Raw genomic sequence first — 288,358 nt, forward strand, 5'->3', positions numbered from 1 at the left:
GATGCCAGTTTCTGAGGTCACATCTGAAACCAGGACCTCCTATCTCTAGATCTGGCTCTCTATCTACTGAACCACTCAGCTGCCCCTGAACATTTACTTTATTTTTTTAAGTGTGTAACACTGGATTTTATTTTATTTTTTTATTTAGTTTTTAAAACATTATTTTATTTGGTCATTTTCATACATTATTCATTGGAAACAGATAATTTTCTTTTCCTCCCTCCCCACCCCCACCCCTCCCCTAGCCTAGTCTGGGTATCACATGTGTCCTTGCTCTGAACCCATTTCCTTGTTGTTGGTATTTGCATTAGGGTGCTCATTTAGTGTCTCTCCTCGATCATGTCCCCTCAAACTCTGTAGTCAAGCAGTTGCTTTTCCTCAGTGTTTTTACTCCCACAGTTTGTCCTCTGCTTGAGGATAGTTTTGTTTTTTTTTTTCTCGTAGATTCCTGCAGATTGTTCAGGGACATTATAAAGCCACTAATGGAGAAGTCCATTACGTTCTCTTGTACCACAGTGTGTCAGTCTCTGTGTACAATATTCTCCTGGTTCTGCTCCTCTCACTCTGCATCACTTCCTGGAGGTTGTTCCAGTCTCCATGGAATTCCTCCACTTTATTATTCCTTTTAGCACAATAGTATTCCATTACCAACATATACCACAATTTGTTCAGCCATTCTCCAATTGAAGGGCATCCCCTCGTTTTCCAATTTTTGGCCACCACAAAGAGCGCAGCTATGAATATTCTTCTACAAGTCTTTTTCTCCATTATCTCTTTGGGGTACAGACCCAGCAGTGCTATGGTTGGATCAAAGGGCAGACATTCTTTTATTGCCTTTTGGGCATAGTTCCAAGTTGCCCTCCAGAATGGTTGGATCAATTCACAACTCCACCAGCAATGCATTAATGTCCCTACTTTGCCACATCCCCTCCAGCATTCATTACTTTCTTTTGCTGTCATGTTAACCAATCTGCTAGGTGTGAGGTGATATCTCAGAGTTGTTTTGATTTACATCTCTCTGATTATAGGAGATTTAGAATACTTTTTCATGTGCTTATTAATAGTTTTGATTTCTTTAACTGAAAATTGCCTATTCATATCCCTTGCCCATTTTTCAATTGGAGAATGGCTTGATTTTTTGTACAACTGGTTTAGCTCTTTATAAATTTGAGTAATTAGACCTTTGTCAGAGGTTTTTGTTATGAAGATTGTTTCCCAATTTGTTGCTTTCCTTCTAATTTTAGTTACATTGGTTTTGTTTGTACAAAAACTTTTTAATTTGATGTAGTCAAAATTATTTATTTTGCATTTTGTGACTCTTTCTAAATCTTGCTTGGTTTTAAAATCTTTCCCTTCCCAAAGGTCTGACATGTATACTATTCTGTCAAACATTTACTTTAAAGGGGCACTTCATGAGACTCTCCCCATGCCATTAATAGGCTATTCTATAGTCCATAGATCCAGTTACTCTTCTCATAAAATGACCAATCTAAAAACATTAATATTCTATGTCAAATGCTACCCGACTAAGCTCTGCTTCTACCTCGATTGCCAGCATAATACAATCAATCAATCAATTAATCAATATTTATTAAACTCTTATTATGTGCCAGGCACTGTGTTAGGTACTGGTGGAAAAAGTACAAAGAATGGAAAGAGCTTACATTCTAATAGGAGAGACAAGAAGCAAGTACTTAAAGATATATATATATATATATATATATATATATATATATGACTTGTGATGTCATGAGGTGATCATTTGAACATGAATTGGATTTAAGTGAGGCAGAATTGTCCAAAGTCATCAGCCTCACTTTCTCTTCCAGGCGCTGAAGTGCAGTGGCAGGACAAACGCCAAGAAGGCTGATGATGGCCTGGGACACAGTGGATGACTTTGGCATCTTCCACATCTGACCAAGCTCTTAGCCACCTCTATGATTGGGAACCGATTGCTTTCATCCACCCATCTTGCCGGGAGGAAATCTTGACACACTTATTGTAGACACTGTCCCCACAAACTCCCAACTCATTGATGTGTTTGAGGCATATCTGTTATCTTCAACTTGGTTTTAGCCTGTCTATTGAGATGGTTTTACTGAGATGTGGCCACTGTGCGTGCCACAGTTTTTTGGAGTCAAAGGCAGGAGAATGTTTGGGTGCATGGAATATTCAGAGGGGACTGACTCACCAAGCCCTTTCCAAGGCTGTTCATCCACCTTGGCTCTACCTTTCAGCCAACTCTCACCTGTGGCCACAGATGAGTATAAAGAAGCAAATACAAATATTTACAAAGTAATTCATTAAGAGAAAATTTGAGAGGAATCAAAATAATCTCTTGAGTTATCAGGTACTAGACAAGTATAGTTTCTATCTGTTATTCCTTGATCAGCTGTCTCACCAAAGTAGAGTTTTCTGTTGATTTTTCAGTTCCTAGACATGTTACATCCTGCTTAGAACCTTTTTTTGTGTGTTATGGACCCTTTCGGCAGTCTGATGAACCCCTTTTCAGAGTGATGTTTATAAATGCATAAGATAAAATATGCATCAAAATTATGCTTCTATTAGGATAAAAAGTATATGTGATAAAATGATAAATACATTAAATTAAAATAAGAAATAATTAAATACATAATATGAAATTATGCCTCAAGATGCATAAGATTAAAAAAATATATTGCTAAGGAAACCAAAAGTTAGTGAAAATAAATGTAATTATTTCTCCTCATCCAAGTTCATAGACTCCTTGAAATCTACTCATCGGCCCCAGGTTAAGAATTCCTGGGCTAAAAAGAAATATTGGAGGCAGGCAGGTGGCTCAGTGGATTGAGAGCCAGGGCTAATGGCAGGAGGTCCTGAGTTCAAATCTGGTCTCAAACACATCCCAGCTATGTGACCCTGGGAAAGTCACTTAACCCCCATTGCCTAGCCCTTACCACTCTTCTGCCTTGGAGCCAATACACAGTATTAACTCCAAGATGGAAGGTAAGAGTTTAAGAAGAAAAAAAAAAGAGTTTATGCAGCAGATCTCACTTAAATGGCAGGGGGAGATACATTCCAGTTAGGCAGATGGACAACATAAAGATATGGAGAGTGTCATATGTTTGGCAGATATTGGGAGTCAGAGAATCTGGGTTTGAATCTCACCTGGGATACCAACCCCAGAGTTGCATGCCAAATGACCTGAAGGTTGGACCACGGAAATCCCTTCTAACTTTTAACTCTGTGAACTATGAGAAGCAACATAATATGGTGGGCAGTGGTCTGGCCTTTTTGAGTAAGAAGACTTGGTTTCAAGTGTTACCTCATACATCCTGGCTGCATAACCCTGGACCAGTCATTTAAATACCTCCGTGCCCCGACCAACTCTCTAAGACTATAAGAGTAGTTGTTGGTTGGCACGAACAGAAGCAGTTCTCTGCTAGAAATAGCTTTCCCTGATGAGATCACAGGACTGACCTACAATAGCATCAAAATGAATTCCATCCAAAGCAAAGCTTAGTAACAGGTCTCTGCTAAGGAGCATAGTTTTATACCAACAGAAGCCTTTCCCAGGTATAAAATGCTTCTATAAAAGTGTTCCTTTTCTTTGCATAAATACCATCGTGCAGTGGGGCAGGATGAAAGGCCTGCTATTTTTCTTGGTATGCCCAAACTATTAACTAACTATTTCACTCTTTTAAAACATGAACTTTATAGTTTAGGTACCGATACATTTAATTATGAATTATTCACTGATCATTTCTGAACCGTCAAGCTGGGTATTTTCTGCAGGCATGGAAGGTGATTCAAGAGCCTTCTCCCTCCAAAAAACAAACCTATAATGCTAACCTGGAAGCCCAAGCCTCTCATTAAACAAACAATAGATACATTCTCCTACATTCAAACATCCAGCAGGATGCCCCCATCTCAGGAAAACTCCCTCGCTTCCATTTCAAGTTGATGAGAAATCCATCTGAATTAATTAGATTCATCCTGCTTTTAGACCCAGTCCTGTGCCAAAGATACACAGCATTTTGCTACTTTTTTTTTGTAAACATGAACTAATTAATATGTACAACATCTCTATGAAGCAAGTCATAATGAAGTATGAGCTGGCAACCTAATTATCCCTAATTATTCACAAGGTTTCCTTTTCCAAGTGTCTTTTATTGCCAGTTCAGACATGTATTCTTGGTTCATGTGATCTCGGGACTGTAGGTAGCTAATGAATACTCTGCTGTTCTAGATTCTCTTATTCCAAAACACCCACATTTCCTCTCAGGAACAGTTCAACCTGTACTCTCCTGCACTAGGACAGAGCATGTTCTCTGCGGAGTATGTTCTCTTAACCTCTGCTCCTGCCCTTGAAGTCCTTTCTGGCTCTTCAATCCCTCCCCTGTGCCCTCCCCATGTGCCTGGAGCTGGAGCTGGAGGGGACCTCAGGGCTCAATTTGATTGATATTGCTCTAATTGTTGTAACTTTACTTCTTCAGTTTCTCTTCTAATGCATTTCCTTCCTTCAGCTTTAAAATGCTCCTGCAGACAGACTATTCCCTTGGCCTCATTTTTCAAATTCAATAATTACAGAAGTGCAAAACTGGGAGCATCCTTCCAACTAGTCTTCAGTAACACTGCCCAGCTTTAATTCTGCTGCTGCCTCACCTCTCTGGGGAAGGGGGAGGTTGGATAAGAGTTTCTCATCATTAGAAGGGCCAGAGTCACAATCTACTCTTTTTGACCCTTCTCTAGTTCCCTTACTCAACTGTCCTTGTGCTCTCCTGTTTTTTGACACATTCCTCTGCTCGTTTTAGGGGAAATTATTTCATCTGGTTATCCTACCTCAGTTTTAGCATCTCTTTTGCTTTTTTTTTTCATTTTTTAATTAAATTTTTAAGAAACCCTTACCTTCTGTCCTAGAATCAATACTGTGTATTGGTTCGAAAGCAGGAGTGTGGTAAAGGCTAGGCAATGGGGGTAAAGTGACTTGTAATCATAAAGTGTTTGAGATCAGATTTGAACTCAGGACCTCCTGCCATTAGCCCTGGCTCTCAATCCATTGAGCCACTTACCAGCCTCCAATATTTCTTTTTAGCCCAGGAATTCTTTTTTTTTTTATGTCAAACAAAGAATTCATTTTTTATTTTATTTTATTTTATTGGTTACAATACTCACTTTATTTCCCTCCCTCCCCTCCACCCACCCTTCCTGCAGCTGATGCACAATTTCATTGGGTATTACTTGTGTCCTTGATCAGAACCTATTTCAATGATGTTGTTTCCACTAGGATGTTCATTTAGAGTCTACATCCCCAACCATATCTCCTCGACCCATGTATTCCAGCAGTTGTTTTTCTTTGGTGTTTTTACTCCCACAGTGTTTCCTCTGGGTGTGGATAGTGGTTTTTCCTCATAGGTTCCTCCAAGTTGTTCAGGATCATTGCATTGTTGCTAGTAGAGAAGTCCATTACATTCGATTGTGCCACAGTGTATCAGTCTCTGTGTACAATGTTTTTTTGGTTCTGCTCCTTTCGCTCTGCATCAATTCCTGGAGGTTGTTCCAGTTCACATGGAATTCCTCCACTTTATTATTCTGAAGGTGCTTTTGTGACCTTTCCCCAAAGCCAGAAGTGCAGACAGCCTGTGGCAGGGGAGGGGAAGAGGATCTGAGGAATGTGAATGTGCCAAGCTCCAGGGAGTAAGAAAGCAGGCATAAGGGGAGAGATGACGCTTTGAAACAAAGGTTGCAATTTCTTGCTTTTCAGGAGGACAAAATTTCTCCGCATATCCCTTTGAGAATCACTGTTAGAATAAATATTGGAATAACTTGGCTTGGATCACAAGCTATTAAGTATCTGAGGCCGGATTTAAATTCAGGATTTTTTTTTTTTTTGGTTTCCAAGCCCAGTTTTCTGTCTACTGTCCCATCTTGCTGCCCATTCTTTCTAAACATTCAGTATTCTCAACGATAAAATGGAGATAATAATAGCATCTGGGTTTGTTGTGAGGATCAAGTGAAATAATATTTGTAGAGAACTTAAGTAAGTAGTAAGTGCAATAGAAATGTTAGCTATGATTTAGCAATGTGAAAATTTGTTAGCTTGGGTAAACTTTTTCAAACCCTTCCTTTCCATTTTAGAATCAATACTATGTATTTTTTTAGCTCTTACCTTCCATCTTAGAATCAAAACTGTGTATTGGTCCCAAGGCAGAAGAGTGATAAGGGCTAGGAAATGGGGGCTAAGTGACTTGCCCAGGGTCACACAGCTGGGAAGTGTCTGAGGTCAAATTTGAACCCAGGACCTTCCATCTCTAGGCCTGGCTCTCAATCCACTGAGCCACCCAGCTGCCCCCAATACTATGTATTCAAAGACAAGAGTGGTAAGGGCTGGGCAATGGGGGTTAGTTAAGTGACCTGGGTAGAATCATACAGCTAAGAAGTATCTGAGGGCATATTTGAACCCAGGACCTCCTGCCTCCAGAGCTCTCTAATCCACTGAGATAGCTACCTAGCTGCCCCCCACCTTGAATAATTTTTTTAAACCCTTATCTTCCATCTTAGAATCAATGCTGGGTATTGGTTCCAAGGCAGAAGAGCAGTAAGGGCTAGGCAATGGGGATCAAGTGACATGCCCAAGGTCACACATCTAGGAAGTGTCTGAATCCAGATTTGAACCCAGGACCTCCTGTCTCAAACTTCAGGAAGTATTTGAGGTATCTTGCATTTGCAAAGCATTGTGCTCAGTACAGCAGAGACAAAAAGCATGCATGTCCTCCTGAGGATAAGGCTTATACACTGATACAATAATGCCCCAGAAAGCAGCTAAATTCAAGAGGTGCAAATCAAGCACTCTGCAAGGCCAGAGAGAAGGAAGAATGATCAATATTTACTGAGGGGACCAAACCTGGGTGACTGAGTGAATGGTAACCCCACTATTAGAAATCTGGAGGTCAGTAGAGCCAGCAGCAGGGGCGTGATGGAGCCTCTTGGGGAGACCCAATTGTTACGTTTTCAGTATATCTATACCTATTTTTATACATTGGAAATCAGGAAATGTTCCAAATCAAGGTTTCTTTTATTGATTGTTTGTACCTGAAAAGATGATGGATGAAATGTTGATATTTCCCTCTTTGTTTTTTTTTAAACTCTTACCTTCTGTTTTAGAATCAATACTAAGTATCAGTTCTAAGGTAGATCTGTAAAGTCTAGGAATTTCAGGTTAAGTGACTTGCCCACCCACAGTCACAAAGGTAGGAAGTGTCTGAGCCTAGATTTGAACCCAAATCCTCCTGCCGCCAGGCTTGACACTCTACCTACTGTCTTACTCAGTTGCCCCTCCTCGTTTTCTTATATTACTAAATGTTAATAATGCACATTAAAAACATTTTGCATTATCACATATGTTCAATCTATATCACATTGCTTACTATTTCAGGAATGGGGGAGAGAATTAGGAAATCAAAATTTTAGAAAACAAATGTTAAAAATTGTTTTTACATAATAATTGGGATAAAACATCATTTAAAAACAAAAAAAATATGCATGTTATATTTAAAAGTGTGTTACTCCTGCTTTGCTTTGTTGTAGTTGTTGTTGTTGTTGGAGAGAGAGAGCCAGTGTTAAACATTTACCAGGACACGTCTAGCCAGCAGGTTTTAGGGGAATGATAAATTTGATTTTGGACATGTGGAGTTTGAAGTACTGTGTATATCTTGTGTATACTCAGAAGAAAGTTCAAGGCTAGAGAAAAAGAGCAATTGGCATAAAGAAACCATAATAGCAATGAGATTGCTAATGGAGAGAATGAAGGAGAAGTGAACTCATGTAATTGGATTAGCTTGCTTACATCCCTCTTCAAAAGGGGAAAAGAAAACTTAAAAGAGCTGAATTAAGAAAAAAAAAAGGTCCTTAACTCTGAAAAACTGAAGTCCATTGGTACAGTCAGGTAACAAGTATTTATTAATTATAATGTACTTATTATGTGCTAGTTGTGCTAAATGCTATGTATAAAAAGAAAGACCACCCCCCCCCCCAAAAAAAACCAGCCCCTGCCCTTAAAGAAGCTCCCAATCTAATGAAGGAGAAAACTACCTTTATGCAAGATAATAGAGAGACTAAATGGAAGGTGGTAATCTCAAAGGGAAGGTCTTTGGTTTGCCTGAATGTAATCTATCATCATTCTGTCATATCTTTTAAGTTTTCTCCAAGGTAACAAGGATTCCAAGTGATATAATTGACTGTTTTGCAGTATCAAATCTAGATGGACTAATTTCTTTTTATGTTGCATCAGATTTTGAAACAGAACAATTTCAAAAATCCAGAAAAGCTTCGTTTTTTTTTTTTAATTAAGAAAAATAAATGTGTGCAATCCTGAAAAATAGGTTTCTGTGTTTCATTCTGTGGATCTTTCATGTAGTTAGAATCTTGGTACACAGTATTTCTCTAAAGGCAGCAGGTTTATTACCTGTATTTAGCCTTCAAAATGAGGTTGGTTATTTGTCTAATTGCATCACTCCATTTCCATACGAGCCCTGCCTTGGATAAATTACCTGAATATTGACTCACCCTAAAAAAAAATGCTATACACCATCCACTGCTTAAACCTGCCCTTGGTTAGTTTGCTTGGTTATTCATACTAACCACACCCTGACAAGCTGGACTTGGAAAGTTTCACACAGAGAAGAAGAATAACCACATTTACATTCAGTGTTACAGAAAGAAAGGGAAAGATTTGTCTTTTCCTTGCCAAAGCCTGCCATGTTTTTTAACAAAATATGTTAATATGACAATAATAATTAATAATGTGTACATGTAAAAATAATAACTGCATCTGGGCCTACGGGCTGAATCACTTGTCCTTTCTCACAATACTACGGGTCCCTCTTAGTCCTGGACCCCCACATGGGCACCAGATTCAGTCGTGGGGGAACCTTGTCTCTAAAGAGAGAGGTCAGGCTCTTTCTTGAATATTCTCTGGTCCTAGAGCCCCAGGAGAAAAATTCTCTTAAAGCTTAGGTTTAGTTCATATGTAGGATCTCCAAAAAAGGACAGAGTAGAAATGTACTCAGCATACAATCCCATTCATATATAAGACAGTTATTTATTTCTCTCACATGAAGGAAATGCAAAACATAAAAGACTCAAGAGTTTTCACCAGTAAGACTTTACAGTAAAACTGTAAATTATAGCTACTATTGTGCTCTCCTGGGAAGATGCTATTTAAAAGAAAAGCTTGAAGCATTTTGTGGGATAGTGATTTGGCATTTCACCTTTACCTTAGCTCTGGACTGTCCAAACAAGTCCTTCCACAGCCATGACCGTGGGCAAGTCGAATCAGAGTTTAAGCTCTATATCCTTCCTTAAGAACTCCTGGAGTATGGGACCTCCTGAAAGGCATCTGGCTTCAGCTGAGGAGCCAATCAAACTTAATCTCACAAGACTATCCTTTGATTATAGAGCTCTCCCTCTGAGATAATCAATTTCTTTTCCATTTCAATTATTCCAGATATCTCTTGTTTTTATATGATGTTTGAACATTGTCTCCCTTGAGAGTCCCTCAGTGCCTAGCACAAATTAGCTATTTAATAAATGCTTGTTGATTGCTTGCCTGCCTATAAACTTGTGTTCATCCTTCTTTTTTGAAGAGGACTAATGTCATCACAGGGTGATATCTTGACTTTTCCATGAATTAGTTTTAAGTGAGGCAGAGTTGCACAAAAGTCAATCAGTCATTGAAGTCCAAAAGCAAGACAGAAGTCTAGAAACCAAGAAATTTAGTCCAAAGCAAAAAGAATTGCACTTGAAGATATTAACTACTTTATCCTTTTTTTTTTTTAGGTTTTATTTTTTTAACATTTTTCCAAGGGTACATGATTCTTGTTGTCTCCCTCCTCTCTTCCCTTCCCCTCCTGGAGTTGACAAGCAATTCCGTTGGTTAGCTACTTTATTCTGAGGATATCAGTTCTTTACTCTTAAAAGTCTGATGTCTGGAGCTGCCCACCTTTTTTGCTAAGGAGATGTGAGAATTGTACAGCTTGCCATATCCTTCAAAGTATCCTTTCAAACTGATATGAATAACAGTAGAATACTGCCCAGTTTGATTTCCTACAAAGAGGACTAGCTTAGTTCCCCTTGATAAATGTCTGAATTTCCTCTAGCAATGGTTTTGTCAAAGGTTTAAAGCTATAAAGAACCCCAGAAATCATGGAAATGAAGCCTCATTTTTTAACAGCTGAGGAAACTGAGGCCTAGACAGGTTCAGTGACTTACCCAAGGTCATACTGGTAGTGGCAAATAATAGCAAAGCCTAGATTTGAACTAGGTCACTAGACTCCAAATCTGGTGTTCTTTCCAAACACTGTTATCTTTATCCAACTTGCTATAGCACTGGCACAAAGCAAGTCACTTAATAATGTTTACCTTCTTCATATGAACTGTGCCGAGAGGAATGATGGCCATGAATTTGTCATTTTGGCTATATGCGCATACTTGGATAGCAACACTAACAGCAGTGTTATCCTGGAATATGGAGAACATATTAACAGAGCATAAAATCAGCTGTCTCCTATTAAATATGGGACTTGCTCCTTCTGAGATAAGTGGTTTTAATACAGTGCAAAAAGAAAAAAGGAAAAAACTGTGAAGTGAGAGCAAGCCCAGAGCTCCAAAGGCAGGAACTAAATATATTCGGCTCTGTATCAGGAATAAAAATTTCTGCTCTGTTTCTGGCTTCATCCTTGAATCACTATAATCCAATTAAGCCACTCTTCTCTCCTGTAAAATATGGATCAGAGATTTAGAAAATGTTAGAACTGGAAGAGAATACTACCAATGTGACTGGCAGGATGGTTATGAAAAATCATTAATAAAAATAGATGGAACAAACGGTAATTGCCATGTAAAATATCCAGATGTGGAAGCAAGCTACACAGTGACTGAGTTTGTGACTACTTGATGCCATTTTGAAATATATTTATTTTTTAAATTCTATTATACTTTGGGACTGGGAAGTTTCCTTAGCATGAAGCCAAGGCAATATTGCCTTTTGCAATGTCACGGAAAGAAATTAGAATCACTTCCAATCTTAGAATCCCTGTGTTCCTTTTCTACTGAAGTAATTTTCATAGAATTTAATACTGAAAGCTACCTCAGAAGCTATCTAGTCTATCTAGTCCAACTCCCTCATTTTACAGGAGGAAATTAAGGCCCAGGGAAACTATGGGATTTGACCAATCATATGGCAGTAAGGAATAGGACTGTCATTTGAACCTTAGTCTTCTGGCTTCAATTGCAGGGATCTCACCATTTATTCCCTAATGTTTCAAGCAAGAAATTGTGATGCCTCTGAGACCACTTTTCATCTACATCTGTCTGTCTGTCTGTCTCTGTCTGTCTGTCTGTCTCTCTCTCTCTCACTTCCCAGAAAAGGATAGTAAACATATTCTCCTCTTCACAACTTGGGAGCAGTCCTTGTGGTGGAAGGATGCTAAATGGAAAAGCATTCTGGACTCAGAGTCAGAACATCTCCAGACTTGTCCTGATTCCGCCATATGCTATCTATGTGCCCTGGGGCAAATAATTTGCCCTCTCTGGATCTCCATTTCCTCATATATAAAAGGAGGGGGTTAAACTAGATGACCTAGATTCCTTTTTTAGCTCTTTCTCTGAAAGCTAGTGATAAAAAATCCCAAAGGACCAGAGACACCTGATGATACAATGGATATGGACTTAGGAAAAGCTGAGCTCAAATTTGGCCTCATTTGCTGGCTCTGTGGCCCTGACCAAGTCACTTAACTGCTATTACCTCAATTTTCCCAGCTATAAAATGAAGATTATAACAGCACCTATCTCCCAGAGTGAGCGTGAAATGAGATCATTGTAAAGCACTTAACATAGTGCTTGGCACATAGTAGGCAATTTGTTGTCTATTGTACTTGGAGATGACCAAAATGATATCACCATATTGGAGTTAATGTGCAGGGTATCTGATTGTGACTAATCAGACCAATATGGGCTCAGAAAACTACTACAAATAGCCTGTATGAACATTTGGATGGAAATATCTCTAAATGTGTACATCTCTTATTTCTTTTGAGATACTGAAATTCTGTTTTACTCACAGAACACCATGCCTTCTTTGATGCAGACACAATACTATGCCATATAAATAAATGTTTATACTCCCTTTCTGCTATTACAACCAAAAGTGATATATGGAAACAGAGAATTTTAGAGATGGAATAGTAGAACCATTGGGATCATCTTCTATGAGACAAAACTCTAGTGCAGATGTAAGCAAAGAATTTGGGCAAATCATTTTGTCTACTCTACCTATCCTGGTTTCCCTGGCAACAGTTACATCTCATCCTAAATCTCCTTCTCCAAAATGTGACATGGAAGGCATGGACAAAGGAAATCAATTTCTTTACTTTTGGTCTCTTCCAGACTGGAGTCCTCTCCTCCTTACTAATACCTCAAAGAATCTCTGGCTACCTTCAAGATAAGGCTCAAACACTGCTTATCCCAGTCCCTTCCCCATCATCATCCCCATCCCTAATCTTAGAGCCTTCCCCTCTGAGATTATCTCATTCTTTAACTGTCCTTTGAGGCATGCGGACTGTTCACCTTTGATGTGAGGGTTTGCTGAGTCCTTTTCAGGGCTGCTTTCTTCCTTTGGTGTCCACCTGCCACCCAGCTTTCACCCGTGGCTTCACCGGTGGCTCTAAGAAGTTGTGGCATGTGCAGCGACCATACCCCAGTAGACCACATGGGCACACAGACTAAATCAGCTTAAGGGTAACCCATGGATCACAAACCCATTAGTGAGTTAGGGGGTCTCTACCTCAAATGATGAAGACTCCCTACCTTGGAAGGGGTTGATGAGAACAATTTGTTCTAAGGGCTGAAAACAGATGCTGTGGGGCACTTAGAGCTTGGTCAGACATTGCCAGTCACCTTGATTTTTGCCCTGCCACTGGACTTTGATGACTCCAGAAGAGAGAGTGTGGCTGATGACTGCAACTCTGTCTTGTCTAAATCCAATTTAAGCTCAAGAAATCAGCCCCTGGTGGCATTGGTTCTCTCCAAAGAACAAAGGACAAACAATAACATCCCTTATTCAATGTATTTTATTATTTATGAGATTGTAAGCTCCTTGAGGGTAGGAACTTTAAAAAAATTATCTTTTTGCACTTAGCACAATATCTGACAAATAGAGGGCACTAAATAAATGCTTGTTGATCAGTTCTGCCCTTCATTCAAGAAGTATTTATTAAGTGTGTCCAGCACTGTCTAGGTTTTGTATTGGGATTTAAAAAAAAAAAAGATAACTCTTGCACTTAAAAGGTACACAACGATTCTACTCCGAGACTGCAGATTAGGAAATGAATGTTTTTCTCACCGGAAACACAATTAGAAACTATACCATGGTAAATGTAAAAATAAAACTGTGAGATAACATTGTTTTGTTTTCCAATGGTTTCTTTCGTTCTCCTTTTGGGAGTCTTCTGTAGAAAGTGGATGAGATGTGTATCAAAGCACTTTGTAAACCTTAAAGGTAATTTGATTGCTCTCATTATTAAGGACCTCAGTAGCAAAGACCACAGCCAGCCTGTCTAGCCCATACTCACTGGGGGCAGGCATTCCTCCCCTAGGGTTCAGCCTTAAAATTATAAAATTGAAGAAATATTTAATCCAATCCCCTCATTTTAAAGATGAGAAAACTGAGGCCCAAAGAGGGGACAGAAAACTTGCTTAAGACTACGCAGCTCCATAATTTAGGGACAAGACCAGCTGACAGGTCTCCAGAGTCTCAGCCCTAAGCTTCATCGGCCTGAGGTCTTAGGTGAGAGCCTCCGGGCCCCTTCCCCACTTCTTGAGGATGGTGCAGGGGGAAAGGGTGGTGTTAGGGTGCCGCCTTACCCTCAGAATCGTTTTCCACCTCCACGTGAGGTGACCGCATGATAGTAAGGTGGCTTCACCGCCCCACCCCAAAGGTGCTAGTTGCCAGACCAGGAAGTGTGCGCGCAGCCTCTGCCCTGCTCTCCCCAGGGGCAGTGCCGCCTCCTCCGTGCCGCACCCCCGCACACACACACACACACCCGCCCCTCTCCTGTGGCCAGCTGAGGGTGCAGAGAGGGCTCGCTCAGGACACGGCGGCCAGGCGGGGTGAAGCGAGAGGAGAAAGACTAGGAGACGAAAAGGAGGGGGTGGCGGGGCTTTCGCCCTAGCGGCGCTCCCCGCCCCCCCAAGTGGGAGGAGGGCACCTAATGGCGTCCTTGCAACAGAGGGGCTCGGGGGACGAAGGTTTCTCCGAGACCCTGGACGAACTGGATTGGAACTTCACCTACGGGGGTCAGGGCGTGGGCAACGGCTCCCTCTCCAGCTTTTGGTACAATAGAAACCAGGTAAGGCGCTGAGACCATGCGGATCCCTGCCTAGGCAGTTCTCACCTGAGCAGCTCCCACCTGCGCCACTCTCACCTGTGAAGCTCTTCACCTGCCTCACCTTACTTGGACAATTCCTCTCCAACCCGCACTGCTCTCGCCACTGTTTTCCATCACTAGGATCTTCCTTATCTGCGCCCCTCTCAACCTGTGCAGTTTCCTCCTGCGGCGCTCTCACGCGTGCAGAACCCCCCTCCCCCGCGCTGTCACCTGTCTATTCTCACTCTTCCCTCCACTTGCGCTGTTCGCGCCAGTGTTTTCCTTACCCTACATCTCCCTTACCTGCATTCCTCTCATCTATGAAACTCTTACCTTCTCTGATTTGCACATGAGCAATCCACATACCTGCGCTACCTGTGCCTCCCCACCTGCGCCTTTCTTACTTAGCCAGACCCAACCTGCATTGCCCACATTTCTGTGTTCCCCCACCTTCAGGCAGGAGCCTCCAGCGATTCACTCCCTCCCACCCCCAAGCATCTCACTCGGGTCCGAGTAGAGAGAACCACCTACTTCAGGATGCAAGCCACATCACTCAGTCTCCTCCCAAGGCTCCCTTCCCCCCTCCCCCCACCACCACCAACCAGCTTTCTCTGCTGAGGCTGGTTGCCAAATTTCAAAGGAGAAATGGCAAGTTTGGCATAGAGCAGCTCGGCTTATAATTTAGGGCTGGAAAGGACAGGAAATAATTTGTCGCAATGTCCTCCTTTTCTGGAAGAGGAAATAGATACCCAGAGAAGTAAAGTGACTTGCCCAGGGTCACAAAGAAAGTAGCAGAGCCCAGATCTGAACCTAGTCCTCCTGACTCCACACCCAGTTCTGTTTCCATTGCTATACTCTGTTATATAAAATGCATATACATATATGTATGTGATATTATATGTATGAAATCCAGAGAGGAACATAACTGTTTTCTTCCTTGAAATCAGTCAGAAGCAGGTAGATGGAACAGGAGTTAGTGGGACTCTTTGGTCCTGGAGGAAGACCCAAGATCAAATTCAGTCTCAGAAACTTACTAGCTGTGTGACTTTGGAAGAGTCTCTTAACCTCTTTTTATCTCAGTTTCCTCTACTTTAAAATGTATAAATAATAGTACCTACTTAGCCAGCCATGTTGTGAAGATCAAATGAGATATTTGTAATAATCACTTATCACAGTGCCAACCATTTAATAGGTTCTTAATAAATTCTCATTGACTAGGGAAAGCCTATTCCATTCCCCAGTCAGCCAATAAATATTAATTATTACTAGTAAGAGGTGCTTATTATTACCACATAGTAGGTCCCTAATAAATGTTCACTGACTGACTGAGAACTGCTAATTCCCTTCCCCAGAAAGTCATATAAGCATTTATTAAGCACCTACTATGTGGTAATAAACATTTATTAAACATCCATTATGGTACTGGGGTTACAAAGAAAGGCAAAAGATAGTCCCTAACTCTTAAGGAACTCACTATCTAATGCAGGAGACAAGTAGACAAATATATACAAATAAACTATGTACAAGATAAATAGAAAATAATTAGTAGAGGGAAGGCACTAAAAGAAAAGTAAAAGTAATCATTTTTTGGGAAAATGGGTGTCAGGAAAAGTCTTTCTTCCTTATTTCATCTTATGGGAGATGTTTATCCAGTTATTTCTGAAATGTAATTTTCTTTACCCATTTTCCCTATGTCCTTGACTTTCCTTGCAAATCCAACAGTAGTTCCAAGTCTATTCCAAAATTGGCCCCAAGCCACCAATCAAGCTTCTCTCCTTTCAAGCAGGTGAGAAGAGATGTCTCCATTCCTAAAAAGTTAGTCCTTGAAGGGTCTCTCGATATCAATTAATCCAAGTCTATTGGTTCAGAGAAATGAAACAGACATGTGACCAGGAATATCCTGAAGCCAGCTTGAAGGAGAATTAGTTGTTAAATTTTCAGGGTGAGCATTTTTGCCTCAATACCAATCAGGACCTGATTTATTGTTTTGTTAATTGTCTAGACTTAAGAACGTGTTGATAATGCAGATTAAACTTAAAGTTTAATATATTTAACATGCTTTTTTTCTGGGGTGAGTTATTGAATATTTACAACAAAATCCCTACATGTGACCAAAGGGAGATGGGAAGAAACTGCCTCTTTATAGGATAGAATGTGTATAGGTAGAAGGGAACTTTTGTAGTTAAAAGTCTTCATTTTACAGATGAAAAAATTGAAGCCCAGGAAATTAAGATCTGGAATTCCATCTTGACTGTACATTTTATCATTGCTTTCAAATTGGCAGCAAAGCCACTGAGAGAAGCTCCATGTAAAAGTGTTGTTATTCATGTAGCATTTTCCTTCATTATCTCCCAGACCATGACTTCCTTCTCTCTAAGTGGGAAACCTATGTTCATGGTGCAATGATTCAGCTCTTTTAGGCTTTGTCCCCTTCTGTCTTCTGGAAAACATTGTTAACTTTAATAACCCCAGTGTGAGCAGGAACTAAATACCTTATTGGATTGGAGAAGGGCTTAGAGGTTTCCATTTATTCTTGGACTCAGAATGGTGACAAGCCTTGTTTATGTGGCACATCTTAACTCCACCAAAAGGTGTCACAGAGAATAAAACATTATCATTTTATGTTTATTATATTATATAAGACCATATTTGGACCTGAAAAGAATTTTAGAGAACATCTAGACCAACTTCCTCATTTGACAGTTGAAGAAACTGAGGTTTGAATAGGTTGTCACCAAACCAGCAAACATTTATTAAGTCCTTACCATGTACCAAGCACTGTTCTGGTTAAATTACTTATCCATGGTTACACAATTAGTAAGTGTAAGAGACAGGACTTAAACCCAAGTGTTCCTGACTCCAAGTCCATTTGGATAGATCTTGATACTTTCTTCTGGATTTCTTATCTCATCCAAAGAAAAATGACTATAAATATAATAATGATTATTATTTTTACAAGCATTTACATAATGCTTTAAGGTTTGCAAAATACTTTACAAATATTATTTAATATTATTTTATTCTCAAAAATCCTAGGAGATTAATACTATTTATTATTTCCATTTTATAGATAAGGAAACTGAGGCACAGAGAGATTTTTTTTTAAATGATCAGCCTTCAGATGCTTAAATGTATGGGTCAGAATTTGAATTTAGGACTTCCTGGCCCCAAGTTCAATACTGTTTACTAGATGAGTTTCCTAGTTGACAGCTCTAGGAAGTTGTAACAAAAGAATATGTAATCCTCCCTCTTTATCAGTTCAAAGTCCCCAGCTAAAGGAAGTTCTGCTCTGGCAAAATTCTTTAGCCTCAAATTTCTCTCTTACTCTTCTCGAGGGATGGTCCTCCTCCATTGTCTCCTCCTCCCAACAACATTCCCAATAAGTAGATCCAGACTAGCAAAAACCTAATCTAAAACAAACAAAAAAGAAGGTCAACAGACCTTCTCTGTGACCTGGAGAAAAGGGCTTCCTTGAGCCTCTGTGGCTAAGGGTAGAAAAGCAAATCCATAACAACCTTGAGGTTTTAGGATTAGGATGGCTACAACAGCACAGTGATGGTTGCTGATATTTGATGCCTCATAGACCCACCCAGCCTTGGTCTTGGTGTACTTGGTCCTTGCTCCTTATGGTGGCTGCCTCTACTAGTATTTCTGCTCTCCCAGCTCCATGTGGCTCTTTGCAGTCTTCCCCTCTCTAGCTGAGCTCATTTTCTACAACATCAAAAGCTGTGTTTGTCCTCTGGTCTGTCTCCTGCATGGACCCACTTGAATCAACTGTCTCTAGAATTGTCCCCCTCTCTCTAAGAATCATCTATGAGAGGGACCAGTAATTTGCTTGACCAATGGTATTGTTCCCTTTTAAATTGTCTTAAGAACCATAACGCCTGCCTGTGTTTTTTACAGTTAGTTAAATCCCTCAGTATAGGCCCTTACATTGGGTCCTAGGCTTTTCCAGATCTTTTTTGTAGGTAAGACTCAGGAATCAGCTGGTTATCACAGTGGGAATCACAGAGTCTTAGAGTTGGAAGGGACATCAGTGATTTCCTAGAACAACCTGTACCAGGAAAAGAACCTTTCTACATCCATACTCAATGAGTAGCCATCCAAAATTTGCTTGAAGAAAATGACCAGTGAAGAACTCACTACCTTACAAAGCCAGTCCATTTTGCTTCTCATTGTTAAATAGTTTGAAAGCTATCAGGGATTAAATGTAACATTTTTCACCTTCATACTCTTCACCTTGGTTCTGCTATCTGGAGGCCAATAGAAATAACCATAATGCCTCATTCATGTGTCAACTATTTAAATATACAAAGATAGCAGTGTTAATTTGTACACTTCCCTAATCCTGGAAACTATGCCTCTTCTAATGCTGTCCAAGGTTGCATTGGCCTTTTGGGGCTATATATTGCACATTAAGCTTGTAGTCCACTAAAAACCCCAGATCGTCTTTATACAAACTGCTGATTCTCCCATACCATACCTGTGAGGATTTATTTTTAAATCACTTCCATCCTTATTAAATTTCATGCCAATTGAGTCAGCACAATGTTCTTGCCTGAAGAAATATTTTTGGATCCTTCATCTGTTGCCCATAAGGCAACTAGGTATCTTAGAAAGGGATACATACTGGCTGAATGACCTTGGGCAATTTGATTAACTCTACTTTGCCAGTAATCCCATTGCTGACTTTCAAAGCAGAAGGAGTGGATTGCTCTTCATCTGGCAGGAAGATGGATCAGATAATGTAGGGTTTGAGGTGGATATAGAGGACACTTACTGATCAGAATAGAATGATCCCAAATCAGAACCAAAACTAAGTGGTATGGGTTCTGGGCATGGTCTCTGTAGGATCAGAGAGTTAGAGATGGAAAAGATCATTGAGGGGATGGATTCCAATCCCCTTCATCTTGAAGATAAGGAAATGATAAGAGAATAGTTGAAGAGACTTAGTGTTTGAGGCAGAATTTGAATCCAGATCTTGACTCCTAAGGGTTCAGCTACTGATACATCCCTCTCTTTGATTACCTTCCAATTACTCTGTATTATTATTTGTTAATGTCTCTAGTTATTTGCTTGTAGACTCCTCTATTGGCATGTAACCTTGAAGACAAAGACTTTTTGTTTCGTATAGTCAGGGTTTAGCACCTTGCCTGGCAGATGGTTAATACTTAATAAATGTCTGTTGACTTAAGACTGCCCACAGCAGCTAGCCATATGGTATGAGACAGTAACAATATTTTGGGGGGATTTCTAAAGTATTGCTAGTTTTGAACTATCACCCTTACCCAATATAGGACAAATCTGAACCATCTTTTTAGTGAGACGTTTTAGTTTTTTACAATTAAATTACATTTTTTTAATTAATAGAATTTATTCCCAGATGTCTCAGCCTTTCCCTCCACTCCCCACACCACAGAAAGCATTAGTTGGCAAACAGATATATGGATTATATCTTTAGTGTTTCCACTTTTCAGTTCATTCTCAAGAGGTGAACATTCACAAGTTAATCTTCAAATATTAAATCTGTAGTTGTACATAATATTCTCTTGATTCTACTCATTTCACTATTCATTATCTCATGAAGTTCTTTCCAAATTTTTGAAGAAGTGATCTGCTCATCATTTCTTATGGTGAAGTAGTATCCCATTACAATCCTATACCACAACTTGTTTATCCATTTCCCAAATGATGTGGACATCCACTTGATTTCCAGTTCTTTACCAACACAAAGAGAGCTGCTATAAATATTTTAGAACACAGATTTTCCCCCTTTTTTACGATATACTTTGGGAATAGATTAGACCCAGCATTGCTAGGTCTAAGGGTGTACTTAGTTTTATAGCTATAGCTTTTAAGGCATAATTCCATGTTGTTCTTTAAAATAATTGAAAAGTTCACCATTCCACCAACAGCGTATTAGTGTCTTCATTTTTCCACACCCCCTCCAACATTTGTTTTAATTTTTTAATAATATCCTCAGTGCCTTTGCAAATTGAAGAGATTGGGGTTTTGTTTGTTTTCCCATTCTAGTGGCTAATAAAAATTTAGTTTTTCCTATTTAGAAAATATCTGAATGTGAACTTCTTTAGATGGAATTGACTCTAGAAAATATTGTGACTTGGTTGAAGTTTATTTGTTGCTTCTTCCTCTTAAATGGGTAGTCTGACAGCCCAGCAGGGCCAAGTATTTCAGGAAGCCCTCTAGGTGCCTTCCCCAACTCTATCCCAGCCCACTCTCAGATGCCAAGATTCCAACAGGTTTCTTAATGCCCAGCAGGCACAGAACATTGGGAACCTTTCTTCTACTATACCTCAGCCCTCATTGTCCAATTCCCACGAGGCACTAATTGACTCTTGCCAGCCCTGCTAACCTTCTAGTCTCTACATTGAAATAGTCTATTTATCAGATCCAGGTGTGATGAATCTTGTGGGCTTGAGACATCCTATTCTGAAGGGTCAGCAGTCTTTGTGAGTAAACCTTTTATGCCCTTAGATGATCAAGAAGGGATTGCGAATATGACTAGAAGCTACCAGGAATTTCCAAGGGTAGCCCTTGGGCTAATCAAATCCTAGAATCATCTTTCAGGGAAAATTTGCCTAATTCATGGTGGATGTAGGAGGGGGCAGGAGAGGAAGAATGGCAATAGAGTCATTTCATACATTGGTTTTGTCTTTGGGTCTTAGGTGCTTTTAAGCTCAGTGTCTTGCATACACACAGTAGATATTTAATTATTTGTTGAATTGGAGTACAGACATGTTGTTCATTCATTTTGGTGTTGTCCAACTTTCCATGACTCCATTTGCAGTTTTCTTGTCAAAAATACTACAATGGCTTGCCATTTTCTCCTTTAGCTTATTTTACATATGAAGAAACTGAGGTGAACAAGGTTAAATTTCTTCTATCTGAAACTAGATTTGAACTTAGGTCTACCTGATTCCAGACTCTGGTGCTCTATCTACTTCAACATCTAGCTGGAGTACAGGCATACTTGAAAGATAATTGTGGGTTCGTTTCTAGACTACTGTAATAAAGTGAGTATCTAAATAAATCAAGTCATATGAATTTTTTAGTTTCCCCATATGTAAAAGTTATGTTTATACTATATTGTAGTCTATTAAGTGTGCTATAGTATTAAGTCTAAAAAAAGTACATACTTTAATAAACACTTTATTGCTAAAAAAAATGCTAACCATCATCTGAACTTTCAGGTAATTAACATCTTTTTTCTGGTGGAGGGTTTTGCCTTATTGTTGATGGTTGCTGATTGATCTGAGCAAGGGTTGATAGAGGATGAGGTAGATGTGGAAATTTCTTAAAATAAGGCAGCAATAAAGTTTGACTCTTCCTTTTATGTATATACTTAGAGGCCATAGTAGGGTTATTAAATGGCCTAGTTTCAACATGGTTACACCTCAGGAAAATAGGAGGCCAAGAAGAGGGAGAGAAATGGGGAAACAGTCATTCAGTGAAGCAGTCAGAGTATACATATCATTTATCTATTAAGCTCATCATCTTATATGGGTACGGTTTGTGACACCACAAAACAATTACAATAGTAACACCAAAAATCACTGATCACATATTGCCATAAAAGATAGGAAAATAATGAAAAATTTCAAAATATTTTGAGAATTACCAAAATCTGACACTGTGACTGGATGTGGCACGGACAGATTGGCTTGATGCAGGATTGCCCCAAACCTTCAATTTGTAGAGAAAAAAACCTGCAGTATCTGCAAAGTGCAATAAAGAGATGTGCAATAAAACAAGGTATGCCTGTACTGGATTATAATAAAAATCCACATGTGGCAAGGATGAAAAAAGAGAATTTTTCAAAGGGTTTGAATTTTTTAAAAATGAAAGCAAAATGGTACCAATCTTTTAGAAGTTACATTTCACTGAAAAAGAGGTTTGAAAGCATCCCATCTAGGTAAAAGAGGGTTGGTTTATAAATCCACTGTACATGCAAGCACTTATTATTGTTAAAAAAATAAATTTTTGTCTCTCTGCTATGTCCATGTCTTCTGGGAAGACAGAAATGTATAAATTGCTCAAAACAGAAAAAAAGGCTTTAGTAGCATCTTTTGTCACAAGAACATGCAAATAGGCGAACAGAGAGAGGATGATGTCTGGTTCTTTCTATTTCCTTTCATCATACTTCAGCAAAAGCCATTTTTAGAGACCTTTTTTTTTTACACTGATTTTACATTCTATGTGCCAGGTTTGACATTTTCCCTTTACCAATTTTTTCCCCCAGAAGATTTCTGAATACATTCTTGGGCAACCAGGAAAGGAAAATAAAAGATTATTTAGAAGCAACTGAATCCAAGCTTCTGTTGATCATTAGAATCCCACGATACTTGTTACAGGAATAGAGCAGGCAGCCTCCAGTAAATTGGCCAGCTTCCAGCCCAGAATTTTTATTTCTGCCTACCTGTTAGTCTTCTTTGTAGTGTGGTACAGGGATCTTTACCTTGCATTCTAACTAGTTTTTCATAGGTCTGCTTACTTGCTGAATTCCAAAGCTGGATAATAGTGGTATTTTTAATTCATTTAGTTTCCTGATGAAATGTCAGCTCTTCATTCCAGTAACTGCTTCTTAAAATGCCATAGGCTCCCTTTGTAAGGAGCTTTTTCTTCCCAAAGCCTGTTGGAAGATATAGGTGAGGAAACAAATGCCCAAAACAAATCATCACAGGATTGTAGAATCTTTGAGCAGAATGGGAATCTCAGAATCTATGTTGTCTAGCCCGTTCTTGGAAAATCAATCAGAGAAATCAAAGAATTTCAGGAAACCAAGGAGGATTTTATAAATTACTTGTTCTAGTTCTCTTATTTTTATTGTTATTCAGTCATTTTTCAGACTCTTCTGACCCCATTTGGGGCTTTCTTTGCAAAGATACTGGGGGACTTTGCCATTTCTTTCTCTAGCTCATTTTACAGATGAGGAAACTGAGGCAAACAAGGTTAAAATACTTGCCCAGCATCACAAAACTAATAAGTGTCTGAGGTCAGATTTGAACAAATGAACATGAGTCTTCCTGACCACTGTGCTGTCTAGGTGTCCATGGGGGAAAAAACCTAATAACAAATAAGAAAATAACTCCTTCACTCTCCCTAAGTCTACATAGTTCATTAGTGGCAGAACCAAAAGTAGGACTCAGCAATGCCAGCCACTCAGACCAGTGCTCATTGCTTCACATTCTAACATTCTAGTTAATAAATCAGCAGATATGTATTATGTACCTACTATGTATCAGACAATGTGCTTGGCACTAGAAGTACTGTTCTAAGTGCTTTTTAAAAAATGGTACATTAGGAATTAGAAATTCAATTGTGTTCTTGTCGCTACCATTAAATCTGTTTCTTTTAAAACTGTCATTTAATCTCTTACTGCAGCAAAATGGGTTCTTGGTGGAATACTTTTTAGATCTCTTTCCAGGCTATAAAGACTACCATGATGGTGATAAAACAGATCCTTATTCAGAGCAATAAAGCAGGATGAAATAGAAGATGGAAGATTGGCCTTGGAGTAAGAAAGTTTTGCATAGATGAATGAATGAATGAATGAATGAATGAATGAATGAATGAATGAATGAAAGAAAAAGTATTTAGTAAGTGTGTGGTGGCTAGATTGCATAATGGATAGAGTGCAGGGTCTGAAATCATGAAGATGAGTTCAAATTCAGCTTCGGACACTTACTACCTGGGTAAGACTAGAGCAAGCAGCCTTTCTGGGCAAGTCACTAAATCCTCTCTACCTCAGTTTCTTCATCTATAAAATGAACTGGAGAAGGAAATGGCAAACTAATCCAGTATCTTTGCTGAGAAAACCCCAAATGGGACCACAAGGAATCCAACATGACAGAAATGACTGAATAACATAGTTATGATAAATACTACACTCTGCACTGGTGATACAAATAGAAAGAAAGGAGCTCAAATTCTAATTGAGGGAAACAACAAATAAAATTAATTTTAGCTACAAGGGCAATGGAAAGACTCGGACATTATATAGTTAATATGACAGTGGAGAGGACAATGGGAAATAGAGGCCAGTCAGATGATAAGACGTAGAAGATCCTAGGAGATAATGTGTCAAGGCACAACTGATGGGTTCCCCCATCTTGTCAGAAAGAATGTGGAAGGGGCAGCTAGATGGTTCAATGGACAGACAGACAGGCCTAGAGATGGGAGGTCCTGGGTTCAAATATGGCTTCAGGTACTTCCTAGAAGTATGAACCTGGCCAAGTCACTTAATCTCCATTGCCTAGCCCTTACTCCTCTTCTGCCTTAGTACCAATATACAGTATTGATTTTAAGATGGAAGGTAAGGGAAAGAAAAAAAGGAAGGGAGGGAGGGAGGAAGGAAGGAAGGAAGGAAGGAAGGAAGGAAGGAAGGAAGGAAGGAAGGAAGGAAGGAAGGAAGGAAGGAAGGAAGGAAGGAAGGAAGGAAGGAAGGAAGGAAGGAAGGAAGGGAAAAAGGAAGGTAAAAGAGAAAGGAAGGAAGGAAGAGAGTGAGAGAGAGAGAAAGAGAGAGAGAGAGAGAGAGAGAGAGAGAGAGAGAGAGAGAGAGAGAGAGAGAGAGAAAGAGAGAGAGAGAGAGAGAGAGAGAGAGAGAGAGAGAGAGAGAGAGAGAGAGAGAGAGAGAGAGATAGTCATGAAGAGCCCGGGCAAAGGGGCAAAGGCAAAAAGAAGAGATCCCCAATGGTGGTGGCTCTGTCTGGTTGTTTCCATTGATGTGGGGACAACCTAGGGCCAGGGAAATTGGATAGAGTGTCCTCCCTACACTAGGTGTGTAATCCTGGGCAGGACATTTAACCTCTTAATACCCTAGGCAATACTTAAAACTATGCCAAAAATTGCTTATCTGCATCAGTAAAAAGATTTTTCCATACTGGGAGGAAACTCCCCATGCTGATAAAATGACAGGTTTGGGCTAAAGTAAAAGCAACATTCTTTAAAAAATTTCCAAAATCAATATGGAAACTAAAGTAATCTAGCTAGTACTGAAAAAACTTTCTCAGGAATAGGACCGCATTTCAACAAAGTTGGATATAAACATCTTTCTATAAAAACAAATCTCATTTTCCCAGTGACTTCTATTACAAAATCATAGTTGTGTTCCACAGAGAAGGAAAAGTCTGTCGATATTCTGATTTGAAACTTTTGATGAGGAATGGGATCATGTTGCCAGCCTGAGGCTCTTTGGGCATCATGGTAACTTAACAATGCCATGGCTGCTGAAAATCATTGTCTACACCATCATTTTTCCTCCCCCCTTCTCTCTGTTTCTATTTCTTATTTCAACAAAAGTCTCATCCTGATGCCTTCTCAAGGTATAGATGGCACTGTATGTGTTCTATATGGGCAACTCGTTATTTACATGCTGACTCCTCCACCAAAAGGTGAACTCCTTGGGGTCAGAGACTATTTAGAACAATGTCAGAACACATAGTAAGTGCTTCATGGATGTTTGGTTTTGGCTGACTGGTAGTGACTAAAATAATCTTACTAGTTCTGGAAATGTATTCTCTAGAGTAGAACTCTGTAAAGTCCCTCTTGTGTGGGAAGGGCTTCCTCTTGCCTCTTGGATATAATGAAAACTATTCCATTTGACTTTTAAAGTCCTTCACAACCTAGCAACCTACCTTCCAGTCTTGTTATACCAAATTATTCCATCAATCTGTCTCATCTCTGTTCTTCATACAGAGATCCCATCTCCCATTTCTCTATCTTTGTGCTGGTGTCATCTGTGCTGGAATGCACTCCCTCCTTCCTTCCCATTATGGATTCCCTTCAAAATAAAGCACACACATCTTCATGTATACAGACCTTTCCCAATCCCTCCCTCCCTAACTCCCTTGTATTTAAGTATAATTTATTTAATATTTTTTCTGCATGTATTTACATATACAAATACACATATAAATCTGAACATATATAAATATATGTATATATATTAAAAACCCTCTCCCCTCCCTTTATATTTTATCTCCAGTGGCTTATGTCTCGTTCCTAATATTTAGGAGACATTTTTAAAAAAATACTTGATGATTGTCTGAAGAGATCTTTAACTATTCAAAAGAGTTTAAACTATCCACAAAAGAAAGAAACAATTAGATGAAAAATGTCTACACTACAAATCATAATGCATAATTGGAAGGAAAACCTAAAAATCCATTTGTCTATATATATAATAAAATAGATATGGTGTTTGCATATTAGTTTCATGCATATTCAATTTAGTGTATAGATGTATAGGGCATAAGGTATATATAGTATGTATGTGATTTTTATGTACACATATAACATTATGTGCTATGTTGTTTTACACATAATTCATGTGTTCACACATAAGTAAATAATATAACACATATGCTATAGAAACTATATTGTATGTTATGTGTGTGATAGATATGAAGATATGATATATTCTACATACACATAAAATATATTCTCATGTTATGTATATGTAAAACACACAATATATAAATAATGTCATCCATATGCCATGTTATATATACAAAATATATCACATGTGTACTGTCACACACGTGGTATATATGCCATAACATGTGTGCCACAACATATATATGTCATATACATGTGATATTATATAGGTTATATTGTTTATGAATAAATCTATCTATGAAAATACCATATATATTTTATATTTCTATATAAACTAATGGACAAGATCTCTAGGTTATCCCTGTAATTAGATAGCACAAATGAACAATGAGTTAGGCTCAGAATTAAACAGAAGGAATTAAGTTTATTCTGTTTGGCCCCAAAGGGCTAAGCCAGGGACAGTAAGTAGAAATTGCAGAGAGACAACTTTAGACTTGAAGTCAGACAAAATTTCTTGCTTTGAAAGGTAGTGAGCTCCTCCATGTTGGAGATTTTCAAGTAGAGACAAGATAACTATTTGTCAGGTAGGTTACAATGGAGATGGATTCTTTTGGCATATGGGTTTTGGACTAGATGGTTATTTGATCCAGTGTAATAATTAAAATTCCTCTTGGAGACATAGAAATTTTATAATTATTTATTAGTTAAAGAGAGAGAAAGAGAGCCAAGAAAAAAATTACCAAGTCATCTTCAACTACCATAGTCTCCCGGCAATGCTACTTCTCCAGTGCTGGATTCAGCCCATTTACCAGCTCTAACATGGGAAAGATAAGATCAGAGACTGCTGGGCACAGTGAGGGGAGTTCTCACTCATGATGATTATTTCAAGAAAAGACCTTGAGCTCCCACTTGGCCCATCTCTTATAAAGCTAATGACATCACACCTACGTGGCATTCCTTGATTGGACAGTCTGCGTCATGTGTTCTGACATCCAGGCATGTAATCATGCCATGCTAGTCACTATGCCATACCTCATGCAAGGGGCTTCTGTCAGCCCATTCAGAAAGTCAGGGCTTCAGTTGGCCATGCAGTCTCCCCCTCACATGCCTTGGCATTCTTTCTTAATGCACATGTGCCTGGTAATGGGCTATATTTTTATGTTAATTTCACATAATACCCCCTATGATTTTTTGGGAGTCCAGCATATTGTCTTCCCACTTTTGATTTTAGGAGAATAACATGCTAGTCTCCCAAAAGAATCATTCCATGATATCTAATCAATTTAGGATTGTCTTACTAGGTACATAAGGGCATGAAAAATATTGTACACTTCATGGAGAGTATAACTACAATTTGGGTAATTAAAAGAAAGAAAAAAAGTGATTGATAGGCACATTGACAAGGACCATTAGGGGACATTCCCCTTTTTGTCATGAGTTTTATATTCAGGATAAATTAATGACACATGGGAATAACAAAAGTGGATGGAGGGTTCAACCCCCCCCCCCCCCAGGTCAGGTCATTATATCCAAAGACTCACTCAGAGCCTCATAATGTAGTTTTTGATTTCTGGAAACATTCTCTATTTCTGTCATCTTTGTAGTCCATTTGGTCCTTATAGTATCTTCTCCAAGAGACCTGCTTTCTTGGTCCAGGTTATTGACTATATCTTTTCCTAAAATTGCTTTAAAAAGATCTTGGGCTTTGGACTTTTAGGATAATAACACACCAGTATCTCACCAGTGTTGTTATATGGCTGCAGTACATGGAACACAATAATGTATGGAGAATTAAAAATGAGAATAACACAGAGGGCAAGGGAGAAGTTCATAGGTGTGAGCAGGCTGAAATATATAACAAATTGAAAACTTCCAAGAAGAACAGAGGTAAAGAGTGTCATCTTTATAATTGTCTGGTCACATAGGGGGGATAAGAGTTTACAAGTGGACAGTCCAAGTGCTCCACTGGCATTTTTGTGATGTTAGGAAGAAGTGAAGATGGCTTCCAGGACACTGATCCCCCTATGGCAAACTTTTGAGGAGGACATCTCTCAGGATGGGCAAGAATGGGTTGTAATCTGCATTACTGGAGAGAACGTCAATATCGTTGAGATATCATCCATATCCATATCATTGAATTCACAAATCATTTGAATCTTTGCTTCTGGAAGCAAATCAGTTATTGTTATTGGGAGATACTAGTGAATTGGTCATTCAACCAATGTTTATTAAGTGCCTACTATGTGCAACCTACCCTATGTCAGACACTTGCACAAAGATGAGATTCTCCATTGTATTTTTAATACAACTGGACAATCATATATCAGATATATTATAGTGGGGATTCTTGGGCATGAGTTGGAATAGATAGTCTTAAACTGTGTCCTTCTCAGACTCTGTTCCTGCAATAACTGTACAGTATTAATAGAGGGGAAACTAGCAAAGGCTGTGATACTTCTCTTATGAAATAAATATTTTAAGAAAATATAATGGGAAAATCCATATTAATAAAAAAGGAACCTGGCAGATTGTAGCCTAGATTTTTTTAAATTTTAATTTTAAAATATTTTTCCATGTTTACATGATTCATTTTCTTTCCTTCCCCACTCCCAGAACTGACAAGCAATTCCACTGGGTTGCACAAATGTTATCACTTGATACCTATTTCCATATTATTCATTTTTGCTATAGAGCAATCTTTTAAAGCCTAAACCCCAAATCACATATGTATGATTAAGTGATGTAATATGTTTTTCTTTTGCATTTCTACTCCCGTAGTTCTTTCTCTCAATGTGGTTAACATTCTTTCCAATGAGTCCTTTAGGAGTGTCCTGGCTTGTTGCATTGTGTAGCCTAGATTTTAAATGGGAAAGATAATCTTTCCACCAAAGACTATCCTTTAAAAAATGAAAAAAGACCAAGTGGTCTAATTGCTTGTTAACCTATTTTCTAGGAAGTACATCAGATATGTAGTGTATTAGAAAGAGGATGTAAAAAATCTCCCATTTCTGACTTTCCAGCCTTATCTCACATTACTCTCCATATTATCCTGTTTCTGCTGGTCAGAGAACTCATTTGAGCTCTATTTCAGGGTTGGGGATACAGTGCTACTCTTGGTATAATGACAAAGAAACACTTTTCCCAGAGAACGAGTGGGGTGGAGGCAGAAAAATTGTCAACTGAGAGTCATGAGTTCAAACCACTGAAGCTTAATCAATGCCTCCAAATTGTAAGAGGAGCTTGCCTCTTTGGCTTACCAAGTCTTTTCATGAAGAAATAACCACGAGGATTTAAATTAAATCTCTTCCAGTTACAAGGTCAATAACTTGAAGATATACAGAACAGGATCACAAAATCGGGGCTTGCTAAGGTTGGTGGCCAAGGATGCTGGAAGGTTTCTATGACCTTGGGCATGGGTACCTACCCCATAAAGAAACTGGAATAATTTTGAAGACATCAAGGAAAAAAGCTATTTCCAAATTTGTGACAGATTCAGTTTGCCTAACCCTTTTGTGATCATTGAGCCCTGACTTTGGACAAGAGCATGACTTAGCCTACAGTTTCCTCTGAAGGGTAGTGTGTTTACACAAAGAATCACAGCCAAATAAGAAAAGTTACTTACAATAGGGAAGATGGACCTTTCAAACTTCATTGCCCTGATAGAAGGAGGTTTAACGTGCTTTGATATCTCTGCTGGCTTCCAAGAGAATCAGCTACAAAAGAACAGATCAGTCAAGCAAACATTAGACAAAATGTTCTCTATTTATTCCTTATCTGTTTCTTTCAGACTCTGTCTCTTCCTCCTACCCCACTCACCAAACCACCCAATGTGATCAGAAAAAGGAGAACTAATTCTACAGTATACTGGTAATACTGTTAGGATCTGCAACTTTGACTACTGGGATCCTATGATCTCTTTCAGATACGTCCAAGAACGGTTCAGAAGATAATGTCAGAGAAACAGCTGTTTCTGGCTACATGATGTTACATTCTATCTTCTCAAAACTTTAGGCATTCTATAGTCTACTATAGCACTGAAGACCTTTCTAGGGACACACAAGCAGGAGAACACAAACACATAGGAATACTCACCTAGGAATAACAAGCCCTTGAAATCAGATTATTTCACCACAGAGAGATCTCACCATCTGGCACTTCTGCCAAAAGAATCAATGTTGGGCAGCCATAGAATGGGCCAGTTTCACAAATACCAGCCTAGACAATTCTTTGCTTCTCCCTGAGGAGAGAGGGAATGCCTGATAATGTCCTCAAAGATGTTACCCTCAGCATCTGTTTGTTTCTCCCATAGCTCTGCTGCCCAGGATTCTTACTGTAGTAATAAGTACTATACTTCACTCATCTTCTGGATGGTTAGTTACCCCTTTGATGAGCTATAGCTATTATTGTAAGTGTTATTAGACATGTGCCACACTCCAGCCAAACTAGACGATGTGCCAGCTCTTATAAATGTCTGAGGAATTCCTGGATCCTGGCCTTTGTTCAGTCTGTTGTTTATCTCTGAAACATCTCCCCCTCTCCCTCCTCTTGCTCCCCTCCTCTGACCAAGTTTTACCTTCCAAAATCCCATCCATCTTTTGAGGTTCACATAAAATGCTCTTTTCCATGAAGTTTTAAGTGATTTTCCTATCTTCTACGGTTAGAAATTTTCATTTCTTCCTCCAGCCTTAGAGCACTTTGCACCTCTCATGTTCTACACCATAGTTGTTGAAAACCCATTTTATATTTGTTATATACTATTCTACTGCACAAAAATTTTTCCTTGGTGTCTCACTGTGCTTGGCCACCATCTTGGCATCTTGGTGATTTTACCATAACCTCTGATAGATTCTACTAAGACTGCAAGTCTTTAAGTAGGACCTGTCTAGAGGAACTCAGGTGCTTACTGGCTATATGACTTTGGGCAAGTCACTTAACCCTGTTTACCTCAGTTTTCTTATCTGTAAAATGAGCTGGAGAAAGAAATGGCAAACCACTTCAATATCTTTGCCAACAAAATTCCAGATGGGGTCATGAAGATTTGGACAACTCAAACAACTGGATAACAACTACATGTCTGCTAAGGACCACTCTCACTAAGCTCAGAGAAGCTTACTACTAGTTAACCACAGGATCTTTTGGCCACAACAACTCTCAAAGGTTAACTCCTAAGTTATAAAGGAATTATGATCTGTCCAAAGAAGGGACAAAATCTTAGATGTTTGAAGTTGACCTCCCCCCCCCCCAGTCCCTGCACTGACCACCAAGCAGAAGAAAGACCTAGACATCTGTTTTCCTGCCTCAGTGAATCTTATCCAACCTGTACCATTTCTATCATCTTGCAGAGATTAGGGACCAAATCTACATTGTTTCTCCTTTTGTGAAGGGCATAACAACCTACTGTCCTGTGATGGCTTCATTCATCATCCCTGACTGAAGTGAATAGGGAACCCTTTTTCAGAGATGCTTCAACAGCACATCTATACAGCCACCACAGAATTCATAAAGGATTCCTAGATAGTGTACAAATGATACACAAAGAGACTTTTTGCTTAGAAAGGAACCCCAGGCTCTAATCATTATCATTGTGTTACCCTGTGGTTCACATTGATACTGCATTTTTCATGCCTTGTAGCAATAGCATATTTTGCTTTGGTCCAAATATAGGCCATGATCAAATATGGGCCATCCTTGTAAAACAAGATATCTTTGTAAGAATTTCTATTGGCATTAGTGCATCGTTGGTGGATCTGTGAATTGGTGCAATCATTTTGGAAAGCAATTTGAAATCATGCCCCCCAAAGCAATTAAAATGTCTACTCTTTTTATGTAGAGATTCCAGTACTAGACTTATACCCTAAGAGGGCCATTAATAAGAAGAAAGACCCCATATTTACCAAAATATTTATAGCAGCACTTTTTGTGAGAACAAAGAATTGGAAACAAAGTAGATGCCCATCAACTGGGGAATGACTAAACAAATTGTGGTACAGGAATGTAATAGAATAGTAAGTACTGTGCTATAAGAAATGATGAATGTGATGAATACAGAGAAACATGAAAAAACCTATACTACATAAACCAATGCCGAGTGAAGTAAGCAGGGCCAACAAAACAATTTACACAATCATTACAACAATATAAACAGAAAGAACAATCAAAAAAATCAAAAGCAAATGTTGCAAAATTATAAATAATAAGCATGGCTAGAAAAAAAAAGGGAAATGAGAAGACATTCCCATCCCTTTACAGACATGGGATGTCCATATGTATTTTACTTTGCACATATTTTCAGACTTTTGATGCATTTATTGGTTATGCAGATTTCCACCCCCTTCTTTTGTTTTATTCTTTTGTTTTTAAAAATACTATCTATTATATGGTACAGTCTTCTGGAAGTAAGGAGAAGGTTACTGGAGAAAATTATAGTAATGTAAAAACTAAAAGACATCAATTTAAAAAATTATTTGAAGGAAAAAAAAAAGAAAAACCAATCCCAACCAGAATGTTTCTATATTGGAATTTCTAAGTGTACTGAAAATTACTACCTATTTGGTTCAGTGGTTAAAATGCTAGACTTGGAGTCAAGAAGACCTGAATTCTGTTCTAGTTTCAGACACTGGCTGTATGACTTTGGCTAAGTCACTTAACTTCTTCCTGCCTCCATTTTTCTCCTCTTTAAAGTGGGAATGATAATAACATTTATCTACCAAAATTATTGTGAGAATTTAATGATTATATAAATACATTAATTCATATTTCTAAATGATAATTTAATAATAAAGCAATGTTGTAAGTATAATAAAAATGATGCAATATTGTAAAATGCTTTGCAAACCTTAAAAATGGTATAATTGCTAGCTATTATTACATTATTTTCTGGATCTGTGGTTTCATGGGTTTAGGAAACTTTGATGGAGATGGACAGTTTTTGTTTTGTTTTTAACAACCAAAATATACCTAGGAGAATGAGAGATTAAGTGTCCTGTCTTGGGTCACCTAGTCAGTGTGTGTCAGAGGCAGGAAGTGAACCCAGGGCTCCCACAAGCCTCAGACTAGTTCTTTTCTCACCACATCACCCTACCTCTCTTTCCCATGGATATGAAAATTGCTACTTCAGTATTTCAGCTCTGAAGATGCTCCTCTGCCACCCACGAGGATTATAGATGTAGATTCCTTTATATGTCTTAAGTAGTAGGTTTGATTAATTGCTGTGACTGAAAAAAAAAAGCTATCAAACTTTAGGTGATGAGCATCTCTGAAAACCCTTAGGTTGGTCTGTAGACAACACACACACACCATCCATTGCTGTGCCATGCTCAAAACCTCTCTAGCTTGGAAGAGCCTGCCCGAGCTTGCATTCTATGGAACAAACTTCCAAGAATACTGGGTATTTCCAAGCCACATTAAGGCAACATACAATTGCGACATTTAAAACACTGGCTTCCTTTGCCTCAGTTTCCTCATCTGTAAAATAATCTGCAGAAGTAAATGGCAAACTATTACAGGATCTTTGCCAAGAAAACCCTAAATGGGGCCACAGTTGGGTGCAACTGAAAAATGACTCAACAACAACTAAATTTTTTCCCTAAAACTAGATATGTAGCTTTTGCAATATGGAAAAGTCATAGCAACATAGCAGATTAGCTAGGATACAGGGAAATGGGCATATTTATGATCATTAGCCAATACAATCTGCTCTTGACCTTTCTTCTCCACTCTACGCCTCCTCCCTCAATGATCTCACTCATTCCCGTGGCTTCAATTATCACCTCCATGCAGATGAAACTCCATTCTCTTTCTCTGCCCTCAGCCTCTACTCAGAGCTCTGTCTTCTATTTACAACTGCCTATTGAGTATCTCCATCTGGATGTCCCAAGCTGAACTCATTGTCTTCCTTGCAAAACTTGATCCTCCTCCTAATTTCTCTAATTCTTTTGTTGAAAACACCCTCCTCTCAGGCAAATAGACTCAAGTCATCTTTGACTCTTTTCTTTTTCCTCGCCACTCATCTTCCATCAGTCCATTATCAGGCATTTATTAAGCACTTACTGGGTGCTAAGGCACTGTGCCAAGAGCTCATGGGATACCATGATAAAAGTGAAACAGGCTCCTGTCCTCAAGGGGTACCCCTACAAATATGTAACATAAAGCCTCTTTTTTGTTGTTTTTTTGTTCAGTTGCAACTGACTCTTCTTGACTTCTTTTGGGATTTTCTTGGCAAAGATAATGGAATGTTTTTCTGTTTCCTTCTCTCCTTCATTTTAAGGAAAGGAGGCAAACTACTTTAAGTGACTTGCCCAGGGTCACATAGTTGGGAAGTGTCTGAGGCCAGAGTCTTCCTGAATCTAGCCCTGACCTTCTATCTACTGTATGACCTAGCTGCCTTGCACAATAAATATGGCTAAGGAGGTAATTTGGGGAGGGAGAGAACTAGAATTTGTGAGGGATCAGGGAAAGCTTCACATAGGTGATCACATCAGCTTTCAAGGGTTGGCAATTCTGCTTCCTCTTAATTTATATCAATCTACCCTTCTTAGCTCCCATTTCAGTCACCTTGGTCAGATCCTCACCCCTTCTCACCTAGATTATTTTTTTAAACCCTTACCTTCCATTTTGGAATCAATACTGTTCATTGGTTCCAAGACAGAAGAGTAGTAAGGGCTAGCCAATGGGGGTTAAATGACTTGCTCAGAGTAACAGAGTTTGGAAGTGTCTAAGGTCAAATTTGAACCCAGGACCTTCTGTCTCTAGGCTTGGCTATCTATCCACTAAGCCACTCAGCTGCCCCTTCACCTAGATTATTATTATTAATATTCTCTTACCTGATCTCCCTGCCTCCTCATTCTCTACCATTTCCAATTTATCCTTAATTCACACTGTTGAGCAGAACATTTTCCTAATGCACTATTTGGAATGTATCGTTTCCTTACTTAAAAAAAACTTTTAGTGATTTCCTTTTATTTACTAAATAAAATTTAAAGTATTAATATTATTATTCAAAGCATGTCCTTCTCTTAGCTTCCCACTATCTCTTGATGGAATCTTCACCTTACCAGTTGTGTGGAATCCTAGACTTCTTGACTACACTTTGCACCTAATAGATGCTGAATAAATATTGTCCAACTGGATTGGATTCAAGGTCCTTCATAATCTAAGTCTAGCCTATAATTCCAATTCTCATGTTATTTTGTCTTATCCGACCTCTGAATCTTTGCTTATAGGTTTCTCCAGCTCTGTAACAGACACCTCATTCACAATAAACTCTCCATCTCCATCTATTTTTTTGTGATTTGAAAAATTTTAATTATTAAATTAATAATAATTTTAATGGTTACATGATTCATGTTCTTTCCCTCTCCTCTTCTTGACCCCTTCCCATAGCTAATGCACAATTCCACAGGGTTTTACATGTGTCGTTGATCAAGACCTATTTCCATATTATTAATATTTGCATTAGGGTGATCCTTTAGAGTCTACATCCCCAATCATATCCCCATTGACCCATGTGATCAAGCATTGTTTTTCTTCTGTGTTTCTACTCCCACAGTTCTTTCTCTGGATGTAGACATCCCCATCTGTTTTAATTAAGCAGTTCCTCCTCCTTTCTGTCTCTAGTTATCACCTTATTATCTACTCCTGCAGCAGTTCTATCCTTTCTTTGAGAGATAGTCAGGTGTCAGAGTGGATAGAACACTTGACTTGGAATAAGGAAGACTTGAGTTCTAAACAAGCATCATACACTTACTAAATGTGTGATCCAAGGCAAGTCACTTAGCCTATTTCAGTTTACTTAACTATAAACTATAAATATCCTCAACTATAAAATGGAGATAGCTACCTCCTAGGGGGGTTTGTGAGGATCAAATGAGATAATATTTGTAATATATCTGTCACATAGTAGGGACTTAATAAATGCTTATTCCCTTCCCCTTGTATCCTTAGATTTGCTTAGCACAGTCCCTGGCACTTAGGTGCTTATTGACTTGCTAGGGACTGAGCTAGGCACTTGGGAGACAAAGATAAAATAGCCCTAGTCCTTAAGGAGTTTATAGATTTTCAGGGTAAACAACAGAGGAAACAGTAAATACAAAATATGTATAAAGTAAATACATGGTGATTTTGGAAGGTGGGGAAGGCACTGGCTTGTGGTGATCAGAAAAGGTTTTTTAAAAGAAGTATCCTTTGATCCTGTCTGAAAGAAGCTGATGATTCTGAAAGGGGAGAATGAGGCATGCAGACATTCCAGGTATGGGAGACAGGCTATACAAAGGTATGGAGGTGGAAGATGGAATATCATGTGTAAGAAACAACACATAGACCACAGATGGTGGATCTGAAGTTGGAAAGACCTTATTTCATATCCAGCCTCAGACATTTACTAACAATATGATTTTGAATAGAGGCAGCTAGGTGGCATTGGTCCTGGAGTCAGGAAGACCTGAGTTCAAATTTGACCTCAGTCACTCACTAGCTTTGTGATTACTAGACAAGTCACTTAATACTTTAATCTACTGGAGGAAATGGCAAATCATACCAATATCTTTGCCAAGGTGGAGTCACGAAGAGTAAGACACAATTGAACAAGAACAACGATCTTGAACAAATTATTTAGCCTCCTTCCAATCTTCAGTTTCCTTATCTACAAAATGGGGGTAAAAATAGCATCTACTTCACAGGACTCTTGTGAGTATTGAATGAGATAATATATTGAGTAGCTTGCAACTTTTAAATTACCATATAAATGTGATTATTATTATTGTCCTGAACTTTAAAGTCTGGCCTCTATTCAGACCAACATGATTATTTAGGCTGCTGGGTGATACAGTGGATAGAATGTTGGAGTTGGAGTTAGGAAGACCAGAATTCAGATGTTCCCTCAGACACTTATTAACCATGTTACCCTGGGCTAGTCATGTCATTTCTCTCAGCCTCCATTGCATCATGTATAAAACAGAGTTCATAATAGCACTTTCTTCATAGGGTTGTTGTAAATGAAATAATTTCACTTAGCAAACCTTAAGGCACTCTATATATTCTAGTATACATATTCACATATAATGCCATTATTATTATTGGAAAAGACCCTGATGTTAGGAAAGATTAAAAACAAAAGGAGAAGGGGATGGCACAGAATGAGATGGATAGATAGTGCCATGTGTGGTAGAGATATGAGAGAGAGTTTTTGCAGGATCTGTGGACCAAGATGCAGGACAGGAGATCTAGCTCTGAAATGCATCTAGCTCTAGATGTCTGTCAAGTCAGGATTCCTATGGAATGTCCCCAGGTTGGTGGCAGTTGGAGCTGGGGGAGGGGTCTTTTTGGGTCTCTGTGTCAGGGACTGAAGTTACTTTTTCCCTGGAGGTTTTGGCTGGTCACTCTGAGAGGAGAAACTTGGCTTTTGGACTTTGTCTCTCTGGTTCTGAGGAGTTGGAGTTGACCAGGGGGCTTTTGGTGTCTCTGTATCTAAGACTGGAAGTCATACTTTTCCCTGGAGGCTTTTGACTGGCCATACTAAGAAGAGAAACTGGGCTTTTGAACTTAGTCTCTGGCTTTCTGGCTCTGAATAGTTGGAGTTGACCAGGGGGCTTTTTGGTCTCTGGATCTCTGACTGGGGGACACACATTTGCTCTCTGGAGTTTGAAGTTGGCTGAGAGACTTTTGTGAAGCTGACTTGGCTTTTGGACTTTGGTGGGGCTGACTTGGTTACTTGAAATTCTCTGACTTTGGTCAGTTGAAATTGACAAGAAGGAGAAATCTAACTGAAGAAGAAAGAAGATCTTGAAAAGCCATTGTCCTCCATCTCCCTATCTAATAGTCATATTTGTGACTGGACTACTTTCTCAATTTTACCTCAGTTAGACTAGGGACTTCCTCATCCCCTTTATCTCAGCTTCCCATCCTGTTATCCCAATAAACCCCTTACCTGAGAAAGAAACTTGGAAGTATTTTATAATTCACTCAGGGGGGACGGAAAATTGGGAGGAGAAGGGTGGCAGAAGGAAGAGGGTTTAAAGGAGATTAGGAAATAGATCAGCCATTGTTAGGGATCAATAGGCAGATTCCTCAGAGCAATCCCTTGTGTACCAGTATCCCTGTGTGTGTAGTGGCACCCCCCCAGCAGCATTTCTCTGTCCTCCATTACCAATAAGCAGCCTCAGGTTTCCTCAGCAGTTTCAGGCCCCTGCAGCAGCCTCTCTAGCCACAGCCATTGTTAAAGAAACAGGTTCCCCCTCAGTTTGTCCTCTCCATATCAAGAAGTAATAGTTTCCTTCAGCTTACATTATTTTATTACACATGGAAATGACAAACATGGACTTGGACAGACTTCAAGAGATAGTGGAAGGTTTGGTATGCAATGGTCCGTGGGGTCATGAAGAGTCGGACACGATTGAATGCCTGAACAACATCAGTCATTATTTATTTAAGATCTTAGTTATTTCAGCCAAAAAGAAAAAAAACACCAACTCATATTTGGAAGGGAAAGCAAGAATCAGGACTGTAGCAAAGGATTTACAATGGTACCAATGCAAAGCAATCATGCTCTCAATTCACAGCCATAGTTATCAATTGTCTGTCAGCATTGGAGTAAAGGTATGGAATAGAATCTGACCAGGGAAGACAAGGGGTAAAAGACAGATCCCTATAGCTGTCAAATAATGTCATTTTCCTCTTTTGCTACCATGTACTAGGTTGTGAAAAAGTGGATTGAATAAAAAGGGCATCAGGTGCACTGAAACTGCCCCCTGTTGGGGATTGTGTGCTTTATTTCATACACACAGCTCACAGGCATTTAGTGTGCTTGTAATAAACTATTTAAAATTAAAGTTGATCTTTGATGAAGCGAATGGGTAACCAGGTCAGATGTTTTGGGTCTAGAATTTAGAGTTCTCAGTAAGTTATATTATTTTATCCTTCTGTTTTACTGAACATGAATGATGATGAAAATCAAATGGTTGAGCTATAGAATAGATAAAAATTATATATTCATTTATTCTCTTTCAATATTTTTGAGTCCCTATTATGTTAAAACTACTATGGAAGATACAAAGATGTAAAGGACATGATTTCTGTTCTCAAGATTCTTATAATAATAAGATGAGGAAAATGAGCTAATAGCAAATATAAAATGTGCCATCTTCCAGGGAGGCAATTAAGCCTTCTCTGGTCCTGCAGAGCTTTAAATCTATTATCATCACTCTTTAATGGAAATGAGTGTGGCTTTCAAATCAAATAAATTATAGCAAAATATCAGATTAATGACTCAATGAGCATCAAAGTATCTGACTTCACCAATAAGACATTTAAAAGCTACTTCGTCCTATGGAAACTGCCCCAAAATGTCATCTGGACTTTGTAAATGGAAAACTCTTATGTGTGCCAAGAAGAAATAGAAACCTAAGATTTTAAGCTTGAATCTGGAGAACAACTTGAACCAATGGGTGAAGGCCATATGTACTTATTGGAGCTAAGCAATTTCTTGGACTTCTCCAAACAGGCCATATCAAGCATAAGATAATCAAAGAGAAAACTTAGGCTATGCACATGGACATTCATAGACTAAATGACTTCCTGAAGCCAAAGCCTATTAGGAAGAACACGTTAAGAGCAGTTAACATTTGCAGCATTATTTTTTTTTAAAACCCTTACCACCTTCCATCTTAGAATTAATACTGTGTATTGATTCCAAGGCAGAAGAATGGTAAGTGCTAGGCAATGGGGATTAAGTGACTTGACCAGGGTCACACAGCTTGGAATAGTACCATTCTTAATGTAAATTTTTGGTATGATAAAATAGATGATAATGGACCTAGAGGGCATCAAAGCAAAAAATGTCTCTATAAAAAAGATGAATACTTGAAAATGTATAGAAATGCATTTGAAATAAATAGACCATTTTCCAAAGGAATAGTAAAGCCTAACAACAGATATATGCCTCTTCATTTACTGCATGTAAGTAAAAGTGATTTACCTCTAGAAGAAATCTATGAAACTTCTATGATACAAGAGGAGTATCTAAAGTTTCTTCATGGGTGACATTCACATGAACTCAACCAACAAATCATGCAGATTTATTCATAGAATAAATGGGTTTACCATAGTGATTCTAAATCAGATCATTGTTACTTAAAACACATAAAGATTATCCTTAAGGAATCCATATTTATTGTTTACTATAGGTTATGTAATGAAGTGGATGAATATCATACTATACAATGCATCACTGCAGACTGTAAAACTTTAGCATTTACTAGATCTTTCTTATAACAGATAACAGGAGCTTAGACCAACATTTTATATCACACCCCACAAAAATACTTTACCTTCATATTAAAGATCATACATATAAAAATTAGAAGAGAAATGATCATATACCTCTCATAGCTATGAGTAAGAGATTTATTCTTAACTGAACAAGAAAGAGAAAATTACAAAAGATAAAAGAGATAACTTTAATAACTTGAAATTGAAAATCTTCTATACAACAATACAACTAGGATAATGAGGGAAGTGCCTGAATGGGAAAAATATCTTCATCTCAAGTTTCTCTGGTAAGGGTTTGTTATCCAACATATAAAAATCAATAAATATATAATAAAACTAATAGCTATTCCCCAATAGATAAATGGTCAAAGGATGTGAACAAATAATTCTCAAAAGAACAGCAAAGGATTCATAACCACTTGAAAAAATGTTCTTAATCACTAATAAAAGAATAAAACAACCCTGAAATTTCACCTCACACTGCAAATTAGCAAAAATGATCAAAAATAGCAACAGTCTAACACATGGTTGGGGGCCAATGACCCAGCACCCTAAAAAGACATAATCAGGTGACCAGAATTATACATATAGAAGTATACAGGTTACTATTCTTTATAAACAGATGCCTGTACAACAAATATCAAAATATCCTTGAAAAATCAACAAATAAATCAGAGTATTATCAGAGACAAAACTATTGCCCAGATTTGGACAGATATAAAACTGACCCATAAAAATTCAAGAACACTGTTTTTAATAGATGTCACTGTATCAAATACTCGTGTTCTCCAAACTATGCAGAATGAAAAGCATTCAAAATACATTTAGCAGAGTTAATTAAAACCATGTGGGAACAGGACAAGGTACATATTATTCCCATTATCTTATCTGCTTCTGGAATTGCCCCAAAGATAATTTCAGTGAGTCTCCAAAAGATGCGTTTATATCCCAGTGCTCTCATTCAGCTACAAAAATTAGGCATTTTATCTACCTGTGCAACAGTCTACCAACATTAAATATTATACATACACATACACCAGAGAGACTTGTCCTTAGATTTTCTGTATGAACTCTTCCCAAAGAGGAGGAAAACAAAATAACTGAGTAATTGTGATCAAAAGAAAAAATTTACCTACTATATATATGTATATATACATACATACATACATATATATATAGAAATATATATATATACCAAGAAAGACACAATCAAGGGTCCAGAATTATCAACAAGAAGCTTTTACTAACAGGAAAGAAACTCCATATTACAAATACAGACTCCAGAATATTCTTGGGAATTCAACAAATAAACTCCGTGGGAACAAGCACATCATCACAGACAAAACTGTTACTCACAACTGCTTGGATATATCATTGATCCATAACAATTTAAGAAGAATGTTTTTAATAAATGTCACCATTCCAAATGCCTGTAATATCCAAATACGAGGGATGAAAAGCTCTAAGAATATAGAGACCTAGAGGAAGAAATCAAAGCCATGTGGGAAAAGAATGATATCATTCCTGTCATCCCGTCTGCTACTGGAGTTGTCCCTAGATGCTTTTCAGGGAGCCTTCAGAAGATGAGCCTAAATCCAAACCTTTTTATCCAATTTTTAAAAATAATTTGATTAACATACACAATATTTTGACATGATACTATTAAGCATAAAAGAGCAGGATAGTGACTTATCCCAGAATCATTCCTATCTGAATATTATCAAATATGTGAGAAAAAATTTTAAAATAAAACAATAATAGAAATCATCTATATTGTACCTTACTTTTGAAAAGTCCTTTATATGCATTTTGAATATGAATAGTACAAACAAAATATCATTAAGCAAAGGGAAAAATAAAAAATATTACCATTAATCATTGCTAATTATCCTATGCCTGATAGAATGAATCCTCTGTGTGCAGATTAATTGTATTCTCTGGAGATCCCTAGGGTTATTTCTATTTATAGGTTTCCTGATTGGAGCAGTTAGGGTCTTAGATTAGTTTCCTAAGTGTGCCCTGGCTCCCTGACACTCACTAGAGTTTGGTAGAAAAATTAGATTGGGCATTAGTTCTGAGCAGCTACATAGAGGCATTGGTGTGAAAATGAGAGACAGACAGATGGACACACAGACAGACAGACAGGGAGGGAGGGAGGGAGGGAGGGAAACGGAGAGAGACAGAGACAGGTGCGGTGGACAGTGGAAGGGAGGTAGAGAATATATTTGTTCTAGATAGGAAATATTTCTTCATGAAAGGAACACCAGAGGAAGGGATCAGAAGAACCTACATTAAGCTTTCAAAAGGACCTTGGAGGCTCTCTAGTTCAAACCCCTCGTTTTTACAGATGAGGAAAGTAAGGCTCAGAGAGATAAGTCACTTATCTTTGGTCATGTAACTATTAAATGTCAGAGATTTCTCCTCCCTTAACTTGTAGAACCAGCATCTGGACTATCAAGTCAAGGCAATAAACATTTTTAAACATATAGTTGTATTTACTTCATTAAGTATTTCTCATATACATTCTTAAAACAGCCCCAAACCTTTGCCTTTTGTCTTAGGATTCATACTAAGTATCAATTCCAAGGCAGAAGAGAAATAAGAGCAAGGCAACTGGGGTTGAGATGTCTAAGGTCAGATTTTGAAGCCAGAATCTCCTGTCTCTAATTCTGACTGTCTATCCACTGAGCCACCTAGCTGCTCCTTCCCAAAAACATCTAAAAAATTTTTAACATCCCTTTAAAAATTTTTTTGAGTTCCAAATTCTTTTCCTCTCTTGCCCTTTCCCCATCCCTTGAGAAGGCAAGCAATATGATATTGATTATATAGATGAAGTCATGCCAAATACATTTCTATATTAGCCTTAAACAAACATTTATTAAACATTTACTATGTGCCAGGCACTGTGCTAAATTCTGGGAACACTGATATGAGCAGAAAAAAGAAAGCCCCTACCCTCAAGGAACTTGGAGGAAGTATATTAAAGAAGAACTTGCTTTAGAAGCACATTTATGAAAAGGAAGTTGAAGAGGGATAGAGGAGGAAAAGAAAGTGGGACTACCCATTTGGGACCATGATAATAAAAGTCCCTGAGAAGTAAAGTCTTTACTGGTGGCCCAGGGATTTATTGTTTCATTTTTAACTTAAGATTGATATAGAGTGCCATGTGTCTGGGTGTGGTAACTACTTTAGCTGGAGTTTGGCCAGGAAATGACTTGAACTATCATTCAAAAAAGTGTTGGTTCTTGAATCCTAACACATTTCTTTCTTGTCTCTCTAAACTAGAGTTTAAGCACCATGAGGTTAGAGACCCTGCCTTAAACTTCTTTACACATCTTGTAACAGTGCCTTGAACACAGTAGGCCATTTATGGTTTTTATTTTATTCATAGCGTAACATTTATCAATTTATATCAAATATATATTTATATCAATTTATATTTGTTCATTTGATTAAGGTAACAGGCAACTAACTTCCTGGTAAAAGGGCTCCTTGACAAAGCAATTCCAGGCAGCACATTTCATGTTTCTAGAACTCAGGAATTTGGTTTTTAAAAGTTGAGCTTGATTGGTGTGATATAAAGTTAAGGGACTTTGCCAAATTGACATAGGTGGTAAATTGTAGAGTCAGGATTTGAACAAAGGTCTTTGACATCAAATACAGCACTCTTCACCCTTGATCAGACTTTTATCCAGTCAGACAATGCCATGGAACCAAAGAATAGCCCTACTTTCTATTAGGCAACTAGGGGGTGAAGAGTAAATAGAGTATATAGAAATATATAAACTCCTGGCTTAGAGTCAGGAAGACCCAAGTTTGGATTTGGCCTCAGACACTTGCTAGTTATGGGACTCTGGGCAAGTCTCTTAATCCTATTGGCCTCAGTTTCTTTATCTGTAAAATGAGCTGGAAAAGGAAATGGCAAATCACTCTAGTATTTTCGCCAAGAAAATCCCAAATGAGCTTATGAAGAGTCAACTACAAATAGACAGGACTGAAATTACTGAACAACAAAAACTTTCTTTTGCAACTGGATGTCCCGGTTTTCAGGCCCTTTTACGGGATCAGCTTGCTTGGTGACAGAAGAAAGGTTCATAAAGACTTCCTTGATTGGAACCTCTCTGCTTATCTTGGCCATGGTTCTTCTTCTGGCCTTTAACAATATGTAAGAACAAAATTAAAAGCCACAAAGTGTCTATTTCATGATTTATACTCATTTCATAAATTTGATGTGCTGAAACATAATGTTTCAAAATCAAATCCATGGTGGCTATTTAGTGAAAGTAAATCCTTGATGGATTTCACATTTTTTTTTGGAATAAAAATAGAACGTGTATACAACTGTGACCCTTAGGAAAAGACAACATTTGGCAGCAAGTTGCTTGTGTGGGTAGGTCATATGTTGGAGAAAAATGAGGGTTTTTTTTTCTGCTTAAGCTCTAAGGTTGATTAAAAACTGGCATAGAAAGACCTCTTTGTTGGAGTAATAATGATGTATTATATAACTGTGACTTCTTGTTTTTTAAAACTACCTGAATTGCATGTGTCTCAAGTCCTTAGAATCATGGAATGTTAGAGCTGACAGAGACCCTGGAATTCATCTAGGCCAATCCTCCTCAGTTCTTTTTGGTGACCTTACAAGATATAGTAACTCATATAACAAATGGCAGGTCTGTTCCTGGATGGGTTTTTTCCCCCTTTCTTACTTCTCTTATATAGGATGTAACAGCTCTTTCAGCATATAAAGCCATTGCTGTCAACTCTGTTAGCTACACAGATGAAAGGGACCAGTGGGATGGATAACTAGAAAATCTTTTTCTTTTTTAAGGCTGATTCTCTTTATCTTGTCCAGGTTGCATGTACTATAGCCATTTAGGTGTGTAATTCCACTTTTGGTCATCCTGAGAGCTTTGACCAGCTTCATTTAGTGGCCAGTTTGGCCCTCTTTCAGCAAACCAGTGACCCCACTCCTTGGGGTCCACTACATTGATGCCAACCTTTAGTGAAAACACCTGATTGAGCCAATCTACTGCAGTTCAAAACTCCCAAGCTCAAACAGCCTACCATCCTCCGCCTCCTTCCCTCATAGGATTTATAAGTATCCCCCCCACCAATAGCAAGTAATCTAAGCAATTTAAAACTAGGAGGCCCCAAACTTGTGTTGTTTTATATATCATTTTGCCACAATTTGTAATTTTTTGTTATTCTTCAGTCAGGTCTGACTCTTTGTGACTCCATTTAGGGTTGGTTGGTTTGTTTTCTTGGCAAAGTTGCTACAATGGTTTGGCACTAAGGAAACTGGGGCAAAGAGGGTTAAGTGAGTTGCCCAGGGGTAGACAGCTAATAAGTGTCCAAGGCCAGATTTGAATTCAGGAAGATGTGTCTTTCTGACTTCCAGACCAGCAATCTATCCACTGTATTATCTAGCTACATACATAGATAGATAGATAGATAGATAGATGGATGGATGGATGGATGGATGGATGGATGGATAGATAGATAGATAGATAGATAGATAGATAGATAGATAGATAGATAGATAGATAGATAGAAGGATAGATAGAAGGATAGATAGATGGATAAATAGATAGACAGATGAATGGACAGACAGATAGATAGACAGATAGATAGATAGATAGATAGATAGATAGATAGATAGATAGATAGATAGATAGATGGATGGATGAATGGATAGACAGATGGGTGGACAGACAGATGGATAAACAGATGAATAGACAGACAGATAGATAGACAGACAGACAGACAGACAGACAGACAGATAGATAGATAGATAGATAGATAGATAGATAGATAGATAGATAGATAGATAGAAGGATAGATAGATGGATGAATGGATAGACAGATGAATGGACAGACAGACAGATAGATAGACAGACAGACAGACAGACAGACAGACAGACAGACAGACAGACAGACAGATAGATAGATAGATAGATAGATAGATGGATGAATGGATAGACAGATGGGTGGACCGACAGATGGATAAACAGATGAATAGACAGATAGATAGATAGATAGATAGATAGATAGATAGATAGATAGATAGATAGACAGACAGACAGACCTAGCTATATAGAGAGGTGGGAGAGAGAGAAATGGAGGGATGATTGATCAATGGATGGACAGAAAGAGATAGATCAATTGATAGATAGACATAGATAGATAGATGCATGGAGAGACAGAGAGAGGGAAAGACAGAGACAGAGACAGAGAGAGGAGGAAGAACCCCTATTGCATGCCTGGAAGAGATGGGTATAAATAAGTTCCAAAAACTATATATGCATGTGCAAGTATATATATATATATATATATATATATATATGTAAATGTGTGTGTTTGTCTGTGTGTGTGTGTAGACACACCCAATGGCTTCAAATTTGAAAAGTTTTTATATATGGTGCATTGCCTTTTGGAGTCTTATGTTAATCTTAATCCTGCAAGAGATGAACTATAGGATTATTATCCCCATTTTATAGATGAGGAAATTGAAGCTCAAATTGTTTGAAAGACTGTGTGTCTAAGAAGCCACAGTGTCAGAGGCAGTATTGTAACTCAGTACATTAGCTGCACTTCCAGGCTATCTAAATAATACCTGTACAGGTAAAATGAATTTCTCTATGACAAAGAAAAGTCTTTGTGCTGTCAGAATGCTATCTTAGCAAAATTAAGTGAGGAATATTTTTGAAAGTCCCTGTTAATGAACTGGTAACTGTTTTTATGGCTTTTCAATAAAGTGTGATGGCCAATCCTTAGCGGTGAGTAACTCAGACCATCTGCTTTCTCCTACTTCTACCCTGGGGCTATCCAGCATTGCTGGGGAAAGTCATAAAATCACAGTAATTGGTTCCTCTATGAATTCTTATAATCCAGCTGCATTTGGGCCCTCAGTGCTGTATACTGAGCAGTCCTTTTTTGATGCCTTGTTGAATCCCTGGGGCATTTCCTCCCAGCATCTGTTCCAAACCTTTCCCAACATTCTCATTTCCCCACCCCATGCTGACCCACTCCATCCTCCTCAGTTTTGGCAGATAACCTTCCCAGCTGTGTGACAAGGGTTGCAAAAACTTCCTTCTTCTCCACCATAAGAAAATATCTATCATCAACCATCCTCTAAGAAGACAAATGAAATATTGTTATTTAAAGGTTTAAAGTGTACTCAAGGAATATTCATTTTCATTTACAGTTCAATAGAATTATAGTTTTACCAGCTTTCCAGATTCCTATTAGGGTCTCCTGCAAAATAAATGAGTACTGGACCAAAGCTCCTTTTATCATTCCAAATTATAATGGAGTCTTATAATTTCACCATGATCTTGTGATATTGTCAAGTCACGTCTGCATTAGATGTGATGTTGAGTCTTTGGTGAGAGGCACAGTCTGTAATTATAACTTTTTCTCTATGGGAAAATATAATCTGTTTCATGATACAGTTTACGGGAATGAGTTGTGGTTTAAAAAAATATCGGGGACTGCCTGTACAGTAAGAATTCTGTCCTTCTGCACTTTTGTAACAAATCTCCACGCTAACATTTCACAGGGTCATAGATTTAGAGTTGAAAGGGACCTTAGGCATTATATTGAAGATTCTAAAATCTTCTCATATAAATCTTTTAGTCCAGATCTTCCTGGGAGTGAACCACAGGACTTCTTGACCTGAATCAGACTTGCGTATTAGATGAACCCTGGGGTGAGCTAGCATAGAAAAAGAGTTGTTATTTACTGTTCCTGGTGGGTTTGGTTTTTTGAGGAATGGGGTGAGAGGGCAGAGAGTAGATGTCTGCCCCTTGGGGCTTTCATAAACAATGGTGCTTTCTACATGTAACTCCCTGCACTTTGATTCTTTAAAAGTTTTAGGGGATCCAAGAAAGCAATAAAGTGAGGATGGAGAGGGGGAAATAAAATTAACTTTTAATTAAGTGTTATTTCCTCTTCCCCCTCTTCTCCTCATTGCTTTGGAAGGTGTGGGTCTCTAAAATCCTGGAAATTCACAACACTTGAAATAAATAAATGAAACTTCATTTTAAAGATCCGCATACGTTCCCCAACTTTTCTCTCCTGATACTCATTCATTCCTTGCTAGGAATGGGATAGTTCTTTACTTTAGATCATGGGTTCATAATCTAGGGCCAGTGAATTTATTGAAAAAGATGTATTTTGACAACTTTATTTCAAAACTATTTGTAATTCTATGTATTTTATTTTATGCATTTGAAATCATTCTGAGAAGCAGTCCTTAAGCTTCCCTGAACTGCCATAGTGAACTATGACACAACAAAAGGATACTTAGATTTGTATCTGCCATAAAAATATATTACGTGTAATATAATGCATCAGTGTATGTCTATATCTGTATATGCATATATTTTATATAGGTGTATATATATTCCCTCAATGTATGTATATACACATGCATACATTGAGGGAATACACACATACATACATACAACACACACACACACAAATAAGTAGCTAGGCACAGTGGATAAAGCTTCAGACCTGAAGTCAGGAAGACCTGAGTTCAAATTTGACCGTTGCAACTCTGGTCAAGTCACCTAACCCTATTTACTACCATCTCCTCATCTTCAAAATAAGCCGGAGAAGGAAATGGCAAACCACTCTAGCATCTTTGCAGATAAGACCCCAAATTGGGTCACCAAAAGTCAAATATGACAGAAAACAAATCAACAGTACATATTGTATATGTATAAATACTGAATATATATACATATTTGTATATATGCACATATATATCATATATGTGTATATTTTAGGTATCCTGAATACACACACACACACACATATATATATATATATACATATATATATATATATATTTATATATCACCTCTTAAACTGACACAAAGGAGCATTGAGTTTGTATCCCTCCCTGGGATAGGAAAGTAATTAACTTGATGGTTCACACCTTTCCTGGATCAGGGAGGTAATTATTTGGGGCTTAAAAGCCTTTTTTCGGTAGGTTCCTATGGGGCTAATAAAGTTCCTGTTTATAAGAATTTCAAAGAAAAATTTAAAGTGAAGAATGACCTTTCTGATATAGCTTGATTGGTGGATGGGCAGTGAAGAAGAGGGCTAATTAATTTTTCTGTTTATTGTACTACACCAGAACCTTTTTTATTTCATTTGTTGCCATCTGAGAAGCTTGTTCAGGGACAGAAAACACTGGTAGAGAAACTTCCCAGTGTGGAGAAAGGCATTTGTAATGTATTTATAATCAAATCTGGGCTATTGTGGTTTTTGATGATGATGATCCATCATGGCCCTTTGCTGTGCCCTGCCACCTCTGGTTGTTTGTGTCTCACTCCCAAGCTTCCCACTGTGCTCGCAGCCGCATGCCTCAATCCATGCAGCTCATCCTGTGCCTCCTCATCATGGCCTCTGCTTACCCCTCTAAGCTGATGGAAAGGCTAAGTGAATTAGAAGGTTGGAGGAGACCCAAGAGGTCACTTCTTACATCCCTGACAAATGGCTCATCATCCTAGTGTTCTTTCCCTCCTCCAATTACTTTTCATTCTTAACTCTCCCTAGTCTAATGCAGGCTTCTTGTTCTTGGTCTTTGGTTCTCTGGCAAATGTTCACGGTGCCTTGTACTTACTAAATGTTTTTTGAATTGAACTAATTTAAAGCATACTGATCATATTTATTCCCAGGGTAGTACTGGGTAGTGGAATATTCTACTGGAACTAATAGGACTCTATTCAGGACCTAGATGATGGAGTAAAGGGATTTTGTCCCAAAGCAACCAGTCTGGCAGGGTGTGTGTGTGTGTGTGTGTGTGTGTGTAATTATATATATATATATATATATATATATATATATATATATATATGTATGTATGTATGTATGTATGTATCTCCCTTGGTTTTCCAACAGCAGCCTTTCAGGGTTCTGGCATCTTTGTTTCCTCCCACTGATGAGCCAGTCCAAAGGATGTCTCACATCAAATGTCTTGACTCACCCCCTCCACCCATTGCTGCTTGCCAGGATGTGATCATTTGAACTGGGTGGGCTAAAGTTTACCTATGCTAGGCACAATCTATGAAACAATGGTTGTTGGTGTCAATAGTATAACCAACAACCTGTTTAATCACTGGGGCAGGGGAAGGGTGTATGTGCTAATTTTATTATTTGTTTTATTGATGATGGCTTTTGTTTTTTGAATCACAATCATTTCCCAATATACCCTTTATGGAACCCATTCTTATAAGAAAGGAGGAACAAAACCAATGGACAAATCCATCAAGTAGGCAGGTGGCCCAGTGAATAGAGTGCAGAGCCTGAAGGGAGGAAGACCTGAGCTCAGATCCAGGCTCAGAAGCTTAATTGTTATGTGACCTGGGCAAGTCACTTAATTTGTCTTCCAAAGTTTCCTTCTCTTTAAAATGGGAGTGAAAACAATAGCTACCAGGGTTGTTGGGGAGACCAAATTGTATATTTATTTATTATATATAAAAGGTACATATTATAATATTATATATAATTATTATATGTTATAATATAGAAACATGAATGAATATTTATTATTTAGCCAGCCTCAAAACACTATATATTTGATTGCTAGCTATTATTATGTTTGAAATCTGTGGAGTTGAGGACTAGAAGTCTCTCCCCTCTTTGATGAGAGAAGGAAAGTTGAACTTATTTTAAAGAGTAAACTGTTTTTATTTAGGTAAATCAAGATAATGTATACTCCTCATGGTGATCCCATTTGGAGTTTTCTTGGCAAAGGATACTGGAGTGGCTTGCCATTTCCTTCTCCAGCTCATTTTATAGATGGGGAAACTGAGGCAAACAAGGTTAAGTAACTTGGTCAGAGTCACACAGATAGTAAATTCCTGAAGCCATATTTGAACTCCAGTCTTCCCAATTATAGACTTAGGAGCTCTAGCCACTGGGCAACCTAATTGCCTTAATTAATGATAGCTTTTACTTATTTAATATTTATATTAATATTTATTAATATTAATATTTACTTATTTAATAAAGATTATCTTTACTGAATATTGAACATATACTTAGGAAGATTAGGAATACCGCAGTCTAGTATAGGGAAAGGCAGAAATCTTTCTAATCTGCATTCATGTTTCCAGGAGAAAAGCCTCAAGGAGCATCAGGTTGGGGACAGGGTCCTGAGTTCTTATGTTCCCAAAGCCAGCAATTTGAGATATAAGCACAGCTGCCAGATTACTAGTCACAGTCTTGGGGAATAGCTGATACCTCCAAGAAGTGAACTGACTTTTCTGAGAGGCAGAAGACCACCTACAGTAAGTATCACAGGGCAGCCAGGCAGAGAGAAAGTGAAATTCAAAGGAGTCTCTCACACAAAGGTGGATTTAGTCAGCCAAAGTGAAGTGAAGTGGGGCAAGAGTTCTTACATGGATCAAAAAGAACCGGGCATTGCAGGCAGGGATTCAAGATCTGGGACCTAGAGTGTAGGTCAAGATTCAAGACTGGTGCCAACTCTCACTGGAGGGAATCAGGGAGAAATTAGTGATTTGCTGATGTTCAAACTCTCTTTGCCCAGAATGGGGCTTCTGCTGTTACTACAGGTCTCACAGAGTGACTCTGGGAAGTTCTGAGATTTCCTGAGCTTCCTTCATTTAGTAATCACCCAGACCATTGTCTTCCTTACCTAGCAGGATCTTTGGAAGGAAACATTTTAACTTAATTGTTTTATTGAATTTCCTTGAAAGTTGTAAAATTGTGTTTCTTTCAAACTTGTCTAGGATTCAGACTTTTCAGTGATTCAAACTGGCTTTCCAAACCATTAGTTTGAATTAATTAGGTTTTGTTGTATTTTTTTTAAACGGGAGCTAAAAGTTAAATGGCACCTCAGATGTGTTAGACTAATTTAATTGGCCCATGAGATCAACTGGGAAGCATTAGATAAAAAAATTCCAGAAATAATGAAGAATAAGATATGCCAGCCTATACTAGATGTCACAAGGAAACTCTGACACCTGTCTTATATACATTTATTTTCATTGTTCTATTACAAGAAGAATGCATTTCATTTTAAAAATCAGCATGAATAGTCAGTCTTCCCTTCAATAGATAAATTTGAAACTATTGCTTCGAAATCCACATTCCAGTTCTAGCTGTAAGGCTTTTCACCTCATTTTGTATTGTTCTTTGTTGGATTTTTTCATTTTTATTGATATCGTTTGTTTTTATAGCACCTTCCCTTCGAAGTATATCCCTCCCCATTCCCTTGCCCTGGAGACCTATTCTTCATAACAAAATAAAAGAGAGCAAAAGAGGAGCAATTCAGCAAAACTAACCAGCCCACTGGCCAGATCTAACAATATATGCATCATTCCTCATAAACAGTCCCCGACTTCTGTAAACAAGGGAGGTTTTGGCTTCCAGTCTTATAGAGGTCAGCTACTTGAAGTTAACTTTGTTGCAATAAAGTGTCAGTCTCTTTGAGGGCAGTCTTACGACCAAGAATCACAATTTACTATCATGAAGCAATTCTGAAAGTCAGGATGATATTAAATGGTACCTGTGACTGATGCCTAACTAATTGATGGATCATGGATATCTAGATATCAGTCTCTTGGTATCCTGCTTTAAAATGAGCATTTTTTTATGCATTCCTCATACAGTTCAGTAGACAGGCAGATCCCTGACAACTGCCAGTTTGATGCCAGAAATAGCATCTGGTTTGGGCTTTCACCTCTCCAATAATATATAAGTTCAGAGATCAGTATGATAATTTAATTAAATTCAATAAGCATTTGCTAAGTACTTGCTATGTGCCAGGTCCTGGGGGTATAATGACAAAAACATCCCCATCCTCAGGGTGCTTACATTCTATTCAATAGAAGAGCCCTCAAGATTTTTCAGAGCCCACGGTATATGGGGCACATATTCATTTCTTTCACACAAAGGAAATGTTCCTACAAAATAAAAGCATGATTTTGCAGGAAGACTTCAAGCAGGATTCAGTCATTTAAAACTATTGTTCTACTGTCCCAGCAGACTGAGACTTAAACCTCTTAAGAGCATAATGTAGTTTATTACATTTTCCCTTTATCTCTGCATTGTATCCTCAAAGTCCATTTCTACTGGCCAATCAGTCTGGGGCTTGGATGCCTTTTACAGTAAATAGTCATCTCTAATTCATAAACTTCCTCTGCAGCCAACCCTGCTCACCCAAATGACCTCTCAGATTCCCAAGCCTAGACGTCTGCCTTGAGATGATAGGTCCCTTGTCTTTACTCAGGAAAGAAACACAAAAGAGAAAAGACAGACAGAAGCCCCAGCTCTGTTTCACCTGAGTGAGTCCCCCATCCTCCATCACCACATAAGAGCAATAACTGTACAGCTCCTTGGAAGGCAGATCAACCGTGCCCCCCTGGCTCTAGAGAGAGGAAGAGACAGATAGAGCTGAGAGTGGGTCCTTCCCTTTCAAAGATCCATTGAGTCATTGCTCCTCTGACTTAGTGGTCAGTGAGGGGCTTGCTTTGTCCTACCCAAAGGTGCAGAGTCCTTCACACTGAGACATACATGACTAGCTAGAAACAAACAGGGGCTTCATCTTCCCCCTCACACCCAAGCTCTGAGCGAGCACATGTGGTTGGTGGGAATTGGGTGAAGAAGCTCTGTAAGTGATTTGTGCATCCACTAGTAAGTGCCAGGCCCCTAACCATCAGTTGTGATTTTTAGGGAGAGGTCTAATCTGGTACTGGTTTGTAGAATCTCCATAAAGTAGCTCTAGAATGGATCTGTTTTCCGCCTTTGTGATTTATATCAGGGTAGGTATAGCTTCGCTTTCCTCTTGGGTCAGCAAAGTTCAACATTTGAATGGAAAAGAGCCATCCAAAGCAAATTTCAGATTCCTCTGTCACCAACATAGAACCAATAAAAGACCCCGAATGGGAGCATAGTAAGGCTGTGTGATATTTTAGACAGAGAGATCAGCAGAACTGAATTCAAGCAACCCTGGGCAAATCCCTTAACCTTTGAGTGCCATAGGGGGTAACTTGATTGGCAAAGGGAATTCCCTACTCCTATGAAATCACAGGTACAATCTCTATACTCATCATTGTATAATTGAAAATCTGTTACCCTAAAAAAAGAACTACGTATCCTGAGAGCCCACTGACTTCTGTCATTACGTACTTCCTGTAGACAAGAGGATAAAGTAGTGAATGAGTGTTGAGGCTCTGCCTCCTCTTTTGGCATGCAGCCCGTGGTGATGGTGGTGAATGGGGATTTTGAAATTGGCTAACCAGCCATGGGAACATGGTTTTATTTTGTATCTGCTTTATTCCTTGATTTCTAATGATCATTTAATAAACCTCCTAAAATGCATTTTTATTATTAAGATCTAATTTTAAATTTTGCATCATCTACCTGCAAGCAATTGATGAATCAATAAGCTTTCATTAAGTGCCTACTAGGTGCTATACAATGTTAAAATCCTTGAACTAGGAGAGATTATTATAATATATAACCATAGATTTAGAATTAGAAGGGACTTTTGTTATTGTTCATTCATGTCCAACTCTTCATGAACCCATTTGGGATTTTCCTGGCAAAGATACTGGAGTGCTTTGTCTCTTCCTTCTTGAGCTCATTTTATAGATGGGGAAACTGAGGCAAACAAGGGTTAAGTGACTCTCCCAGGATCACACAGCTAGTGTAAATTTGAACATACGACAATGAGTTTTCCTGATTCCAAGCCCAGTGCTCTTTCCACTTTGCCATAGGATGGACTTTAGAGATGTCTAATCCAAAATCCTCATTTTACAGTTGAGGAAGGTAAGGCTTTGAGCAGAGAAGTCATTTTCTTGACATCACACAGGGAATGAGTAGCAGAGCTGGGATTTGAACCCAGGTTCTCTAGCTCCCAAACCTTCCAACTTCCTATTGTACCAATACTGCTTACTAAATATAAAACTTCCTCTTATCTCCTAATTTTAAACATATTTAATTGTACCTGTTTCATTTTAAAATCATACTGAGATAATTATAAGCCTTCGGTTGAGTTGAAACTTGTAGAAGTTAATGCAGTTAATCATTTAAAAAAACTTAATTGCCCTGGGATAAAGTTTAATTCCACACTTGCAATGTCTAACTGAGTGTCACCAAAAGGAAGATCTTTGGGATCTTGCCACATGGGAAGGATAGTGGCAGCCCAGGAGAAGGGAGAAGGAAACAGTCTAGAAAACCTTCCAGAATAATTAATAGGGAGAGAATATAACAGACATTCTTTTGATGTCAAAATAGAAAAAGAGAAGATGAGGAGATGAGAGGAGAGCAGCAGGGACTGAGATCAAGATGGGACCAGTTCAAGGACCGAACCTTCTCCACCAACCGAGTCAGAGTAAAGACAGAAAGCATGGGTCATCCTAGAGAGAAAGGTTGGAGAGGCAGGATAGATAATGTCAGTGTAATTTCAAACAGAGGGAGTGGATAGAAGAGTCAAACAGAAAGAGCTTTTCTTTTCCAGAGACCCTATGGGACATTAAGAAGGAAATGGAACCTAGCATTAGCAGGGAATTAGAAAGAAAACAGTTTAGAGTGGGGTTTATTAAACCTTTTGGGGGTCATGGATCCCTTTGGGAGTCAGGTGTAACCTATTGACTCCTTCTGTGATAAGGCTTGTTTGGTTTTTTTTTTTGTTGTTGTTGTTTTTAAAACTTTAACTTCCATCTTAAAACCAATATTAAGCAGGCCTAGAGATGAGAAGTCCTGGGTTCAAATTTGACTTCAGACACTCTAGCTGTATGGCCCTGGGCAAGTTGTTTAATCCCCATTGCCTAGCTCTTACCACTTTTCTGCCTTGGAACCAATACACAATATTGATTCTAAGATGGAAGGTAAGGGTTTAAAAAAAAAGAATCAATACCAAGTATTGGTTCCAAGGCAGAAGAGCAGTAAAGGCTAAGCAATGAGGGTTAAGTGACTTGCCCAGGGTCACATGGCTAGGAAATATCTGTAACCAGATTTGAACCCAGAATCTCCCCATCTCTAAGCCTGCTTCTCAATCCCCTGAGCCACCTAGCTACCAGCTCCATGATAAGGTTTTTAAATGAATGTATAAATAAAATCAAAGGGTTACAACAGAAATCAAAGATTAGTGAAAACAAATATGTAGTATTTATTCCCTATCCACGTTCACAGACTTCCTAAAATCTATTCACAGGGCCAGGGCCAAGAGCCTTGGTTTATTGGCAGTATTCTCAGGTTCCCAATGGCAGCTAGTCATTTGGTTTGATTATTTATTAGGAGAACTCTCAGAGACAATAATAAAATGTTACAGTCCCATATGACATCCAGGAGGTTATAGAGAAGAACGAAGCACTTATTTTATGGACTTGTGCTGTTTGTGATGTTTCTCTTCCTGCTGGAGACAATTCTTAAATATGTAGGTTGTAAATGCAAGATTATTTCCCTGCCTCAGAGGAAAGTGAAAAGGCTTGGGGAAGGTGGTTTTTATGTTCTGGAAAGAAAAGAGAAGGAAGACTAAAGAAGGGCTTGAACTGTCTCTGAGGTAGACAGGAAGATGATAACTGGAAGCAGAAGGATGAAAGAGTACTTAATACTTATTTTGTTTAATAATAATAACATAGCACCTACTTTGTGGCAGGTACTATGCTAAGTATTTTGCAAATACTAGCTCATCTGATCCTCCCAGAAAATCTGGGAGGTAGGTGCTATGATTAGTTCCATTTTATAGATGAGGAAATTGAGGCAAGCTGAGATTAAGTGATTTGCTTAGGGTGACTTAGCTCCTAGATACACTGACAAAGGAATATGTATATATATGTCCACATGACATCCAGGAGGCTCTAGAGACTGAGATGCTTATTTTATGGATTTGTGTGGTTTTTGCTGTTTATCTTCTGCTAGAGACAATTCTTAATTTTTAAATGTGTAGGTTGTAAATGGAATATTTGTCATGCAAGAGATTGTAATATCTGGTAACAGATTTGAACTCAGGTCTTCCTACCTCCTGGCTCAGCCCTCTAGCCACTGTATCATCTAGCTGCCCTGATTTTTTGTTTCTGTTTTCTGTGCTGAGGGGAACAATGACTGGACTAGAAGGGTCAGAATAAAAATGGCTGGTGGAGAATTGATATCCAAGATAAATATTAAGAAAACAGGCAATTGGGTACCGAAAGAACTGGCCAATGTGACTGCTGTGTCATTATTGATGATATCTTAAATATCATCAAGAAACAGGAAAGCAACTACAATCCTGGAGAAGGGCAAATGTTCTAATATTTTTTCTTTTTTTTTTAAACCCTTACCTTCCATCTTAGAATCAGTACTGTGTATTGGTTCCAAGGCAGAAGAGTGGCAAGGTTAGGCAATGGGGGTTAAGTGACTTGTCCAGGTTCACATAGCTAGGAAGTGTCTGAGGCCAGATTTGAACCTAGGACCTCTCATTTCTAGGCCTGGCTCTCAATCCACTGAGCCACCCAGCTTCCCCCCCCCCAATATATATTTTTTTTAATGTTTAATAAACTTTTATCTTTCATCATAGAGTTGATACTGTATATTGGTTATAAGGTAGAAGAGCAATAAGGGCTGGGCAATGGGGGGTTAAGTGACTTGCCCAGGATCACACAACTAGGAAGTGTGTGAGGCTGGATTTGAACTCAGGACCTCTCATCTCTAGGCATGGCTGTCTATCTACTGATCCCTATTTTTCTAAAGGAGAGAATGGAATTTATAAAGTATTAGATGAGATTAGCTTCCATGATGGAGGTTGGTAATTGTTCAGGGTTAGGGAGGCCACCATATGTAGATCAAAAATGAATGATTAGGAGATATGTCATCTTCTCAGAGTATTTATCTGAGATGTGACTGAAAACCTGCCAAGACTTATCAAACCATCAAGTACTACCCACTTCTGCTGATTCACAGAGGAACTAATGATGCTGCCTAAAGAAATCTAGACTCTATCTTTAGTGACTTGGAAGACTTGAGTAGAAAACAAGATGACTTGGCAACAGGCAGCATTTTTAACTCTCCTTGAAGTTGAAGGTCATGACTTCTTTTCTTCCTTCTCTCCTTCCCTCTTTCCTTCCTCCCTTACTTCTTTCCTCCCTTCCCTCCTTTCTTCCCTCCCTCCTTTCCTTTCTTCCCTCCCTCCTTCCTTTCTTCCCTCCCTCCCTCTCTCCTTCCTTCCTTTCTTCCCTCCCTCCCTCCCTCCTTCCTTTCTTCCCTCCCTCCCTCCTTCCTTCCTTTCTTCCCTCCTTCCTCCCTCCTCCTCTCTTCCTTCCTTCCTTCCTTCCTTCCTTCCTTCCTTCCTTCCTTCCTTCCTTCCTTCCTTCCTTCCTTCCTTCCTTCCTTCCTTCCTTCCTTCCCTCATTCCTTACAAAAAAGCTGTTCTGAAAGTTATTGTCCTTCTATTAGGGAATGGCTAAACAAATTGTGGGGCAGGAATAGATTGGTATGAAATATTTTTATGTCATATAAATGATAAAATAAAAATGTTTTAAAGAAAGTCACCTTGTATAACACAGGAAACCCAGTTTTCTACGTATTCAATTTGTTCATTTGAAACACAGAGGAGAGAACATTGGATGTGGAGTCAGGAAGACCCAAGTTCAAATCCTGTCTCAGAAGCCAGCTGTTTGACCCTTGGGCAAGTCACTTAACCAATCTCTGTTTGCCTCAATTTCCTGAACCATAAAGATAAGAGCACCTTCCTCCCAGACATTGTGGTGGGAATCAAATATTACCTACGATGCTTTGCAAACTTTAAAGCAGTACAAGAATGCTAGCTATTAAAGAATTATATTATTATTATTTCTTTCATGCAGGCACTCCAATGGGAGAGTTGTAGAAAGCATTTTGCAAAATTTATGGTATTAAATAAAAGTCAGTGATGATGATGATGACGACGATGATGATGATGATGATTTATTACTTTGGCCAACAATACAGCTTTCAGTTCATTTTCCACATTGTCCTGTACCATCCTTCTCCCATAAATCCTCCACACCAGATTTAACCATTGCTCCCAAAGACCTTCTTGAGGTCCTTTAATGTCCTATGGATTCCAGGGTAGCACATGAGCTGTCTTTCAATGATCTCAAATCCAGCCTTAGCCACTTACAAGTTGAATGGCCCTAGGCAAATCATTTAAACTCTACCTCAGTTTCCTCATCTGTAAAATGGGAAAAATAATAGCACCAATTTCCCAGAGTTGTGAGAATCATGATATCATATTGGTAAAGCACTTAGTGAAGAACCTGGCACATAATAGATGCTATATAACTCTTAGCTATAATTATTGTTATTCATGTGATTGATAAACTTCCCTTTCCAGGCATACATAGAATCCTGCCATCTTGAAGGGGGTTTGGAGTCTATTCAATTCAACCCCATTTGGTTACAGATGAGGAAGCCCAAAGAGGTTCTATAGCTTGCCCAGGTAGTAAATGGCTTGGCTATAATTTAAATTCCCTTCTTGTGATCCTCAAGTCAGTAGATCTTTCCATTTGCACCACACAAAATGTCCTGGCTCATGGCTTTTGCCCTGCTTCATCTGCTCAGGTTCTCTTTGGTAGCACGCTACTGGTGGTTACTGGTAGCCAACAAGAGATCAAGGATTCCCACCATATGTATATGTACATCCCAACTTCCTTACCTCTAAAATCTTAACCAGAACGATCCATACAAATATCTAGACTCTGCTTGGTGATGACCAAGACAAAGAAATGAGAAGATCTTCGCAAATAATCCCACTTGTTTATTATTTTAAAAAATATTAAGATGGGAAAGTCTGCTATATTTTTCCCTGTTCACTTCTGGAATTGAATTGTATACAAATGTGATTTCATTAGCTACAGTACATGATTGAGTTAGCTTTTTGTTTGTTTTTTAATAAATAGAACAAACAATTCTAGATTAGGATAGTTCTTTTCTTCGTATTTAATTAATTGATTAATTAATTAAGGATATCTTTCCATGATTACATGGTTCATATTCTTTCCCTCTTTTCCTCCCTCCCCCCTCCCATAGCCAACAAGCTTAGGATGGTTCTTTTCATTAATTTTTTAAATAAAAAAAGTTTATTGGACTATGAATAGTGCAAATATCTTGCTGTTTCTTTTTAAAAAATTCAATAATACTTTATTTTTTCCCAGTTGCATATAAAACATTGATCTTCTAAAATTTCAAGATCCAAATTCTCTCCTTCTCTCCTTTCTTCTTGAGATAGGAATATGGATATATACATGTATGTATATGTATGCAGGTAATATGATTATTTACTAACTGGAGAGGCCTCATGGGCCTCTCCTGGGACCAATCTTCTCTGCCTTCTTTGGGGCTAGGTTTTCTGGCAGGTCCCCTTTCCTCTTGTTTATGGGCTCAGATTGACTTTTTCTATACTTCTGAGGTGGATGAAATGACTTAATATAATTTCTCATTAGATTTCTTGAACATTATCTCATTTGTGGCTATTTTTAGGTTTTTGCTGGAGTTAAGTATAGTTGGTGCCCAAAATGGGGTCATGAAAACTTGAACATGGCTGAAATGGCCAGATTGGTATAATAGTAGCTGATGTATTTAGGCCTGGAGTCTGGAAGACCTAGGTTCAAATCTAGCCTCAGACACCCTGAACAGGCATCCAATGTTTGCCTCAGTTCCTTCAACTATAAAATGAGGATATTAATAGCATCTACCTCTTAAGCTTGTTATGAGTTTCCTCATCTATAAAATGAAGGGGTTGGAGCTCATGGCCTCCAAAATCCATTTCTCCTCTACATCTCTTATCCTAAGACATTTAACCTCTTTCAACCAATTTCCTTATCTGTAAAATAATAGCTAATAGGGACAGCTGGGTAGCACAGTGGATAGAGCACAAGGCCTAGAGTTGGGAGGACACGGGTTCAAATCTGATCCCAGACACTTCCCAGCTGTGTGATCCTGGACAAGTCACTTAACCCCCATTGCCTAGCCCTTATCACTCTTCTGCCTTGGAAACAATACACAGTATTGATTCTAAGGCAGAAGATAAGGGTTTAAGAAGGAAAGAAGCAAAGAAAAAAGAAAGGGAAGGGAAGGGAAGGGAAGGGAAGGGAAGGGAAGGGAAGGGAAGGGAAGGGAAGGGAAGGGAAGGGAAGGGAAGGGAAGGGAAGGGAAGGGAAGGGAAGGGAAGGGAAGGGAAGGAAAGGGAAGGGAAGGGAAGGGAAGGGAAGGGAAGGAAAGGAAAGGAAAGGAAAGGAAAGGAAAGGAAAGGAAAGGAAAGGAAAGGAAAGGAAAGGAAAGGAAAGGAAAGGAAAGGAAAGGGAAAAATAAAAAATCTCCCACTGCCCAGCCCTCACCACTCTTCTGCCTTGGAACCAATACACAGTATTGATTCTAAGATGGAAGGATTAGAAAAAGAGAGAGAGAGAACTCGTGCCTAGGATTAGGGATGTGACAGTTCTGCTGTCTGTCCTCAGAGCCACAACTTGATAATTATCTTCAATTCTGTATCTATTTGAGGAAGAACAATGATAAGCTGGAGAGTGTCCAAAGGAGGGAAACTGAGACGGCAAAGGACCTTGAGACCATGCTGTTTCAGCATCAGTTACCATTGGGAGTGTTTAGCATGGAGCAGAAAACCACATAGGCAGAGTGGTTGTGACAGCTGTGTACAAGTATTTGAAGGGCTGTCATATGGAAACCGTGTTCTGCTTGGCCCCCACAGGCAGCAATATATGGAAGCTGTAGAGAGATACACTGAAGTTGGGTATAAGGAAAAACTTCTCAATACTTAAAGATTGGAATTAGTGCAATGGACTGCCTGGAGAGGGAATGGATTCCTTCTCATTTGAGAGCAAAGCAAAGGTTAATATATTGTAGTGGTGATTCTGATTCAGATAGGGCAGGACTTGATAAATGATGAGGGCTTCTTCCATCTGAGTGCATTTAATTGCAAGGACACCACCTTTAGGAATCAAAGCCATCTTGAGTAGGAGGCGGAACACTTAAAGCCCTTTCCTAATCTTAATTATGAGCATGAACTTTTTGATTAGAAGTTAATGACACTTTGAATATGAACATGATTAAAGAAACCATTTCTATAAAGGACAAATAGAGTCATCATTTCCTAATTAGTCTAGCAAATTTCCTAAATATTTGTAATTATCCGGTATTCTATGAAGCAGAGCATAACTTAAATGCAGATCAAATACTCAAATGGATCTGTGATTTCAGTGATTTGGAGGTTCCCTCTCGTGATACAGATCACAACCCATCCCTGCTTGTCCATTCTCCAATAAGTCTTGTCTACATCCTCTTACCCACAAATTGGAAACTATCTGGGATCTACCCAGTGTACCATATTCCCTCCTCTCTTTCAGCATAGCTGAAAATACCATCAGGGCACTCGTCTGCCCATTAGAATTTTACTTATGTTCCATTGTGTTATATATATCAAGGCTGTGCTCTATTCAGTATCATCTAAGTCTGAATGCTTGTATGGAAACTGGAAGTTCTCTTCCTCTTCTGGGGACACCTAGGTGTGTGCCAAATTTTAATGTTTCCAGGGGGAAAACCTGGGTGAGAGCCAAGCAAACTAGATTCTGATATTCTCAGGAGAAAGCTGAATGGGCACACAAGCCAAAGAGATTTGTGAGTGCCCCAATATTGAGCTTTATCCATGTGAGCCCGAAGCTTCTGCTTCAGACCAAGGGTTGGAGCAATTTAAAAATGTACCCTCTGATTCAATCATATGATCATTTTATAGTGTCCAGGTCCTGATTAGAAGGTGGTCTCCTTACAACTTCTTATAGATTTAAATGTACACACCCACATGATGTTGGCAACAATAGGCTAATTGAGGGCAGGCGTTTATGTACAACTTTAAATCTGCATATTTTTATGTAGTATGGGTACCTAGGAAAAATTAATTCTTTACATATAATTCAGGAAAGTCTAATTAAAGGACTGTGGCATACATAGTAAAAAAAAAAGGCTTTTTCTTTTTTTTAGACTTTAGACTTAGAGCCAGAAGACCTGGGTTCAAATCTGAATTCTAACACTTAATATGTGACTGATGCATGTTGGTACTTTGGGAAAAGCTATGGATCCTGTGCTCCAGGAGACCCACTTCAAAACTCAAGTTTGCCACTAAATTAGCTGTATGATCTTGGGCAAATCTCTTAAACTTTGGAGATCTCATTTCTTCTAAAAAATTAGGGATGATAAAATATAATAAAATGGGGATAATCATGCCTATACTCCCTGCCTGATAAAGTTGTTTTGGAGGCTGTGTAGAGGTTCCATTTAGTGATACAGACCATCTTTGTTTGCCCATTCTCCAGAAGTCTTGTCCACATCCTCTTACCCATAAATATCAGAATATCAGAAAAAAGTGCTTGTAAAACATATAGTGGTTCTATAGGTACCACATATGTGTATATATGTATAAAATATATATGTGTGTGTATACATGTACATGTGCCATAATAAGTGTCAGCTACAAGGTATCAGGAAAACTTTTTTAGTAATCAAAATAATCAAGTCAAATCAGATAAAAAAATTTTTAGTAATCAAAATGGTAAAGTTGTCCATTTGTAATTAATTCAATCAATAATAGTCAATTAGTAATTAAAAAATTAATAACAGGTAAGGATTTGAACCCAAGACTTCCTGGCCAATTCTCTACCTGCTATGCCACATAGTGACTTTAAAAGAAAGTCAACTTTTTGACAGTATCCTTTTGACTTAACTGACTTTTACAAGGCCCAAATAGTTTCTTCTACCCTCACACACACCAGTATTGAAGTGGCTCCTGAAAAAGGAAAGTGATGAAATCACAAAGAATTATATCTGCAATCCTACAAGAATATTCTTTCCATCTTTTTTTGGTTATCACATGTAGATTCCAAGATTATCACGCTTGGAATCTGAAGAGTATAAAAGAGATTCCCCACCACCCTGGCCCCCAATATATTTTTATGAAGTACATAAGGGTCTGGCAACACTCTACCTATGGAGAGGGAGGGAAAAGTCATGCTTACAACCGTATGTCATGAGGTCAAGGATACAGGAGGCCAAGTCGGCATTTCAGTAATTCAGTGGAAAAAAAAGATAGTGAGACCAGTTGTTTGATTCTGCGCTGTCAACACTAGTTGACAAGAACTCTTAGACATTTGAAACAGTTGATCTATCATTTCCACCCAGCCAAGGTCTGTTGAAACTCATTTTTATGTTTGTTTTTGATGAATTTAGGGAAAGATCCAGTCCCTGACAACGTAGTAAAATAGTGATTCTCTTTCAGGCGTGCTCGGGGTCCCTTTATTCCTTTTCAATCTTTACTCCCCAATCCCTCTTTCCCCTCACCAGCCAGAGACCCTCTAGTCAAGAGCCATAACTGGCCACTTCTATACCTCAGGACAAAAGCCAAAAAACTGCACCCTGGGATCAATCTTTTTTTTTTTACATTTTTTTAAGTTTAAATTTAAATTTTTTTTAATTTAATTTTTAAAGAATTATCTTTATTTTATTCCTATAACAAATTTACACATAAGTTTTCCAAGGTTACATGATTCATGTTCTCTCCCTCCCCTCTTTCTTCCCCTTCCCAGAATCAACAAGCAATTCCATTGGGTTATGCATATATTATCACTCAAAACACATTTCCATATTATTCATTTTTGTATGAGAATAATCTTATAAAAACCAAAATCCCAAATTATGTACCCCTTGGATCAACCTTTTAAGGTAAAGTAAATTGGGGAATGAGCCGAGCTAGCTGAGGAGGAGTTCTTATGGAGAGTGACTGCTGAGATTATCTACCATATAATGGAAATATTGGGACAGCTAGGTGGTACAGTGGGTAGAGTGTCCTGCCAGTATTCAAGGGGACTTGTCTTTGTTCCTTTGTTCAAATCTAGCCTCAGGCACTTCCTCACTGTGTGACCACCCTGTTTGCCTCAATTTCCCCTTTTGCAAAATGAACTGGAGAGTGAAATGGCAAACCACTCCAGTATGTGCCAAAAAACCCAAATGAGGTCACAAAGACACAGACAAGACTGAAACAAATGAACAACAAAAAAGCCCAAATTCTCCAAGTGCTATCAGCACCCTCTAAATTGGGGTGCCATTAACTAGGAATTCCTCTTGAGTTATGGTTTGACTTCTGGCATTCTGATATTCTAATTCACTTTAAAGTGACTGAATTCAGGGCTTGGAAAGGTCTTAGTGATTATCTGCATAAATTCCTGATTTTGTAGGTATGAATACTCTGGCCCAAAGAATTTAATTGACTTACTTAAGGTCTCATAGGGAGTCATCCCTGGGGCTGTATAGACTCTTTTAATTACTTGGGACTGTTAGTTTAATGTTTAATGTTTCATCCCCCCCTCCAGTAGTGTTTTGAATATGTTTTGAAAGAAGACTTATGAAGAAGATAATATTCAACTCAAGAGAATTAATTTCTTTTTTTTTTAGCCCTTACCTTCCATCTTAAAATCATTACTGGGTATTGGTTCCAAGTCCAAAGAAAGGAAAAGGCTAGGCAATGGGGTTAAGTGACTTGCCCAGGGTCACACAGCTAGAAAGTATCTGAAACTAGATTTGAACCCAGAACCTCCTGTCTCTAGGCCTGGCTTTCAATCCACTAAGCCACTTAGGAGATGCCCCCCAAAATGAATTTCTAATGGCAAAAATTATGTCCCACAGCATCTGGATATGGAGATGTTTGGGAGCAAGAAGTCCTCTTCCATCTTCAAATCACAAAGTTGACTCCCCCTTCCATCTACCAAATATGGAGAGCCTTTGCCTAATACCAATTCAAGTGCTTGATGAGTGAGTTAGGAGATTTTTTTAAGTGAATTTTTTCCACTCATCATTTTAATTTTATAATTGTACAAGATCTCCATAATTATCCATTCAATATTATGTTCTTTGTATTCAATACAAATCCCTTCATCATTGGGACCTTAATTTTTTTTTAAATATTCCTGGCAAATGCACTAGGCTGGAAATAGAAAACATGCAAATAGCATATGCAAATTATATTTTGGTTTGCAATGTTGTCTGATACAATAGAACCCAGTGAGAAATAAAATAGTCAAAATTAATGCCAAGAACCTCCATTAGGAGAAGGAATTTTCAGCTGAACAAAGACTGTAGGTATTATATATCTGCTAACCAAAGGGGTCCTCATTTTTCTACTCTGCCCTATTTTTATAATATCTGTATAACAAAGCCCTAAAATCTTCCAAGATGTGCTGCATTGTGGAAAGAATTTGTTATAGTTATAATCCACCTTTGAAACTCAACTAGCTCTTTAATATTTCAAGCTAACTAGAAAGTATGTTCTGTAAAAGGGAGAAAACAAAGATTATATCCATGGGCATTTAGAGAAATAAAATATTGATTCATTCTCCCAGTGTTTCTATCATATAGTCATTAGGTACGGCAACAAATGTGCCCTTTTAAGATACGGAGTGCATGAATCCCTCTGTTGTTCAATCTGCGGGTAAAATGTAAGTTGTTTTTGAAGACTTTCTCCCTTCAGAGCATCTCATTTATGCATCTGCTTTTCCCCTGCACTGTGCTGGGGAACTATGGGTGAATACAGACGAGTAGAAGACATGCCTGCTAGAAGACAAGGAACTTCCATCAACCTAAGGAGATACAACTAATGAAAATGTAATAATAAGAGAACAAGGGAGGCAAAAATGCATTTTGTACTGGGACAGGCATAAAAATATTGAATATTAATGGCTGACATTTATATAGCACTTATTTTGTGCCAGGCACCTTGGTAAGCACATAGCAATTATTATCTCATTTGAGCTTCACAACAAGCCTGGGAGGTAGGTGTTCTTCTTGACCCCATTTTACAGAGGAGGAAACTGAGGCAAAATAAGAGATTAAGTGACTTGACCAGGGTGTCTTAGTAAGTGCCAAATTCTGACTTGGACTTGGACTCAGGTATTCCTGACTCTAGGAGTTAGCACTAGAAAATTATAACTGTTTTCAGGTGTTTAAAGATCTGTCCTGTGGAAGAGAGATTACACTGGTTCTGTCTGGTCCCAGCAGGCAGAAGCAGGAGAAAGGGTAGAGGTGGAATAGAGGCAGATTGGGGGGTTAATAGAAGGGGAAACTTCCTAAACATCCTTCAGAAGTCTTCAAGCAGAATCTAAGTGGCAACTTTTCTTTCTGTTATGGTTATAGAAGGGATTGTTCATGGAAAGCCTGGTCCCTCACAAGTCTGAAATTCTACAATTCCTCAGGAGCAAATGGAAAAGAACCCTGGACTTGAGTCCGAAGAATTGGGTTCAAACCCAGCCTCAGACTCTACCAGCTGAATAATCCGAGGCAAATCATTTAAATTGTCCAAAGTATGGCTTGAGCTACATCTAGAAAGTAACTGAGGATTCTAAAGGGCAGCTAGGTGGAGCAGGGAGGCGATAGAGCACTGGGCTTAAATTCAGGAAGTCTCATCTTCATGAGTGCAAATCTGGCCTCAGCCACTTACTAGCTGTGTGACCCTGTGTGACCCTGGCCAAGTCACTTAACCCTGTGTGCTTCCATTTCCTCATCTGTAAAATGAACTGATGAAGGAAATGGTAAACCAGTTCAGTATCTGCCACCAAGTCACTGGTGAAGGAAATGGAAAATCAGTTCAGTAAATTACAGATTTAATATTTGAAGAATAACTTGTGAATATCTACCTCCAAAGAATGTTTTGAAAAATAGAAACATTAAGACACAATCTACATATACACATCTTTTTGTCAGGTGCTATTTTCTGTGGTGTGGAGAGGGGAGAGAAGGGCCAAGATTCCTGGGAATCAATTCTGTTAAATGAAATTAAAAAAAAATAAAGGATTCCAAGGTTTATTTATTCAACCAATTCTAACTTAACAAAGAATATTTAAAATTTGCCTCAAGAACATGAAGACCAAAAGGTTTAATTACTCAAATTTACAAAGAGCTAAATCAATTGTACAAAAAATCAAGCCATTCTCCAATTGATAAATGGGCAAGGGACATGGATAGGCAGTTCTCAGCCAAAGAAATCAAAACTATTAATAAGCACATGAAAAAGTGCTCTACATCTCTTATAATCAGAGAGATGCAAATCAAAACAACTCTGAGGTATCACCTCACACCTAGCAGACTGGTTAACATGACAGCTATGGAAAGTAATGAATGCTGGAGGGGATGTGGCAAAGTGGGGACACTAATTCATTGCTGGTGGAGTTGTGAAATTATACAACCATTCTGGAGGGCAATTTGGAACTATGCCCAAAGGGTGATAAAAGACTGTCAGCCCTTTGATCCAGCCATACCACTGCTGGGTTTGTACCCCAAAGAGATAATGAAGAAAAAGTCTTGTACAAAAATATTCATAGCTGAGCTCTTTGTGGTGGCCAAAAATTGGAAAATGAGGGGATGCCCATCAATTGGGGAATGGCTGAACAAATTGTGGTATATGTTGGTGATGGAATACTATTGTGCAGAAAGGAATAATAAAGTGGAGGAATTCCATGGAGACTGGAACAACCTCCAGGAAGTGATGCAGAGCGAAAGGAGCAGAACCAGGAAAACATTGTACACAGAGACTGATACATTGTGGTACAATCGAAGGTGATGGACTTCTCCATTAGGGTCAATGCAATGTCCCTGAACAATCTGCAGGGATCTAAAAAATACTATCCACAAGCAGAGGATAAACTGTGGGAGTAAAAACACAGATGAAAAGTAACTGCTTGACTACAGGGGCTGAAGGGATATGACTGAGGAGAGACTCTAAATGAACACTCTAATGCAAATACCAACAACATGGAAATGTGTTTGAATCAAGAACACATGTGATACCCAGTGGAATTCCACGTGGGCTATGGGAGAGGTGGTGGGAGGGGGGAGGGAAGAAAAGAAAATGATCTTTGTTTCCAATGAATAGTGTTTGGAAATGACCAAATTAAAAAAAAAAGAACATGAAGACCAAAGATCTTTAGTCTCACTAAAAACAACAGGGCAGGGCAAGCTCCTGTCCCAAGGTAAAACCTAGACCTCTAACCTAATCCAGACTTGCTATTCAGTTAAGACAACTAACAAAGCCTCCTCCCAGGCACCCTCTTGATTTGGATGGCATCAGACTGATTTCCAACAAATCCTAGAAAAGAGAAGCTTCTCAGCTGATGGATAAACATGTATGGGACCTTTTAGGGTTATGGGAATGGCTCAGAATTCAACAGTTCCAGGTAGCCTGCTCACAACAGAAGTAGCATCTGGAGAGACAATGGGCAGAAGTGGAGGAGAGAGGAACAACTTTCTCTTTATTATGCCACAAATAATCAGAAATCAAAAGAAATCACCTAAAGTCCCCTCCCTCAGCAGCCTCTAAACCAGCCTGAAGACACCGCCCAGCTAGCAGGTGCCTCTGACTCCAGAGGGCTCTATCCTCCTCACTGACGGGGTGCAGCTAGAGAAGAAACTGAGATCTTTCTTCTTCTCCCCTGAAGCCTTGTTTTCCTGGGAGACAGCCACAGGTCTGGTCTCTAAGGGGCAGGTGAAGGAATCCTCTTCCTTAGCTTTGTGACGGACAACACTTGGCCCATATCCTACACCTCTCAAGGGATCTTGTTATTGGGAATAACACAGAGGGAACTGAAGAAGCTCAGTCCCAGAGTCACTTCTGTGGGATCCTCTGACTTGAAGGAGCCTTCCTCAGAGGTCTGGGTCTACACTGTAGGATGTATCCACCTCCTGCTCTTGGATCCTACCTTCATGGGGTCACAGATATAGTCTGTATGAAGGTGTAGACTTAGGCATCACATAACCACTTGGTAACTCTTTGGATGGTTTCACTAAATGAGATATAAATATCTAGAAAACTCAGCCTATGACTTGGTTAATTCTATTTTTTAACTAAAAGATGATAACAGAACTTACATTCGTATTTGAAGCCTGAATTGATTAACCTTTTTCAGAACTCTTACAAGGATTATCTTTTTTTTTTTTTAATCTGTTTTACAGGCTCACCTCTTTGGTGTATTACTGGCAGTTACAGGAAACTTAATCATCAGCATTTCGCTCAACATACAGGTATGAAAAATATTCTTGTAATTTAGTGGTTTTATTTCCTTTAAGTTTATTGCTTCAAGTTTCCTTCCCAGACCTTCCTTCTGGGAGATTATGCAGGTTATGAAGTCTTTTTGGAAAGCATACATTTGCAGACCACATGGGTTTTCATTTTTCCCTTTTTTCAAACACTTAAGAAAACTAGACTAAAATCATATGGTTTCCCCCCTCTTTTTTTTTAAAGGAAAACTTATGGAAGGTAAAGCAGAGATTTGAATCAAACCCTGAACTACTTATATTTTGAGACCTTGGACAAGTCAAATGACTTCCTCATCTGTAAAGTGAGAGAGTTGAACAAGATGGTCTTTAAGGTTTCTTTTGGCTCTAACATTTTCTATTTCCTGGGACCCCAGAATGAACTATTCTCATTTGCTCAACCCTGAACTAAATGTAAATCTATTTTTTTAATAGCCTCATTACCCAAACTCTAACATTGTAATTATGTACTCAGTGTACCAGTTTGAATGTTTGAATTCATAAGTCAATCAAGAAGCATTTTACCTGGCCTCAGTCACTTCCTAGCTGTGTGACCCTGGGCAAGTCACTTGACTCCCATTGCCTAGCCCTTACCACTCTTCTGCCTTGGAGTCAATACACAGTATTGACTCCAAGACAGAAGGTAAGGGTTTAAAAAAAACACCAAGTGCCTACTATGTGCTAGGCATCTGCTATGGGTTGCCAAGAGGGGAGTGAACAAGTAATAAGTGCCTGCTCTGTGCCAGAGACTGTCCTGAGCACTATACAAATATTATCTCATTTTGTATCAAAGAGTATGCAAAGACAAAAAAGACAAAGCAAACAAATGAAAAAAGATCTCTGCTCACAAGGAACTTAGAATTCATTCAGGGCAGACAACATCTAATGGGAATATGGCATAGTAAATAGGCAGCTAGGTTGCATAATGGTTAGAGTACTAAGCTTAGAGTCAGGAAGATTAATTTTCCTGAGTTCAAATTTCACCTCAGACCCTTACTAGCTGGGTGATCCTGGGCAAGTCACTTCACACTTTTCAGTTTCCTCATCTGTGAAATAAGCTGGAGAAGCAAATAGCAAACCATTCCAGTATCTATGCCAAGAAAACCCCAGAGTCACAAAGAGTTGAATATGAGGAGCAGCTAGATGGCTCAGTATATTGAGAGCCAAGCTTACAGCTGGAAGGTCTTGGGTTCAAATATAACCTCAGAAACTTCCTAACTATGTGACCCTGGGCAAGTCACTTATCCCCACTGTCTACCCCTTTCCACTTGTCTGCCTTGGAGCCAATACACAGCATTGATTCTAAGGTGGAAGGTAGGGGACTTTTATCAACAATAACCTATTCAGATGTCTTAAGGACAATTATTTTAGCAGAAATGTGGAGAATGGATTGGAGTGGAGAGAGAAGAGACCACTGTCCAATTGTGAGGTGATGTAAAAAAGTACTGGACTTGCAGTCAGGAAAGTCGTGGGTTCTACCCCTACTTCTCCTACTTATTAGCCAAGTAATCATGAGAAAAGAATTACTTCTCAGAGCCTCAGTTCTTTCATCTGTAAATTTATATCTATGTGATAGGGCTATGGTAAGACAAATGCTCTGGAATTTTTAAAGAACTTGAGAAATGTGAATTGTTATTCAAGAAATAGAAAACATAAAAAGACTCTTTTTTTTTGTAATCTCAATCTAAAATCACCTTTTAAAAACTGATATAAGATGCTTTCACTTTGTTAAAAAACATTCTTATTGACATTCCTAATTCTCTCCAGAAATATTCTCACCTGAAACTGGCACATCAAGGAAGCCAAAATCCCTACTTCAGAAGTATCTTGTGGTGGTGTGGGAGCCTCCTGATGGTAATTGGGGAGACAGGGAACTGTGTAGGCTATGGATTGGCACCCGTTACTCTCATCGCACCTTTAGGCTGCTTATCTGTTGCAGGTAAGACATTTTTCTCTATTTTTAAATGAAAAATTTAGCCCTAATATTCAAAACTCAAGAGAAATCTTTGTCATTTAGTTGTTTTGTAGGCTTGTCCAGCTCTTTGTGACCCCATTTGGGGTTTCCTTGGCAAAGATACTGGAGTGGTTTGCCATTTCCTTTTCCAGCTCTTTTTTTTTAACCCTTACCTTCCATCTTGGAGTCAATACTGTGTATTGGCTCCAAGGCAGAAGAGTGGTAAGGGCTAGGCAATGAGGGTCAAGTGACTTGCCCAGGGTCACACAGCTGGGAAGTGTCTGAGGCCAGATTTGAACCTAGGACTTCCCGTCTTCAGGCCTGACTCTCAATCCACTGAGCCACCCAGCTGCCCCCTCCAGCTCATTTTACAAGAGTAATCACTTCTACACAAAAGGATCACTGCCTCTGATTTCTGATTTCATGGCTTAGTCAGTAGTCATGACTTCTCATTGAGTTATCAGTCACGAGTGAATTTGCTTTCTCAAAGAATCCCAGAATCAGAGGGGATCTTAGAAGGCAGAAAATCAGAAAAGCATAGGTTTAGAGCTGAAAAAAATCCAATCTAACTTCCCTTTTTTTCTAGATGAAGAAACTGAAATCCAGAAAGGTGGACAACTTTTCCATTTTGACTCAGGAGGTGTCAGAGGTTGAATTCAAACCCAAGACCTCAGACTCAAAATCCAGTAATGAATGTTTTCCATAACATTCATGGCAACTAGATAGTCTCCAATCTATATTTAAATACCTCTACTGTTAACAGTACTGACTTCCTTATGAAGGAACCTGTTTTACTGGGGGCCACTAGGTGGCTCAATGGTTTGCTGGGCTGGAAGTCAGGAAGATCTGAGTTCAAATTCAGCCCTGGGTAAGCCACTTAACCTGTTTGCCTCAATTTCCTCAACTGTAAAAGGAGAATTATATTAGCACTTGCCTCACAAGGTTGTTATGAGGATCAAATGAGTTAATATTTGTAAAGCATTTAGCACAATGTCTGGCATATAGCAGATGCTATATAAAGGTTAGCTATTATTATTGAAGCCACTCGGGTTTATTAGAAAATTCTTCCTTACACTGAGTTGAAGTCTGGTTTCCTGTTCCTGGGTGGTACAGGAGCGAATTAGAATAAATTTATTATCTCTTCCAAATGTTAGCCCTTCATATTTTAAAATTAAACATTTTATTCAACAGTTAACAATGAAGGGGGAAGCTAAGGGGCTCAATAGATAGAGAAACAAGCCCAGAAATGGGAAATCTTTGGTTCAAGTTTGACCTCAGACACTTCCTAGCCGTGTGACCCTGGGCAAGTCACTTGACCCCCATTGCCTAGCCCTTACCACTCTTCTGCTTTAGAAGTATATAATATTGATAGCATCAATTTATAATATTGATTCTAAGATGGAAGGAAGGGTTTTTTTTTTAAGTTAACATTGGACATCAGTATAATCAATAGTGTCAGAGGAGCAGCATGATGCTATGAAAAGAGTACTGAACTTGGAGACATAGGCTGTGATCTTGAACCCTGACTCTGCCATGTGACTGGACAAATCACTTAACCTTTCCAGGATTCAGTTTTTTCATCTATAGATAAAGAGGTTGGACTAAATGAAGCCTAACAATCACTTTCTGATCCCAATATATAATAGTTTTTAAACAAAACTTGCTTAATAACTATTTACATTTAGATTAATTTCAGCATAGAGCCTAACAATTTTTCAGTTACTTTTTCTAAATCTTCCTTTGTCTATTCATTTTCTTTTATCTTTCCTCTCCTAGGGAATGAACTCCCTTTATATATTAAAAGATTGGTGCCAAGACTACCCCTTTCTCCCCTCACCCTAGATCTTTAAAAGATGGGATGGAAGAAACTTGAGAGGTTACCTTGTCCCCCCCCCCTCATTTCACATATGACAAAACTGAAGCCTAGAGGCGTTAAGGTCACACAGGTAGAAAATGAAAGGGGCAAGATTTGAATACCAGACCTCTGATTCCAAAGCCAGTGATCTTTCCACTATACCCAAGATACCTGAGAAGGGAAATTAGAAAGAAGCAGGCTAAAGATCCCCATTTCCTAACACCAACAAGGTTTCAAGTCTCCTTATTCATAGTCACTATTCTGATCCATCATTATTCATGAAACTTAATGGAATTTTTTAATTGGACTTTCTGGTGTTACTTTTAAAATGCAAATTTAATCTTTTCCATCCTTTATGTCCCTGGTTTATTTTTTGTCAGTGAAACTTAAATAGGTTGGTTTCATGGTCTGATTTTTAGTTTCTGATTCTTGGAAATTAACATCAGCATCATTCGTGAAATAGTTACAAAAATCCCTCGCTTTGGAATTAAGCAATTATTTCACTTCATGTTAGGTTTGGTTAAACCAGGTTTAAATTTTAAACATATTGGAACGTACTGCTTGAACATTCAAAAGCTATTCTTCCCTGCATATATCTTGATGTCACTTTTTATTAGGTCAGGAAAATTTGAAATTGACCATGTTGTGATGGTTATAGTCTAGTTTCTAAATCCTTTTCTTTCAAAGAGTTTCATCTGTGCTCATTTGAAGTGATTTCCCAAGTACCCTAATAAGAGAAAATGAAATGTCTCTAAATGTCAAAAGAGAAAACTAGTTTCCTAAGCCCACTTCAAGTCAACAACGTCTTCTGAGGTTTCTCTGCATCTGCTGCCATGGAAACATTGTATTTCTATGTCTCTGTAAAATTTAGAGCCTTCTTTGATATGGTAACAAACCAAGAGAGATGGCTTCTGCCTTCTGTTAACAGAGACAGAAAAAAAATGTGGTGATGTGTTTGATTTTAAGATTTTGAAAATGTTTCTTATATACTTTTGTTTTTCTGCAGAGCAGGATTTTATTCAGCTCCCTAAAACAAAACACAATACAGACCCAAGTGTCTTGGGTAAATTCACAGGTTATCTAAGAAGTTATTATTTATGAGCATTCTGATTAAATGAATAAATGAGGGCATTTCTCACTTGCTCTATTCTTTAGCTCCTAGGCAACCGAATACCCTTGACATTTTTTTTTCGTTCAAAGAACCTCAGAAAAGAGAAATGAAAAAAATGTTTTATTGTCAACGTTGGTTCTTCTCCAAGCTCCATCTATTCTTGAAATCCGGTGTGGGGGCTTTCTACAATACAATTCTGTTTGCTTGTTAGAGGCAGCTTATTGTGGTGGGGTGCCAGCCTCAGAACAAGGAAGAAGGGAATTTAAGTTCTACTTGTATGTCATATTAGCTGGGTTACCCTGGACAAGTTAGACTCTCAGGGTTCTGAGAAACTCTCCAACACTAAATGAGTGGACAAGTGTTGAATTACATAGCAGAGGAAGTTTCCTCAATTAGACAGATAGATTAGATAGATACATAGATATGTATGTATATGCATTTACATACACATATAACATATATATATACACTAAAATAATATATAATTTCCCTATATTTAACATGAAGTATGGGGTGGTGGAGAAAACATCAGATTTATCATCAGAAAATCTAGACTTAAATCCTAGATGTTTTACCTTTTGTAACCTGTGTAACCTTGGACAAGTAACTTGACCTCTCTGGGTCTTCCTTAATTTCCTCTCTATAAAGAGAAGAGGTTGGATGACAAGATGAGAGGTGTCAAATGTCCTCCGACTGCTTGCTACTTACATAACTCATTAGTGCTTGTTTGGTCATTTTTTTCTGCCCTACCCAACTTTTTGTGACCCTATTTGGGGTTTTCTTGGCAAAGGCACTGGAATGGTTTGCCATTTCTTTTTCCAGATTATTTTACAGATGAGGAAAAGGAGGCAAAAAGGGCTAAGTAGATTGCCCAATGTCACACAGTAAGTGTCTGAGGTCAGATTTGAACTTAAGTCTTCCTGACTCCTATGTATGTATAATATACATATGCACAAGGAGGACCCCCATCCATGGGAATATATTCCCAGACCTACCAACTGAAACCATGGATAGAAGTGAATACCCTCTGACCGCCATATGTATGTATTCTTTCTCCCTGCTTCTGCCTGTTGGCCAGGTGCTCCATGGCCTTCCCACCAACCTCCCACCAACAAAATCCTAAAAAATAGTGAAAGTGGCAGCAGAAAAGACAGCTTCCAGGGATAGATCATGATAGACAACTTTTGGCACTTCATGAGTGGACTTCCACAGAATTGGACTGTGGGTGACCCAAACCACAGAGAGGGAAACTGTGGATAAGTAGACCCAACTGTCTGCACATATAATTTGCTCATACAAGATGTCCAAGTGTCGTAGTGCAATTCTAAGCTTTAATAGCTGAGTCCATGATGGTGTGTGGATGTGGTTATTGTTCTCACTGCTAGAATGTATGAGGAAATCCCAGGGTAGAAATGGCCCTCAGAATACCATTCAGCAGCTCCTCTGTATTTTGTTATAGGGACACCTGAAGCAGAGTGTTTGAATGACTTATTTATGTTTGTGCAGCTTAATAAATCAGAGGTCAGACTTGAATTCAGGTCTTCCTGATTTCAAGATCATCACTCAATCCACTATGCAAGACTATACTGCCTCTGAGAGGATATAATAATAATAACCAACACTTACCTGGTGTTTTGAAGTCTGCAAAACAGTTGATAAACATTTTCTCATTTAAACCCTACAAGGTAGACACTGTTATCCCAGTTTTACTGATGGGGAAACTGAGGCTTAGAGAAGTCCATCAATTGGCTTGTTGTCACATTGCTAGGAGGGATTGGAACCTAGATTTTCCTGACTCCTGGTCCAGTATGCCATTCACTGGGCTACATTGCCCATCTACTAAAAACAAACAAACAAATAAATAAAAAACTTCACCAAATACTAGGTCACCTTTTAGAGCTATAAAGAATATATAATTTAATCCTGAATGATTTGGACTTAAGACTCAAAAAGATTCACTCACATAGCATGAAATGTTTTATCTGACTAAATTATTCCTCCAGGGACACAATTATTTTTTGAAATAAACTCATATGTTCATTTGCCATAATGTTAATAGTGTATTTATTGCTATTACTACTAAAAGTTAAAATTTTTTTAGATTCCAAATCAATAGTACCTACCTCCCAGGGTTGTTGTGAGGATCAAATGAGATGTTTCTAAAGAGCACAGTCCCTAGCATATAGCAGGTGTAATATAAATATTTGATCCTAACTCTCCCTTCTCCTCCCTTTTTGACCCTAGGGGAAATTAAATTAATTGTAAATAAGTATAATTAATTAATACTATTAAAATAATAAGCCAGGGAGCAACTCCATAGTATTGATTCTAAGATGGAAGGTATGGGTTTGGAAAAATAATAAGACAGTGTGGTATAGGGGGGGAAAGCTAGGTGGCACAGTGGATAGAGTAATGAGATTGGAGTCAGGAAGCCTCATCTTTCTGAGCTCAAATCTGACCTCAGGTACTTCCTAGCTTTGTGGTCCTCTTTGCCTCAGTTTCCTCATTTGTTAAATGAGCTAGAGAAAGAAATGACAAACCACTATAGTATCTTGGCCACAAAAATGCCAAATGGGGTCATGAAGAGCTGGACAAAACAATGTAGTATGGCAGAAAGAGTTTGAGTCAAGAGATTTGGATTCAAGTTTGGTCCCAGCATTTACTAGCTGTGTTATTGACTAGGCAAGTTATTTCACCTCTCCCATTCTTGCTTTCCTCCTGTTTAAAATGAGGAAAATTATATTATTTACCTCCCATCATCTTTGGGTCAAATGAGATAGAATATATTATATGAAAGCACATTTCATTCTTAAAACCCTCTTTACATTTAAGCTGTTACTAATGAGAAAGCACCCATGTTGTCATGGGAAATCTCATTCTAACCAGCTTCGCAGGGGGCATCCACATTCTTTCTTTGTAGTGGAATTCTGTCAGAAAGTAACTGGACCAATTTGGAATATGGTTGGATTGAGTTAAACGTAAGGGAATGGGCTGCCTGGACAAGGGGATGAGGAGAAGAGAAAGGACAGATGACTAACGGGTCTTTTCCATCTCTCATTTCTATGGCACTATGGTTTTTGCCCAAATTGAAAATCATGATGGGGAATATATGTTGTTTTATATATTTCTCCTAGTTGGTTGTTCCGTGGTGAAGCTGTAAACTAAAATGGGCCTGTAATCCATTAGATGATGGTCACAGGACAGCCAAAAAGCCCTTGTGAGGCCTTTTCAGAATTCCAGAGACGCCGTCTCAAGCAGAAATTTTCTCCTCCAAGATTTTTATTAGAAACAAATGAAAGAAAACATAAACAGACCAATGAATGGGTGACCTGTAGAGTTACATGATCCTGGATGCAGGCTAATTATCCATGTCCTTTGAGAACACCATGCTTGGTGCCAGCCTGGATGCGTTCCTTAAAACTCTCAAAACCTCACCGGATGCTTGTTCCAGGGACACTTGACATGGAAGCTTAATTTAATGTTAGAAATATGCAGTTCCCCTCCCTTTCCTCAGTGGTTTGCCATGCTGTCTGGTTTAGCACATTTGTCCCCAAACCAGCTTAAGTTAAATGTCCAGGATAAAATTTTTATTCTGCAGTTAATCACGCACGCCCAACATGAGGCATTCCTTAGTTGTGGAGTTAGTTACTGAAAATAGCCATGTAACAGAACTTCTGAAAAGCTTTATCTAGGACTTCATGCTTTGGCTCATTTTTTTAAAGCTCCCTTCTATAGAAGTTATGAAGAATAAATAGAATCCAATTAATTTAGTGGAATGGTAGAAGGGAATCTGTTCTTTCCTTTTTTTTCTTTTTTAGTGTCTTCAAGATGATAAATGTCATGTCTGCAAAAGTAGTTGAAGAATAATAGTTTAAGTATATCATCATAGAGGGATTAGTTGAAGGAACAGGAAATATTTAACCTGAAGGAGAAAAGATTTAGAATATGGAAGTTATCGTCAAGATTTGAAAGACCATCATGTAGAAGAGGGATTCGACTTGTTCTTCTGGGTCCCAGGAGGCAGAACTGGATGTGGTGGATAGGAGCTGTAGAGTAACAATTTTAGAGATGATCCTCTTTTCCCTCTGCTTGTTGATTTATTTGCAATTTATCCTGAATATAGTTTATTGTACTTAGAGGTTTGCATGTTGTCTTCCCCATTAGACTGGGAATCCCTTGAAAGTAGGGACTCTCTTTTACCTTTCTTTTTCTCCCTAGTGCTTAGCACAGTGCCTGCCACATAATAAATACTTAATCAGTTTATTGACTACCTGACTGATGAAAGGAAAAACTTTCAAGCAACCAAAACTGTCTAAAAGTAGAAAAAACAAGTTGCCTTGGGAGATAATGGACTTCCTCTCACTAGAACTCCTCAAGATAAGTTTGTCAGATATTTTATAGTGAAGTTTCTTTTTTTTTTTAATTTTAATCCTTACCTTCTGTTTTAGAATTTATACTAAGTTTCAGTTCCAAAGCAGAAGAGTAGTCATGACTAGGCAATTGAGATTACAAGATTTGCCCAGAGTCACACAGCCAGAAAGTGTGTGACTGTTTTCCAAATTTGAACCCAGGATTTCCCATTCATCTCCAGGCCTGGCACTCTATCCCCTGAGCCCCCTAACTGCTCTTGGGTTTTTCATATATGAATTGGACAAAATGGTTGTTGAAATCCTTTCCAACTCTGAAATTCTGTGATTTTGTAAAGGAGGTTATATTTTATTTCAATAGGTAAATTACCAAAGAACAGTGGTAAATCTCAGCCGCCTTTAGTGAATGATGTTAGTGGCCCTATTTTTCCATGAATTTTTGCCATGAATTTCATGGTGTTTTCATTTCTACCCATTTGGGTGGTACAGGCATCTCTGTGTGTGCAGGACTATATTTTCTAAAGCTGCCTTATGCCCAAAAAACCCTAACTTGATTAAAATGTATTCTCATTTTAGAATGCATTTTAATTGACTTCATTTCTTCCTAAAGGCCTAAATTTGAAACAAGGGAATGAATGATATTTGTGGAGCAGTACATAAATAAAATTAAAGTTGATTGGGCCTGTAAGTATGTTCAGTGTGCTAGAGTATTTGAAGTTTGATTGTGGTTGACATGAAAGTGTTTCGTGGTTTACTTTTCAGCAGCACACTGAAGTCCCTATTATAAGTGGTCAGAAACCGCAAGGGAGATATTTACATGTACGAGCTATTTGTAGCATCATTACATAAATATGTTCTTTTCATTTCAGGGGGTATTTTTTTTTTGAAAGAAGATTTCTTTGGCTTTCACAATTCGGCTTTGTCTTTTGCTTTCTCAGATTCTAAACAATGAGCCAAAATATCAGGGAACAGAAATTAATGAGACTTTCATCAAAACTCTAAAGCAATGCACTCGTGTTTGAGGGGCTCTCTCATTTCTGAAAATACTTAAAAATGTTCTATAGTTGGGTTAAAAAAGCTTAAAATGTTGATAAAATTTTCCCTTCCAAGAGACCTGCACATATACACAGGAAAAGTTGCTAAGCTCACATCTAAAAAATAGTGAATTTTTAAATTTTGATTTCTTAACAGGAATATCTTTTGATTTCCTTTAAAAGGGTCTCTAGGAAGCAGCTGGATAGCTCAGTGGATTGAGAGCCAGGCTTAGAGATAGGAGGTCTTATGTTCAAATCTGGCTTCAGACACTTCTCAACTCTGTGACCCTGGGCAAGTCACTTGACCCCCATTGCCTAGCCCTTACCACTCTTCTGCCTTGGAACCAATAGACAGTATGGACTCCAAGATGGAAGGTAAGGGTTTTAATAAAAAAAAAATTAAAAAGGGTCCCTAGAATTAGAAGTACATTTGGGACCTTCATCACCTAGAAATTCTCAGAAAAGATATCCTGGATAAAAAAAGTGGGTTATTACTACAGCAATTACTGTCTCTCAAACTGGCTCTCTATCCCTCTCATTACAGTGACTATTCCAAAACTTCTTGTCTCTCATCAAGCCTCCCATGGCAATCTTTTCCCCAATCATCTCAACTGAGGATTTTATTTTACCTTTCACCAAAAAAACTGAGGCTGTTTACTGAGAGTACCCTCTTCTGCCTTACTCTGACATCATCCCCCATTATTTCCTCCTCATTCCAGCCTCTTATTAGGACTAGGTGATTCTTCTTCTTGAAAAGTTCTTATCCTCTCTACATGTACCCTTGATTCTATCACCTCCTATCTTCTTCACCAAATTATTCCTATTATCCTCATTTTCTCTCTAATTTTCTCCCTTCTCTGTTCTGGCTCTTCCCCTGCTATCTGCAAGCATATCCTTTCTCTCCTATCCTTAAAAAAAATTTTTTTTAAACTTCACTTCATCCTACCTTCCCCACTGACAATAATCTTTTATATTTCTATCCCCTTCTTAGTTAAACTCTTTGAAAAAGCCACTTTTGGTATCAATTACATGTAATAACAAGGACCTCCACTCTTTTCACTTTCCTCTAGACTTTCTTATCTATTTATCCAATGGAACTGCTCTCTCCATCATAATCAAAGATCTCTCTCTCTCTCTCTCTCTCTCTCTCTCTCTCTCTCTCTCTCTCTCTCTCTCTCTCTCTCTCTCTCTCTCTCTTTCTCTGTCCTCTGTCTGTCTCTGTCTCTTTCTGTCTCTCTCTGTCTCTGTCTCTGTGTCTCCCTGTCTGTCTCTGTCTCTGTCTCTGTCTCTGTCTCTCTCTTTCTCTGTCCTCTGTCTGTCTCTGTCTCTTTCTGTCTGTCTCTCTCTGTCTCTGTGTCTCCCTGTCTATCTCTGTCTCTGTCTGTCTCTGTCTCTCTCTCTGACTCTCTGTCTCTGTCTGTCTCTCTCTCTATCTATCTCTCTGTGTGTCTCTCTCTCTGTGTCTCTCTGTCTGTCTCTGTCTCTCTGTCTCTGTCTCTCTCTCTCTTTCTCTATCTTTCCCTCCCTCCCTCCCTCTCCCCCTTAGCTTCTGTCTTAGACTAAGTATTGGTCCCAAGGCAGAAGAGCCTTAAAGGATGGGCAATTTAAGTTAAGTGACTTGCCCAGGGTCACACAGCTAGGAAGAGTCTAAGGACAGATTTGAACCAGACCTCCTGTCTCTAAGCCTGGTTCTCAGTTCACTGAGTCACCTAGAGACCCCTGACTAAGGATCTTTTCATGAATTGTCCAATCTTGTGGCCTCTTTCCCTTTTTAAATTTTGAATTTTTCTCAATTACATATACAAATATTTTTAACATTTATTTTGTGTTTAAAATTCTCTCCCTCTCTCCCTTCCCTTCCTCTCCTTAAGAAGGCAAGCAATTTGTTGTAGATTATACATGTGCAGTCATGCAAAACATATTCCCATATTAGCTGTGTACAAAAGAAAACAGACAAAAAATAAAGAAAAAATTTTAAAAGTATGCTTTGATCTACATTCAGACTCCATCAGTTCTTTTTGGAGGTAGAGAGCATTTTTCATCATCATCATGAGTCTTTCAGAATTTTCTGGGATCATTGCATTACTGAGAATAGCTAAGAATCCTGTCTTGATCTCTCTGGAGCATTTGACAGTGTCATTCATTCACCTTCAATCTGGGCTCCATACTCAAAGCCTTTTCAACTTGGTAGGGCTTGCTAAACAAGAATTGCTTCCTGCTGGCCTAACCTTCAAGAGCCCATGGTCACCTCTGTCCTAGGATGAAATATTAGAATAGCACTGTACTGGCTGATACTGACATAGAGTGCCAGGAGAATCAAGCAACTGTTTGCTTAATGTCCAGCACCTTTCAGATGATTCTGATCATGTCCTTGATAGGGGTGTTGGGGGAAAGGTTAAGTACATACAGTTCAAACTGGGGGACTAAGCTGGAGAAAAACCACTGTCACAGGAAAAACCACCATTTTAAAAAAATTGTTTTTAATTTTCAGAGATTTTATTTTCTCCAGTTCATGCAATAACAATTTTCAGCATACATTTCCCGAAATTGTAAGATCCAAACTGTCTCCTTCCCTCCCTTCCCTCCCCCCTCTTGCAGATGGTAAGCAATTTGATCTGGGTTATACATTTATCATACAAAACATACTTCCATAATGATCATTGTTGTAAGAGAATACTTACATAAAACCAAAACCCCAAAAATCAAACCATAAATAGACTAATATGAGAAATAGTATGCTTTGATCTGCATTCTGACTTCAACAGTTCCTTCTCTGGAGGTGGATAGCATTCTTTGTCATAAATCCTTCAGAATTGTCCTGGATCATTAGATTGCTGAGAGTAACTAAGTCTTTCACCATGGATCATTGTGTCAATATTGCTGTTACTTTGTACAGTGTTCGCCCAGTTCTATTTATTTTACTCCTCATTAGTTCACGTAGCTCTTTCCAGTATTTTCTGAAATCATACTGCTCATCATTCCTTACAGAGCACAATAGTATTCCATCATCAATATATCACAATTGGTTCAGCCATTCCCCAATTGATGAACATCCCCTCAATTTCCAATTGCCACCATAGAAAGCCCCCCAAAAAGAATATTTTTGTACAAATAGATCCTTTCCCCTTTTTTATGATCTCTTTGGGAAACAGACCCAATAGTGGTACTACAGGATCAAAAGGTATACACAGTTTTATGGCCCTTTGGGCATAGTTATAAAGTGCCCTCCAGCTTGGTTGGATTGGTTCACAACTCCATCAACAATGCATTAATGCCCCACTTTTGCCACATCCCTTCTACCATTTGTCACTTTCCTGTACTGTCATATTGGCCAATCTGATAGGTGTGAGGTGGTACCTCAGAATTGAAAAAGCAAAAAAACACTTTTTCAGAAGACCAATGAGGAAGCAGGCATTCAAAATGAGCCATTTTTGGAGCAGAGAATTTGCTTTCTTAATTACGATATTTGTTCCAAGAGTTTTGTTTTCTTGTTTTTCCTAAGAGGAAAGAGAAAGAAAAGGATTAAGCATTTATATACCACCTGCAATATCAAAAGCCAAAATGCATTTATTAAGTACCTACTATATGCCAAATGCTATGTAAAGTGATGTACAAATACAGAAAAAGAAAGAGTCCCTGCCCTCTGAGCTTACAGTCTAAAGAGGGAAGACAAAACACAAAAGAAAAAGGAGGGGGTAGGTACTGAACATGGGGACATGATGGAAAATTCCTATCAGAGAAGTATCAAGGTAATACAACCCAGGGAGAAATGAGGAACTACCTGAGATGTGGTCTCTCCTTAAATGGAGGTTGGGAGATAAGGCCCCCACCCTCTAACCAGAGAGGCAAAGGGTAGTGATGAGGTAGAATACCAAGACAAGACTGATGAGATCTGGGTTACCACAGCAATGGGCTACAGGAAACTTCAACATTAGAGAATGGGCAGGACACCCTGAGAAGGCTAGAGCCATCCCTCTTGCATGCATCCAGATTTTGGCTATTTGGCTTTTATTTATATTATTGCTTGATGATCTGACCCTGACTTCCCATACAGGAGACTTTTTAGTGTTGAGTTGTTGGTCTTTATCTCTATTCTCAGGTTGGTAACAGGAGCTTCTTGAAGGAAGAGGCTTTATCATTTTTTCTTTGAATCCCTGTTATTATCCACCTATCACCAGGCCTTTATGTGCTTGAGTGAACAAATAAATGAATGAATAACTATTTCAGTGAAAGGTCTCTTAAAAGTAAACACCTGACTGCAAGGGGAAGAGATCCTTTACTCGTCAGATTTAATTACATTATAATATTTTCTGAACCCAATCTGCTTATGAAATGCAGTAACTCAGGGAAACTGACTACCATTTAATAAATAACTCCTTGGGAGTCTAGCTTTGCCCTAGAGAAAATGGTAGAGGATTGTTGTTTGTCAATACTGTTATTGTTTTTGCCTCTTTTTCTTAAGAGGATTAGCAGCATGTTCCTTTCTCTAGCTGTGCCTCTGTGAAGGATATCTTTTAATAAATCTCTTTTGAGCTTTTAAATCTTTAGGCATGATTTTCCTTTTCCATCCCTTAATACAGAAACAGAATTACTTTGTAATCCTTCATTTGGAGAGGCATCTGCCACCAAATAAAGGACCCTGCCACCTCTCTGATGTAGGCCTTTATCGTCTCACCCCTAGGTTATTTCCATAGCCTGATGATGGATGGGTCTGCCTGCCTCAAATCCCTCCTCCCTCTAATCCATCCTTTAAGCCACTAAAGGAATTTCCGGACTTCCCTAAAGGGCAGATCTGACATGTCATTCCCCTACTTACCAAACTCCATCGACTTTCTATAGCCACCAGGATGAAATGCAAAATGCTCTGGTTGGTATTTAAAGCCCTTTATGCCCCAGCCCCCTCCTACCTCTACAATCTTCTTACACCCCAATACATCTTCTTCAATCCAGTGACACTGGCCTTCTGGCTGTTCCATGAAGGAGACACTCCATCTTTCAGCTCCAGGCATTCCTTTGGCTCTCCTCCATTTCTGAAAAGCTCTCTCCTTCTCATCTCCACCCACTAGCTTCCTTGGTTTTCCTTTTGAGTCCCAACTAAAATCCCATCTTCTTTGGGAAGATTTTTCTCACCTCTCCTAATTCCTGTGCATTCTCTCTCTTAATTACTTCCTTTTTATCTTGTATATAGATTATTTGTGCATATTTGTTTACTTATTGACTCCTCTATTAGGTTGTGAGCTCCTCAATGAACAAGAACTATCTTTCCCCCCCTTTTTGAATCCTCCAGTGCTTACCACAGTGTTTAAAACATAGCAGGCACCTAATAAATATTTACTAACTTTCTGATAAGTAACTTTTCTCAAAAAAAATGATAATTGATAATTTAAAGAGAAAAATATTATCAACATCAACATTTTTTTCAGAGAATCTCCTGTTCATGTCTGTTGTTTTGGTTTTTTTTTAAACCCTAATCCTCTATCTTAGTATGTATTGGTTCCAATGCAGAAGAATGGTAAGGGCTAGGCAATAAGAGAGTTAAGTGACTTGCTCAGGGCCACACAGTTGGAAAGTGTCTGAGGTCAAATTTGAACCCAGGACCTCCCTTCTATAGGCCTGACTCAATGCACTGAGCCACCCAGCTGCCTCCATTCATGTCTTATTAATAGCAAGATTTCATGGAATAGTTTGAGAACTGAAGCTCTCAGGTGATCAAGTCAAAAGTACCATCCTTTTTGCAACGTTCAGTGGTTCCTTATCACTTGTCAAACAAAAGTTTACTTCTTCACCCATCATGTTAGTACTCTGTTTTAATATCTCTATTGAACCTCTTTCTTCAAAGCCTAATCTTCTACCTACTTCCTTTTTTCCCTAGAAAAGCATCTCTCTGCCTCCTTTGTTTAATTTTCTCACCTTGGACTCCAAGGCTGCCCAGTGCTTAGTGCAGTGCCTGGCACACAGTAGGCACTTAATAAACATTTACTGACTGACTGGCTGCCCTGAACTTATTTGATAGATTGACAACATCATTGATATTCCAAGCAAAAGGAACCAAATCCTATAAGTTTTTTCGTTCTGTGTCTACTATGTATTCCTTTTCTTAAAATCAATCCTACAAAGCCTTCTCCCTTTGGATGCCATCCCTGGAAAACTCACAAACAGCAATTACATAGACATGCATGTATATGTATGTACAATATCCATTATACACATACATGTATATGTAAATATATGTGTGTCAGTTGATTTCTATCACCACTTCAGCCCAGTTGATGAAATCACAGAAGGGACAGGTAAGAGAAACAACAGAATCTTCACGTGTTAAATAAAAGACAAAAAAGGTAACATTTGTTTATCTCATTTTGAGATTGTGAAGCACTTTTTTTGGGTGGAAGTAGAGGGGCAGCTGGCCACTAGCTGCCTGAAGATCAATCAAAGCTTTGGTGACCCTGACAGTCTAGAAGAGAGCCATATATGGAAAAAGAAGGGATTGGTCATTATCTTCTTCCTTGTATTTCTACCAGAGGTTCTCTCCTCAACCTCCATTTACTACCCCTCCATCCTCACCGGGGATTGTGGTGTCTTTCAGGGAAGCTCCTCTTCCATTAGGAGAGATAACAGCCAGGGGAACATCAGCTAGTGAGTAGCAGATCCAAGCTTAAATCTCATGTCTCCTAATTTCCAGATCCTCCATCTGAATTTTACATCAAGCCTCCTAATTAGGGAATACACTCATTTCCCATACAAAAGTGTTCTTTGGAGAGACATCATGCCTTAACGACTAGACAACTAACCTCAGAGCCTGCTTTTAAGTCCTGCCTCTGACGCATACTGGATGTGTGACACTCAGCAAATCACTTAACCTTTTAGTATAGCAGCCAACCCTCTAAGACTAAGCTTCAGAGCAAGTGCTGGTCTGCATTAGCAGAGAAAGTTCCTCAAAGAGAACTCATTATAGCAATAAGATATATCACAGATTTGGCCTCTCTCCCCTAGCCCCACAAAAAAAGAAGGTTCTTTTTCTTTAAAAAAAAAATTCTTCAACCCTCAGTGAGATGCTATGTAATTATGAGTAAATACACTTAAGGTTGGAAGCAATCTCCTTAAGCCTATTTTAAAAGAATTTGGGTTTTTAGTAGTTTGGCCTATAAAGAAGTTTAAATCAATATAGATTTTAAGGTCAATACTATATAAATGTACACTGCTTTTAGGAACCAGATGAATGAAGATACTGGACTATAATTTTAGATTTTATGAGATTATTTGCAAAAATTGGTCAAACAATTCTTTTAAACCCACCAAAACACTCGAATGCACCTGACTAGGTAGATTAAGTGGTAGCTATGTAATTAATTGTGCAGATGTGGGCAAAGCAACCAAAATGTTGTGTTAAACCCCACATTAAAAAAAAAAAAGTTAAATGAGCTTTTCCTCCCCTTAAAAAGCTTGACATTTCCTCATTTGTATCTTGGCAAATAAAGTTGAAGAGGAGAGTCAGATAAAGAGGGACAGAGACAGAGAGACCATGTAAATTTCAAGTATTTCATTTTTTGGCTTTTATGTCCCACATTTTGAGAAGAGAATAAAGGAAAATATTTTCCCTGAATAATTTCTCCATGTACACACATGGCCTCTTCCCTGCCCTTCCCCCCAACTCTCCCCCTTACCCCCCTGCAAAAAAAATTTCTCTTTGAAGTAGCAACTATCTTTCAGCCTTCTCCAACTGGACTGTTTTTTGTCTTTTCAGAACAGATCAGTTTAAATTAAAGGAGCAGCCAGATGGCTGAGTTGCAGGACCCGAGCATGACTTAGACTTCATTCCTGTTTGTCCAGCCTGGTCCAGCTCCTTTTCACAATCTTCCTTTCTGATTCCTTTTCCCTTCTTCTTCTTCTGGGTTAGAATTTCAGGACTATAGATTCCTCTAAGAACCTACAGATAACTTATCAAGGAGAAATAAATGAGCTTTAGATGGGGCTGTAATAGTACACTCTCCTCTAAAGCCATCCTTTCCAGTTATGTCTCCTGCATAAAAACAAGAAGCATAGATTTGGAAATAGAAGGGAATTTTGGGTGCCATTCAGCCCAATCTCTTCATTTTATAATGAATAAGTCAATGCCCAGAGACATGACTTATCCAAGGTCCAATGGGTTAAAAGTAAGAGAGTCAGGGTTTGAACCCAAATCCAATGCCCCTTCCACTCTGACATCTGGCTTGAATTAAACCTTGATTAAAGTCATCGATGAAGCACAGAAAGCAAACTTATAAGGGAATTAGACTCCAATTACATTTACAGATGGCCCATTCAGGTCCAACATCTACAAAGCCTTCCATCCTTCACATACTCTCTCTCTCTGTCTCTCTCTGGCTCTCTCTCTCTCTCATCTCAAAACTTTCCACCACCACCAAGCTTTCGATATTTAGCCAGGGTTTCCTTCCTGGTGTTGTTCCCCTTTTAGGTGTTTACTCCAATTTCCTGTAAACTCCCCTGGGCTAGGAACCAGCCCCTATCTAGCACAGTGACTTCCTTCCAGTGGGTACTTATAAAGAATGTGTGTGTATAATATTTATTGTTGTTATTATATATAGTATTCTAAATATTAATATATGTTATAATTATGTCATGTACATAATATCTAGTAATATATATTAAAAACAAGTTTTAATAGCACAAGACTGGGACACACTGCATATATTCTTTGAATTTACTTGACTGTGTCTTTTACATTAGTTCATCATGTAACACCTAGGTGCCCAAAAACCATTTGGTAATGACAACTTATAGGTAACTGTGGACATACATCATTATTCTTTAGTACAATAATAAGGACTAATATTTATGAAATGCTTTCAAATTGCAAAGTTCTTTATATACACTATCTCATTGAAGTCTCCTAACAACCCATAAGAAAGTCAATGTGGAGTTGTGGATAGAGAGCTGGCTTTAAAACTGTGGAGTCAGTCATTGTGTCAGTAGGAAAACATTAAGTGCCTACTTTGGGCCAGGCACTGTGCCAAGCACAGAAAGACCAAGCATGAAGACTTGGGTTCAAGCCTTGATTCTGATATATACTGGCTAGGTAACTCTGGACAAGTCACCTAACTTTTCAGTGCTCTAAGTAAGCCACTAAGACTTGAATGGCAGCAAAGGTACCTACCTCCATTGGTGGAAGGGAGTTTCCTATGCCAATGAAATTACATGTCCAGTCCTAGGTGTTACTCTCCCCATTTTACAAGTGAGGAAATTGAGGCAGAGAAGAGTTATGTGACTTGGCCAGCATCATATAACTAGTTAAATATCAGAGGCACATTTGAACCCAGATCTTGTTGACTCCAAGTCTAGCCTCCATTCATTATAATATACTGCCTCTCATTAATATGAAGGAGAAAGAATTTCAAGATTAGGATTCTTTTTATTCTTTTTAAATTTTTTTCCAGATTACATTGATGTGATTTTTTATATTTTTTTACATTTTTGTAATCCATGTTCTCTCCCTCCATCTCAGTCCTTCCTTCTCTCCAAGAAAACAGCTAATGTGATCTAGATTGTACATATGTTATCATACAGTACATATTTCTATGTCCATCATGTTGCGAAACAAGACACATATTGCTTATATTAGAGAAAAATTCATGGAGGAAATAAAATGAAGAATGGTATGTTTCAATCTGCATTCAGACTCTGTTAGTTCCTTCTGTGATGGTGGAGAGCTTTTTTATCTTGAGTCCCTTGGAGTTGTCTTGGATCCTTGCCTTATTGATGATTGTTATTGATGATTGTTAAGTCATCCAAAGTTGATCATCACACCCTATTGTTACTGTGTACAACATTCTCCTGGTTCTGCTCACTTCATTTTGCATCACTTAATAGAAGTCTTTACAGGGTGTGTGTGTGTGTGTGTGTGTGTGTGTGTGTGTGTGTGTTATCAACTTGTTTGTCATTTCTTATGGCACAATACAATCACATGCCACATTTTGTTCAGCTGTTTACCAGTTGATGGACATCCCTTCAGTTTCCAATTCTTTGCCACCACAAAAAGAGCTGCTATAAGTATTTTTGTACAAGTAGGACCTTTCCCCTATCTTTGATCTCTTTGGGATACAGACCTAGTAATAGTATTGCTAGTTCACAGAGGATGCACCGTTTCGTGGCCCTTTAGGCATGGTTCCAGATTGCTCTCCAGAATGGTTGTATCAGCTCACACCTGTAAAAATAGTGCATTAGTGTCTCATTTTTTCCTTGTGCCCTCTAATATTTATAATTTTCCTTTTTAGTCATATTAGCCAGCCTAATAGATATAACATAGTGTCTCAGGAGTTGTTTTAATGTGCATTCTCTAATTAATAGTAATTTGGAACATTTTTATATGACTAAAGATAGTTTTAATTTCTTCCTCTGAGAATTGCCTGTTCATATCCTTTGACCATTTGTCAATTGCTTTGTATTTTTATAAATTTGACTCCATTCTCTATATATTTGAGAAATGAAGCCTTTATCAGAGATGCTCGCTACAAGCATTTCCCCCAGTTTGTTGTTTGCCTTTTAATCTTAGTTGCATTGATTTTCTTGGCACAAAAATTTTTTAAATTTAATATAGTCACTTATCTGTTTTATGTCTCATGATATTCTCTACATCTTCCCTTATCCATAAGTCTGGCATGTAAACTATTTTATGTTCCTAATTTATATAAAGGTATCACCTTTATTTCTAGGTCATGTATCCATTTTGGCTTTACTTTGGTATTGGCATGAGGTCTTTGCCTAGTTTCTGCCATACTGTTTTTGGATTAGAGTTCTTAAGCTGATGCCTGTAAATTTTTTCATCTAATATAGGGTGTCCTAAAAGTCTTAGTACAATTTTTTGCTATTAGAGCTTAAAATGCTTTAAACTGCACCACAATGCAGTCCTTTAAACAGACTTTTGGGAGGGCCAGGTAACTGATACAGTGGGTAAAGCACTGGGACTGGAGTCAGGAGGATCTGAGTTCAAATCCATCCTCAAACATACTAGCTGTATGACCCTAAGTAAATTCCTTCTCCCTGATTGCTTCAGTTTCCTAATCTGTAAAATGAGTTGAAGAAGGAAACAGCAAAGAGCATCTTTGCCAAGAAAACTCCAAATGGGGTCACAAAGAGTCAGACACAAGTGAGAAACTACTGAACAACATAAAATAACATTTTTGGACCCCAACATTTCATTTCAATTGAATAAGCTACTTTGCATTGATACATATTTCATTTTATACTCTTAAAAACATTATTCTGAAAAGGGGTCCATGGGCTTCATAAGACTTCCAAAGGAGTCCATCATACACACACATTAAGACCCCCTAAATTAGAAACTAAGCACAAAATATCAGAAAAGAAATAGAAAGATATCACAGCAGTAAATATGGCGATCACTCTTATCATTCCTTTAACTAAACTACAAGGGTAGGAGCCAAGAAACAGAGAAAACTTGTTAGTGAGCCACTTCCAATGATCAAATAATCACAAAAAAAGATAAAGTATCTGAGAAATCATGATTATAAGAGGATGGGGCCAGAGGTTTGATTGGCAAGAACTGGCTCAAGGAGCCAATTTTTAGAAGGGGCTGATTCAGGAAGTGATTACTTTGATTGGCCATTGGAGACCACACACACACACACACACACACACACACACACACACACACACAGGACAAGGAAGCTTTCCCTCTTCTTGATGATGTGATGATAATTTTCTGTTACAATTAGAAAGTACTTCACATGCAATATTTCATCCACTGTCCTAGGAGGACACAAAAGGGTCAGGATCCCATTTTATTGGTGAGGATCTCTTCTGAAGAGGCAGAGGGACCTGATCTAGGTCATTCCCAAGGTAGTTAGTGGCAAAACCTAGACCTTTTGATTCCCAGCCTGCATCTCTTTCCTCTATATCATACTGCCTCATATGGTTAGTAGTTCAAATGTGTCATTTTCATAGGAATTAAAATAAATACTTCATAAGAAAATTCAGCTTCTGTGCTGTCTTACAATATGTATTGAATAATCTAAATCCTAAATGACCAGAGTCTCTGGGCGTGCCTTCAATACAATTACAGAGCAAAAAAAAAAATGTTTTGGCTTTGTGATTGGGAGAAATGGACATTTATTTATTTACAAGTGGATGCTTATTTTTTATAACAATATAAGATGTTTCCCAATTGATGGACATCTTTTCAGTTTCCAGTTCTTTGCCACCATAGAAAGAGCTCCTATAAATATTTTTGTAAAAGTACCACCATTCCCCCTATTTTTGATCTCTCTGGGATACAGATCTAGTAGTGTCATTGCCGAGTCATAGAGTTTGATGGCCCTTGGGCATATTTGTTTATTTGTTTTGTGACAGCTAAAATTTGGTATGATTTCCAACATGCCAGAGTATCTACTTTCCATTCACTGAAGAAAAAAAAAAGTGAGGGAAAGGGAGGATAAGAAATGGCTTCATCTACTCAAAGGATCTACTTGATCTACTACAAAAGAATAGTGCTTTTTTCCTGTCTACTTTTTAAAAGGAGGTAACATGGTGAAAAGAACACTGAATTTGGAGCCAGAGGACCTAGATTAAAATTCTGGTGTGGCTACCTTCTATTTGCTATGAAATCTTGAGCAAGTCACTTAATTTTTCTGGACCTTTGTAAAATGAAAGATTTGGAATAGATGATTCTAAATTTCTTACCAATCTTTGGTTCTGTAGTAAGAAGTGAATTATAGAATGCATTGAGAAGGCTTCCTGGACAAGAAGGTTTTTTTTACCTTTTTTGAGTTAAGGTCCCTTTTGCAGACTGATGAAGGCTATTTTCCTTGGGGGGGGGGACTTTTAAAAATATATATAAAACAAAATTATGAAAGAAATCAAGTCTATTAAAATAAAGACATATTTTTTTCTCTTCCAAGTTCATACACCTTGCCACACCTGCACTATATAGATGTAAAAAGTTGTTTCAGAATATAAAGCAACTTTTTATTTTAATTATTCAATTCATACTTTTATTATTATAGACTTTAATTGTAAAATGTCAAACTTTAACTATATTATGAATGTGAAGACTGTCAATCATTTATATTTTTGATTGAAATAATAAGTAGTGTAGAAAGCAAAATTTCCACAGTTCCTGTCATCCCAAGATATAATCACAACATGATGAGATGTTTTCACTTGAGAATAATGCAGTGTTAATGCATTAACAATGTGTTATGGAGTTAACAGTTTAGGAAGTGTGATTGGATTAGAACAACAGTTCATGGTCACTCTCAGAAAGAACCCTTAAAAGCCCCTGTCATTTCCAGGGACTTCTGGCAGAATGCTGAATTCAAAGAAGAATCTAGGTCTTCATCTATTGGTTAGGAAGGGGAGCATATTCCTATTTCCATTGTCAATCAGATGTGGCTAGCATCAGAGCTATTCACCAAGAAGATACTCCATTAAGAAATTAGAAAGTCAAGTGGAGAGAGTTCAAGATACAAACGATTTATGTAGAATGTGGAGAGGCAGCCACTTGACATTGGAAGCACCTTCAAGGAATATGATCCCTGGAAGCAGAAAACAAATCCAGCTATGGACCTGAGAGAGAGCTTGTCTTGGCCAGTTGGAATTAAGCTTTATAGAGGAGTGGACCCTGGAAATCCAGCTGAGCAACCTATCTAGCAGTGTACCTGTGGGGTATGTGTACAAGTGGGGAACTTTACAAGGACTCCATGGGGAGGGGAAAGAACATTAAAGACATGCAATGATGTATACTTGTGAGTTCTTTATACACATGTGTTTCATACATATGTGCCTCACTGCCATTATACTCTGTTCCCACTCTTCCCATAGAGGTATGTTTTGGTTGGAGGGTATACCCTAGGTTTATAGGGAGAATGTTTTGTAGCTGCTTTTATTTCTAAAGAAAAGACAGCAGTCTTCTGGTTGTCAGTCATTTTCAGTTGTATCCAACTTTTTGTGGCCCCATTTGGGTTTTCTTTGCAGATACTGGAGCCATTCCCTTCTCCAGCTTATTTTATAGATGAGGAAACTGAGGCAAACAAGATTAAGTGACTTGCCCAGGGTCATACAGAAAGTGTCTGAAGCTGGATTTGAATTAATGAAGATGAGTCTTCCTGATTCCAAGCCCAACATTTTTCTACTGTGCCTCTTAGATACCCATTTATGCTAGCTTAGTAAATGCCTCTACCAAGAGTTAATTACATCAACTGGCTGATTGGACACCATTTGCTAGGTGCCCATTTGCTATTTGGTAACCAGAGTGGTTATCCACAAGTTTACTCCTTTTAACTTGAGTTCAGTCATCCTTCTGGGGATCACTGCAAACCTGCAAGTACAATTTGAGAGAGTAACCTTGTGAGGATATTACTGTAAGTTTGTTTTATTGATGTAGCATGCACAGTGATATTTAGCTGTAGTAGTAATGGACATTGCACTTATTGAATAAAACAAACAAATGGGTTAAGTATTGGTCTTTTCCTTTACTTTCTTACTGTTACATACTAATTTGGACTATGAGCAGATGCCTAGAGTTCTGCAATGGCCTCCTAATCCATTCTACATGTTGTAGTTAGATGCCTTCTTAAAATGTGACGTTTTGTCTTATCCCTCTGATGTTTAAGACTTATAAATACTTCCTGATAGCCTACCACAGTGCTCAGCCATGAACTCCTTAGGAAAAGAGACTATTTTACTTTTCTATTTGTATTCAGGGGTGTATTAGAACCAGCTCAAACAAGCTCTTAAAAGCTAATTATTAAATTTTCAGTGTTAGCATTTTATACCTCAGGAAAAGATACTACAAATCAGGGCTTGATTTATTGTTCTGTCAATTGTCTTGACAAGAAAGTGATGGAGAAAATGTTAAGGCAAATTAAACTTAAAGGTGTATTATACGTATATCTTTTTTTTTCTAGGAAATTTAGTTGTCGAATATTTATGAACACACCACTGTTTGTATCTCTAATGCCTACCAAAGTGCTTGGCAATATAGTGGGCACTTATTGTATTGATGAACTGATGACAGCAATGTTTCCCAACCTAAAGTCCCCAGACAAACTAGAGTTGGGAGAGGGCACCAACTTATTATAAAGGATCCATATACAGTCAGAACCCTATAGATTTAGATTTGGAAAGCACTCAGAGTTCATCTAGAACAACCTCTTTATTTTAAAGATGAGGAAACTAAAACCCAGAAGCATTAAGCATCTTGTCCAAGATCACTCAAGTAAAAATAAAAGTCCAAAGACTCAAACCCATACCTCTCTTCAGGTCATTACCCCCTCTTCACTTTCCTACATGCCCAAATCCCACCCACCTTTTTCTTAAAGCCTATTTCTTCTATGAAGCATTTTCAGACTGGTAAAGACAGCAGTGAACACTTCTACTTGTTGTCTTTGTTAGTTAATTAAATACTGTAGTGTATCATATATTGTTGTCTACTTCTGTTTTTTAGCACTACATGTCTGAGGTCTCGTATGAAATCATAAATTGTTTGGGGTCCTGGAATGTATATTATACATTTTCCCCCACAGTACTTTGAACATAAAATGTCTCTAGAAATATTCGTGCTTTGATTAATTGAAGTATTTTATGTGAACCCACTAGGCATTATGGAGAAACCAAGAAAAATGTGACTCACAGTAATTATTTACAAGATAGAAATATAAGGCATTAGATGCCAGAGATGATAGATAGATAGATAGATAGATAGATAGATAGATAGATAGATAGATAGATAGATAGATAGATAGATAGATGGATGGATTGTAGATAAATAGATGGATAAGTAGATGGATAAGTAGATTGGTAAATGGATGGGTAGACAGATGGATGATGAAAGACAGAGAGAGAGTAAGAAAGAGAGAGTCAGATTACTTATTTATTGAATCCTTACTGTGCCAGGCACTGTGCTAAGCTCTGGATATTGAAATATAAGCAAGGAAAGACCTCTCTGTCCCCCTAGCAATGATCTCTGTCTCACTGCATACCCAAATAAATTTGTCTCAAAAAGTTTATTTGAGGGCACATGAACTTATTTCGCAGATCTTACCCTAGGTATAAAGACTGCTGGTTATGACTGTGGCTAAAAGGGACCTTTCAGGCTGACTGCTTCTTTTTATAGATGAAGAAACCAATGTAACATTCCTCAAATAAGAGGGGAGAAGCCCCCCTACCTAAATGGAAGAATAGAGATGGAATTCCATTGTTCTAGAAATTTAATAGTCAAGAAAAAAAAAAAACACCTCAAGCTATTGCATGAGTTTTACATGTGAGTTCCTTGAGGATCCTTGTCTTGGGCTCTTAGCAGACCTTAAATTACAAATTAATAAGTAATGTTGAATAGTTATAGTTGTCCTGTAATAATAGCCTGTCTATGATCTCAGACATTTCCTAGCTGTGTGATCCTTGGCAAATCACTTAACCCCAATTACCTAGCCCTTACTGCTTTTCTGTCATATCAATTCTAAGACAGAAGATAAGGGTTTCAATAATAATAATAGTAATAATAGCCAACATAAACTCCTTTTAGTTTTAACACTTTTAAAATTAAACTGCTCTTGTTCTTTTAATACTATTTCCTAACCATTAAAAAATAAATTGTATTATAGAATTCTAGAGGAAAAATGTTTATTTTTTACCCCCTCCAGGTGTTCATTAGTCAATGGCTATTTGTTGTTATAGCAACTGCCTGCCTAGCTAAGTGGCCAGGTGAAATTTAATCTTTGATTGCAGAGTTCCAAGGTGATACTTCATCTTGTGCATAGCTTCCTCTTTTTTTTTTTTTCCCAAATTTACCACTCAGCTCAGATATCCAATTTCATTAGGTATTGCTCAGAATCTCCCCTTTATTGTTCAGCAGACCTATCATCTTAAACATGTTACATAAACTGAACAACCACATTACACAAGACAAATTTAATTACAAGTAACTATGCCTCAAAAAAATTTCTTTTTTGTTTTAAACCATTCCCTTCTGTCCTAGAATCAATACTGTGTACTGGTTCTAAGGCAGAAGAGTGGTAAGGGCTAGGCAAAGGGGGTTAAGTGACTTGTCCAGGGTTACACAAGAAGTATCTGAGGCCAGATTTGAAACTAGGACCTCCCATCTCCAGGCCTGGTTCTCACTCTACTGAGCCTCCTAGCTGCCCCCAACAATTAAAAAAAAAATCGAGTAGTGAATTTGTCCAACCATTCTGGAGAACAGTTTGGAAGTAGAGTCAAAGGGCTTTGAAAATGCATACCCTTAATCTAGCACTACCCAATACTAGGCCTGTACCCCAAAGAGATCAGAAGAAAAGGACCTATGTGTTCAAGAATATTTATAGCAGCTCTTTCTGTGATGGTAAAGAACTGGAAATCAAGGAGATGTTCATCAGTTAGGGAATGGCTGAACAAGTTAGGACATACGGTTGGGATGGAATAGTATTGTGTTATAAGAAATGACCAGGGAAATGCTTCCAGAAAACCATGGCAAGAACTATATGAACTGATGCAAAGTGAAATGAGAACTGAAAGATCATTGTGCACAGTGACAGCAATGTTGTAATGATGATCAACTGTGAAAGACTTGGCCAATCAGATCAATACAGTGATCCAAGGCAATTCCAAAGGATTCATGATGAAAAAATGTTCTCCACCTCCAGAGAGAACCTTATAGACTTATGCAAATTAAAGTATAATTTTCTCACTTTATTTTTCTTGCTTTTTTTGAAATGTGGCTAATATGGAAATATGTCTTGCATAATTTAACATGTATAATTGATATCATATTGCCTTCTCAGGGGGTTAGGGAGGGTGTTGGAGGGAGGAAGGGAGAGAATTTAGAACTCAAAATACAAAAAGAAAAAATGCTTACAAAAAATAATAAATGGACTGGTAAGATAATTTTTTTAAATCATCTCGTCTAGTTAGATTAAACTTTAGTAACATATTCTTTTATTCCATAAGCTTTGAGAACAAGTATTATCTTCACAAATTTGTATCAGTTCCTCAATTGATACACTGACAACTTTGTGAAGAACAACACTTTAAAAATATTTTAAAACTCTGACCAATTCAATGACCAATCATAATTTCAGAAGACAGTAATGAATCATGCTTCCTACCTCTAACACAGAGGTGATAGATTCAAGGTGAAGAATTTGACATACACTTTAAAAAACAGCAAATGTAGGAATTTGTTTTGCTTAGTTGGGTATGTTTGTTTTAGGTATATAGTGCTTCCTTATCTTTCTTTTTCACTTTGTGAGGGTGTATGGGAAGTGTGGAGGTAGAACTAGCAGTAGGGGAAAAAAGAAAAGAGAGACATTGAAGTATCTTTTAAATGCATAGATGAGAACAGGTGGAAATCCAGAAGGAAGTATTGACAAGCAGGAAAGTTCCACACTGAAAATGATAAATAAGAAGAAAAGCAAGCTGTGTTTAAGAAAAATTCATGATTTCATTAACAATTCTAAACTTCTCTTTCTTTCTTTTCTGGTTTGGTGTAGAAATACTATTTCTACATTTGGTATTAAGTTTTGTATTGTATTTGTATTTGGTATTAAGTTAAGTATTTGGTATTAAGTTCAGAATTAGAAATATAATTTTTTAAAAAACAAGATATTCGTTTCTTCCTTCTATTGGAACAGTTAATATAGGATGACTCTCTTCTCTCCCCCAACCCACCTACTGCCCAGATCCTGCCGGGTGTTGTAATGCCCTATGTGTAGGCACTATGGAGGGAGCTCTTCTCCACCAACCTTCTTGCCAATGACCCTGTCTTTCTGTTGGCAGGATGTTCCCTGCCTCATTTACTTTAACCTCAGGTCCACTTCTTCATTCCCAAATATAGGTAACATGACTTCTAACTCACACTCTACCACTTTCAGGAAGGCATGGCCATCCCCAGACCACTGAGGGAGTTACAAACTAGAACCCTTTTTAGTAAGAGGGAAAGCCACTGGACTTCACCATCTCACCTAAAAAAGACAGGGAAAAGGAGGAAAATAAGCATAGAATATATATAAAAGGAAAAATAAGTATAGAAAGATAACATTTTTTCAAACCTCTACCATCTATCTTATCAATTGTAATAAATGATAAACTGTGGAAACTATTTCTGGATGTGATAACTCGAATATACTCCGGCTACTAGAGAGCTGCTAGGGGACACCTGAAGCTGCCTAGTTATAATGGAGATAGATGAGAGATAATGAGAGATACTGCTAAAAGGGTGCTCTGGAGCTGCCTATAAATCACTAATGGCTAATAAGTCAAGATATTTCCTACCCTTCCTCCCTCAATGCCACCCTTCACCTCCCAGCTTTCCACCCATGCCTTCCTGCCCCTTTTCCCCTCCCCCTCTGTTGGTTAGCCACTTTTCTATATAACTCAAAGGTGAACTGTGAGATTCAGAGAAGATGTTCTTGTTCTCTTTCTCAGGTAAGGAGATTTGTTGGAAAGATAGGACAGGATGGGAATTGAGGTAAGAGGGAGAATTAGGAGGGTGTGGGAAATGTCAGTCCAGCCACAGCTGTGACACAGAGACAGCCAGAGAGATGGAGGACAAGTATTGTTCTTCTTTTCTTCTTTCTTTAGTCATATAATCTCTGCTTGAGTAATTCAAGTCCAGACTGTCAAAACCCCAAAGGTCTCTCTGCCTAGATCAGAAAAAAAGTCTCTCTTGGTCAGTCACCCCCCAGAGAGAGAGAATCTCCTCTCCCCTGGCCAGCTTCCAACTGCCTCTCCTGGGAACATTCCATTTGGAATCTTTGCCTTGATTTGCAGATCAGATCCTTCATCTTGGTCTGCATGCCTGGCTTGTCCTGCAAATCCTCTTTTTCTTCATGTCTCTTCCCCACAATACTGTGTATTGGTTCCAAAGCAGAAAAGCAGTGAGGGCTAGACAGTGGAGGTTAAGTGAGTTGAATAGGGTTACACAGCTAGGATATCAGAGGTCAGATTTGAACCCATGAGAGTTTGTCTCTAAGCCAAGCTCTCAATCCACTGAGACACCTAGCTACCCCCAAGAAAGTATGCTTGTAAGTTTAACTAGTCCTTGCCGTCCATCCTGAATCTATGCCTTTAGGACCACAGGGTCTTAACCATGTGACATCCTATTATACCCCCAAGAACCCCAAGCATTTCTATCTGCCCTCTTGCTATACCCCATACTTCACTGGAACTTGCTCTTTGGCCTGCTCCTAAAGGACCATCAGCTCTTTATCTACCCTGCAGCTATATCCTCCTAAATATTGCCTGTGTGAACCCCTTGAGAGCAGGGACTGTTTCCCTCACACCTAGCAGAGGATTTTGTACATTGCTAGCGTGTCATAAATACTTTAAAAATCCATTTATTCACTCTATATCAGTTCTATCAGCTCCTTTTCACAGACTGGCCTTAATACCTGAAATGTACTTTCTCCTCATCTCCACCCCTTAGAATTCCCACTTCCCATCAAAGCTCAGCTTAAAACCATGCCCAACACAAAGCTTTTCCTTATTTCCCCAGCTGTTAGTGCATTCTCTATGCCAATTACCTTGAATTTACTTTATATGTGCATATATTATACACATATATGTATGTACATTGGCTTCCTCTTAAAATATAAGCTTCTTTTTTTTTATTCTTTATTTATTTAGAATATTTCCTCATGGTTAGATGATTCTTGTTCTCTCCCTCTCCTCTTCACTCTCCCCTCCCAGGGCTGACAAGCAATTCCACTGGGTTATATGTGTTATTGCTCAAAACCTATTTTCAAAAAATATAAGCTTCTTGAGGGTAGAGGTTCTTTAATTTTTGTTTTTGTATCCCCAACATTTTGCACAGAGCCTGACACAAAGTAAGTGTTTCATAAGTACTGGTTGATTGATTAATTCAATTAGTAGAAATTTCAGATGGCATGCTATTTTTTTCCAAAGCTTTGATATTTTGTAGCTTAGTCACTGATGAGCTGGTAAATGTTTAATAAGCCCAGCAAGATGACATACTTTAAATTTAATTTCCATTATTAACATTTTCTCTATCACTTTCTTCTAGGTTATCAACAAAATAAGAAATCAGTCCTTGATTCATAGCATTTGTCAATTTCTAAGATCTAAATGCTCAACTGAAATTTAATAATCAGTTCTCACCTGGTTCCAATACACACCCCTGAATTCTTAGTGGATGTTATTTGATATAAACTGTCATATTTTATGCTGATACTATTGGTCATGTCCTCTTTATTTCATACCCTTAAAAACATTCTCTCTTCTAACTGCAATTAAAACTCATTTCTTCTGCTCAAAAGAGTACTGGGTTAGGAAACCTAGAACCTGGATTCTGGTACTGGCTCTGCCATATGTGACTTTGAAGAAAGCTTAGTCTCTGAGACTCCATTTTCTCATCTGTAAAATGAAAGGAACAAAAGATGATGCCCCATCTGATTCTGAAATTATGTGAAAGCAGTGTTTTCCTTCTTGTTGGGATCTATTATTTTGTGGATGTTGCAGAGGGGAGGGATGTACTGGGACCTTAAAGTTCCCTCCAAATCTATGACAGTGTTGCTGTTATTTTTTTTCAAATTGGGGAATATATTATGAACCAGAGTCTATAAGCACCTTCTCTCTTCTTCTCCATGAGTGAACGGGAATGGTGCCCTCCTAGAACAGATGGTAAAATCCTAACAAACCATGAGAGATCTCAGAGTCAATTAGTCTAACCCCTTCATTTTAACAGTGAAGAAGCAGAAAGACTTCCCAACAATTAAAACTATCCAGAAGCAGAATGTGGCCTCTTTAAAAGAAAAGGGACTGGGGGCAGCTAGATAGCACAGTGAATTGAGAACCAAGCCTAGAGAGGCAGGTCCTGGGTTCAAATATGACCTTAGACAATTCCTAGCTGTGTGACACTAGACAAGTAACTTATCCCCTATTACCTAGCCCTTACCACTCTTTTTGCCTTAGAACCAATACACAGTATTGATTCTAAGATGGGAGGTAAAGATTTTTAGAAGAAGAAAAAGAAGGAGGGGGGGGAGGAAAAGGAGCCCAACCACTTGTTGATTTTATTGCTTGAATCAGATGGGTGTTTATGACTCTGAAAATATTTCATTCTGAACAGTCAGTTGTAAAGAAGACCTAGTTTTACCTCTAACCACTGGAAATAATAGTGTTGAATTAGATCATAACTTCTAATTGAGCACATTGGCATGGGGGCAAAGGGAAGGGAGAGGAAGTAAAGACAGATATAGAAAAAAGGCATGGAGAGAGAGAAGGAAGAGGGACAAAGAGAGAAACAAGGAATAAAGAAACAAAGAAGGAAGAAACAAGAAGAGAAATAGAGAAGGGGAAGAGAAAGAAAAAGAACTGAGATGGAAGAGAGAGAAGAAAAGAGACAGAAGGGGAGAGGGAAACCAAATGAATGGAGAGACAAGAAGAAGAGAAAGGGGAGAGGGAAAGACAAAGGAGGAGGAGGAAAATAGAAGGAAGAGTGGCAGGGAAGGAGAGAGAAACAGAAGGGAAGAGAAAGATAGAGAAGGGGGAAAGAACCTTAAGTTATACTTGATCCATGTTGGCCTGGATAGTTTCTAAATTCCCTTCCATCTCAAACAATCTATGAAGTATGAGGTTAAAGGCTTCTTAATTTAACAAGAAAGTTCTCCACGTGTCAGTTTATCTACTGCAAATCTCATTTTCAAGTTTGACAGTTAACACTTTCTCCAATTAAATACTGGCCTTGTTGACATCTCCCACTCCCCTTGTTTATTTTACTTTGTTAGAGTCCTGTTCCTGAGGGAGTCTGTTGTAGGGAAGGTTTGTGAGAGGGCAGTTCTGCTTATCTTAATGCTTAAAATGAAATTGAAAAGTGGCAAAAAAAAAAAAGCTGGACAGGTTCCCAGCTTATTTTGAATCAGAGCTTCACAAAGTGCATTATTCTGCTCAAATGGAATTCCCAGCACACCTGATGTATCCATATTCAAGTGGAAACACAAAAACGAATTCCTAAATTAAACATAAAAGCTTTTTGTAAAAAAATAAATACCTACCATTTTAGGTTGTCCATATCTCTGCTCCCTTCTTGTAGGATAAACTGGAGTCATTGAGCATGTATTAGTATAGGTAGTATCTAATTAAGAAATGCCAGGTATGATAAAAGTTACAGTAATTTGTAATTCAGGCATTAGGAATCTAGAGCACATTTTCCTATAAAAACTCTTCTGGATGATATTTGGGTTCCTGACCAATTCGCAAAGCTCCAGCCACAATGTAGCTGAACTGTCATACTTATGGTACTATGGAACATAACCTCATTTAGAATACTGTTTTTATGAGGAAACTTATCCCAAATTTTAGCTTGGGACACCAGGAAACTAGCTACCTATTTTTTCCAGTAGATCTATGATCAGGAATGAGATGTAGCATGAAAGTAGGGATAAAAGAAAAAAAAAAATAGATTCTATGCATCACTACTATCAGCAGGGAAGGAGCAGGAATCCCAGGCTTCCCCAGCATTAGAAGGAAAAGCACAAGATTTCAAAGTATTCCCAGTAGGAACAGGAAGAGAAGGAAAGTTCTGAAAGTCTCAAAAGTGAGTCCCCAGTTGGAGCAAGACAGAAAGGAGAAGGAAGTAAGGGGAACTAAAGGGGAACCTGCAGCTTATTTGCTGCAAAGAAGGAAGTGTGCCCTATATCCCACAGTTTCTATTCTCCTGAAGTACTGTATCCTTTGGGAATGGGAAGGCAGGGGATCCAGATAGAAGGGGCAACTACCAGGGAAAGGAGAATTATTTCAGAATGGATCTATTGGCACCTATAAATGTAAACACCCTGGGAAAGTTCAAAGCACCCTATCCTAATTATAGTTAATTTTATTTATAAGGAAATTTCTTAGATTGGGCCTTTCTAAGTTGACTTCTTTTGGCAAGAGAATGCTTTCAGAGTACATACATGCCCTAAGATTTTCCATTAATTATCATTTGCTTTTTTTTTTTAGGTAGTGCTATTATGTCTGTTACATTCTTGAGAGGAAATTTGAGATCCTCAGACTTACTTGGTGAGTAATTATTTAGCACCCATAGTATGCATCACTTGACCCAGGGTTACTGAGACTCTGAAGTCAAAAGGAAATTTGTAAGGAAGCAGCTTTAGAAATTGAGAACAAATGACAAAAATTGGCATTATCTCATTTAGGGATGAAAAATGAGTAGTGGTGTGAAGTTATTTAATCTTGGAGCTGTCAAGGGGTATTTCACGTTTAATGGTGAATCTGTCATTTTTGACCACTGCCCGTGCTTCTGGCTGTGGAAAAATACTCTTTTACAATATTACTTTTATGAATGTTATGAAAGTTTTATGAGCATAATAAAATTCAATGAAAACAGCTGTGTAACCTAATAGACTGCTCCACATAAAAGCATGTATTTGTGTTAGATTGCCACACAAAAATGAGAACCACAAAGCAATTAGACACACCAACTAACTACCTAATTTGTAATACTTTAGGCTTTTCAAAAGAGTAACAGAACGAGTCCATCTTCAAGGTTTTATTTGGAAAGATGGCAGCTGGTGGAACATTAACAGTAGCTTTTCTGGCTTCCTGAGGGACCTCTGTTGTGCATCAAAGCCATCTTTTTCCCAGTCAATTGTTTATGTTCTTGATACAAATGTCTTTGCCCATGGTAGAGGCAAGGGGCGGGGGGAAGCAGGAAGGCATATTTTCTGTCTTTGTAGAATTATCTCTGATTCTCTTTTGAAATGGAATGGCAAAATATGATTGTCTGTTCAATTTAAATAAAGCAGTGCTTGTAAGAGAGACCATGTGGCTCTGGGGACAAAGCACTACCTCTGGAGTCAGAGAACTGACTGGTCCACATCTTACCTCTGTTCCCTGTGTGACACTGAGTCACTTCATCTCCCTGTGCCTCAATTTCCTCATTTGTAAAATGAGGGGGTTGTATTAGGTGGCCTTTGAGCAATTCTGGGTCTATGTTCCATTCTCTGGAGATAACCCAGTTCTTTTTTTTTTTTTGGAAAATTTTATTTAATTCTCAGTTCTTTAAAATTGGAGTTTTAGAGTCAATAGGCTCTAGAGTTAATTTACTCTCCTTGATAATTGTTTTCTTAAACATGGTATCTCATAAAGTATTTTTTCCTTCCCCCACCCCAAATTAGCCTTAAAAAAATAACCATATCATTTCTGCCTCTCATAAATGTATGGGCTCTTTTTCCTGAATAAACACAATTTTTCTTTATCCTTTCTTGTTTTGGGGTCCATAGACCTATGTGATATGTTTTAGCAATACCAGGAATGGCTTCAGCATTCACTTGTTAGTTATATTTAAAGTTCAAGTCTTCCATTGATTTTCCCCCCCAATTTGGCAGATGTTACCAAGGCAACTTAAAAATGAATTGATTGACAAATAATTTTCCCTAGGATCATTTTTCTTATGGAATAAACAGCTGGTTCCTATTAAATCTAAGTAAATTTACAATACAACACAAATAAATAGACAGAAGGAATAGGGATGTGATAACTATCCAGAATGCATTAATTCCCAAGTCAGTAAGGGGTGAGAAACAGAGAGAGACAGAGACAGAGAAAGAGACAGAGCATGCAGAGGCAGAGAGACAAAAATAGAGAATTACGCAGAGAAAAAGACAGCTGGATGGACGGACGGAGAGAGAGAGACAGAGAGACAGAGAGAGAGAGATGGTTAGATAGATAGATAATGTAATACTCAAATAGTAGTAGCTAATAAAAGTAGGATAACATTTACCATGTTCTATCCTTGTTCTTGGGAAATTACAGTGACATTGAATTCTTATCTTCTACAAATTACTGACTTTAGTTACTAAAATTGGAAAACACTAGATTTGCAGGTACTAGTTGTAGCTGCAGAAATAAAGCCTTCAGCAAAGGTTAGAATGACACTTAGATAATGTAAAATGCTTTCTTATATCATGTATTTTTAGTAGAATAAAATAAGCTTGAGCTTTTAAATATGGCATTAGCAAGGACTTAGGGAAATATGACCAAAGTTCATGTTAAAATAACTTATAGAATCCATCAGAAGTCACAAAACAAAAACAAGAGCTGACATTTATCCAGGGCTTTAAAGTTGGCAGCGCATTTTTCTGTACATGATCTCACTGCATCCTCACAATGACCCTGTAAGATAAGTGCTGCAAGTATTATTATCCCCATTTTATAGATCAAGAAACCAAAGAAAGATGCAAGAGGCCAAAAGTGACTGGCTAGTTCATGGTCCCCATGCTAACGGATTAAGTTGCTTTGGCAACATCTGCCAAGTGAAAAAAAAATGAGCCAATCAACAAGTATTTATTCAGGGTAAGGGAAGCTGTCTGCCAGAGCTGGCCTCAAAGCCAGGGTTCAGATTCTACCTGTGACACATAATGGCTTTGTGACCCTGGACAAGTTTCTTAACTTCTCTTTTAAGTCTATGAGATGCTGACCTGTGTGGGTACAGAGTATTCCCTCATCTGGTCATTCCTTTTGCCAGCCTGCCCCATTGCAGGTTAGTATATCATGACTTTGAAGGTTGCCTCCCAGTACTATATAGTCTACTATTGGAGACTTTAGGACTTTTTTTCTTTTTCCTGTTTTTGTTCAGTTTTTTTTCAGTCTTGTTCAACTCTTCATGACCTCATTTGGAGTTTTCCTGACAAAGGTCATGGAGTAGTTGACTATTTCCTTCTCTAGCTCATTTTACAGATGATGAAACTGAGGCAAACAGGATGAAGTGACTTGTTCATGGTCACACAGAAAAAAAGTGTGTTTGACTAGATTTGAACTCAGGTGCACCTGGCTCCAGGACTGGTATTCTATTTAATTAAATAAGAGAATTGAATTATAGAAGCTTGTTCCCATGCTGCTATGTCACAACCTAATCAGAATCAGGATTTGAACCCAGATTTTCCTCATTCTAGTTCCAGCACTCAAACCACTACACCTTCCTATCTCAGGTGCTATGATAATTGGGAATCCATTCTGTGTTAACAATGAAAATTGAGGAGATGGTCCATCACTATAAAACTAGCTCTGAGAGAGAAAGCACAGGCACATTACATATTTCCTATCCAGAATTTGAGAATACAGAATATTCCTTCTATATGGGGACAAAGAGTGGCATCAATCAATAAGCACTTATTAAGCATCTCCTATGTGCTACACATTGTGCTGATATTATGCTGGGAGTATGAAAAGAGACAAAAAAGAGTCCCTGTCCCCAAGGGTTATTATTAGTAGTATTATGTTGAATTTTTCACACTTTCAGTTACAAGTCATTGAGGAGATTGTCCTCCCCCCAAAGGAATCAATAGAAGATGAACCATATTTATTTATTTTATATCTAATTAAAAGTGATATTTTTGGCTTTATTCATAGAATCACATTTAAGACCAAAAGGGACCTTGGTGGTCATCTAGAGTTCAGTGCCTTCCTTTTACAGATGGGCAAGTCTTGTCCAAGGTCACACAATGTTAGGATTTGAACTCTGGTCCTCTGACTCTATTCAGACCCAGTGTTCATTCCACTGTACCATGCTTCCTCTAGAGTTATAAGAATGAATGAGGACTTTATCAAGTATTCAGTTTAGGTGATACTGGATATGGGCCTGAAGTTAAGGATATATGAGTTTAAATCTAACCTCAGATACCTCCTAGCTGTGTGGCCCTAGGCAATCACTTAACCTGTTTACCAGAGTTTCCTCAATTGAAAGAGAGAGGGAGAAAAGAAAGGATGAAGGGAATGAGGAAGAGAGGGAGGGAGGGAGGGAGGAAGACAGGGAGGAAGGAAGGAAGACAGGGAGGAAGACAGGGAGGAAGGAAGGAAGGAAGGAAGGAAGGAAGGAAGGAAGGAAGGAAGGAAGGAAGGAAGGAAGGAAGGAAGGAAGGAAGGAAGGAAGGAAGGAAGGAAGGAAGGAAGGAAGGAAGGGAGGGAGGGAGGGAGGGAGGGAGGGAAGGAGGGAGGGAGGGAGGGAGGAAGGAAAGGTGAGAGGGAAGGAAGGAAAGGTGAGAGGGAAGGAAGGGAGGAAGGAAAAGAGAGAGGAAGGAAGGAAAGAAAGAAGAAAGGAGAGGAGGGAGGGAGAGGAAGAAGGAAGGAAGGAGAGGAGGGAAGGAGAGAAGGAAGGAAAGGAGGGAGGGAGAGAAGGAAGGAAGGAAGGAAGGAAGGAAGGAAGGAAGGAAGGAAGGAAGGAAGGAAGGAAGGAAGGAAGGAAGGAAGGAAGGAAGGAAGGAAGGAAGGAAGGAGAATAATAACAAGGAATAGCAATAGTACCAATTTCCCATGATTATTATAAGGATCAGAAGAGATATCCATCCAGCCCTCAACACAGTGCTTGGCACATAGTAGGCACTTAATAAATGATTGTTTCCTTCTTTCTTACCTCTAACCAACAGCATCATACAAGTTAGTTGAATTAAATTCAAGAAACATTTACTAAGTCCTTTCTATCTGAGACTTTTCTCTCCACCCTCAGTCCTGTTTCCTTGAAGTTCTTTCTCTCTTGAAGCACCTCTTTTTCCCAGAAGCTGGAATGAAATAACAGTTCATTTAAAAAAATATATTCATACATATGAGCACATGAACAATTAAATTGGCAAAATATGCAAGAGAACGATATATTTTTTCCATCGTCATCCAAGCAGGGAGATTTCTTTTCTTTTTCACAATGAAGAAAATGAACACTTTCCAACATTGTCAAAGCAAGCTGCATTCACTTATGGCCCAGTGACGATTGAACTTTTTCTTGCAAACCTAGAAAATGACCCCACAGAAGTTGACTAAAAAGGATATCCGGCTGTTATTGGCTCAGTGGTGTTTGGAGACTTTACTTTCATTTTCAGTGAATTAATGGTTAAAATGATTTCTTTTTCTTAAAAAAAAACCCAACAACCTAAAGTATGAGAGCTCCCCACTCCCTTTCTCTCATGTCACTATATCATTTTCCCCTCTTCTCCCCAATTCACCAAAAGTACTAGTTATGAGATTCTCAGAGAGATCTTATTTGATTTAAGCCCACATGTTTCCATCAGGGGAATCACAATTACTGTCAGTTCGTTGACACTTTCCAGGGGCTGGTAACGTAATTATACTGAGGTCTTGATAAATAATTGGCTAGATGAGAACCATGAGCTAACTTTGGCTTGAAGGCTAAGAGGAAAATGGGGAGGTGAAGAACATCTCCTGCCTTTGTGGCTATGCCCAGGGGGCAGTTTGGTTTGGGGCCAAATGTCAGCGATGTAAATGGAGACCAGCTGCAAATTATTCCTGGTTGAGAGAACTGATGGGACAGTTTGAGTCCGGAGCTGCCCTGAGAATATGAGCCGTTTCTAAAGCTCTGACTCATTTTACTACTGAAACTGTCCAACCTGGGCCTCCCTTATGGGCTTGGATGTCATCAATGACCTGAAAGTCTTAAGGATTCTAGGGAAATTTGACTGATTCTAGGGCTCCTCCAAGAGTCTGAATTATAGGACTGAATTCATTTCAGAGCTCTGGGTATCTTCTTGGAGCCTGGGCATCAGACTGGAAAGCCTGAGTGAGAACAGATTTAGAAACTAGAAGGGCAAAGAAGAAAAGAAAAAAGAAAAGAAAGAAACTAGAAGGACATCCAGCCCAACTTTGTCCTTTTGGAGAGGAGGAAATGTTCAAAGATATTTACTCAAACAATCGGCAAGCATTTCCTGAGTATATACCATGTGCCATGCAGTCAGGGTGTAAGACACTGTGCCAAATGCTAAGGGAACACAAAGAAAGACAAAAGACAGTCCTTGCTCTCAAGGAGCTCATAGTTTAATGTCAGAGAGAGAAGGGGGAGATCAGCAGACAAACAACTGTATATGCTTTCCTATGTACCTCACCGACCTGTTGCTAGAGTGAAACAATAACAGCTAACATTTATATAGCACTTTGCAGTTATAAAGTATATCTATCTGATCTCCTTAAATAGCAATAAGAATAACTATAGTGTGTTATATTATATTATGTATTATTATATTATATAAATATATAAACTGTATATTTTATATGATATTATTAAATAATTACTTTTTATATTTTATAAAAATATGCCATTGTTGTTTAGTCTTTTAATTGTGTCTGACTCTTCATTAGTCAGTGGACTATATTATCCTTTGGATTTTCTTGGAAGAGATACTGGAGTGGTTTTCCATTTCCTTCTCCAGTGGATTAAGGCAAATAGAGGTTAAATGATTTGTCCAGGATCACCTAGCTACTAAGTGTCTGAATTTGAAGTCAGATCTTTCTGCCTCCAGGTCCAGCACTCTATCCATTGGGCCACCTAGCTGCCCTCTTTAGACATATACATACATAAAAACATATATATGGACACATATTTAACATTTGAAAAGAGATTTATATACATTATCTCACTCAATTTTCAATTGTTATGAAAGGGTTGTTCCCTGTGAAGTAGTTGGTATTATCCCCATTTTACAAATGAGGAAACTGAGGCTAAAAGTGATTAACTTGCTCAGGAGTACACTGAGACAGAATTTGAACTCAGGTCTCCCCAATTCCCAATTCAGGGACCTATCCATTATTCTACCTCAGATTTTTGGCCCCCCCATTTTACAAACAAAAAGGCCTAGAGACATTAAATAAATGACTCATCTACAACCACATGATTAATAAATAGTGCACTAAACTTAAAGCTCAGCACTATTGAACCTCACATCAGGGCTCTTTCTATTACGCTAACTCTGTCACCATTGAAAAGTATAATTATCAAAATGTTCTGTTTAGAAGAATTAACTGTGTAGTATTATTGGTATTGATTGATTGATTAAGTCTAAGTATGCATATTTTAAATTTTATTTGTAAACTTTTTTTTTCAACATAAAGGTGTGACATTGGCATTTGCAGGAACGTATTTATTGGTGGCATTTGCTCCAAACATAACTCAGGATATCACAGCAAAAAAAGTGCGGTATTACTTTGTTGGCTGGCAGTTCCTGGCCTATGTGGTAAGAGATCTATATTTCCTTTCTCAGAATACAGGCAATAACAAACCACTCTAATACATAAATATTAAAAATTTAGCTATTCTATCCATCTCAGGTATCACTTGTTTCTCCTCTATCTTGCTTTTCTGTTTCTATCCCTATTGTTTAGCTCAAAATGTTTTGAACATAGCTTGTGCTTAATAAATGCTTTTTGATATATTCATCAAAATGCAGGTGACTTTATTTGACACATGTCAAAAGTCCTAAAGCCACACAAAGTGGTGACCCAGCTGGCACATAGTAGGTGTTAATAAATACTTATACTCTGTCCCCCTAAGGCCAGTCTTCCTCTTTCTACCTTGGTAGGTCCAGTTCAGTCTCTTAAAGGGAGAAGAAAAGGGACTATGTTAATACTTGTTACTCTTCTAGAACTAAGAGCTGGTAAGATTAGGGATTATTTTGTTCTCTGTACTTGTAGTGTTTCTGGCACAATGTAGGTGCTTACAAAAAGCTGGTTGATGGATTGACACAGAGTCCTGTGTTTCTGTTTATACAGTGAAGTTCAGTTTATACAAGCATGAGAGGAGGAAGAATGACTAGATAACAATATTTGAAAGAGGTCTGGTGGGGTTAGTGTACTAGAGTTCAACATGGGTCAACAATATAAAAATTAATATGATCTATGGCTTCATTAAGAGATATATAGTGTCCATTAAGAGGGAGGCCATCAAATTATCCCAAAGTAGAATGATTTTTCTCAGGATAGACTTGATTCACCTTCTCTAGAATTTTCCAAAGGTCTGGATAACTACTTTGGAGGTATGTTGCAGGTTGGTCAGATATGGGATAGAACCAGTGATCTCTGAAGCCCCTTCCATTTCTAAGATTTTGTGATGCTTCTGGCCATACTGATAAATGAATATATTGCTCTATTGGGAATTTCTAATCTCTCCATTACCTATAGACATAGCAAATTCTTCAATGGCATGAAAAAGACAATGTAGATGAGTATGCACTCAATTGTAATAAGATGATCTCTATTGTTAGACACAAATCCTTTGGATTTAGAAACTAAATATAGCATTAAAGAACAATAAATGGAGTGGATGGCACTTTCCTAATTTCATGTAGTTTTTTTCTACTAGAAAAGGAACTTTTTGATTTTTTTTAAGTAGGTCTCCATATCCTGTCCAGGCTATAAATACAGTGGCCACCCATGGGCCAGTCCCATTACTGATTGATGTAGGAGCTTTGCCCTCCTCGGGTTCCCAACTAAGCTGCCCACCAATACCCCCCCCCCAGGCAGTATGGTGCCCATACACACACACAAGATGGGGAAGAGCTTACTATATTAGTAATGCAAAGGGTTAAATTTTTGGGGTAGGAGTTTGAACAAAAGTCAGGAGAGAAACTTCTTAAACACAAAACACTTAGTTAATTATTAGGAAATTATAGATAAGAAATAGAAAGGAGGAAAGTGAGAGTAATCTTATAATGGCTTATAACTATACCTAAGATCTCAATCCTAACTAGAAAACCCTAAATCTATCTGCCTTCACGGGCAGTTGCTTCTGCCAAGAGCCAGGCTCTGGCCTAATTTTCTACTCTGACTATCTAACAATATACCCACTATCTATCTACCTATCTACCCAAGATAATCAATAAGGCTGTTAAGGCCTTAAATCCATTTCTCAGTCTCCTCACAGTCCCAGAGAGAGCGAGCAACACACTCCTCTTCCCAGGGGACCCAGAGACCAAAAGCCCCTTTCCAACTGCCAGCAATAACTGACTCTCAGCCACACCCTTCTAACTGTCACCAACTGAAAGTTTGCACAGCTGGGGGCCTCTTTCTCAGAAATCTTTTTGTTCCCTTGCCTGTCAAATAGAAAAAAGGAAAAATTAATAAAAAATCTTGTAATAATTAAAATGTATATACAATAACTTCAAATATTCTATTTTGTAATATTTATTAATAATCACTAGAAGTAACAAAATAAAAAGGTAACAAAATAAAACCACGTGCCCAGGACTAATTTACCTGCTCAAACAGCCGGCTCCACCAATGTCCTGACCCAGGAAGGAAAGAAGAACTAGCCACAGAAACCATGCTATTTTTCACCTGTCTAGGTCAGCCTGTAAGGACAGGAAGTCAGTGGGCTCCTGGGAAATGTAGTTCAAAGGCACAAGATTTCTAATCACACACTCTCTTAACAGTGGCAAAAACAGCTGATTGGCTTAGCCCACTGTAGCTCAGAGCTCCCACACTAAAGCAATCCATCAGCATCAGCCTCCCTCAGCAGCAGAGATTCCAGGTGTGTGCCACTTTGCTTATCCAAGAGAAGACACTTTAAAAGCATCTTCTGAAACTCCTTATTCTTCAACATGATATTTCTACCAGATCAATCCAATCAAAAACATTTATTAAGTCTATCCTTCATGCAAGGCTGTAAACTAGATTGTATTCTACCAAAGAGATACAGCAAGTAAATTGATAAGTATATACAAAATAATTTGACAGGGAGAAAAGAGAGAGTCACCTAGCTGCCCCTTGAGCTGAGTCTTGAAATAAGTCAGATAAACTAAGAGGTTGAGGGTGAGGGGATTGGCGAGAACATAAACCACAAAGGAAGCTAAGGCAGAAGAGAAGAGGAAGGACATTCCAGGTATGGGGAACAGCCTTTGCAGGAAACAGAATGCCAAGTTTGGGGAATAGCAAATAGGCCAATTTATCTGAAAAGCGCAATGTATGAAGGGGAGAAATGCCCAGCAAGCCTGGAAAGGCAGATTGGAGCCAGGGTTTTACCTGCCAAGCCTGTTTTCTGCAAAGAACTGCACTTTTACCATTTTCAGAGTCTATTCTATTACAAGGCTCATCTCCATCACTAAAGCCCAGCAAGTCTGGGGATGGGTCTTTAAGCTCTTAAGTGCCTGTGAAGACAATGAAAGCAAATGGAATTCAATTCAATTCAATTCTACAAGACTTTTTGAAAGGAAGGATATAAGTGCTGTAATATCAAAAGTAACTAGATCTCAGACATATGAGAAGAAAGGAAATGGATCCAAAACATGGCTGATCACCTTAGAAGAGTATATTTGATAGTTATAGTATACTTAATATTTATATTATTAATTTAAAATAATTAATAACTAATACTTGATAGTTATAATAACTTAATTTTATACAGCACTTTATGGCTTAAGAAGGGTCCGTAAAGTGCATTTAATCTTCACAACATTCCTGTAATTACGGCAGATTTCTACTTATCTCCATTTTATAGATGAGAGACTGAAGCCTTGAGAGACAGGTGACTTGTCCAGGGTCACCCAGGTAGAGTCCAAAATAAGATTTGAACCCAGGTGTTCCTTCCCATATGCAGTACCCTATTCACTATGCCACCCTGGTTCTCTGACATAACAAGTCATCCCAGTTATCTTCATTTGGTTCTTTAATACCAGTTGCAGAAAGAAATCCCTAACTCCAGAAAGCATAAATTATAGATTAAGCTCCTGGGCTGAAATTTAGATTTAGCTTTCACATAAATCTATTAACCATGTGAGCAATTAATAATTAATCCCTGGTCATGACAGAAGCCTCACTTTTTTCTAGGCTTTGCCAGAATGCAAAGAGCATAATTACTGTCATTAAGATTGTTCATTGAAGCGAGCAAGCAGTATGTGTTCCTTGAAGTGCATGGAGAGTGCTGAGTTAGATACAGTATAGAGCCTTGGTTACTTTTGGAGCCTGAGCTATAATAAAGTAGGAGAAAAGACTTAGAAGTCTGGGGTTACTTTTAAGTCTCAATTTTAAAGTGATATTTTAAGCATGAATTCTAGTGGGGCTGGTCTCTCATTTGGACATCATCTGGGCTTTTAATGGCCTAATGATTTTAAAGCAGAGAAGTTCTGAACTTTGATTGTGTCGTGCCCCTTGGCTGTCTGTGAAAACCTCTGGACCTCTTCACATAGTGTTTTTCAATCCCTAAAATAAAAGGCAGCTGGGTGGTACAGTGGGTAGAGCCCTGGGCATGACATAAGGAAGACTTGAGTCCAGATTCAGCCTTTGACACTCCCTGTGTGACTCTGGGAAAATCACTTGACGTCAGTTTCCCAACTGTAAAATGGATATAATAATAATAGCATATACCTCCCAGGGTGGTGAAGATCAAATGAGATAATGTAAAGCATTATAGCAAATGCTACATAAATATTGGTTATTATTAGTAGTAACTGTAATTATTAATAATAACTAATTATCATTATTACTATTTACTTTAGGAAAATCTCCTAGCCTCAGTTTCCTCATCTATAAAACAGGGATAATAATAGCACCTATCCCCCAAGATTGTTGTAAGGTTCAAAGAAGATAATAATTGTGAAGCATTCTGCATAGTATCTGGCCCAAAGCAAATACTATATAAATAGATATACATATTATATATTACATGTAGTATATAAATATAAATAAAATATATAAATGCTATTGTTATTACTAGTGTGATCCTTGATAAAATTCTTGTCCTCAGTTTCCTTATTTGTAAAAAAGAAGTAATAACATCTTCCTTTCAGGATTGTTAGGAGGATCAATGAGATAATGGATATAAAGCAATTTTAAAACTTCAAAGCACTACACAAATGCTAACTACTATTATTAAAATAAATAGCTTTGGGGCAGCTAAATGGCTTTATAGATAGAGAACCAGTTATAAAGTTAGACAGGCCTAGGTTCAAATTTGGCCTCAGACACTTCCTAGCTGTGTGACCCTGGGCAAGTCACTTAATTTCCATTGACTAGCCCTCACCAATCTTTTGCCTTAGAACCAATACTTGAATTTATTCTAAGACATAAGGTAAGGGTTTAAATAAATAAATAGGAATATAAGGGAAACCAATAAACTCAAAATGCATTAATAAATATGTATATATATATGAAATATATATATATTTAAAGCTCGTGGATTCTAGGTTAGAAACCCCTTTTTAGAATTAACCCAGATGATTTAAATGTAGGGGTTATATATCATATATTGGGATGTAAAGGACCATCTATCATCAAAGCAACTTCTTCTACCAATGTGTCTCCACAACCATTTATCATTTATGGTCTTAGAGATTCGCCTGCAGGACAGGGAGTTTGTGATTTGTCCATGGTTGCACCATTATAAATATTAGAGAATTTGAATGCAGGTCTCCTGCCATCATTTGGACCTTGCACCATGTCTCTTATACCAAACTGCTGCCTGCCTACTTATGCTCTACTATATTATGATAAAAAGGATTTTAGAATTACATCTGATTTCTTCATTTCTAAGGTTTAAGTTGAGTTAGAATTGAGATTCAATTCAGCATGTTTTTTCTCCAGCTTTTTAAGGGTCTTCGAAACACAATTACTGTTGGCACAGGAGAAAGAAAATGTCCTTTCCTTCATCAGTAAAACCTTGAGCCTTCTTTCATGTTCTGTAACTAGCCTGTTGAAAGTTGGTTTAGATTTACCTTAGATTTTTCTTCTTTTTCCCCTCTTCAACTTGTCTCTTTTTATAATATGATAAATAGAAAATATTGTGGAAAGAGTGGGAGTTTCAATACAACTTTGGAAACTTTAAAAATATTCTCAGTTGGTCCCCAAAAGATGTTGAGGATTCTCCAAGTACTGTGGCCAATACTTAAGACTATTCCTTCTACAGTACACTTTTTTCACTAGTGTATTATCATGGTCATCTTTTATTTTTTATAGAATCTATATTTCCTATCGTATCCTTCCCCTACAGTCTTCCCAGAGAACAGACCTTAGATTTTTCAACATCAGTGGAAACTATTTTGGGGCAGCTCTGTTAAGAAGTTGAAGGTAATGTCCAGGGTCACACAGAAAGGATGGGTAACAGGCAGGACTTGAATCCAGCAAAATCTCTGTTATTAAGGTTCAGTCAGTAAACCCCAAAAGAAGCCCTCCTCTGGCATTTGGAGTCAGTGACATAGAGATGCCTTGAGTTCTCAGAAGGTATGAGTATAAATTCTCCTGGAAAAAGCTTCCAGTACAATCCAATAATGGGAGCAGTGAGGTGATTCAGTAGAGTTTCAGCCCTGCAGTCAGAAAGACCTTAGTTCATATCTAGCCTCTGATACTTACTAGCTGTGTGACCCTGGGCAAGTCATATAACCCAGTTTGCCTCAGTTTCCTCATCTGTAAAATGAGCTGGAGAAGGATCTTTATTTACCAAGAAAATGCCAAATGGGGTCACAGAAAGTCTAACCCCAGTGAAGAGACTCACCACCAAACAACCCAATAACAGACTGTGTGACCACTTTCTGAGGACCAGCCAGCAAACTTTGGAGATGTTTATGACTATACTGACTGAGGAAAGATAAATTCTTTTCAAAATCAGATGATATTTGTAAGTGCTTTGTAAACTTTAAAGCACTATATAAATTTTATTTTTATTATCTTACCTGTTTATGCTAGCTGGCCTCCTCATATTGAGATTTTATTTTTCTTTTAGTGGTGCTAATTCAATTAAAGGTGTTTTGTTCTGAGAGTTGCTATTGAAGTTCCACTGTCCAATATAAATAATGGCCAGGAGCTAAGGATGTGTTAAATTGACAGAGGACAACTTGAGCCTGGGCACTGAAATGAGCACCACTTATTAAGGTTCTAAGCTATTGAACAAGAAAGGATTTAGGAACATCTCTGGAAATCTGAAAGACCAGGAGAGAGAATGTGTTTCTCTCTTGAGTAACTTGAGCCACCAAGGCACCCTGTGGTATTTCAGAGGGTCCTAGATTTAGAACTGGAAGCAGCCTTAGAGATCATCCAGCACCACTTCTCTAAGTTGACAGTTGAGGAAATTTCAGTTTGGGCCCAGAGAGATTAGGTCATTTTCCTAGGAGAAAGCCACTAGTATGCATGTGAAGCAGGATTTGCACAAAGGTTTTCCTGTTTCCAAATCCTGTATCCTATGCCTCTACTATTCCTTGACTCCTATGATTCTGCTTTTTTGGGGAGGGGATTTGAGAAGCTTTTTCCTTTACTATCTGTCATAGTGAGAAGGTCACTTAAATTCTTTGTGACTCAGGTACCCCAAGGTTAAAATAAAGGGCTAAATTAATTGATTTCTAAAGTTTCTTCCAGCTCTAAATCTGCATGTAATGAAGGAGAGGAAAGAGTCAAAGATAATGCCAAAGTTCTGAACCCAGGAAATTGAGTCAATAGTAATATATTTGTCAGAAATAAGAAACTTAGTGGAGCTTGGGACATGTAATTGTTCAGTTGTGTCCAACTCTGTAACCCCATTTGAGGGTTTCTCAGCAATGATACTGGAATGGTTTGCCATTTCCTTCTCCAGCTCATTTTACAAACAAGGAAACAGAGACAAATGGGGTTATGTGACTTACTCAGGATTACATAGCTAGTAAGTGTCTGAGGCCAGATTTGAACTAGTTTCCTTGATTCTAGACCTGATACTCCGTACACTGTGCCACCTAGCTGTCTGTTGGGAACTGGAAAGTAAATGACTTTTGTTGTTTTCCATTTGACTTATGGCATCTAAATCTAAAAATTGCTATTTTAAAAGTTCACTAAAAGTACTTTTCTTCTTTCTGCAAAAGAATGTTATGAGTCCCTGCTCTATTTTCTGACAGAGTCTATATTCATTCAACAAATATAACTTATCTCCTAAATATGAGGCACTATGCTAGGTGCTAAACCTATAAGGCTAAAACAAGTAGGAGGAAAACAAAGATTCTCTTGCCTCTCCCCCACAAAACCCTGAAAAACTGTCCCTGTACTCAGAGAATTTACATGGGGAACTAAAAGGAATACAAGATAATTCGAGAAGGAGGAAATCACTAACTACTAGGAAAACAAGAAAAGGCCTCCTATAAGAGGTGGCACATAATTTGAACAACATTGAAGGAAGGGAGACATTCTAAGAGGCAGAGGTGAGGAGGAAGGACATTCCAGTCAAGGGGTATAGCTGGAGCAAAGACACAAGGGTGGGATATGCCAGGCCAAATTCAAGGAACAGCAAGTGTTCTAATTTGCCTGGAATGTAAGATATGCAAATAATAATGATGATATCTAATAATAATAACTATTATAAAAATAGGAGATAGAATGCCAATTTTTAGAGACAGCAAGTATGAATTTGGAATCTAGAATGCATAAATAATAATAACAGATGGGAGATGGAATGCCAGTTTTTCAAAATAGCAAGTATTCTTTGTATGTATAAATGTATAAATAATAATAATAGACAGGAAATGGAATGCCAGTTTCTAAAAAGAGCAAGTATTTGAGTTTGGAATATAGAATATATAAATAATAACAATAAAAACAAACAGGAAATAGAACACCAATTTCTAGAAACAGCAAGTATGAGTTTAGAATCTAGAATGTAGAAATAATAACAACAGCAGTCTTAGATGAAATGGAATGCCAATTTTTTTTGAAATAGTATTCTAGTTTGGAGTATAGAATATATAAATAATAACAATAATAATAGAAGATGAAATGCTAATTTCTAGAAAGAGCAAATATTTGAGGTTGGAACATAGAATGTGTAAATAATAACAATAGCTAATAATAGCAATAATAATAGATGGGAGATGGAATGCTAGTTTCAAGGAACAGCAAGTATTTTAGTTTGACTGGAACACAGAAGGTGTGAAAGGAAGGTATGTGCCATAAGCCTGGAAAAGGTAAGTTGGAGTTAGACTGTGAAGAGAATTAAATACCAAGTTGGAGAGTTTGTATAGTATTCAGAGGAACTGAAACATTGACATTGATTGATGTTGACAGCTAACTTCTCAGCATCCTCAGTGTCTCATCACTCCTTTCAACTAAACTTCCTTCTTTTTTTTATAAATTTAAATTTCATACTGGACTGCTTGAACATTTGGGTTTCTTATCATTTGGATGGAGATGTTTTGCTGTAATTCACTAAAAGAAAAAAATATATATATATATGAGTGAAACATAGATCAGGAAATGGGGTGGGGGAGAAAGGGAGGGGGATTTGGATTTAGAAGGATGACTAGGACTCCAATAGGCAGAATTAGGAGCAGATGGAGAACACTTAAAGGAATAATCTGAGAAAAGGGAAAGTACAGTACTGCAACTGTAACATCACTGATGTCTACTCCAACACAGTTGCAGCATAGATTTTGTCAAGGAGGTGCTACAGGGTGGTTCAGTGGATAGAGCACCAGGCCTGGAAATGGGAGGTCCTGGGATCAAATCTAACCCTAGACACTTCCTAGCTGTGTGACCCCAGACAAATCACTTAACCACCCCTTACTGTCCTTCTTCCTTCAAAACAATACATAGTATTAATTCTAAGATGGAAGGTAGGGAGGTAGAAGTCTTATTTTAGAATAGGAATTGCTAATAGGTGAACTATGGTCCATATTTGGACCTTAGGAAAAAAGACTTGGCATCTTTTATGTCCATTGGACTGGGAGGCAACATCAAAATATACCATCAAAGACTTTGGAGAGGAAATAGATTCTGTGGATGTAGGCTCAATGGAGAGCAAGATCCAAGATATCTAACCTTACCTCCCTGGCACCTTGCTTAAACCCCATAATAGACACAGTAAGTGTTGATTGTTGATTACAATTGTTATAATTACTGATTTTTCTTTCTGATTTCTAAGATGGAGCATGGCAATCTGTCACAATGTTTTTTAAAAATTGTATCTGTTCTTAGAAACTACATAATTTACTGCCTCTTTGATAATGACATTTTTAAAAGAGAAAAATCTTATCTTCAGCATGGGGTGAAGGGTTATGAGGGAAACCCTCTGCCATTATTAATCATGCCGAGTCAGCTGCTTCTAGAAGCCTTTTTATTGAGAGCTATGTGACCTCATGTCTTATAAGGCAGTTTCTAACCAAGTTCCAGTACTCATAGGCAATCCAAATCATTTTTGAATGATAGGAACTCATGTTTTATTTATATGAAACCACAGTGGGGACACAGCAAGACAAGTGATATATGGAAAGTTGATAACAACTACCCTCCAGAAAAGAAAAAAGAAAGAGTCCATCATAGGACAGACTCACTAATCTGCATGCCAGATTCACTCAGCTGTCACCCTCTGAGTGAAGTTGTAAAGAGAGTTGATCTCAGAACTATATGCAATGGTGCATGTCTGTGGTTGTCCTGTGGGGCTGGTGCCTGAGTGATGCTTGTTTATAGCTTCAGTATTGGAGAAGGAGAAAGGGAGTATATTGTGGGAAATGAGGACATGAGTTAAAAGGAGCTCAGTATTAATGATTGATGAGCTAGAGGGAGATGGAAATACCTAATGTTTTCATGACAGCATGAGTTAAAAGGCAAAGAGGTAGGAGGTTAACTAATGGTTTCCTGAGCATTGTTCTATTACATTAAATGAAAAGATTAGAAAATAAGCACTATACAGAAAAGTTAAAAGAGTTATGGGGCAAATGGGGTCATTTGGTTGGAAGAAAAGAAGATTCAAACATAAACTGATTGCCATCTTCAACATCCCATGCTCACATAAAAGGTTTTGAATGAGAAAAGATCAATGTATTATTTTCCATGTCCATGAATAACCAAGCAAAAGGAAATAAATTAAACCAGACTGATTTAGGTTCAACCTAAGAAAAAGAACAACACTTCAGTGAAAAAGCATTGCAGGTTTCAAGTATCTATTCTTGGATATCTTTTTTAGATGTCTCTACTAGATGATTTAGAAATCTTCTATAAAGAAGACTTGACTTAGAATCAGAAGACCTAGGTTCAAATTTTGCCTTTGCCCTTTGGATAAGTGATATGTGTGAACTTTGTCAGCCTCCATTTCTCATTTGTAGAATAAGAGGATTGGATTAGATTGGAGATTCTTACCTGGAGTCATAGATTTCCAGGGGTACTTAAAGTTGGATAGGAGAAAATTCACACCTTAATTTTTACTAACCTCTAAGTGAAATTTAGCATTTCTTTTAATTACTTAAAAACAGTATTTTGAGAAAGCATCCATTGGCTTCACCAGACTGCCAAAAGGAGTTTGACACCAAAAAAGAATAAGGATCATTCTACATAGGATGATCTGAAAGGTTGCTTCCTGCTGGAAACTATAATTGTAAACTGGAAATCCCTTCTAGTTCTATTTTTCTAAGCATCTAGACTCTAATCACTCTATCAAAAGGCTGATGATTTCTTCCCGAAGTTAGCATCTCTCTCTCCCTGTCTCCCAAAGCATGAAATAAGCTGTTTTATGTTTAAAGATCTACAAATGAGAAATTAAAAGGTAAAGTAAAAAAATAATGCAGATGAAGAGGGAAATCTCACAGGTGAGAAAATGTATGGTAATAGTTTTTTTTTTTAATAGTTTGACTTATTAGGGATGGAGTTAATTTTTTCTTTTAGCTCAAAAGATCCTCAATAAATCAATCACTTCCACTATGGACTGAAGTAGGGGGAGATGACAAGTGTTACACAACCAAGAAGAGAGATGTGACATTTCAAAGACTTTGAGTGAAACACACATTCTATTTTTGAATAGCATAACCTTTCCCTTTCATTTCCAGATCTTAGAAATATTAATATTCTGCATCCTGCTGTATTTCTATAAAAGAAAGGATATGAAGCATATTGTCATTTTGTTGACACTTGTGGCACTTCTGGGTAAGAACTTTTCATTCATTTTCTTATTCTGTCTTCCACTCATACTGTGAAGTCACATATTGAATTTTATTGATGTTTTTGTAGAATATGCCTCAAGGAAAAGTCTCAGCCAACTACAATATTCCACCCTATTTTATTTTTTACTCACTTTGAGACAATTCTAAAGTTTACCTATTACTGTAACTGATTGCTTTTTTAAAAAAATCTTAGTATTTCTCCTTGTATGTTATTTCTGCTTGTATGTGGATAATTTATGGTTCCTTCCTAATAGCAAATTGATGATTCTAACTGAAACTTCACATGGCCAGAAAAATTAACTATAAGTAGAAGGAGCTGTGAATTGGTCTAACCATTGTGAATACCAGTTTGGAAACGTATAAGGAAAATAACTAGACTTTTCATACCCATTGATTGACCCAGCCATCTCACTGATTGGTAACAAGAAAGTAAAAAACAGAAAGAAAAAAAAAAGCAGGTGTCCATCAGTTGGGAGCTCCTTGAGATTAGGTATTGCTTCATTCTTTATTTTTGTATCACCAGTGCCTAACATAGTATCTATCAATAATAGAGACTTAATAAGTGTTTATTAATTGAATGAAAGAATGGCAGAACAAACCATGGCATACGAATATAATATAATAGTATTGTGATAGTAAGAAATGATGAATATGAAGAATTCAGAGAAACATGGAGATTGCCAAGAACTGATACCAAATAACATAAGCAGAACCAGAACAATATGCATAAGCATTTCAACCACAAAGGCTCAATATCCCTGTGAATAAAGTGCTTAACACTGTGCCTGGCACATAGTAGGGCTTAATAAATGCTTGTTCCCTTCCCTTTCATTTCCTTCCCCCTACCACCTCTTCCCTTCATGCCTTATATCCCTTTATTAAAATGTAGGTTCCTTAGGGGGAAGGAAAGTCTCACTTTTTATATTTGAATTCCCAGCACTTAGCACAGCGCCTGTCATATAAGAGCTAAATATATAAGGGTTTTTTTTTTTTAATTCATTCCAACAATGAAAATGAAAATAGCACTAAAAGGAAGCCAAATTAAACATATCTTCTTCCACTCAGAAAAGAGGTGGGGCACTACCAGGGCGGAATATTGCATGTATTATTAGACACAATCTTTCTACTGGATATTTCAACTGTTTTTCTATTAAAAGAGAAAGGTTCAGTTATTAGGAGATTAGAACACTGGGGTAAGTGATATAGTCGAAAATGACAGGGATGTAAAAACAAAAGACATGAATAAAAAATCTTTAGAGAAAAAGCTGACAAGCAATGATGAATCAGAAAAAAAAATCAAAACCTGCCTGATATCAAACTAGCAAGTCAGAAAACAGGATTCCTTGGTTACTTATTTATATCATATATTTGTGTTTGTGGGATTTATTTTTCTGTACTAAGACACAAGATGTGGAAATTGATGACTGGGCAAATACACTCTGTATCTTTTACTGGTTCCTCTCACTTTCATCCTTATACACCTACATGAGGCATTTGACTTACTGATGATGGTGTAGTGGTGGTGTTTCATCATTTCAGTTGTGTCTGATTCTTTGTGAGTCCATTTGGAATTTTCTTGGCAAAGATATTAGAGTGTTTTGCCATTTCCTTATCCAGCTCATCTTAAAGATGAGGAAACTGGGGCAAAAGCGGTTAAGTGACTTGTCTAGGGTCACACAGCTAGATTTGAACTCAAATCTTTCTGATTCCAGGCCAGTTGATCTATCCACTGTGCCAACTACCTTTTAAGAGTTTCCTTACATTTTTGTTTGTTATCAATCCCCTCCCTGGAATTTTGCCTGATTTTTGCCATCAAGAACAGCCTGGTATTGTCCTGATTACCATCAGCTTTTAGACTCAGAGTTTACAGGACCTGCCCTCGAGAGACGATTTACTTCCCCCCTAGTAGTCTGACTCAAAGTAGCATAAACTACTCTCAGGTGAATATAAAGATGCAAACCTCTTTCTTTTGGGACCTTGAATCCTTCAGATCAAGAGCCCAGTTATTGTCTCCTATTTGTGTTGGTTACTATGGAAACAATTGAGCAGAATTTTATTCTGCTCCACACCCAGCTAAGCTAGTGATCAGGAGGTAGAGGGAGAAATTTAGAACATTTTTCTTTCCAAAAGAAAAAACTGGAGAGATGATAAATCTGCTTGGTGGCAAAATGGATAGAGTGTTGGATTTTGAATCAAGATAGACCTGAGTTCAAAACCAGTCTCTACCACTTCCTAGCAGTACTACTAGAAGTACTACTTTTTTTTTTCAAGTGACCTTGGAGGAGTCACTTAACCTTTGTCTGCCTCAATTTCCTCTACTGTAAAATGGAGCTAATAATAGTACCTACTTCCCAGGATTATTGTGAAAACCAAATAAAGTAATATTTGTAAAATGCTTTTCACACAACATATAAATACTAGCTATTATTAACATTGTTATTATTAATCAAGGGAAACAACTAAGTATGAAAACCATTCTTCTGCATTACGATGAGGAGAGGGTAGTTTCAGAGAATGAGAAACAGGGGCTTTTTAATCTGATCAAAAACTCTAGAAAGACCAACAAAAAATATTCTTATTAACCGATATACTCATTATGAGCTAGAATAAAGGCAACAGCAAGTGAGAATGGGAGCTGAAAGAGCTCTTCTATGCCAAACTGTTTTGAAGGCCCAGAGCTAGATGGAACGGTTCCTTGGTAGTACAGTGGATAGAGTGCTGAGCATGAAGTCAGGAAAACTTATCTTCCTGAGTTCAAATCCAACATAAGAGACTTCCTAGTTATGTAACCTTGGGCAAGTCACTTAACCCTGTTTGCCTCAATTTCCTCATCTGAAACATGAACTGCAGAAGGAAATGGCAAACCACTTCTGCCCCCAAAAGCCCAAAATGGAATCATTAAGAGTCAGCCACAACTCAAAAATAACCAAACAACCTAAATCCTAGACAAAAATGGAGGGACTAATTCCAAGGACAGTTAATTGGGGGAATTCTGAGTGGGGAGAATTTGCTCTACTGTAATTGAAGAAAAACTAAAGCTATATAAAACAGTGATTGCCACGGTCAAGGATTTAGTGAGAAAGATTTAACAAATATTTATTAAGTATTTACCACACACAGGGTACAATGTTAAATGCTGGGAATCAAAGACAAAAATGAAACCATATTTGCCCCTAAAGAATTTACATTCTCCTAGCAGTAAGGAGTATTTGTTTTTCCTCCCCACCAGTTCAGTTGCTGTAATTACAGAAAGTAAGAATGAGGTGATGGCTCATGGTTGCAAGGGAAAAAAAGACCTAGCATATCAAGAGAAAGAATGAAAAAAATTAGGAATGTAGGAGCGTTAGCACTTCCAGACCCCAAATATATTATAAAGCAGCAATCATCCAAACCATTTGGTACTAGTTAAATAAGAGAAAAGTAGATCAACGGAACAGACAAGACAAGGAAGAATTTGAAATAATTGAACTCAATAACTCCAATGTTTGATAAATCTAAAAACATAAATTACCCAGGAAAGAACTCCTTATTTGATAAAAACCACTGGGAAAACTGGAAAGCATTCTGGCAGAATTTAGGCCTAGACAAACATCTTACAACATATTCTACAATAAATTCAAAATGGAAACGTGACCTGAATATTAAAGCTCATACCATAAAAAAGAGAGAAAGAAGCATATCGTATATCTTTCACAGCTCTGGAGAGGGGGATGATTTTTACCGAGCAAAGAATGGAGGCAATTATAGAAGAGAAAATAGATAATTTTGATTATATTAAATTGTCTTGCCTTGGGCACTTACTTATTAGCTCTGTGACCCTGGGCAAATCAACATAGTTCTGGACTTCAGTTTTCTCATCTGTAAAATGAGGGGATTGGATTGAATAACCATTAACACTGGAAGGTCCCTTTTAGCTCTAAATCTCTGACCCTAATAAAAGAGAGAGACACAGAGAGAGAGACAGAGAGAGAGAGAGAGAGAGAGAGAGAGAGAGAGAGAGAGAGAGAGAGAGAGAGAGAGAGAGCCCAAGCTGGAAGTTGCTAGAGCAAAATGCTATAATTTTTCCCTTATGTATAAGGATTTATCCTTCAGAGAACTGACCTAATTCACATATGGATCTCTGTGCCCATCTAGATAGAATGGGTTAGAAAACTATCTTTTCTCAATGCTTTGGGAAAGGAAATGTATGGACTCTTCTAAATGGGCAGTACAAAGCTCTTCTTGACGTGCTCCCTTTTCATGTAAAGTGAGAAATAATTATCTTTTCAGGAGCAGAAAAGAGTAAAACTGTGGTACACTGTGAAATGGATACAAGCCTGGTTTCTAACTCAGCCAAAAACTACTATAAAAGCAATATTTTCTTCTCCCCAGTCCCTTTGATTTATAATTAAAAGTTCAAATCCCAATAAAAGACGATTATTTTTTTAAACTCGCTGTGGGTGATGGCCAGATTGTCATCAGGTGCTATTATTTGCCACAGGAACTTCACAGGGCCCAAGATCAAAAAGAAAAAAACATCTTCTGCCTTCCTTCAGTGACACACTCACTGTAGCAGGAAGAGCTCCCTTGCTTTAATATTAAATATTGATGTAAGATTTGTCATGCTTGATGAGTCATTTCTTTCTCATCTCCATTAATGTTTGGAACTTATGAAATATTTGTTCCCAGGGAGAGAGGCCCTTCTCTTGTTAACACAGAAGACAAAGGGCCATTATTGACCTAGCACAGGGATTTACTTACTTAAATACCTAGAATGGACCAGTTTCATTTAGCCATAGTTATCTAGTGATATTTTCTCAGTAACATCCAGGCATTTACCAGTAGAACAGATGACAATCTGTGGCAATTGCTTTTGAGGAATTAAGTCCATAAGCATTTATTAAGTACCTTCTAGGTGATAAATATTGGTTTAAATCACAGTTTAAATATCTAAAATACCTCTGAGGTCTGGGGATACAAAGATAAAAAAACTCCCAAGGGGCTCAAATACCACTGGAAAGGTAACATCTAAACACTTATGTATAAAATGTGTGTATGTGTGGCCTCTTCTTTTATGTATGGTCTGCATGAATGAGACAAGATTGATATAAATGTAGATATGTGTGTGTTTATATATATATATATATATATATAATATGTGTGTGCATGTATGCATGTCTGAAATAAGAAATATATATGGACTGCATATATGAAGGGAAGAAATATGGTTTATATTCACAAACACATCCATATATGTTTAAGTGTATTCATGTAAACCTTAGTCTATATATATCATATATATATATATATATATATATATGTCTGTATGAGTATGAATATAAACCCCATCTCAAAGCCCACTGGCATTAAACCCTGTCCCAAAACCCATTGGTATGGGACCCTCTCCTCATTGATATAGATGAATAATTAAATATAAATATATATGAATGAATGATGAATTATATATTTATCTTCTGTCTGTATATAAAGAAAGACTATACATACATACATACATATATACATACATATGTGAATGTTAGCCCTATCCCAAAGCCCATTGGATTGGGACTCTCATTGATGGAGCTGAATTATATATGTATATATACATATGTGTATATATTACATATATGAATGAATGAATGAATGATGAATTTTACATTTATTTTGTGTGTCTTTATAGAGGAGACACACAGACTGCACACACATACACATGTACACACATTTGTGACTATTTACCCTATCTCAAAGACCATTGGTATGACACTTTTCCCTCAATGGTAGAAATGAACACCCTGTCTTGTGTGAGGGCTGGGGAGGAGCTGTCTAGAACTGGAGAGCTCTAACTACAGCAAGTTATCATAGTTTTGACCATGTGGTATTTATACCAGGAATACAAGGCTGGTTCAATATTGGGAAAACCATCCACATACGTGACCATATCAATAATCAAACCAACAAAAATCACATGATTATCTCAATAGATGCATAAAAAGCCTTTGGCAAAATACAACACCCATTCCTATTGAAAACACTGGAAAGTACAGGAATAAAAGGGCCTTTCCTTAAAATAATAGGTAGTATTTATCTAAAACCATCAGCAAGCATCATTTGCAATGGGGATAAGTTAGAAGCTTTACCAATAAGATCAGGAGGGAAACAAGGATGCCCATGATCACCTCTATTATTTAATATCATACTAGAAATGCTAGTTTTAGCAATAAGAGAAGAAAAAGAAATGGAAGGAATTGAAGTAGGCAATGAGAAGACTAAGCTGTCACTCTTTGCAGATGACATGATGGTCTACTTAAAGAATCCTAGAGATTCAACCAAAAAGCTAATTGAAATAATCAACAACTTTAGCAAAGTTGCAGGATACAAAATAAACCCGCATAAGTTATCAGCATTTCTATATATTTCCAACACAGCTCAGCAGCGAGTTAGAAAGAGAAATTCCATTTAAAATCTCTCCAGACATTATAAAATATTTGAGAATCTATCTGCCAGACAAACACAGGAACTATATGAACACAACTTCAAAACACTTTCCACACAAATAAAACTAGATATAAACAATTGGAAAAGTATTAATCATTTATAGGTAGGATGAGTTAGTATAATAAAAATGACAATTCTACCTAACTTAATAGAACAGGAGAGCTCTAGCCTTCTTCAGTCCTCTTTCTTTCTTTTTTTTTTTTAAACCCTTACCTTCCGTCTTGGAGTCAATACTGTGTATTGGCTCCAAGGCAGAAGAGTGGTAAGGGCTAGGCAATGGGGGTCAAGTGACTTGCCCAGGGTCACACAACTGGGAAGTGTCTGAGGTCAGATTTGAACCTAGGACCTCCTGTCTCTAGGCCTAGCTCTCAACACACTGAGCTACCCAGCTGCCCCCTTCAGTCCTCTTTCTGTGGTGCAGGGAGGCATATTTCTCCAGAAGAACAAACCAACCAATAATGTTAAAAATATGCCAATTAAAAATTGTCATAGGCACATTTTATTTCATACAAGAAAAGGTAATTAATAAAACAGAGGAAAGCATGAAGAAAACCAGTTAAAGGAAGAAGGGAAAGGTAGACAGCAAGGTGATGCATGGAAAGAGTGCGGGATTTGGAGTTAGGAAGTACTAAGTTCAAATCCTGCCTCAGACATTTACCACAGGCTAGTCACTTACTGTCACATTTCCAGCCTTCCCCACCACCAATAAAAATTGGGATAATAATAGCATCTACCTCACAAAGTATTAAATGAGATAAAGTTTGTAATGCACTTTACCTATGTTAATGTTTTATACAAATACCATTATTATTCATTATTATATTAGCAATAATTGAGTATAAAATAAAGGTACCCTCTATGGATCATGGATAGATAGATACATAGGGTCCTGGCCTTTAATGACTTGATCTTTTAGTTCTGGCAGAAGGAAGAAGCAGAGCAGTGATCCAAGAGAGAGGTGCCATTTTGCCCTGACACTCAATTTAAGCCATGTTCTTGCTCACTCTTGTGTGCTGTCCCACATAGGAGGGTTATTCCTGGATATCAAAGAGGACCAGATTTTGGGGGAATGGGCAAGCTCTAGGTCACCTCTAATTGGTAGAGACCTTAGCAAATAGGTACTGAGGAACTGAAGCTAAACATTTCTAAGATGAAAGTTTAGGGGCTTCTTTAAAAGACGAGCCAGGGCAACAGGCAGGTGGAAGTATCCCTAGAATGGAGGTAGCCTGTTGCAAGAATGACTAGCTTCCTCCCCACCCCCTCTTCCTTTCCCCTTAACCCAGAGGTTTTGGGCCTACCATCAGATGTGAATTTACTATGATGGTTGGCAGATTGAGAAGCATATAGCTGGCTTTCAGTATCTTCTCCACTCATTTGTTTTGATATTTCGTTTTTCAGTGTAGGCTGATGGCCATTTTGCTCATTAATTTCACTTGGACAACCTTACTTTTCTCATCCCTTTCTTTCATTGTTTTTCTCCTTTCTTGTCTTCCTGTAATTATAGCTTCAGTTTTGGTCTTTCATCATTAAGGCTGGCAAATTAGTATGTTGCACATGGATTTTTTCAAAATCACACAGCCCCATCTGCATTCCTGAGTGGTTATTTCAACAACCTTCCAACTCAGCCCTAAGATAAAGGTTATCAATCACTTTATCGGATTTGTGTCCGGAGGCAAATTATTTTAAGATACATTTGGCATGATAATGGAGGCATCTTGAACTCAACATGCCTGAAGCAGAACTTATCTTTCTATCTTACTTCCTCCTACCCCAAACCCTCCTCTCTTCCTCACTTTCCTATTTCTGTAGAGGACATCACCACTTTTCCAGTCAGCCAGAATTTGCAACTCTGAAGGCAAATTCACTCTTCTGTCTCATTTACCTCTTGCTGCTGTTCCATCATTTCAGTCATGTCCTATTCTTCATGACTCTCCCCCTTCCCCATTCCCTCCCTTCCCTCACTTCTTCCTCTCTTCCCTTCCTTCCCCTTCACTCCCCTCCCCTCTTGTTCCCTTCTCTCCCCTTGCCTTCCCTTCCTTTCCCATTTCCCCTTCCCTTCTTTTCCCCTCTCTTCCCTTCCTATAAAGTTGTCCTACTTGCATCCCATAAAAACTATTTAATTCTCTCCCTCCATACCTTTCCATAGGCTATTCTCATTGCCTGGGATACACTCCTCTTTACCCCAACTTCATTGAACCCTGATCCCAGGAGTCCCTCCTCCCTGTCCTCAAAATGACTTTATATTTAAATTGTACATACTTTATATTTACTTATCTGCAATCCTGTTGATTCCCCTCAATAAGACATAAGCTCCTTGAGGGACATGGATATTTTCTTTTTCTTTTTCCTATCCATGTCATATAACATAGTCCCATGACACAGTAGGTGATTAATACATGGTTGTCCTATCAGTCAATCAGCAAGCATTTATTCAGCCCCTACTATGTACCATGCACTACCATGCTAAGTTAAGCAATGGGGAAGTAAAGAAAGACAAAGAGAGTCACTGCTCTCAAGGGGCTCACAGTCTAATGGGGGAGACAATATACAAACAACTTTGTACAAACAAGATACATACACATCAGCTAAGTTGGAGGTAGTCTCAGAGGGAAAGCACTGAGATCAAAGGAGATTGGGGAAAACTTCCTCTAGAAAATGAAATTTTAGCTGAGACTCAAAAGAAGCCAGGAGGGAAAATGAGGAGTGAAAGCCCCACCCCCAATACTTAGAAATAGGAAATAGAGTGGAAGGTGTGAGGAACAGCAAGGAAGCCAATGCCAACTGATTGTAGAGTTTGTGGAGGGGAGTCAAGTAGAAGCAAAGCAGAAAGTTAGGAAGGGGACATGGTTATAAAGAGCTTTGATTTTGTATTTGATCCTGGAAGAGATGGGGAGTCACTAGAATTTTTTGAATGGGGAAAGGGGGGGACATGGTCATGCTGGTGCTTTAAGAAGATCAGTTTGGGGGCAGCTGGGTGGCTCAGTAGATTGAGAGCCAGGCCTAAAAACAGGAGTCCTGGGTCCAAATCTGACATCAGACACTTCCTATCTGTGTGACCTTGGGCAAGTCAATTAACCTCCATTGCCTAGCTCTTGCCATTCTTCTGCCTTGGAACCAATACACAGTATTGATTCTAAGACAGAAGATAAGGGTTTAAAAATAAAAGATTGGTTTGACAGCTGAGTAGAGAATGGGTTGGAGTAAGAAGAGAATTGAGGCAGGATGATGACTAAAGTGATGGCAGTTTTAGTGTCAGAAGAGAAGAGGGGATATATATATGTGTATGTGCATATATATATATATGCATACACACAAGAGGTATATATATATATATATATATATATATATATGTATATATCCAGATACAGAAAAGGATATATACAGAGAAAAAATAACAAGACTTTCAATTAATTGGCTATGGAAGACTTCAGAGAATGGGAAATTAATGATGGCACCTGAATTGTGAACCTGGATATCCTAGACATTAATAGATAATCAGAAAGAAGAGAGACATTGAACAAAATTCAAGTTCAATTTTGGTCTTGGTGAGTGAAAGAATGAATGAACTAAATATAAATGAATATGACTAGTTGATGATCCTAAAATGTCAAAAATTTGAGATATTTGTTTATACCATAAATAATCAAAGATTTTCTTTTTCTTTTCTTTTTTTTTTAGCCTCCATGACTGTTATTTCAGTGAAGGCAGTGTCAAGCATGATCATTCTCTCCGTGAAGGGGGAAATGCAGCTAACCTACCCTATCTTCTATATCATGTTCATCATCATGATAGCTTCTTGTATATTCCAGGTCAAGTAAGTCAGCTCTTACATCCCTCCTAATCTTTCAGCCTTCCTCTCTGTTGCTCTGAGCATTGATGTGCGCTGATTACACAGGATGATTACAATGAGGTATAGCCAGCCTGTTTCTATGTTTGTTGAGCTCACAGCTTGCTGTTCTGTCTTGCTTTGTCATTCTCATCTAGTCATGAGGGGCTTCTCTCTCTCTCTCTCTCTCTCTGTCTCTCTCTGTCTCTCTCTCTGTTTCTCTCTCTCTGTCTCTGTCTCTCTGTCTCTGTCTCTCTCTCCTCTGTCTCTCTCTGTCTGTCTCTCTCTCTCTCCTTCTCTGTCTCTCTCTCTCTGTCTGTCTCTGTCTCTCTCTGTCTCTGTCTCCCCTTCTCTGTCTCTCTCTGTCTCTGTCTCTCTCCTTTGTCTCTGTCTCTCTCTGACTCTCTCTGTCTCTCTCTCTGTCTCTCTCTCCCCTTCTCTGTCTCTCTCTGTCTCTGTCTCTCTCTTTCAACAGAACCTTAATGTCTTGTGATTTTTAAAGTGCTACATAATCCAGTTAAGTGCACTTTGATGCTTTCCTGATGCTCTCATACTTGTAATTAATATCCATGTTACATATATTGTCATTAGCAATAAATCACAGGGCTAAGTCCACATCCAGGGATTTCATTCTAAATATAGGAAATCCGTGAACCTTTCACCTTCATCTCTTAGCTCATGTTCATTAATTGCCCAGAGATGGAAGAAACCAGACATTTGGCTGGGAGGGAAATCTTTTCCTAAGAACTTTTGTCTTCCACTGGAACTAACCTTGTGCTTGTCAGCCACTAAGTGATTATTGCATGGTGTCTACATTAAAAATCTCTGACTTTTTCCTTCTCTCTGTGTGTCTCTGTGTCTCCCTCTCTCTGCTTCTGTCTATATCTCTCCCCCCTCCTCCCATATCTCCCTCCCTTCTCTTTCCCTTCCCTTGATTGCTTTGATCCATTCCCCCACTCCCTTTCAAAGCGTGATTACTCCTCTGCCTGCTACGCTCTCTTGAATCAGCCATATGGTCTTTAAAAGAAGTTTTATGTTCCCCCAAAAATGTCACACAAAAATAACTTCTCAGTGGTCTAGCATCAGCAAATTCCAATGCCAGCTGGGGAATATCAGGCCATGTTCAGAGAGAGAGAGAGAATTTCCTTGCTCCAGTCTGTACACTGGCCCAGCTGCTCATTCAGTAGATGTCCCTTCTAAACAAGGGATGTTCTCCTAAGATGACTATTGAGCATCCGTAGGAGGAATGTGGAGAAACCCAACCTTTTGTCACTGTTGTTTTGCTTTTATTTCCTTACCAGAAGAAAAAAAAAAAAGACAGCTTTTCAACTATATGTAGAATTTCTAATGAGCACAGACATTTATAAAGCCTGTCCCTGTATTTTGCTATTCTCTGTCCTGTTAATTTTTTCTTCTCAGTAAATCAGTTTTCTGCAACATTGGGCAAAAAGCTGCCTTCTCTAGTGCCAGCTCCCCCCATCCCCAACTTAAAGAAGGGCATCTCCATTCCAGAGTGCCACAAAAATGGAGTGTTTCTTGTGTTAGTGGCTGAAGCCAGTGGGAGGCTGAGCTGTTCACATATGCTCTACAGCTGGAGCACCAATCATTGTTTTTGAAACCCTAGACAAGTCTTTGACTTCTCCATCTTCTTCTTGGCATGAGGCATGTCAATGGGCAGTTCGGCTATTCCCAGAATCTGATGTCTAACAGATCCCAGTGCCTATCCCAATGTGATACTAGCTTGAAATACTTCCAACTGAAACTTCTCGTGGCCTCTGAACATGATTAATTACTTTTCATTATTACTGTTGTTGGTTTAAACAGACCATAAAAACTGACATCTGATCTCATACATCAAATGCATATAGGCTGTGACCGCTGGTTTGGAATGTTCTGTTGGTGAATTTCTCTTTGTAGTTATGGCCGAACTCCACAGACCTCTTTAAACCTTAAAAATTTCACTAATACCAAGTCTAATTTCTCAAAGAGTCAGGAACTGTCTTCTGCTCTAGGTTTCTGAACCAAGCCATGAAGCTCTACGATATGACCACAGTTGTATCATTGAATCATATCTTCTTCTCTACCAGTGCCATAGTTGCAGGTAAGCTTCTAGGTTATGGATATTGAATATAAAGGAGCATTCAATTGTTCATTCAGTTCCACTCAACACTGTGTTAAGCATTGTGGATATATTTACCAAGGTAAAACAGCCCCTGCCCTCAAGGAACTTATATTCTCCTGGAGGTGATAGACCATGTTCAAAGAAAAGTGCTTGCAACATATATAGAAAGTCATGCTAAATAATTCCAAGAATTAGAGAATGCTATCAACTGTGGGGATGGGAGGGTGGCCCCTGAGTTGTTAGGATCATTAATTAATAGTCAGTTTCTGAGGATTGAAGTTTGTAATTAGATAGATTCCAATGCTTCTAGGATCTGTGATCAATTTGAGTCCTCTCTCAAATTGATGATGGTAACAATCTCCCCATAATTGATGGATGGACTTTCTTCAAGAATTCTTCAACAATTCAGGATTCTTTGAGGCAGAGGTGAGTTGGGAGTGCCTTCCAGACACAGGGTATCTCAGCAAAGGCTCATAGGTAGGAGACAGAATGTCACAAATAGCTAGCAGGCCAGTTTGACTAGAAGAGAAAGGAAGTACATGAAAGGGAGTCATATGAAATAAGACTGGAAAGGTAGGTGGGAGCCAGATTACGAGGGCTTCTAATGCCAGGGTGAGGATTTTGATTAAACATGATTAAATAATTTCTCCAAGCACAAATTTCTTTTGCTTTTGACTGAAAAGTGTTGGGTATTTGTTTGTTTTTCATGACTAAAATAATAATATGAGGAAAAAATAATATAAAGTTAAGAAACTTGGTCCAAATCAAAATACCATATATTCATTCAGCTGTAGTTTTTCTAAGTTTGACAGGAGTGGCTTGTCCTATTTTTTTTGGCCAACAGTATACCTGCCACATCTGTGTTTTGGGGGGATTCATCTCCCAATGCCGAGTTCATGCATTTTCTTTGTAAAATGTGATTTATTCATTTTCGAATGTTGTTGTTCCATCATTTTCAGTCATATCCAGCTCTTTTGTGACCCCATTTGGGGTTTTCTTGGCAAAGATCCTGGAGTGGTTTGCCGTTTCCTTCTGCAGCTAGTTTGACAGATGAGGAAACTAAGGTAAATAGAGTTAACTGACTTATCTAGGGTCACACACCTAGTAAGTATCTATGGCCAGATTTTAATTCAGGGAGATGAGGCTTTCTGACTCCAGGGCTGATGCTTTATCCACTGCTCCAACTAGCTGCATTTTTTAATTGATACAGTCATTTTTGCAGTTTGGCAGACCAGGGTGGCTTGCAAACAAAACTATATTCAGAAATAATTTATAGTCTGTTTCTTGAACTTTGCATTTAGATTCCAGTGCTTCAAGGTTCTGGAATCAGTTTAGATTCTCTCTCCATTGATGCTGTTTTTAAACCCCTCTATAACTTAGTAGATGGTCTTTAAGAATTGCTATAGCCAGAACAATTATCCCCACGAGGCCAACCAGGTGGTAAACCTCTCCAAATTTATCAAGGCTAGTCTTCAGCCAAAAGACATCCATACAACCTTTCAACCAGGTCCATGCTCAAAACCATTGTAGTTTCATTAGATTTTCCCAGAGCTTACATTATTTTTGCCTAAAACTCAAGAACACAAAGCCACCTTCACAATAGAAGAAGACAAGATGGTGGAATTTTTGTTGAGGATCTGTATATTGAATAAAAGAAATAAAAGTCTAGGCTATTTCTAACCGGCATGGCATAGTGACTAGTACACTGGCCTTGGACTGAGGTAGATCTGAGTTGAAGTCTCACCTTTGAAACAGTAACAATGGTGGGAACTGGGAAAGTCATTTAAACTTCCAATGTTCTGGGAAACTCTCTCAATTGCAAAGAAGGTATTGACCTATATTAGTAGAAGGAATCTCCTTATCTGGGAGTATCCATGCCAATGAAATATCAGGTCTAATCCTGGTATCCTACCATTTTGTTCTTGTTGAGAACTTAAAACTCAAGAATATAATCAAAAAACTTCCTCCCTCCCTCCTTCTCTCTCTCTCTCTCTCTCTCTCTGTCTGTCTCTCTCTGTCTCTCCATCTCTCTCTCTGTCTCTCTCCCTGCCTCTGTCTCTCTCTGTCTCTCTCTCTCCCTGCCTCTATCTCTGTCTCTGTCTCTCTTTGTCTCTATCTCTATCTATCTATACATATATATATACATATATATATATATACACACACACACACTACTAGAAAAGAAAGAAAGGAATAAAGTCAACATTGTTTACATGTATACTATAACATTTAATATTAACATGCATAAGAAACTTTTTTTGTTGGAGAGAAAATACAAATAAAAATCTTAGTTTGCATTAGTTGTAATGATCCTTCCATATATTCATGTCAAGACAGTACCATCCCTCTTCAGCAAATCATTCAGTCAGTCAACAAGCATTTATTAGATGCTCACTTTGTACAAGGAGCTGTGATATATTCTGAGGATATAAAGAAAAGCAAAAAAACACAATTCCTAACCTCAAGGAACTCACGTTCTAATAATGAGAGAGATAACATTCACACAACTCTGTATATGCAAAATATATGCAAATTAGGTGGGAGATGATCTTAGAAGGAAGGCACTAGAGAGAAGTTGGGGAAAAAAGAGAAGGGAATAGTAACAAAGGACTCTTGCAGTAATTAGGATTCAAGCTGCATCTTAAAAGAATTCAGGGAAGTCATAAGACAGATGCCTGGAAAGAGAAAATTCCAGGTCTGAGAACAGCCAGTGAAAAGGCAAGAAGAACAACAAGAAGGCCAGTATTGCTGAATTGGAAAGTATATGGAGGGAATTAAAGTATAAGATTGAAAAAATAGGAAAGGGCCAATTTATAAGGGACTTTAAATGCCACCCAAAGACTTTTAAGTTTGATCCCAGAGGTAATAGGGGCCACAGGAGTTTACTGAGGAAGAGGATGACAGCCAGCATTTTAGGATAATCACTTTGGCAGCTTTTATGATACCAATCAATTGGAAGGTGTTATTAATAGCTAGAAATTCCTCAGATTAGTGACAACTAGCATGATTTCGCTACTGACCAGCTTCCCATCCCAAAAGTATTACTTTCACCACAAGCTACAGATCACATGTCCTCTGAGGATACCAACCCTATGGTAATTTTATTTAGTCTCTATTTAGCTTCTACTTTATGTTTAGCACAGTATTAGGTATTGTGAGGGTGCAGAAGTAATAGTGTACATGGTAACAGTGTAGTGCAAAAAACTTTATCATCCAAATTAAGCAACTGACACACATGAAATTAACAAACAGTAGAGCATACAATAACATACAATTAACAAACACTATAATGTGCAATTAACAAACACAACATGCAATAATATAAAATTAACAAACACTATGACATAATAGCATATACTCAACACATCTAACATGATTCAATAAAATACAATTGACAAGGTATATAACATGTGATTGGCAATCACTATAACATATAATAACATAGTTAACAAACACTACAATGTACAATTAACAAACACTATTACATGTAACAACATACAAATAGTACAGTGTATAATTAACCAACACTATGACATACTGTAACATACTACCAACACATGTGATATAATTCAATAGCCTGTGCTTGACAAGCTATACATGTAATTAGCAAACACTATAATATACATTAACATTCAATTAGCAAATGATTAGCATTCAATTAATATAGTATAACACACAATGGCATATAACTAACAAACAGTACAGTATACATTAACAAAACTGACAAACAGTAAAGGATGCAATAACATACAATTAACAAAAGGCATAGCATACAATAACATAAAATTTACATGCTGTACAACATTCATTAGCATGCAATTAACAAATAGCACATCAGTAACATGCAATTAGCGAATGGCATAACATGCAACAACGTAAAGTCAACAAGTAGTATAACATGCAATCGCATGATTAGCAAGCTGTGCAGCATATGTTAACATGTAATTAACAAACAGTATGACATCAAAGCATGCAATTGGCAAATAGCATATCACGCGATTAACAAACAATACAACTATTCAAGTGACTTGCCCAGGTCACCCAGCTAGCATCTGTCTAAGGCCAGATGATCTCAGAAAGATGAGTCTGACTCCAGGCCTGACACTCTATCCACTGCACCACTTAGCTACCCATATCGAAGATGAATGGAAATTAATGTTGGTTGGGGACTAGATCCCAGTGAAAGGCAATTCCATTTAATTCAGTTCATTTGAAAACATGAAGTAAAAGCCTAACTCTGTACACCATACTTCATAAGGAATACAAAGAAGATAATCCCTGTCATCAGGGAGCCTCCATTCAAATGAAAACCATGCGGCAGAATTTTAGACCTAACACAAGGCACAGGGATGCATACATCAAAAAGTTTTGAACAGGGAATCAATTGGTTAAAGGAACACTTGAGGAAAATTATTCTGGCAGCAATATTCAGGGTGGATCTTTGGGAGGAGAGGTTAGGACAGAGACTATTAAATACTTCAGACATGAAGTAGGCTCCATCTAAGGTTTGGGCTGTGAGAATGGAGAGAGAGGGACACTTTTTAAAAGCAAAAATAAGCAGTTTTTGATGACTAATTGAAGGAGAAGTGTAAACTAGTGAGAGATTCTGAACTATTTGAAGACAAAATCTTCAGCCAGATCAAGAAATTCCTATTTGTGTGCATTCATATGAGTTATGCATACATGAATAACAAGTGCCATGTGATACGATGTGTATGTACAGCTAAAATCTCCTCTACATTGTCTCCCCCACTCAAATATGAGCTCCTCTGGAAACTGGAACCTCTTACTTTTCAATTTGTATCCCACAGGCTTAGCAAGTGCTTGGCATATGGCATACACTTAAGAAATGTTTTTTCATTCATTCATATGTATATATAGACATATATACTTTTATTTACATATATGTGGGGAAGTTTTCTCTTAGAATGGGTACAAATGGGGTTAAGTGACTTGCCCAGGATCACTCAGACACATGCTTGTTTGCCTCAGTTTACTCATATGTCAAAAGAGCTAGAGAAGGAAATGACAAACCATTCCTGTATCTTTGCCAAGAAAACCTCAAATTGGGTCATGAAGATTCAGCCATGACTGAAACAACTCATCAACAGCAACAGCATTGTACTTCAAGCCAATAATGTCACAACATCATTTTTTAGAAATGAATAATAATGCAGCTAAAGGCATGACAAATATGTAATTGCTTTTATCTTTGATCCCATTATAGGAATCATATTTTATCAGGAATTCCATGGGGCAACATTGCTTGGTGCATTAATGTACCTCTTTGGGTAAGTATTCCAAAAGCTGGCTAGAAAACTAATAAGGTGAGAGGAAAAATGCCTTTTTGAATACTTGAATGTGTAATATATCCTTTCATTTATACTCTGGAGTACTAGCAGCAGATGCTATACATGTAGAGCAGGACATCAGAAAATACGGCCAAAATCCTAGCTCTTAACAGCAAGATTTTTTTAAAGTTGGCATCTTTAGGCATTGTTCTTTTTCTTTGAATAGGTGATATGTCATTAAAGTGTCTTTCTCTCTGAAAGCTCCAAGAGAGGCAGATATTTTCTGTTCTACCACAAGCTGGAAAATAACTCTTTGGCCCAGTCCATAGCCCACCATCATAGTCTGTGTCAGCTCCACACAAATCCATGAGATACTCCCTAGCAAATACTCCTAGGCAAATTGTAGGATCACTCATGTGCCTGGAGCAGGTCTGACAGAGGAGAGTTATTGTATTGGGGCAGGCTCTGGGCTGGGGCTTAATAACATTCTGTTTTTAGTATATGTCTTTTAAAAAAAACTTTTTCCTTCTGACTTAGAATTGATAAGTAAATATCAGTTCTAAGGTAGAAGAACAACAAAGGCTAGGCAATTAGGGTTAAGTGACTTGCCCAGGGCCACAAAGCTAGGATATATCTAAGGCCATATTTGAAACCAGCACCCCCCACCTCCAATCCTGGCTGTCTATCCACTGAGCCACCTAGCCACCTCCCCTCCCCCAACCAATCTTGATTACTTAATAAAATTCTAACTTGAGTGTTGTTGTTTTGGTTTTTTTCTTGTTCAAGGATCTATGGGCAGTTTTCTTTGATAATTTCTTATTATATGATGTCTAAGATTTTTTTTCTTGTTCATGGCTTTCAGGTAGACCAATAATTCTCAAATTGTCTCTCCAACATCTATTTTCTAGGTCAGTTGTTTTTTTCAATAAGATATTTCATGTTTTCCTCTGTTTTTCATTCCTTCAATTCTGCTTTATTGTTTCTTTATTTCTCATGAAACCATTAGTTTCTAGAAAGTCAATTCTGATTTTTAAGACATAATTTTCCTCTGTTAATTTTTGGTTCTTCTTTTTCAATTGACTCATTTCTTCTTATATCACTTTCATTTCTCCTTGCATCACTTTCATTTCTCTTATTGTAAATCTTGAAATCTCTCAGACTTGTGAATGTTAAAAATTTCCCCATTGGACTGGGAACATTCTCCATTTTGATGTGAAAACTTCTTGCTATGGGAGGACCTCTACTCCACCCGTACTTAAGATTGCTTTAGGGGAGAAAACTCCTTGCTAAACAATGAAAGTACTTAAAAACCATACTTATAAAGGCAAGGAGTTCTTTGAGCCATGGCTCTTTTTAGAATTGATACAATAGGATGCTAGGTACCTAAAAAAGGTCGGGCAGGTTTTCTCTTAATGTGATTAGTCGACTCAGCTGTGTTTTCTCTGGTTCAGACTTACTGAGGGGATTAGTTGACACAGCACCATTTTCTCTGGTTCAGACTTACTGAGGAGATTAGTCAACTTAGCAGGAATTCAGATGGGCTGTCCTTTAGGAAACATCTATGGTGATTGGTAGATGGAAGAACTTAGGGGAGGTGACATAGGGAAAAAAAAACCCTATATAAGAAAAGGAATCTCTTGATCAAGAGAGACTTGGAGATCCTTGGAGATGTTTAGATTCTTGGATCCTTGGAGATAGATCCTTTTGGAGGAGGCCCTTTGAAGATCTCTTGAGAAGAAGTCCCTTGGGAGGCTGACTCTGGCTGGGACCCCCTCTGGGGAGACTCTGTTCCCCAGACATCCTTGCTTAAGACAAATCTTGTGGTGACTGATAAAAAAGACTGACTAACTGATCTCTCTCTCTCTTAAGATTCAGGTCTAGGCCATGTTGGCTCAAGGCCCTTCATACTTATTTCCTTTTTCTCTCTTTCCTTTAATTACTCATTGTATTATTAATTAAAATCTCTATAAAACCCAGTTAACTTGGGTATATTGAATAATTGGGAATATTTCCCTGGCGACCACCTTATATATTTGATTTAAAACACTGTAGTGAAACATATTTTCTGCGGTCAAATTTACTCACCCTCTCTTATATCTATCATAATTTATATCTCCCACTCTTTTAACTGCCACAGTTTATGGCAGACAACTATTTTAAATATTACATTCCCCACTTTTCCTCTGCCTCTCTTAACTGATTTTTGAAGTCTTTTTTTTAGCTCTTCCAGAATCCGTGTTTAATCCGTATTTTTCTTTTTTACTTTGTGTGTGTTTACTTTGCTTCCACTGTCTCCAATTGTGTCTGCACCTTGCTCTTTGTCTCCATAAAAATTCTTTAGAGTTAGGTCCTTTTTTTGTTGTTTGCTCATCTTTCCTTTCTAATTATAGGTAGGCTCTGTTTTCTGGGAAGTTAAGATACCCTCTTAAACTTCAGTCCTTCCTTGATGCTATTCTCAGTTCATTTTCTAGGTTTTTACTAGTTTCAGTTCTTAGAGGATGATGTGATGGTCTGAGGGCTAAGAACTCTGAGGAGAGAGCCCCCTCCTCCTGCTGATCAATTGACTCTTAAAAACCTGATAACTCAAAGACTTATCTTATCTTATCTTGGTTTTAAGCTTTTGGTCTTATTTTAATCTTGATCAGTCCAGAAACAACTTAAATTGTAGCCTTGGACTGGTGTAAGTTTTTGGTCTTAGTGTGTTCTTGTTCTTATTCTAATTGGGCACACCCTTGACTGCCCTGTTCCAGAGCTCCACCCTGAGCTTTAGGCAAAAAGATACACTACCACCACTACTCCACTTAGTAATATCAGCCACCCCAAACTGTGAAGTATGTCCTCATCCCAAACCCAGACTAGGATTCCTGGCTTTGGTCTGGGCCCACATGGATCAGCCCACTTCAGCCCAGATTGCCCTGGGCTGGGATTCTGGACTTCTCCACAGGTTTGAAATTTCAAGGGATGTGGGTTGGCTCAGAGCACTATTTGCCCAGGCAGGATGTCAGGATCTGAATGTTGGCTTGAACTTGGGTTCCAAAACTGGGACAACAGATGTGGGGTTGAGGTGTGTGGCTAACTCTTGGTTTACTCTTCACTCCTTGCTGCAGCCTCTTGCTGGCTCTGCTTTCCTCTCACCCCAGTGCCCCAGATGTTCGCTGACTACCTTTTGGATTTTTCTTTTCTTAAAAGTTGTTTCACTCTGTCTCTTTGTTGGATCTTTTACTCCTGTATTTATTTTGTAGCAATATTTTAATATTGGTTGGAGAAGATTCTTGTGGTGACTCAGAGCTGCTCTGGTTTACTCCACCATCTTGGCTCCCTGTTTTGGTGGTGTTGTTTTTTTAACTGCTCTCTGAACAGAAAAAAAAAATTACTTGAAAATGTTATTTCACAAAATATTGAGTAAGACTGAATTCCTGGTTCTGAATCCCATGATTGATCTTGAGGCCAAGAACATTGAAATGTCCTAGAAAATTAAAGAATCATTTTTTTATAAAACATATGTTGAATACCAGCAATGGGGATGGGCATGTATAACAATGGATAATACCTCATCTCTGCCCCAAAAGGCTAAAGCTTGAGTTAGCCAACCAGATGGTGAAAACACGGGGCTAGGATATATCAGAAGAGGCCGAAAGCTCAGCTCTGGGTGTAAGCATAGTCATCCACAAGGCAGACAAATGCTGGGAAGCTCACCATGACTGAGAAACAAAACAAACGAAACCATTGGAATTTGCGTTGCTACTGGGAGTATGACGTTCCAGTTACTTATTTCTTAAATGATGGGTAGTTCCATTTTTCTTGACAGTGCTGTTCTTGCAGGTGTTTTCTGTCCTTCTTTGGAGTGGTTTTGGTTACAAGAAATCGAGAAAAGAAACATTTGCAACAATCATACATTGATATTGGAGAGATTCCTGGTAAGATTTCACACTCTTGAACTATTTCACAGAAAATCCAGTCATTGTAAATCAATCATTTAATCCATAGACATTTTTTTAAATGCTTATTGTAGCGAATAAGGTATTGGGGATACAAATGTGAGAGTTGGGGTAGCTGGATTGCTCAGTGGATAGAGAGCCAGGCCTGGAAATGGGAGGTTCTGGGTTCAAATCTGACCTCAGACACTTCCTAGCTATCTGACCCTGGACAAGTCACTTAACCCCAATTGTCTATCCCTTACCCTTCTTCTGCCTTAGAACTTTTTTTTTATACTGTAGGATTTCAGTTTAATTCATATTTTGCTTGAAAACATAAAATTGGTCATCTAATGGATTATTATCCATTCTAAGAGAAAAGGTAAGAGTTCAAAAAAAAAAGTGAAAGAATTCTTCCCCTCCAAGAACTTTATATTCCATAGGAAGAAACAGTGTTTTCACAGATAAATAAATATAGGATATATATAACTCCAAGAGGACACAATACTGGAAAGAGATTCAGAAGGAGAGGGAGTTGCTGTTGTGTCTGGACAACATTGAATACTGGAGCCAGTATGTACCATCTCGGGAAGCTGATTGTTAATTTTTTTTTGTTTTTGTTTAGTTATTTCAATCATGCTTAACTCTTTTTTAAAACATTTCTTCCATTTTTATTATCATGCAAAATATACTTCCATATTGGTCTTTGCTATAAGAGTACATTCAAACATATCCAAAACCCTGAAATAAAACCATAAATACACTGATGTGAAAGAGGACTCCAACAGTTCTTTCTTGGGAGATGGAAAGCATTCCCCATTGTAGTCTTTCAGAATTGTTCCGATTGTGCTGAGAGTAGCCAAGTTTTCACAGATAATCATTGTCTGATATTGCTGTTATTGTGTACAATGTTCTCCCAGTTTTGCTTATTTCACTCTTATGCTTGACTCTTTCTGATCCCATTTGGAGTTTTCTTGGCAAAGATAATCAAGGTGGTTTGCCATTTCCTTACCTAGCTAATTTTACAAATCAGCAAACTGAGGCAAAGGTTAAGTGATTTGCCCAGCTAGTGAGTGTCTGACTCTGGATTTGAACTCCATTCTTTCTGACTCCAGCACCAGTGCTCTATTCCTTGTACCATATAGCTGCCCTATTAAATTTATAATATAAATATTTACACTTGGAAAATCAGCAAACACTACAAATCAGGGCTTAGTTTATTGCTTTACTGATTCTCTAGACTTAATAAAGTATTAGAGAAGATGTTAATAATGCAAATTAAATTTAAAAGGGTATTAGGCATACACTTTTCCCAGAGAACCAGTCACTGAACCTTTTCCTGGCTCTGTGACACCATGACTGGAACTTCTATACTTGTAGACGTAGTTTCACCCTCTAAGGCAAAATAGAATAAGCTTACATCAGATGGATGTCTAAAGCTCCATTTCCTTCATTCTCCTGGTCACTGCCTCTGCTATTCACCTTGTCATCCTTCTTCCTGAAGTGTGCTCCCCAGAAAGGAATGCCATATACTATATGTGTCTAGCCAGTCCCCCTTTCACTGTTCTCTTAGGTCTCCAGGGGGGAAAAAAAAGAAAGAAAACCAACCAGGAGAGTCTCATAGTCTTACACCCAGAAAATAATGGCCAGTATTTTAAAGAGTGTACCACCAGGCAACAGATATGCGCCATGTAAAAGGCAGAGTGTTCAGAGTGAGTACTGGCCTCCGTGGCAAGAATTCATTAACTATTAACTTAGAGTAAATCCTTTTTTTGGAAATATTTTTCATGGAACATGACCACAAGCCTGGAAGAAGCAATAAATTTAGTAGGTCAATAAGAAAAAATGCCTTATTTTATTACATGTCCAGTGAGGATGATGTGATCTACATAAGGAAACTGAAAAACAGCAAGCTATGGGTCATTGAATGCTTTCTTAACAAGTGGGGCACTGGAAAAACTATGGTTATGGCTAAGAAGCCAGGATTTGTGCAAGGCAAAGGGACATAGCTCTAGAATTGGAAGGGATCTCATAGGCAGTCTCTAGTCCAAACCTCCTATTTAATGGATGAGCAAACTGGGACCCAGGGAAAGTAAGTGATTAATCCAAGGTCACACAGGTAGGATTTGAACCCAGCTCTTGACTCTAGTGTATTTCTTCTTTATCACATGTATGGCCCTACCCTTTGGAGTCCCAATTACCTCATCCATAAAATGGGGATACTTCTACTATATGCCTTACAGGAATATTGTGATGGAAACACCTTTAAAACAATTCAGATGCTACGCACATTTACTTAATGTGAATGTATTCAAGGGCAGGATGATATGATAGAGTAGAGTCCAATTCAGGAGGGAAGACTTGGATTCAAGATCCACCTCTTGTAGATCCTGTCTCTGTAACCTTGAATCCCATCAGCTGAATTCCATCAGTTGTGGCCATCTCTTCATGACCCCATTTAAGGGTTTCCTGGCAAAGATCCTAGAGTGTGTGCCATTTCCTTCTCCAATTCTTTTGACAGATGAGAAAATTGAAGCAACCAGGGCCAAGTGACTTGCCCAGGGTCGCCCAGTTAATAAATGTCTGAAGCCAGATTTGAACTCAGAAAGATGAATTTTCCTGACAACCTATGCACTATGGCGTCACTTAGCAGCCCTCTGTGACCCCTAGCAAGTTACTCAACCTCTCATCTTCCCCCACGCAACTCCCTAAGACAATAAACTACTAACAATTTCTGATCAGCTTTGGTAAAGGGAGATTTCTCTACCTAAGAAACACAAGTTCCTTCTACTGATGAAATCATTGGTCTGGACCATAAGGGAAAAAAACCAAAAAGACTTATAGGATTTTCAAAAACTTCATCTTATCCTCACAGGGAAACAAATGTTGGACAAAATTCAGCCAGAGTCCAATGGCCAAAGCTATGGAACCTTGCCTGATGAAAGCAACCCCATGAAGAGCCCAGGCGGAGACAAGAAAGACATCTGAATGCCAAGAGGAACGTTTGTTGGCATGCTATTTAATACCACCTTTAAGCAAGCTGCACATGTCCCATTTGTGGCAAAAGTTATTTTATGGTGATATTTGTTCACATCGTCTCAGTGTTTCCTGCCCCCTCTCCTCTTGGGACCATCACATGCCTGCTCAGCTTTGAGTTACTAATGCTTTCTGAAAACCGAAAAGTCCAGAAATGTAATCCACAATTACTTTTGAGCTCTAGACCTCTGCCTAGTGATCATTTCTTTGTCCTTGTAAACTTTAAATACATCATAGATGAGTGTTTGGATGTGTTTGGATGTGTGTGGACACATATGCAGGTGCATCATATTTCAGATTCAAACCAAACATATGGTTGGAAGGAATCAGTTTCCCTATTTTATAGTCACTTCTTACCTACTCTTGACATACTCCTACAAAAGAGAGTCTTTATACCATTCCTTTTATTTTTTTTTTATGAGGGAGAATTATTTAAAGCATACTAATAAAGAACTAATCCTTGGAGTCCTAGATTAGTTCGGTGAATCATCTTTTCTAAAAATCAAAGCTTTTGCAGTCATCCTTTGAAAATTAAGGGCCTTTTGTAGACTAGAATGTTTTTTTTCAACAGTACACTCTAATTATGGACCTCAAAGCTTAATATCCTTGACTGGTATGTTTTTTTTAAATAATAAAATAATCCAAAGCCCTATTTAAGATAGGAAAATTTTAATAGGGAAGCATATTTAAATGTTAAATAATGATAATAATGGATAGTCATATAGTGCTTTCAAGTTTGCAAATCACTTTACATAAATTATCTCATTTTATCCTCATAAGAACTTTGTTAGGGATAGCTTGGTTACATAGCGGATAGAGAACTAGACCTGGAGTTGGGAGGTCCTGGGTTCAGATTTGGCCTCAGACATTTCCTAGCTGTGTGACCCTGGGCAAGTCATTTAATCCCAACTGCCTAGCCCTTACTACTCTTCTTTAGAATTGATATCAATTCTGGGGGCAGCTGGGTAGCTCAGTGGATTGAGAACCAGGCCTAGAGACTGGAGGTCCTAGGTTCAAATCTGGCCTCAGACACTTCCCAGCTGTGTGACCCTGGGCAAGTCACTTGACCCCCATTGCCTAGCCCTTACCGCTCTTCTGCCTTGGAGCCAATACACAGTATTGACTCCAAGACGGAAGGTAAGGGTTTACAAATAAATAAATAAAAATTAAAAAAATAATAATTTATATCAATTCTAAAACATAGCAAAAATGAAATTCTCTGGAGGCTGCATATATTAAATTTTTAAATTAGTTTATTAAAAGATTGCCCAAGGAAATCTAACTAGCTACTGCCTCCACAGTTGGAACAGATGCCAAATAACACAAATGGGGGCAAAAAGTGGGTACAAAGAGAGAAGCATAAGTGGGATCATCTAGGCAGCTAGGCTGAGGGAGAAAGACCCAAACTTCATGGACATGCCAATATATTTGCCCCCATATTGATGTTATCACTCATTGCTTCCCCAAAACATCTCTGATTGGAAAACAGGCACTGAAGAAGTGGAATCAGAGACCCCAACTCCTTCATCACAAGAAGGAGAGTTTCCTAAGAATACCAACAGACCTGCCACGATCTGGACCACTGCAGTCCAAAAATGACTGCCTGCTGATTATATTCCCTCATCTCTCAAGTGGACCAAAGCTCATCCTTAATCCTGTTACCCTGGATCTTAACTAAAGAAGAGAGATTTCCAATTCAGTTTCAAAGCCTGGAGGGAGACACTATTTCAGCTTTAAAATCATACTGTTCTTTGGGGCTAAAAGGGGAAACCATTTCATAATTTGATATTAATTGTAACAGAAGGGAAGGGGATTTTTTTTATTCAAAGAGATTTTATTTAACCAATTACACGTAATAATTTTCAATATACATTTTCCAAAATTATTAGATCCAAACCACCTCCTTCACTCCCTTCCCTTCACCTACTGGGAGATGGTAAGCAATTTGATCTGGGCCATACATGTTTTATCCTGTGAAACATGCTTCCATTTTGGTCATTGCTGTAAGAGCACACTTACACAAAACCAAAACCCTAAAATAAAACCATAAATACACTAATGGCAAAGATAGATGCTCTGATCCACATCCATCCAACTCAACAATTCTTTCCGTGGAGGTGAATCGCATTCCATCATAAGTCTTTCAGAATTGTCCCAGACCATCGCATTGCTGAGAGCAGCCAAGTTTTCAGATAATCATCGGATGATATTGCTGTTACTGTGTACAATGTGTCTTTCACTCCACATCATTCATGAAGATCTTAACATCTTTTTCTGAAATCATTCTGCTTATCATTTCTTCCATCACCAACACATACCACAATGTGTTCAGCCATTCCCCAACTGAAGGGCATCCCCTCATTTTCCAATTCTTTGCCACCACAAAGAGCGCAGCTATGAATATTTTTGTACAAAGAGCTAGCAGGTAAGGTTGTTCTTTTTTTTAAAAAAAAAGAACCTTATGAGATAGGTAAGTACTTCAATCCCCATTTTAAATTGAGGAAACTGGGGCCCAGGGAGTTTTAAAGTTAGAGGCAAGATCTGGTATTTCTGATTCCAACCCTCCATCTATTATGCCATACTGCTGCATTTTCCTATTAAAAATTTTAGGAATCTAAAAGTACAGATCCTTTTAGTTCTGATACTCTGATATAATAATTGAATTTGAAAAAATCTCCATATGCTATATACATACATTTGCCTTTCATTATGATGTCTTATCCTGTGTTTGACAGATAGATTATGTGGTTTGATTTTTTTTTATCAGCACAGATGTCAGAATTTCTGTTAAGATTATTAGTGATATTCTCAGTTGCCATGTGCCGTTTTTATTGCAGGTAATTAGTTCAGGGATTTGAAAAGCCATTCTAGGTAAAGACAGACTTATACTGTTGAAAAGCTGTAGGAAGAGCCTCCAAAAGAGTTGTAACTTTCCAGTGTTCATAAGCACAAAACATATGGAGGTGGTCGTTGTGTCCCAGAGGATCACTTTTTTTTTTAATCCTTAGCCTTCTGACTTAAAATTGATACTATCAGGGGGCAGCTGGGTGGCTCAATGTATTGAGAGCCAGGCCTAGAGATGGGAGATAGGTTCAAATCTGGCCTCAGCCACTTTTTAACTGTGTGACCCTGGACAAGTCACTTGACCTCCATTGCCTAGCCCTTACCACACTTTTGTCTTGGAACCAATACACAGTATTGATCCTAAGGCAGAAGGGAAGGGATTAAAAACAAAGAAAAAAGTTTAATTTTTTTATGAAAACAAATCTAGAAAGGGAGGGAAAGAGCCCAGGTTGACCCAGACCATCCTGCTGTTAATGTTGTTTCACTTCAAATACTGATCAGCTCCCAATGGTGCCTTCAGTCAGTCAATGTGCAAGTAGACTAAGTGCTGGGCACTGTGTTCTGGGGTTATGAACAAAAGCACCCCTGACCTCACGGAAGGGAAGAAGGAGGTGATGTGTACAGAAATAAACATAATGGAATCTAGTATATGGACCCGTTCCATGGCTTGCTAAGATGTCCCTCCGTCTGGAGGGCAGTGAAGTATTCTGGGAGAATGGTTCTGATGAGTAAGGGAAGTGCCTTGGGAAGACAGACTGTGGAGCATGTGTAGACATTCTTGTTGGCAAACCACACATGGGAAGAAGATGCTGAGGCATTCAGAGAAGCCTGTCAACTTCAGCTTTGGCCTCTTTGCCTCGTTTGCTTCTGTGGGATCTCAATCACTCCTTATCTCATGGGGTCCCTACTCCTGGCAATTTCAGAAGGTCAGGAAAGCAGGTAGTTAAATGGAACTTGGAAGCTAGTCATTGGCCCCAAAGAAATGAAGGGAATGTGGCCAAAGGCAGTAGAGAAAATGCCTCCGACAATCCCCTCAGGGTATTTTAGAATCCTGCAAGGCAGACATTGGCCTGGAGAAAATAGAGCTGGAGCAATCTTTTAATATAGACTTGTTGGGTTTTGTTTTTCAATTTGTTTACTGTATTTTTATTTTTCAATATTTATTTTGAAGTTCTATCAAGAACCAGATAAAAATATTTTCCTCAAGCCTCTGGGCCATTCATTCACCACCTTGGTCTCTGGTGGAAAGAGGGGGATTAGGTTTGAAATTTAGCTTAGTTCCTAATAGCACTGATCCCACCAAATTGGCGTCTAGATACAGCAGAGCTGCTAGATAAATCCTTTTCCAGGACTGGAGTCCAGAAGGTCATTCCTGAAGATCAGTCCTTGCACTCCAGCTAGAGAAGAGCTCCAACTCCCAGTTTCCCAACTTTTTGAAACTCCCACCATCAGAGACAATACTTCCTTCACCAGCATGCAAAAAAAGAAAATGAGGTAAAAAGACAGCTGACATTGAAAGACCTTTTCTAAATGCCTTAACCTCTAATCAAAGTTTCCTCATCAATATATGGGAAGCCAACCAGAACCAGTTACAGAATGTACCTGCTGCTCATTCTCTCTCCAAGGCATTTTCCTAACAGAGCATCACAAGTCCCTTTGAAGCAGCTCCTCAGTGTCAGCTGTTATAGCTAATAAATATTACTATCCAAGCTGTTATGGGTAAATATTATTGTTGGGAGTTTGATGAAGTTGTGGAGAGCAGTTTGGTAAACCAGCGTCCTTAATTATTTGGAGGAGAGGTAGGGATAGGAAATAGGATGGTATATCTCTTAATCTTATACTGTCATAAAACCCAAATCCTATACTAAAATCTATAAAGAACCCTGCTTCTAACTGGCTTTCTTGGCAGGATCTTCTTGCCCACAAAATAGGTCTATTCTGGTCTACTTTGTCCAACTTATATTGATTTCACTCTCTATCTTAATTAACTAATCAATGAACATTAAATCTATAATGAACTCCTTAAAGTAATATATGAAATCAAGCTGTTAGAAGTAACGTTCAGATTCTCTTCACAGAAAAAACACTGACGCAGCCCCTGCTCCCAAGCCAGAGAGAGTGAACCCTCTTAACTGATCTTTCTTCCCTTTTATAATCCATCTCTTAAAGAGATGGAGGGTGAGAGCTATCTGCTCTGCCTCTTAAAGAGACAGTGATATTAATAAAACTTTCTTTAACATAGAAAACTCTGCTCTTAGGAGTCAGAGTGAAATGAAATAAAACTTCTTATAACACCTCCATATGGAGGGAATTCTCTGCCCAATGATAAGCCATGACCAATGTGCCAGAATCTCATTATGTAACATATAACATAGGCATGATAATAGAGGCATAATATTAGATAGCTAGATGGATCAGTGGAGAGAGTGCTGGACCTGGAGATAGGAAGACCCAAGTTCAAATCTGGGCTCAGTCACTTACTAGCTGTGGGACTCTGGGCAAATCACTTAACTTCTCTTTGCTTTAATCCAGTGGAGAAGGAAATGGAAAACCACTCCAGTATCTACAGGGTCACAAAGAGTTGGACCTGACTGACCACAAACATGCAAAACAAATACAGGGTAGTATGGGGAAGGAGAGAAAGTAATAAGGTGGATCAGCAGAAAACTTACATAAGAGGAAGAATATAGGGCCAGACTAATATGGAAATATGTTTTGTATAACTTTACGTGTATGATCAATATCAAACTACTTGCCTTCTCAAGGGATGAGAGAGAGAAGGGAGAAAATTTAGAACTCAAAATTTTAAAAAATGAATGTTAAAAAAATTTTTTATGTAGTTAGGAAATATATAATAAAATAAATAAAAAGAAACTTAAAAAAAAAAAGAATACAGGACCATATTCCGGATCCTTACATCCTCAAATGACTAACATCTTTCTATATAAAGGAAATGAAAACAGAAAATATGTTATCTTTATCACTGCTTAAATTCCTCTCTCATTTTGGTCTTTCCCTTTTAGAGTACCATCTAGCCAGATTAGGAAGGTCCTTATTGAACCCACACTCCAGGTTGATAACAGTTTGGAGATGAGTAATGAGGTGCCTCCCATCTAGCAGATTAAAATAGAGGCCTTTACCTTCTGGTTATGTTTCAGTTCACATGTCTGCTAACCCTATAATTTGTAATACTTATGTGAATAGGATCAGTCGAAAAAGAAAATAAAGGAAAATTTTCCTAAAGTGATGACTCAGAATGTGGGCTCCAACTTTTTACCCCTTCTGAGACTTGGGGAGTCTATTCTGTCACTGAGAAAGAAAAAAAAGACCAGACCATTTTAATAAATTATCTTTACCTCTGGGCTCCTGAAGACAAATGACGATAGATAGAATGTGAGATAGACTCCAGCAGAGGAAGATGTGGCAAGATGGCAAACAATGACACCTAGCTGAAATGTTCAGATGGATCTAAGGAAGCATGGTTCCTGAAGGCAGAAACACCTCTGATGGACAGGCTGTCACTTCCAGAGGCAGTCTATTCAGAAAGGCAGTGCCCTCCAGTGTCGGACTCAGTTATCTCCTGGAAATGTGTGACAGTTCCCCGGATCAACCCTTTGAGCAGCAATGGAGCCTGGGAAATCGACACTGGGAAACTGACTGTCAAAAATTGGCTCGTCCTCTTACAGTGGCAGGTGACCTTGTGGTTGTGTGTTTGAATACCAGACAATTCAAGTATCTTAGTGGCAATGGTAGGTGGGTGTGTGCTAGGCCATCAAAGTTCTGAAACATTCTAAGTTTGTCAATGACCCAATCCTTGAGTCAAATCCAGCATTATTATTTGGAGAATTGTGACCTGGCTTTGAATTGTCTGGCTCATCAATGTACTGGCTTTCATTACCTTGGTGCCTCTTTGATAGAAAAAAGAATAGGAAAATCTATATGTACAGAATTCCCATGAAAAAAAATACAGACCAATCAGAAAATATTAAATTTAGGTTGAGATGTTTCAGTCCTTGCCATCTCTCATTACCTAGCACTTGGAGCTTGTGAGACTCAGAGGACACAGTTCCCACCCAAAAATTCTTGGGTCCATCCCCTTCCTTTCTCATGAGCCTTGGGGTATAGGACAGCTTGCTTGCTACCATGCCAAGAGAGTTGTTCACTTGCTGGAGACACTCCTCAGCCCAAAGAATCTTGTTTTTTTCCTAATAAGGGATAAAATCCATCCTCTCTTGTCAGGGCTTGTTGAGCATTAAAGAATGCCAGTTCCAGCATAAAGGACAAGTGGCAGTCTTGAAATCTAATAAATGTAATGATTCTGGGGTGGGACCTGCTAAGCCAGAACCCTGCCAGGAATTTCACTAAGTTCTAGGCAAGATGGTCTCCATGTTCCAAGAAAGAATCTTGTAACCAGAGAGTTGGCAAGTGGACACATGTTTGGTGGCTTAACTAAGTCAATCAGCTCCTAATGGGGCCCAGCACTAATGGACCCGAGCCACTATGCACATTTGAGATGTTAACATACAGACACACGGGATAATCCCTTCAGTACGCAGGAGCCCTACCTTCTGATCCTTTCTCCGTGGTTCTAATTTGAAAACCAACCTCAGCAATTTTGTGGTGCCTTGGGGCTACAGCCACCCTGTCCAAAGCATCTCACCTAAGCCTTGTAAATACTGGCACTGGCAGGCAGAAGATTAATCAGCTCAAGGGCTCAGGGCTTGAGTCCTTTCTCATCTTCTGCCTCATTTTCTCAATAATTATCAATAGTATAACAAATACCAGCAATTTCCCTCAGGGGGAGAAAGAACAGAGTGCCCTGTTGAAGACTATGTATCAGTCTTTGATGACATTATTAACACAGAAAAAAATAATAGTCTCCCCTCATTGCCACTCGTTTTCCTCACAAATGCTAAGGCAACAACTCACACTTTCCCAATTGTGTGTGACCCTCTGCAAATCCCACCAAAAATATACACAATTTTGTTATGTGCCTTTGAAGGTGTTGTCAATGCCAAATAGATACTTGAACATCACTCTAGTCTTCCTCTTGGCATGAGAGCAAATCATAATGATACAGAGGGCACAAGTGGGAGGAATGGGGGACAGCAGAGAGGCATGGTTAGGCTTGTAAGGAAAAACTTTTCTAATAATTGGAGCTAGGGTTCTTGATCTTTTTGTGTGTCATGGACCCAGACATGTGATTGAACTACTCAAATTGGTTGGAGAAAGCCAATTATTAGATGTTTTGCATGAGAATTTGCCAAAGAGTAGAGTTTGATTGTATTGTATAGTTAGTTAGGAAGTGATGGATGGAGGCAGCTAGGTGTCTCAGTGGATAGAGAGCGAGGCCTAGAGATGGGAGGTCTGAGGTTCAAATCGGACCTGTGTGATCCTGAGCAAGTCACTTAACCCCCATTGCCTAGCCTTTACCACTCTTCTGCCTTGGAACCAATACACAGTATTGATTCCAAGATGGAAGGTAAGGATTAAAAAAAAATCCTTATCTTCTAAAATCCTTGTCTTCTCTCTTGTATTGGTTCCAAGGCAGAAGAGTGGTAAGAGCTAGGCAATGGGGGCTAAGTGACTTGCCCAGGGTCACACAGCTGGGAAGTGTCTGAGGCCAGATTTGAACCTAGGACCTCCCATCTCTAGGCCTGACTCTCAATCCACCAAGCTACCCAGCTGCCCCAAAGGATTTTTTTAAAAAAATAAAATGATGGAGAAAATGATAATCACAAAGATTAAACTTAAATGTGTCATGTACTTTTTTTTTAGATAACAAGTTGTTAAAAATGAATCTATATATCCCTTTATGGAGCCCTTTAGCTTTCTAGTGGATCCAGTGGGTATCTCTTCAGAATAATGTCCTAAAATACATAAAGTAAAACCTATAATATGCAGGATTACCATAGAAACAAATTACATCAAAACATAGTTATCCAAAAAAATTCAATAAACAAATTCATGGACCCCAGACTAAGAAACTCTGAATAAACACTATCTCAAAGTGGAATGGGCTAACTTGAGTAGTAATGGGTTCCCAGTCACTAGACTTCATCAGAGATTGGATGTTGTAGGCCAGTGGTATCAAACTCATATAGAAAGGTAGGCCACCAAACCAGACATAAGGATCCCTGTTAGCTGCATAATGACTTAAGAAAACCACATCTTAACATCATCATGGTTCTATTATATTTTTTATTTATTCCCTTAACTATTTCTGTTATATTTTAATCTGGTTTGGGCCTCATTTGGGAGTGCTGCCCCTGCAATGCTGCCCCAGGCCAAGGTTTGACATCTTGATTGGAGAACATTCTTGGTCAGGTAAGTGTTGGACTAGACAGACCCCTGGACTCCTTTGCAATTCTAAGATGCTCTGAGTGCAGGGGATATGCTGGGAGGCGGAGAAGGCTGCCCCTATCTGTAACCTGCAGTTTGTTGCTGTCATGATCAAACAGCTATTCCATGATCGTCCAAGGTCCCCTAAGTTTTCTCTGATGCAGGGTTTAACGATATCGATTAGCAGTTCGAAAAAAAAATCAATATGGTAAATGGGGGTGAGAAGGAAGGACCACCAGCATTGAGTTCACAGAAGCAACTCTTTGAACCATAAATTTAGAGCTGGAAGTGACCTTAGAAGCCTTTTAGTCCAATCTCCTCATTTTACAGATGGGGAAATGGAGGCATGGAAAGATGAAATGGCTTGTCCAGCATCCCACAGCTTATGAGTAGAGTAGAACAGCCAGGTTTCAAAGCCAAGTTCTTTGACTCCAAATTCAACACACTCTTCACTGCCACGCAGTTGTCGGTCATGTCACATTGATCCTTCAGGATCCTTTTTCTCACTCTTCATTACATGAATTCTTGACTTTATCCATTCGGGTATCCAAATAATAACAAATGCTGACATTTATATAGCACTCTAATGCTTGCAAAGCACTTATGTGCATTATCTCATTTGACCCTCACAACAACCCTGTGAGGTAAGTATTGTAAGTATCATTATCTCGGCTTTCTCTGCCTCAGACCTGTGAGTTCACTGGTCTAGTGAGGAAACACCCTCTGCTAATGGGAAGACCTTGCAGATGGACAATTCTGAAACTTTATAACCTTAAATAGTTCCCCTGGGGCACCGAGAAGCTAAATGGACCTAGGACCCAGCCAAGACAAGAGAGCTGGAGTTAATCGATCGATCATCGGGGCCGAGGTGAGACTTGAAGTCAAGTTGTCCTGACTCAAAGGCTGGTTCTAGATACATTATTTTATAGATGATGAAACTGAGAACCCAGAGTGGTTGTGTGATTGATTTAAGGAAACACAGCTAATAAATGTTTGTGGTACAGTTTTTGAACCCTGCTATCTCCAAGTCCATTGGTCTAATTTTATGCTTTTTTAGATGGTCCTTCAAAGCTCTTGTAGCCAAAAAGAAAATTCAGCATTCAGTGGCTAATTGCGTGATGATAAATATTTCATTTCATTTCATTTTTTAAAAACTCTCACCCTCTGTCTTAGAATCAATACTGTGTATTGGTTCCAAGGCAGAAGAGCAGTAAAGGGTAGGCAAAGGGGGTTAAGTGACTTGCCCAGTTAGGAAGTGTCTAAGGCTAGATTTGAACCCAAGACTTCCTATCTCTGGGCCTGGCTTATCAATCCACTGAGCCACCTAGTTGACCCATGATGAGCATTTTAGAAGATAGCTAGGCTGTCCTTCATCTCCTCCTATCCCCACTCTCGTGTTAACCTTTTCCATGTAGTATGCTTTTCAGGGCTTATGCTCCCCTGGTATATCTTCAAGAATCAAATTTAAACTCCATGGCTTGGCAAGGAGTCTTCAAACCTACAAGTTTGAGAAAATAACTCTTCTAAGCCGTGCTAGTATTAGGTGTATAACTAACCACTGTACCACAGCTATTGATTGGGTGATTGTCAGGGATCTCAGCAACAATCAGAAGGTTTAGCTAATGTCCAAAGAGCTTCAACAAGCCTTAAAATGTCAGAAGTTGAAAGATCCCTAAGAGTTTTAGCCAGAATTTATAGTATCTAATAATCATATTCATCCACTAGCTTTATTTACATTCTGCTTATTCACCAGGAAGTATTTGACAAAGTGTTATCAGAGCTCCCAACATCCAGGAAGCAAGGCTCATAGTAAAAGTTCCCACTTCCACCAACCCCTCAATTTTCCACTTGCTAAGTGTCACTTGGGTGAATTCCAGTGGCAGACTTTTGGAAGACCAGGGACAAGAGTTGCCCAGGATTAACAGACATAGACAGATTGCGATATGCATTATTGACAGGAACTCCTGAATCAATGGGATCTTGGACCAATTTGAGTGAAGTATCATTTACTGATCATTTTGAGAATTCTTAGAATCATAGAATGTGAGAGTTGAAAGGGACTTGGAAATAAACAGCAAACCTTATTACTTCCACTATCAAATATAAGAGTTTGTGCTTATCTTGCAAAGTTCCTCATGACCTTCCCCCCTTCCTAAATTTCTAGTCTTCTTATATCTAAATTACCTTTTTGTACTCTCTGCTTTCTTGCTGTTCCTCCCATGCAATTGTTTTTTGTCCTTCCTTTTTGAAGAAGACTAATGATATCACCGGGGTGATGATTGACAAGGGAGTTGGATTTGAGTGAGGTTTCACTCACTATTCTAGAGTCATCAAAGTCCAGTGATGGAAAAAAAAGTCAGGACAACTGGTGATGGCCCAAGATGCACTAGATGATCTTAGTGTCTTTGTCTGACCAAACTCTAAGCACACCACAGCACCCTACACCCCACAAAGCCACCATTGTGACACTGGAACAAATTGTTTTTATCTGCCCATTCCACTGGAGTGGGGGGAGTCTTCATGTGTTTAAAATAGAATCTCTCCTAACTCATAGACAGGTTTGAGACCATCAGTTATCCTCAACTATTTTAACCTCTTTGCTGAGATGGTTTTTACCAGGATATTCCATTTCCAGGCTCCATACCTAGAATGCTCTCATTCTGCTCTACTTCTTGGTTTCCACAGCTTCCTTCAAAGCTTAACACAAATCTTACATTCTATAAAAGATCTTTCCTGGTCTTCTTCCACTCACCACCCACCACTGCTAGTGTCTTCCCTCTTGGATTAACTCCCATTTATACTATATATCTTATATATGCTTGTGTCTTGTGCTTCCTTGAGGTCAGGAACTCTGATTTTGCCTTTTCAAAAATCCTCAGCACTTGCCCATAATTCAGTGATGGTGAACCTTTTAGAGACCAATTGCCTAAACTGCAACCCACTCATGTGAACCACCCCTTTCCCCCAGCCTGGGGAGGGAGGAAGCATTCCCATTGGACTGTCATGTGAGAAATGTCCCCAGGTTCATGCAAAGGGGAGGGGAGTAGCTCCTCTGGCACACAAGCTATAGATTTGCCAAAACACCCATAGTTGATACTTAACAAATTCTTGGTGAAGAGGATGATGGTGATGAAGAAGATGATGATGGAAGATTAAGATGGGATCAATTCCAACCAAAAACAAAGGGAAATTTATCTCCCAATAACTACTTAATGACAAAGCTGGAACTAGAACCCAACAGGTTCTTGCCATCATTTTTAGTCATGTGTTTCTGATCTATAGGAGGGAACTGTAAAAGGCAGAGGAAAGCAAGCTAGTCAGAGCAAGGGATCATGCTCATGTCAGATGTCCCTTTGTTTTGGTGTAGAGGCAGAAATGTCATATGAGTAGTCCTTTCATTGCTTGAGGACTATAAACAATCTGATTTCATAATCAATCAGTAAGGAGAATCTTTTAAAGTTTGCTTTGGAAGCTCAGCCTAACTAAATACACAGGGCTAAATCCTAGAGGCAGCTTATTATTAAATAATCATCAGTGGCTTGGGAAAAGGTATTAGGAAGGTACTTGAAAGTTTTTAAGAGAAGTCACTTAAAATTATGTTATCATTGTAAAGATTAAAACATGAATTTGAGAAGCAGTCTATTAGAAACAGGAGAAAATTCATTAGGGGAATATAGCTGCTTAAGATAGTGGATAGATGACTAGTCTTAGAGATGGGGGGACCCAGATACTAATCCCACCCCTGACTCGGTGACCCTGGTTGTGTTATTTAATCTCCTTGAATTCCATTGTCTTCATCTATAAAATAAGGCTGATAACACTAGTGGTACTCACATATTAGGGTTGTGAAAAAACATTATGTATGCCAAGTACCTTGAAAATGTCAGTGTCATATCAAGTTTATTATTATTATTATTATTACTATTGTTGCAGGGTAGTACAATATGGGTCAGTAAATGAATTACAGACATAGTAAATAAAGACCAGACTGACTGACTCTTCATGATCCCCTTTGGAGTTTTCCAGGCAAAGATGAATAATAAGTAATATTTAAATATTTCTTTAATGCCTACAAAAATTATCTAATTTGATCCTCACAACAACCCTGAAAGGTTGGTGCTGTTGTTATCCTCATTTTACAAACGAGGAAACTGAGGCAAAGGTTAAATCACTTACCCAGAGTCACACAGCTAGTAAGGTGAAGCACTCATTCGAACCCAGGTTTTCCCAGCTCCCACTCATTCAATCCATTGCACCACCTAGTTACCAATACTTGGGAGTAGAGATATAAGTACTTTGTTCAAGAAAGGATGTTTAGCTGGAGCTTTCTAGTCACAATGGAAGAGAGATGGGAAGCGTGAAGCAAAATTAACCTTCTTCTCTATATAGAAGGGATAATCCATCATCCTGAGTCAATAAATCAGGGGAGAATAACCAGAAGCAAAAGAGACGTTGAAAAAAGAATACTTGTCAAGCTATATACACAGCTAAAAAGGTGGATTTTGCTAGAGAATCTGAAACATGGACCTATTCTGTTGGAGCAAAGCAAGCTCCATGGGTCCAAGATCTATAGAATCATAGGGAGCTAAGGACTTTCAAAGATCATCCAGTCCAACCTCACCATTTTACAAATATGGAAACTGAGGTCCAAAGAAGGTTAGCGATTTGTTCTAGGTCACACAGGGAGGAAGAAACAGACCAAGAAAATTGAAGCCAGGACTTTTGACTTCAAATTGAAGCACTCTCGTCACTGAATCAAATAAAAAATCCTTTTCCTGTGCCCTAACATGCTTATTTTCTGCATCCTTTCATTCATCTTCACAGCATCTGTGTGAAGCAAAGGAGGACAGAGATGACAAGAATCCTGGGCATCCAATGCATAGTGAAAGCCCCTGGACATGCAAGGATGGGCAGCATTTGAACCCTCTCAAAGCAGAAGGGCAATGATCCCATGAGGTCCTAGAGAGCTACTGGAGGGAAAGATATAGAAACCACTAGAAAACCATTCCTGTGTCATCACAGGGCTCTGAAGAACCCTCAGCTGATAAGTGAAGGAATTAATGAAGACATTCTGGATGAGACACTATTAGCAATGATTTGATGGAAAGAACTCTGAACCACTAAAGGAGGAGGCAATATGCTATAGTGGATCGAGGCTGAAATTGTAGGGAGGAAAATCTGGGTTCAAATCCTGTTTAGACGTTTACTAGCTATGTAACCCATTTACTCTGTAATAATGTTCCACGTACCTAGTTGTCTCTCCAAATAGAACATGAGTTTACTTGAGAGCAGGGACTGTGTTCTTGCTTTCTTTTTATCCCCAGCACATCACAGCAGCGCTGGGCACATGGTAATCATATAATAAATGCTTGTCGATTGATTGGTTGACCCTGGGTAGGTCAATTACTTTCTCTCAGCCTTGGTTTCACCATCTATAAATGGGGATGATAATAGCATCTACTTCACTGGAAAGTTGTGAGAATCCAATGAGGTATAATATACAGAAAACACTTTGTATCCTGAAAGGGCTAGATAAACATTAGCTAAAATGATTATTGGAGTCAGAAGATCTGGGTTTAAGTTTCAGTCCTGCCATTACCTACCTGTGTGACTTCAGGTAAGTCATTTCACCACCAAGTCTCCATTCCCCGCTCTGTAAAATGAGGTAAAAGAGAGGATTCGATTATCTTTCATTTTCCTTTCAGCTCTAAAATGTTGTATGATACTGATGGCTTTCCCTGGGTAGAGGGTGCCAAGCTGGGCATCTTCCCACCCCCTCTAAGAAAGTTCTAGGCTCGGAACCTAAACCTTGCCTTCAAAAATCACTTGTTTTTGATGTCAGGGCCTTTTATCAAGTAACTATGTCCTCCAGGCCTCGGCAGGTAAGAGTCCAGGACCTGACACTTGCTTTTCTTCTTTTTACAAAGACAAGAACAATGGAAAGCCCTGGGCCTGTTCACATGCTCTTTCTTGGCCTGGTGCATAGCTCGCTCTCCTCACTTGCCATTACACAGGCCGCCCACTAAAGCAAAACACCTGTTTCCTGCCCAGGCTTAAGCCCCAAGCATTTCCAAAGTTTCTTTAAAGAAAAAACCGGTCCAAACCACGGCTGGGGAATGACAGTCTTGGCACCGATCTGGGCTGCATTGGTTGTTCGCTAAGGAGCCCTGTGGAATCCGGACTCATTTTCCACTGAAACAAGGAAGAGTAACAACAGCACCAAATAAAAATAGATTCCTCAGTGTTTCCGAGTGAGTCTGCACCCCTGGCTCTCAACGCAGCCAAGTGACTCCACCGGACATCTGGGCCCAAAGTGCCTTCTTTTCTGAGGAGAAAGGGAGAGTGATGATGTGTTGAAGTGTTGTATTCTTTTCTTTTTTTTTTCTCCCCAAGTGGATTCAGACTTTTCTGGATCTGCTGGATTAATACACCATAGTTATAAGCCCCAAATAATGAGGAGACTCACACTGACAGGCACCTTGGAGCTTACAAAGAAAGCAGTTTCATTACAACCAACAGGTGAGGAAGGGAGTACAATTCTTATTAACCTCATTTCACAAATGAAGAAAGAGGCTCAAAATGGGAATCCAAACCCAGAGTCTTTGAGTTCAAGCTCAGCATCGTTCATCATTGCAGGAGAAAAGCTGGTTCCAATTCCAACTCTTCCCCCATGTCGTCTTCTGGCCCATCATATCACCTCTGCTGAATTTAGCTTCTTCATCTCTAAAATGAGGATATTGGACTAGATGGCCTTATTGGTCGCTCCTAACTCTAAATCTACGACTCTCTGTGGGAAAAAGATTGGAAGAGAGCAGTGGATTCTCTCCAGTCCTGGTTGTGTCTGTGACCTTGGGCAAGTCACTGTACCTCAGTGTCCTCAACAAGGTGCCTAAAATGAAAGGGATGGATTAGATGATTTCTAAGGTCTCCACCTATGATTCTAGATCCTAAAGGCCTTTCAGTTCTAGATCTAGAAACTCAGACCTTGATTCTAGAGCTGTCCCGACATTGATTGTGTGGTCTGAGTTCAATCACCTCATCAGTCTCTACTCCAATTTTGTCATCTGCAAAAACCCAGAACCCTCTTTACTATTCCAGAACTGCTTCCCATTTAGCCCTTGAGTTAGAGAGAAGTAATCAATAATTAATATATAATTAACATATTAATTAGTAATAATATATTCTATTAGTAATTACTAATTAATAATAATATATTCTATTATTACTAATTAATGTTAACATTATAACATGTTAACATAAAATTAACATATTACTTAGTAATAATATGTTCTATTATTACTAAGTAATATGTTAATTACTTATACTATATTAGTATAATAGTATAGACATTAGTATATTCATATAATTAGTATATATATTATTGCTAATTAATATGCTGATTATATATTAATTATTGATTACTTCTCTCTAACTCAAGGGCTAACTGGGAAGCAGTTCTGGAATAGTAAAGAGGGTTCTGGGTTTAGTATTAGAAGGACCAAATCTATGACCTTTTGTGAGAAATTTGGTTTCACAGGGAAAGTATTAGATTCAAGGTAAAGGTTCTGGCTTCAACTCCCCATCGTAACATTTATTACCTATATGACCTTGGACATATCACTTCCTTAGGTGTTAGTTTCCTCACTTATAAAATGAGGGGGTTGGACTAGATGACCAATCATGTCTCTTCCAGCTTTAAATCTATGCTCTCTCAGAGGATGCTGTTGAAAGACAGGAAAAATGCCATATTCCTACACAAAAAGCTCCCTAAAGAATATAACATGCCCATTGTCTGTTTTCAATAGCAAGATTCATAGACACCAGGAGCCAGAAGGAACCTTGGAGCTCATTTAGCCCATCCAGTCCTTTGTTTTTGAGAAGAAGAAATTAAGACTCCCAAAGGTGAGAAAGACTCGTCTGTGGCCAGACTCTGAGGTCCCTTTCCAACTCTAGCTTCTGGGATGCTGAGAACATTTGTTTCCTATTTGTCATCCTCGTGTTAAAGAGAGGTGGCAGAAACAGGTGTTTATTAAACACTTGCTTTGTGCCAGGCACTGCAGAGGCAGGACTAGGAACCCAGGCATTCGGATGCTCAGCCCCATGTGTTTCCCCCTCCTCAATGATGTCACCCCCACATGGTTGATCATGAGAACAATCTACAGAATGGAGCAAAGCTGACAGCTGAGTCCCAGTGGTATGTTTCAGAGAAAGCCCATCACATACATTCTCGGCCAACCACCAAATCAACACGTCTGTGGCCCATCAGAGCCCAGAACTCCAGAGACAAATGACCCCAGGCCAGTACTCCTAATGAAAAACCCATGAGCTTATGTCACTCCTTAAATCACAGGAAAATACAATGTGCTCGAGGACAAGGTCTAGCTGACAAACTGACTACTGGGTGTGATGGGGCTTGATAGTGGTTTGTACAACATTGATATTTGGAACCTTTGCACATCACACACGTGCCAGACGTGTGTTTTTATGGGTCCAGTGGCAATAGAGGAATTGGCCTCCTTTTGCAGACTGTTATTGGTGCCACATCAATAAAGTTAATAATGAAAAAAATATTTGTTTTGTGGTCAGGGGACACTCATAGCTACCAAAGTATTTGGTTCCCTAATCTATCAACAAAGTTTGCTGGAAATAGCACATGGCTTGTTAGCTGACTTTTATAAATGGTCTAAGCAACAAAAGAGGATTTAATTTCCCATAATAAAAAAATAGGGAGTGATGGGAATTTATTTCCCAAATGACCTGAGGGGAAACCACCATGTTTCTTTAGATGAGAAAAAAGGAAGTGGTAACCAAAAAAAAGACAAAGTGACTTAAAATAATCCTGAAAGATATATACTTTCTAAAGAACTATTTTATTAGTCACCATGAGAATGTTTTGCATTTTTAAGAGCTCATGGTCAAACATTCTCTTATTAACATAGGGAAAGGGCAAGTCTTCTGCCCCCAATTTTTCAGATAAAGGAAGAGAGACATGGAGAGATTCTGTTGCTTCCCAAGGTCACAGTCTACATGTAAAAAAGAAATTACACTTGGTCTGCTTGGTCCCAGAGGGCAAAACAAGGACTAGTGGGTGAATTTTATCACATCAACCTGATCTGAGGAACATCTTCATCACAGTTGTCTCTACCCTTAAAAAGCAGGGGCTGACCCAGGAGGTAGAGTTCCCCTTCTTTGAAGGTCTTTAAGCAGAGGCTGAATGCTCATCTGTCACGGACCCTGAAGAAGCATTTCCTACTCAAATATGTATTAAACTGTATGACTTTGGAGGTCTATGATTCTCACAAACACGAGCTTCCTGTTTCCCTCTCTGGATGTCAGATCATTTTCAACTTCTCTTACATGCTAGTATTAAAAATACATATACTTAAAATATTATTTGTTGTGTGGGATGGCTTTGCTGGGAGGGGAAAGAAAGGGAGAGGAATACAGAGAGAAATTTAGGTAATATAAAAACAAAAGGTAAATTTTTTTTAAAATTCTTAAGTACATTCATTGACAAAGAATGATTTAGAAAACAGATGAACACAGGATACTCATCTGGATGCTTCTTTCAGCAGCCAGAACTACAAAAACTGAGGTTTTGAAAAATTCTAAGTTGTTTACAGAACGAGATGCTTTGATGCTAAGCAAATGGGCCAGATCATCAGCTAAGAGGTGACAGAAGAAAAATGGGAAATTGATTCCTATCAACCAACTCAAGATTTTGGTCCCCGATTAGTCACTGAATGCCCATAGTTGGGAGTTCAATATATATTTTGTTTTGTTTTGTTTTTACTGGAAGGAGGTATAAAAGAAACAAAAGCATAAAGTCCTGCCATGGAGAACACTTTAGGAAGAAGAACAACTGCATATGTGAAAGCTATAAAACCACATACAAATATAACATGTAAATAAGCACTAATTAACAGATGGCTAACTAGATTGAAAAGCAAGAAGAATTAGAGTAATAGAGTATTTGGAGATAGAGCTGTCCATCATGAAAGGGGATTTACTGTACCAGAGGAAGAGTTTCTTTGTTCTCTCATACAACCCTTAGATATTTTTTTTCCTCAAAAAGAAGTCAGAAGAGGAAATGTACTGCCCCCAAGGTCCTTTCTGCCCTTTAAGCTAAATAGTCCATAGTCACTGTTCCCTGGCACTGCCATGGAAACAAGATGGTTCCTTCACTCAGCTGCCATGGAAACAAGATGGCTCCCTCATATGGCTGCCATAGAAACATGCTAACCACCTCATCAGGCCAGCTCAACAACAAGTTGTTTTTCATTGAGTCAGGCAGTCACATTGACTTATAATGACACTATCCATCCTTGAGAACAAGAAGTAAAGACAGAAAGCAAAGAAGTAAAACAAATTATTTCTTTGTAAATGGTTGATTTTCTGAATAACAAATACAGTCCTTGGATTCTACTTATGAAATACAATTTTAAAAACAGTCCATGGGGCCTCAACCATCTCTATAGCTCAGACTCCAAGGGCCAGTAATGGATTTTCACGTCAATTAGATGTAACCATACACATAGTGACATAGATTGTATCTGCAGGCAATTTGCAAACCAAAATCTTTCTGTTGCTCTCCTGTAGGGGAGTCATTCTTTAGTTGTTGGATTTTTTTCCCTCTCTGCTCTTATATTATTTACGTCCACTGAAATCAACTTAGATCTCTTGTACCAAAAACAAAAGCGGAAAAAAGACTGGGGCTAAGGGAAGGAATTGAAGGGGCAGGGGGCGGTATTAGAGGGAAATGGCAAACAGGATGGAAAGGGGAAAGCAGAACGCTTTTGTCGTTGTTTGAGAAACACTGGAATGTTCATATAACACACATACACATGCACAAATTCAGATCAGCTATATCCTACGCTCTTTAAACCAGTGAAGATTGTTAAAGATTCGTATAGATGACTAAGGCAAGCTGTGCATGCTTTTCTTTGGAGGTCTTTAATAACAACAACAACAACAAAAAAGATTGGAGATTTTCAACCATTTGAAATGACTTAGGTGTGGTCTTGCCTAAAAGCAAAGACAAGATGATTCCTAATGGTCCTGTTTAGCTTTATGACTATGATAAACGGTTATTGGATGAAAGTGAGTGCATCTGGACCAAAGACTTAAACATTACCCAATCTGTTTTTAATAAAAAAGCAATCCCAGTCCCAAATCTATCATACGCAGATGTAATAAAGGTCCATCACTACTGATGGGCTAGCCCTGGGTGGAGAGAAGGCTACAGTGGAAGAAATGAGAATTGCTGGTCATTTCCATACCTCCTTATGGAGTCTTTCTGAGCCATCTTGCTGCCAAGAGAGTGGTAAAATGGCCTTGTAAAAGTCTAGCAGAAGAGTGATAAGGAATGAACAAGAGAAACATTGAGAAACGACCACTCTCAAAATGCCAGTAATCCCATTTCAATTTGGAATCAATCCCCCAAAGAATGGAATGGTTAATCTAAACAGGTTTACTCATGAGAAAAAAAGGAGAGAAAGAGGGAGTGAGGGGGGGAGAGAGAGAGAGAGAGAGAGAGAGAGAGAGAGAGAGAGAGAGAGAGAGAGAGAGAGAGAGAGAGAGAGAGAGAGAGAGAGAGAAAGAGAGACAGACAGACAGACAGACAGAGAGGAGAAAGAGGGAGAGAGAGAGAGAGAGAGAGAGAGAGAGAGAGAGAGAGAGAGAGAGAGAGAGAGAGAAGGAGAGAGAGAGAGAGAGAAGGAGAGAGAGAGAGAAGGAGAGAGAGAAAGAGAGAGAAGGAGAGAGAGAAAGAGAGAGAGAAGGAGAGAGAGAGAGAAGGAGAGAGAGAGAGGGAGAGAGAGGAGAGAGAGAGAGAAGGAGAGAGAGAGAGAAGGAGAGAGAGAAAGAGAGAGAAGGAGAGAGAGAAAGAGAGAGAGAAGGAGAGAGAGAGAGAAGGAGAGAGAGAGAGGGAGAGAGAGGAGAAAGAGGGAGAGGGAGAGAGAGAAGGAAAGAGAGAAAGAGAGAGAAGGAGAGAGAGAAAGAGAGAGAGAAAGAGAGAGAGAAGGAGAGAGAGAGAGAGAAGGAGAGAGAGAGAGAGAGAGGAGAGAGAGAGAGAAGGAGAGAGAGAAAGAGAGAGAAGGAGAGAGAGAAAGAGAGAGAGAAGGAGAGAGAGAGAGAGAAGGAGAGAGAGAGAGAGAAGGGGAGAGAGAGAGAAGAGAGAGAGAGAGAGAGAGAGAGAGAGAGAGAGAGAGAGAGAGAGAGAGAGAGAGAGAGAGAGAGGGAGGGAGGGAGGGAGGGAGAAGCACAAAGGCAGAGACACAGAGGCAGAGAAGATGTCAAAGGATCATACATTCCAACCCTCTCATTTTATAGATATGGAACTAAAACCCCAAAAAGTGAAGTGACTTGCTCAAGGTCACATAAGCAAATAGCAAAACCAGGATTTGAAGCCAGATCCTCTGACTTCAAACATGGTGCTCTTTCCACTTTCTGAAAATCATATGCAGTCACAGTTCCCCAATAAAACTCCAGGTAGAGGGGGCAGCTGGGTAGCTCAGTGGATTGAGAGCCAGGCCTAGAGACAGGAGGTCCTAGGTTCAAATCTGGCCTCAGACCCTTCCCAGCTGTGTGACCCTGGGCAAGTCACTTGACCCCCATTGCCTAGCCCTTGCCACTCTTCTGCCTTGGAGCCAATGCACAGTATTGATTCCAAGATGGAAGGTAAGGGTTTAAAAAAAAAAAACAACTCCAGGTAGAGTCCTTGGGAATAGCTTTACTTAATAATAAACCACTTATATCAATTCATTTACATCAAATCAAGGCAAGAAAATAAGTTATTGGAATCCCCTTGTCTGTATCATGGGCAAAGACATTCATCAAATACCTACTGTGTCCTTTGTTGTTGTTGTTCAGTCATGTCCAATACTCCATGACTCCATTTGGGATTTTTATGGCAAAGATAATAGTGGTTTGCCATTTCTTCTTCAGTTTTTTTAAACTCTTACCTTCTGCCTTACAGATCTATAATATGTTTTGTTTCCAAGACAGATGGGGGTTAAATGACTTGCCCAGGGTCACACAGCTAACAAGATCCAAACTCAAATTTGAACCCAGAACTTCCCATCTCTAGGCCTGGCTCTCAATCCACTGAAACACCTGCCTTCCCCCCACCAGCTCACTTTACAAGTGAGGCAACTGAAGCAAACAGGGTTACTTGACTTACCCAGGGTTACATAGCTAGCAAGTGTCTGAGGCCAGATTTGAGCTCAGGAAGATGAATCTTCCTAACTTTAGGTCACCACCTAGCTTACAACTACTATCTACTAGGTCCTAAAAAAACCTGGAATAATAATATGCATTCCCAACCATTAAAGAGAGAGATAAAAGATAGGAGATTCACTCATTTATTAATTTAAAAAACACTTATCATGTACCTATTATATTAAAAACGCTTTTCTATGCCTGGAGTATGAGCATCTAGGTGGCACATCACATAATCTTCTGTTTGCCCCAATGTCCTCCTCTATAAAATGAGCTGGAGAAGGAAATGGCACTCCAGGATCTTTGCCAAGAAAACCCTGAAGACTCAGACACAACTGAAATGACAACAACAATAAAAAATAAAACAGTCAAACTAGATAACTTCTAAGGTTCCTTCTTACCCTGCAGATTGATTAAGATCAATAATCTTAAGGTCATTGTGAAATGGAAATAATGTCACTAAACCCAAGTTCTCCAGACCTTGTCTAGTACTCTTTCTATTCCACTAATAATTTAAACATAAAAGTCCTACAGGCAAGGTAACCCTGATCTAATCATTTAACTTCTTAGTGCCCCGGGCAACCAAGACAAAATTACAGAATGCCTTATCTACTTGAGTGGAGAAAATTTCCTCCTTGTGGTCTAGTTATATACACCCAAGAGACTGCCCCTCTCCATAGTGCTATTTCTGTTATCTTCATTTTACAGAAAAAGAAACCGAGGCATGTCAAAATGAAGGGAATTGGTCAAAGTCACAGAGTCTGTAAATATAAGAGCCACAATTTCACAGACTTTTTATAGTTGGGATGGAACTCAAAGACCACCTCATTTGGGGGCAATCCAGCCTTACAATACAACACTACAATACAACACAAGAAGGCTTATTTTCTTAAAGCCTTCTAGTGTGAAGGCAATCACCGTGACCCCGTGCAGCCCATTCTACTTTTTTTAATTGAAAAATTTTTATTTAATTAACTAATTTAGAATATTTTTTCTGTGGTTCCATAATTCATGTTCTTTCCGTCCCCTTCTTCCCCTCCAATCCTCCCCCCCCCAATAGCCAACATGCCATTCCACTGGATTTTACTTGTAACATTGATCAAGATTTATCTCCATATTATTGCCATTCTACTTTTGGACATCTCTAATTATTAGGATTTTTTTCTGTGCATTAAACTTGAATTTGCCCCCTTTTCATCACCCACCCTTCACTAATATTTCTGCCTTCTAGGGACAAAAAGAATAAGTCTAATTCCTCTCCCCCAGAACAACCTTAAAATACTCAAAAATGACTTTTGTGCCTGTCCCTTCCTTCCCCCTAGTCTTCTTTTCCCCAACTAAGCATCCCCAGTTCCTTAAACAACCATTAATTCCATAGCCCTAATTCTGAGGTCCTTCACTGTCCTACTTGTCTTACTCCACACACCCTCTCTAGCTTATTATCCTTCCTGTCAACACCCAGCACTACATAGACTCAGACCCAGATAGCTCAGTGAATAGAGTATCAAACCTAGAATAAGGTAGATCTAAATTCAAATGTGGCCTCAGACACCTACTCTGTGACCCAGGGCACATAGCTTAACTTCTGCCTGGCTCTGGTCTTCATCCATAAAACAGAGGTGGTAATAGTCCATTATCGTGAGTGTTAGGATTAAAATTCTCTGGAGACTGTAAATTAATTTATGATCATTTATTAGTTAAAACGGAGTGTGTGTGAGAGAGGGAGAGACAGACAGACAGACAGACACATAGACAGAGAATGAGAGATAGTCACATGATGATCTGAATTTACCAAGCAAACAGGGTGCTTATCCAGAGTGACCCAGCTAGTAAGTATCTGAGGCCGGAGCTGAACTCAGGAGATGAATCTTTATAACTCCCACATCCACCCCCTAATTATGTAGCAAGTGTCAACATTGGTACTGAATCTCAATTTTCCTAACTTCAAGTCCTATATGCCTTCTGCCACCCCAATACATGCATTCTCTTCTTCTAGTAAACTGGAGTTATTTGTTTTGTGCTATTTGAGACTTTTATAGTTGATTTGCTCATTTCTCCCACTCCTTGAGTGTAAAAACAATTTAGGTTATTTTCAACCCAAATCCCTTGACAACAGGTTTAGCACTCTTTCTACCATATATAATTATTCCTCTTTTTTGTTGTTCTTTTATCCTTTGTCTCTTATGTGAAGGATAAATGTCAGAGGATGATAGGTTAATTTTCAGCTAGAAAGGACCTCAAAGGACATCTAATCAACCCCCCCAATTTTGCAGATTATAATAATGATAATGATTAATAATAATAACAATAATAGGAGCTAGTATGTACAGCCATAGCTTCATTGCATCCCAAGAACAACCTTGTAACAACCTTGGAAGGTAGGTGCTATAATTATCCAAATGGGGAAACAAAGGTTAAATGATTTTCCCAGGGACACAAAGTTAAGTCAACAACCATTTATTATGTGCTTAATGTCTGGAGATCTAAAGAAAAGCAAATACTCCCTGTCCTCAAGGAGCTCTCATTCTAATTGGAGGGACAATACGCAAAGAACTCTACCTACAAGATGCTTTCTTATTGTTCAGTCATCTCAGTCCTGGCTCCATTTGGAGATACTGGAGTGGCCTGCCATTTCCTTCCCCAGCTCATTTTACAGACAACAAACTGGCAAACAGAATGAAGTGGCTTTCCCAGAGTAGCACAGCTCGTAAGTGTCTGAGAAAGGATTTGAACTCAGGAAGATCTTTCTCATTCCTAGCCCAATGCTCTATTCACTGAGCCACTTAGCTGTATCCTTACAAGATGTATACAGAGAAAACTGGAGTAATCTCAGAAAGGAAAACATTAGGATTATGGGAGGAAAAAAGCATCTTACAAATGAGGAAATTATAGCTGAGACCTGAAAGAAGCCAGGAAAGAAGTCTTCCTGACTCCCAGTTCTAGCACTCTATCCATTATACAGCCTAGCTGCAGGAAACTAAAGCCCAGAGAAGGCATGTCATGCCCAAAGTTACAAGAGGTGATTTAAATCCAGTCCTCCAGCTAAGAGTTAGCCCACTTTCCATTGTACCTCCCATCCCAATCGTGTGTTACAAGCACCAGGGCAATCTGCAGAATATCCTGGTCTCTCAAGAGTCTTGGTTTTAAGGCTATTATGGAAGCCAATGTTTGGTATGTACTGAGGAGGACGCTCCAGGGTTTTTGTTTTTGTTTTTGATTTTTTTAAAGAATTTCCATGTTTGCAGCATGTCAAGATCCCCACAGATCCCAAGCAGAAAGACCGTTCTCATCCAAATATTCATTTCAAAAAGCAACAACAGCCCACGGCTGGGAATTTGAAGGCGAGTTGGGGAGGGATGAAGGGGGAGGGGGAGCATCTGTCATTTTTGTGGTCCTTACCCAAGCCAGTGTGGGTCCCCCTCATCGTTGGCCTCGTTGCAGCTGGAGGGTGGGAGGCACCATCCCCTGAGCAGAGGGGTGCTGACAGTGCCTGGTGCTGGGGCAGACAATGAAGAATGCCTGGAATGCACAGGGCTGGTTTCAGCGATATGGGAAACGGGGATCAAACGTAAGGGTTGCTGAAGCAAAAAGGACCCAAGCAGCGTGGAAATAACACTAAGCACATGTCGCAGCAAACTGGTTTTCAAATGGGCCTCCTCCCATCATCTTAGCAGGCAAAAGGCTGATGTATGGCCAGGGCTGGGATGGGCAACCATCTCCTCTGCCTGCAAACCCATTTATTATTTCTTACAGCATAATAGTATTCCTTAACCTTTCTATATCCTACCTTGTTCAGTCACTCCCCAATGGATGGTTACCTTCCTCAGTTTCCAATTCTTTGCCAGCAAAAAAAAAAGAGCCACTATAAATATTTTTGTCCATATGGGTCCTTTTTCCTCTTTGAACTATTCAGGGTATAGAGCTAGTGATAATATTGCTGTCCCAAAGGGTAAACCCAATTTTTTAGCTCTGAAAACATATTGCTTTCCAGAGAGGCTGAGTCAGATCAGAGTTTCATCAACAGTGCATTAGTGTACCTGTTTTTCCTCCCAAGCATTTTGGCATTTTCATTTTTGTCCACTTTTCCAATCTGATGGGTATAAGCCTCAGAATTGTCTTAACTGGCATTTCTCTAATTATTAGTGATTTAGAACATTTTTATATAACTAGAGTTTCTTCCCTTGAAAAATACCTATTCATATTCTTAAACCCTTTGTCAATTGGCAAATGCCATTTTTTTATATAAACTTGAACCCGTTCTCCATCTATATTAGGAATGACACCTTTACTGAAGAAATTTGCTGCAAAGATTTTGTTTTGATCAATGATTTCTCTTTTAATTTTAGCTGCATTGGCTTGATTTGTGCAAAAAACTTGTCAATTTTATGTGATAAAAATTGTTTATTTTATTTTCTGAAATCTTGTTTGGTCCTAAACAGTTTCACTTTCCATAGATTTGACATAATTTCTTCTGAGCTCCTCTAATTTCTTTATGAAGTTGCCTTTTATGTCTAGATCATGTATCCATTTAGAATTGATCTTGATATATGATGGCAGGTCTTGGTCTATGCCTAGTCCCTGCCAGGTTGCTTTCCAATTTTACCAACAATTTTTGACTCAATAACAGGGATTTGGGAGTTTATCAAACAATAGCCCATTATCTTTTTTTGTTTCTATATATGTATAATCTATTCCACTGAATAAATTCTATTTTTTTTTACCTAGTACCAAATTATTTTGATGAATTCTACTTTGTAATATAGTTAGAAATCTAGTTGGGCCCCCTTCATTTCCATTTTTTCCCCATTATTCCTTCGATATTCTAGACCTTTTGTTCCTTCTAATTAATTTTGTGATTTTTTCTACTTCTATAAGGTAGTTCTTTGGTACTCTGATTGGTATAACATTGAATAAATAAATTACTTTATGTAGCATTGTGGTTTTTATTATGTTGGTTCAGTCTACCTATGAGCAATGAATGTTTCTCCAGTTATTTAGATCTCTGTGTAAAGAGTGTTTTATAACTGTGTTTATATAATTCCTTATGTATCTTGACAGGTAGACTTCCAAGTATTTTCTGCTTCCTATAGTAATTTTAGATGGAATTCTCTTTCTATCTCTTCCTGCTGGATTTAGTGGATAAAAATCATAAATGCTGATGATTTTACATGGATTTGTTTTATATCCTGAACTTGGCTGACATTGCTAACTGTTTCAAATAATATTTTAGTCAACTCTCAAAAGTTCTCTAGGCAAATCATCTGCAAAAATTAGTATTTTTTTCCTTTTTACCTATGCTTATTCCTTTAATTTCAGGGGGCAGGGGTGTCTTACTGCTATATCCAGCAGTCCTAGCACTAAATTGAATAGTGACATCTTCACTTTACCCCTAATTTTATTGGAAAGGCCTCTAACTTATTCCCCATTATAGATAAGGCTTACACTTGGTTTTTAGATTAGATACTACTAAAACTCTTTTAGTCCTATGCTTTCTAGTGTTTTTAAGAAGAATGATTATTTCATCTTGTCAAAAGATTTTTCTGCATTTATTGATATAATTATATTATTTTTGCTGTTCTTGTTATTAATATGGCCAATTATGTTGTCAGTTTTCCTAATATTTTAACAGCCTTGCATTTGTGGTATAAATCCAGGCTGTTTTGTGATATGTTGCTATAGATGCCTTGCTAATATTTTATTTTAAATGTTTGCATTAATACTCATTAGGGATATTGGCCTAGAGTTGTCTTTTTCTGATTAAATTGTCTTTGGTTTCTATAGTAAGACTATTTTTGTATTATAAAAATAATTTGGCAGGCTCTTCTTTTCCTATTTTTCATATAATTTATATAGTGTTGGAATTAATTGTTATTCAAATATTTGATAGAATTTCCTTGCAAATCCAACTTGTTATAATTTTTCTTTTTCCCTTTTTGGGATACATTCATGACTTTTTAAATTTACTTTTCAATGATAAGGTTATGTAAGTCCTTGCTTTCCTGTTTTGTTAATCTCAGCATTTAAAAAAAAACATTTTTTTATTTATATTATTAGTTTTATCAACATATGATTGGGTAAAATAATTCTTAATATGTATTTCTTCATTAGGTATTAAATTCCTATTTTGATTTTAGTAATTGGGGTTTCTTTTTCTTAAAAATCAAAATAGTTAATAGTTTGTTTCATTCATTTTTTTAAAGTTCCTTTTTTATTAACTTAGTGGGTTTTTTTCATTCAATTTTGTTAATCTCTTTTTTGATTTTCAGTATTTCTAGTCTGATGTTTAATTAGGAGGTTAATTTGTTATTTTTAAATTTTTTCTTAGTTATATAACCAATTTGTTGGTTGGTTTGTCTTTCTTTTATTGATGAAAGCATTTATAAATATGAAAATTTCCCTAAGGACTTCTTTGGCTGCATCCCCAGAATTTTGGTGAATTATCTCATTGTTGTCATTATCTTTAAGAAATTATTGATTGCTTCTATGATTTGTTCTCTGACCCACTCATACTTTAGGATTAAATTATTTAGTCTCCATTAATTTTTAATCTTTATAAAAATTATTCATAATAAACACCTTCAAAGGTCCTTCAACAAATGTTGTTCATGTATATATATGTGTGTGTATGTATATATTCTAAAATTCTACTTTGGCCTTTCTTTTTTATTGTTTTTTTAATTAGATTTAGTTAGTCCTGAGTGGGGTAAACTGAGGTCCCCCAGTAGTTTACTATCTATTTCTCCCCTTAACTCATTTAAGAGTGTCCCTGGATAAAAGAGTACTCATTGGGGAGTAAAGTATAAGGAGAGTGGAAAAAATCTGAGGGCCTATATTATAAAGAGTTTTGAGTGCCAGAGAATTTTGTATTTGATCCTGGAGGTAGTAAAAAACCTCTGGAGTTTATTGGGTAGGGCAATGATGTGATCAGACCTACACTTCAGGAAAATCATTTTGTTGGTTCAATAGAGGATGGAATGGAACAGGGAGAGACTAGAAGCAGATTATTGTAATAATTCAGGTGTGAGGTGATGAGGACTTACACCAGAGTGGTGGCAGTTTCAGAGAAGACTAGGGGGTGTAGGCATATTTGAGAGATTTTGCAAAGGTGAAATTAAACAGATCTTGGCAGCAGAATGGATAATGGGGTGGGGCTGCCAGGTGAGAGATAGGAAGAAATTCAGGATGGCTTGTAGGTTTCAAGCCTAAAGGAAAGAGAAAATGGTATGGTCCTCTATAGTAATGGGGAATTTAGGAGGTGGGAAAGGCTTAGGAAGAATGATAAAGAATTCTGTCCTAGATATAATGAGTTTAAGATGTCTATCAAATGGGGATGTGGTAAATTATAACCTGATACACTGTTGGTGGAGCTGTGAATGGATACAACCATTCTGGACAGTAATTTGGAACCATGCCCAAAAGGCCATAAAACTTTGACTCAGCAATACCACTACTAGGTCTATATCTTAAAGAGATCAAAGATAGGGAGAAAGGACCTACTTGTACAAGAATATTTATAGCAGCTCTTTTGGTGATAGCAAAGAACTGGAAACTGAAGGGATGTCCATCAATTGGGAAATGACTGAACAAATTATTTTATTTGATTGTAATGGAATACTATTGTGTCATAAAAAAATGACAAAGAAGACAGTAAGAAAAAAAACTTCAGAAGACATATGAAATGATGCAAAGCGAAGTGAGCAGAACCAGGAGAACACTGTACCTAGTAACAGCAATAATATACAATGATCAACTGTGAATGAGCTATTATCTGCAATTCAAAGATCCAGGACATCCCTAAGGGATTCATGATCAAAAAGGCTATCTACCACCAAAGAAGATGGAGTCTGAATGCAGATTAAAGCCAACCATTCTTCACTTTATTTCCTCCATGAATTTTTCTCTAGAGTACACAAAATGTGTCTTCTTTCACAGCAAAATGAACATGGAAATATCTATTATTAGATAGCACATATACAACATATATTACCTGCCAATCTGGGGGAGGGGAGAAAGGTGGAAGGAAGAAGAGAACATGGATCACAAAATGTCCAAATGCAAAAAATAAGAATTAATTTTTTGAAAATTTAATGTCTATTGGTCATCTAGTTCAAGATGTATGAAAGGCAATTGGAGATGCAAGACTGGAAGTCAGCAAAATGCTCGGGGCAGATATATGGAAAAATTAGAATTTAAATCCAAATCCTCCATGTTTTCCATTATACAACACTAATTGCTTCTCTTCTGTCATGGGTGGTTTGGTAGAGCTAATGAAGAACTCAAAAATATCACTGAATATTTTCCATTCATCAGAAGCTCTTTTCAGTTAAGATGATCTCTTAAAATACAAGGATCCCTGGGAGAATTGAGCCTCGTTCCCATTATAGCTTGAATTAATTTAATCAGATTATCTAATTGCTTTCCTTTTGACACCTACCTGAGGTCAGCCCCACTAAGGAAACTCAGATTTTGATTAGGGAAAATATAGGGGCAGATGTAATTCTGGAGCAAGGGGCATTCCAGGAGAGAATAAATCTGGGCAAAGTACCATGGTGGTTGGGGAGAGATTGGAAAGCAGGTAACAAATAGGTACTGGGCACTTTGGTGGGGGCTGGCAGGAAGGGAGCACTGGTTCTCAATTGGCTTTGAGAACAATGGTCATTGGGAAATGGAAGAACAGTAGGTGTGAAAAGGAACAAAGTGGGTGGCACAAAGGGGCAAATCACACACTCATTTTGAGCAATCAATCAGCAAACATTTATTAGTAACATCTACTATGTGCCAAGCACTGATCTAGGGTCTGTTCATACAAAGACCTCTTTCCCTCAAGGAGCTTTCATTCTATGGGAACAGCAATACATACATATATAAGTATATGCAAAATAAAAACGGATTTTGCAGAGGATGCACTACCATCCAAGGGAATCAGGGTAGGGTCCCTGTAAGAAGTAGCACCTAAGCTAAGCTCTTTAGGAAATAAAAGGTTCTTGGAGATAAGGAGGGAATACATGCCAGTTTGAGGGGCAAAGGCACAGCAAGCCAAGATAGAATATCAAGTGTAAGGAATAGAAAGCAGTCTTGCTTGACTGGATCCAAGTGTGGAAAAGAATTATGTGTATGAAACTGGAAATGCAGGTACCTGACAGTGACAAATTTCCTCAAGGAGAGAACTCTTCCCTTCTTTAACCGACCTAGTGATGCTCTGGCATTGGGCAAGACAATTTAATCTGGGGACCCACACCCTAATAGCACGACACAGCTAGCTGACCTACCTTTCCAGACTTATAATCCCTTCCTCTCATGCACTCATGCACATATCAATCAAACTGGTCTACTTGGTTTTCCACATCATTCTCTCTCCCATTTTATGACAGACTCTTCCCCATGCCATAAATATACTTCCTTATTTCTTTCTCCTGTTAGGATCCTTTCTTCCTTCAAAGCTCCAATCCAATTTTGGCTCCTATAAGAGGCCTTTCCTTTTCCCCTTCACTGCTGGTATCTAATCAATTAGAATTACTTTGTATTTTATTTACATAAAATGTATATTTACTTATGTAGCCTGACTACCATCATTGATTATGACTCCTCTTCACAGGTTTGTAGAAGAATGACTACTCCCAGATTCCAAAGCAGTTTATGGGTCAACATCCTCTTAAAGCTATGACTCACAAGCCCCCACCAGTGGACATAACTTTAATAGTTAGCCAATAGATATAAATTAGCTTAGTCTGTCCATTAGCACTTATTAAGAATTTACCCTGTGCCAGGCATCGTACTAAGTGCTGGGGTTTCAAAAGAAAGGCAAAAACATTGTCCTTAACCTCAAAGAGCTCACATTTTAATGGCAAAGAAACATACTAAATAGTATACAAATAAAATATATTCAAATATATATATACAAATACATCAAAAGAGATATTTGTAAAGCATAGAGCACAGTATCTGGCAGATTGTCAGCACTTAATAAGTTTTGCTTCCCTTCATCCCTCATCTATAATAGAAGATAATCTTAGAGCCCAAAGAAAAGATGTTTATTTAGAAGGGGAAAGGCCACAAGATCCTATTTACTAAGTGCCTTTTCTCTGACAGGCACTATGGTAAATGCTTTACAAATATTACCTCACCTTATCCTCAAAACAAAGATGGAGGTATTGTTATTATACTCATTTTATAGTTGAGGAAATTGAAGAAAACAGAGGTTAAGCAACTTATCCACAGTCCCACAGCTAATAAATATCTGAATCTAGATTTGAATTCAGGTTTTCTTAGTTCCAGATCCAGGGATGGACCTAGATGCCTAGTAGGGCAAAAGTGACTAAGTTATAGAATCATAAACTTTGAATTCAAAAGGAACCTCAGAAGGCATTTAATCCACCTAACAACGATAAAAATAATAATAGCTAACCTTCATATACTGATTTACAGTTTATACAGTTTTACAAAAATTATTTTATTTGGTTTTCACGATCCCCTAGTAAGCCCTACTATTATTATCCTCATTTTAGAGATAAGAAAATTGAGGCTGAAAATGATAGTGTCTTGCCCAGGATCGCACAGCCATTAAGTGTCTGAGGCAAGGCTTGAAGTCAGTTCTTCCTGACTCAAGGTCCCACACTCTGACCACCCTACCCTGGAATAAAACTCCAATGGGAAAAAAGGAGGGGAAAGCACTCTACAATACATAAAAATCCCTGCCAGTCACTTATTAGCTTAGTTTTAAAGTGTAATAATATCTATCTTTTATTATATTCTTATTACCTCAAGTAGTTCTTCAGTATGTTTTCTTACTGTGCTTAAATCCAATTTTCCTTTTTTCTTTGAAGTTTTGCTTATACCTGTTTTCATGTTGTTGTCTTCTTCTGAGTTGGTGTCTTGATTTTCTTGTTTGTTTGTTTTTCTGCTTCTTTTTGAGCCTATTTCTTGACTTTGAATTTCATATTAAAGTTGGGCACCTTGGGAGAGAGAGCCACTGCCCCAAGCTTCAGGCTTTTTTTTTTTTTAACCCTCACCTTCTGTCTTAGAATTGATACTGAACATTGATTCCAAGGCAAAAGAGTAACAAAGGCCAGGCAATGGAGATTAAGTGACTTGCCTGGGGGTCACCCAGCTAGAAGTATCTGAGGTCAAATTTGATCCCAGGACCCTCATCTCCAAAGCTGGCTCTCTGCCCACTGAGCTACTTAGCTTCCCCTTCTTCAGGCTCTTTTTTGTGCCTCTATTTTCAAAGCTAATTCTAGGGGTCTATAAGTTTGCAGTACTGCCAAGGTAATGGTGATATGGGGAGACTGATGGTCATTGCTCTCCTGGTCTGTGCCCTGGTCTTTACCTAGGAAAGGCTACTGTTCCCCTGCAGACACACGTGCTGGTACTCCTCTTGACCTTGGAGCCACTGTCCCCTTGAGACTGACCACAAATACCACTGTACCTCCTGATATTACAGCTCAGAAGTGCATGCGGGCAGCAGCAGGTCCTACAGCCAGTGTCAGCTCAGGGTTCCCTGGACTGGAGTCTCTTCCTGACCAGTTGTCTGACTTCTCACCTCCCCCATCCCAGCCCAAGAGCTCCTGGAGCTGCAGCAGCTGTCATAGCTGCCCACCTTTAGTGTTGTCTCCATGTGTGTTTCTGGCCAGCCCCTCATCACCAATCTCTCCTGTTGGCCTTCCTAAGTTGTCCTGGGCTGGAAAAAGGTCTCACCCTTACTTTTTTATTGTCTCCCCTGCTCCAGATTTTGACATGAGGCATTCTTTTATTTTATTTTTTACTTTTTTTTTCAATGAAATTTTTTAAAGATGTTTAGAGGGAAATGTTGGGAGAGTTCAGCTGAGTTGCTTCCTCTACTCCACCATCTTGGATATTTCCTTCCCAATTACATTTTAATCTGGTTTAAGCTACATTCAGGAGTGTTGTGGGCCACATGTTTGACACCTCTGAATTCTACCATGCAGTCCTTGGCATAGTCTCTGGCACATAGTAGGTCCTCAATAAATGTTTCTTGAAGGGGCAGCTAAGTGACTCAGCGAATGAAGAGCCAGGTCTACAGATGGGATGTCCTGGGGTCAAAAATGGCCTCAGGGAGCAGCTAGGTGGCTCAGTGGATTGAGAGCCAGGCCTAGAGATGGGAGGTCCTGGGTTCAGATCTTACCTCAGATACTTCCTAGCTGTGTGACACTGGGCAAGTCATTTAACCCTCTTTGCCTAGCCCTTACTGCTCTTCTATCTTGAAACCAATATTTAGTACTGATTACAAGGCAAAAGGTTAGTGCTAAATAAATTAATGAATGAATGAATGAATGAGCAAACAAACAAATAAATAAATAAATGAGTGGATAGATAAATAGACAGACAGACAGACAGATAGATAGATAGATAGATAGATAGATAGATAGATAGATAGATAGATAGATAGATAGATATTTTTTGACTGATTGCCATAGATCTCTACTCGAATGGTGGGAGAAGTAACACTGCCATTTTTTTTCTCTTCTGTTCTTTCTGGATGTAGTTCAATGACACAGTGGATAGAACTTTGGGCCATAAGCCAGGAAAATTTGAGCCTCAGATACTTACTAGCTATGTGATCCTGGGCAAGTCACTTAGCCTCATTTGCCTCAGTTTCCTCATATGTAGAAAAGAGAATAATAATTGCACTTACCTCCCTGAGTTGTCATAAATGGATCAAATGAGATAATATTTGTAAAGTACTGAGCCTAGTACCTGGCATATGGTACGTGTTATTGAAAATGCTTATTCCCTTCTCCATCCCCTATTTCACATAGGTCTTCATCAACAAAGGCTACATGACCATCCTAGATATGTTGAGAGTATTCTTTTCAAGAGTGGGTTGGATGAGACTGGCTCTGAAGCCCCTTCCAACTCTGAAATGCCGTGATTCTAGAGAGAAAAAAATAAAATCCGTGCTTTCTCTCTGAAGAAAAGTTTCCAATTATAATTGGCCCACAGTAGCTGAATTCCCAGAAAGCTTTGTCACATCTCTTCATCATGTCAAAATGTCTTTGGGGATAACCTTTGCAAAGGCTCTTTTAAACTCAAAAGCAGTCATCAACACCTACCCAGCTTGAAGACAGGCTTCGAAAACCAGGCACAGGAGGAGGTAGGTGTAATCACCACTGCTCTTGTCTCCCCATCTCCTCTTCTTTCTCTTGTTCTCTTGTTCTCTCTCTCTCTCTCTCTCTCTCTCTCTCTCTCTCAAACAATTGTATCTGTTGCGGTCAAGTGGGCTAAATGTAGCCAAGATTATGTCTTCTGCTCTCTGTATGAACCACCCAAGAATTGCTTGTCTCTAGAAATTCTATTATCCTAAAAAAAAAAAAAACCCAGAGAGGGAACATTATTATCTCTGCTGTGTCATCATCACTGCTGAGGCTGACTTTCCTCTTCAAGTTTTCTCCCAAACATCATTTTTGGAAAGTATTAAACAGAATGTGCTTCTAAGTGCTAAGTAGCATTTTTTTTTTAAAGGACCATCCTATAGTGGGAAACAGAACTGAAATGGGGAAGTTTTTATACCTGTAAAATGATGTCTACATATATGTTAGGAATCATTTTAGCTGGCATGGCCAATAGAATGTGAATGAATGATTGAATGAATGAAAAAACAATTTTTAAATGGCGGTACTAAGCCTTGGGGATATTGTTCAGTTGTTTCAATCGTGAACAACTCTTTGTGACCCCATTTGGGGTTTTCTTGGCAAAGATACTGGAGTGGTTGGCCATTTCCTCCTCCCTCTCATTTTACAAATGAGGAAACTGAGGCAAACAGAGGTTAAATGACTTGCCCAGAGTCACATAGCTAGTGACATTGTTAGATTTTAACTCAAGAAGATGAATCTTCCTGTTTCCAGGTCTGGTACTCTATCCACTGCCCGAAGCATTATGAATACAAATAGAAAAAAATGAGACAGTCCTTGTTCTCAAGGAGCAGACATTGTAATTGGGGGGAAAATACCCAGAAGAGTTCCACTGGACAACTAGGTGGCCCAGTGGACAGAGCATTGGGCCTAGAGACAGGAAGACAAGTTCAAATGTTGCCTCAGACACTTAGCATGACCCTGCTTGTCTCAGTTTCCTCTTCTGTAAGATGAGCTGGAAAAGGAAATGGCAAACCACTGCATATCGTTCCCAAGAAAACCCACCTCAACAACAACAAAAGGCTTAATGACAGGCTTAATGGCAGAGCCAAAAGAGCCAGAGGTGGGGCAGATGACAAGGTCCAGGGTTCCTAAGGGTGCATCAGCAGGTCAGATGGTGGTACCCAGGGAAGGAGAAGGCAGGACAGCTGGTAAGACCCAGAGGATTTTTGATAGAGTGGCAGAGAGTTTTACAGGTTTTAGCACAGGGCAGATGCAATAACCCTTTTGTTCAAAAAATTTGGAGGGGAATCTCTCCTAATCAATCAAAAGCCACATGCTGAACTTTTGCTAGTCCGTGGATGTATCAGGTTAATCCCTGCATTAGGAATGCTCTCCCTTCCTTATCTCCACCTCCCATCTTCCTTGGCTTCCTTCAAGCCTCAGCTAAAGTCCCACCTTTGTAGGAGCCTTTCCCAAACCTGCTTAATCTTGGCTGCCTCCCTCTGGGGGTACTCCCAAGTTATTCTCTCTTTTTTTGTGTATATAGTTATTTGCACCTTGTGTGCCCTATTAGATGATGAGATCCTTGAGAATAGGACCTATCTTTTGCATTTATTTGCCTCCCCAGCACCTTACACAGATCTGGATCCAGAGAAGGAGCTTAATAAATCTGAGTTGACTTGTCTCTAAGAAGTGACTAGCATTTTAAATAGAATAATCTTGCCCAAGATATGTAAGCAGCAGGACTCAAACCCAGGCCTCCTGGCTTAAAACTCAAGACTCTTTTTGCTGCATAAACTTTCTGGGAGAACATTCTGAGGAATCAATAAGTATAATAACATTTTTTATTTTTTTTATTATTTTATTAACAAGCATGAAATACTAGAAATATATTGTATATAATATAATGTATGACAAGTTCAAACAATGAACAAAATAAGAAATCGAGTCCAGATCTGTAGTGTTTGCTAATTTCCTAGTGTAAATGTTAACAATGAAAATTTAACAATCAGCTCTCTAGCAAGTGAAAACTGACTTTTGAACACCAATAGTCCTTTCCCAAAAAAAAGTATAGTCTTTTTTTTAACCCTTACCTTCCATCTTAGAATCAAGTTCCAAGGCAGAAGAGTGGTAAGGGCTAGGCAATGGGGGTTAAGTGACTTGCCCAGGGTCACACAGCTAGGATGTGTCTGAGGTCAAATTTGAACCCAGGTCCACCTGTCTCTGAGACTGACTCTCTATTCACTGAGCTACCCAGTTGCCCCCAAGAGCTTACATTCTCAGGAAAAGACAACACTTAAAATTTGAAAAGAGGGTGATGAAAGAAAGAGTGAACAAGAGCTGAAAAGAGAGTGATGGAAAAATTTTAACTAGATGGTAATTTAGTAGAGGAATGAGAAGGGAAAAAGAGAGGAGAAAAAGGAAAGGAGTGGATAAATGAGTGAGACATATAATCCACACAGCTCCTCATCCCCATTCAAGATGGAACCTGGTATGATCCCAGACCCAATCCAAGGACAAAATGTGTGTCTATGTGTGTTGGCATACATGCCTGTATATATTAATATATACACATATAGCTACCTTTGTGGGGAGTAAGAAGACAACCATGGCTGGGCTATCATCCTTCACTCTCCTGCCTTCAAGAAGAATTTGGGGCATATTATATACATCTTTTATACATTATACATTTTATACATAAAAGTTGAGAGCTATGATTCCTATGGTGCTAATAAATAAGACAAGGATGTTGTTATATTAAAAATTTAATAAAACACATAAAATATTGGTTAATTGGATCAAAAGAAAGAAGAAAACCAAATTATCAATATCCAAAACGAAAATGGCAAATTCACAACCAATGAAGAATAAATTAAAGCAATTAGTAGGAGTTATTCTGCCCAACTCCATGCCAATAAATCTGACATTCTAAGCTAAATAGATGAATATTTAAAAATATATAAATTGCCCAGATTAATGGAAGAAGAAATAGAGTAATTAAACAACTCCAACTCAGAAAAGAAATCAATGAATTCTTTTTTTAAAAAACACTTACCTTCTGCCTTACTGTGTATTGGTTCTAAGGCAGAAGATTTGTAAGGGCTAGGCAATGGGGGTTAAGTGACTTGCCTGAGGTCACACAGCTAAGAAGTCTCTGAGGCCCGATTTGAACGTAGGACCTTCTATCTCTGGGCCTAGCTCTCAATCCACTGAGCCACCCAGCTGCCCCTCAAAGAATTATTTAAGAAAAAAAAAAACTCTAGAGTCCAATGGACTCACAAGTGAACATTCAAATATTTAGAGAATGATTCATTCCAATATTATATAAGCTATTTGGAAAAATGATTGAAGAAGTAATTCTACTAAATTCTTTTTATAACACAAATTGATGTCAATCCCCAAACCAAAAAGAGAAAAAAAGAAAAACAGAGAAAAAGTATAGACCAATCGCCCTAATGAAGATTGTTGCAAAAATTTTAAATAAAATACTAGCAAGGAGATTAGGGCAATATATCACAAGGATCATACATCATAAAGAATGCAGGAATGGTTCAATATTAGGAAAACGATCAGCATTATTGACCATATCAATAACAAAACCAAACAAAACCAACAAAACCATATAATTATCTCAATAAATGCAGAAAAAACTTTTGACAAAATATAGCACCAATTAAATAACACCACACATATATATATTTCTATAAAATATAACAACAAATTAAAAGTACTAGTGAACATTGTGATAAATAGAACATTCTTTAAAATGATAACTAACATCTAACATCTAAAATAAAAAAACATCAGCAAACATTATCCATAATGGGGATAAGCTAAAAAGCTTCCCAATAAGATAAGGATTCAAGAAAGGATGCCCATTATCACCACTACTATTCAATATTATACTAGGCATGATAACTATAGCAATAAGAGAAGAAGAAATTGAAGGAATTAGAATAGGCAATGTGGAACTCTTTGCAAATGATTTAATTGTAATATATTAGAGAATCCTAAAGAATCAACCAAAAAAACCTAATTGAAACAATTAACAACTCTAGTAAAATTGCAGGATATAAAGTAAACCCGCATAAATCAGCATTTCTTTATACAACCAATAAAGTGCAACAGCAAGAGATTGAAAGAGAAATTCCATTTAAAATAACTGTAGACAACATAAAATGTGTAGGAGTCTATCAAGTCAAGACAAACCCAGGAACTACATGAACACAACTACAAAATGCTTTTCACACAAAGTCAGATTTAAACAATTGGAAAAACATTAATTGCTCATGGATAGGCTGAACCAATATAATAAAAATGACAATTCTACCTAAATTGATTTAACTGTTCAGTACCATACCAGTCAAACTACACAAACATTATTTTGTAGAGCTAGAAAAAATAATATAAAATAATAACATTCATGTGGAAGATTCTTTTCATTGGAATAGATTTCAAGATAAAAGTCACTTTTTTCTGGTCACCCAAGGAAAGGGAAGTAATTTGACCTGGAAGGTAATAGGTAACTTAATCTCAGCCAGTTTGGCTTTTCCTCGCACATTTTGAATGCTTATCACACACACACACACACACACACACACACACACACACACAAGCATAGCATTCTTCCTGAGTTCAAATGTACCTCAGATACTTACTAGTTGTGTGGCCCTAGGCAATTCACTTAACTCTCTTTGCCTCAGTTTCCTCATCTATAAAACAAGCTAGGGAAGGAAATGACAAACCACTTCAGTATCTGTGCCAAGAAAACCCCAAATCAGGTCACAAAGAGTTGAGTATGACTGAAAAAAATGACTGAACCACAAAGTAATTGAACATACAAACATAATTAGTTTAAATAATATAGTACACAAAAGATGAGAGTTTTTGTGATCCTGGAATGAGATTAAATCCTAGCTCAACTGGAAAGAGAACAATTTCACTCAATTATTCGACTCAGCAGTCTCTGGGATGCAGAGGCTGAGATGCTTTGTAAATGTTGACATGCTAGTTTTTCCCTATATGCCTGTGGCCCTTAGTGTCTCCCATTTGTCCTCCAAATTAGTCCTATCACATGAGATATTTATAAAGCACTTGGCACAGTACCTGGCACAATAATAAATAATAAATAAATAAATCATTGTCCCCTTTCTTCCTTGCTCTCTATGTCTACCCTTACTTCCTCTTCACCCTCTCTCCTTTCTCTTCTTTATTCTAGAAATCTCTTGGGCAACTGGGAGTCACATCTCTCCAGTGCACAGTGCATATAGTGTCACAAAGTTAGCCTTGAAGGGATCACCAAATCTGCCTGGGGTTGGAATTACATGGGAAGAATGACTTTTTCTTGGTATTTGAGTGTTCTCAGTGTAGGCACTTCTTCAAATTCCTAACTGTGTCTTTGAGCCATAAGGATGATAAATAACACTTATACTATCTACCTCAATAGGTTGTGTTAAAAAATGAAATATGATCTTGGTGGGAAAGTGCTTTAATCTGCAAAATGCTATATAAAGAGTGCTATCCTTCAGTGCTATTAGAGAGTCCAGGGTACTAGAGGGGAATCAGGAACCAAAGCTTGACAAGTCTCTGAGAGGGAGGGAACAGATAAAGAGAAACACCAGACAGAGCTGCCTCAGAGAAAGTGAAGTTGGATCTATGTCCAGAGCTGAAGGGTAAGAGGAAATTCCCTTCAGTCTCTGGTTTCTGTTCTCTTCTTTAGGTAATTATTATTTTTGATCCCCTCAGTACATTTAAAGAATGAGATGTTTAGTTCTTCTGTAAGTTATAAGATCTATTTATTATCTGGAGATTCAGAAATGGTAGATCAGGGAAGAGGGAAACAGGAAGTCCCTAACTCTGATTTTACAATAAATTCCCTTCAGGGACTGAGGGCTCAGGTCTGGGGACCTGGGTCCCTTAGGATCATTGTGAAGGCAGGCTGGTATAATTTCCTGATAAAGCGATATAGCTTTGTAGAGATTGATGGGAAAATCTTCTGGGTGGATAGTCTCTTGCCTTCCCCAAAGAGAAAAAGTCTCTGTCCACTTCTTATGAGGAAAGATGGCTAATCTGGGTCTCTTCAGATCCATTGAGGAATATAGCAGGTTAAGTTTTTTCCCCTCTCAGTTCAGAAAGGACAAGAAGTCCTTTGCAACTGTCTCCCTGCTTTTCTTGGCTGGAGATTCCAGTTCCATCCCCCATTGTCAGCCAAAGTTCCATTTCTTTCCTGCATAAGTTTCCTTGCAAAATCTAAGTCCTTGCAGGACTTGTATTCTACATCTCTCTCATCCACATCAGGTCCATTGTTTGTGCAAAAAGTAATAACAAGAAAAATAAAACCAAATGTGGATCAAAATCATCCCCACTCTTTCATCCTGTTTGATTCTTGTCTATAAATCCAACATAGAGAACTCATTCAAATTTGCCTAAGGACAGCTAGGTGGTTCAGTGGCTAAAGCCCTGGACCTCAAGACAGAAAATCAGGAATTCAAATCCTTCTTCAGACACTTTTTGTATGACCCTGAGCAAGTCACTTAGCCTCTGTCTGCCCCTGTTTCCTTATCTGTAAAATGAGAATTATTATAGCACCCACATTCCAGGGTTGTTGTAAGCATATAATGAGATAATATTTATAAAATGCTTTGTGAACTTAAAAGCATTATGAAAATGCTAACTATTATTAAATCTCTGAAAGTCTTCTTATTCTTTTACTATCTCAGAAGTACCAATGTAGCACTTGGGCCACCATCTTTTGTCCCTTACTACACAATAATGATGCACATCCATACAGAACTTCAAGATTTATAAAGCACTTTTCTCCTAGTAGCCCTGAAAAGAAGATAACATAAGTATCATTATCCCCATTTTACAGGTGAAAGATCTGATACTGAGAGACATCCATTACCACCTAACTTGCCCAAGACCACATAACTAATAAATGTAGAAGTGAGATTTAAACCCCTCTCCTGACTTGAAGTTCAGCATCTTTTCCATGGCCCCTCCTTGCCTATCACAACCAACACATTTCCTTTTCCAGTCTTTGACATCCCTGATAATGTCTTTCTTTTTCTCACACAAAGGTCATCATTACTCACAGACTACATCCTGACATGTCTTTCCATTGTCCCTTGGGTTGGCATTTTGATTCGAGGCAGCCTGATCATTAGTTCATGATAAGAACACTGGATTTGGCATCAGAGAACTTAGGGTTTGAAACTTTGGCTCATAAAATTCTCTACTTTGTGACTCTCAGTAAGTCACACCAACACACGAAACCTCAGTTTGTTGGGTCTGTAAATCAGATGACCTCACAGTCCCCTTCCAATTATAAATCTATGATGCTGCTTAGATCATGATGCACCATCATAGTTATGGAGCATGAGCCATAGAATACTAATGTGGATGGTATTTTGTCAAAGCCAGAAGACTGGGATCATTTGAAATCACCACACCCAATCTTTTATGGTTTTCCCCAGAATGAAAAATGTAGCAGAACATAGCAGGGACCAACGATACCTCCCTAATACCATTCTATTAGGCTTTATTCCTATGGACTCACCATTTGCCCTTCATGTGTATTTGTTCTTAGATAGCCATTGGAAGGGGGAAAGCAAGACAATGCTCAGTTCTTGGGGAGGTGGCAGATGGAAAAAATAACTTCAGTCTTTGGGAGCTCTCTGTCTTATTCACATGGATGAGAAATGAACATTAATCTCCAGTTGTGATTAAATAACAAAGTCAACTACAGCACTGAACAATGGGCCAAGTGGCAAGAGCTAAGCAGGGAGCAATGGCATGGCTGGGGTGGGGGGCAGAATGAGGCAGTGATTTATGGGCAAGATTATCAGAATTAAGTAGGTGGAGAATTCGCAGAAAAATACTGGGCAGGGAATAGAGCAAACTTCTTTATAAGAATTTCTCAGAGCCCAGGGGCTGGAATGTCACAAGCGAGAAGAACCCACTGCTTTCTGGGGGACGGGTTGTTGTTTTGGCAGGTTCTTCAAAAATGAACAGGACATTTGGGAGATATAATAATGGGCCTTTCAAATACTTCTTACAGGGACAAGATTAATGGACTAGGGCGGTGCTGTAACTGTAAATAAGACTGATTTGTCAGGATAAAATTAAGGGATGGAAAATCTTAGCTGGACGTCAACAAAATAAATCTTGAGAGCTTGAAGACCATCTTCTTCTCTCTCTTAGAAATCATAATTGTTAGAGTGACTGGATTGTGATGCCAGAGGACCAAAGATCTCATGGCTGTTGAAATGAGACACCGAAGCAAGTGACTGTGAAGCAGTCTTTTTCTCTTTGCCTATAATGGCACCAGACACATAGTCAGTCAACATATATTTAGTAAGTGCCTACTATATGCCAGGCATTATGTCAAGTCCTGGAATGCAGTAGCAGGTTCCAGGGAATATTCACCAAATTAATAAAGTGTTGAAATGTGACAAATTCAGTTCACAGGCCAAACAATGGGTTTAACTTATTTTTTTGTTTTTGCTAATTCCATTGTGTGAGTGGTTCAGTTTGGACCTCTCTGGATACAATCTGTAGGGAAGTTTGCCGGTTTGGGGGGAGCAGACCTGCCAATGGGAATTCTTGATGAGGAAATCCCCTCCAATCCATGCCAATCAACCCCGGTTCTGTGACTTGTAGTCTTAGAGAGCTGCTTAGGGCACAAAGAGATTAGACAATATGTCAAAACAGCCATTATAGATGTTATTTCCTGAAAGGTACTTTTTAAAAGAACTTTCAATTCCATAGAAAAGCAAGAGAATCTAGATTATAAGCTCCTTGAGAACAGGAACTGTCTTTTGCTTCTTTTTGTATCCCCAGCATTTAGCACAAAGCCTGGTACAAAGTTGGTACTTAATAAGTGTTTATTGATGATTGATTGTTTGATAGATGGCCTCAAAGAGGTCAGCCTGGAGGAGATAGTTCTCCAGAAGACTTGTACCAGCTTCCTGACACCTTTGATGGTAGAGGCAGATAATTATTTTCCTGTCCCATCTTTCCAAACCGGAGTCTAAATACAACCCCCTGGGACAGGGGGATAATTAGAGGACTCCTTTAGCAAAATTCCACATTTTCACAGACAATGCTCTCCTCAAAAATTAGGCATCTGATTCTCATTTATTTGTCTCCACACAGAGTACTCTCCTCATCCTCTACCTCCCCAGGACTGAAGGCACAACCTCCTCTTCTAGGGTCAAGGGCAGAGGACAAGGAGACAGGACCAAGAAGAGAAGTAAAATCCCATCTCTGCCACTCCAACAAGTAGCCACTTCTTCCAAATCTGTTTTCCTCTTCTATAAAATGGAGGTAATATGACTTCAACCACCCACTACCTCACCGGTCAATAGCAAAGATCAAATGAGATCACGGTTGTATTCTATTTTGTAACTGTAGCTACCTAAATGTGTGCTGGCTAATTGAGTGCTGCTAGCAGGGCTGGGTCCCTTTGTTTGTGCGAATAGCTGGACCAAAAATAAATAAATAAATAAAAAATAAAAAAGCCAAAGCCAAAAAACCCACCGCCTCTGTGTGCTTGGGGAGAAATAGGAATTCACCCCATGCGGAGCGCTCTGATTTTTCTTGGCAAGCCCCTAAGGATCACTTCTTTCTTCCTGGTGGTCAGTATTTCACATAGGCCCCCGGTGCATGTTAGCAGTGACGCACTTCGATGAATGATAAGCTTTTCTTGGAGCACAATCTCTAGGTTTGGCAAGTGGTAATCTCTACCTTCCCTGTTCCCCTCCCTCCTTCCGGACTATTCCTCCCTCAACCTCTCCCTGCCTACGCAGGCAGAATGAAGAGAAGACTATAGGTCCCCAAACAAACGGAAAGTGTTCAGAGATTCAAAACAGGGAGTTTCCGTAATCAAGAGTCCGCCATCTGGGGACTCTGCCTGATTTCCAAGAGATTCCACTGATGAAAATGTTTCTTGTGGTTACAGAGCCATTCTGATCTCTCTGTGTCCGTCTCCTCTTTCCTCTGGCTTGTCAAGGTTAATACAAAGCCCATTCTGCCCGATAACTCTGCAAGACGGGGAACGAGATGATCATTAGCCTCCTTTACCCAGGAGAAAACCGAGGCTCGCAGAGGTCACAACTTGGCCAAGTGGAGAAGCCCATGGTCCTTTGCGTTTGTCCAGTGCTGACCAATTTAGAAAGGGCTTTCACATATATTCTCCCAAGAACCTTGCCGGCTCGGTGAGGGAGGTAATGGTACCAGAGCCTCGTTGGCGAAGCCTTGGCAAGGGTGCACAGCCGACACTCGGGAAGCTGCTCTGTCCCCCTTTGCCCGAGGACTTTTTTTTTTTTTTGCATTCTCCTGTCCAGCCACCCAGAGCCCGCGCTTTCTACCTCTGTTCTCTCTCCCGGGGCTCACAGACAGCTTCAATTTGCACTGGGAAAAGGTTCACCGATCCTGTACTAGGCTTTTCACTATTCCTGGAACGCACACCTTCCTCACATCCTATTCTCAGAATCCATTGTTTCCTTAAAAAAAAAAAAAACTTAGCTCAGGGGAGTTCATAGGATTTAGAGCCAGGCATGGAGACGGGAAGTCCTGGATTCAAATGTGGCCTCAGACACTTCCTAGCTGTGTAACCCGGAGCAAGTTACCTAACTCCAACTGCCTAGTCCTCTTCTGCCTTGGAATCAATGCTTAGTATGAATTCTAAGGCAGAAGGTAAGGGTTTGGTTTGGTTTGGTTTTTAATAATAAAAAAAAAATACTTAGCTCAGGTACTATAAGCCTTTCAGGATCTCCCCTGGGGCTCAGAGCTCTGGCCACCAAAATCACCCTGCATATTTTTTGTAATGTAATTTGTACATATGTGAAGGGCAGTTACATGGTACACTGCATAACCTCACTTACGATGTGAGACCCTGGATAATTCACTTAACTCTGTTTGCCTCAGTTTCCTCATCTGTAAAATGTGCTGGAGAAAGAAATAACAAATCACTACAAGAAAATCCCAAAGGGGGTCACAAAGAGTTGGACAGAACTGAAATGACTAAATGGCAACATTTGCACTAATGTGGAATTTCAGAGAAATGGGCTTTTTTTGGCTTTTTATCATTTTCAGGGACGCACAGTAACTTGGTAAGCTGTTCAGCAAAGTGTTGCTTGATTACCTGTGTTCAAATCTTGGTGGTGACACTCACTAACTTTATGATCTTGGGGAAGCTGGATGGCCTGATGGGCTGTGGAGCATGATCTCTTCTGGCATTCTCAGGCCAGATAGATTTTGTAGGCTACTAAATTCTGAGTTCATTCATTTTAAGATGGATTGAACCAAGACTCCCAGGGCTTAATAGCATTTTTTTTTTCTGGTGGCCAAGACTGAATGGGCTGTTGTAGGTAGAATAGGGAAATAGCTAGAATATGGCAAGGTGGTCCAGGATGGATGACTTTTGATTAACCATAGCTCTGTGAGGAAAGTAGTATGAGTATAATTATCTCTGTTTCAAAATATACAAACTGAGGCTCCAAAAGCTTAAGCAACATGCCCATTTTCATACGGCTAATAAGTGCAAAAGCCATTGCTGGAACCCAGGACTTCTGACTCCAATTTTAAATTTGCAGAATTAAAACTACAGAATCATAAAACATAAGAGTTGGAAGAAACATCAGTGGCCATCAAAGGCAAGCCATTTCCAGTAGGAATCCTACTATAACATGTCCAACAAGAAGTTATGTAGTCTCTGCTTGAAGACCTCAAGTGATAAGGAACCCACAAAAGCAGTGTAATCGTTTTTGGATAGCACAAATTGTTAGCAAGTTTTTCCTGATCTCAAGCTTCTATTTTCCTCTGTGCTGTTTCCAATGACTGCTCCTGGCTCTCCTCTCTGGGGTCAAACAAAACAAACCTAATCCCTCTTTCACAACAGCTTTCCAAATATTCAAACACAACCCTATCCTCCCTGGTCTTCTCTAAGTTAAACATCTCTGCTTCCTTCAACCAGTGCTCATATCCCATGGGCTTTACTCTTTGTTGTTGTCGATGAGTAGTTTCTGTCATGTTCAACTCTTCATGAGCCCATTTGGAGTTTTCTTGGCAAAGATACTAAAATGATTTGCCATTCCCTTCTCCAGCTCATTTTATAGAAGAGGAAACTGAGGCAAACAGGGATAAGGGACTTGGCTAGAATCATACAGCTAGTGTCTGAGGCTAGATGTGAACTTAGATCTTTCAGACTCCAGGTCTGTATCCCCTGTCCCACCTGACTCTCAATGATCCAAATCTGAGTTCTCCATCTGGCAGCTCTGATACTTCTTAGCGATGTGATCCTATATAAGTTACCTTCCATCTCTTCATCAGTTTCCTCATTTGTAAAATGGGAATGATAATAATTGTTCAGCCTATGTCACAAGGTGCTTTTGGGCAGGGTCTCAGAATTGCATCAAAGTATACTATTATTACATAGTACTTTTTTCTCACTGGCAATTTTAAACATTCTCCCTACTGCTCTTATTTAAGCTATATATTCATGGCAATTACTTAGTGAACCCTTTTTTTTTTTTTATGGATGGCAGGAGGTATCTTAAATTCAGCTTTCTTCTGAAGGATCACACTGTTCCCATTAGCAAAGTTTGAACGAATGTGCTTTCTTTATATGAAAGAATTTTACATTGTGTGATAACCTTGTATCTTCTAGGTAGGATTTACCAAAGTAAAGGGAAGAGAAGGAACAATAAGGAGAGGGGGAGAGGGAGAAAGAAGAGAGAGGAAGAGAGGAAAGAGGAGAAAAGAAAGTTGGAGAGTGAGGCAAGGAAGAATAAAAAAAGAGAGAGTCACAAACTACTCAAAAGAACATGAACATTTAAAGAGAATTGTATGTTTTTATCAGCTGTGTCTTGTTTGGTGATACATAATACAGGGTGTTTTGTGCTGGTGTTTGCTTCAGATTTCTCAGAACAGATTCTCTGCTTAATGTGTGCTTTGGTTTAAAACATTTTATTTTACTCTCCCATCTCTGGGCCCATTCTGTCTCCTTTGCAGCATAAATCACTCTTCTAAGAACAGTCAGTGACTAAGAAACCTCGGACCAAGTGGAGATGTCAGAAAGTTAAGGTCGGACACAGGGTATTCTGTAGTAATGTGGCTCATTCCCCTGGGGAGACTGGGGATTGAGTCAATGGAAAAAATTTTATGTCATGAAAAGTGACTTTGTCACCTACTTTGACTACTAGAGTTAGAGCTAGAGGACTCAGTAGTCTCCAACAAGAATAGAACCACAATAATGTCATAGCCTGAGGACTAGGAGGGACTATAGAGATCACCTAATTAGTGTTCCATTTTACAGATGAAAAAAACAAGGCCCAGAGTAGTCTGGTGACTTGCCCAAGATGACATACACTTAGAGTCAGAACCAGGATTCAAACCCAAGTCATCTGCCTCCCAAATCCCTGCCCTCTTTCCATTGCCCCACAGACTTTGGAGAACTTAGGTTAGATAACAAGCAGCCTACCCCAAGTACACCCCAACAGAATAAAGAGACAAGGAGTTTCCCAAATTAGAATGGCAACCCAATGCCAGGCTCACGATTCACATACAGGTGAGAGCCAAGGTCCCAAGTCCAAGTCAGCAATGAGACTGGTTACCTTGATACTAACTAGTTTCTCATGCTATCTCCTGACATGGACAGCAGGAACCAAGACCAACTCCTTTCCTAGAAACAGGGAGTCCAGCAGGCAGGAGGGAGGCTGACCGTGACTAGCTGCAGATCTTGCAGGTCAGGAAGTGAGCCCAGGAAGCCCAGTCAGGAAGTAAAGGGACCAGACAAAAAGACAGACAGATAGATAAACAAATCTGAACAAGAGCTAGTATCCCTTTGCATCTTTTCCTTATCAGGGTTCAGGTTTTTTGTGTTTTTGTTTTTTTCACTAGGCATCCTCCATAAGCTTTATAGGGTACTTGTTTTCTTTGTCATTCCCATAAGATTTGCCAACAACATTTGAATTCCCTTGTACCCTCTATAAAAGCTCTGAGATATAAAAGCTTGGTGTTCTCCCTGCAATTATATAGCTGATTGGTCCTACTCATTACTCAAAGCCTGAGATTTAACCCAATTTAGTTTAAAACTCCTTCTGTCCTAGTTTTAATTTATTCTTTTTAATTCTATTTTCTCTGACCACTGTGTATTGACTACTTACTTATCAGATTATCAGTGAAATGAGTCTGGACTAGGGCTAGGAAAAGGTAAGCAGAATCTTAAGAGTATCAGATGCAGGAAACACACACAGGACCCCTTTTATAAATATCCATGTTTCACTGTTGACACGGCACACAGATATTTATTTTGTGACAAATCAAGTCTCATGCGGCTTATAATAAAGTCTGAAGTTGACAGTAACACACAAAAAGTACAAATTTCAAGCCTCTGTAGCCACAGGAAAAAAGTTTCATCCGTGTCCAATCACCAAGGTGACTGAAGTACACGATGTCTTCCAGGTGGAAAACAGTGGCTTTATAAATAGCACATTAAAGCACTTGTAAACCCTGAGGAATTTTCTCTAAGTCACTGACCTTCTTGGGAATGACATTTCTGGGAAGTTCCAGACCTCAGCAGCTCATGCCGGTTCTGGGACCTAACATAAAAGAGATTGGATGGAAAGAAATATTTCACTCAGAAGCAAAGAAGAGAAACAAGCTAGGATGATGGAAGATGAAAGCTAGAAACTAAATTCAGAAAATTAATCAAAAAGGGACACTACATGAATCAGTAGATAAAGGACCTGGAGTCAAGAGGACCTGGGTTCAAACTTAGCCTCAGACTAAGGAGAGAGAGAGAGAGAGAGAGAGAGAGAGAGAGAGAGAGAGAGAGAGAGAGAGAGAGAGAGAGAGAGAGAGAGAGAAGGTAAGAGAGAAAGAAGGTAAAAGAGAGAAGGAAGGTGAGAGAAAGAAAGAAAGAAAGAAAGAAAGAAAGAAAGAAAGAAAGAAAGAAAGAAAGAAAGAAAGAAAGAAAGAAAGAAAGAAAGAAAGAAAGAAAGAAAGAAAGAAAGAAAGAAAGAAAGAAAGAAAGAAAGAAAGAAAGAAAGAAAGAAAGAAAGAAAGAAAGAAAGAAAGAAAGAAAGAAAGAAAGAAAGGAAGGAAGGAAGGAAGGAAGGAAGGAAGGAAGGAAGGAAGAAAATAACAAAGATAAACCTGCCAGTGAAAACATTACACACCTATAGGAAAGGTATGTGTCAATGGCACCATAAGTTTGGAGGTGGGGGTTGGTTATGGAGATGGTGATGTGTTAAGAGGACCTGGACTATATCTCTGCATCCCTTTTCTTCCCAGAATTCCAAGTGGTTTATGGCCCTATAAGTTTGCTTTTCTGAAGACTGCTGCCAAAATATCATGATAAAATGTACAGAGCAATGTCAGATAACACACATAAAATATTCAAATACATCTTTCTATCTCCAGGACTGCTGAATGGGCATGAGACAGCCATCTGGTGCATTGTAATGTAAAACAGAGAGGACAACTAATGAGTTTCCTCTGATGTGCTCATAAGGGTTTCTGTAAATATCTCACAGTTCTTATGGTTTGCTACCCATTCCAGTCATTCTGGATAGCTATAAAGTATGTACCCCAGAACCAAGCAGGTTTCAATTTTGACCCTGAGATTAAAGTATAGCAATTGCCCTTTTAGGACTGAGCTGGTTCTACCTTTCCTTCAGGGTTCTAGAGGTACTCTCTGAGGGGGCTACGGGGTGCGGTGAGTGGAGGGGGTAGTCCTTACTGCTCTCAGTTCAGTTTTCCATGCTGGTGTATTTCTCACACTCCCCAACCTGTCCACTGCTAATGATTAATACCTCAATTAAATTTGACCAGGTTGTTATTGCTTTGTTTTTACAAAGGGGATATTTATTTGAAGAAATAAGCAGCTAGGTGATGAGATAGAGAGAGCACTGGGCTTGGAATCAGGAAAATTCATCTTCATGAATTCAAAAATCCAACCTCAGACACTTCCAAACTGTGTGACCCTGCACAAGTCACCTAACCAATCCTGTTTGCCTCAACTCCTCATCTGTAAAATGTGCTGGAAAAAGGAAAAAGCAAACTTTTCCAGTATCTTTGTCAAGATAACCCCAAAATGGGGTTATGAAGAGTAAGACACAACTGAAATAACTCAACAATCAAATTTTAAAGATATGGCAAGAATAAAAGCATTTTATTTACTTCCTAAAACCTTGCAGGGCACACCCTCCCTATAACTACCATTCTCTCCAGGGAAAGAATATTAGCCCCGGGTTTCAGGGAAGTATTTGCTCTTCTGTTCTTACAGCTTTGTTGTTGTTCAGTGGTTTCACTCATGTCTGACTCTTTGTGACCCCAGTTGGGGTTTTCTTGACAAAGATACTGGAAGGGTTTTCCATTTCTTTCTCCTGCTCATTTTGCAGATGAGGAAACTGAGGCAAACAGGGTTAAGTGACTTGTTCAGGGTCACAAGGCTAGAAATTGTCTGAGGAACATCTGAACTGAGGAAGATAAGTCTTTGCTCTCTATCCACTGTGCCACCTAGCTGCTATATCTTCAAATGAATATCTTTTTTTTTTTTAATCTAAGCAATAGTAATTGGCTAAATTGCACTAACTGTTAACAGTTTGGAAAGTGAGAGAAACATCAGAAAGAAGGCTCAAGCTGATACCCTTCAGTTCTTCAGGGTTTTAGTGAGCCTCTCTCTTTCTTTCTGTCTCTATTTTTCTGTCTCTCTCCTTCCTTTCTGCCATCCCTTTCAGGATAGGAGAATGTATATTCTTTGGAAATCTCTAGTTCTACAAAAAAAAAGTTCAAGGGGCAGTGAATTGTCTTCCCCTAGGATCTATGTTCAGGTTCTCATTTCTGCTGCTTTCTATGTATATGACCACTAGAAATTAGAGATTCTGGAATCCTGACAAAGAGATATGGTCAGCTTAGCTTTTATTTCTATTTGTTATATCTGGGGGGAGGGAGGGATACCCCTTTTGTAGCCCTACCTAGAACTGCTCTCATCATGCACTCCTTCCTGTGGGACTGTAGCTGTGTCATAAGTGGACCCATTCATGTTTGAGGAGATGGAAGAGAAAGGAAAAGAAGAGTTCAGGGGCTGTTCAGAGGTCAGAGGATCCTAGGTCTGGAGCTTGAAGGAATCTCAGAAGCTGCCATGTACAAATCCCTCATTTTCTAGATCAGAAATTGAAGCCTAGAGGTTAAGTGTCTTTTCCATTGATTCCACAGGAAGTAAACATCAGAGACAGAATGTGATTCCTAATCCTCTAACTTAAGAGACAATTCCATTTTGGCTCTACCATGTTAAGAAGGGCAGTCTCCCCCTCTTCTTGGTGCCTCAAGCAACAGAAACAACTCATCAGTCCTCCTGACCTGTGGGATAGAGTGCTTGACAGAAGAAAGAACCTACCAGCAATCAACAAGCTTCCTGACCAAATCAGGACATTCTCTGGTTTCTCTTCCCCCCCTGAAACCTTAGAAAGCCTGGCTCCTGGATGCATATATTTCCTGAGAAGTAGCATTATTTGTTTGTCCAACAAACATATTGAGTGTCTGCTCCATTCATGAACTGAGCATTCTGGGAATGCCGTGTTTGTAAAATACTTCCATGACCCCCCATTTCAAGAAAGACGGAGGATTATTGAAAAAAGCATCTTCCTCTATCTGAAAAATGACCATGTTTTGGCTTGTCCTTGCTTGTTGGTGACAGAAAATAGGTTTAAACTGAGAGGATTTTCTGAACATGGAAGCCGTTGTGACACTGAAGTCATTGTAGAGGTAGTCTATGGTATGTCCTTCTTGGGTTCCAAGTGCGAGTCTTTAAAAATGGCACCCATTCTCTCAAGTTTGGGGTGTCCTATTTCGGGGTCCCGTCTCAGTGTGGCCTTGGGTCTAACACCCGCGTACACACACACACACACACACACACACACACACACAATTTCTCTTTTAGCCCAGCATCGCTCTAAAGTTATTCTTGATACTTTCCCCAAGGTCTACTGATCTTTCCTGGGGGCTTGGTGTCACCTAGTGGCCATGGCGGCCCATAGCAACCTCTGCTTTGGCCAAGGAAAAAGACCTCGGCCAACGGCCCCATCCTCCTCTCTTCCCTTCTCTCCCACCTCCTCAAACCTGCATGTGTCCCCCTCTCGCGCCCAGATATGGCGGTGTTCACGCTCCCTTCCCACAGGAGCGCGTGCCAAGGGAGAATTCTCCGCTTTTTCTTCACAGCAAAACAATAAGTTCGGTTGCTTTTTCTGGGTTTAAATTATACCCTCATCTAAAGTGAGGACACCCACCATCACCCCAAAGTGCCCACTTGGCAGTCTTCTGGGGACTTGCGAAGCCGCATAGCCTGAAAAAGATCCTTCCTAGCCAGGATCTGGTGGTTTAGTTAACGGAGGAAGAGGTCTGTTCAAAGCATCCAGGAGATGCCTTTTCTCCTACTCACCAATCAGAGGTCTTGGAGCTAGAGGGGACCTTAGAGATCTTTTGTCACCGGCCCTTCTAGCAGTCCGGTGAAGCCTGTGGACTCCTTTTCAGAAGAATGTTCTTCTTTTCTTTTTTTTTAAAACTTACCTTCCATGTTAGCACCGATACTGCGTATTGGTTCTAAAACGGAAGAGTGGTAAGGGAGAGAAACTGGGGGTATCTATCAGTATCTATGAGTTTAATATTTGTATGGAAGTTGTGTTTATCTTTTGCTTTTGGTGTTATTTTCTTGTTGTGCTTTTACATATGTTTGAAATTTGTACTTGTTCATTATTTAATCCCTTTTTTCCCTTTCCTTGGTGAAATCCCTAGAACAGGGTAGTAGTATTAGATAAGTTAAGATAGTAGAGTGAAGGTGGTTTGTTATTTGGGGTAGATATTTTAGTTTAGGTCATCTGTAGCTGACCCTGGAATAATATTTTCAATGTGTAAAATACACAGGATTACAAAGGAAACCAATTATATTGAAATACATCATTTCAATATTACCTGTATTGATTTAAATGAAATGAAATATATGATTGAAATAATATAATTGAAATGTAAATGAAATTCAATAAAATAAAATATAATTTCAATGAATAATTATTTGAAAAACATAGGTAACTAGGTGACTCAGTGGATTGAGAAGGCATAGATAGGGAGGCTCTGGGTTCAAATCTGACCTCAGACACTTCCTAGCTGTGTGACTTTGAGCAAGTCACTTAACCCCCATTGCCTAGCCTTTACCACTCTTCTACCTTGGAACCAATGCTTAGTATTGATTCCAAGATGGAAGGTAGGGTTTGAAAAAAAAAGTACACAAACCCTAGGTTAAGAATCCCTAATTTCTAGCCCAACCATTTTATTTTATAGAGGAGAAAACTGAGGCCAAGAGAAGGTGGGTGACTTGTCCAAGGTCACATATATAGTAAGCAACAGAAATCAGAATTTGAACATAGATCCTAGGGGAAAACAACTCACTGCCTCTTGAGTTTTTGTAGAACTAGAGATCTCCAAGGAATCACATGGATCCACATTTTCCTATCCTGAAAGCGATGGCAGAAAAGAAGAAGAGAGACAGAGAAATAGACACAGAAAGAGAGGCAAAGGCTCACTATAACATCACAGTATTTATAATAATATTTTATATATTATATAATAATTTGTAATAATTCTGGACAATTCTGAGGGTCTTATGAAAAAGAATGCTATTCACCTCCAGAGAAAGAACTGTTAGAGTAGGAATACAGATGAAAGCACATGATTTGTCACTTTTTTTTTTTTGAGATTTGGGTTTGTTAAGATTATTCACTTACAAAAACGAATAATATGGAAATATATTTTGCGTAATAATACATGTATAACTCAGAAAAAAGAAAAAGAAAAAATAATAATTCTAACTGTTATATACTCAAGGGTGCAAGTGGTTCACCATTGTGATTTCCAAGCTCACCCACACTCCCCTTTGGTGTGCAAAAATTAACTGCTGAGCTTGGCATTTGTGCCTGGCCAAATTTCACTGTTCACAGATGACAAAGCACATGGTGTGCAGTCATGAAACCAAACTGGCATACAGATGTGCCTCATCCCACGTCCCTCAATTGCTGACCTTAAAAAGCATTTCTTCTGTTCCACTCTTTTTCTTTGTGAGAAGATGCAACATGAGTTAAGGCAGGAAAGTCATTCCCTCCAAAGGCACAGGGGATGGGATCAGAGCTGGAAGAGACTACAGAGGCCATCTGGCCAAGTCCACAAGGGACTTGTCCTTGAACAATGCACCTGATGGGTCCTCATCCAGAGTTTGCATGAAGAGTAGGGACACACATAACTGCCTCCTAAAACTTCTAACCATTGACTGAGTTTTTCCTTCTGTCAAATCTAAATTCAACTCTCTAACTCAGTCTAAGACTCACAGGACAGATGAATATTCCCAGTCTTTCTAGCCTATAAATCCCTTTCATCCCACCATCAATCTAATCGTCATCATTTACAGATCTGTACTTGGTCTAAGGAGTCACTGGCCTTCTGCCCTCAGCCCTGGCCCCAACACCCCCTAAACAGATCATGTGGAGAGAGTCACAAGAAATGGAGATCTTTATTATCAGCAAAACAAGGTCCCAATATAACTTTCAAGGGACGTGAGGTGAAAAATACTAAAGAAAGAACTGTTGGAGTCATTTTATTTCCTTTATGAGTTTGTTTGTTTTTTTATTGTAGGTGTGATAGGTCATGATAAGAGGGAATATGGAAATGTGTATTGCATGAATGCACTGGTAAACCCTATATCAGACTCTTTACCACCTTGGCAGAGGAGAAGGGGTATAAAAATATGAATTGCAAAAAATCATTTCTATACGAGTTTTTAAAAGTAAAAGCAAGTTAAAAAAAGAAACATCTTCAATAATATGGTTTTACAAAATAATAAAATTTGGCATGCTCTATAGGAGAATTTATACCCCAAAAAAGTTAAATTTCATTTTATAAGAACCATATTAATTATTTGTTGTTGTTTAGTCGTTTTTCAGTCATGTTTGACTCATGATTTGTTTTGGGGTTTTCTTGGCAAAAATAATGAAGTGGTTTGCTATTCCTTCTCCAGCTCATTTTACAAATGAGGAAACTCATTAATTATTATTGCTAGTCATTTATTATACTGTGGACATGTAGTGTTTCACTCATGCACTGTCTATGGCCCCACAAGCTTAGCTAAGCACAGAAAAGATTATCACCAAGGCAAATAAGTGATGAGTTCTTTGGCCATTAGAAAAAGAAAAAAAAAGAGTTGGATCTCTGCACCTTGTGGAGTCTTTCTGCTTCTGACATGATGGTGGCAAAGTGTCAGAAAATGGTGTAGACTAGAGGATGGTAAGAACTGCAGAGTTTTGAGAACTTAATAAAACTGTTAGTGTTCTAACTGAGAAATTCTTGTGCAATGACCAGCAATTTGACCTACCTATTACTGGAGAAATTAAAATAGTGTAATATTGACATTCTCCCTATCAATGAAACTGGAAAATGTATGAGGAAGCTTATCTGGCTTAAGGAAAGGTACTAGTGGGAGACCCAAATGCAACAAATAGTAAATATTGCTAAATTTATGATTTATTTTTAACATTCTTTTTTAAAAAGTGTTTACTATTGTACTATAAGAAATGATCATTAGGATGATTTCAGGAAAAAAAATTGGAAAGATTCATGTGAACTGATGCAAATTGAAATAAACAGAACCAGGAGAACACTATATACAGTAACAGCAATATTGTACAAAAGACTACCCTCAGCAACACAATGATCTGGGACAGTTCTGAAGAACTTATCACAAAGAATGCTATCCACTTCCATAGAAAGAACTGTTGGAGTCAGATGCAGATCAAAGTGTGCTATTTATCACATTAGTTTATGATTTTCTTTTGGGGTTTTGATTTTATTTGAGTAATCTCTTACAAGAATGACCCATGTAGGAGTATGTTTTGTATGATAATATATGTATACAAATTGCTTACCATCTCAGGGTGGGAGGAGGGAAAGGAGGAAAGGAGAGATCTTATCATTTCAAAAATTGGATGTTGAAAATTGCTATTACATGTAATTGGGAAAATAAAGTATCTTTGAATAAAATTATTTTTTAAATTGAGTTCCAAATTCTTTCTTCCTCCTGCTCCTCCCCTATCCACTAAAAAGGCAATTTATCAACACACATATGAAATCATGTAAAACATTTCTGTATTAGGCATGTTGCAAAAAAATCAAGAAAAACAAAGTGAAAAAATTCAATTCGTAATCAATTTCATCAATTCTTTCTCTAGAAGTGGACAGCATTTTTTCAACATGAATCCTTTGGATTGTCTTGGATCATTGTATTGGTCAGAGTAGTTGTCTTTCATGTTGACCATTGTTACAATATGTAATGTATGGACTAAAAGGGAAGCAGGGAAGATAGAAGGAGAGAGGGACAGAGTTGAGAGGGGGAAGAGGGGGAAGAGATTGTTCTTCCCCTCTCTTTCTTTTGGGGGGAAGGTAACCAAGTCTTGTTTCCCTGAGAGAGGGAATATGTCTCCTCAGAGAATAGTTCTGGGAGATGGAGGATAAGAATTAGAGGAATAAACTTTGGTAAGATGATACACTGCCCTCCTTTTGGACCCAGCTATTTCTGAGAGGCAGAAAGCCTGAAAAATCACAAACTGGACAATTTAACACATAAGTGATTCCAGAAGGGGCATAGACATGAATGCAAAACATTGCACACCAATGCTTACACCTCCTAATGCAACATCAAGCTATACATATGAAAACCAAATCATGATAGCTTCACAAAATGGGGTAGAGAATCAACATCCAACAGAAGGGGAAACAGATTTGCAAACAGCAACCATGGGTCTAAAGCAAGAAATCATTGGGCAAGAGTTACTTCAAGGTATGGAAAACATAGAATCACTGAATACAATGATACCTGTCTTACAAAACAATTACAATCTAGAACCTTATGTGTGGATAAAAGTTGGGGAACAAAACTACAGAGCTTTAATTGATACCAGGGCAACAAGGTTTGTTCTCAAATCATCCCCAAAGAATCGACTATAGATGAGCCTGTGAAAGTAGCTGGATCCATGGGGGAAATACAAAGGGTTCCAGAACTTAAGCCAAAGATGGTAAAGCTAGGTCCCTTATCAATTGATCAAGCCTTCCTACTAATACCTGGATGCCCAGATAATCTTTTGGGGAGGGACTTCTTATGTAAAATTGGGGGGACTATCCAGTGTGAGCAATCAGGGAAAATCTATTTGCATCTACCCAAGCAATCATTGAAATACTGTCCTCTTCTATTCTTCGGGCAATTAGAGGAAACACCTGATCAGCTGCACATAGACAAACCAATGTTTGAAATCCCCAAAGATATACTGGAGGATGTATGGGCTAAACATGCAAATGATGTAGGCAGAATCAAATCAGCTATACCTGTGAAAATTGAGATGAAAGAAGGAACACCTCCCAAAATCCCTCAATATAAGCTGAGCAAAGAGACTACAGAGGGCATTGTTCCAATTATCAAGAGTTTGATAGAACAAGGCATACTAAGACCTACAATCTCAGAATATAACAGTCCAATTTTAGCAATCAAGAAGAACAAAACATCAACTGATGGCAAAAACCATTGGAGATTTGTGCAAGATCTCAGGGTGATCAATAACTTCATAAAAAGAACCCATACAATCACTCTCTCCCCGAGTGCTATAATATCAGAAATCCCTGGTTCAGCTAAAAGGTAAATCAGCTACACAATTATCGATTTGGTAAATGCCTATTTTATGGCGCCCTGGAAAAAGAGAGCCAGAGCATTTTCTCATTCACGTGGAGGGGACCATAAGCTTTGCTGGACTCGATTGGTCCAGGGCTGTGCTGAAAGTGCACCAATATTTTGCCAGTTATTGAAAAGGGATCTAAATTAATAAAATTCAAGCATTGCAAAATTGTGCACTATGTAGACGATCTTCTGCTTGTATCTCCATCTGCTCGAATATGCAAGCAAGATTCAAAAGCACTGCTCATTAAACTTTACAAGAGAGGGTATAAAGTTTCAAAGAAAAACTGCAGTGGGTCTCACCAAGAATAGAGTATCTTGGCTTTATCCTAGAGAATAGCACTAGAAAGATCTCAAGCAAAAGGATAGCAGACATCCAAAAGCTAGGAGTGCCAAAAACAAAGAAGCAGCTAAGGGCGTTCCTCAGGGTTTGTGGGTTCTTAAGAAACTTGGTAACTGGATACTCTTAACATCTCCAAGAGCAAAGAATGAAGTGGAAGAACCCTTAAAACTCACAAAGGAACTCTTAAATGATCTATCACAACTGAAGCAAGCGATTTTAACAGCCCCAGTCCTTGGAATTCCAGGTTACACCAAAGAACAATATTGTTGTTACTATGTACAATGATCTCCTAATTCCGCTCACTTCACTTTTCATAAGTTCATGTAAGTTTTCTCAGCTCTTTCTGAAGTCATCCTCTTCATCATTTCTTATAGTACAATAGTATTCTATCACAATCATATAACACAACTTGTCTAGCCACTCTACAGTTGGTGGGGATCCCCTCAATTTTCAATTTCTTGCCACTACAAAAATAGCTGCCATAAATATTTTTGTACAATATGTCCTTTTCTTTTTTCTTTCATCTTGAATCTACTTTCTCCAAAGTTACCAAATCTAATGGCCCTTCCACAATATTCATCCTTTTTTTTCTGTACCTTTTTTCTTTTACATTGTTCATCATTATCTTCTCCTGAATATTCTCTGTAGATTTTTCATGACACTGCCCTTTCTTGGTTCTCCTCCTCCCCATCTTGAACCCTCTCAGTGTCCTTTGCTAGCTCTTCCTCCAGGTTATGCCCACTAATGATGGGTGCCCCACGAGGATTAGTCCTTGGTCCTTTTTTTTTAAGCCCTTACCTTCCTTAGAATCAATACTATGGCTCTCCTTCCTCCTTTCCTCCCCCCAACTTGGTCCCCCTGTTTTCCTTTTCTTTGCCCTACTTCCATATTTCTCCCCTCCTACTCCCTCCCCCTCTGTAACCCTGGCTGCCTTGGAAGGAGGACTTGGGGTCTGACTAGGCCCAAACTTTCAACTGCTGGAAAATGGCCTTTCTTCTTTAAAATATCTTCTCATCTTGACCAGATTCGAACCTAGGCTGGCTCAACCAACTGATATAACCAGGTTTCACCACTCAAAGGGACCTCTAATAGCAGTCAGACATTGTCATCTTGCCATAATATGGAGCCATGTTCATCAGATGAGCTCTTCCATGCCCTTAACCATGCTGAACAAACATTTAAAAAGACAGAAAACTACTTGAGACACAAAAAATCATGCGATGTGATTTTAGTTGCTGGTGATCAAAGGATTCCAGCTCACAGATAGGTAGTCTCTGCTGTCTCTGATTATTTTGCTGCTATGTTTACTAATAATGTAAAAGAAGCAAGACAAGAAGAAATCAAAATGGCAGGTGTAGAGCCAAATTCACTTTGGCCTTTGGTTCAGTATGCATATTGTTTCAATGTAATGCTTAGTGCATAAGAATGATTGACAAGCAGAGAATCCCCAGAGCTGGCAGGGAAAAGATTCCAAACAGTTGAGGAGACTGTTGGACCTCTCTTGGCAGTTGGCAGAAGTTGGAGGTTGCTGATCTGTGCTCCTGGGACACCTTTGGATGATCTTACAAGCAGCCCTCTGAAGCAGGAGTGGATGAGAGCTTTTCAATGTCCTTAGGTGGACTATTGGGAGCTCCAGCCATTCTCTGGACCACCTAGGACTCCTCATCTGGACTCCAGCCTCTACTTGACAAAAGACTCTATATGTAAGATCTCTGAACTTTCTGTTGGACTGGCCCTTAGGAGAGTAGGATAAGACAAGATAGGATTATCAGTTAGGAGTTTTTAAACTAAGTGATTAAGTTGTAAGACCTCCTTCTCCCCTCCCTCCTCTCCCAAACCTCTCTTCTATGTTAAATAAAAGCTAAATTTGTTATGTTAATTACTATGTGTTTTCTATTCTAAACTCCAAATTAATATTGTTATTTCAATATACAGATCATCTTGAATTAAAGGAAGATAATATCGAGTGCTTGTTATCTACAGCTTGCCTTCTTCAGCTCTCTTGTTGTAGAAGCATGTTGCAAGTTCTTAATGAAACAGCTTCATCCATCCAACTGCCTTGAAATTCATTCTTTTGCTGATGCACAGAGTTGTACAGATTTGCACAAAGTAGCTCACAATTATACTATGGAACATTTTATGGAAGTAATTAGAAACCAAGAATTTGTGTTACCAGCTAGTGAAATTTCAAAGCTCTTGGCAAGTGATGATATGAATATTCCTAATGAAGAAAGAATACTAAATGCCCTACTTACATGGATCCATCATGATTTAGAGATGTAAAGATCTCAGTAAACTTTTGGCTTACATTAGGCTCCCTCCTCTTGCTCCACAGTTCCTTGCTGACATGGAAAATAATGCATTCTTTTGGGATGATATTGAATGTCAGAAGCTTATTATGGAAGCAACGAAACGAGCCATGTTACAAAGTCCTCGCACAAAACATAGAAAGTCAACTGTTGGCACATTATTTGCAGTTGGAGGAATGGATTCAACTAACGGAGCAACAAGAATTGAAAATTATGCTCTCCGAACAAACATGTGGACTCCAGTAGCTAATATGAATGGATGGAGATTACAGTTTAGGGTTGCAGTTTTGGATGACAAGCTACACGTTGGTGGTGGTAGAGATGGACTGAAGACTTTGAACACTGAAGAGCGTTACAATCCCCAAACAAAAACTTGGAGAGTCATGCCACCTGTGTCCACACACCGGCATGGCCTTGGGGTGGCTGAATTGGAAGGTCCTATGTATGCTATTGTGAAAAGGAAACAAGAGTGACAGTTGGTGGGGGAAGGGGCAACTGGGAGTGGCAGTTGGGTCTTGTGACTAGCACTTCCTTCCTGGCGGCTTGACTTTCCTGGTGGGGCCCTCAGGCTCCTCAGTGGAATTTTGTTGCTCGTAAGTCCGCACCCAGGAGCACAGTTGGTATAGCAGTATTAAGTGGAAAACCGTATGCAGTTGGGAGTCTTGATGGAAGTTCTTGTCTCAAATCTGTAGAATGCTTTGATCCACATACTAATAAATGGACACTTGGTGCACAAATGTCAAAAAGAAGAGGTGGAGTAGGAGTAACTAGCTGATGCACCAGCATCCAACTTGATTTCCAAACTATCAGATTGTGTTGAAAGATATGATTCTAAAATTGAGATGTGGACGGCGATTGCATCTATGAGCATTAGCAGAGATGAGATTGGAGTATGTTTCCTTGGTGATAAGTTGTATGCAGTGGGAGGATATGATGGTCAAGCTTACCTTAATACAGTAGAGGTCTATAATCCCCAAACAAATGAGTAGACAAAGGTTGCACCATTGTGCCTAGGAAGAGCTGGGGCATGTGTCGTGACTGTAAAACTTTAATCTCAGAATTATTTTATAAAATGAAGATATCTTACTCCTTTCTAAATTTACTAACTATTGTTCTAAGACAAATGGACACATTTTGAGGAAATTTTAAGTGCAGCATGTCCTCTGTCAGGAATAAGGTATCTGATGTTAGTTAAGTTTAAGATGAAAAGGGAGAAGGAGAAACAAACAAATATAAAGCATAAAATTCCATCATTTTCTTAGTAAATGGATATGTTAACACAGAAACAAATGTCCATCAAGAATTTCACTTATAAATCATTATCTAAGTTTTTTTGTTTTTTTAACAGTGCATATGCACCAACTCTAAAAGAGTTCTAAATGCTTCTGCCTTATGACCAAATAGAACATATGCATCCTTGGGGATTGGAGATGGAAAAATTAAAATCTGTAAACCTTAAAATTTCTTAGACTTATGAATGTTGAAAATTTCCCCATTGGGAAATTTCATACTTGAAAAATTTCCTACTGATAGTAAGAACTCTATTGGAATACTTTAGGACAGAAACCTTTTGCTAAACAATGGAAAGGGCTTTGACCTATGCTTAAGCATAGAACAGGAAGTTCTTTGAGTCATGATTGATTTTAGAATTAATACAATAGAGATACTTGAAATGACAGAACCAGGTCTTGGAACTTACAATCTCCACCCTACGCAGAGTAACAGGATTTAGGAAGGGCTACAGCAAAGATCAAGATTTAATTATTTGAGAATATGACCTTCAACAGACATGTGCAAAGGAAACAGACCTCTGGGCGGTCCTGGGATTAAGCTAGAGCCACCATTGGCACAGGGGAGACATGGACAGTGATTGGTAGATGTGAGAACTGAGGGGAGGGGACTTAGATGGTTTGCTTAAAGATAGTGGGGTCTGAGGACAGGAGGGGGGAGGTTTTGCTCGGGGAGGTTTGGGCTCTGAGAGGTTTTGCTCTGAAGGAGTCTGAGAGGAGAGAGGTCCTGGAAGGAGAGCTCCTGGAGAGGTCTGAGAGGAGGGCTTGCTCTGAAGAAGGCTGGAGGTGGAGGCCCCTGAGACTGTTTCTCCTTTTTGGTCACGTGAGTGATAGGGACTGATCTCTTTTCTTTGCCTCAGCTATCTAAGGGCTTGGGCCTTTGCCCCAGCCTAAGCAGAGGGGGTATTTAAGCCCTATTCCCTTCTCTCCCCTTTCTCTCTCTCTCTCTCTCTCTCTCTCTCTCTCTCTCTCTCTCTCTCTCTCTCTCTCTCTCTCTCTCTCTCTAATACCTTTCTTCCTCCTGTTTGTAATTAAAAACTCCATAAAAGGTTGACTGCTGACTTGAGTTTTCATTTAGGAATTACATAGCTGAATTCCTTGGCGACCTTAAATTAATATATATCAGTCTTTTAAAGTGATTTCCATGTCACAAATCTCAATAATAAAAAAATTATAATTTAACAGATTTTATTAAATGACCATTAAAATCACGGAATAAAGAAGATACAAAATAAAGACCACGTGCCCATGGCTGACCAGCCAGTTCAAACACCCTCCTTACCACCACCAAGCTCAGGACAGGAAGTAAAGAGGTGGGACCTTCCAAGTCCCCGCCTAATATCCCCTATCTACAGAAAGTATGTAATGACAGGAAGTCACTGGGCTCCTGGGAAATGTAGTTCTTTTTTAGAATAACAGATTTTCAATTATACAGAGAGAACACTTTTTCACCATATCTGAGGCTCATGAACTTTTTTTATTTACCCAAAGCCTCAGCAGCATCTTATGCTAAACAATATTATAACTAATATTTTTGGAGATTTATTACATATGTATTAGATGTGAACTTTATTTTTTTAAGTTCATTTATTCCACTTAGACCAGAAAAAATATAAATATGGACTTTTGGGGGTAATGTTTAGACCATTCCACTAAATCTAGCCCTAACACCTAACTAAGAATTACATATTGTGTTTTCAAAATGCAGTTGAATCATGATTTTGTAGTAATTTTTAATATACAGGCTTACTTCAGTCACAGAGCAATAACTCCAAATGTGGGGGCGGGGAAAATTTTCCCCCTTATTATAAAACTGCTTTTTGATTTATCTTTTGATATTATTATAACTAAATTACTTTATTTCATGTTTTCTTATATTTGTATTTGCTTCTTGTGCCTTCTTATGTTTTGCCACAGTAGTATGATATATATATATCACAAGCACAATAGTGAGATATATATATATGTATATATATATATATATATATATACATATATATATATATCTCACTATTGTACTTCATTGTAATTAGGTTCCTCTGCCTGGTTGGAGATTGTTTTGAAGGTGCCAGATATCTAAAGTATTTGTATATTTGTAAACTAAAGTACATATATGAATGTTAAAAAAAAACAACAAAAAAGAATCAATACTATGAGGCAATCAATACTCCTGAGGCAGAAGAGTGGTAAAGGCTAGGCAAAAGGCAATAAGCAAGGGTTAAGTGACTTGCCCAGGGTCACACAGCTAGGAAGTGTCTGAGGTCAGATTTGAACTTGCAAGGGGAGTGGGATGCTACATGTAAATCCCTATACCAGGTTACTATTATAATGGAGGACCCTTAGGCAATCTATGAATGCTCCAAGTTTCCATGAGTCATTTGAGGGAAAAGACTTCACTGAGCTCAGGAAGTGGGTGGAAGAGCCATGTTTGGACTTCAGTCATGGCAATTGTGGGGAATGTATTGTGCATGAATACTGAGTCACTGGCAATAAGAGGCTCTTGTGCTGGTTATTGCGAAGAGCTAAATGGAAGCCCTTAGAATTAACTAAATGTAGTCCATATTTAAATGCTATTTTGAGGAAGGGCAGCAATATTTCCTCCTTAGTAATTGAGATGGAGAGTGAAATATTTCACTACACAAACTTCCCTTATAATAACACTGTGTAGATACAGTAAATTATCGAGTTATTTTACTAATTGGTGTGGCCATGGCAGCTTAGCATGATCTCACCAATGTCTTTTTCTCTGATTTCATGGCTGACACTAGACAGGAGAACTCTGAATATTAAAAGATCTCCAGAATGCTAGGTAGATCGTATATAAAATTTTAGGAAGTCAAAAATCACACAGGATTGTGGATGAGCTGTTGTATCCAGAACCATCACTGAAAGAACTAACAACAGTGATATCATGGATCTACTAAAATATGAAATATGACCTAAGGCAACTTGTGTTGTGCAGATAATTGGTATTTCATGAGATGTGAAAATAGGGGGTTGTGAGAAAACTTCTGTGCTGCCAAGACCAGAAAAACCACACAATGGGGACTTATCCCTTTCATTTCCAGAACTCCCAACTGTTCTGAGGGTAAATGCTTTCCCAGAGCTCATTCTTTCAGGTAGGTCCCAGTCATGCTTTACACTTTATTATATTCCAGCTAGCTTGCCTTAGCATTCACTCTTCCTCAGCTCCCCAATTCACATTCCAGTTCTGGAATCAAATCAAATCTATACTGTCATTTCTCCTGAAATTCAATCAGAAAGAAACCCAGTTAACTTTTCAAGCCCATCTTCACTTGTTAAAATGCAAGTTCCTTGAAGGCAGCATTATCTTCACTTTTATGTATTCTAGCACTTGACACATAGTACTTGATGCTTTTTAAGTCATTTTAGGGATGCTTTTGCCTCCCTACAAGTATTATTGTACCTGACTTTTGGGGTAAGAAAATTGGTTTCTGTTTTGTTCCAAAATTTCACCAACTTCCCCTTTATCTCAGCCAGGTACCTCCCTTTTCGACCAGGATGAATGAATTCCATCAACATATTTCAAAGCTCCCCAAATATTTCATGCCTAAATTATAAAGATAACAAAAGATGTTCAGGAAGCTTCCTGGGTTTTATTGATTCACTTTCTGTCTCTAAAAGCCTAGTGTTATTGTTGCCGTTTAAAAATGATGTTAACAGTGGAATTGTGTGTCAACTATGGGAAGGGGAGGGGAGGGAAGGAACATGATTCTTGTAACCAAGGAATAATGTTCTAAAGTGACTAATTAAATAAAATTTTCAAAAAAATAAAAATGGTGTTAAAAAGAGAAATTAGCCATCTTGTTCAAAAGGAGGCTCACTGAGATTTTCCACTTTGGCAAAGTCACCATGGACCATCCTCCATTTGCAAGTTCAATTGAGTTTTATGTATTTTTATTATATATTTCATCAAGGACAATCAGGCAAAGCTATTTGCATAAACTCACAAGAGACTGATTCAATAATCCAGAATGTTAATTTATTCATTTATAATGAGCCATCTAGCAAGATAACTGATACTGATCATTTGCACAAAACAGATGCCCTTCCTCAGAATACATTCATTCAGGAGACCAAATGACACATCAGATGGTTGCTCAATGTGAAAGGGCTGTGTCCATTGAGCTGTGGTAACCTGATGAATTCTCTCCCTCTACAGGTATTTTTAAAGAACAAATACTGATTGTTTAGAATCAGAACATTCTACCCTCAGGCAGCATTGTAAAAACATTGATCCAAAGACTTACTTTTTTTTCTAAACCTCATTTTACAATTTCCAAGATTACAGTTTATCTTATATTAATAATTTAGGACAAAATGCTTCCCTAAAGGCTATCCTCCAACAAGGTATCTCCGAGATATGTCAAAAATCACACAAGATTCCTTGAAAGATGTAACAACAGGGACAAATTCGTCCAACAAAGAAATGCACAAGGCCAGCCAAAAGTCACTGATAGCTTGCATGATCCACTGGTATTCACATAATGTCAAAGGGGTCTAGGGGAAGTCCCAGCACATGAGTGAATTTACAGGACAAGGAAAGAAATCATTCAAGAGAAGGCATGGCTGGATTACAACCTGTATTACAGAGTACCCACATGCCAATGAGATCACAGAGCCATCAAAGTATAAATGGCATCTATCTGTCAATGAGTTTATTCTAATACCGCAGTGACCCCTGGAGTTTTCAAAAGCTATACTAGTGAAATTCCACAGTAGGTTGGAAAAATTTTGAAGACAAGGGCCAGGGAAGGACTGTCCAGCTATCATTTGAGGACCAACAAATATAAGTTGGTCATCCACACAATTCAAATCAATTCTTTAAATATTTAAGAAATTATATCTATTTGTGGACTGCTCAGAACAGATCATCCGAGCTCATTACCATCAAACTTACAAATCACTTCTTAAGGTGGGTTATTTCTATAGCTGGCTAAATTGATCCACTTTTATTTAGTATGGTTAGTACACTGGTCTAGGAATTGTAACACCTGCATTTTGGTTCTCTATCTTTGCATTACTGGCTATGACCCAGACAAGTCACACCATCTGAGTTTTATGCAGAAGAAATACATTTTGTCCCTCTCAAATAGGATTGTTGGTGGAGGTTAAAGATAGGCCTCATGTATGTGGAGGTGTTTTGTAGATCAAAAAATCTTAATACAAAAGGGAAAAGCATCATGTTGGGTCTTACTAGTGTTTCCATTTCACCTTTTTGACCTGGTTCCAAATTCTAAGGTTGTATCCAATTTGGAGCCTTTGGCCTCTGTATATGGACTATAACTCATCTGTCCAACAAGATAAGCTCTTGTCTTATACTTCTATTTTCTAGGATAGTGTTAAACAAATGAGCACATAGGTAGGACACAAAAACATTGGATTCTAATAAACAGAATGAAGACAAATGGGTCCTTTCGTCTAGCACTTCTTCTTAATAAGACACTTTACTTACTTTCCTTTTATACTCCCTTAAGGATAATATAGTCCTTTTTACATAACAATGGTGCTACTGATCCAACAGAGCAACTTTTAGGTTATTTTTCCAGTGGTCATTCTATACCCCAATTCATGTATCTTTTCCCCCACAATAATCTTTATCTTCTCCTCCACTTACCCATAAGTAATTATGTTGGATGGTGGTCTGGGAGTGAATTTTCAAGATAATTTCATTAGCTCTGATCCCCTAGTAATTGAAGCAACTGGCAAAGTGTCTTAAGCAATTAGATATTAACATATAACAGCACAGCATGATTTGGCTTGAAAGTACTGTTATGGACACTATTCAGTTACAAATCTTTTTCTATCAAGGGTCAAAATATTATACTTTGATTGGATACAAATATGTTCAGGAAATGTGAAGAGCATGTGGAGATAGTAATCACAAGAAATTGGAGTGCTGGTTTAAGATCCTAATGAAATACTGTAATAATGCTATGCCCTTTCCCTCCCAATACCCAACAGGTATTATTACCAAATTCTATTGCAGAAATTATATCTGCAGAAACATGCATTAATATTTAGACATGCATGCAAAATAAAAACAAATTCCCAATTGGTCCCAAGCTTGATCTCACTCTAAGCCCCTCCACCAGGAGCAGAGGACAGCCAAGAGCATCCAGGCTGGAGGAAAGGAGAATAGGGGCAATTCTATATAGGAAGCAGAGGGAAAGTTCATTGGTGCCCCATGTGCTTCTCCCTAAGAAGAAGGTGGCACATGATATTTTTAGGCATCATTAGTATACAGATGTTAAGAGTTCTCAGTAAAACTCGCCCTTCTCTGCTGCCTAAAACTGGATGGGCACTATGAGACTGCAGATAAGCAAATAAAAACATGGTTTACAGAATATCTTTATAACTTCAGAGCAGCTTGTAATTTGGCTATCACCCTCCTGAGGTAGGTAGCTCTCTGTACACATATGGCTTTGAGAAATCTTTAGAAGATGCACAAGGCACAGGAAGTTTGAGTGACTTCCAAGGACACACGCTGGTCAGTCATGCTTGGGAAAAGGCCATACAAATTCAGGTTTGAGTTCTTGCTCCAACTCTAATCCAACTCATTTCTCCATAAGCAGGTTGAGCTTTGAAACAAGACAGCAGCCACAAATTTGTCATGGTTCTTCTCCATGGCTAAGGTAGTTAGTTACAAGTTCTCGCTCCAAGTCAGCAGTGACATTACAAACTGAAATATGTCCCACACAAAGTGCCCCACGTTATATACAAAGACTCAAACAGAGGAGTCTTTTTTTACAGTAATTAAATGCACACTAGACTGTCATTTGAACTAAAAAGCTTTTCAAAAAGAGCATTTTGCTCCTTTGACAGAAAACCATAGCTTTCAATAATTTCAAAGCAAAAAAATATACAGACCAAAAAAATCACAATACTAATAACTTTAGTTGTATAGGCCAGAATTTTAAAGGAAAAGGTAGCAAAGGATGGAAACCAACATCACTGAATAATGTAAACATATGGCATGATGAATTAGCACTTCATTTAAATAATACACTATGATAGATTTTTAGCTTATTTTTCCAAGGAATTTCATGTGACCAATATAGTGGAAAGCAAAAAGCAAAAACTCAAAATTGTGTGGCTTTGTATGCTATAGATATTCTCTTTGGTGTCATCTGTCCTTTGTTGTCATCGAAAATGGCATTTATATATCAATAATTATACTAGCAAATCGATATTGAAGAGATGCTGGTGTTCTCAATAAAACTAGCCCCCTTTTGTCAGCCGGCTGACTTGAGAGCATTTCTAACAGGCCAGTCAAACTAACAAACCCCAAAGCCCTTCCACAACCAGCAGCCAGTGAGAAATCTCCTTGTGTAACAAATCCAAGGAGGGTCCGGGAACAGTGGTCAGTGATATTGGGGAGAGGACCCAGCCACAAACCAGGAATTACTTCTGAACACCCCTTGGTGCAGCGACTCTCTCCAGCAGTGCCTCTTTCTTGTTTCTGACCCTTCTCTGTTTTCTTCTTTTCTTTTTGTTTCCGTGCCTTAGCCTTGAACGGGTCACTGTGTTTGGACTCCTGGGGGCCACAATAAAGCCGGTCTTCATTTAGACGCAGGAAATCCTCTTTTGATGGGATGCAAATCATTGTGTGCAACTCTGGATTTCCCTTTCTGAGCAAAGAGAGGCTGACCCACACCAGGGATCTTGGATAGCTACATAAGATGGACAGGCAGGTAGCTCTCGTCAGCTCCTGCTGATGCATCCTGGAAGCTCGGAGGACTGCTTGGTTTCTTCTACCAACAGGCTGACACCAGGCTGATAAGTACTTCAATAACTTCCTATTCCTACATGAAGGAAAAAACATCTGTTTTTTAGAATCCTTTATTCAAAGAAAATAATATAAAACAATAACTCCAAATATCGTCCTAAGTAGTTAAATTTTTTTAAATGTTTCCTATAGTAAATGATTATTAACTCTAAGTTTGAAAAACAATTTAAATTATACATTATTTTATCAATTATTGGATTATTTCACTTAAAATATTTACTCCTTTGAGAAAACTGTTTAGGAGAAAGGAGGGATTTAAAATGTAGAGCAGGAGTTAACTTTGGGTCCTTAACTTTTTAAAAAATATATTGAGATCTGTATCTTAATACAATTACTTTCCTCGGCAATTATAAACATTTTATTTTTTTGCATTTAAATACCCTTATTCATAGAAGTTCAAAAGCTTCATCTGACTGCCAAATGAGTCCACAACACAGAAAAGGATCCTCTGTAGGAGGTATCAGTAGTCATAGTAGCAATTAGAAAAGAATAAAGATTAGATAGAGGAAGAGTATTCTGAGGAGAAAAGGAACTCAGGAACCATAGAATGCCTGCAAGAGGCATTTTGGCCTACTGAGTAGGCAAAAAGAATCTTTGGCAGAAAGTTTAGAACTACTATCTGAAGATATATCATTTTTAAGTACCAAACACCTACCCTCAGACTAGAAGGATAAGGAAAGGGCATGGTATTAGATACCTTCATAGTGTGGTGACAATGTGGAGTTACACAGATAACTACTTTAAACCCAGAGACACAAGAATTAAAGGATTTGCTTGATCTAGTAATCTTGAGCAAAGCATGTACAAACCACTTAGCTCCTCTTCATTGACTAAGCACTACTCTGTGAAAATAGGACAAAACAGGCTCCTTCCAAAAAAAACAAAACAGACCTATCCCTACTCCAATCACCCATATGACTTGGCAGAAACTGTCTTTGTTAAAAGTTTATTTACATCAATATTTGCACAACTATAGTATTATCAAACAAAAAAATGGGACTTGCTTAATGATTTCCCTATGCCTTCAGGCTCTTGACAAATACACAACTTATAAAAAAAAGAATTAAGACAATTAAAACTGAATTGTGTGAATGCTTAATTCATAGTCTACATAGTGTTTTATATCTGGAAGGATCATCGAAATCTATCTACAAATAAATCATTATATAACTATAACTCAGTCACTCACCTAAGAACATTGAAGGTGCTCTTTGCTCTACCACCATTTTTTCCACATATGTCTTCATCTGTTGTGTCTCTTGACATTGTAGCACCTTGGGAATCTGTGTCCATCATCTCTTCTGGCTCCCCAGGGCTGTCTTGCAAAGCCTCAGTTTCACAAGTCAACTGTGGCACCTGCTCACCCTCCACAACACAAGTGTCTTCCTTTCCAGTGTCACTCTTGCCATTGGCTGACGAGCAAGGAGACACAGGCGATTCCTCCTGAGCCTTAATTCTGGATTCCCAATCTCGAGTTAACTGTTCCCAAGGGCATCGGAAAGGTGACAAAGTACCATGTTTGACATAGTTGGGCCTCTTTGCAGGTGGGTGTCTAATTAAAAATCAGAGAAACCAATTTTCACAAGGCAGGATATGTCATTGAAACAACTCAAGTAATTCAACACCTAGTCTGTGCACTAAGCACTGAACAGGGAAATGAAATACCCCTGTCCTCAAGAAGCAACCAACATTTATAAAGTTACCATGAAATAATGGATGGGAATGGAGCAGATAGAAGGAAAGTTCTTAGCCAAACTGATGCTTGAGTTGGGCTTTGAAGGAAGTTGAAAATTCTAAAAGATAGAGGTGAGAAGAAAGTGTATTCCAGGGATAGAACACAGTCTGTGCAAAGGCAGAGGTGGGAAATGGAAAGGTGGGCCAGAAATGCACTATGAATGACATTAAGAGGAGTTGTTTATAGTTATACTAAAGACAACAGCAAATCACTGGGGCTTAATAAGCAGGAATAAACCTTGGTCAGACCTAAGCCCTTAAGATGGATCAGAATGTGTAAAAAAGACTTGAGGCAGGACTAAAATTGACCAATTCCCAATTGCAACTGGGAAGCATGTGCAAGTGCAGGTGACAGGTGATGGTGGCTTGGATTTAAGCACTGTGTTTGGAGAGAAGGGGGATGAATAAAGCTATGGCAGGAGTTTAAAAAGAAAAGAATTACATCCATGAATTTATATGCTACAGACTAATTGATTAAAACTGTTAGAATCTTTGAAAATCTCTAAGAATTAACTTCAGAAAATATTAGCCAGCCAAATTGTTATAACCTAAAGGGATTTCTGGAAGATATGCCTGGCTCGTGGGTTTACCTAAGAGATGGGATCTTAAACAGGCTTACTACCCCCTGGATTGATCATAGAAATTAAACTGGTCTTGGAACTATAGAGGAACCTCTCCAGGGTGCCCTGAACTAAAGCAAAACAAATTTAATCTTCAGCCACAGCAAATTTGAACAGATTAAAAGTAAACAACAAGAAGTGCTAGCAAAAACACTTATTTGGCCCTACATTACACTAGCCAGACTAAAACCATAATACAATAGTACTATTTATGTCTATTTCTGTCCTCAAATACAATTTCACTTTTAGCTAATCTCTAAAAGAAGTAAAAAATGCTCTCCCTCAGTTCAAAACAAATTAATCAAATTTAAATATCCTAAAACTCATTTCATATAATCATTAGGGAAGAAAAAGCTTCAAATACACACATCTTTCAGAGTCAAGTCACTTTATAATTCTCCATTTTAATTTATAATTATTCACCTGAAAGCTGATTTCTTCTTTATCAGTGTTGGTCTTTTCCATCTTTCAAGATAACCTAAAATTTCTCTGCTTAACATGATAGAAAATATATATATACCTTGACTATGTGAGGCATGCAGCATCATCAGCATAATCAAAGCACTTGGGAAAAGAGTTCCTAACTTCCCAAGTGTATACATAAAAGTCAACAAGAAATCTACTGTGCTCAAATTATATATTTAAAATTTTAATTTTTTATAATACTTCAAAACAAAACTATGGAAAATACATACCAGTTTTAACAACTAACCATTTCAATGTTGGTTTATCAATGCACAAATCCATCCCTTACGGGTGAACTATTACTAAAGTTAAGAAACTGTCTACCTCTTGTATTTTTCCAGAAGATTATTTTCTTGTTCTGTAGCAAACAAAATTCCAGCAGGGCAGTCTGGGTAATCATCAGGGATGCTGGGTGCTCCCTTATACCGAGAGTGTATGAGACCTTCTTTTAATCCTCCAACTCGTGCACCACGATAAATCTAGGAAAAATATCCAGAATATCAAGAAAAAACTGCCTCTTTACCCATCTAAAATGGAAACCTTATGCTATAATTGTTTTCAAAATGTTCCTATTCTTATTTGGCCAAGTGGATCTCTCTTGCTTTAAAACTGAAACATTTTGAAAATTACTGATCAGTCTAAAAATACAAATTTCAAAATGACTTCCATTTTCTCCTAAGCATAATCAGAACGATGCTCAAAGCTAGCTCCAACAAAAGATACTAAAAGGTTTAGGACATGCTTTAGTTTAGATACATATGAAAGGTGATTGATAATTATTTTCAAAAATAGCCCTATGCCTGGCAAAGATTTTTGAGGCTTATTATAAGAAAATCCAAAAACATGACAATGTCACCTTTTTTTAACCCGTTCTAATTTATAAAAGGCCAATTCTGAAATTTCCCAAATTCAAAGAGAAAAAAGTTGTGGTCATCTCAACTTACTAAGGAAAGATTGGCCTCATAAAATATATAAACAATGCCATTACCACAGAATACTAAAAACCCTCCTCTTTGGTAGTACATATACACACAATACTAAGAACCAAGAGTAAAATGACTGCATATGATGACCTACCACATTTTTAGCATTTGATTTTTACTACAAAGGCATTTTCAAATATATCTAAAATTCAGATTCAGAAAATAACTCACAAATGGAATCCAGAAAGCCATTCCCCAACCTTTTGGGAGTAAGATATCCCAGCCACTTCCCCATCCTAGTCGATCTTCACCAGTTACTTTCCCCGGTTGCTGGATCAATAGTATGGGTATCTTGGATTCACGGTGGCCTAAATTAAGCTGTGACCCGGGCACCATCAATTCACTTCTCATCTGGTTTAACTCCTGAATTAAAAGAAAAGAATTCAAGACAAGAACTTATGTTCCTTTAAAGAATCAACAATCAAAACCCAAATATTTATTAAAAATCTACTATGTCCCAGGCACTGGGCTGGGCACTGGATATGTAAGATCAAAGAACAAAAGAATCCCTACTCAGCAGCTTACATTTATTCTAAAGAGACACAACAAATACATATACAAACATATAAAACATAAAGTTAATAAATAGAAAAATATATATAAAGTAAAATTTAAATGCAAAGTGGATTGGGAGGGAAGGCACTAACGGTTGGGGAAATGAGGCAAACAGGAAAAACTTCATGCAAACAATGGTGCTTGAACCAGGTTTTAAGAAAGACTCCACAAAGTGGATACTGAGAAAATACATTCCAAGCATGGGGGACAAGCCAGGGCAAAGGCAAGGAGACATGAGAGAATGCCATTATAGCGAACCGACCTGCAGTTCCTATATAGTTTACCTGTGGGTGGGTGACCTGAGGAGAATGGAGGCTAGAGGAATATGGATGTGAGATAAATAAGGCAGTTAGAGGAAGAGGTGTAGGAATAAAGACTCAGAGACCACAACTTAAAACACCTGGGGAAATGCAAGCTCTATAATTACCTCTCTAGAAAGAGAAAGCAAGTGGAGAAATTATAAGTATTAGGACCAAGAGAACTTGCGTGGAGCTGAGAGCTCTGGGACATCCCCCAAGGACCACACGGCCAAGAGATTGATGGGAGATGTGCGGGGCAGCTGCGTTGTCAGTCAGACACAAGGAACATAATAGGCCACAGCAAGATCAAGATTGTAAGAGGCAAGAGGGAGAGCAAACCCTGTGAGAGTAAGAGGTGGAAGAGAAGGGAAGAGAAGGCTCGCACATTCCCCAGCCTTTATTGGGGATCTTAGGAATGTCAAGTGGAAGGTGATTACTGACATGATACAGGTTTTTACATTGGTAGCATTGACAATGACAGAATCACAGAGGAGATTAATGCAACCCACGCTTTGCAAATGAAGATACTCCGAGCCAGGGCAGTTGTCCAGGCCCAGCCCAGGAAATTGCCCATCCTTTGCTAGTCCTTTGGACTGTCCCTTTCTATACCATGAGTCTGGCAAATGAATATACAGGATAGAATATCAATACATCAATCATACTTCCAAGATGCTAAGATGCCTGGTATGCTACAGCCATAAAAGACAGAGAAGACAAATCTAATTGTCTTACAGAGGGTGAAGATCACCAGTGGAGATAGAAAGATAGGTTAGGGCTAAATTATGTAGTAAGGATTTAAAATTTAAACAGGAGTGTTTATATTTGATCCTAGAAGCAAGAGGAATCTCCCAGAAACTGTTGAGTAGAGAAGCCATATGATCAGATCTAACTACATGTGAGAAAAAATTACTTTGGCAAAAGAGTGTAAGATGGACTAGAGTAAAACAGTAAGATGGAATGGAGAGACCTGAGACAGGAAAAGCAATTAATTAGGAAGCTGTTGCAATAACCTAGACAAGAGGTAATGAGAACCTAAATAAAGGTGATAGTTGTGTGAGTGAAGAGATGGTAGTACACGCAAGAGATGTTGTGAAGACAGAAATGTCCATTTTTGGTGACTGACTCAATACTATGGGATGAGGGAATGTCAAGAGATCAGGATAATGGTGAGGTTACAAACCTGGGAAAATAGAAGGATTTCATTTCATTTGTGCTTCCAACAGAAAGAGAGAAGTTTGGAATATGCAAAGATTATCAGAGACAGAGTTCAACTTTGGACATTGTGCATTTAAGATGTCTCTGAAACATGCGCTTTGAAATGTTCAATGGGCAAACTGGTGATTCAGGACTGGGGCTAGAGACATATGTCTGTGAGTCATCTGCAAAGAAAGAATAGTTAAACTCATGGAAGCTGACAAAGTTGCCAAAAGAAAGAATGTAAAGAAGAGAGTTTGGGGCAAAATCTTGGGGTTATTCAGCAAATGTCACAAAAGAGAGGTAGGAGAATCCAAAGAAAATAGTTTCATGAAAACCCAAAGAAAGAATATGCAGAAAGAAAAGGCAATCAGTGATGTCAAATTCAGCAAACAAGTTAAGAAGAAAGGCTGAGAAACAAACATATCTAAGGATTAAGAATCAGTGATAATCAACTTCAGAGAGCAGTTTCAGTTGAGTGAAGTCAAAAGCCTAAAAGCAAAAGGGAGAGGAGCAAGAGAAGGTGAAGGCAGTGAGTGTAAGAAACACTGCAGAGAGTATGACGGAGAAAGGGAGAATATTAGATAATAAATGGAAGGTACAGCAGAGTCTAGGGAAAAGTAAATAGCTTCTTCTGGAACAAGAATTTTGTCTACTTCACAATATCATCTAACTGCTAAATAAGAGTGAGAGCAGAAAATTATCTAGGTAAATGAGGCAGAAAGTTAACCAAATAATTAAGGAGTAGTGGGAAATGAAAACTAATCTTTCTAGTTAACTTTGGATACCCTGCAACTACACTTAATATACCACTAAAGTAACTACTTCTATAGAACTATATGAAAGACCAAGAAAGCCAGAGGCCCAAATTATTGAAGATTTTTCTGTCAAAATCCTAAATATCAGTCAAAATAAATGATACTGTAAACCATAAAGGTAATTTTATCCAAATGGCACCACTTTGTCCTATACTCAAACTCTACCTGGGGGGGTGAGGATAAGGGATAGAAGTCGGGGAGTAGACAGGAATGATGTCAGATCTACTATTTCATAGGTTAAAGAACTTGTTATTGTTTAATCACGTCCAACTCTTCATGGCCTCATTTGGGGTTTTCTTAGCAGAGATACTAGCATTGTTTACCATTTCCTTCTCTATCTCCTTTTACTGAAGAGATAACTGAGGCAAAAAAGAGTTGAGTGACTTGCTCAGGGTCACAAATCTTGGAAGTATCTGAGGGTGGATTTGACCTCAGGTCTTCCTGACTCCAGGTCTAGTGCTTAATTCACTGCAACACTTAGCTACTCTTTAAGAAGAGTGGAAGGCACTGAAAGGTTTAAGAGACTAGCCTAGGAAGTCACGAAGCCAGCAACTATCAGAAGTAAGGTAGGAGTCAGCTCTCCATCTACAACGTCATGCTATTCCTACTGCTATTTTAAAGATATTTCTAGATCTGGAAATTGCTATTTCAGGAAGATAATTAAAGCTATTTAAAAGTAGGATAGGTCACCTCAGGAGATAGCAGGTTCCCCCTCAAAGGAAAGCTTCCAATCAAAGCGGTATGATCACAGAATGGGTATGTTCTGGTAAGGATTCTTTCCTGGGCATGGATCCACTAGAGCAGTGGTGAACCTTTTAGAGATGGAATGCCACAACCCATCTCCCAGACCAAGTGTCAAGCCCCGCCTCATCCTACCTTCCTTTTCCCTCCTCCAGACAGAGGAGGGAAAAAGTGCTCCCATTGTGCTGCTAGGCAGAGAGGCAGGTGACGAGGTGTGTGGAGAATGTGAGGAGCAATCCACTTCCCTTGGGCAATGTGCCACACTGTGAGCTATGCTTCCTTCCAACCTAGTTCCTCTCCAACCCCACCATGGAAATCACCTTCACCAGAGTCCATAGGCTGCCTTATGCACTGCCTCCTCATGCAGCATGTGAGGTTCCCCCCTCAACCCCAGCATCTTATCCCAGAGGGGAGAGAGGAAGCGCTCCCATTGGCAGCTAGGCTAGAGGAGGGGCAGTGAGAGATGTCTTCAGGCCCATGGAGAAGGGGAGGGGAACTGCTCTTCCCCAATCTCCCTGGCTTTCTAGTAAGGAAGTTTGGCGGCAATTGCAGGTAGGTTCTGGGTATCCTTTTTGGCATGATACCATAGGTTCACCATCACTGCACTAGATGGTAGCTGAGGTCCCTTTTAATTCTGGGGCTGCTTTGCAGCTTTTAACCTAAGTCAGTGATGGCAAACCATTTAGAGATGGAGTGCTAAGGCTCCTCCCCCCATGCCAGGCACACCCTGCCCCTCCCCTTACCCCAGAAGGGGGAGGTAGAAAGCATTCCCATTGAGTCACTGGGTGGAGGGATGTGAAACAATGTCAAGCATGGTAGAAAAGGAGAGGGAAGCAGCTCTGCCTAAGGCCCTCTGACTTTCTAGTAACCAGCTAGGGGAAAGAGGTGGCAAAGTGCCCACAGAAAGCACTCTGCATGCCATCTTTGGTACCCATGCCATAGGTTCACTATCACTGACTTAAATGGTCATTATTCCAGAAAATTAACAATTTTTAAGTCAAATAAATGATCTCTAAAGTAAATTAGAACTTAGTCTCTTGAGAAATGCTTCAGCTTATTTTTTAAAATTACATAATCTATTATTTTATTATTTCTTTAAATATGTATATAGTCATATGTAATTATATAGTAAGGGTTTACAAACCATTTTTTTTTCAACAAATCCATGAGGGAGGTAATAAAAATAAATTATGTTTATAGAAAACTAAAATTTGGAAAGAACTTTACATGCACATTTTATGTGACTCTCTGTATTAAGTGAAAAAAGAAAGATCCAGGCACATATACATAATAGGAATCTACTATTACCATGGCAAGACATTTCAACCTGTTAATTTACTAGTTCCTCTTGACCACATTACTTACCTTTTCTGAAATTTTATTCTCTGTGACACTCTTACATATATCCTGGTTCCAGATAAAACTATGAGAACACTCCACAGGCACACCCTCCAGGCGCAATTGTCTAACTTTTTCATTATCTATGAAAGAAAAAACCTACACATTTTAGATAAATGTAGCAAAGTGAAATAAACACTCAAATCCTAAAAGCTGCTGATAAATGACAAAATATTCAAGTATTTGTTTCTGAACCTGTCTTCACTTTAGAAAATATCTTGTCAATAAGAAGAGAAAGCTATCTACTAGGGTTACTCATTCACTATTAGGCTTGACTATTTGTGAAATAGTAAGTGACTCTGAATTTTCTACTATACCACAAACTAAGGAAGTCAAATAATGCAATGCCTCAACACTAAATTACTTCCGTGGAGTTATTTGGTTCAATGCAGAGGCCAAATGCTAAATAAGTATCTATTTCTGTTGCGTAGTTACTATTTTGCTAAGATGGCCTGATCCAATAATTAGGATTGTGTGCTTTATATCTTTCTTAGGAAAAGAGTAGTAAGCTGACAGAACTGTGAAAAAAAGGAGCATGACCAATTTCAAATCTTAGGAAAACCAATTTTTACCAAGTTTCACATTTATCACTTTAACAACTAGAGTTAGCATGTTCCCTATGAAACACATTATTTACAGTTTTTTAAAGATTTCAATAAAAGGATATATGGATTTAACTCTAAAATGAAAAATATGGTAAGGGAGAGGTATAGGAAGGGTAAGAAAACAGCATTCGACTTTCACACACACACATAATAAAAGAACAGAGATTGCTACTTTTCTAACTCTTTCTCTATAAAAATGATTAAAAAAATACAACAAACTTATTCTCAACTATTATTCTTTTCTTTTTTTAGGAGGAAAATATCTTAAGTTTTGCTTCATTGGTCTGATAAACTGAAAAAAATGATCCAGTTGATGTTTGTTTCAAGCTGTAGTGCTGAAATGTTGGCAGAGAGAGAAATCATTCAAAGCTATGGATATAGGAGGCTTCTTGGAGCTCTGGTGGCTGGAAAAAAAATAAATTGGAAGCAAAATTGAGATATACTTTATAGTGGAAGGCAATGAGAGAACTTGATGTGTAAGTTCCTTGAATGCAGGAACAGTTCTAATATGAAGGTTCTAGTACAACAATTTTAGTACTAATTAGTTCTAATACTTAAAACATTAACTATTAGATTTTAGGTCACAGGGCTAACTTACATTGAAGAAGTTCAAACAGGTAATCTAGAAATAAACAAAATACATTTCAAAATCCTTCTAGTCTCCCTGGATTTATCCCTGGGTACTACTGCTATAGATTTAAAGGAAAAAGCAGACTTCATTTAGTCCAAGCTAACAGTAAGATATAGTTACTACTTGGTTTTTGAGAGGTACAGGAGACTGAACCATTTTTAAACACTTTAAAGACAGGTGAAATAGATCACTCTTAAAAGAAGCCTTTTAAGACTTCTTTTAAGAAGACCTAAAGGCCTTTTTAGTTAATAAGATGGATATACTGGCTATATTACTAAATGAATCAAATACACCAACTTCAAGGCATATATAGATTCACTGGCCTGGAATTTCACATTATTTTCAGACACACTATACTATATCCAACCATAACATCATTTAAGTCTTTTTTTCTCTTCCAGATTCCACTCAAGAGCCTTCTAGTCAATTGGAAAACTGAAACTGTGGAGTAAAAGATAATCAAGCAAACAAGGATAGAAAACAGATTCCCATTTTGAAAGAAAACTAAGTTCTTTCAATTAAAATGATTTTTTATAATTTAAAATATTAATCTGGAGAATAAAATGGATTTAGATAAAGTAAAAAATTAAAAGGGAAATAAAGAGTATTTCATTTGAGGGTCAAAAGAAACAAGCAAAATCAGATTCTTAATGTTTATTCTACTTTTAATACAATACACAATGAATTTAAAATAGCCTGTCAGAAAAGAGTACGGTTTTTTTGCCTTAATAGAAAATAAGGCATATCAGCTCATAAATTCCTCAAAAGGTCAATAGATTAGCACTCTGAAAATATGTGCAAAAGCTAAAATCAAATCAAAGGATGACTTCTCTATCACTCTAATGAGAAGATTCTTTTTCATGTTTCATGAGGAAAAAATAAGAATAAGAGGAACCAAAGGAAAAAAAGAGATCACACTTTATCAGTATAGCTAAAGTATAATTTTTAAAAGATAAATTCACCAATAATTTATAAATCTGTATTCTAGACACTAGGAAGAATTTTTAAAAATTCTAACATTAAAAATGTCAACAAATACAAAGAAAGATATTAATATAATGCAAGCATAATATAATGCTGAAAAAAATTAATTGAAAAATGAATTACCTTTAATGACGAATGATGACTTTAGGAAGTATAACATTATATAGATATGGATGACCAAGGATCAAAATTATTAAGCAAACATTTGTGAGCATCTCAAGAAAAACAATGATTTCAAGTTCGTCCTGTTACTTTGTTTGACATTTTTATTTTTGACAAAGCCTGATCTTGCCTGGATCCAGATTTACATTTCCAGCAGAATCAGTAAGGTGATGAACTGTGTTAAAGGATTTCAAATTCTGGATAATCATAAAGCTGCTCAAACTTCAGGATGCTATCTCATAGAGGAAGACCAACATTCTAGATTTCTAATATGACTCAGCACAAATGTCTTTCTGTTGCTAGTTTTATAGATTTTTTTTTCCTAGAAGGTAAGTGTTGGGATGAAATCTTTATTCCTTAAAAAATTTCAAGATCTATACATTAATTTCTGGAAAAACTGCTCTGATGAAGTAACATCTACACCAAGTCTTGCTAAGTTGAAAAATTTTTGGCAGTGCTGCAGAATGTTGCCAAAAATATCAAATATTTTGATATAAGTCTTTAAAAAAAAAACAAAATAGTTCATTTTTTTTGCAAATATACAGGTAGGATAAGTAAGTCAACAAGCATTTACTAAGTTCCTACTGTATTCCAAGCACTGTACTGGAAAACAGTCCTTTTTCTCCCGGAGCCCAGTTTAAAGGGTAAACAATATGTAAATAGCTATGTACAAATATATACAGGAACAATTAAAGATAATTAACAAGGGAAAGGCACAAAGGCTTGTTAGCTCAGACTTGAAGGAAGTCCAGAAATGCAGGCAGTGGAAATGAGTAGAAAAAAAGGCAGGCACAGGGGACAGTGAGCTTGGAGACTCCAGAACAACCAGGAGACCAGTGTCACTGGATCACAGAGTAATGGAGAGGAGGGAGGTATAAAAGACCAGAAAGGTAGGAGGTTCAGATTATAAAGGACTTTGTACACCAAACAGAGGACTTTATAGATGATACTAAGGGTGATATGGAGTTGCTGGGGTTTAATGAAGAGGAGGATGAGACCTAAGGCGGAGCTCAATAAGCAGATTCTTGCAATAGCCTAGGAATGAGATGATGAAGGCCTGCACCAGGATGGTGCCAAAATTAGGGGAAAGAAAGAGAAATATAAAAGAGATGTCATGAAGGTAAAATGGACAAGCCTTGGCAACAAGATTGGATATGGGAAGGGGAGGGGAGGGTCTATCTGTCTGTCTGTGTGAAAGTGAGAAGTTGAGGATGACAAACTAAGGCTGGTAAAAACTAGATGGAATTGAAAAGCACAGGACAGCTAGGTAGCACAATGGGCAGAGCACTCAGGAGGACCTGAGTTCAAATCTGGTATCAGACATTTCCTAGGTGTATGAACCTGGGCAAGTCATTTAACCCATGTTGCCTAGCCTTGCCCTTCTGTTTTAGAGTTGTTACTAAGACTGAAAGTAAGAATTTTTTAAAAAAGAGCTCAAACTTAATTTTAGACCATGAAGTTCTTCAGAAAGACAACCATAACTCCATCCTACAAAGATTGAGAATTTAATTCAAGTCTTAAAGAGATTATGGCATAATACATGAAAAATGGATAATGTTATCCTTATGGAATACATAAGAGATGAAGTCATTCCAGACACAATTGTCATTTAAAGAACCAACTGAAACTCACTGCCCCATCAGTCAAGCTCTGATCCTAAAACTGCATCTCTTTTCTTACTCAGTTCTGACCAAAGTAGACACAGAAACAGTTAAATATTCTTCTGAAAATTTCATTCGACACATTTGTCCTTTATGCTAGCACTTGAACACTAATTTTCATTAATATAAAATTAAATATGCTTAAAATTCAGTCTGAACAAATGAAATCCTACATTTTGGCAAGCAACAGTAAAGTGTTCTAGACAGGCTTCAGTTAGTATAAAATTGAAGCTCACTGATAAAACAAACCACTACAAATCTTTCATATCAATATACTAGAAACAAAAACATTAAACTTGAGCACCTGGGTTGGCCTTGCCAGGATTCGAACCTGGATCATCTGTATACCTAAACAGAGGCTTCCACTGAGCACAAGACCAGCTGCGGGTGCAAATCCCTTCCTTACAACTAAAACTGCTGAAACTATTGTAAGTTTTTGTTAAAAACAAATATTACTTGATACTAAAAATAGAGAAGTTAGAAAAATGCATGCAAGAAAGATGAGTCTAAGTTTAGCCAATGTGGTTTTGTATTATGAGAAAAGCTGGGACGTATATATTACCTTGGCATTTTTCTAGATTGGGCAAAGCCTTGGACTTCTTCTGAGGCAAATTTACTCGAGGATCTCCAACTGTCAGACCCAGGATAGTACCTGCTGGAATTTCTGCTGGAGATGCTATTCCTTTAATGAAAAGGATACACTTAACAAAAAGTTATTCCTGTCAAACAAGTTGATCTGTATGTTCATTTTGATCTTTTTATATTTTCTTATGGCCCCATTCCTCTAGGGCTGATAGGTTAACAATCCTTGTCCTTTCACTTTTCCATTGATATTTTGCAAAAAGAAGTTATTGTGTACAAAGTGTCACAAATACTATGAAAAAATATGATACAAAAGCAAAAGATTTCATAATAGAACATAAAAACATTTTCCATCTAGACCTTGTATAGGCAAAATTGGAGAATGCAGTGATTGTACCAACAAAATATTTGGATAATGCAGTATTTATTTACATAAATTTAATTAAAATTTCATGAGTCACTTAGAAGTGATTACTAACTACATCTCATTCATGTAGTTACAGATCTCTATAAAGTTCTCTTCATATAGCACAACAAAAAGTTAATTAAGCCCAAAACAAACAAACAAGTAACAATTTCAACAACCCCATAATGTAAAATATATATATTCTGGTAAGGATATTTTCAAAGAGCTAATTATATTTCTTTAAGAGAAAAATTGTATAAAAATCAATTTAAATTTGCTCAACTTTCTAAGTTTAAATGTAGAATAAAATGTTTTAAATTAATTCTATCCTTCAGACATATTATTAATCATATTAAAAGCAATACATCAGAACGTGCAACCTCCAGAAGCAGCCATCCCCCACCCCCATTTCTTTTTAATATACCTCCCAATAATTCAAAAATGGCTTCTTGATGATGATGGACAGCTACTCTATCAGGATTCTTACAGGTTTCAATCCACCAGCTGTGAGGTAAAGTCTCTGCATCTCCTATCCCCTAAAAAAAAAAAATCCTATTATCTACTATATAAGAGAATATACATCAGAGCTTTAGCTTGTATATTAATTATGAGGCCAAAATTTGTTTTTTCTTTTTTTATGTTGGTCGATGACACCTTTCTTCTAAACAACCCACTAATTAATGCTGAATTACTATTGCAACTTAATTTTATAATTTCAAGAGATAACAAATATAGCTACTTCAAGAAAGAAGTATTACTATATATGTGGTCTTAAAACCACAGATGTTGAATTCATTAAACTATTTCAGTACCTGATATAAATGATTAACTTTTATTTTTTACACATATTTGAAAGCATGTACATTTTTTCTAAAACACAGTAAAATAAGAAAAGGCAGTCATCCTTTTTCTCTACTTCTCAAACTTTTATAAAATACTTTTTTTAAACCCATATCTTCTTAGAATCAATACCATATATTCCAAGACAGAAGAACAGTAAGGGCTAGACAACTGAGGTTAAGTGATTTGCCTAGGGTCACACAGCTAGGAAGGGTCTGAGTCCAGATTTGAACCCAGGATCTCCCATCTTCAGACCTGGCTCTCAATCCTCTAAGCTACCTAGCTGCCCCCCAAATACTTTTCTTAAAGTTAAACAACTTGTTACTGTTCTAAGATTAAGTGTAAAAAAGTTTATAACATTCTTAGAAACTTCAAGTATAAGAATATGCTAATCCTCCAAGTTTAGCACAATTTCTTGACTGAAAAACACAACAGGACAGTGGAAAGAACACTGGAGTTGGGGTCCAAAGATACCAGAGTTTATATCCTGCCTCTGGTTCTCACTGTGTAGTTATGGACAGGCAAATCCCCTACCTGCTCAGAGCTTTGGTTTTCATTTGTTGAGTGGGAGATGACAAAGCCTATTCTATCCTACAAAATTGTTGCATCATAAAAAATAAAGTGTGCAAAAGTGCCTTGCAAAGTTGACAGTACTCCATATCCATCATTATTAAGTTCACTGCAGGTTCTAAAAGTACCTCAGATAATGGGCTGACTGTCCAGGGACAAAGAAGTGGAGCCTGCATTATTATTATCCCAACCTGATCCTTATGGAAGGCCTGTCCTTCTGGTCCCCATCTCCTCTCAGGACAGCCTTTTTTCTGGAATGGTATCCTCATCTTTGCCACTGTGATTCCAAACCACTGTGTTGTATCTACGCTCTAGTTGGAATAACAGGATCAGCTATAAGCTAGTAACCTTGTTTTATCTACCTTTCTAAAAGTTAAGAGCCTATCCTAGCTGTTCTAATAATGAGTTCAGGACAGCTGAGAAATTGATGCTAGGAAGCTCTCTGACTACCAAGTGGCACCTGAACCACTGAAAGCAAGGTGTGACTCAGAAACAAGATTTCCTAACAATACTTACCAAGAAAGAAATTCCAAATCAGATAATAATTTTAAAAGGTCAATACAGTTACATTGTGGTGTTATTTTCCTAGAGTTGCTTTACACAGAGAAAAGAGGTAAATAATGATAAAATGCAGGATAATTTAGTTTTATCCATTTCTAATAGACTATCAAGTTTGATTCTGTTTATTTGCTATTCATGATCATAAGAATTATGATTGCGAATATTCTTACAGTATAGAGAGAAGCAGTTTTCAGTGCCTCAGTAAGAATACTGTGAGATAGTGGACCAATCAGTCGATATCTGTTCATCTCCATTGTCAAATCACTAAAAACAGAAAAAGAGGATGAGATTTTAAATATAAATTGTTATCATAAACAACCTGGAAAACAAACATGGAGAAGTCTGTGCTGAGAATGTACAGAAAGTATGGAATAAATCATATACCTGATCACAATGCCAGTTGCTGGGGATGTCCAAGAATATGGTTGAAATGGATTTCTAGTTCCATCACCCACAATTTTTTTCACTGGGTTATTAGCATTTTTCTCTCCATCATCCCTCTTTCTTTTCTTGCAGTTCTTAGTCTGCTCAATGTGGCTTTTCTCTTCAGGTGGTGTCAAAACTACTTCAGGGATAGAAGCAGCTACTTCTGGAAGTGGTACACACTGACATACTACTTTTAGTTCAGTTAATATGTCCTAAGAATAGAATTTAAAACATTTCACTCTTTATTTAAAATTAGAAAGTCTGGCAAATTAAAGTTGATTTTTATGCTATTTTTCTATAAAACTGACATAAACAAATATGATGCATCCCTTAGGCAATTTATCTGAAGCATTTTTATTAAATTCATTTTATTAAATGCAATGTGAACAAATAAAAAACAGCCAGTAGAATAGCTTGAATAAACAATGCAATTCTGAAATAGGAATGCAAGAATTCAATCAAGAAAATCATCAACATCATTAAAATGGTTTTATCATCAAATAGGACCTATTCAGCCCCCAAATACTATAGAGATTTTTTAAAATCAGCAAGTGTTACTTTTTAAAAAACCCTTCCCTTCTGTCTTAGATTCAATACTGTGTATTGGTTCTAAGGCAGAAGAGTGGTAAGGGCTAGGCAATGGGGGTTAAGTGACTTGCTCAGGGTCACAAAACTAGAAGTGTCTGAGGCCAGATTTGAACGTAGGACCTCCCGTCTCTAGTCCTGGCTCTCAATCCACTGAGCTATCCAGTTACCCCATGTATTATTTTTAAAAACAAATCTCAAACTAAGAATGTTTACATTATCTTCTTTAAAGCTCAATTATTACTAACAAATCAATTATTATTTTTCAGTCAATATTTACAATTCTATGAAACATCTTTGGTTTCTGTTTATATATTCAAATATTGGACTTTCAGCTAGAAGTGCTTAATCATCCCAAATTTTTGAAGTATATATTTCCAATGGACACCATACTAAAAGGTCTACAATAAATAAAAATCATTATTTTAAACTGAAGAAAAAAATTGGAAAATTATACCTGTTTGAGGGTTGGATGTGTCCATAACCATAGTTTTCTATTTATAGGAGTAGTAATAGTGCCATCCTCAGATTTCCAAATAAATGTAATGGGACCAAGCATTTCTTCAGGATATTTATCAGCCCGATAAAGGACTAAAGAGCCTTGTCGTTTTCCAGACAAACAATGAACTGCTGCAAAAGTGAGTCCTAAAACAATGAGATGTACAATAGCCTTAATTATTGCAGTTTAAGAGGACAACTTTTAGTATAGTCTCCTTGCCTAAATTCATTCTGATAATAGCATTAGAAACAATTTAATAGCTAACACAGCTTTGGGCTATTGGGCTGTTGGATGGAGGGGTGGGGGAAAGTGAGGAATGTCCTCAGTGAATGTAGAGAGGAGGAGGAGAGTGACCCAAGCCTTCTGCTCCCCTCAAGCTCTGCCACCTGTGAACCACCCACCTTACTCCCTGTGCACTCTCACTGGCTGCTGGGCAGAGGGGCAGGAGATGTGAAAAAAATGTCATTAGGCACAGTGGAGAGGGGAAGGGGGAGCAGCTCCATTCAAGTCCCTCTGCCTTTCTAGCACAAATTGTGGGGTGGGCAGAGGAGGGGGGGGGGTTGACCTGAGTGCCCACAGAGAGTGCTCTGCATGCCATCTTTGACATCCCTGCCATAGGTTCACCATCACTGTCCTAGAATTTATCAGAAACCATGTTTTTTTTTCCCATCTTTGTATCCCCCATTTATGTGCACACCAAAAATATGTGAGCTGCAAAAACATTTCACCTATGATGACTACTACTTGTCTCTAAACAGTAAACTAAAATCTTTCTAAAAGATCTTTGTAGATGGCTGCTGTTCATTAAAATTCTTCTACTTATTTTTTTAAAACCCTTACCTTCCATCTTAGAATCAGTATTGTGTATTGGCTCCAAGGCAGAAGAGTGGCAAGGGCTAAGCAATGGGGGTCAAGTGACTTGCCCAGGGTCACACAGCTGGAAAGTGTCTGAGGCCAGATTTGAACCTAGGACCTCCCATCTCTAGGCCTGGCTCTCGATCCACTGAGCTACCCAGCTGGCCCCCATTAAAATTCTTTTAGAGAAAAGATGAATTTAATTTTTTCTATCACTCTTTAGAACAAATTAAAGTAGTTTTATTTTGTATAAGCTACGTGGTTACATGCCTATTACCTGTATCTATGCTACACATTCGAGAAAGTGCCTTTAGTATTTCTTCCTCTTTGCCATTTAACTCCAGACAACAGTAGTATGATAAATCCTGCACAGAAAAGTGAGAGTTGAGTTAAAATGATAGTTGAGCTATTTTTGATGACTCAACAAAAAGTAAAAGCATATTAATGTCTTAAAATTAAAAGTAATGTCTCTAAATTACCCTTATACATTAATAATCACTCTGAAAAGGTTTCAACTTAGCATCAGTAAATGTTTTTGTACAATGATGACAGAAAAATGATTCACATTCATAATAAATTCCAACTTAACTATTTAAAAGGTGATTTATATTGCATTATAAATTTTTGGAAAATAATGCCAATGCTGCCTACTTCATATGGCTATTTTAAGGATCATATAAGATAATGGACGAAAGGATCATATAAGATAATGGATGAATGGAAGAAAAGCAATTAAAACTGTCTCTGAGTATTGTATCAGAAAGCTGCTACTTCAAAGTAGGTTTCTACCCTTAACCCCATCCCCTCAAAAAATATTCAACACAAATAAAAATGATTGGGTAGCTGCTCAGTAAATACTTGTCTTGGGTAGTTAATGTAGACATTCAAAATTATTCAGATTTTAGGAACTTGAAAAAACTTTTGGGGTGATGATTTATTTTTATCCTATTTACAACCTTGACAATATTTATTGACTATTTGTTGAAACAAAGGAATTTTAAAACAATTCAATTTTGGTTAAAAATTAACCAACTGATTGGTAAAACACTCCCCCCACACCCACACACCCACATATATTCACATTCATCTTCACATACATATACACATACAAAATCCCAGCAATCTCATTTGCACCATTAATTTGCTTTAAAAAATAAATCAAGCAAAACTACAAAAGAGCAATTATTAACAGTTCCACATTTGCAAGGTCCAAACTAATTTAGTTTTTGTTGTGGTGGCTTAGTCATATTTCAGTAGTATCAGACTTCTTATATCCCCATTTGGGGTTTCCAGATATTAGAGAGGTTATCATTTCCTTCCCCCACTCAGTTTATACAGGAGGAATGAGGCCAACAGGGTTAAGTGACTTGCCCAGGATTACACAACTAATAAGTGTGTAAGGCTAGATTTGAACTTAGGAAGATGAGTCTTCCTAACCCAAGGCTGGGCACTCTATCCACTGCACTGCCTAACTGCCCCAGTGACATTCTGACATACCATTAATTTCCTAAGAAGCCTCAGAAAGCACTAAAAAAAAACAAAATCAAAGGAAAGGAAAGCCCAGAACCATACCTGAAGGAGGCAATGGTTTGTCATTGCTCTATAGGAAGCTCTATAGCTCTTAACTGTGGGACTCTCTCCTATGCAGTATCCCCATTTCTTCACCATATGGAATCTTTTGGCATGCCAAATGTGCGTCTCTAACCATACATTCTTTTTTTGTCTTCGGTTAAATTCCAAGAGCAGGTTTAAGTGGCATCTCCGAGCCTTGCGGCATTTATTTTTTGAATGTTCCTTCTTCTGATGCTCTGTTTTCTCTGCCTATGTTGTAAAAAACATTATTTTTCAAAGATAGTTTTTAAATCCCAGTATAAGACATTAAATCTAATAAATCTTATAACAATGTTAAATTGTATAATTCAAAACCACTAGGTTTGGGATTAAAGTTTTACTTTTTATATCCCATATTTTCTAGAGTTTTTGTCTTGTTCTTAATTTGTATTATTTTCTGAAAGGGCACTATAAATGACTTGACAAGTAAATTTCTTTCTCTAAGACTTTAACTTCTATTTAAAAAAATCACAATAATTAGGTCATAAGGGGAAATAATTATTTGTATATTTAGGCTACTCATTGACAAATTAAAGCTTTAGACTCTGAATCATATCGCTTATAAACACAAAACTGTAACTTAAGACTGATACCTGGGGCAATGCCAGGCTAAAGAACCTTTATGATAAAAATAACCAACCATTTTTATAATATCAAAATGCTCAAAACTAAGATTATAAGCAAAAAGCTACTCAAAACTTGCCTAGCCTTAAAACATTCAGCCTTTTAACGTGAAAGTAAACTAAACACTTCTCCAGTGGACCTACTCTACCATATCTAAGTCAAAAGAATATTAGAGTTAAATGAGGTTTTAAAGATCAACTAGTCCAATCTCTTTATCTAACAGATGAGGAAACTCAGGCCCAAAAAGGTTAAGTGACTTACCTAAAATTAGATGGCCAGCTGGTAGTAAGAACTGGGGCTTGGCTCTAGTCCTACACTTTATTTAATGACTTCAAAGGCACAATCAGCCCAGTCATTAGCTTGCTAGTAAAGCAGCAACATTGTGTACATAAATATATATTACATATACACACCATACACAAGAACTCTCATATTAATTAATGCCTCAACATAAAAGTATAGAAACTATGTGAAAGTAGTAAAAATGTTTACCTGTACTAAAATTTTATTCTATTCTGGCAATGCCTAATTTTCAACTAGTTAAAATAGAGGAATCTTAAAGCTATCTATGATACTTCACTAATCTCTGAGGAAGCTCTCGGAGAAGAACATGAAAGGCTCCTCAACAAACCATCCCTTATTAGAGCCTTCCATCAGAGCACTGAAGTAACTGGGCTATACTAGGCTACCTCCACCATGACCTAGTATTTTGTTTCTCATATTCTTGGACAATATTTACTTACTGCCAAATATGTTAAAAATTTAGCCACAAATATAAATTCCCATTAAGGAGTAAACAACAGAAAACTAAGAAACACATAAAAAGAAAGGCAGGAAAGTCGAGAATTCAATATGAATGATAAACATTTATTAGGCACCTACTGGGTGCCACACACTATGCTAAGGATTGAGGGTACATGTAAGAAAAAGATAGTTCTTGTTCCCAAAGAGCTTACAATGGGATGACATCACACAAAAGGAAACTGAGGAAAAGGTACCCAGAACACCCAGCATGATGATAGTGGAGACCACAGCAGGCAGTAGAGCCAGGACAAAATGAGGAGGGGCTCTGGGCACACGTTTGTGCTCTGCCCTCCAGCCCTCCACAATCAGAGGGGCAGAGGCAGGGGAGGTGTGAAGTCTAGATTTACTCCACTCTGCTTAGTCTTTAGAATTCTAGCAACCAGGAATGTATACACCCCCACTTAAGGACTAACTGTAGGGGAGGATAGCCTATGACAGGCATGTGCTAGTAGTAGTAGTAGTCTCTCGGTATGTGCTAGCAAGTGACAAATCAGAAATAACTGACTGACTCCCTGGGCTGTCCAAAGCCAAGCTTAAACCACTACTGGTACATGTGAGACACACGAAGTGATGTAAAGAACTGCCTTTATATTTCGCATCACTTCCTGTGAGCTCTTTGAGAGGCATTGGGGCCTTTGGTGGACTTGGCGTTGGAGTTTACTGGGAGGAGCTCGGTAGCGTAGTTTAGGTGAGGCTGTTTCCCTGAACGACCTGGGTGAGTGATAAGGCTAACTCCCCTTTTCCTTGACCTTCTGAAGGCACTATCCTCCGAGGAGGCCCCTCACTTTGGAGGAGGTCTTGAGACTGAAAGCTGAGCTAGATTAATCTTCTGAAAAGGCCCCTTGGCTGAGGTCTCTGAACTCCCTCTGGCTTAGGATAGGCAGGAGCAAATCTTCTACCCTTTCCCTCTTCTCCTTCTTAATTTCTTTCTTCTATTGTAAATAAACCACCATAAAATCCCATACTGACTTGAGTATTTCATTGGGATTGAATTTAAATTCCTGGCGACCACTAACATAATATATTTAGTCTCAAACCCTAAATTTTACCCTTAACAGAGGGCAGTTGTGAGGTATGAGTACCAGGGCAAGGACAAAGATAAGCAAGTGGAATACAAGCCATGGAAATGAAGGAAGCCTTAAGGCCCTCACTTCCTGGTGTTTTAAAACCCATGTCTGCAGAGACCTTGCTCCCATTAATGCCAATATGAACATCCTACCTCTTTCTGAGCAATCTCGCGCAGCCGTCTAGGAAGGCGTTTCACATTATGACTCATAGCCCTCCTTCTCATATGTCGGGGAAGAGTCTGGAATACTAGTGAATTAGAAGATTTCTGGGTCACTGCCTTCAACATGGCATTAATTTCAGCAGCTCGGGCCTGTGCAAAAGTAGATGCTACAAAGGAAATTGCATTCTTAGAATGTAAAAGGTGATACAGAAAATATCCACAAAATGTCTTAACTGCTTGATCCTTAAGACAAAAGGAAAGCTGAAGTTCCCGGCAGTAGAACCAAATTTTCCTAAATTGTCCTGCCTCAGAAAGGCTGTAGCCCACTTCCCTTCAAGAACCTACCAGTTATATATTTAGGGATTTCCCGAGTGGCACCTTGGTGCCCTCCTCTCCATCCTGCTTGTCCTTTGCCCTTTTCTCCTTTGCAATGACCCTTGGAAGGTTGTTCATTCATACAAGGTTCAGAAGATACATGTGTCGATTTTGGCTGCTGATGCTGTGCAGCTCCAGCATGGGGCTCTAAAAGGAAACAATAATACAGTCTATAAAACTAAAAAGCATTAAAATATCTCAGGAAAAAATATATCAGCCATTCAACAAATATTCTTTCAGTATTTATTATGTATAAAGCATTATGCTAGGCACTGTAAGGGAAAATAAAAGCAAATAAAACAAAATCCTCACCCCCATAGCCCAAAGAAGAGATTACAGTTAAAGCTAGGAAGCAAGTAAAAATAATCAGTGGCCACATAGTAATCTTCACACTGTAAAATTGAGATTTGAACTCTGGACTTCAATCCCCACAAGCCCTTGCTCCACTTCCCCAAAATGCTTTGTAATCTCATGGGAATTCTGAGGTGGGCCGAGATCGAGAAAGGATTTAAGCTGGTAGCAAAGGCTTTTGGTCTTTTTTCTCTTTTTGGACTTCCGTTTTGGAGCAGACGTGGCTCTTTCCATAATGTAGGTGAGGTCTTGTCTAGGCCACTCTGGCCTAGGCATGTTTTTTCTTATCCTGTATTTTCCTTAATCCTTAATCTTCAATAAACCTCATAAAAATATAATACTCCTTGCAGAGAGAAACTAATTTCTACTTGCCGTAGTCTCCCTAAATTTTAATCTTTACAACACACAGGGAAGCTGTCACAAAGAACAGAGATGTGGCTCATTCTGCTGGACCCCAGATGACAGGGTCAAAGCTACAGAGAGGCAGATGAAGGCTTGCTGAGGATAGACTCCCTAACAGTTCATCTATGAGCTGTACCAATGTGAAATGGCTGCCTCAGGATGTGATGAGGCTCTTTATGCTAGGAATCTTTCAAGCAAGGGGGCCTGAGCACTGATCTGCAAGATGCTCTTCATCATGCCCAGGTCTAAGAGATTCTCTTATTCTATCCACTCTAGTGGATGGCTCCCTACCACCTGTAGAATGTCATACAAATTTCTGTTTGGCAGCTGAAGCCCCCTTGTGTGGGCCTGCTGTCTGGGCCTTCTCCCACTCTACCCACTTCCTGCCCTTCTCAGGACAGTCAAAATGGCCCTCTCATCAACCCCACAAGACAGGTCCTCTCCTTGGCCTCTGCACTAGTGTTCCCCATGCCTAGAATCCACTCCTTTCTGAGAAATCAGAATGGGTCCTGCAGGGAATTCAAGGTGAGGCCACACAGGGGCTAAACTCTCCCTAAAATGGAGGATGGAGCATAGCTGGCCCTGACAAATAGCTCCCACTGAGGAACCAAAAAAGAACAGGTGAATAAATAAAGGAAAATACCATCTAAGTATCAAAAACAACTATAAATCTAACACCATAACAATTGCAGAGAATCAAAGGAAAAAGAGAATTTTTCAAAAGGACAACATGAATATCTAGAAAAAAAGTAGACATCAAAAACAAAATAAATGTTCTTGAGGAAAGAATTAGAGGGAACATAAGTAACTTAGAAGAAAAAATGTTTAAAAATAAAAGAAATACAAATCAAAACAACTATGAGGTTTCAACCCTACATTCTACAAAATGTCAAATATGCAAAAAAGACAAAAAAAAAGACAAAAAAGACAGTATTGGAGGGGTTGTGGAGTGAAAGGAACACCCTGTTGGTGAAACTGTGAAATGGTACAACTACTTTAGGAAGTTATTTGGAATTATGCAAATAAGTTGACTAAAATGTCCACACTCTTTGAGAACCAGAGTTCATTATGGAACTTCTATCTCCAAAGAAGCAAAAGACAAGTAGAAAGCTTCATATGGACAAAAATATTTATCACTTTTTGTGATAGCAAAGATGCCCATTAATGAGGGAACAGCTAAAGAAATCATGGAAATCATGGTAAAAAAATATGTATGACAAATATTTAAAAAGCACATAAAGGGGGCAGCTGGGTAGCACAGTGGATTGAGAACCAGTCCTAGAGATGGGAGGTCCTAGGTTCAAATCTGGCCTCAGACACTTCCCAGCTGTGTGACCCTGGGCAAGTCACTTGACCCCCATTGCCTAGCCCTTACCACTCTTCTGCCTTGGAGCCAATACACAGTATTGACTCCAAGACAGAAGGTAAGGGTTTAAAAAAAAAAAAAGCACATAAAGATCCAAATGAAGTGATGCAGAGGAAAGTATACAGAGCCAAGAAAATTATATGCACAGTAAATAGAACAAGGCAAACAGATGAACAAAGAGATACCAAAAAAAATCAAAACTAAATGTAACAAAATTATAAAGACCAATCCGAACTTGAATGAAAAGATATGAGAAGATACCCCTAATCTACTTCTTTGGTAAGAAGTCAACAAGCATTATACATTGTACATTTTCAGATTTTTTTCAATGTATCAATCAGCTATACAAATTTTCTTTTTCTTCAAAAAAAATACTATTTATAACTATGATAATAACTTTCTTAAAAACAACATACTTAGAAAACAGATTAGAGATAATCTAAGAATGAATCACAGGACTTCCTAAAAACCTTTATTTTCTTAAAAAGCCTAAACAAAGATAAGAAATTCCCAGACCTATTGGATTCAAATTAAAAAATACTAAGAATCCAACATTTGGGGCAGTTAAGTGACTCAGTGAATGGAGCCAGGCTGGGAGACATCTGTGTTCAGATGTAGTCTCAGATACTTCTTGTGTGACTCTGGGTAATCCTAAAGGCCTAGTCCTTACCACTCTTTTGCCTTGGAACCAATACAAAGTAGTGATTCTAAAAGGTAAGAGTTTAAAAAAAAATCCAATAATCACTTCCTGAAAGGAAGCTCAAAAAAGAGGCCCAAAGCCAAAATCCAAAGATCCCACATCAAAAGCACTCTATAAAAATAAATAAATAAACCAATAAATAAATAAATGATTTAAATAGTCCCTATTCTAAAAGAGGTTATATTCTACTGGATTAAAAAAACAGTATTTCAGTTTTAAAATGCATGTTATATTTTCAGTTTAGTCAATTTGTTATTTGTACTATAATAGCTACCAGAAAATCTGATTAAAACAACTCAATCTAACAATACCTTGTTTTTGATAATGGAAAGATTTTTCATTTCCATTATGATGTTTTACTCCTTTCTCATCAGTAATTCCAAAACCTGAAGTCAAGGTCACATTGGTTGGTTGGTTTCTCATTTTCTTGGCATGTTTCTTTTCTCGTGCATTAGACATTTCTATAAAAAAAAAATCAGATGCTGTCATACAAACAGGTAGTAAGACCTTATATCAAAAATCAACACATATTAAAATGATTTTACTTAAAATGACCCATAAAACTTGATTCATCAATATAAAAGTTATAATGGAGATTGATGACTTACTCAAAGTGATAGAAAATAATCCTTTTTGCAAAATAGCAATATTGTATTTACCTAGTTTGAAAAGGTTCTATGAAGAACTTGAACTTATAGCAAAAAGGTCCTCAATTATCTGTATGCAACTGTTTGCAAACTACAGTGAAGTATTAACTAAATGCTAACTGCACTTAGAATTTAATTTTTCTTTATTATTATTCATTTGAACAAAGAACAAAAAGATTGTACATGAATCTCTATTACATATTACAACTTTTTAAAAGTATGTATTAATATTTTGAGGAGCTTTTATTACTTCTTTTTTCCGTTTTCTGGCATAATTATCACTCTTCCCCTCACATCCCCCATAATCTTCCTATCCCATACACACACATAAAAATCCTTTCCTTATTTTTCAATTGTTTTCCTATAAATTGTTCTAATTCTACTCACTTCACTCTGTATTCATAAAAGTACTTTCAGATTTCTCTGAAAATCTTTTTATTTTTAAATCATTTTGTACAATACTAACATTCACATACACACAAGATGTCCAACCATCCCCCAACTAACGGGTACCCATTTTGTTTTGGTTTTTTGCTATAACAAAAGGCACTGTTATAAATATTTTTATACAGAGGGTCCTTTCCCTCTGATTTTGTTATATGTAGTATATACTGGAGGGCAGGGCAATAAATGTCTCCCAAAGTATATAGCATATACATATAGTATATAGAACATAGTTTTAAAAACTGCTTTCCAGAACAACTATACCAATTTATAGCTCCTCCAACAACTGTCATTAAACGTTTTTTCCTCACTGCCAATCTGACTGATGGAAACGAGGTAGGAACATAGAAGCGTCTTAATTTGAATCTCCATTATTGGTGATTCAGAATATTTTTTCATTTAATTGTTGATGGTTTACATTTCTTCTTTAAAATTTCCTGTCTGAATAATTTAACCATTAATCTATAGGGGAACTTCTGTTGTTCCCAGAAATTTGCAACTAAACCTTCTATAAGACAAAGGACAGCAATTTATTAGAGAAATCAGATAAATTTATCAGAGAAATTTGCTGCAAAGATTTTTTCCCCAAATAACTCTTTTCTTTTAATCTAGCTACACTGATTTTGTTTATGTAAATAATTTTTGAAAATAGAAAAAACTAGTTACCCAATCATCTATAAAAATAGATCCTAAATCCTTGATGTTCACTTTATTTTGCTAGGTGGGTCAGCCCAATTGAACTTCCAAGCTGTAATTTTAAAAATACTAGAAGAATTTATGAATAAACAAGAGAGAGAATGCACTCTGAAATAGAAAATGGGTAATTTTGATTACATTAAATCAAAAAGGTTTTACACAAGTAAAACTAATATGGCTAAGATTAGGAGGAATGCAGAAAATTGAAGGAGGGGGCTTTATAGGCAGTGTTTTGGAAAGAAGTCTCATATCTAAAAATATAGAGAACTTTGTTAAATTCATAAGAATATGAGCCATTCTAAAATTGACAAATGGTCAAAAGATATGAACAGTTTTGGAATCAAGAATCAGAGCTATATATAACCATAGGAACAAATGCTCCAAAATCATTACTGATTAGAAAAATGCAAATCAAAACAACTGAGATATCTTCACACACCTATCAGATTGACTAAAATTATAAAAGGACAAATGACAAACATTGAAAGGGATGTGGGAAGAAAGGGATGGTGACATTAATACACTGCTGGTGAAAATGTCAACTGATCCAACCATTAGAGAGAGCAATTTGGAATAATGCCCAGAGAATTTATAAAACTGTGTTAACTTAATGACCCAGCAATATCACTATCACGTTTGTTTCCTAAGGTGATCAGGGGAAAAAGGAAAAGAACCTTATGTTCTAAATTATTTATAGGAGCTCTCTTTGCAGTGGCAAAGAACTGGAAATTGAGGGGATATGACTGTGATGAAATACTAATGGAAAGACTCACATGAAATTTTGAAGTGAAATAAGTAGAACTAATAAAACATTATATATAGCAACAGAAATACTGTTTAAAGAATAACTTCTATATGTCCACTTCCAGAGAAAGAACTGATAAATAGAAGCAAGATAGTTTTACATATACAGGTTCCCCCCCCCTTAGATATTACAACTTTCCTTATTGCAATTTTGCTATATTGCAGGTCAGCATAAGAAATTAATTGGGAATTTTGGAGGAAGTTTTGTAAAAGCTATAGACAACAAGCAAAGACCAGTAAATTAAAGAAAATGTTCAGAAACACATAAAATATATGTGTAGTGCTATATAATCAACATGCTAACCAAATATTTAACCCAAATTTTATAAAAAATTTACTCTAAACACCCCCAAAAAAGAAAAATTTCCAACCTCTTCTCTGGTAACTGTGAAAGACTTAGCAACTCTGCCAACACAATGATCTACCACAGTTCTAAAGGACTCATGAGAAAAAAAGATTGCTCACTCCCAGATGGAGTAAAAACTCTTAAGTACGAATTGAGGCATTTTTTCCTTTTTTAAAAAAATATAGCTAATGTGGAAATTTGTTTTACAGGACTTTATATTTGTAATGGGTTTTGTATTTCTTTAATTCTCTCAATCATTAGAGGAAAGGCTAGGAAAGAGAATGAATCTAGAACTGAAAATAAAAATGTAAAAAAAACCCTGCCTTTTCACATTCTCTGCCATTTACTGAATGGTTCTTATTCTTATATTACTAGCTTTTTATAGTCATTCATACTCTACAGTAGATGGGTGGTAAATAGTATAGAAAGTTGGTGCTAGAGACATACTCATGTTCAAATCCATTTCAGATACTTACTATTTATGTAATCTTGAGTACCTCACTTAGCATGTTTCTCTTAGTAAAATCTGGATAATAATAGAACCTAAGTCCCAGGGTTATTGTGAAGAATGAAATGAGAAAACATTTGTAAAGTGCTTTACAAACCTTAAAGTTAATAAATACTAGCTGTTATTGCTTGACATTGTAGGCTGGGTACTAGAGGGCAGTAAGTCCTGGTATAGTTAAGACTAGAGTGTGTGGAGTGGAATCTTGGGGTCTACACCCTAAAGTCACTCTAATGAGCAGACAGGGGGCTTGATAAAGATGCTGGTAAAGAAAATGCAGTCATTATTAGGAGGGGGAGAGGGTGGAGGCACTGCTCTGAGTGGTCGACGCAACAGAAATGAAGTCATAATTTATAGGAAATCAATACAATGCTCCTCTTTTTGTCCCCCACTACCTGTGTGTAACATGTCTGAGTATGTTATATTTTCTTTATCTTGCGTTACCCTCCTTAAATTTCCCAGCATTATGAAACTCATAGAAATTACTCAAGATTGTAATTTCTAAGTTGAGTCAGAGTTTAGACACAGCCAAGGCCTTTCAGAATGAAACATTTGGGACAGGGAGTCAATGTTGTAGCTATAAGTTTTAGTTTTCCCATAGGAATGTTCCATCAGCATTAACCTTTTTAATTCTGACTGTTAGTCTTTTAAAGTGATTTCCATGTCACATAGGGATATTAAGAAAAAGGGGCAAAATAGGGGGATTTGGCCACATTAGAAAAGACTGAATTAAAGGTGTGTATTTATGTATATAAAGCTGCTTGGGGAGGGAGAATTTCTCTACTCTTCATAAGGAAAGATTGGTATTTCCCCTCTGATGGTCACCTAACTTTCACTAATTTTCTATAGAAAGTTGTCAGTCTAGGATTACTAATACTAACTAATATATGATGGATGATAATGCATGATTTTTAACCCACACAGGAAGATGGATGAACAATGCTTGGGGATGGGGTTTAAGGAGTCAGACAACTAGTCCAGTCAGTTTGAAGCAAAATCAAACAATAAATATTTTACTATACACTTGCTATGTGCCAGTCGTAAGTTCTGGGGATACAAAAAGAAGGAAGACAGTCCCTGCGACAAGGAAGGTAGTCAAATATGTACAAACAAGCTATAAAAAGAAGCAGGAAAACATTAACAGAGGAAAGCCACTACAAATAAAAGAGGTTGAGGAAGTAAGTGATAATGATGGGTGAAGAGGATTCAGTCTGATGTTGATTAAGCAAATTCTTAAGTGATGCTGTGAATAGAGCTTTGAACTGAGAGTTGGCAGGAAGACTAGTTCAAACCTGAACTCAGATGCTAACTAGCTGTATGGCTTTTGATGTCACCTAATTTGTTAACCTGTTTCCTCATCTGAGAAACACAGATTATAATAACAGCATCTACATCACTAGTTTGTGAAGAGAATCAAATGAGATCAAATTTGTAATGTGTCTGGCACTTTGTAAGGCTATATAAATATCAATTCATCATTATTGCTTTGGTGGGCAGGCCAAGGCCGCTGAGACAGCCTGGAGGAGGGACTGCAGAGGCCGCACAGGCCCCGGAGCTGAGATGTGGGGCTGGAGGCTGCCTAGAAAGTCACCCGGTGTGCCCCCTCCTCGTTCTCCCGACAAGAATGCGGCAGCCCCCAAGACTCCTGGAGAGGCTTCCTGGGCCGCTTAAATGAGAGCACGAGATGACTGGAATTCTGCCCTTCCTTTCCCTTCCCCCGGTAGTCAATAACGGAGATGGGCTCGGATGGCCAGTTAAGGGTCCCCACATCGACCCTGGGGAAGGCTGCAGCCCGCGCGGGTCGGACTTGGGGAACTGGCAGGAGAGGGGCAGAGAGGACTGCGCCGGGCGGCGGAGCCCCTGCCCCAAGTCCAAACGCCGGAGCTTCCAGAACCCAAGACGCCACCGTAGCCAGCCCTGACTCCTCGTCCGTCCTCTCTCGCTGCGGGACCCAAGACCTACCTAAACCTGGAACAACCTAAGACCCGTGGGCCCAAGTACAGCACGTCAGAAGCCTCCAAACGGCGTCTCCCAAGCAGCATGCACAGCAGGTAAGAAGGAAGACGCATGCGCCGGCGGAATGGCTTTCTCGCGTGGCCGGGCTTCCCTGGGAAACTACAACTCCCAAAATGCCGTGAAGCGCCGCCTTCAGAGCCTGTTCTTTTTGCCAATGAGATTTTGCACCTCCTCTGATCTAGTGAGGGGAAAAAGCTTGAAGTCAGGCAGTATTTATTTTACTTGCTAACTTTACCGAGAAAGAGTAACAAGATAAAGATTAGATATGTCGTCCCTGATTAAGAAAGTGATCAGCACAGCGAAAGCACCAGCTGCTATCGGACCTTACAGGTAACGGCTCGTGCTAGAATGGGCTTGTGTACGCACAATTGGGGCGGCTAGAGCTGAAAGGGACTTTAGAGATCCTCTGTTTTACTGGTGAGGAAACTGAGACCCAGAGAAGGGGACGTTACCACGCTGCTTAATGGCACAGCTGGGGTTAGAATACAGGTCTTTTGTTGACCAGCATAATTCTATTTGTGGCAACAAATACAGGATACGATTTTAAACTAGCTAAGTGATTGTTGTTTTTCCAGTTTCTGGAAATCTTGACTATAGTAAAGGATTTCTTATGTCGTTTTTATGTCGTTTGTGTACTTGCGCGCTGAAAAATAAAAGATAAAAGGTACTACCCTCGTGCTTTCACGTGAAAACTGAAGCCCAGAAATAAACCAATTTACCCAAAGGAACATAGTAAATGAGTGTAGGAACCAGAACTCCAACCTGGACATTCCAAATTCAAGGAACCTCCCAAACTTTAACTGGTTTTCCCTTCTGTATCTCTTAAACCAGGGATTCTTAATCTTTTTTTTTTTTTTTGGTCAGGATCTTTTTGGGAGTCTGCTGAAAACAATGGAATCCTCAAGAATTATGCGTATTTGTACCTATATTTTGTAATATACGTACACACATATTTATAATTGAAAGAAATGTTAAATTTTTATTAGAGCTTAATGGGGGGAAAAAGTATTCTTTTAATTCCCATCCACCTTTACAGAAATTTATCCAGAGCCAGAACCTCTGTTTGGGCTTTTTCTAAGTCTTTCTAAGATCAGTGCTATGGAAAACTACTGCAAGAGAAGAAGCAAGGCCGAAAGTTTAGGGAAATTGGTTAGCCTACTTGAAAAATAAAAATGTTTTGTTTTTACAAGAAAAATGAAAGAAACCATACTTTAAACAATTATTAGCCTGCTGTTGGGCATGAGAGATTGTGCCAGGCACCTTAAGAGAATTTTTCTAAAATGTGTAGCCCCCCCCCCCTTTTATCCATAATTGTAGTAATAAATCAAGTATTACAATTGTTGATCTCATTATGAGAAGGGTTGGCCACAAGATACAGTATTTTCAGATAAGTGACCCCAGTTCATGAAACCTACTAAGGTGTTAAGGCAGAGTTGGTCTTCCTTAATGGAAAGAGTATCCACACTGCTAGTAATGAATCTTTTGATGTATACACATGAGTATACATAAATAACAGCTAGCATTTATATAGTACTTTACCTGGGAGGCAGCTGTGACTCAGTAGTTAAGAGCACTGGGCCTACAGTCAGGAAGACCTAAGTTCAAATTTGACATCAGACATATCCTATCTGTGTGACTGTGGATAAGTCACCTAACCCCTGTTTGCCTAGGATGTAGCTCAGTAGATAAAGTGCTGGTCCTAGAGTGGGTTAGATCTGAGTTCAAATTCAGCCTCAGCTACTTCCTAGCTGTGTGACTATGAGCAAGTCACTTAACTCTGACTGCCTGCCAAAAGGATCCACTAAAGAAGGAAATGGCAAACTACTCCAGTATCCTTTCCAAGAAAACCAATGGTCCATGGGATCACAAAGAGTCAAACATAGCTGAATAACAACAAATTACACATTATCTCATTTAATATAAATCACTTTAACTATTTACATATTCATCAGGCTGCTCCAGCCAGTCCTCATTTATTGGATTTTTTTTAACAGTATACTTCAAAAGTCAGAATAAATTGTCAAGTCACTGTATCAGATGGAATCCTGGGCAGGGTTCACCTGTCCCTTGTGCCTGCCTTGCTTCTCATGTATACCATATTGTATTTGGAACTTGGTCTATTGTAAAAACTTTGCCAGAGAATCTGGCTTTAGGATATGGCTCAGAACGCTGATATATTGCATAAAAGACAAATAATTCAAAAGCACCAATATGCAGTGACAAAGAAGTAAGAATTTATACTGGTGATTATAGATTCAGTAGACTGCTAAAGGTTTCACTTCTGAGCCATGTTACTTGTTGAAGGTAATCATTAACCAATTTCCAAGTTTCTTTGTTTCATTGTTACATTATTTCTTTCCACCCTGATTTGGATTGGGCTTAGAATCAGAAAGACCCAAGTACAGATATTTTCAGAGACATTTATTTACCAGTTATATGACTTTGGAAAAGTGAATTTACTCAGCCTAAGTCTTATGATACCTAAAATCTGAGATGGGTCTCAATACTATCCCCACCCCACACCCCACCCAGAAGCCTCCTTAAAGAAGCCCATTTGCAACCTTCACACACACACACACACACACACATAAATCTTCTGTTTACACTACATATATCTTGTATGTGCATAATTTTCTGCATAATAGGTCTCCTATTTTTTTGCCATTTTCCTTTTGTAGTCACCTTAACAGTACTTGGCAACTAGTAATAATCACTTAATCAGAGCTTGAATAACAGACCTGGTATACATCTAGGTCAGCTGCTTGTTTCTGAATTAATACATGTAAAGTTTATTATGTGTGCACTTAAACTATCAACTTTAAGATTAGAGCCTGGGGTCTTCATAAAACACCAGGCACTGAGAAATCCCTCAAACCACTACAACCACACAGGTCTCCTCTCATTTCCTTAGAAATACCTGCAGCTGGTTGTCTTGTGAAAATACTAAAAAAGTCTCCTTACTCATCCCCTCCATATAAATTAAAAACAAAAATAGGGGCAGAATGATGAATTGCTCCAAAAGTGGAATTGGTAGTTTAACAATCAGTAAAAATCCCAGGAATTTTTTGGTTAATTCTAATGAGGTAGGCAGGGCAAATATTTTTCCCATTTTGCAATGTAGTGTAATATACAAGATTTGGCCACGGTCATCAAGTAAGTCAGTGGTAGAGAAAGTCTCCAAAGTCTCCTTTCCAGGGCTTTTAAACTCTCCTACTGCCTCCAAGAGTGCTGAGCTTCCACACTGCTGAAATTTTATATTGTGGCTTTACATCACTTATGTCGCTTTTATATTTTACTGTCAGCAAATATTTTGTTATTTTCATTGAACTCTTGGAAGAATAAATAAAGATATATCTCTCCCTGTTAGAAGAGGAATTTGGGGACTTGAAGTGGTCTGTTAGAGTTAACTAACTCCATTTTGTACTCTATTTGCCATTTCTTAGCTTGTTATGCCTGAGCAGGCTATCTCCTTCAGTGTCTCCCTTCCTCCTAATCACTGTATGGCTACAGAAGAGGACTTTGGGGACTTAAAGAGTTTAAGAAACTTTCCCCATTTCTTTATCTGATAAAGTACCTAGTGTTTCCTACAGTAAACTAGTCAGTGCTTACTAACTCTTAAAGAGGTCTTAGTCTCTTTCAGTCTAGTTGAATGACATGGCCGTAAGAATACTTTATTTCCCTTTGTAACAAGTAGTAAGCATTCGCTTTTGTTGTATCTCTCCACTGCCGCTCTGATTGACCTACTCTGTAAAAAGCACACCTCCTCTTTGCCTGATTAATGAATGATAAACTGGGTTAATTATTATTAAAGCTAAGTGGAATAGTGAGAGTATCTAGCCTGGGGTCAAAAGGACCTGAGTTCAAATTTTATCTGAGTCGCTATATGACTCTGGATAAGTCACTTAACCCTGTTTGCCTCAGCTTCCTCATCTGCAAAATGAACTGGAGAAGGAAATGGCAAACAGCTCTAGTATCTTTGCCAAGAAAATCCCAAATGGGATGAAGAAGATTTGGACGCTGATGAAGGACAGAACAACATCTACAAAACAGGCATTTCTTTCATTGTACAATTGTAATTCATTGTACATTTATCATGATCAGTAAGTCCATTCCCCTAAATGTTTGCCTAATGGGATTTAACCAAATATATTTACATTGATGAGATCTACCATATGATCTAGTTCTCATCATTACCTGGAACAGAGTAGACATTTCATAAATGCTTGTTTATTGAATTATTGCTTCATAGCTTGAAGTTTAGTCTTCTGACATGACTTAATTACCCTCCTACCATGATGTATGAATTATTAATGTAATTCTCAGTTTATTTTCATTATCATACTGTAGAGTTTCTTGTCCAGCTCTTTGTCTGGTCTAATCATGGGCTAAAATTTTCCCATGAGTGTAGAAGGTTCCACCAAATTGGGAAAATTAAAACCTTGAGCTTTCAGCCTTACAAATTTAGGAACAAAACACAAGCGTAGCAGGCAGATATTTGCAAATATTAGAAAAAGATACTTTAGAAGGAAACCCCTAATGATTTGTTAAGTTTACCAGAAAATGAAATAACAGTTGAAAGAACTCATAGATCACTTCCAGGTAGGGAAAAGAAAATCCAAGGCTATAAACTCCAAAACACATAGTGGTTATATTTAAAAATTTGGTTGAAAAACAAGTTCTGCAAGCAGTTAGGAAAAAGATCTTCCAATATAAAGGAAACAAAATTTGAATAATGCAAGACTATTACCAGAAAACATTGAAGAACACAGAATGAGTTTCAAAGAGTAGTGGAACTCAGGATGTAGCCAGGATGCTGCTGAGCTTAACTATGAATGGGAAAAAAAGATGACTTCAATGATATTGGCTCATTTTGTAAAAAGAGAAGAGAGATTTTACATGGACAAGAGATCATCTCTTGAAGAGACCTGCTGAAAGAAGAGCAGGAGAAAGAAAAGAAAAAAAGCTGAGCATTCTAAGGAAGGAACAGAGGCTTGGAGATCCAACTGGCAACTCACTTCTGGCTTGGGGAAGGAGAAGAGAGTGGATTCCTTGAAGCTAAGGAGAAACCTATTTCTTTGGTGATCTACTGCCCTTTCTGAACCCCTGAATACCTCCATTCAAACTCTCAGTGACAGCAGTCAAAAGTCCTCAGTAGGATTGTGGATTGAGACTTTTGAAGAGAGCCATCCACAGATCCCTTCCAAGGATTTCTCTCTCTGTCTCTCTCTCTCTTACTTGTCCCTGGACTCCTATATTCAAGTTTTAGTTAGCTTAAGAGTAGGGACTAAAAGGCAGTTAGCAAGAAGGAGGGATCAAGACTGAGAAGCCTTGAACCCCTAGACTTTGGAGGGCCAGTCTGCTAGAGGGGACAATTTGTAGGACTTCTCTGTTTACCCTCTTTCCTACCTGATATCTTTGCCACCCCTTCCCTGCTTGAACCCCAATAAATTACCTTATATTTAAGATTTAGGTCTGGGCCAGTCTCTAAACAATATAGTTAAGGGGAGTAAAGATTTGGGGAGGGTCACACCTCTCCCCAAAAGGGGGTTGACTTCTAGATCCCAGTGATTTAGACTGGACCTGGACCAAGGAACTGACATCTCTCCCTGGCAGTTGAATAGTCCTAAAATCCTGAAGGGGACTGACAGTTGATGCCCCTGGGGGAAGCAGAGGCATAAGAAATCATCTTGGCTCTCAAGGATAGATTGAACCTCAGGAGCCCTGGGCTCCTCTGAGGGGGGTATCTTGTAATCTCACTAAGACATTTCTCTAGTCTCCTGTCCTCCATCTCCTAGAAAATATTCTCTGGGTAGACATACTCCCAGGGGAGACAAGATTTGGCTATCTCCCCCCAGAAGAAGGATCTCTTCACTCTCTCAACCCCATTCCCTCTTTCTCTCCATCACCACTATTCCTTCTCCAAATCCCTTCATTGCAGTCTACAACAACCGGGGCGGGGGGGGGGGGGGGGGGGGGGAACCAAACTGGAGAGATCATTTACTTCTCAAAAACCCAAAACATCAGAAATATAGAAGTTATAGAAGTGAATAAAGGCAACAATAGCAACTGAGTGACAGCTGAATCTTCTTTCTAAATATACAAAAGGAAAAGACCAAAGTTGACCAACTAGATCCTCCAAAATTTGTTTGCATTCAGTTACAAAATATTCCTTAAAGAAATAAACCAACTTAAATAGTAGGAGGAATATCCAGTGCTCAGAAATAGGCTGTGCCAATATAATAAAAAAGACAGTACTGGTATGTTAAATTTTAAAACCACATAGAATATGACAAAGTAATAGCAAAATTCATTTGGAAAAACAAAAGATCCAAAATGGAAATGATGGGGAAAAGAATGGACAAAGAAGAAATAGCACTTACAAACTTCAAACTATATTTTAAAGTAGCAGTAATCAGGACTGGCTTGGTTAAAAAAACGGGTTGTTCCATGGAACAGACTAGACAAGGAAGAATCAGAAACAATAGAACTCAACAAACCAGTGTTTGAGAAAGTGGAAAATATGAATAACCTAGGAAAAAACTTATCTGATAGAAACTGCTATGAAAACTAGAAAGCAGTCTGGCAAAAATTATACTTAGATCAGTTCCCTATACAAAATTCTACAATACATTTTAAGTGGATATATGACCTTAATATTAAAGATTATATGAAAAAGTCAAAAGCAAAACAGATCATATATCTCTCATAGCAATGGGCAGGCAATCTATTTAACCAAACAAAGCATAGAGGAAATTACAAAAGTTAAACTAGATGATTTTGGTTATATGAAATTGAAAAACTGCACATTCTAGAGTAATGCAAACTAGCATAAGAAAGGAAGTGATCAAATAGGGGGGAAAAAAAAGGTTTGGCACATAAGGTCTATAAACAACATACACACATATAATTAATAGTCATTTCCTAATAGATAAGTGATCAAAGGATATGAACAAACAGTTCTCCAAAGAATTGCAAAGCATTCACAACCACATGAAGTAATTCTCTAAATCACTAGAAACAAGAAAAATGCAAATTAAAACAATCCTGAGGTTTAACTTCATACCTGCAAATTGGCAAAAATAACCAAAAATGGCAATGCTGACATTCATGGTTCTTGGCAATTGTTGATAGAGCTATGAAATAGCACAACTATTTTGGAAAGAAATTGGAAGTTACACAAATAAATTGACCAAAATGTCCATACTTTTAAAGCTAAAAATTCTGTTCCTGCCTTTGTACCCTCGGAAGTTATTGATAAGAAGAAAATCCCCATATACATAAAAATATTTATAGCAGCACTTTTTATGATATCTAATTGAAAACAAAGTAGATGCCTTTCATTTAGGGAATGATTAAATAAATTGTATATGAATGTAATGGAATGTTACTGTGCTATAAGAAATAATGTGTGATGAATTTAGACAAATATGGAAAGATCTATATGAACTGATGCAGAGTGAAATAAGCAGAGCCAAGAAAATAATATATACAATAACTACAATGTAAATATAAATGAGATCAACTATAAACCAAAAAAAAATGAAAGTAACAAAATTATAAAGATCATGCAGGAATCAAAGAAAGGTGAGATCCCCCAATCCATTATGCTTTTTGTTTTGTTTTGTTTTGTTTTCAATGTATCAAGCAGTTGTACTAATCCCCCCCCAAAAAAATTATTATTTGCTCTAGGAGATGACTCCCTGGGAGAGGAGATTACTTGGAATAACAATGATGACAGGAGACATCAACAAAAACGTATTTTTAAAAAGAACCATTTGAAAAAAAATTCTGTTTAATTTATATTTGTATTCTGGTTATGTTGTGTCCCAGCTCAGGACTGTCTGTCCAGAAAATGCCAAATGTAGCAAGTGAACATTTTGGCCTTGGCAATAGAATGGAGAGGGTGTTGTCACTAATTAACCAATCAGCACTTTTCAGTAAATCTGTGAGACAAACCCAAAAGAAGCTTGTGTTTAATGGAAAACCTCTCACTATTATTGCATTCATATTATCCATTTCTAACATTTCCTAGATGGTATTTAAGCTTTTAAAATTATTAACAGATCATGTTTTGGAAATGTTTTTTAATATTAGAGGTCTTTTGAGCTGGAAGATAGGATATGCCTCTCTGGTTGGTCAAGTATAGTCTTTGGTCTAGGACTAGTTCATCCAGTACCCCACTAATTCACCACTTTCATAAAGCCCTTGTAATCAAAGAAGTGTCAAGTGTCTGGAAATTTTTCCTAACAAAAAGACCAAGATGGGACCTTTGAAATCATCTTATTCAATTCTTCATTTTGCAGCTAAGGAAATTGAAGCCCAAAGAAATAAAATTACTTTTACAATTACCACATTCATAGCAGAGCCAAAGTTTAAATACAGGTGTTCTCTGAGCCAAATTTATTGTTCTTTCCATTAGGCCGTTGTGTCAAAAAACACTTCCTAAAATAAATTATAGAGGATGAAAATATGTCTGGCTAAATTATATTTAAAGAAAGATTTAATTATTCTTTTAAATAGAGATTAGGGCATGTGACAGATATTTGGTAAATATTAGCTCTTGCTGATGGTGTTCAACCCTAGAGAAGTTTACAAATTAACAGGTTAACGGTTATCTATTTGTGGGCCAAGGTAAGTCATGCAGAGATGGCCATTTTTTAAATAAACAGATTTTATGACTTCTCTCTTTCCAGGCTTTGGAAGCACTATTTAATCCCACCCATTCTAGCTCTCAAGAGCCTGTACTATAAGCCACATGTGATATTTGCTAGATAGATTCTTTTACTCATAACAAAATTAGAGGGAAAAATTGTAAATAAATCAACTTTAAACTAATTCATAGATCTATTAAATTGCTTACTTCTCTGATTTCAGAAACAGATGCAAGATATCAGGATTTTCTCTTCTTAGTTAGCAATGTAAGTGACCGCCAAATTTATCTCAAATGTAGGATTCCTTTAAATGCTTATAACCATTCAGTCAATACTAGCATAGTTTGCTCTTTTTACTTACAGGTTTTTCATTAAAAATACACAAAAATGGAACATTCTCTTATTCATTAAAAGCTCATTGACCAAAACACTTGTTTTAGAATCTTTATTCCAACTAGTTATAAATAACAATTTGTCTTCAACAAGTTTTGGGAGAAAAGAAACAACATTCATTAATATAATGAATACCCAATCTCCCCCACAAAAAAATAATAAATACTTCTGTGTGGTCAAAACTATATATTTACTTAATAAGCTTTTAGAATTTAATTTAAAGCATAATAATTGCTCCTTTTCATTAACAGTCAAGCAGTGCTGGTAGACAAAACCATGTACATCTCCGGACAGATAGGCATGGATCCTTCAAGTGGACAGCTTGTGCCAGGAGGGGTGACAGAGGAGGCCAAACAGGTAAGATACTTTTGATACTGAATTTTTCTTTTCTTTTTAAATATTGAGCAGTTCAGAATCAGTCTAAGTGATGAATCTCACATGTTTTAGAAATACACTCAGCTCATATTGGTTTCTTCCACTAAAGTCTGTTCTTTGTGCCAGGAAAGTAATGCTGAGACCTCAGTGCCAAATCAGAAGAGCCCAAGCTGGGGCACGTCATAACAGGCTGAGTAGGCTCTGAGTGAAGAACTGGATGTCTATCCAAAAACTAGCCTTTATAGAGTCATAGCAGTGTATCATCAAAGAAATGACTATAAGCCTAGTGAAAATTTACAGTTTATCAAAAATCTTTACAGTGAGAAAGTGGTTCAGTACAAGACTCTAATAAGGAGTTAGGCACCTAACAAGATATAAAAGGCTGTTGCTTCTCATTGGTTTGCAGTAAACAATTAAACGGGATGCCAGTAACTCATTTGCAAAAAGATTGAAAAGAATCTAAAGTTCAATCTAAATATTTCTGTCACATAAAGCCCTTGAATGGCAAGATGTTAAAAGATGATGGATTTAAGTTAATGATAGCTTTCTGGTACCAATGCCTTAAGCCTTTTTGCTTTGTATTATAGGCACTTAAAAACATGGGGGAAATTCTGAAAGCTGCAGGCTGTGATTACACTCATGGTGAGTTAACTGATACTATTTTATAAGTGTTGGGAGAGTGAATATGAATAGACTTGTGGCTCCAGAGCAGAAAACCAGGAATTACAGGGTGGCAGAATAACTATTGAAAGATCCAGTTTTAGATTTTACTGAATTATGTCAGCCTTCCTAGGGATTCCAGCCCACCTTGTTTATCTAAGATCTAAGAGACCTTTGTTTATACCTCAAGGGTTTTACTTCCTTCTTTCTAAAGCATCATTGATCCTAAATACTGAATCCCAGAAACTAGAGAAATACTCTAAACTTTCTTGATTCTTTGGGTTTTGGATTTTCCTGTTTTTTCTGCTTCATTTAGATGTATATTCCTTCTTTTACTCCAAATATCAATTCCGGATGACAAGAGTATGGTTTTAGAGTTTATTTACAAGAGAATATACAAATTTAACATTATAACACCAGGGAAGGTAATTAAAATAGCATATTAATAACACCTAGCCTCAGATTAGATATTATGTAAGTATTCTAAACTAGTCTCTCTAGCTACAGTTTCCCAAGCCAATGATCTTTTACCATAGTGTCCCCTTTCCCGGGAGCCTCCTCCATCCACGCTGACTTAGAGTGATCAAACTTATTGTTTCATTCTTCAATTCTCAGCTCAGATAATCAGAAAACCTCCCGATTTCATAACCATAGTCTTAATTAATCACTGTTTAACTGCCATTCCCTCTTACCTAAAAACAAATAAAGTAAAGGTAATGATCTGTTTCTTACAAAAATTTAACACAGTACCACCTTGAAAGCATACAATAATAAAATCATGTGCTAAAAGAGAGGCCCAAAAAAAATGGGCTGCCTTACAGGATGTTGAATGTCCTCTCACTTAAGGTTTTTTTTCTTTTTTTAAAACTCTCACCTTCTATCTTAGAATCAATACTGAAGGAAAAGATTTACACAGATATACAATAGAATGCTGTAAAAGTTAAAATTAAATCTCAATAATAATATTATATTTTAAGATATTTATTAATGATCAATTAATGAATTGATTAGAAATCAAGGAATAAAGAAGATACAAAATAAAGACTATGTGCCCATGGCTGGTTAGCCATTTTTTAGTCAACTCCACTCACCACCATCAATGCCAATTCTATATCAGAGAGCAGGAGCCTCCAAAGCCCATGCCCTTTATCCTCTGTTTACAGGAAGTACATAATGACAGTAAGTCAGTGGGCTCTTGGGATATGTAGTTCTTTTTTAGGGTAACAGATTTTCAATCATGCATTTCCTCTGAGACCCGCGGAAGACTAGTATCTCTAGTGGGTCTTGTAAACATACCAACTTTGAAATTGCAATAATTTGAGGATAAGAGGAAAAGAGAACAAAACCACCAATTGATAGGTGTATTGACAAAAAGCCAGTTAGGGGGCAGTCCCCTTTTGGCATAAGAGTATACATTCAAATTAAATGTTCAATCAAACTTCAGTTCAATCAACCACACCCAAAGTTCATTCTAAATCTTCTTGATGCATCTTCATGGTGCCTTCAAAGAAGAGTTCATTTTCTGGATTTGGAGAGGTAGCATGTTTCTTAACCAAAAATTACTCTAAAAAAGAATTTAAAATTTGCAATTTAAAATAATAATAATATATTCCCCCCTGAAAAGAGTGTTGTAAAACACAGGGATCACTTAGGGATGCATGGCTGAGTTATGAGGTATATGAATCATTTGGCAAGAGAAATAAATAAAAATGTAAATAAATTAAAATATTTTAAAAATCAAATAAAAAATAAGTTCTGGATGAAATATAAGACTATCAAAGTCTTATGTGTAAAATTTCTAAGTAAAGGAAAAATAAATCCATAGCAGGTCCTTGAATCAGGGTCCAATTAAAATGATTTAAGCAATTGGGCATTTACCCAATCAGTAGCCAGGACTATAGAAAGTTTGCCACACCATGAAAGATAGAAAAGGGACTAGATTATAGGAGCCAGGTAGGAGCCAAATTTGAGATACTTGGTAGAATGTGGGACAAGGAAGACCTGCCTTTAACACATGTTAAACAGCCGCAACCTCGAACTCCAAACAAGTTCAAGTCCTTTTGTCTTGGCTTGAAATTTTCATCAATCCCATCCAGATTGGTAGGTCTCTTTGACCTTGTGCATGATTGGTACTATGCAATTTAGTTTTGGGCTTCTTTGGCACTGTGCAGTTGCTCTTTTTGTATTCTCTTGTCCTGGAATCAGACAGAATCATTAAGCAAAGTCCCATAATTCCTTTTTTAAACAATCAGTGGCATCATTTTTATAGTCTAAAGCTTTGGGGGCATGCATTGACATTATAGCAAATATATTTTAAACTTATATTACTGCAAAATCAAAAAAGTTAAAGAAAATATCAGTTCTGGTGATATGTGCTTCAAATACAAAAAGGAAAGAAAAAATAAAACGGAAATAGTATATTGCACATGCAAGCAAAAACAATAATAAAAATGTTTTTAAAAATCAAAAATATATAGCTTACAATTATTGACACTGTGTGTCAGCTAAGGAAAGGTAGAATACAAAGGTTTCTCACCCAAAAATGAGGTCCATTTTCTTTTTCAAATTTGGCCATGATCCACTAACATTTTTTTAATAAAGAACAGTAGTACAATTTTTACAAATATAGCAAATCTTTCAACCTAGGCAAATATATTCTTAAACAAAGTAAAGCTTATTTGGTCTAGAATATCACCAAGAAATCTAGATTGTTCTGGTGGAAGTAAATTAAACTGAAGAATTTTGCAGGAGCTCTTTTTGGCTTCCTGCTTCAAAGAAATACTTTGGTAGGAACATTTCTTTGTTTCTCTACCTTTAATACAACATTCTTTAAAATATAAATATTAAAAAAAAACCTCATCCATTAAGAAACCACTAGTTAATTAAAATTATTTCTGAAGACCCCTTAACATTACAATTAAATTCTTAGCTTATTAAATTCTCTAAAGGTTGTTAGCCAGGTTGAGTTCATCCATCATCTATGTGACAATTAACAAATGCAAAATGGGGGGGAAAGGCTGTTTATGGGCTTTTACAATATTTTACAATATTTTGTTCAGTAGTCATAGGTCTTGAGTCACCCACTCACTTGAGATTTTCAACCAGGTGCTATCATTGGACCTTTTTCTTTGAGTTGATCTAGCAATCAATGTAAAATCATTTTTCTCTCCATATAAAGTAATATAAAAAAGTAATGTTCCTTTTAAAATTATACTCTATTCACATTTTACATAAGAAAAGCATAAAATCCTATTCTTTTTCCAAAATAAGTTTGGGGTCTAATGAAGTCTCACATAATGACCACTATGTTTTCTAGTGGTAAAGACAACTGTTTTGCTGGCTGACATCAATGACTTCAATGCTGTTAATGAAGTCTACAAGCAATGTAAGTAATTTGTTTGTTTCTCTTTTGTGTGCAGAATTGTCATGGATCATCTTTAGTTATTAACATTTATTAAATGATATGTATTTAAGAGGTGATAACTGGTCCCCCAAAGAATCAGGAAGTTACTAATATCTACCAATATCCAGACTATATCTCTTTCATTTTTATCAAATCTTATAAGAATGATCTATATATGTATCAAGGGTATCCTTGATGAAAATATGAGAAAGGAACAGGAAGGCTTTTGCAAATAATTCTTCACAGTAAACATCATGTTCATAATCTCAGTATTGACTGTAAGAAAACGACCGGAAAATATACAGCCTCTTGTGACTGTTGATTACATAAATAAATAAAAATACTATCAATGAGGCAGAAAAAAAGGCCATTATATTTTAAAATGTGAAGTCATTCATTACCTTCAAAGAGTAGTTTTACTAATGGTGGCAGCAAAAGTGAAATTAAAGAGGTTTGAGGAAAGAATGAATGGTGAAGAAATGAAAGCACCACATGCATAACAGTTTAAACAAACTCTTTAGGGAAGAGAATACAAAATGCAAGAGGAGCAGCTGACTAGCTTAGGAGAGTCAACCAAAGGTATTTGGGGGTTGGAATGAAGTGGTGCACTTCATAAAGCGAGTGGACACCCAGAAGTTCAATTAATGGAACCAATATTCATTTATTAACCTATTAATTAATAATGCATACCTAATTGGCCAGGGCAACCTTGCTAGTGAAAGTTGCACTGGACTGAAATTACAATGCAGTTTTTATAAGGTGCAAGATACAAAGCAAACAATGTTCATTATGATACATAACCTTGATGGAGCAAACAACCTTATCATCTAGAAACTACATTGGTCAGTGGTGTGGGGTAAAGGCATTCCTTGTATATCTTATTCTATCTGCCGGCACTAAGGGAGTTATTTTCTCATGGATTCTAACTATTCTGAGCTGACTGACCTTCACAGGAAAGCTCATTTCTAAATTCTACTTTCCCAGGGAAAAACACATTTTTCTGGTCAATGACTCAGTTTACCTCACTTTAGGAAGACCTAAGCCCATGAGGTGAGCTCATGGGAAGGAGCCAGTGGAGGTGTGTGAGGCAGAGAGACTGTGCCAGAGCAGAGAAGAAGGAATAGGTTCCAGGGTATAAGCTGAACGATTAGCCCCAGCACCAAATTGAGATGGGTTCCTTCTGTGTCCAGAGGAGAGGAGACAGTAAATGAGGCCAAAAGGATTGGAAGAAAGGGAGCTGGAGCTCCTTCACATCACTTCAGTATTCTCATGTTCAAATTCTGTCCCAGATGCTGTGACCCTGGTCAAGTCACTTAACTTTTCTGCCTCAGTTTCCTCATGTGACAAATAGAAATTAAAAATAGCACATACTTCATAGGGTTGTTGTTAAGATCAAATGAGATAACACACTTTGTAAACCTTAAAGTGCTACATAAATGCTAGCTATTATCACAGATAGGAGCTATCATTGTTAGTAAAAGTCATTAAACAGGCCCAGCTGAACTTAAAATTTTTAATTGGGTGAAATCAGCCCAATTTCTAGCACTATTCAGCAATGCAAAAGGGGAAATGGAGAAATTTGATGATAGGAGTTGCAAAGGGACAAGGATTCACAGATTCAGAACAGTGTAAGATCAAAAAACTCTCAAGTAATAACTAGTGAAAGATAAAAAATTGTACACCATGGGGTGAAGGCAAATGAAGCGAATGTAAAGGTGGAATGGAAAACTAGAGAGAGCTCAAGGGACCAAAGCCCATTATGAAGGCAAATGTTAGCTTTAGGGAGAATAAATGGTATTTTCAGGGTTCAAGAGTAGAATTTCAAAGTTAAGCATTTTGGAGGTGATGTGGGACCATGAGTCATTACCATGCTCATTTGTTAGGTAGACAAGGAAGGCATTGGAATTAACATTGCATAAACTATGAGGTCAGTGTTTATAAGCTTTATACTTTGTTACAGTGCAGGTCTTGTCTCCTTTAATTAAACTATAGGTTCATTAGGGAAAAGGAAATGCCTAATTAACCATTGTATCCCAGAGTGTCTTGCACATAGTAGGAACTCCATTTGGGGTGTAGAAGGGAGGGAATGAATATGGAACTCAAAGTTCACAGTTAGTTTGTTTTTTTAATTCAAAAATCAAAGATTCAAAAGCCATAGGAATATCTTTTATCTTTTTATCAGGAGGTTAAAACATTTCGAGTAGAAAGGTGTTGAGTCACCTGAGGAGTAATCATCAGAGTATTTTATATAATGTAATTATATAGAGGAAAAGTAGTCTTGCTTTTTTCTGTGAGTGTACTTAAATAAGATTCTTGATATTTAATTGATATATTTTTTAGAATGTGTCTTGAAAATGTTTTCTATAAATTTTTTAAATCTTTTAAATCCAGATTTCAAGAGTAATTTTCCAGCCAGAGCTGCTTACCAGGTTGCTGCTTTGCCCAAAGTAAGTTATTTTAACGTGACACATTATTTTAGATGTTAATTTCTAAAATACAGATATTCAACTAGCATTACTGGATATTTTTTAAGCAATTCATGCTCTTTATTTAAAGGCATTATGTATTGAAGATATACAACACATGGAGAAAGAGAGAAGAACTAGACTTTATTTCATTGATATAGGGAATTCTTGTTTGAGGAAAATCCCTTTACCAGTGCATTTCAGCATCTTAGAGAATTGTTGTGTCATCTGAATATTCCCATGAATTAGTAAAATAATCTCTAAACCAGCATTTATCAGAGTATGTTTCAGGAATCCCTGGGAGTCTTCAAAAGCCTTGCTTTCATGAAGAGATCAAAATTAAGACATTTTTCTTTTTAAGTATGTTAAATATTAATAGATAAAACCACCCAAAAAAAGTTCTGGGGGAAGGGCGCTGTTCTTGATTTTTAAGACTGTAAAAGGATCTATAAACCAAAAAGATTCAGAACTGCTGTATCTCACTCCCATCCTTATGTGAATGTTAATACCTATCCCAATTTGGTTGTGATCAACCAGATCAAATTAGATATTTTGATACTTCAAAGAGTTATTTTCATTTTAAATAAGGTATCTCAACTAATTAATGACACAGCTGCTACTATATTTCCTGCTAGATTGAGGTCCAGAATAACCATTTAAACCTAAAACGGTAGAAATATGTTTGGATAAGTATTACAGAAATTTAATGTATTTCGTTTCTTAAAAGCTTTCATCTTCTTGCATGTCTGATTTTTAGAGTACATCTTTTATCTTTCATATATCAGACTGGAGTTAGTTTACATGATTCTGTCCTTGTTCATATATATATATATATGTTTAGTTCCTCTTTCCTCACCTCAAATCACAATGTTCATTTCCCTACAAGGATGTTCTTCCCACTGAATTTACTTAAAATTCTCTACTGCTTAACATTTGTTTTCTAGCCATGGTTTTACTGCTTTTCTTTTGCCATTATTTGGCATGTTAAATGACTTTAAGCTTGAGATATGCTGGAATAACATTGTATTTTTTTTAATATGAACTATATTCATTAGTGCATAATCACCTTCATTATTTCATTATTTTTCCCACAGGGAGGACGTGTTGAAATTGAAGCCATAGCAATCTCAGGACTTCCCACAAAATCATGACTATAAATCATGCCTTCCAGTGTTTTGCCAATTGTATTTGGTTTAGGAATAATGATCAATTTACTTCTAATTCTTGAAGTTAACATCAGGTACTATATGCCTTAATAAAATGTAAGACTTTCCAGTATAGAAATTACATAATAGGCAAAAATGAATGTGAATTAAAGGTTTTGATAGAGAATATAATTACAGGGCAACATTTACCATGCGTGTATCCACAATACTGAGAGTGAAAGCTCGGGTATGGAAATTATAGTATTTCTCTTACAAAATTAAATAAAAACAAACATTAGTAATAAATGCAGAGAAAAGCTTTTCTCTAGGGATTCTTTTGTATCTGAAAGTGAAAAATTAACATTTATGGAATTAAATTCTACTAAGTTCATGATTTGAGAAATATTTGGCTGATGTTCTTATAATTAACTATTTAATTTTTATAAGCAAAATTAATCAGAAAAAAATTATTTTACACGTTCTTTCAATTAGTTGCATATAATGCCAAGGATTTAAAAGAGGGCAAATCCCTCAAAAAACCATCAGCTTTTCAAAAAAAAAAAGAATTTCCACTGTTATAATTGAAATTCCTGGGTTTGTGGCAAAAATTAATGGAAAGGAAAAAAATTCAAAAGAAAGAAGTTAATGGACCAAAAATTTCTAAATGACAATTTTTTTTCTAATGGAAATAAAATTAAGACATGTACATTTCTTGTGTTGTAACATTCATTTCAGAAACGTCACTGTTAAGATAGTTTCAGCCATCAAAATTTTGACATTAGACGCTTGTATACAGTTGCTTCATTCATCATCAGTACTACTTACCAAATAAATGTAGTGACATTGTATCAATAATTTTTAAAAAGCAAGTAACAGCAGTGGTTCTTTCCATACCCAACAATATTAAGGATAAAAAAGACACAAGCAAAACAGATCTTGCCATCAAGGAGCTTAAAGCCTAGCTGGGGAAGAAAACGCATGGGTTTATTTTGTATCCTGCAATTTTGCTAAAGTTATTATTTCCACTAGCTTTTTAGTTGATTTTCTAAGATTGTCTAAGTATATCATCCACAAAGAGTGATAGTTTAGTTTCCTCATTGCTCATTGCTCCTACTTTAATTCCTTCAATTTCTTTTTCTTCTCTAATTGCTATTGCTAGCATTCCTAGTACTACATTAAATAATAGTGGTGATAATGAGCAACCTTGCTTCATTTCTGATCTTATTGGGAAGGCTTCTAACTTGTCCCCATTGCAGATCATTTTTGCTAATGTTTTTGAATAGATACTACTTATTATTTTGAGGAAAGGCCCTTTTATTCCTGTGCTTTCTAGTTTTTTCGATAGGAACTGGTGTATTTTGATAAAGGTTTTTTCTGCATCTATTGTGATAATCATGTGATTTCTGTTGGTTTGATTATTGATATGGTCAAATATGTTGGTGGTTTTCCCAATATTAAACCAGTCTTTCATTCCTGGCATGTATCTGTTAAGGGTAAAATTTGGGGTTATTAACTGAATATATGATACTAGTGGTTGCCAGGGATTAAAATTCAATCCCAATAAAATACTCAAGTGAGTTTGGGATTTTTATGGTGGTTTAATTTCATCAGTAGAAAGAAATTAAGAAGAAGAGAAAGAGAAATGAATTGGACTGCTCTGGCAAGCCAGATAGTAGTTCAGAGGCCTAGGCCAAGGGACCTTCTCAATCTGACTTGGCTTCCAGCCATGAGGCCTCCTCTAAGATGAGGGGCCTCCTAGGAGGATAGCATTTTAGGAGGTAAAGGAAAAAAGGAATCAGCCTAAACCACTCACCAAGCACGCTAAGAACACCACCACCAGCTCCCAACGTGAAAGAGCCCAACATCTCTGTGAGAGAGACTGGAGAGAGGAAGTGATGCAAAATATATAGACCGTTCTTTACATCACTTCCTGCATCTCACATGTACCAATGGTAGCTTAAGCTTGACTTAGGACAGCCCAGGGGGTCTGTCAGTTGTTTCTTATTTGTCACTTGCTAGCACATGTCGGTCATAGGCCATCCTCCTCACAGTTAATCTTTAAGTAGGGGTATATACATTCCTGGTTGCTAGAATTTCTAAAGGCTAAGCAGGGGGTAGTAAATCTAAAATTCACAATTTCACTTAATCATAGTGAATAATCATTCTCAGTTGAAGTCCAACAGATTCTGCTCCAGCCTCTTGCCTTTACTCTGTGTATGTCTACCCGCCTCAAATGTGTTTCTTATAAATAGCATATGGTAGGATTTTGGTTTTTAATCCACACTGCTATTCACTTCCATTTTATGGGTGAATTCATCCCATTCACATTCACAATTATGATTACCATCTATGTTGGGGTCCCCAAACTATGGCCCACAGGCCACATGTGGCCCCCTGAGGCCATGTATCTGGCTCCCACCACACTTCCGGAAGGGGCACCTCTTTCATTGGTAGTCATTGAGAGGAGCACTGTATGTGGCGGCGCCTCAAATCGCAGTGTCGCTCATGTACAGTACTGGTGACATAATCCTTTGTGTGATGCCTTAAAGTTGTGCAAAGGATTATGTGGCTTGTAAACCTTAAAATTTCCCAGACCCTACTTTATAAGATTGGATTAAGACCATTCCCCATTTGGGCAGTGAACTCTACTTAAAGCAGGAATGTGAGAATTCTACCTTACCTACTTGAGTCTGCCCTAGGGGAAGATAAAGTTGTAAACTCTTTTCTGAACAATGAAAAGTACTTAAACCCATACTTTTCTTAAGCTAAGTACCTATAAAGGTCAAGCAACTTGTGAATTTACAAGGAACAAAGAACTGGAAAACTTACTCAGAGCTTTCCTGGTGTGAATTACTCAAAAATCCACACCTTCTTAGGTGTGGACTAAGAATGGGCGGTCCTTTAGAAACATCTACAGTGATTGTTAGATATAAGGACTTAGGGGAGGTGACAGAGAAGATTTTTGCCCTTAAAAATAAGAGCTCAGGGAAGAGCTGGGAAGTCATTCTGAAACATTCAGATTGGAGAGACTCATTCTGAGGAGACTGATTCTGAAACATTCAGATGGAGGAGGGAGCTGGTGAAAGCAGCTGAGATGCTGCTGGCCTGGTGTCATTAGAAATCCTTACTTAGACAGATCTTATGGTGAATTATAAAAAAACTGACTTATTTCTCTTTTAAGACTCAGGTCTAGGCCATATTGGCTTTGAGGCCCTTCATACTTATTCCTTTTATACTCTTTCTCTCTCTCTTTGATTACTCATTGTATTGTTAATTAAAATCTCTATAAAACCCAATTGACTTGGGTATTTGAATAATTGGGAATATTTCCCTGGTGACCACCTTATATTTGATTTTAAGCCCAAGACACTGTAGTGAAACATTTCTGCGGTCAAATTTACTCACCCTCTCTTATATCTATCACAATTTATATCTACCACTATTTTAATCACTACAGTTTAAGACCTCAACCATTTTAAATCTCACAGGCTGCACAATGGAAGACGTCAGCATGGTGAGTGGCAATCTGGGGGAGGGGATTCCACACTTTGTATACTGCTGCCTGGTTAGGGTTAGGTCTTTATAGTCCAGCCCTCCAACAGTCTGAGAGACAGTGAACTGGCCCCCTGTGTAAAAAGTCTGGGGACCCCTGATCTATGTATTCTCCTCCATCTTGATTTCCTCTTTTTAATTCTGCCTTTTCTCCTTTTACTGTTTCCTTCCATACCAGTATTTTGCTTTTAATCACTCCTCCCTTCCCCCTCCCTTATTTTACTCCCCTTTCCACCACTAACCTTTTTATTCCCCTCTTCCTTCTCTATAGGATCTTTTAATCACCCTCTCCCAACTTTTCCCTCCCTTTTATTACTCCCTTCCCCAAACCCCTGCTTCCTTATTGCCCTTCTAGGATGGGGGCCTAGCACTATCAATCTTAAACTGTACTATAAAGAATGGCCATCAAAACCATATGGTACTGGCTAAGAGACAGAAGGGTAGATCAATGGCATAGACTAGGGGTAAATGGCCTTAGCAAGCTAGTGTTTGATTAACCCAAAGATCCCAGCCTTTGGGACAAGAACTCACTATTTGATAAAAACTGCTAGGGAAATTGGAAAACAGTATGGGAAAAATTAGGTTTAGATCAACACTTACATCCTATACCAAGATAAATTCAAAATTGGTAAATGACTTATTCCACCTAATGTTTTTATGGAAAGTAGTTTTGCTTACTTTTTGTCTTTTTTAAGGTGGGCTGACGATGGCAGTATATAGGCTGTATTGGCAAGACAGGGTTGGGTATATCGGGGTTTATCGATTATAGAACAGGCTCCTCTAGGTGGGTTTAGGGCACCGCCAAGTCCTTTGAGTTTTATGCAATGGCTAGTAGTTCTCTGGCAAATAGTTTTGTTATTTAACTATTTTAGTTTACGACTAAGCATAGTGGGGTATCTAATCCCAGTTTGTATCTTAGTTGTCATGTGTCAGCTTTGTTAAAGTTATTTTAATAATTTATTTTAGTATTAACTAGAGTGTATTACAGTTTGGTTAAGTATTAACTTTATTTAATATTTTTGCTTAAACATGCTTTACGCCAAAGATTTGTTAATTTGGGTTAATCATATGACCGCGGTGGCTGGCACGAAATTTACCAACCCTTGAAAATAATTATGATTTAGTCAAACTTTCATTTATAGCTTAATTTTAATCACTGCTGTTTCCCTTGGGGGTGTGGTTAAGCAAGGTGTAATTGGGTATATGGGGTGCTCAGGGAGGAGTAATATCTCTGGTATGGAGGGCTTGTCGTGCCCTCTTAGGGCAGCTCTCCAGCCTCTGACCCCCACCTGACCCCCAGCTCTCACTTGTGGCTCCTAGTAACTGCTAGCATGTGGCAGCGGCCACACCCTGGGCAACGGCTTCGACAGGCCAGCTAAACCTTCAGAGGGTAGCCATCGGGTCATCGACCCCTGGTGAACCAGGGCCTTGCTCACCCAGCATGTGAAGACTGCTTCGGCTGAACAGATAGAAGAAACCAATAAGAAGGTTCAACAGCTGAGAGGGCGACACAGCAAAGCACTGTGGAGTGCTTAGGGCGTGTTGGAGCACAAAAGACAACACGGCTATCCAATGCAGCTGAGGAAGTCTCCAGGTGTAACGACTTTTCGTGCCACTGGATCCAGGTTTCCAACGCCAAGAGAGTGGGACTGTCTCTGTGCATTGACTTTTCCACTTAAATCTCCTTCACGCACAAGTGTCTTTGTGCATACTTATTTATCCATAGATGAAAACGCACAAAGACAATCGTCATTCTCAGTTACTGAGAGACTACTACTATACAAAATGTACAAGATAATTTGGGGAAAGAAAATGCTAAAATCTGGGAAGAACAGGAAAGATTTCATAAAGGTGGGACTCTTAAGGGAACCGTGGGAATTTAAGAGGATGAAAAAGGAGTGAATTCCAGGTTTGAGGGATTTCCAGTACAGTGATACAGAATCAAGACATGTGAGTGTCATGTGAGAAAAACAGGGAACCACTAAGAGCCTACTGAGCAGGAAAGTGACATGAAAAGACCTCTGCTTTCAAAAAACCACTTAGAGAATAGTGTGGAGAATGGACTGGTATGAGGAGGGAGTTGAGGTAGAACAAATAAGTAAAGGATGCTAGGGCAGCAAGGTGGCCCAGTGGAGTGCCAGGCCTGGAATCTATAAGACTTGAATTCAAATCTGGCTTCTGACACTAGCTTTGTGGCTATGGTCAAGTCACTTAACCCTGTTCACTACAATTTCCTCATTTATAAAATGAGCTGGAGAACTAAATAGTAAAGCATTCCAGTGTTTTTGCCAAGATGTGGTCATGAAGAGTCAACATAACTGAACAACTAAAAGAGAATGATGAATCAAGGATGATAGTGAAGTTGTAAACCTGAGTTATCAAAATCATGATGGTGGCACTCCCAAGATAAACAGGGAAGTTCAGAATACAAGTATGCTTTGGGGAAAGAATGAATTGTTTTAGAAATGTTGAGTTTGCCATGTCTATCAGACATCTGGTTCAAACTTTCTAAAATGCAGCTGGTGATATGGATCTGAAGCCCAGAAGAGGGACTGTGAATTTAATATAAATTCTACCCTTTATTTCTTTTGAAAACCCATTTTGATTGATGTCAGCCCCACCCTGGGCACAAATTCATTCAATGGGAGGATGCCAGAGAGTTCATGGCTTTCCAGCAGCCTGGAAAAAGCTGGCCTCTAGTCCCAAGTGACTCCTGGAAGACTGGCCTCTGATCCAGACTAAGGTCAAGACTATCCAAACATGCAGAAAGAGTGATATCAATGGATTTCATAAGAGAAGGGACTGAGGATGTGAGAAGCTTTGGGCTCTTTGCTTGCTTGGGCTGAAGACTTGCTGGTGTGGCCTCTTTTGGCTGGCAAATTCAGGTGATCTTGTAATTTTCTCTTTAATTTTTACAAATTAACTAATTAGCAATGCAATGAGTCAGGACAATTCTGAGGGACTTATGAGAAAGAACACTATCCACATCCAGAGAAAGAACTGTGGAAGTAGAAATGCAGAAGAAAAACAACTGCCTGATCACATGGTTGATGGGGATATGATTTGGGATGTAGACTCTAAATGATCGTCCTAGTGCAATTATCAATAATATGAAAATAGCTCTTGATCAATGATACATGTAAAATCCAGTGGAAATGTGCGTTGACTACAGAGGGCGGGGAGGAAGAGTGAAAGAACATGAATCATGTAACAATAAAAATATTATAAATTAAATAAAAATTTTCAATTAAAAAAACTAAATTAACATACAGTCTCCAGAAAATTTTAATTATAACAGGATAAAGGCTGCATATATAAATCTGGCAGTCATCAGGATAGAGATTTAAGTCCATGAAAGTTAAAAAGATCATCAAGTTAAAGACTGTAAAAAGAAAAGAGAAAGGACCCAAGTGATAAAGAAATAGCCAAGCATTTGTTGACAGGCACTGTTGTCAATTATATTTATCAACACATAGAGACATTCTGATAACTGTTTTATTAGGTGCTTGGATAGGCTCGTGGTATCTAAAAATGGCCACTAGATAAGGATTCTCATAACACTCTCTAGTTATAGCAGTAAATTCATAATACACACAGTTGGAATTTACAGCTTCAACAGGGGAAAATATAGGTTTCAAAAATAAACTTGTAAATAGTTTTGAAGAAGGAGGTCTATATGTCAAAAATAGCAAAGGGAGAAAAACGATATCAGGTTAGATTATGAATAGATAACAAATCAGTTTCTCAGGAATTTAAAACTAGCCTTATAATGCTTATCATAAAGCTAAGCCAGAAATTCTTTAATCTCTAACCTTTTAATCATCTAGGTTAATTATTAGAAGCCTCTGTTAAATTTCATACCTTTGTCTTCTTAAACCCTTACCTTCTATCTTAGTATCAATACTAAGTATTGACTCCAAGGCAAAAGAGTGGTAAGAGCTAGGCAATGAGGGTTAAGTGACTTCACACAGCTAAGAAGTGTCTGAGGCCAGATTTGAACACAGGACCTCCCATTTCAAGTCCTGGCTCTTAATCTGCTGAGCCACCCTAGCTGTCCTTTAAATCCTGCACATATAAGGAATGTCTCGGGTAGTTTGTTAATGTTTAATACAAATAAAATGGCTATCCTGGAGCCAATAGAGAGCAAATATAAAACAACACAGGACAGAGCCTTGAGGTATATTGAGGATGCATCATGTGGATAATAACTATGGCTAATATTTATATAGTACTTACAGGTTTGCAAAGCACTTTACATATACAATTTAATTTAATCCTGACAATGGTCCTATTGAGTCATAGGTGACAACCCAAGGATGACTGACATGATTACCCTCTTTTTACAAAAATATAAGAAAACTGAGGAGTTGATTGATTTGTGCAGGGTCACACAACTAGTAATTGTTTTAAGACAGAATTGAAACTCAGGTCTTCTTACTTCCAAATCCAACACTATCTACTATGCCTCTGAACCAGCAAAGAGTCTGAGGAATGTCCAGGCAAGAAGAGAGAAATGTCACAAAAACCCAAAGAGAAAAATATGTAGGAAGAGAAGATGATAATAGTGTTGAATGTTGGGGGAAAAGGTCAATAAAGATGAGGCTTGATTAAAAAACCATAAGATTTAGCAATTGAGAGATTAATGATAATTTTAGAGGGGGAATTTGAATGGTAAGTCTGGAAACCAAATTGCACAAAGGTTGAGAAGAGGAGAAATGAAAACAAGAAGGGTAGATAATTTTTTCCTAATAGCTCAGGAATTTAAAACTTAGCCTGGTAATGCTAGAAAATGAGGAAAAATACAGACAAATAACTTGTGTTATAATTAAATAATAGCTGGTATGTTGAAACCCAAGCTATTATAACTATAATTAAGCTGATAATATATTGATAACAGGTATTGTTGGATGGTTGGTAATGCCAAGCTGTTATAAGCAAATCAAAGCTGTTATTGATCAGCTAAACTGTTATAGATAAGCTAAAGCTATCAGGGGTTAAACTAATTTTTATAGATGGTGGATGGGAGGCTGAAAGCAGTTGAATACAACCCTTATTTATTTTGTTCTATGGGAAGAGGTAGGGAAAGGAAATAGAAGAATAGAAACTAGAATTTAGGAATAGGATAGGAAATCTCTTAACCTTTTTCTAAAATCTTTAAACAAACCCCACCCCCAAAACTGACTACTTTCTTTGCAGCTTCTTCTTGTCTACAGAGTAGTCCTCCTTAAACTATTGTCACTAAACTAAGATGTAATTCTATCTCATTAACCTATGCTAAATGAAGAATCTTAAATTTATAATAAACTTCTTAAAGTAATATATTTAACACCAAAAGCTGTCTGAAGACAACTATCAGATTTAACTGTCAGAATCTCTTGGCAGAAAGACACTGACACAGGCCTTCTCCCAAGTCAGAGAGACTGGGCAGAGCCCACTCTGGCAGGTCCTTCTCACTTCAGGAGAAAAGCTCTCAGTCCAACATACTTTTCCTCAGCTTCATATGCATATCTAAAATCTGAAAGTAACTGTCTCAAATTGACTAACAGATCTCCTGAGAGAAATGATACAGCAACCTGCTCCCAAAGGAAGTCAGAGAGACAGACCCCAGAACTCACCGAATTCTCTTTTATCATAAGCCCCTTCTTAAAGAGCTGGAAGCCAAGAGCTAGCTGCTGTTTCTTAAAAGATCCAGTGTGATGTTAATGAAACTTCTGCACTTAATGAGACAGAATGAACATTTAATAAAGCTTCCCAAGGCAAGAGAAGCTTTAAAGTAGGAAGATAGAGGAAGGATAGAAGTTTTGGATACCGCGAGGGGGGTGATGGAGCCAAATTAGAGATATGAGGTGGCAGGAATGAGTCAGAAATCCAGGCCTTATTAATTATCAATGAGCCACAGCAAAACTCCGATCAGTGGACTACTCAGAAGGCTTGTACCCATCCAGTGATCCAAACTTAATACCACACAGGTCGGAGAGAAGATAGAGAAAAGAAAGTGCCTGGCCGAAGGCTAGGCCCCAGGTGAGAGAGATAGAGAAGGAATGGAATTAAAGATGGACCTTGGCCAGAGGCCAAGCTTCAGCAAGGACAGACATCAGTGGGAGCTGAGATCCAAGAAGAAGAGAGGGAAGAGAGAAGGTGGAGCTTGCTGTGGCTGTATTTAATCTCTTTGATATGCAAATATACACAATACATAGGGATGATTATCATTGGTTAACGACAAGGTATAGGTGTGATTTCTCTTAGCCAGGTGAGCACAAAGAAACCTGTTTTCCCGCCTAACCTGGGGAAAGCTGGGGTCAAGGGTCAGAGGCTTTCCTAGCCATGCACAAGACTGAGCATGCTCAATTCTAAAACAATCTGTACATACTGTTTCCCTTGCCCATAGCTAGGGGTGGACTGCTACATTTAATAAATTGCTTACAACACTTATAAAGAGCCCTGGGCCTGGAGTCAAAAAGACAAAGAGTTCAAATCTTTATTTATTTATTATTTATTATCCTTTCCTACCCAAAACTTTCCTATATACCTTCCTTAGCATAAGGAGATAGAAGCCTAGATAGAGTAAGATAGGAATTTATTATTTTGAAAGATAGAACATAGGATAAGAATAGGAAAAGACAGTATACAAGCAGCATGAGTTTTTAGCAAAAGACTCACGAAAATCAAAACTGGGATATTGTAATGATGGGGAGTAGGAAAGAGAACCATTGGGGGTGAATGGAATGTTGAGAATGGACAGTTTCATGAGGCAAGAATGACAGTTGGGAATTGAACAAGGACTTCTGGGAAATTCTCCTGAGGAGGGGGTCTTGGGTGCTGAGAAGCAGAAGGGAGTGGAAGGAGGAGCTGTTTCTCTGGGCCATTTCAAGACACTTATGGAGATTTTTGTCACAGACAGAAATCCTAAATATCGAGGATTCCTGTTTAAACATTGCTGGTCCCTGTCAAGGAAACCTAATTTATTCAAAGACATTCATTTCCATGAACTATTGAGATACTGGACTCTAATTGGTGAGCAGGGTTCTCTCCCCTTTTTTCTACCTCTCTCCTGGGTAAGAGAAAACCTTGTCCTTCAGTAGTTTTATTTAGAAAGAGATTTAGGACAACCAGAACCCCTCTAACCTCAAATGTTTGCCCCAATCAACAATTAAATCAAACAAGCAGTCAGATAGTGAATTCAATCTCATTTATTTATATCTAGAGAGTAAGCCTATTGGCAGACTCCATCGTGTTGCCATTTTTCAAGAAGACATGACGGGGAGGCTTGTGAGCACCCCAAAGCAGCGCATATCCAGATTGAGGTCCCATAGATCTCTCCTTGTAGGGAAGATTTCCCCGCCTTCCTTGAGGGCCTGCATGGCTATCAGAGAGCAAGTCTTCACTGAGGGGAGATCTCCATTTCGTCTCCCTCAAGTAACTCAAGTAAATAGTCCCAGAAGGAGTAGTGAGGGAAGCCATTTTCATCAGCCTTTTCCTCACTGCCTTCAACCCTCATTTCTCCATCTAAGGAGTGTGAGTCCCTTCCCCACCCCACCCCCAATTACAAGCCTTAGACATTAGCACATTTTGTGTGGGAAGAATGCTGGTGAACTAGGACAGTAAAACATGGAAGAGAGTAAAGTAGGAGTGGAAAAGTAGGAAGGACCTTTAAAAGATTTGATTATTGAATTATATGGGTTTTACTAACCCTTTCACTGTTTCCCAAGTGTACTCAACTTTTGTTGATAGCATTTTAGCCTACTAAGATGATTTAAGCTATTTGCTTATGTAACTTTAAGTAATTCCAAAAATCTGTGTTCCTCTAAAGCTGAGGTTTCAAATTTGGAAAGGTGGGCAAAACTCCTGAGTGTGCCTGAACACTGATTAAAATGTAATTGGGGACAGCAAGGTAGCACAGTGGATAGAGTGCAAAGCCTGGAGTCTGGAGGACCTGGGTTCAACTATGGCCTCAGACACTTCCTAGCTATGTGACCCTAGGCAAGTGACTTAACCCCAACTGCCCAGCACTTACTGTTCTTCTTCCTTAGAATCAATAGAAGGTAAGGTATTTTTTATGTAATTAGGAAATGTTTAACAAATAAAAATACTGACCAGATTATGTCAATATGTGGTTTTCTAAGTCGATATATAGACCACAGTATCTTGTTCTATTTGAGTTTGATATCACTGGTCCAAAGGATACTTCTGTCTCTGCCCAGTGGAGATGTGTGTTTCCTTAAGACCAGCCAGTCCTTTTTCCCACTCTAATTTGATGCCCAAGTGTTTGCTATTGCCTGCAGAAAAATTAGAATTAAAGATTTCCAAAGGAAAATCATATAACCAAGAATTATGTTAGAAATCAAATAGGTTCAGCCTTAGAAGGAGTCCCCTGCTATGACTAAAATTCTCTGGAGACTATAAATTCATTTATCATTATTTAGTGAATAGTGCTAAATAGTGCAAAATATAAATATTTAGCAAATAGCGAAAAGCAAGCCCTTCATGGGCTTGGCCATGTCACCTAGCTAACTCTAACTCAACGATCCCCTCTAGTCTCCATTCACCAGGAAAGAGGGCCCTGAGCTTCCTATATCCATAACTTTTCCCCCCCCCCCACCACCACCATTTTGCATGGGACAAGAGGCCAGTGTCTTTCTGGATGCCAGAAGGTATCCCTCCAGAATATGCATGTAGCCCCCTCCACCATCCAGATACCCCTTGGGCCTTATTTATCCAATCAGAGGGTAAGGACTGAATGCAAGCTCAATTCACTAGAAAAATACCCCAAGACTGGTCATAGAGTACCAAGAAAAGAGGTGCAAACTGGTGTTCAATTCTCACACCTCTACTCTTGTCTAGTCAAAAGACTTGTATCTATGGTCAATGTTGACTAATTTTTGTTTGTTCAAGACTTGTGACCATGATCATCAATGTAGGGAACTTCTGGCATGGAAGTTCTGTCTATTGATACAGTAACTGTAACATAGTGGAAAACATTGACATAAACCCTCACAAAGAAAGTCAGTAAATCTACTATATAATGTTTTCAAGGATGCTGAAAGACCTTGCAACCCAAAATACCTTTTATAGGAGTCTGTTCTGTCAGTAGATGCACTCATTTTGGTTAAAGCATTGCCCCTATTAAAAATGGAAATATTATTTTAAGCTCTTCCTTAACTTAACCCCCAGTTAAGAGATGGCAAAATTCAGCAAAATTCAGTAAGCTCACTGATTCTCTGTCAGTTATCAAAGTACCAGCACTTTCTTAAAATCAGTACCTTTGTCTTCAGTTCCAGGTATTTTTACCTTGTGAAATTTCTCCATCATTAAATTTCACTGTGTAAAGATAATTTTAATGTTGTGACTTAAAATCTAAATTAATTGGTTGCCGTGGGATATCCCAAATAATAAAACCTAAGTCAGCTGGAAATTATGGTGATTTTAATTAATATAGAAAGAAGGAATTAAGGAGAAGAGAGAGAGAGGGAAAGAGTTATTAAAACTGCTCTGGCTCAGGCTGAGCCAGGCAGGAGTTAAAGGCCTTGGCCAAAGGGGCCTCCCCTAAGTCCAGGGGAAAAGGGAGTCAGTCTTATCACTCACCACTAGACCGTCTCAAGGAAGCTGTCTGAGGGAGCTCCTCCAGGCTGAGTTCCAGGATCAAATTAGCGCCCAGCTGCTCACAGGAAGTGATCAGCCAGATCCACCTCTCCGGGGAAAGAGGCCAAAGAGAGTTAATGACGTACCCTATATAGATGGTTTTACATCACTTTCCTGCATCTCATCTGTACCAATGGTAGCTTAGCTTGACTTAGGACAGCCCACGGGTCTGTCAGCTGTTTCTGCACATGTCTGTTGAAGGCCATCCTCCTAGATACTTAATCCTTGAGTATGGGTGCAGACATTCCTGACCTTGTTAGACTAAGTAGGGTGGAGCAATGTAGAGTTCCCAAGACATTCCTGATTCTATTAGACCAAGTATCTCCATTGTTACAATCAGGAAATAGCTAAATCAAATCTTCTAAAGTACGGTCTGAGTAGGGTGGAGTAGTTTTAAAGTTCACAACTGATCATTGAATTCCAACTTAAGACCCCCTGGACTCCCTGAGTCCCTAAACCTGGTTGGCTCCCTGGGTTGGAAGACCCAAATTATCTGATCACCTACTCTTTCCTGTCTACTCATTGCCTCCATGTTTCCAGACCACAAAATACTTTTTTCTAAGGACTTATTAATATACTTGTTATTAGTATATTATTATTATGTACTCTACTAATGCCAATTGCAATACTCTATTATTAGTATATTTATTTTATATTTACTTATGTTATATTTATTAGTAGTATATTGTTACTATTATATACTCTACTAATGCCAATTACCAATACCATTTATCATATACAATATAAAATACAATACTACCAATATAATACCACACTAATATCAAATGCAACCTATTCCCAATCTAGAAAGCTTGCACTCTTCCTAAATTGATCTATATTATATTCCTAAATTGATCTATATAAAAGTGTCCCTCAGCCTACTCTGGTCATTTTTATTCCTCATATTCCTTTCTCTTGAGAGAAAAGTGTCTACTCTTCAGAAAGACAAATTTGGGATTTGTACCAAAAGATTCTCTGGATTATCCAGTCTTCTAGTTTCACAGTCATTACAAGCCAATGGGAAGCCTCCTAACATCATGGAACCCCCTAGCTATAATTCTATGACCCCATCCTAATTTCCCCTTTTTAAAGTCCTGTTCTCTACATAATCCATCTGGTGTAAATTAGGAGTCAGAGTACATACTATCTCCCATTATTTTCCAATTTACATGCATGTTATACTATTTTTCCAGTTTGTTGTTTCCAGAAAGTAGGAAACATAAATATGTAAATTAAAACCTTTCCTATCTCTCCAATCATCAGAATTCAAACCTATATAAGTTACTATATTAAGGTTACCTATAAGGATTAGTTCATGAGGATCCTGCAGATAGCATGAGGTATATGGTAGGAAGAGAGGACAAATACCCAAAGCATATTTTTTCCTTAACAATTCTGTAGAGGGTCATCCCTATAGATGGCATAACAGATACCTGCAGAATAAATATAGGCCAGATATACAAACAGCATTAAATATTTAACTGTATACAAGTTTGACTCCATATGAATTTCCTACATCAGTTGCCCAAAGACCTGGGTTTAAATTCTACTTTTGCTATTTTCTCGGGCAAATGCTTTCCGTCTTTGGGTCTCCCTTCCTCTTCCATAAATTGAATGTTGGATCCCTTCCAGTTCTAAATCTATGATCTTATCAATTGATATTGGCGGGTTGAGGTTGAAAACTGAACTAGGAAGGGGCAGCTCCATAGACACAGCTCCATAGACAGGCCTGGACCTGTCCGAGGACCTCGAGGACCTCGGTTCAAGTATGTCCTCAGACCCTTTTTTGCTGTGTGACCCAGAGAGATCACATATCCTCTGCCTCCAAATCCAGCTGTTCTAGGAAGAGCTGCAATGGAATCCAGGATGCTCTGAACCTCCCAGCCACAATAGATAAAATAAGAGCTCCTACAATACCTAGTGATAACCATGCTGCTCAGACCAAATTAAGAGAGCAATATACGGTGCTTTGGGATATTTAAAGCACTATCTAAAGTTATTGTTCTCTCTGGTATTCACAACTTTGGGCCATAGGGAGGGGGCGGGTGAGATAGGCGTAACTCTCCTTCTCTGACTCCACCGCTAAGAAATACCTGAGCTTCAGTTCCTTAGGTCAGTCTCTGAGCCGGCGCATTATTAACTCTGCCCTGTGCTAGGGCAGGAGGGCAGCTGAGGAAAGCGAGGCCAGCTGGCGCATGCCCAGTCTCTCCAAACAACTTTGTCCACCTAACCCTTTAGAAGTGCGATTACTTCATATCCCGATTGATTAAATATCCCTTGCTGAACAATCAATCTATACAGTATGATACTAGACAGAATGATACTAGGCAAAATGATACTATACAGAATATTAGGCAGGAAAGGGAAAATTTCCTTCTGAATACAGGAAAATATAAGCAACAGCCCACACTTGCCAAAGCGCCTCGCTTAACAACTGCCCTCTCCTCTGGAGTGAGGAAGTGGGCGTGAGTATAAAATGAGCAGCCCTATTTGCCTGTGTGAGCCAAACGAGACTACAATTCCCAGAATTCCGCGCGAGATTCTCTCCTCGTGCACGTGCCTTAACCAAGTCTACTACCTTTCCGGACCTGCAAAAACCTGAAGGTTACTGCAGTTGTCTGCATTGTACGGGGAGAAGAGCTACGTAGTGTTTCAGCGAAGGAATTTTTTTTTAATTGCCATGGCTTCCTCAGTGAAAAAAGTACTCAGCACAGAAAAGGCACCACAAGCCATCGGCCCCTACAGGTAAAAGTAATAATGCATTTGCTAATAATAGCACTTTAGTTTACGGATAATAATTAATGCATTAGCTTAGGACATGTCACTGGTTAGGTCTCCGTGTGAGCCTGTGATTATGCGGATGAAGTGAGAAGTCCCTGAGAATCTTAAATCGGTTTACTCTTTGATTTAAGTGGAAGATTAACTTCCAGCCCCCAATCCAAGTAGCATGATTGGTTCTACAAAGGAAGCTAGGAATTGCTGTCTAAATGGGGACAAAAAGACATTTACATTATTTAATTGATTCTTGCCTTTGGGGTAAAGCCTTGTTCTCTCTTGCTTGTTTTAAAGCACCTTTTTTTTTTATCACCTTCATTTCCCAATATATTTTCCCCTCCCTACTGCCCAGAGAGCCATTAAAAAACAAACAGGTTTTCAGAACATGGCAACAAATTCCACCACCACCTCTTTTTAAAAATTCTTCTTATTTTTGTAACAACTGTAAGACAGATTCTTTTCTCTTTTTTTTAAACCCTTACCTTCTGACTTGGACTTACCTTCTGCCTTGGAACCATTGGGCAGAAGAGCAGTAAGGGCTAGGAAATGGGGGTTAAGTGACTTGCCCAGGGTCACACAACTAGGAAGTGTTTGAGGTCATATTTGAATCCAGGACCTCATGTCTCTAGCCTTGGCTTTCAACCCACTGAGTTACCCAGCTGCCCCTATGATAGAGACTCAAGACAGAAGGGCAAAGGCTATGCAAACAGGTCCAGGCCTCCTAATTCATTGCAGCACACTATCCACTGTGCCACCTAGTTGCCCCAACAAGTTACTTTCCAATAAAGTCTGGTTGCCTTAACCGAGAAGAGAAAGGAAGTTTCTGAAATTTAAACTCTTCCTTTTGTCTTTATCACCTATAGCAAAATGCTTTGTACATAATAGGTGCTTAATAAATACTGATTAGGGCTTCCCCATTTTGCAAAGATTTTTTTCTGTATTAGAATAGTTTTCGTTTCTTAGGAAAATAATTGGCAATGAAGTGAAGTTTATATAAGTGGATCCAGGTTTCTAACGATTAAAGAAAATACAAATCCAAGAAGTATCTGGAGTGAATAACCAAAATAAATAGGAATTCCTTGTATTAATAGTCACAGTGTTCAACTTAAGACTGTCACTGGCTGGGGTAGCACATTGGATAGAGAGCCAGGCTTAGAGACATGAGGTCCTGGATTTAGATGTGATCTCAGACACTTCCTAGCTGTGTGGCCCTGGGAAAGTCACTTAACTCCCTGATACCTAGCCTTTATCACTTTTCTGCCTAACCGATTGATTCTAAGACAGAAAGCAAGGGTTTAAAAAAAAAACCACTTTAAAAGATTATCTATAGAGCTGAGGTTGGGAGCAAAGAAAGTGGGACTGAATAGTATGAATATACCTTAGAGGCAGAGTCTGGGGTCTTGGAGTCAGAAGAGGAACCCTGACACTGACATCTACTAGCTGAATAAAGGGGGATAAGTCCTGTAACCGTTTTGAATTTAAATGTGTAGAGTGATAAATCATCATCAACATCATCATCATCATTTCTATGAAGTTATTTTAGAATTACTGTTCTTTCTATTTATATTGTTGGAATTTATATCAGTATAGAGTTTATATTGCTTGGATTTACCACAGGTTTTCTAAAAATATTTTATAGATGCCACTTTTATGCCTTGCTATTGCTCTGTCTTGCCTCCTATTTAATATATATGTATATATAAATATCTTTGTTTTTATATCACCTTCATTTCCCAATATATTTTCCTCCCCCCCCCACTACCCACATTTTTAAAAAAGCAGGTTATTAAAACTAAGAAAAATAAATAAATAAGGCTAATTGCATATCAGTTATGCTGGGCCAATCAGTGTTCTTCATTTGTAGCCCCATCTCCCACCTATGGAAAAGCAGGGAAGGAAGTACCTTCTCATATTGTCTTGGTAACCAAGTTTATAATTACGTAGTATTTAGTCTCTATTTCTTTGTTTTGTTTTTGCTTTTTTTTCTGTTTATGCTGATAGAATCCCTGATCTTACTTCAGGGGACTTCCGCTTTGCCTACTTTCTTCCTTCTCTCTAGTCATAGTCAAGAATGCAAATTCTGAGGAATCTGTGGGCTCATCAATTTGGAAGTTATTTCTCATAGCACAAGGATAAGCCATTCATGTCACTGCATCAGTTCTCTCAAGTAAGGTCTACCCAATTTTCTTCTGACATCGCAAGGGTATCAGTAGAGCCTTCTGGCTGCCCGCCTGTCAGTCCACTCATTGCATCCAAGTCGTTGTTGGTAATATGTAACATTTCAGCTTGGTTCAGCTACACTCAGGGTGGTGGTGAGCAGCGTTTGACACCTTTGCTTTAAGTGGTCAAGGTGAGTAAATTGAGTAATCCTTGAATGACCACTCTTATTTTAGTTATTAGAAATAGCAAGGAAACGGAGGAAATCACAGGACTTTAGAAAACAAATCTCCGTTCATAGGTTAACCTGAGTGTCACTCACCATTGCAGAGGTTAGGGGTCAAGGCTGGTTGGGGACAAATATGTTAGCATTTTCCTGTTGCAAACACATTTTCTGTGGACTCAGCACTTGGGTCTAAAAATTATTGCCAGACTGGACGTTGAACTGAGCCGTTGGCTTTCTAAGCCATTTACCTCATCCCATTGCCAGGGAGAGTTTCACCCGGGCTCTTTCCAAACTGTCTGCACTGGGAAACAAGTTGCAGGAGGCATCCACCACTCATTCATCCGCTTAGAATCATCTGGCTAGCTGGAGGCTGGCTGCATACTCTGGGAAGCAGCCCCCACGCTGCTAATTGATACAAGTGTGATTTACAGCATCTTAGCATTGTTGGGTTTTTTTTTTTAACTTGGCATCATGCTGATGAGGTTCAAACCATAAAAACTCTAAATTTAGTAGAACTTTCATACCTAATAATTAAATGTAACTAGGTAGTACAGTAGATGGAGTCCAGGGCCTGGAGTCAGGAAAAGCCTGAGTTCAAATCTGGCCTCAGACACTTACTAGTTGTGTGACCCCAGACAAGTCACTAACTCTGCCTCAGATTCCTCATTAGTAAAATGAGCTGGAGAAGGACATGGCAAACAATTATGGTATCTTTTTCCAGGAAATCCCAAATGGGGTCATGAAGAATTGGATTTGACCAAATAACAATGAAATATAGGGACAGCTTTTTACTAATTAACCAGTTGGCACTGTGTTAGAAATGCTAGGGGACTGAGGCTTTCTATACCCCTACTATTAACTAGCAAGACTTTTGGGGGCAGCTAGGACATTGAGCTAAGTGGATTAAAAGTCAAGCTTAGAGACAGGAGGTCCTGGGTTCAAATACTCCCTAGCTGTGTGACCCTGGGCAAGTCACCTAACTTTCATTGCCTAGCCCTTACCACTCTTCTGCCTTGGAAACAATACACAGTATTGATTCCAAGATGGAAGGTAAGGATTTAAAAAAATAAATAGCAGGACTTGCTTATGAAGAGAAATGCTAAAAACTTTTAAAATATTTCGACAAATATTCACAAAGCACCTACTATGGACATACCATTCATTCAAGCATGCCTTCATTTGAAACCTTTTAAAAAATTATTTCTTTCTTTTGTTATTAATATGGCCTTCATTTCCAAATAGATCTCTCCTGTCTCAACTAGATCTGGATCCACCCTTGTGACAAAGAATAAAAAAAGAATTAGAAATAAGTTTAGCATAACCAACACATCAACTGAGTCTGACAATATAGGCCATGTTTTACATCTGTAGTGTCAAACAAATAGAAGCAGATATCCCTGAGAGCCACAGATTGTCTTAGAAAACCTCAAATCACCATTATCTAGGTTGTATTATGTTTTTATTTATTTTGTTAAACATTTCCCCATTACATTTTAATTTTGCTGGGGCAGCAGAAGAACCAAATTTGACCCCTGTGCTCTTACAACCGTCCCTCCCACCCCCTTTCTATACAGAAAGATGGAGGGAGCTGCATTTTCTTTCTTCTCTGGGCCAGACTTGGCATTTTGATTACACGGCTTTCTATATTGTTTTTAATCATTTAAATATATATATAACTAATGTGCATCCTTGAATAAAGATTCTTAGCACTGACACATAATCTCCCACATTTCTCCAAATTTTAGTCAAGGTTTGTTGATCGACCGAACCCTGTATGTCTCTGGACAGGTTGGTAGGGATCCTGCAAGTGGGAAGCTTGTATCAGGAGGACCGGCAGAAGAATTTAAGCAGGTAAAATATCATCCCCCTCTGCCCAATTAGAAACCCTTCTCTGCATACTTAACATGAAATGTGCCACCTTGAGTAGTTGCAAGTTGGTTCATTGCGACCAGCTGGTAGAATTGAGCATAACAGATTATGACAGTTTCCCTTCTAGATTTATCTTGAGTTCCCAAAACATCTTAGTAGGGACTGATAGAGCCTAGGAACCATACAGAATTTAAAGGATGAACTTGCATGAGTGTGTGGAATAGTAGATAGAAAACTAGCTGTTC

The 288,358-nt window shown here is 38.2% G+C and overlaps 5 protein-coding genes and 2 long non-coding RNA genes across 8 annotated transcripts in view; 4 read left to right on the top strand and 3 right to left on the bottom strand.

The window, feature by feature from the left end:
• The first annotated feature begins 13,988 nt into the window (after positions 1-13,988).
• On the top strand, positions 13,989-149,168 carry NIPAL2 (NIPA like domain containing 2). 2 transcript variants are annotated; one of them, XM_001379874.5, is made up of 11 exons: positions 13,989-14,384; positions 71,019-71,087; positions 72,867-73,038; positions 105,385-105,444; positions 112,276-112,397; positions 123,921-124,017; positions 134,187-134,322; positions 136,347-136,435; positions 141,684-141,747; positions 145,570-145,664; positions 148,537-149,168. In XM_001379874.5, the coding sequence occupies exons 1-11, from the start codon at positions 14,247-14,249 to the stop codon at positions 148,647-148,649; spliced, it is 1,155 nt and encodes a 384-aa protein (XP_001379911.2). In that variant the 5' UTR covers positions 13,989-14,246; the 3' UTR covers positions 148,650-149,168. The 2 variants fall into 2 exon arrangements, with proteins under 2 accessions (XP_001379911.2, XP_007488214.1); XM_007488152.3 differs by lacking the exon at positions 148,537-149,168 and adding an exon at positions 148,183-148,529 and having other exon boundaries at positions 14,017-14,384.
• On the bottom strand, positions 22,457-27,664 carry LOC103103732 (uncharacterized). Its single transcript, XR_001629086.2, has 3 exons — positions 27,500-27,664; positions 26,057-26,202; positions 22,457-23,052 (listed from the first exon to the last, which is right to left on the bottom strand). It is a non-coding gene; the product is annotated as an uncharacterized LOC103103732 (long non-coding RNA).
• On the bottom strand, positions 83,898-160,364 carry LOC107651874 (uncharacterized). The gene is made up of 3 exons (XR_008917556.1): positions 160,068-160,364; positions 109,796-109,940; positions 83,898-84,917 (listed from the first exon to the last, which is right to left on the bottom strand). It is a non-coding gene; the product is annotated as an uncharacterized LOC107651874 (long non-coding RNA).
• Positions 160,365-210,543: 50,179 nt separating this feature from the next.
• Positions 210,544-211,084, top strand: LOC100030385 (kelch-like protein 5). Its single transcript, XM_056821043.1, has one exon. The coding sequence runs from the start codon at positions 210,650-210,652 to the stop codon at positions 211,082-211,084; it is 435 nt and encodes a 144-aa protein (XP_056677021.1). The 5' UTR covers positions 210,544-210,649.
• A 4,794-nt stretch (positions 211,085-215,878) lies between these two features.
• On the bottom strand, positions 215,879-250,904 carry POP1 (POP1 homolog, ribonuclease P/MRP subunit). Its single transcript, XM_001369047.4, has 16 exons — positions 250,750-250,904; positions 245,657-245,806; positions 242,497-242,673; positions 242,143-242,318; positions 239,457-239,705; positions 238,162-238,249; positions 236,988-237,175; positions 235,904-236,157; positions 235,690-235,783; positions 233,973-234,084; positions 233,123-233,242; positions 228,485-228,600; positions 223,684-223,875; positions 222,854-223,008; positions 220,900-221,262; positions 215,879-219,726 (listed from the first exon to the last, which is right to left on the bottom strand). Exons 2-16 carry the CDS (start codon positions 245,802-245,804, stop codon positions 219,081-219,083), a joined length of 3,078 nt encoding a protein of 1,025 aa, XP_001369084.1. The 5' UTR covers positions 245,805-245,806; positions 250,750-250,904; the 3' UTR covers positions 215,879-219,080.
• Positions 250,902-268,606, top strand: RIDA (reactive intermediate imine deaminase A homolog). Its single transcript, XM_007488151.3, has 6 exons — positions 250,902-251,133; positions 260,099-260,204; positions 260,810-260,864; positions 264,199-264,267; positions 266,677-266,732; positions 267,845-268,606. Exons 1-6 carry the CDS (start codon positions 251,069-251,071, stop codon positions 267,899-267,901), a joined length of 408 nt encoding a protein of 135 aa, XP_007488213.1. The 5' UTR covers positions 250,902-251,068; the 3' UTR covers positions 267,902-268,606.
• Positions 268,607-283,648: 15,042 nt separating this feature from the next.
• The window catches only part of LOC103102651 (2-iminobutanoate/2-iminopropanoate deaminase-like), a 13,938-nt gene continuing 9,228 nt past the window's right edge, over positions 283,649-288,358 (top strand). Inside the window, exons 1-2 of the mRNA XM_007488149.3 lie at positions 283,649-283,831; positions 287,990-288,095. Coding sequence (XP_007488211.1) covers positions 283,767-283,831; positions 287,990-288,095 — 171 coding nt within the window. The 5' untranslated portion in view covers positions 283,649-283,766. The remainder of the gene's footprint in view (positions 283,832-287,989; positions 288,096-288,358) is intronic.

Source organism: Monodelphis domestica, chromosome 3 (genome assembly GCF_027887165.1).
Source record: "Monodelphis domestica isolate mMonDom1 chromosome 3, mMonDom1.pri, whole genome shotgun sequence".
In the NCBI taxonomy this organism is placed as follows: Eukaryota; Metazoa; Chordata; class Mammalia; order Didelphimorphia; family Didelphidae; genus Monodelphis; species Monodelphis domestica.

What these genes read in the sequence shown, in the direction of transcription:
- LOC100030385 (XM_056821043.1), top strand. Translation starts at nt 210,650, where the DNA reads ATGGAAAATAATGCATTCTTTTGGGATGATATTGAATGTCAGAAGCTT.
- POP1 (XM_001369047.4), bottom strand. Translation starts at nt 245,804, where the DNA reads ATGTCTAATGCACGAGAAAAGAAACATGCCAAGAAAATGAGAAACCAA. An exon ending in TTTCCATTATCAAAAACAAG is followed by an intron (nt 242,674 to 245,656) that starts GTATTGTTAGAT and finishes GTTTCCTTTTAG; the next exon opens with AGCCCCATGCTGGAGCTGCA. An exon ending in AATCCCTAAATATATAACTG is followed by an intron (nt 242,319 to 242,496) that starts GTAGGTTCTTGA and finishes TTTCCTTTGTAG; the next exon opens with CATCTACTTTTGCACAGGCC.
- NIPAL2 (XM_001379874.5), top strand. Translation starts at nt 14,247, where the DNA reads ATGGCGTCCTTGCAACAGAGGGGCTCGGGGGACGAAGGTTTCTCCGAG. An exon ending in TTTGGTACAATAGAAACCAG is followed by an intron (nt 14,385 to 71,018) that starts GTAAGGCGCTGA and finishes TCTGTTTTACAG; the next exon opens with GCTCACCTCTTTGGTGTATT. An exon ending in TCTTGTATATTCCAGGTCAA is followed by an intron (nt 134,323 to 136,346) that starts GTAAGTCAGCTC and finishes CTTCTGCTCTAG; the next exon opens with GTTTCTGAACCAAGCCATGA.
- RIDA (XM_007488151.3), top strand. Translation starts at nt 251,069, where the DNA reads ATGTCGTCCCTGATTAAGAAAGTGATCAGCACAGCGAAAGCACCAGCT. An exon ending in GCTGCTATCGGACCTTACAG is followed by an intron (nt 251,134 to 260,098) that starts GTAACGGCTCGT and finishes TTTCATTAACAG; the next exon opens with TCAAGCAGTGCTGGTAGACA. An exon ending in TGACAGAGGAGGCCAAACAG is followed by an intron (nt 260,205 to 260,809) that starts GTAAGATACTTT and finishes TTTGTATTATAG; the next exon opens with GCACTTAAAAACATGGGGGA.